Genomic DNA, 288,358 nt, shown 5'->3' with positions numbered 1-288,358 from the left:
GAGGGGCAGGACAGAGGCTGTGCCCCTCAGGCGCAGAGGCCCTGTCCTGGGCCTGCTTGAATTCCGAGCAGCTGCCTTCAAGGTGTGACTGCTGAGCACTGAAAAGTGTACTTGCACACTCCCCTCACATGCCAGGCGGGTCAACAGAGGTGTTCAACCTGTGTATGCAGAACCTTAAGGGTTTGCAGAACTTCTGGGGGCTTCACTCTTCCATCAGAGAAGGGCTGTTTCTAACTTCTTTCCATGTTGGACTTCTAGATCAAATTTAAAGAAATGGTTTCTGAAGTAGAAAGAAGACAGAGAGATGGACACCCTAGGAGACGTGGATGAGGCAGGAGGTGAGCTGTGAGGCACTCAGGAGAGAGCTGGGCAAGGGCGCAGGGCAGGCGGGGCAACAGTAACACCCACCCGAGATCGAGTCTGCCCCATCCGGCTTCTAGCTGTGCTCCCCCGCCAAGGCATGTCTGCCTGGTGAGCTGCTCTCCGAGGCCCTGCATGGCCTCCCTGCTGGCAGCGGCTATGGTGTGCAGAGGAAGGAAGAGAGAGGCTCCTGTCCTTGGGTGTCCTCCCGCCAGCACCTGCCGCCTCTGTGGAGGGAGGCGGGGAGCGAGCTGTGCGGCAGCCGGGGCTCCAAACATGCAGGGCACACTCGTGTCCCCAGGAACATCTGTCACAGCCATAACACAGTTAGGCTGGTGGTTCTGTTTACACAACCGCAAGCAATGAGTTTGACTGAGATCTTCATAAAAAGACTGATGGGGTAGGGCAGCAAGGGGACAGAAAAAGCTGACATCGTTTAAGTAGAGAATTGGATATAGCCTTAAACAGGTACCTTCAGACTTTTGATAGCTTGGGCCACACAGTTCGTTCATCGGTAACACTTCTAGGGACTTCCTATGGTGCTGGGTGAAGTGGAAAGCAGACAAAAAATGAGTAGGGCCTATTCTTAAACTAGGTACTTCTTTTTTTTAAAGATTTTATTTATTTGTTTGTCAGAGAGAGAGAGAGGGAGAGCACAAGCCGGGGGAGCGGCAGACAGAGAGAGACGAAGTCTCCCTGCTGACCAGGGAACCTAATGCGGGGTTTGATCCTAGGACCCTGGGATCATGACCTGAGTTCAAGGCAGATGCTTAACCAAGACTGAGCCACCCAGGCATCCCAACAAGGTAGTTCTTTATGGATGCAGAAAGTATACTGGATTAACAATGGAAAAAGACACAAATGGTGACATTCAGCACCTCTAGCATAAACAAAATCTGACCCATTTTGTGGGGGGAGAGAAGGAGAGAGGGCTGGGGAGGAGCAGAGGGAGAGAGAGAGAGAGAGACCCTCCAGCAGACTCCCCGCTGAGTGTGGAGCCTGTCATGGGGCTCAATCCCATGACCCTGCAATCATGACCTGAGCCGAGAGTCGGATGCTTCACCAACTGAGACCCAGGTGCCCTGAAACCTGCCCCTTCTTAGCTATCAAGTCTTCTACTGGCCCAGTTATAACTTTGTACGGGTCATTATTTTATCACCGTCATGATCGCCATCATCCTCATCCCCATCACTAATGTTCTGCAGTGGTCTTCACCCCTGTTATCTATAATCGTCACGGAAGAGCTTTAAAAACAGACAAGGGGCGCCTGGGTGGCTCAGTGCTTAAGCGTCTGTCTTTGGCTCGGGGCCTGATCCCAGGGTCCTGGGATCGAGCCCCGCATCGGGCTCCCTCCTCTGCTGGGAGCCTGCTTCTTCCTCTCCCACTCCCCCTGCTTGTGTTCCCTCTCTTGCTGTCTCTAAGTAAATGAATAAAATCTTAAAAAAAAAAAAAACAGACAAGAATGATGCCAGCGCCTCCCCCCTCCGCCCACAACAACTGAATTAAAATCCCAGAGAGCAGAGTCCAGGAATTGGAACTTTTTAAAAACAGCCCCCAGAGGTTCTAACGTGCCAGCTAGGTTGAGAACCACTGTTCTAGCGACACCCAGAAACATGGTAGATGACAGCACTTCAGCAGCTTTATTGCCTAGAAAAAAGAAAGATTCCTTCCTTCCTTCCGTGGTTTCGTGGCTCTGGTGCGGCGGCTTCTCAAACCTGGCTGCCCATGAGAGCCCCCAGGGGAGCCTTAAGAAGCGGTCCCCACTCGGGCCCCGCCCCAATCCAATTAAGCCAGAATCTCTGGGGGTAGGAACTGGCATCGGCATTTTTTAAAAACCCCCTGGATGATTCTGACACATGGCCAGGATTTCAAATCAGCGTTCCCGTTGCAGGGGTTCTCAACCTGGGCTACACAGCGGAATCGCCTGGCAGCTTAAAATATATATGTATATACTGAGGCCCAGGTCCCCTCTCCAAGGAGGCTGATGTGATCGGTCTGCTGGGAGGGCTGGGGAGCAGGGATTGTTCATGCTCTCTAGGTGATGACAGCGTGCAGGCAAGGCTGGGGCCGCTGGGTCTTCGGGAGAATTCCAGCAGTGTAATATGATGAGAAAATGCGGCACTATTTTTAAACTGAAGCCGTTGCTTCTTTCTGACCTATCAGGTATTGTCTGCACCATGGCACCAGAGACGAAGAAATGTGACGTTGCTTTGTAAGCTCGGCTCGAGCCTGGGTTGTGCCCGTGTGATGTCCATCTGCTGAGGCTCCACCTTCCCACTCCCTGGAGGAGGCAGAGCACCAGAGACGCGTCCACTTCAGTGGCTGGATGCATCTTCCCAAGTGATGTTTCTGCCTACCTAACCCAGACCCCTCGCAGTTCACTCACGTATTTCCACTTCTACTCGGGATGGCAATGTGGCCAATGACAGCTGTGGTCAGGAAGAAGTATGCGGAAGTTTCTAGGACACATTCTTTTTCTCGTTATGAGCCCTGACCCTCTGTGCTTGTCCCTTCCTCCCTCCCACTCTCTAGAGCACAGACGCAAGGCTCGAGGTGAAGCAGGCTTGGAGCAACCATCAAAAGCAAAGCCACGAGCCCAGGATGGCAAAGCAGAAAGACGGAAAGAACTGAGGACATCGGTGCCTCCGTGGAGCCACGGCATCTGCCCTCGATCGTTTACCTCATGCCTTCACACTGAAGCGAAATATAAGCCGATGTCGGACTAAGCCACTGCAACCAAAAGTCTTTTCATACAGCCACACGGCATCCCCAAAAAGAAAAAGCCTGGAATGCAGTCTCTTCCTAACTTTGTCATTATTTTGCACTATGACCTGATGCCACTAGTGAGTGCTAGGTGTCCACTCTGTCTAGTTGATAAACTGCTAGTGTCCACTCATGGTGGACAGTTCTACTCTCCAAAGGATACAAGTGCTTTCCATCATCCCAGCCCTCCACAGTCAGTGTGTCAGTGATACTGCCCCTCATGATGCAAGATGGCTGCCGAAGCTTCATACAACACACATTCCCACATAACAATATTCCAATGTGAAAAAGGATGGGGGCACTCTCATGATTTATCAGCGTGAAAAATATTTTCTCCAGCAGACTTCCTCTTAGGCCCTATTAGCCATAATTGGGTTGCTCACAGAGCCTGATATCAATTGTTGACAAAGGAGCATGGGATTACCATGATTGGCTGAGACCAGGAAGAGCCCACCAACTGAGCACACTGCTGCTCCAAATCTGAACCAAGCTGGGCTTCTTTTAGTGGGAGGAGGAGGATAATGGCTGCTTGGTAGGCAAGCAACAGTGTCTGCCAAAAGGGGTCAACCTGCTGACGAAGGGGAAGAAAGATTTTAGAGGCAGAGGGAAAATCATGCACTCCGGTAAGAACGCATGAAAAAAGCATAGTGTATAGGGAGCAGTAAACTATTCCCTATCACCTAGACATGAAGTCATAAAAAAAAATCCCCAAAACACAGGATTGTAGAAATTTGGCCAAAGACGTAATACAGAACTCATCAATTGCATAATAAGGAGTTCTTTACTGATTAGCAAGCATTTCCAGTGCATCGTCTCTGAGTGGTAAGCAAGGGATATTTCAGGATATGTGGCATTTTGTGCTTAGGACAGCACCAATCCCAAAGATGAAGTATTCTTGGTAAGAAGCAAAGCTCACCAAAATGTGTATGATCAGCTCAGCAGCTCCTACTGGAGCCACAACTCACTGATTAGAGCCCTGACACCCCCCGGCTCCCAGCTGAAGCCCAAACTCCCTCCCCTCCTGGTCTTCCTTATCCTAATGGAATCTTTTCTCAGCATTAGACAGAGCCTCTTAAAACTTACAAAAATACCCCCCCCCAATAATCACTTTGATTAGCCATGGCTGCGTTACTTCCGGGAATCCATTCTAAATAAACAACCCAAAATAATAAAAGAAGGCTTGGCTCAAAGGTGTTTATTGTCATGATTTTATGACAGTGAAAAACTATGAAGATGCCCATACAGGACGATGGATCATGGGATTATATATATCTGTGGAATGAAGCTTAGCATTAACCATAGCATTTAACTATTGAGATTCAACTATTTAGAAGCACGGAAGGATATCTGTAGTATAAGGGGAAGCGAAACAGAACATGATCATGAGAAAGATCAAGATGGCCTGGACTTCTCCATCTGCTACCGCAGGTGGAGGTGGTGGGAGAGGCCAGCACTCACACGCACAACTCTTCCACGGGCTGTTATGACACAGTGTCCTAGACGGGGTGGCTTTAAATGACAGACACTTACTTCTCGCAGTGCTGGAGTTGGAAGACCAAGATCCAGGTGCCAGCATGGTTGGATCTGGTGAGAGCCCTCCTCCAGGCTGCAGACAGCCAGCCTCTGCTGTGTCCTCAAGGGGCAGAAGGGGCGTGGGAGCCCCCTGGAGTCCCTTTTATAAGGACGCTAATTGCATTCGAGAGGGCACCACCCTCATGACGTCATCACTCCCCAGGGGCCCCACCTCCTAGTACCATCAGCTAGGTTTCAACATACGAATTCTGGGGGAACACAATCATGACAGCCCATGACAGCCCCATTCAGATTCCAGAACCTGACCCACAAGATTAACTCCTCATGATCAGAGAAGGGGAAAGGACGGGAAGAGATGAGGAAAGAACCTGAAGCGACCTATAACAAGGAGGTAACTCACTTTCTCAAGTCTGATTTGCTTTTGTCTTAAATATCTAATGTCCTATAAGAATATGAGAATTTCCAAGTCCTTCTGAGAATTCACTTTTGTTGATCTATAAACAAGACATATTAAATTCGTATCTAGTATCCTAAAATGGGCAGCCTCTGTGAAACTGGAAAATTCTAGAACCAACAGGAACTATTAACAGAATGTGCTCACTTCAGAAAGCCCATTTCGAATGATTATGAGTCTCTGTAGCAACATCAATGACTTCGACACAATGCACTCGAGCAAGAGAAAGCTCTCTGAACTACAATCATATGCCATCGAACCTACGATACCTCACGCCATGAGATGCATCCCAACTTCAGAGACGTTAACATGTGCAGAAAAAGCACGTCTTTAAGTCAATGAAATGCAGGACAAGTGTCAATTTTTACTGAGAGTTTGCTATGTACCAATTTTATGTACATTCTTTCTAATACTTACCACATTCATATATGGTTTGTTCTATTATTTTCATTTTACACATTAGGAAATCAAAGTGCAGAGAAATTAAGGAATGCACATACTGAGTCAATTCATGAGCAGGTGCTTGGACTAGGATTCCAACAGATGTCAATCTGACATTTTTCATTCTGCCATACTACCTTCAATAATTTGGCAAATACTTTTCCTTTGGGGAAGGAAAAACCACAAAGGAGCTGGTGCACAGAGTGTAAGGTACCCTTTTAGATACCTAGCTATATAGCCTGGACCACTAGCAGTGGTTCAGGGTCACCATTTTGCAACCCCTGGAAATTAATGGATCTAGGCAATAATCATCAAAAAGATGCATAACCAGACGACAAATGTATCCCCCAAGGAGACACAGCACCACTTCTGAGTAGTCTTAACAACAACAACAAAATCACATCCAAATTTGATTTATCTTCTAGATCTAAGCTCTAAGCTTGGGAAATGTAGGAGACAGACAGTAGCATACTAACCATCACTGTGAGAATGAAAACAGAGAAAACCAAACCATGAGAAAAATCTACAGAATGAACGACCTGGTTTCTTAAATTAATTGCAAGGGGAAAAAAAAGATATAGGGGGAACCTACTGAAACATCAATCAACCGCAGCACATGGACTTTGCATCCTTATGGAAAATAAACTGTAAAAAATATGATAAAGCAGAGGAGGAGTTAAGATGGCGGAGGAGTAGGAGACACCTTTTTCAGCCGGTCCCCCGAGTCAAGCTGGATAGGTACCAGACCAGCCTAAACAACCACGGAACCAGCCGGAGACGCAGGAAGACGCATCTGGATCTCTACAAATGAACATCTCCAGCGCTAAGTATTAAGGTACGAAGCAGGGAGCCATGAAACCGTGCACAGATATCGGAAGATAAACGGAAGGGGGAGGGAGCCGCCGAGATGGGGCGCCGGGAAGCGGCAGCCACTTGCACGGGAGAGCGGACGGGGGGCTCGCGGACGGCACCCGCAAAACAGCAGACTGAGACCTTGAGCCGGGTGCGCGCGCCACCAGGCATCTCGCGGAACCCCGGAATCCCGGTGCGCTCACTGGATCCAGACTGAGACCGGGAGCTCCCGGAGCGCGCAGGGCGGCTGGCGGCTGGCGGCATTAGAAACACAAAGGACAGAGACGCGCCGGCCCTGGAAGTGAGGGCTGGGACGCCGGGTATGGGGCGCACATCCTGGGACGCTGCAGGGTTGAGCAGCACCAACAGTAACAGAGTTAAAGTGGCCAGAACATTAGTAGAGAACGGGCCGCAATCCCTCTGTTCTGTGACAGAGGCTGAAATTCGGCCGCTGCTGCTCTGACTCTCAGAAGAGGCACAGCAAACCGCCAGGGAAAGCCGCCAGAGAACAAAAGCCTGGAAATACCGGCTCAGGGAGTGCCCATCCCCATCCCCCCTCGCAGGGGACGCGGAGACTCTACCCAAACAGGGCTGCCTGAGTATCGGCGCGGCAGGCCCCTCCCCCAGAACACAGAAGGCAGGCTGAAAAATCAAGAAGCCCACAACCCGAGGCACCGGGGTGGCGCTGTCATTGAACGCCTGCCTTCGGCTTAGGGCGTGATCCCAGCGTTCCGGAAAGGAGTCCCTCATCGGGCTCCTCCGCTGGGAGCCTGCTTCTTCCTCTCCTACTCCCCTGCTTCTGTTCCCTCTCTTGCTGGTTGGCTGCCACATAAATAAATAAATAAAATCTTTAAAGAAGAAGCCCACATCCCTAAGATCCCTATAAAACAAGGGGCACGGCCTGGGACCCAGTCAATAATTTGGGCTCTGGACAACCCCGCAACATCTCCTCATCAGAATGACAAGAAGGAGAAGCCCCCCCCCCAGCAAAGAAAAGCCAGTGAGTCAGTGGCCTCTGCCACAGAAATAATGGATATGGATGTAACCAAAGTATCAGAAATGGAATTCAGAGTAACGATGGTCAAAATGATGAGTAGAATTGAAAAAACTATTAACGAAAAGGTTACTAAGAATGTAGAATCCATAAGGACAGAAATGAGAGCGAATCTGACAGAAATTAAAAATTCTATGAGCCAAATGCAGGCAAAACTAGAGGCTCTGACGGCCAGGGTCACAGAAGCAGAGGAACGGGTTAGTGAATTGGAAGATGGGTTAAGAGAGGAAAAAACCAAAATAGAAGCTGCTCTTAAAAAAATCCAAGCCCACGAATGTAGATTACGGGAGATTACTGACTCAATGAAATGATCCAATGTTAGAATCATCGGCATCCCCAAGGGGGTGGAGAAAAACAGAGGTCTAGAAGAGATATTTGAACAAATTGTAGCTGAAAACTTCCCTAATCTAGCGAGGGAAACAAACATTCGTGTCCAAGAGGCAGAGAGGACCCCTCCCAAGCTCAACCACGACAAACCTACGCCATGTCACGTCATAGTGCAATTCGCAAATATGAGATCCAAGGATACAGTATTGAAAGCGGCCAGGGCAAAGAAATTTCTCACGTACCAAGGCAAAAGCATCAGAATTACGTCAGACCTGTCTACACAGACCTGGAATGAGAGAAAGGGTTGGGGGAGCATATTTAAAGCTCTTTCAGAGAAAAACATGCAGCCAAGGATCCTTTATCCAGCAAGGCTGTCATTCAGAATTGATGGAGAAATAAAGACATTTCAGAATCGCCAGTTACTAACCAATTTCGTAACCACGAAACCAGCCCTACAGGAGATATTATGGGGGGTTCTTAAAAGTAAAAAGGCCCCAAGAGTGATACAGAACAGAAAGTCACAGCCAATACAAACAAAGACTTTACTGACAACATGGCATCATTAAAAGCATATCTCTCAGTACTCAGTCTTAACGTGAATGGCTTAAATGCTCCCATAAAACGCCACAGGGTTGCAGATTGGATAAAAAGAAATGACCCATCCATTTGCTGTCTACAAGAGACTCATTTCGAACCCAAAGATGCATTCAGACTGAGAGTAAGGGGATGGAGTACCATCTTTCACGCAAATGGACCTCAAAAGAAAGCTGGGGTAGCAATTCTCATATCAGATAAATTGGATTTTAAACTACAGACTATAGTTAGAGACGCAGAAGGGTGCTATATTATTCTTAAAGGAAGTATTCAACAAGTGGATATGACAATTATAAATATATATGCCCCCAACAGGGGAGCAGCAAGATACACAAGCCAACTCTTAACCAGAATAAAGAGACATATAGATCAAATACATTAATAGTAGGGGACCTCAACACTCCACTATCAGAAATAGACAGAACACCCTGGCAAAAACTAAGCAAAGAATCAAAGGCTTTGAATGCCATACTCGACGAGTTGGACCTCATAGATATATATATAGAACACTACACCCCAGAACCAAAGAATACTCATTCTATTCTAATGCCCATGGAACATTCTCAAGAATAGACCATGTTCTGGGACACAAGACAGGTCTCAACCGATACCAAAAGATTGAAATTATCCCCTGCATATTCTCAGACCACAACGATCTGAAATTGGAACTCAACTACAAGGAAAAATTTGGAAGAAACTCAAACACTTGGAGACTAAGAACCATCCTGCTCAGGAATGACTCGATAAATCAGGAAATCAAAAATCAAATTAAACAATTTATGGAGACCAATGAGAATGAAAATACAACAGTCCAAAACCTATGGGATACTGCAAAGGCAGTCCTAAGGGGGAAATACATAGCCATCCAAGCCTCACTCAAAAGAATAGAAAAATCTAATGCAGTTTTTATATTCTCACCTCAAGAAGCTGGAACAGCAACAGAGGGACAGGCCTAATCCACGCACGAGGAAGCAGTTGACCAAAATTAGAGCAGAAATCAATCAAGCAGAGACCAGAAGTACAGTAGAGCAGATCAACAGGACTAGAAGCTGGTTCTTGGAGAGAATCAATAAAATTGACAGACCACTGGCAAGACTTATCCAAAAGAAAAGAGAAAGGACCCAGATTATTAAAATTATGAATGAAAAAGGAGAGGTCACGACGAACACCATTGAAATTGGAAGGATTATTAGAAATTTTTATCAACAGCTATATGCCAATAAACTAAGCAATCTGGAAGAGATGGAATCCTTCCTGGAAACCTATAAACTACCAAGATTGAAACAGGAAGAAATTGATTTCTTAAACAGGCCAATTAATTATGAAGAAATTGAGTCAGTGATAAACAACCTTCCAAATAACAAAACTCCAGGCCCGGACGGTTTTCCTGGGGAATTCTACCAAACATTCAAAGAAGAAATAATACCTATTCTCCTAAAGCTATTTCAAAAAATAGAAACAGAAGGAAAGCTACCAAACTCATTCTATGATGCCAATATTACCTTGATCCCCAAACCAGGCAAAGACCCCCTCAAAAAGGAGAATTACAGACCGATTTCCCTAATGAATATGGACGCCAAAATCCTCAACAAGATACTTGCTAATAGAATCCAACAGTACATTAAAAGAATTATCCATCACGATCAAGTGGGATTCATACCTGGGATGCAAGCGTGGTTCAATATTCGCAAATCAATCAGCGTGATACATCATATCAACAAGAAAAGACTCAGGAACCATATGATCCTCTCAATCGATGCCGAAAAAGCATTTGACAAAATACAGCATCCTTTCCTGATTAAAACCCTTCAGAGTGTAGGAATAGAAGGTACATTTCTCAATCTCATAAAAGCCATCTATGAAAAGCCTACTGCAAATATTATTCTCAATGGGGAAAAGCTGGAAGCCTTTCCCTTAAGATCAGGAACTCGACAAGGATGCCCACTCTCGCCACTATTATTCAACATAGTACGAGAAGTCCTTGCAACAGCAATCAGACGACAAAAAGGGATCAAAGGTATTCAAATCGGCAAAAAAGAAGTCAAAATGTCTCTCTTCGCAGATGACATGATACTCTATATGGAAAACCCAAAAGAAGCCACTCCCAAACTATTAGAAGTTATAGAGCAATTCAGTAACGTGGCGGGATACAAAATCAATGCTCAGAAATCAGTTGCATTTCTATACACGAATAACGAGACCGAAGAAAGAGAAATTAGGGAATCCATCCCATTTACAATAGCACCAAAAACCATACGTTTCCTTGGAATTAACTTAACCAGAGACGTAAAGGACCTATATTCTAGAAACTATAAATCACTCTTGAAAGACATTGAGGAAGACATAAAAAGATGGAAAGATATTCCATGCTCATGGATCGGAAGAATTAACATAGTTAAAATGTCCATGCTACCCAGAGCAATCTACACTTTCAATGCTATCCCGATCAAAATACCGAGGACATTTTTCAAAGAACTGGAACAAATAGTCCTTAAATTTGTATGGAAACAGAAAAGGCCCCGAATCTCCAAGGAACTGTTGAAAAGGAAAAACAAAGCTGGGGGCATCACGATGCCGGATTTCGAGCTGTACTACAAAGCTCTGATCACAAAGACAGCATGGTACTGGCACAAAAACAGACACATAGACCAATGGAACAGAATAGAGAGCCCAGAAATGGACCCTCGGCTCTTTAGGCAACTAATATTTGATAAAGCAGGAAAAAACATCCGGTGGGAAAAAGACAGTCTCTTCAATAAATGGTGCTGGGAAAATTGGACAGCTACATGCAAAAGAATGAAACTTGACCACTATCTCACACCATACACAAAAATAAACTCCAAATGGATGAAAGACCTCGATGTGAGACAGGAATCCATCAAAATCCTAGAGGAGAACATAGGCAGCAACCTCTACGACATCGGCCAAAGCAACCTTTTTCATGATACATCCCCAAAAGCAAGAGAAACAAAAGATAAAATGAATTTATGGGACTTCATCAAGATTAAAAGTTTCTGCACAGCCAAGGAAACAGTCAGAAAAACTAAGAGGCAGCCCACGGAATGGGAGAAGATATTTGCAAATGACACTACAGATAAAGGACTGGTATCCAAGATCTACAAAGAACTTCTCAAACTCAATACACGAGAAACAAATAAACAAATCAAAAAATGGGCAGAAGATATGAACAGACACTTTTCCAATGAAGACATACAAATGGCTAACAGACACATGAAAAAATGTTCAAAATCATTAGCCATCAAGGAAATTCAAATCAAAACCACACTGAGATACCACCTTACGCCAGTTAGAATGGCAAAAATAGACAAGGCAAGAAACAACAATTGTTGGAGAGGATGTGGAGAAAGGGGATCCCTCCTACATTGTTGGTGGGAATGCAAGGTGGTACAGCCACTCTGGAAAACAGTGTGGAGGTCCCTTAAAAAGTTAAAAATTGAGCTACCCTATGATCCAGCCATTGCACTACTGGGTGTTTACCCCAAAGAGACAGACGTAGTGAAGAGAAGGGCCATATGCACCCCCATGTTCATAGCAGCAATGTCCACAATAGCTAAATCGTGGAAGGAGCCGAGATGCCCTTCAACAAATGACTGGATTAAGAAGTTGTGGTCCATATATACAATGGAATATTACTCAGCTATCAGAAAGAACGAGTTCTCAACATTTGCTACAACATGGACGGCACTGGAGGAGATAATGCTAAGTGAAATAAGTCAAGCAGAGAAAGACAACTATCGTATGATTTCTCTCATCTATGGAACATAAGAACTAGGATGATCGGTAGGGGAAGAAAGGGATAAAGACAGGGGGGGTAATCAGAAGGGGGAATGAAACATGAGAGACTATGGACTATGAGAAACAAACTGAGGGCCTCAGAGGGGAGGGGGGTGGGGGAATGGGATAGACCGGTGATGGGTAGTAAGGAGGGCACGTATTGCATGGTGCACCGGGTGTTATACACAACTAATGAATCATCGAGCCTTACATCAGAAACCGGGGATGTACTGTATGGTGACTAACATAATATAATAAAAAATCATTAAAAAAATATTATAAAGCAATGGGAGAAATAGCAACACTAGCTGAAAGTTTGATTATACTGAAAATTATTTTTTAGGTGTGATAATGATATTACAGTTATTTTTAATAAGAATATATTTAGAGGTAGTTACTAAGATATTTATATAAAAATGTTTCAAAATAGGGGCACCTGAGTGGCGCATTTGGTTAAGCGTCCAACTCTTGATTTCAGCTCAGGTCTTGATCTTGGAGTCCTGAGACTAGCCCCGTGTGGGGCTCCTCGCTCCGTGGGGAGTCTGCTTAGTCTCTCTCTTCCTGTGCCCCTGCCCCCCTGCATGCGCTTTCTCTCTCTAAAATAAATAAATCTTAAAAAAAATGTTTCAGAATAATCTCAGGGTATGGGGTGATGCAGGAAATAGATGAGGTACAAAATGAAATAAGATAGGCTGTAAATTCATGGCCATAGGAGGCTTACTATTACTGTTCTCTTAACTATTGTAAATTATTATTTGAAACTATTTTTTCCCAAGGGACCTACTTTAAAATAAGTTGTTTGAATTGGTTTAGCACCTTAATTACTACTGATCTTTGACTTCTCTTTCTCACCCAATCTGTGTCACTGTAGACTTCCCGCCGTTTGACCCTGGTTACTGACATCATTTTCCCTCTTGGAGCACAGGAGCCTCTCACCAAGCCTGTCAAGAGATTTTTAAGAATTCCTCAAAACACCAGTAGAGCTGACTAGTGTGACTGAACAGGAAGCTGCCAATCTCACCATCTGCCATGGCCCATCCTGGGCCACCATGTCCAACCTCTCACCCAGGACCTGAGCCGGAATCAAACTGCCCATATCTTGGAGTGCTTAACGAGGCGATTCTTACAACCCACCTCATTTGATCAACTCATGCTTACTGCAGAAGGGAGAGTCAGCCCAGACCAAGGGAATCCCAGGTCCATCAAGGCAAGTCACACAGACTTGGTAGCCCCAACATCCTTGTAAAATCCCTCTGCCCTCACACACATACCGGCAGGGATATCAGGGACGGGGCGAGGCAGATTCCTCCAAACCCAGACAACTGAGTCTGTCCCAGTTTAGGGACCTGCTGCTTGACCATGTAGTCACGTACTTCTTGAGACTCTTCTGCCAGGTTTCGCCTGGTCAAGGCAAGACTCACTAGTCCATCAGTAAGAGAGCCTGGTGGATGTAATTCACTCTGAGCCTTCAGAGCACTTGTGCCACTGACCCTTGGGATCCAGGCCAGGAGGTACTTCCTTTCCAAGAAAGCCATCATGGTCCTAGGAATTTCAGGGAGTTCAGCCAACTGGATCCTTGGGAACAGTCATGTTCTACCCTCTAATCTGCCCCGTGTTGGCCTAAGCAATAGATCTGTGGCCCTCCTCACACTGTCATCCCCCAGGAGACCCAGCCTCTGGTGCACAGGGGACAGGGCTTTGGGGAGCCAGAAACCCAGGTCTCAGATGAGGTCTAGAACTAGAGAGCCCTCCGGGGAGACCCTGGGCTGCCATCCAAGTGCACTGGTGTCACCGCAGGGTTCATGCCATAGGAGGGGGCAGACGCTGCCCTGGATGGTTGTGCCTGCAGCATGTCCCCCCAGCCAGAACATACTGACCTTCCAGCAAGGTGAAAGGCCGCCTTGATTTCTGCCCCAGAGCTGAAGCTACACAAGTGGCTTTCAATAAGGTTTGTCTTTGTTCCCACTGACCCCCGGTGCTTGCGAGAATCAACCCTGCAGGATTTTCCATGGCTCGGGCCCACCCTGTGATGACACTTCAACAGGTCAAATCTTGCTGCAAAGCCTTCGTGGATACGCTCGTAGGAAGCTCCTTCCATTAGTGAAGATTGAGTTCCGCTGTGAGCAAGGTTTCTCAACTTTGACACTGCTGACATTTGGGGCCAGATAATTCCATGTGGAGGGCAGTCTTGTATGCAGGTTAGCGGCTCTTCCGACCTCTATCTACAAGATGCCAGCAGTGTCTTTCCAGCAGTTACAACCAAAAATGGCTCCTGACATGGCCACGCGTCCCCTGAGGTGGCCGAAATTGAAAACCAATGAGCTGTGAATGACAGAAAATCCCAAATAACAGTAGCTAAAATGAGGCAGAAATTTGTTTCTCCCTCCTGTAAATGAAATCCTCAAGGAAGCAGTCTGATAACCAGGCAACCAGAAGGAGCTGATCTCTGACGATCCCATGAGCAACGTGCATTCCTTCTCATGGTCCAAAGTGGCTACTCCAGCTCCAAGCACACAGAACAGCTTCCAGCCATGGGAACGACGGAGAGAGAAGAGCCAATGTCCTCTACCTTCAAAGACACTTCCCAGAAGTGACACACAGCACATGCATCCCATGGGCCAGAATTAGTCACTCGACTATGGGAAAGCTAGAAAATGTAGGGGACACCTGGGTGGCTCAGTCGGTGAAGCGTCTGCTTTCAGCTCAGGTCATGTCCTGGGATCGAGCCCCATGTCAGGCTCTCTGCTCAGTGGAGAGCCTCCTTCTCCCTCTCCCTCTGTCCCTCTCTCTCTCTCTCTTGCTTGTTCTTGCTCTATCTCAAATAAATAAATAAAATCTTACAAAAAAAAAAAAGGAAAGCTAGAAAATGTAGTTTGTATTCTTCATGGTCATGAACGCAGCTAGAGGTTGGGGGTTGTAGGAAGGGAAAAGCAGATATTGGGGAGAGCTAGCTGTCTCGACTGCACTGTGAGTACAAGCCGTATCTGATTATCCGCTAAAACCTCAGTGCCACCTGGCTGTGTCGAACCAGGCATATGGACCACAGAGCCTCTTCCCCTTCCCACCACCAGCCTCCACCTGGCCTCCAGCCAGCCACAGATTCGTAGTCCCCTCTGACCCCCCTGCTCTTCCCGCATTCTTTCCAAATGCTTCCTTACCTGTAATACACATTAATGAAAGTTCATTTTGAAAATACAGATTCAACAGAAGAAGAAAAGTCCCCCATATTATCACTGCCTTGAGATTAGCGCTGAAAAGCTTTTGTATGGATCTATAATAGGAGCCAACATACACTGAGTGGCTACTAAGTGCCGTAGCCCATGTCAGGTGCTCACCTGTCCCACGTGATTTAATCCTTACAACGCCGCCGCCAGGTAGGACTGTTACTGACGCACACTAGTCTGTGCTTCCCTGACAAGGCAAGGATACAGCCGAGCCAGAATGTGAACCCAGAAAATGGGATCCAGACCTCTTGCTCTTAAGCTCTTCATGCCACCTTCATAATCCGCATTCAGCTAATACATGCACGCACATGCACGCACACTCGTGCACGTGCACACACACCCACGTGCACATGAACGCATACACACACACACACACACACACATTTTCTTTGTACAGAATAAGGCTATCCTATAACATTATTTCATAAGACTTTCCTTTTCAGATAATGGTATGTTCGGAACATCTTTCCTTGTCTCTATATTTTCCTTAAAAGTAGCGTGGTACACTGGATGAGAGCCTGATTTTTGGATGCAAGCCAACTGGGATTGGATCCCAGTTTCGCCAGAGTCTAACCAGGGTGGCTAGGCTCTCAGCACTTGAGTTTTCTTATGTGTAAAACAGAGATAATACTAGTTTCTGATTATTGGGTTGTTGGGAAGATCACCCTGACACCATTAAAAATGACTTCATAATAATCATAATGGCTAATATTTATTAAGTAGCTGCCAGGTACCATCAAAAGCACTTCACCATGCCAATCTTTGTTATTTTTCCATAAAGCCATTTTAAATGGTGTCGGTATTCTGTTCTACGGGGAGCACACTCGTTCTAGTTTATACTTCCACGGCTGATGTCTGTGGTAAAACCTGAGGGCCCTCCCTGTATGCTTGGGATGTACTCGATTCCAGAGCCTCAAGTCTCCATGGAAGTTGCCAGCGATTTCCCTTAGCTCCAGATCGAGAGGGAGACAAACCATAAGAGACCCTTGAGTACAGGGAAGAAACTGAGGCTTGCTGGTGGGGAGGTGGGGGGGGATGGGGTAACCTGGTGATGGGCATTAAGGAGGGCACTTGTCATGAGCACTGGGTGTTCTATGCAACTGATGAATCACTGACCTCTACCTCTGAAACTAATAATACACTATATGTTAATTAATTGGATTTAAATAAAATAAAATCAAAAACAAAAAAACACCCAAAGAGGCAACTGCACAAATGTCCGTGAATCAGCAGCGGGCTAAAGGTGCCTGCCAGGCACGAGCCGCATGGGGCGTCAGGCTTCCTTCTCCAGGCTGGCGCCCGGGCCTGTGCCCACCTGCTGCCAAGGACCAGATCTGAAGGGTCATCCGCACTGGCCAAGGGGCTGATCTGGTGAACTTCCTGTCTGAAAGCTGACAGCTCACACAAATGCAACTCCTACCCTTTTGGTAAAGAAAGTCCAGAAATGGCACATCTGACAGGATCTGATCTACACCTGTGTTTTTCTCTTCTGTAACGTCTGGGGTAAAGGTCTGGGGGGAAAAGAAATGCAAAGGATTGATCAATGCTTAGCCAGCTTTGGTGGTTGGAAGGCGGGAGGGCAGAGAGCCTTGCAAGGGAGAAGGCGGCGTTCGCAGGGGGGTGTAGAGGAGAACCAGCCCCTGGGCTTCTCCCTTCCTGTCACACCACTGCCACACTCACCACACTTCTGACCCCAGCTATGGGGCTTTGTCCCTGCACCAAGCAATTCACGGCTGGGGGTCCTATGATTCAGTGGAATTCGGACACTGTGGGGCCCTGCAGACTCACAGGTCAAGGGCTTCGCCCCCCAAACTGCCTCCACCTCAGACTCCAGTGCAAACAGGAGGCGCCCAGGTTACCCACAGCCTGCAGGACAGGGTGGGGCTGAGGTTCCAAGCTTTGAATCCTGGGTGGCCAGCGCCCCTCCAAGAGCCCACCTAGACTCACTTCATTAGAACAAGACACTGCTCTCCCCCAGAAAATTATGAGGGACTTTTGGAAATTCAGGAACTGGGACCAAAGACCAATATTAGAACAAAAGATGCCCCCAGAGCTCTTGTCACTTAAGAAATCCCAAGGGTTTTAGGGGCTCTGTGCAGGAACCAGGTGCAGAGGCTAATGCATATTTTCTGTGACGTCACAGGGGGTTGGCAGGGGCTGGAGAAAAAGGAGGCCTCACCGGTTTGCCTGCCCGACGGCTCTGAGCCCTCAGCGGCTTTGTCATTTTGTTGTGCAATCCATCTGGAGAAGTGCAGTGCTGTGTTTGGCCACAGGATGGAGACTCCGCCTTTTGGATGGGGGAACATTTGCCCATCTTGGAGCAGAGCCTGTGCCACCCCCTGCCCTTCCTGAAATGGCTCAAGTTAGTCATCTTTGTTCAGTTTAAATTTCGCCAGAAAGGTCCACCTGTCAGCTAATTCTTTTTTAATCCCTGCTGATTTCTACTTCTAGAATCTTCTTCCATTCTTTTTCAGACCAATTCCCCCTCTGTTTTTATTATTATTAAATTTGATGTCATATTTAAAGGATAATTAGGAAGAAAAAGATCTGTCAAAAAAAGTCAACTGGAGGAACAAGTTGCTTGACTGCTTTTTGACTTCATACTGAGATTTTCTGTTTTTTTTTTTTTTAGATTTTATTTATTCATTTGACGGGGGGGGGGGGGGGGGGGGGAGAGGAAGAGCGCACCAGCAGGGGGAGCAGTAGGCAGAGGGAGAAGCAAGCTCCCCACTGAGCTAGGAGCCTGACATGGGGCTCAATCCCAGAACCCCGGGATCATGACCTGAGCCAAAGGCAGATGCTTAAATGACTGAGCGACCCAGGTGCCCCACTTTCTATGTTTCTGCTCTCAGGAGCAGACACCGGGTCTCCAGAATCTGTCAGTAAGAGAGATATCATGGTGCCTTCACAGACACACACACACACATACACAGACACACAGACACACACACACACACATACTTAACGCACTTTCTTGCACACACCCATACATGTGCACACACTTCCCCCCACACTCTTGCACTCACTCACTTATTCTATGCACACATTTACAGACACACTCACACATATACCCACACATATTCTCACTCACGTGTGTTCACTCACACCTACACTCATTGTCACACGCACATAGACTTACACACTCTCATACAAACACACATCCACACACATGCCCCAACATGCCCTAATGTGTGTGTACACTAACCTACACACGTGCATATGCACACTCACATGCATAGGCACATATACATATTCATGCATTCAACCACATACTAATAACACATACTTACATACGTACCCCAAGTAAGAAAACAGGAAGTATTAGAACATTTTACTGCATCCCCACTCATACCTGGCACAGCACTGGGCATCAAGTAAAAGGAAAAGCAAAAAACAAAGAAACACGAAACATTTGAAGGAGGAAGAAAAAATTATTTCAACTGATTTACTCCTTTCCGGGTAAATTAACTTTTGAAAGAGCAAACACTGTTCGATTTATTGCTCACCAAAACTTTGTTATAAATGTCAAAAACTGGAATTTACGGCACAACATGTGTCCAAAGCAAGTATCAAAAGTCAAAATGAATGCACACAGATTGGTTGTGGCTCTAGGTGACCTATTCAAACAAGGAAGGGCATGACCTCGAGACTGGCATCCCACTCCTATGTTTTGAAGGAAGACATCAGTGCCTGGAGAAATTCAGTGGCACTTGTCACTGAACAGAGAGTTCTTTGGCAGGGAGCATGTCTAGAACATCACTTATCTTTTTTTGTTTTGTTTTTAAGTCGCCTCCATGCCCAATGTGGAGTTTGAACTCATGAACCCCTGAGACCAAGAGTCTTATGCTCTACCAACTGAGCCAGCCAGGAGCCCCTAGAACATCACTTTGTATCCCTAGTGATGCCTGACTGTCTATTTTCTTACTTGGCATATAAGTGTAAGAAGGCGTAATGGGTGCATGAGTGAGTGAGCAGGTGAGTGAGTGTGTGCCCCACAAGTATTAGCCAAAGAAAAGAATGTGGTTCAAAGTCACATGAGTCAAGAGAGCACACTTGAACTCGACTCCAGCCTGTCTTTAAAGGCTATCATCTCTCTAGCACAACCATTATCATTCGAGGTTAACAACCAAAGGTACAATCCAGAGAGGTCACAAGGTCTGATGTCCCTGCAACATGGCACAGAGCCCTGCTATTGTCCCCACGAATGCTAGCTCAGTGCCCACACATAAGGAGTCCCAGGTCTTGGTCACCCCTGTTCAGGCAATCTACAGAGCTCACCAGCCATTCCTGTATGCATGGTTCTGTCTTCCTAATGTAGATACTTTTTTTTCTTAACATATTTTAAGCTACAAGTTCCAGTTTTTTACTTTTTAAGATTTTATTTATTTATTTGAGAGAGAGAGCACAGAGGGAGAGTGAGAGAAGCAGACTCTCTGCTAAGCAGGGAGCCTGATGTGGGATTCGATCCCAGGACCCTGGGATCACAACCTGAGCTGAAGGCAGATGCTTAACTGACTGAGCAACCCAGGCGCCCCTTGACATGCTAAAGTATCATTTATTAAACTTTTATTTTTTTTAAGATTATTTATTTATTTTAGAGAAAGAAAGAGAGAGAGCATGGAAGCCAGGGGAGGAGCAGAGGCAGAGGGAGAGGGAGGGGAAAGAATCTCAAGCAGACTCCCTGCTGAATGCGAGCTGGATGTGGGGCTCGATCTCACGACCCCGAGATCATGACCTGAGCTGAAACGAAGAGTCAGACACTTAACCAACTAAGCCACCCAGGTTCCCCTCATTTATTAAAATTTTAAACCATTTTTTAACTCTTTTTTGTATATTTTACTTCAATTTTTCTTTAGAAACAGATACTTTGTGGGGGGGGATATCCCGAGATCTAAACATTTGGTTAGGGATTTCTAATAAATATACTCTCTTTCCTAAGCATAAATTATTCTTTCAGAGCCATAGATAACTCAATGTCTTTATCAGAAAATAAATGCTCGAGTAAAATCGGCCGTCACTTCAATGACCGTTGAGAGATACCTTGGACGCTCCCTCACTTGCTGGTTGGTGGATTCTTTTCCACTCTGCCCATCGAAAACCTGAACGGAACTTTATCAGAAGCTCCCAACGCTGCTCTTCGCTGCCCAGGACAGTGCTTCTTGTGTAACAGGAGGGATCTGTCCTCAGAGAACGATTTCTGTGACTGACCGTGCAAGCTTCTCGTTGTTTTTAGGCTCTCTTCTAGAAAGGAAGACTGAGGAGGGACGGTACTGGGGCCTCTGGAAGGGGAGCAGACATCTGCTGAGTAGACCAAGGGTAGAGGGTTTCCTAGGCCAGGAGCTGCCTGCAAACAGCAGGGCTGTGTCTGGAGCGAGAGGCTGAACACCAGAAAACTTCTCTCCCATTCACCCCGAAGGAATAGAGAGCTGGGGCTTGATTGCATAGACACGCACAGTTCCAGGTCTTAAAATCAGAAATGAACCCTTAACGGATCTATATCCAAATGGATGCGCATAACACGTCCCCCTGCTGTGCGTTCTATCACCTGAAGCAGCCTTGCTTGTTTTCAGTTTGTGAGTGACCACTGCAAGCTTTCTCTCAAAGGAGGAGAACTTCGGCCTAAGAATAAGCCATTCGGTGATTGCCCTGACTGCTCTGCCATGATTTTGAGCTTTGATAGAAATGGAGCAGATTGACCCAAGATTTCCACAAAAGCAGCGGTCAGCCAAACAAGGTATGTGCTTCATGGTTGGAGGTGGGGCTGGCGTTCCCTTCTCTGCCCGCCACGCTCCCCCGCACCCTGCCATGTGACACCACCGGCTTTGCAAGGTTGCAGGGCAGTGACCTGGCCTGTGGCTCTCTTCCTAGCGGGACTGGAGCTTGCGAAGGTGAGATCGTGCCTTATTCGGGAATCATTCGGCAAATGTCGGTGGGTGCAAAGGTGTTACTGGGCCCCGTGGTAGAGGCTGCTCTAGCAGGTGAGCTGCCTGGACGGGTCCTTGCATCTAGCAAATAGGCCATCACAGCTCCGGGCCTTGAGAGCTAGGACCAGAGGTCGCAGGGCACAGGGAACTCTCTGGATGGCTACCTGCCGTGGGCATTTCCTGGAGGCCATAACATCTAACTCAAGTCTTAAAAGATGTGTAGGAGCTAAGGCCCCTCAGCAGCCGGCACAGGGCCTGCCCCTGTCCCTAAAAGTCTGAGGAAGGAAGGACAGGTGGAAGGGGGCGGGTGGAGAAACCAGCGGAAGAAAGAAAAGGTGAGGTGGGAGTTAAGATGGCGCAGGAGTAGGGGACCCCTTTTTCAGCCGGTCCCCTGAGTCGAGCTGGATAGGTACCAGACCAGCCTAAATAACCACGGAATCAGCCTGAGACGCAGGATGATGCATCTGGATCTCTACAAATGAACATCTCCAGCGCTGAGTATTGAGGTACGAAGAGGGGAGCTGTAAACCGTGCACGGATATCGGAAGATAAAAGGAAGGGGGAGGGAGCCGCCGCGTTTGGGCTCCGGGAAGCGGCAGCCACCTGCACGGGGGAGCGGGCGGACTCACAGAGGGCACCCGCGAGACAGCGGACTGAGACCGGTGAGCCGTGAAAGCGCCACCAGGCATCTCCCGGAACACCGGAATCCCGGTGTGCTCACGGGATCCAGACTGAGACCGGGAACTCCCGGAGCGCGCACGGGGCGGCTGGCGGCTGGCGGGCCACCTGCACGGGGGAGCGGGCGGACTCGCGGTCGGCACCCGCGAAACAGCAGACTGAGACCCTGAACCGGGTGCGCGCGCCACCAGGCTTCTCACGAAACTCCGGAATCGAGGTGTGCTCACCGGGCATAGACTGAGACCGGGAGACCCGGGAGCGCGCGGGGCGGCCGGTGGCTGGCGGCATTAGAAACACAAAGGACAGAGACGCGCCGGCCCTGGAAGTGAGGGCAGGGACGCCGGGTTGGTGCGCACCCCGGGACGCTGCAGGGTTGAGCAGCACCAACAGTAACAGAGTTAAAGTGGCCAGAACATCAGTGGAGAACGGGCCGCAATCCCTCTGTTCTGCGACAATGCAGCCTCTGCTGCTCTGACCCTCAGAAGAGGCATAGCCGGCCGCCAGGGAAAGCCGCCAGAGAACAAAAGCCTGGAAATACCGGCCCAGAGAGTGCCCATCCCCATCCTCCCTCGCAGGGGACACGGAGACTCTAACCAAACAGGGTTGCCTGAGTATCAGCGCAGCAGGCCCCTCCCCCAGAACACAGAAGGCAGGCTGAAAAATCAAGAAGCCCACAACCGGAGGCGCCTGGGTGGCGCCGTCATTGAGCGCCTGTCTTCGGCTTAGGGCGTGATCCCAGCGTTCCGGAAAGGAGTCCCTCATCGGGCTCCTCCGCTGGGAGCCTGCTTCTTCCTCTCTCACTCCCCTGCTTCTGTTTCGTTCTTGCTGACTGTCTGTCTCCCTCTCTCAGATAAGTAAATAAATAAAATATTTAAAGAAGAAGCCCACATCTCTAAGATCCCTATAAAACAAGGGGCACGGCCTGGGACCCAGTCAATAATTTTGGGCTCTGGAAACCCCGCAACCTCTCTTCATCAGAATGACAAGAAGGAGAAGCCCCCCCCAGCAAAGAAAAGACAGTGAGTCAGTGGCCTCTGCCACAGAAGTAACGGATATGGATGTAACCAAATTATCAGAAATGGAATTCAGAGTAACAATGGTCAAGATAATGAGTAGACTTGAAAAAAGTATTCAGGAAAATATTACTGAGAATATACAATCCCTAAGGGCGGAAATGAGACCGAATTTGACAGAAATTAAAAATTCTATGAGCCAAATGCAGGCAAAACTAGAGGCTCTGACGGCCAGGGTCACGGAAGCGGAGGAAAGGGTTAGTGAATTGGAGGATGGGTTAATAGAGGAAAAAATAAAAATAGAAGATGGTCTTAAAAAAATCCACGCCCACGAATGTTGGCTACGGGAGATTACTGACTCAACGAAACGATCCAATGTTAGAATCATCGGCATCCCCAAGGGGGTGGAGAAAAACAGAGGTCTAGAAGAGATATTTGAACAAATTGTAGCTGAAAACTTCCCTAATCTAGCGAGGGAAACAAACATTCGTGTCCAAGAGGCAGAGAGGACCCCTCCCAAGCTCAACCACGACAAACCTACGCCATGTCACGTCATAGTGCAATTCGCAAATATGAGATCCAAGGATACAGTATTGAAAGCGGCCAGGGCAAAGAAATTTCTCACGTACCAAGGCAAAAGCATCAGAATTACGTCAGACCTGTCTACACAGACCTGGAATGAGAGAAAGGGTTGGGGAAGCATATTTAAAGCTCTTTCAGAGAAAAACATGCAGCCAAGGATCCTTTATCCAGCAAGGCTGTCATTCAGAATTGATGGAGAAATAAAGACATTTCAGAATCGCCAGTTACTAACCAATTTCGTAACCACGAAACCAGCCCTACAGGAGATATTATGGGGGGTTCTTAAAAGTAAAAAGGCCCCAAGAGTGATACAGAACAGAAAGTCACAGCCAATACAAACAAAGACTTTACTGACAACATGGCATCATTAAAAGCATATCTCTCAGTACTCAGTCTTAACGTGAATGGCTTAAATGCTCCCATAAAACGCCACAGGGTTGCAGATTGGATAAAAAGAAATGACCCATCCATTTGCTGTCTACAAGAGACTCATTTCGAACCCAAAGATGCATTCAGACTGAGAGTAAGGGGATGGAGTACCATCTTTCACGCAAATGGACCTCAAAAGAAAGCTGGGGTAGCAATTCTCATATCAGATAAATTGGATTTTAAACTACAGACTATAGTTAGAGATGCAGAAGGGCACTATATTATTCTTAAAGGAAGTATTCAACAAGTGGATATGACAATTATAAATATATATGCCCCCAACAGGGGAGCAGCAAGATACACAAGCCAACTCTTAACCAGAATAAAGAGACATATAGATAAAAATACATTAATAGTAGGGGACCTCAACACTCCACTCTCAGAAATAGACAGAACACCCTGGCAAAAACTAAGCAAAGAATCAAAGGCTTTGAATGCCATACTCGACGAGTTGGACCTCTTAGATATATATAGAACACTACACCCCAGAACCAAAGAATACTCATTCTATTCTAATGCCCATGGAACATTCTCAAGAATAGACCATGTTCTGGGACACAAAACAGGTCTCAGCCGATACCAAAAGATTGAAATTATCCCCTGCATATTCTCAGACCACAACGCTCTGAAATTGGAACTCAACCACAAGGAAAAATTTGGAAGAAACTCAAACACTTGGAGACTAAGAACCATCCTGCTCAGGAATGACTCGATAAACCAGGAAATCAAAAATCAAATTAAACAATTTATGGAGACCAATGAGAATGAAAATACAACAGTCCAAAACCTATGGGATACTGCAAAGGCAGTCCTAAGGGAGAAATACATAGCCATCCAAGCCTCACTCAAAAGAATAGAAAAATCTAAAATGCAGTTTTTATATTCTCACCTCAAGAAGCTGGAACAGCAACAGAGGGACAGGCCTAATCCACGCACAAGGAAGCAGTTGACCAAAATTAAAGCTGAAATCAATCAAGCAGAAACCAGAAGTACAGTAGAGCAGATCAACAGGACTAGAAGCTGGTTCTTGGAGAGAATCAATAAAATTGACAGACCACTGGCAAGACTTATCCAAAAGAAAAGAGAAAGGACCCAGATTATTAAAATTATGAATGAAAAAGGAGAGGTCACGACGAACACCATTGAAATTGGAAGGATTATTAGAAATTTTTATCAACAGCTATATGCCAATAAACTAAGCAATCTGGAAGAGATGGAATCCTTCCTGGAAACCTATAAACTACCAAGATTGAAACAGGAAGAAATTGATTTCTTAAACAGGCCAATTAATTATGAAGAAATTGAGTCAGTGATAAACAACCTTCCAAATAACAAAACTCCAGGCCCGGACGGTTTTCCTGGGGAATTCTACCAAACATTCAAAGAAGAAATAATACCTATTCTCCTAAAGCTATTTCAAAAAATAGAAACAGAAGGAAAGCTACCAAACTCATTCTATGATGCCAATATTACCTTGATCCCCAAACCAGGCAAAGACCCCCTCAAAAAGGAGAATTACAGACCGATTTCCCTAATGAATATGGACGCCAAAATCCTCAACAAGATACTTGCTAATAGAATCCAACAGTTCATTAAAAGGATTATCCATCACGATCAAGTGGGATTCATACCTGGGATGCAAGCGTGGTTCAATATTCGCAAATCAATCAGCGTGATACATCATATCAACAAGAAAAGACTCAAGAACCATATGATCCTCTCAATCGATGCCGAAAAAGCATTTGACAAAATACAGCATCCTTTCCTGATTAAAACCCTTCAGAGTGTAGGAATAGAAGGTACATTTCTCAATCTCATAAAAGCCATCTATGAAAAGCCTACTGCAAATATTATTCTCAATGGGGAAAAGCTGGAAGCCTTTCCCTTAAGATCAGGAAGACGACAAGGATGCCCACTCTCGCCACTATTATTCAACATAGTACTAGAAGTCCTTGCAACAGCAATCAGACAACAAAAAGGGATCAAAGGTATTCAAATCGGCAAAGAAGAAGTCAAAATGTCTCTCTTCGCAGACGACATGATACTCTATATGGAAAACCCAAAAGAAGCCACTCCCAAACTATTAGAAGTTATAGAGCAATTCAGTAACGTGGCGGGATACAAAATCAATGCTCAGAAATCAGTTGCATTTCTGTACACGAATAACGAGAACGAAGAAAGAGAAATCAGGGAATCCATCCCATTTACAATAGCACCAAAAACCATACGTTACCTTGGAATTAACTTAACCAGAGACGTAAAGGACCTTTATTCTAGAAACTATAAATCACTCTTAAAAGACATTGAGGAAGACATAAAAAGATGGAAAGATATTCCATGCTCATGGATCGGAAGAATTAACATAGTTAAAATGTCCATGCTACCCAGAGCAATCTACACTTTCAATGCTATCCCGATCAAAATACCGAGGACATTTTTCAAAGAACTGGAACAAATAGTCCTTAAATTTGTATGGCACCAGAAAAGACCCCGAATCTCCAAGGAACTGTTGAAAAGGAAAAACAAAGCTGGGGGCATCACGATGCCGGATTTCGAGCTGTACTACAAAGCTCTGATCACAAAGACAGCATAGTACTGGCACAAAAACAGACACATAGACCAATAGAACAGAATAGAGAGCCCAGAAATGGACCCTCGGCTCTTTAGGCAACTAATATTTGATAAAGCAGGAAAAAACATCCGGTGGGAAAAAGACAGTCTCTTCAATAAATGGTGCTGGGAAAATTGGACAGCTACATGCAAAAGAATGAAACTTGACCACTATCTCACACCATACACAAAAATAAACTCCAAATGGATGAAAGACCTCGATGTGAGACAGGAATCCATCAAAATTCTAGAGGAGAGCATAGGCAGCAACCTCTACGACATCAGCCACAGCAACCTTTTTCATGATACATCCCCAAAGGCAAGAGAAACAAAAGATAAAATGAATTTATGGGACTTCATCAAGATTAAAAGTTTCTGCACAGCCAAGGAAACAGTCAGAAAAACTAAGAGGCAGCCCACGGAATGGGAGAATATATTTGCAAATGACACTACAGATAAAGGACTGGTATCCAAGATCTACAAAGAACTTCTCAAACTCAATACACGAGAAACAAATAAACAAATCAAAAAATGGGCAGAAGATATGAAAAGACACTTTTCCAATGAAGACATACAAATGGCTAACAGACACATGAAAAAATGTTCAAAATCATTAGCCATCAAGGAAATTCAAATCAAAATCACACTGAGATACCACCTTACGCCAGTTAGAATGGCAAAAATAGACAAGGCAAGAAACAACAATTGTTGGAGAGGATGTGGAGAAAGGGGATCCCTCCTACATTGTTGGTGGGAATGCAAGGTGGTACAGCCACTCTGGAAAACCGTGTGGAGGTCCCTTAAAAAGTTAAAAATTGAGCTACCCTATGATCCAGCCATTGCACTACTGGGTGTTTACCCCAAAGAGACAGACGTAGTGAAGAGAAGGGCCATATGCACCCCAATGTTCATAGCTGCAATGTCCACAATAGCTAAATCGTGGAAGGAGCCGAGATGCCCTGCAACAGATGACTGGATTAAGAAGTTGTGGTCCATATATACAATGGAATATTACTCAGCAATCAGAAAGAATGAGTTCTCAACATTTGCTACAACATGGACGGCACTGGAGGAGATAATGCTTAGTGAAATAAGTCAAGCAGAGAAAGACAACTATCATATGATTTCTCTCATCTATGGAACATAAGAACTAGAATGATCAGTAGGGGAAGAAAGGGATAAAGAAAGGGCGGGTAATCAGAAGGGGGAATGAAACATGAGAGACTATGGACTATGAGAAACAAACTGAGGGCTACAGAGGGGAGGGGGGTGGGGGAATGGGATAGACCGGTGATGGGTAGTAAGGAGGGCACGTATTGCATGGTGCACTGGGTGTTATACACAACTAATGAATCATCGAGCCTTACATCGAAAACCGGGGATGTACTGTATGGTGACTAACATAATATAATAAAAAATCATTATTAATAATAAAAAAAAAAGAAATAAAGATGGTTCTTTCAAGGTAAAAAAAAAAAAAAAAAAAGAAAGAAAGAAAAGGTGAAACGGTAGATGGAGGGTCACCTGGTCCGGGGCTCCTTCCCGGACAAATCCCTGAGCACCCACTACCTCTTCCAGAAGGCCCACCCCAGAGAGGGGGCCCTGCTGTGGCTGGCTCCCGCCCAGTTTCCAGCTCTGCACCCTGCTCTGGGACCCCACCAACTCACACTCTATGTGATCACTTACGGCTTTTAGGAAGTGTCCTTGCTCTTTCCCACCCTTCCTTTTAACCCCAGCAGCTTCCAGAAGCCTTGCCAGAAGCAGGCCTGTCGGGCCAGCTGAGACAGGGCGGCTGGTGGCCGAGAGCCTGCCTGGCGCCGCCGTGTCCCCGCAGGTGCGGCCCTGCCTTCACGTGCGCCGGGAGCGGCGCAGAGCGCTGTCACGATCCGGTGGCCGAGGTGATTAATTAGCGGCGTCGCCGTGCGGGGGATGCGTGCTGGCCGCCACACTGGCCCCGTGACAGCAGGGGTCAATATGCGGTGTCACTCCTTTTCCTCTCACTCCCTCCAAAGCCTAATTGGCTGTGACACGCGGGCCAGCTGTTCTGAGAGGTGGTGCGCGGCGGGCGTCGGGAGGATGGTGGCCGGGGCAGGTGACACGCCTGGGCAGAAGGTGCGAGCGTGCAGCCCGCTGCTTTGTTTGGCGGCTGGGCCCGCTGGAGGCTCTGGGCATCAGCATCCTGCTTCTTTCTCCTCGCCTTCCTCCTGGTTGCAGCTGGGAGGCCGGTACAAAGAAGAGAGGGGGTTCCGCGGGGGTGGAGGGTGTCAGGAAGCGCCCTTGGCCCCAACACCAGAAGTCTCCCTCTCCTCCTGGACTGAAAGCATTATGGGAGGAGGAGGGAGGAGGAAGAAGGAAGAGGTGGTTTGGGTCATTGGGAAGGAGGGAGATGCTGGGGTTGGGAGGGGGTGTGTACCTCCAGGAACCAGCTTGAGCACCAGAGAAAGAGAGAGAGAGAGATAGGAAGCTTTGGGAGAGGGGACAGCCTTGGCTGTAGGGAAAGACCAGAGGGCTTTGCTCAGTTTGTGGGACACATACTATTCAAGAAGGAACACACTTTTCTTTAAAGTCTGGCAAGGCCACTTTAGAACAGCTTCCACCCTAGCAGCCAAGGTGTCCCCAAATCCATTCTGACAGTGACTTCCTAAGGAAAGGATCAGCGCGGCTGCCTGCACTGAGGGAACAGAGTGGAGAGACCTCACATGGACGGAGCCCCTACAGTATGCCAGGAAGTGGGTAGCCCGTCCATGCCCCTGGAGCGGGGCAGGCTCCTTGGCCTCTCTAGATCCTGCTCCTCGGAGCTGTGCTAGCTGGTGGATTCGAGGGACTGGTTCATTTGTTTCATGCATTCAACAACCCGCACAGGACCTGACAGCCGGGCGTCTCAGTGGGCACTGAGAGACAGAAGAGCTGGAGGAACCACAGGGAAGCTGGCAAACAAGAAGGGGGTCGCTGTTACAACCATGCGGAGAGGTGGTGGGGAGAGCCAGGCACGGCTGGCCACCCAGCTCCCACCCAGGCAGGAGGCAAGAGAAGCCCGGGGGGGCGGGGGGCTCCTGAACTAAGTGCTGGGTGATGCCCCAGGGCATTAAGAATCACTGGCAGTTTCCAGCAGAGGGAGACCCAAGCTTATGCCTGGACAGGCACAGGGCACCAATGCTAGGACACCCCAGCAATCCTCTGCTCCCCACTTCTCATGTGGAGCAACCCGGGCAAGTGCACAAGCAGAAAGGCCGGCTGGGCAGATGGAAGCATTTCCCCTGCAAGTAGTTGGGCTGAACCTTCAGACCGCCTCCTTTTTCAGGCCCGAGGGCCACCTGCACCCACAAATGGGAGTCCAGAGGGGGTGAATGGGTCCTGGAGGTACCCTGGCCTCGGGGCAGTAACAGCCTCATTGGGAGGGAGGGGCCGCAGAGCCAGAGCGGGTGCTGTCAACGGGCTGAGCAGCTGGGATCGTCCTGCAGCCCCTGCCTCTCACCCCGCTTCTCGTTAGCCCCCTGCCGGGCTGCCACGCAGACAGATGAGGAAGTGTGGCTGTGTCCTCCGCCCCTGGACCACCCCACGGTCGCCTGTCCCTTCATCCTGGGTCCTCTAGCCCTCTGAGGATGACACAGGGGTGGAGGAAGTAGGAACTAGCCTGATCCTCTGCTCCCTGGTACCCAGCATTATGGCATCCTTGCAAAACACAAAGGAAGGACACTCCACAAGGCCCTCCTGTGCCCAGCGCCTGTCCCTTCGAGCTTGGTGGAGTGTGGTCCTTGCTCATCCGTGGACCCCAAAGGACAAGCAAGTCACCTTGATGGGGAGCAAGTCTGCTCCTCAGGTGCTTGTAACTAAGTGGGGAGGGATGAGATTGGTGTGGCCAGGAACATGCCAGCACAGCGATGCCTGGCAAACATTCATTCAGCCTACGGTGTACTATTAACCAGAGCCACTAAGACCACTGGGAGGGGTGTCCCCACCATGCAGAGTGTACGCTGGGAACAGGACAGAGAGCTGGAGGACAGGAGCTAGAGTCAGTATGGGGGGGGGAGTGTGACAGGGAGGGCACCCCAGATTGTGGGGCCGGGGGAGGCAGGGCAGCTCAAGGAGGCCTTCCCATGACCTGCAGCCGTTCCGCTCACAGTGCTCTTCCTTTCTCAGTAATGGGGGGCAGGAGGGGGAGGCAGCAGGTGCCATCCGGGCCACCCAGGGCGTCTTAGAGCTGGGAATGGCTTCACTGCCACCCCGCATTCTCCTTCCTCCCTCCCCTGTGTGTCACAGGGGCTTTCCTTCACTCCGTCCACCGCAGCCGGCTCTCCGGAAAAAGGAGTTTTAATCTAGCTACCGAGCAGGTGCTCACTCTCCTCAGGTTGGTGGTCAATCTGTTTGTCTTGGGAACTTTGCATATGGACAGCCCAAGAAGCTTTTGAAAAACCGCGGGGAAATAATCAATCATTGCCTATTTTTAACTCTGCATCACCAGGAAATAGGCTTTATCGATTTCCTGTCACCCCACCCCCTGTATCGACACCTCCTCAGACTAAAGTTTCGATTCAATGAGCTATAAGCAGTTGTGTGGGCATCTGAAGGGCACAGGCTTCCTACGTCCTGGGGTCAGGATCCAAGACCTTCCCTCTGTGCGGCCGAGGACAGAGCCCAGCATCCAGCAAATGTGCGGGAGAAATAGCACAGCTTTCTCGCAACCCTCAAGGTCACCCAGGGGAAGTGTGAGGACAGCCCATCAAAGCTGAACCAGGTGCAACTCTGCGAAAGAGAAGGTGATACCTGAGGCTCGGGGGAGGGGGTGGTCTGCTGCCACATGTGCGGCGTGGCGTGAGCTGCTGGTGGCGGCCGTCTGGCTGGGCGCATGTTTCTACACGCTCCCGCCTGCTTGCCACTCTGAATCCTGCACTTGGCTGGCTCTCTACGGCCCTCCGAGGCAGCTTTTCCAGAATGCGTTTAGTGAAAATCTAGTCTCTTAGAACACATAAACTTTAAAAAAAATAATAAAGTAAAATAAATAGCTGGCAGGGTTCTAATTCTGTTGTCAAGTGAGTATGGGAAACGTGCTGCATTCCCCTTGCACACTGGCCCATTCAACGTTCTGAGAAGTCCTGCAGCTAGGAGAATCTGCTTGGCTTTACTTAATGTAGCTGCCCAAATGTATTTCACCATGTATTTTTTATGTAACATCTATTCTCATCTTCTGGAACTCGGGTTTTCTAGAATGCCCTTGAAGTTTATGTTGCTGGCCTAAAGGATCGTCGATGGTAGTTTGAGGTGTATTGTTTTAGCAGGCTACTCTTGAACCAAGGGAGGAATTCCTTCATGACAACCAGTGGGTAGGCAGATGGTGGCCCTGACGGTCCCTCTGCAATCACATCACATGGGTGACCTCCTACTCTACGCAGCCAAACAGCACAGAGAGCTCCGGTAACCACGCGGCGGTACAGCACCAGGCATCTCTTCAAAAATCAAAAGCATGCCCCTTTCGTGACAGAAGGCAGAAGGCTGAAGCATATCCCCTCAAATAAATTAATACTTATCTCATGCCATTTATTTAGGGGGAAAAATCCATAAGCACACAGGAAAAGACAATCAAACAGGGAAAGCTGAGAGATCCATATTTGCTCTCCAGCGTGTAACTTTTCAGCCAAAGTAAACACTTTGTGTGAACAGAAGGACGCAGGAAATAGTTATTCTATAAACAACACACATCAGTTCTTCCATAGCACTTCTGGAAACAAACTAAGTAGTGAGATCAGATCGCAGCAAGAGACTGCTTTTCGCCCATCCTTTCCTTTAACAGGAACTTACTAGGTAGGTACTGTGCACAAGGCACGCACCAAGAGGAAAGAGGGTTAGGTGAAGATGCTATCATGTTTTTTCTAAGGTTTATTTATTTATTTGGGGGGGAGCGGAGGGAGAGAATCCTCAAGCAGACTCCTTGCTGAGTGCAGAGCCCCACGCAGGGCTCGAACCCACAACCCTGAGATCATGACCTGATCCGAAACCAAGAGTCGGATGCTCAACGGATGGAGCCACCCAGGTGCCCCACGAATGTATCAATTTTGCCCTAAAGGAGTTAGCAGGTTGCAGGGAAGTTACCACGTAGGCTCTGAAATCATAATCGTGGAATCACTGAGCTTTCAACAGAAGGCCCCCCCAGGCTGTACAATCCCAGCCCATCATGCTGACACAGGAGGAAAGTGAGGCTCAAAGAGATGGAGGGACGCCGTTAGGGCCACAGGCCTTTTGGAACACAGCTGAAGCTAAGGCATTGTCCTCCTGAGCCCAGCAGACTCCTCCCGCTGCTCCAGCAAGGGCGAGGCAGAGCCCCAAACAGTAGCCGGGAAGGCGCTGCGGGGGTGCAGAGGACAGGCCCCTGGGAAAGGAAACATTTAGGCTAGAACTTTAAAAATGTGTAGGATTTTGACAGATTGAGGACGGCACTGAGGATGGAAGGGCATTTCTGGAGGATGGAAAAGCAAACAAAGATGTAGAACTGAAAAAGTACAGAATGAGTTTGGTAACAGGCAAATGGTCCAATTCTTGGTCAGATACCTGGTAGAGAGAGAATATTGTCATGGAATAGATCCTGAAAAACAGGGGGAGCCGAGACCCTGGATGGCCCACAGAGTCAGACCAAGGGCTAGTTCAGGTCAGCATGATGCCGTCTGACCGCGCACAGGAGCCGTGGAGGCGGTTACATTCTCCAGGCTGGAGCAGGGCAGGCTGTGGAAGAGTGAGGGCAGCACTGCAGGGACTGGGGGCGGGGGGTGAGATGCTAGAGACTGAGGATGTGTCAGGGGAAGCATCTGGGGCGAGAGCGCCCTGAAAGAATTATGTCCAGACTGTGGGGGCGGCACCCGGAGCAGAGGACCCAGGGGATGATGAAGTCTGCTTTCCACGGAGACTTTTATTAGCAAGTTAGAGTTACAGTTTGTCCCTCCAAAGTGGCTGGAGTCTTGTGCTTGGTGAGAGAGGATCCTTATGAACCGCATGAAACGGAACAGTGGACTGACTTGCTCAGCCCATGGGAAGCATCACAGCGAGGATTTCAGATTTTTTCTCTTTAATTCCTATTCCTTCTCTTTAAATCAAACAGGTGTCCACATATATACTGAAGCTGCTGAGAAATGTTTCACTGTGGAACATCTTGGTGCTCAAACCATGTCTGATCAATATTTCCATTTTATAAAACTTTTTTTTTTTGGCATCTTTTACAACACTGTTTTGCCCAGAAGCAGAGATTTGCAAATGGATGTTCCAAACAGTCCCCCAAACAGAGCACTGGGATCATCTCATATTTGAATATAAACAAATAATCTGAGTTGAACCTCAATGCTCCCAAATACTCAGACATTTGTCATTGTGAGGTCCAGATGTTTATATATCTTTACATGGCAAACGAAACAGGTATTTGGTACCGCGATGACACAGGCTCAGAAGTGGGTCACACTTTAATTCCTGAGCTGGAAGAAAGTCTGATTGGGACGCTCCCCGCCAAAGTCATTTTTGTGGTCCCTGCCTCTCCTGCCCCATGCTGCTCCGTACCAGCATACACGCTGTCTCCTAGAGAGGTCTTCGTCTGAATGCCAGCAAGGCTGCGAAAACACCTTCATTCCCCAGGACCGCTGGGTTCGCTGCCACGTCGGGGAGGAGAAGGAGAGCCGAAGGACCCCGGCCTTCTGTTCAAAGCAGAAAATCAAGAAGCTCATTCGCACAAATTAAGGATACAGGAGAGGAGGGAGAAAACAAAGCAGGGGGGAAAGAGGGACCCAAAGAGACAAGGAGAAAAGAAGGAGGATTCAGAATCTACCCGTTCTGAGCTGGTGCAGACGTGGCAGAGTAATGGGGAAACACGGAGTCACACACACACACACACACACACACACCCCGGCTGTTTGCGGGAATAGGGAAATCACGTGTGTATATCACAGTAGTTATTAAAACCTCTCAGTCAGATGCTATAGAGAGATTAGTTGTCACATTGTGTTAAAGGAATCCTTGCCTTATTCCCTAGAAGGGGACGGACTGCCTGCCGTCCTGTCATCTGTTCCTGGGCTAGAGGAGCCCTCGGCCAGAATGCTGCCCTGGCAGAGTCTGTGCACAGAGCCCTTTGCAGTGGGGAGCGTTCTGCCTGTTCCAGAAGAGAAAAACGGACCGCGTCTACGTGCTCAGCCACCCCAACCCTGAGCCCCAACCGCCGTGCAGTTTATTGTGGCAGAGACCCTAAACACCGTTCATACACACTCCCTTCTCCAAGTCTTACTTTTCAGGTCGGTGAGTCCGAAAGTTCAAGAGGTGACGGGAGGGGGCAGACAAGGGGGCAACGCCGTGGTGCAGCAGGAGACGCTGCGCCTGGGACTCGGGACACTGAGCTCCCAGCCCTCCGCTCTGCCCAGCACTGGGACACCCTTCACTTCCCCGGCTTCCAAGCCAGTGACTCTGTCCTTCTGACTGAGCTGAAGAGATGATGTATCACCAGGTTGAGAGAAAAGCAGTGAGGTCCCCGGACGGGGTCGCATTACCAGATAAGCAGTTTGGTTCGCTCAATATCCTGTCGGCCCAACAGAAAAGAAAACCCAGCCAAACCAGCTTTTGGACTGAACTGATAGCTATTTTGACGGAATTTGTGAGCCAAATAGTTGGGCACAAACGGACGCACAGGGACGAGCCTGAGTGGTGCCCCAGCGCCAGGCTCCAGGTCAGGCCCGCCCTCCACGGGCCGGAGGGGATTCCTTAGAGTTCACTGTAAGCACCCCCCCAACCCCCCACCCCCCGTGTATTGTAGTCACGCAGGCCTTCGTCTGAAAGCACACTGGAGGCAAGGAACTTCTCTTCAACACCATCCAGGAAGTAAAAAGACAGCTCACAAAATGGGAGAACGTATTTGCAAATCATGTGTCTGATAAGGGGCTTATATCCGAAATATATGTAAGGAATTTTTACAACTCAGGAATAAAAAGGCAAATACCCTAATTTTAAAAATAGGCGAAGGATCGAAATGGAGATTACTCCAAAGACATCCACATGTCTAAAAAACTCATGAAAAGGCGTTTAAACATCATGAGCTGCCAGAGAAATGCACATCGAACCACAAGGAAGTACCTTTACGCCCCCTCGGAGGGCTATAATCAAAAAGACAGACACTTGGGGCGCCTGGGTGGCTCAGTCACTTAAGCAACCGACTCATGGTCTCTGCTCAGGTCTTGATCTCAGGATGGTGGGATCGAGCCCCTTGCCAGGTTCCCTGCTCAGCACGGACTCTGCTTGAGATTTTCTCCCTCTGCCCAACCCCTGCTTGCCCTCTGGCTCTCTGTCTCTTAAATAAATAAAATCTTTAAAATAAATAAATATATATATATAACTGGATGTAATTCCATAAAAAAAAAAAAAAAAAAAGACAGACCCTTGCAAGACTTGAGGATCTGGAGAACAAGGACCCAGAGAGACCGGAACCCTCGTACACGGCTATACGAGTGTGAAATGGTGCAGTTGCCCTGGAAAAGAGTCCAGCAGCACCCCAGAAGGTTAAACAGAGTTACCATGTGACCCAGCAATTCTACTCCTCGGTATATTGCCAAGAGAAATGAGAACATATGTTCGCATGCAAGCATGTGTTGGAATGTCCGTAGCATTATTATTCATAATATACAAAAACTGAAAACATCCGACATGTCCACCAATAATGAATGGATAAACAGAATGGGGTGTATCCAGACAATGGGTATTATTCAGTAATAAAAAGGAATAAAGTGCTGATACCCACTGCAGCATAGATGAGCCTTGAAAATACTCTGAGAGCACATACTGTACGATTCCATTTATGTGAGATGTTCAGATTAGGCAAGTCCGTAGAGACAGAGAGACCGGCAGGTGCCTGTGGCTGGGACAGAGGAAAGGGCGGACTGAGGCGGGCACAGGTCTTTGAGGAGGGGTGATGAAAATGCTTTAAAATGGCTCGTAGTGACAGTCACACAACTCTGTGAGTATACTAAACACCACTGACTTGTACATTTAAAATAGGTGCGTTGTGATACATGAATTATACCACAATAAAGCTGTTATTAAAAAAAGAAAGAAAACTGTTTTAGCTTCTCATCCCTCAGCCTAACCTAGTACCTTCCCCTTCAAAAATGTTCATCTAGGGACACTTAACAGTCGTTCAGTGTCTGCCTTCGGCTCAGGGCGTGATCCCGGCGTTCTGGGATCGAGCCCCACATCAGGCTCTTCCGCTATGAGCCTGCTTCTTCCTCTCCCACTCCCCCTGCTTGTGTTCCCTCTCTCGCTGGCTGTCTCTGTCATGTCGAATAAATAAATAAATAAAATCTTTAAAAAAATAATAAAAAAATAAAAAAATAATAAAAAAAATGTTCATCTAGACACACTGAATCGATGATGGCAATGGCAATAAAAATCCTGCTTCCTTTAGGTTCAAACTTGGCTTCCAGGAAGCATTCAGATGTGGCTGCACTGTTATAGAAAAATGAAAAGTTCAGTCCAACCACTGAGATGTTAGGTCCGCACGACACCAAAAATCTCCATCAACACAGTTTGATACAGATCCCGCCACCCTGGGGTGACACGGCCTTGTTTGGTGTGTGCATTCATGGGGGAAGGTTGACTCTGGCCCCAAACCGTGGATCTATGATCAGGGGCTTTATAGACCTTTCATCGTCCTCCTGCTGACTCGTCACCTGTAAAACTGCGTTCCCTGTAATCCAAGGCTGGATCCCAGGACTTACATGTTCAGAAACTAGATCCCATCAGGTAGTGACTAGAGTTGATTAGGCTCAATAGCAACAAACTATTGGAGTGGGGGTGGGGCTGCTAATTGTTCCCAAAGATCTGTCTTCCCTTTCTTTCACAAGAACCAAGTTTCAGAGGGCTGCTTCGCAACTCGGTGTGGCCACATGATTAAGTTCTGACCAGTGGAATGGAAGTATATGCCACTTCTGGGGAAGCTTAAAATGACTAGGCATAAGCTCTCCCGTCCCCTCAGTTTTAAAATTCTTCCAACTGTTTGAGAGACGTGAATGCTGGAACGAACATCTTTGCTCCCAGAGAAAAGGCAACTTTGAAGATGACAGAGCTATCTATCTCATTTCTATTGAATTGAAGCCATTCAGTTTTTTCAGGTCTCTTTGTTATAGCAACTTAGACTGTACTCTAACTGGTAGGATTAGACTAACAAATGTGCACCTGACCAATGAGTAACCCAAATGCACGTTTATACACCTCCTACAACAGGAATATTTAATTCATTCTCATTCAGTATCATGGGAAGCCGAATTAGAAGCTCTGTTATCAGATATTATTATGACTGGTAGTTGGTTGTTAATCTAAATGAGTTGGTTAAGGGGCACCTGGGTGGCTCAGTTGGTTAAGCGTCTGCCTTCGGCTCAGGTCACGATCTCAGGATCCTGGGATGGAGCCCCCCGTTGGGCTCCCTGCTCAGCGGAGAGTCTGCTTCTCCCCCTCCCTCAGCCCCTCCCCCCCCCGCCCTGCTTGTGCTCTCTCTCTCAAACAAATAAATAAATAAAACCTTAAATAAATAAATGAGTTCCTTAAAGTGGGAGATCATTTTAAATGATAAACATTTTATTTTAATGTATATGGAATACTTCCTGGAAGTCTCCTAAAAAGAAAGGGGTGGGCTCGTCATCATGTGGCTGGATGGCTGGAGCTTGGGAGCCACACTGAACCATGAGGATAATGGTCACTCTCCAGGGATAGTGGAGCAGAAACCTGCAAGGAGCCTGGATCCTCCACAATCTCAACAACTGTTGTTTAAGTCTGAACTGCTGGACTCCAGACTTCTGATCCACGGAAGATACTGTGGGCATCAGTCTACAAGTTTTATGGGAGGAATGGAGAGTGTTCGTCAACCCAGCACATTGATTAAGGGGTAATCAATTAAGAGCACTTACAAAGTAATCAGAGTCTGGAATGAGCAGAGGTTTAGAACAAAGCAAATTAGGTATCTTTATAAGATAAGTCATTTAAGTTACGTAAAGGCATTAATGTGTTTATTTCACAGTAAGTAGACCTCTGTCACGACTAGAAATCTTAGAACCACTGGATATATCATTTCATAATTCCCCGGATGGTACTAAAAGTTGCTGACAATTTTTAAATTTCCAATTCTGTTTTTTTAAGTCACTATAATATGAGGCAAGTTACAATACAATTGAATGGTTTGCAGTTTAACTGCAAATAAGTCTGGGGACACTTCTTATATACTGGCTACAACCATCACCTCGGCTTCATTGGCCAAACACCCATAATTAGCTGACATAGAGTTACTGCAAAAGAATATGCCATCAACCCTGCTTGCCTATGGGCACTGCCAAGATAGAGTTTGTGTGGCTTACAAAGGGCGAAGTCGGAAAGGATCTGAAGTTCACTATCAGACCCTGCATTACTTTCCAAGGAAAATGCCACCTAAGCTACTCTGAGACATGGTATAGATTCATTTTGAAAGACCTGCTAGTAAAGTTAAGAAATGATTAAATAGCTAAATGAGCATTTTAAAATAAGAAATGAAACTATAGTCATAGAAATAATACAATAATTATAAAGGCTCTATTATTTATTCACATATCCCTTTATAAACTCAGGAGGTACATATCGAGGGCCTCTGGTTTACTTCATTAAGAGCAGGATGTGGCTGTGACAGCTACCTGACCCTCGGAGATTGGTATCCCCTTTCCATTATTGCTGGGAAGTGGCCCCAGCCAGGCCCACATGCTCCAGATTTTGTGCATCTGATCAACCGGTCTGGCCCATGCAATGTACGTGGCGCATGTTACTTCCAAGCCAAGATTGTTAATATCCAGAGTACCTTCCTCATTTCTCTTTCCTTCCCGGTTGACTTTGGAGATTTGGCATCACAAGATGGAAAAGAGCTTGAGTCCCTAAGTCACCACGTGTTGGAAAGCCTCCCATAAGAACCACCCAACCAGGAACACGGAACTGGATTTTTCAGGTTGTTAAGTCATTGAATTTTGGGGGTGTTTTACCACATGAATTAAACTGCCTTGACTAATACTGAATACATAGGCTTGAGAATTATAAAATTCTCATTTATTATAGCCAACAAGTCCCCTTATTATGATCTTATCCTATTGTTGCATAACTTGGTTAGAAAATATTGGGGGTTTGTGAGAACTTCTCCCTAGGGATCCTAAAAACCTTCTTTACACAACAAACTCTCCCCAAAGGTGAGAACAACCCCAAATTAAGTGCATTTGGGTAAGCATTTCATGCATATATTTGCAAATGAAAGTCTCTTACAGATAAATACCTAGTTTACAGAACAATGTTTCGGAAAAGTTAACAAATGAGACCATTGTGTGCACAGATATTTTTTACTAAGAATACTCTCCAGGGTCTGGAAAATTCAATGCCAATAGTTTGAGCATCTGCTCCTCACACCCATATCCTCCAGGCCTTCAGATATGTCTGATCCATGAAAAACTATGCCACCAGCCTAGGTGTGACATGGCACCTTCCAAGGACCCAACACGCAGGCCACACTCCTTGACTGTCAGATCTCCAAGGTTGGTCCTTGGAAGGCAGTCACCACCTGTCATGCCCACCTCTGTGGAATTTCTGGCGGGCTTCCCCCCCCTACACAGATTCGTGACCTAGAATCAGAGTTTTACAGAACACTCACCATGACTCCATGTAACACAAATACTTTCTGTTCTATTACCTTTTGTAAAATGCTAAATAGAAGCCAATAAACTATTTTTACGACCCACTAAGGAATTGGAATTCTCTGTATCAAAACTGTCCCATCTCATCTGTTACCCCTTCACCTGAAAGCACCCTCTCCTGTTGTGCCTTCTCCTTAAAGAAAGCCTGTGCTTAAGAAGGTCTCACTCATTTCTTTCCTAGTGAGAATTTGAGTCCAATTTTTACTTTCATAGGAAATCCTTGAATTTTTAGCCTTAGAGCTGACAGAAATCCCTGACCTCTTTTTCTTTTAATTGATGAGTTGACAGATAAGTCCAGAAAGGTTAAGTTCTTGGAAGAGCTGGTTGCACAGAGGGGATCACAACCCAGGTCTCATCATATGGGGTCCTTTCCACTGTTTACTCTGTCACTTCTCTAATGGAATGCGCCCCCCCCCCATGGTCAACTTCAAGATTAACCAGATGTGCAGTTAGAATTTTGTGGAGACAGAGTATTGGATACCTGGAAGGTACCCAAACTGTACGTATGTACGTATGTATGTATTTTTTTAAAGACTTATTTATTTAAGACAGAGAGCATGTGCGCACATGTGGGGAGAGGGGCAGAGGGAAAGAATCTCAAGCAGACTCCCCACTGAGCATGGAGCCTGGTGCAGAGCTCAGTCTCATGACCCTGAGATCATGACCTGAACCAAAGTCAAGAGTCTAGCGCTCAACCAACTGAGCCACCCAGGCACCTCCATACGTATGTATTTTTGATGATCAAATAAGATATTTCATTTACTAAAAATCAATTCCTTCCCACAGTTCTACGGAAATTTTTTTTTTTTTTTTTTTTTTTTTTTTTTTTTTTTTTTTGGTGGTGGTAAAACACAGATAACATAAAATTTACCATCTTAACCATTGTTGAGTGTACAGGTCAGTGGTATTTGCCATGATCAAGTTGCTTTGCAACCATCCCCACCATCCATCTCCAGAACACTTTATATCCTGCAAAACTGAAACTCTCCACCCAGTGAACAATAATTCCCAGGTCCCCCCTCCCCTCAGTGCCTGGCAACGCCCCCCTCTACTTTCTGTCTCTACCTCCAATTGTATTTGCAGGCAGCTTTAGACAACCAGGCCACCCAGCCACAGCCAGGGAGGGGCAGGCAGGCAGGCCAGCCAGGGGCTCCGCGGAGATGCGCACAGCATTCTGATTCAATGTCACGCCTGAGCTCAGCAGGTGGCGCCCTTTGCCTCTGAAGCGGCCATTCAGATTAGGAGACCCATTAACCTAAGAAAGCCGGCGCCAGCGTGGAAGGTAGGAGAGGACAGGGAGCCTGCAGACAGCGAGCAGTGAGCGGCAGCCCTGCACTCTGACCACAGAAGCCGCGTCTCTGCGCAGACACCGTGACTGACAGCAATAAAGACAGAGCAGCTGGCACGCCATTAATAATCCCGGACTCCCGGGAATTCATCCCCCCGCAGATGAGGACAAACAGTGCAGGCTGTCGTCAGTGTGCGCTGGGAACACCCTTCCGTCACCCTGGAGGCACGACTTCATGTGCCTCACCTTTTCAACTTGCTTTTCTAGGTGTCCGTGACATTTATTTCCTGACCTCAGGGTGACATCTCATAAAGGCACAATTATCCCAACCCAGCACCTTCTAAGCCATCGGGCTTAATCCATGTAAATCATTACTGTAAATGACAACAGCCATCAAGGACCGAGCCGTAGGGGTCCTAGAGTCCCGCTCTTACCCCTCTCCTATCTGTCCCAAACAAAATACATTTCTTTTCCATCACATTCTTAATCCCTTTTGTTAGTGGTAAACTCATCTTTTATAGACAATGTCAGCAATTTACAAAAGTCATTCCAGGAGCCAGAGAGAGCCACTGCCAAGAGTCAGCACAAAGTGAGAAAAGAGCCATGGCCACAGACCACCCGCATTACTAATAGTGCTCGTAACAAGTGCCACATTTAAGCACTAATGAACGGCTATGGGGATGTCTCCGCCCAAGGAACCAACATGAAATATTCAAGGAAAAATAACAGGGTGTCCTCCTCAGTTTGGACTTCTCACCAAGAAGAAACTCTGAAAGTGCCAGGTTCATAGAAGCAACAACCATGCTCTTTAGGAGTGTCCTGGGGTATGAGCTGCCAATGCAGGAAGCATCCTGGGGTGGGGGGAGGGGGTTATACAAGAGAATCTCAGAACAGGAGCGAGACATTTGGGCTCGAATTCAGGCTCCTGCTCTTGCTAGCTGTGAACTTTGAAAAAGACATAAACGGCCTGAGCCCCCCTTTTTTTTTTCAATCTGGCCAAATGTGTATAATACCACCAGCCCCTCCCTTCCTCACAGCATTTGAGGATGAAATGAAATAATGTAAATAAAATCACCCTAAACACAAGTGGCAAAGGCAAAGTATATGTATGGGGATACCCATACACATACGTAGTCACATATGGCACGTGCACACACACGCATGCACACGCACACACACACAGGCAAAGCATTTTTATTAGTTTCATTATTAAGAATTCTTCAGCAGTGCTTGTGGGAACCTCTGCCTGCCCTTCTGCCCCAGGGATATTCACTATAATTCTATGAAATAAATGCAAGTTGCAGCAATTGTGGTGCTATTTGTAGGACCTTGATGCCACCAAACTAAAGACGATGCATCAGGAAGGTAACCACTTTGCAAGGTGAGTTAGGGTGGGTATTTCTGAATTGCCAAAGTTATACAGCAAGCTTGTTTGGATATGTGGAATGTATGCTATGAATTCCCAGAGTCCAGCAGAGGGTCCTGGAATCAGATTTGACAAATTGCGGTGAAAAATGCCATGTTCTTGCCTTGATGGCTTGCCTGGGTGATGAAGGGCATGCAATCTCCTAACATCCTCGTAGACATCAGTATTCATGTATCCCACGTGCTTACTGGCAGCGGTGGTGGTTACACAATGCTATGGTGTCTGTGTCTCCCCCTCCCCGCCAAATTCACATGCTGAAATCCTAACCTTCAAAGGCATTGTGGGTGGGGCCTTTGGGAGGAGCTTGCATCATGAGGGTGGAGCCTTCATGGGATTAGTGCTCTTAAGAAAGAGACCCACAGAGCTCCTGGGTGGCTCAGTTGGTTAAACGTTTGCCTTCAGCTGGGGTCATGATCTCGGGGTCCTGGAATCGAGCCCTACATCACTGAGCTCCCTGTTCAGTGGGGAGTCTGCTTCTCCCTCTCTTTCTGCCCCTGCTCCTGTGGGTGCACTCTCTCTCTCTAATACATAAATAAAATCTTTAAAAAAAAATTTTTTTAAGAAGAGAGACCCCACAGAGCTCCCTCATCTCTTCCACCATGGAAGGGCACGAGGAGTCTGCAACCCAGAAGAGAGCCCTTATCCAACCATGCTGGCCCCTGATCTTGGACTTCCCGGCCTCCAAAATCATGAGAAAAAAAAATCTCTGTTGTTCAGAAGCCACCCAGTCTGCAGTATTTGGTTGCAGCTGCCCAAACAGACTAAGACACACAGGGTTTCCACATATACATACTCACAGGTCTAGGTCCAAGGAATAATTTTAAAAGAGAAAAAAAGGAAACCAGCCTTGCTCATTCCAACCCAGAGGTTGATGATGTAAGCACGAAGGATCTGTGCACACACTTATCATCACACAAGCAACACACACGGGCATGTCTGCGATGTGTCCGTCTGGATATCTGTCTACTAATATTCTGGATCATCTGTCTATTCCTGATACTACCTCCCACCGATCATTGCCTATTTTTCTGTCCCTCCCCCTGTAGCCAGAGATTTAAGAGAGCAAGGACAGTGTCTTATCTATCACTGTATTCCCTGCAAACGGTTTAGCTTAGCAAGTATTGGTAAAATGCATAAATAATGAGCATGGCCATGCTCATGTTCCTAAAAGAGAATTTACCGAAGCATTAAAAACATAGCTGTTTGTTTTTATGAGAAAACTGAATGAACTGCAGAAGTGGTTTGAACAATTTCTTTGTTCAAAGTAGGGGAGATACCTCAGATCATGTGAGTACCATGCAGTTAGAAGGAAGTAGCATGGTCTAAGTCAATGCACCAGCTGTCTCAGAACCAGTGATGGGACCTTAGAGAATACAGATTCCCGAGTTTAAGACCTAGAGGTTCTTGACTCAGCAGCTCTAGGCTGTGGGCCTGGAATCTGTAGTGTTTGAGCCCTGTTAGTAATCTGAATACATCTCCAGGCATAGAAATTATTAGACTAGAGGACCCCAGTCAACTTCAGGCTGAGTTCAGGCGGGGTCTGATTTGAAAATAAGTCCTTCTCTGTCTAGCTTCAAGTCAGAAAAGCCTGGATAGAGCTCGAGATGACATCAAAAATGTTGAGCAATGGGCTGATCCTTCTGGATTTAAATATTTGAGATTACGTAATGGGTTGAAGCTTCTGAAGGGATCATGAGCTCCATCTTTCTCCTAGGATCTTAGCTAAAAAGCCCTCTTTGGGGCCTAGAGCAGGTGCTGGGATGGGAGAAAAGAGGATGATTTTAAAATCTTAGATTTTAAAATCTAAGATTAAAAAATAATAATAAATGAGGGGCGCCTGGGTGGCTCAGTTGTTGGGCGTCTGCCTTTGGCTCAGGGCGTGATCCCAGAGTCCTGGGATCGAGCCCCACATCGGGCTCCTCCACTGGGAGCCTGCTTCTTCCTCTCCCACTCCCCCTGCTTGTGTTCCCTCTCTCGCTGGCTGTCTCTCTCTCTCTGTTAAATAAATAAATAAAATCTTTAAAAAAAATAATAATAATAATAAATGAGAAATAAGTATCATAGAAGGAATTCAGAAAAATAAGTAGCAGGATTTTCTTACTGTCATAGGTGGGGGACAAATGGGGAACTTACCTGTCACTTAAATGGTTCTGCACCCTATGATTTTCCACCTCACTCTTTTAAGGAACAGGGTTATTCAAGATGTCACGAAGGAAGAAACTCAAGGATGCAGAAGAGGAGGGACTCTTAGTTGTAAGCAGAACAGGTAATAGGCTCTTTTTAGTTCCCATTAAGCAATGATTTGCAGAGAAGAAATAATCTAGACCAAGCATTAGGCATATCGGTCCTATATTCATGCTGCAGACCCACCAAATTCAGAAAAATGTGAGTATCCAATTACTCAGTCAACATTTAGTGGGCAATAAACTTTGTGATGCTCTCTGCTAGGCAGTCTGGAGACCGGGTGAATTTAACACAGTCCCCACCCTCCTGTAACTTACACTCCACAAAACCAATTAACAGAATTTTATAAGTCTTTAGATATTACAAAGTTGTTTCTTCTCTACTGAACCCCAGACTTCTATATCTAACTGCCTAATCTACCTCAGCATTTAGATATGTAGTAGGCATCACTCTCTTAAAATATCCAAAATCAAATTTCTTTTCCCTAAAACAAGTTCTACCTTCAGTCTTCCACATCTTAGTTAGCGACGACTTTGCCTTTCCAACTGCTCAGGTCAGAACCTTGGAGTCATTCTTGATTCCTTTCTTACCGTCAACATTAGAAATCCCTATTGGATTTATCCTCAAAATCTGGGCAGAATCTGACCTTCATTGCTACCATGTTGGTCCAGACCACCATCATCTCTCACCTGAACAACTGCAGTAGCCCCCTTGCTTCACTCCTAAGCCTGTGGGATCTATTCTCAATAGCTGGCTTGAGTAGCTAGAGTGCTTTCTTTAAAAGATAAGCCAAATCATATCACTCTTCTGCTTACTCTCATCCAATGGCTTCCATTTTGCTCAGAGTAAAAGCCAAATCCTTTGATTTTCCCCTTTCCTCCTTTCCGTATCCTCATTTACCTCCTTTCCTTTGCCTCCATGACCATATCTCTGTTCCAGATACGCTGATCTTCCTACTCTTCAAACACACGAGAGATCTTCCTGCCTCAGGGCCTTTGCACTCCCTGCTCTCCACACCTTAAATGTGCTCCCCTACATGTCTGCACAGCTAACTTCCCCAAAAGCTTCATGTGCTTGCTCAAATCTCACTCTGACTTTTTAAAATTTCAGTCTGCAACCCTCCACACACGCTCCCATGCCCCTTGCTTTGCTTTGGGTTTTTTTTTCCCCCATAGCTCTTATCATCTTCCAGCATATTATGTAATCTACACATCTGTTAAGTTTGCTGTTTATTATTTTCTGCTGCCTGGTAGAATGTAGGTACCATGAGGCCTGAGATTTTTTGACTGTCTTGCACGCTGAGATATCCAGGCACCTAGAATGGTGCCTGACACAGAGGACAGACTCCATAGACGATCACAGAATACACTCTGTATGAGTGAACGTACTTCACTGAGAGTTTCCTTTAACATGGGCATCTTATAATCCTCACTATGACCCCACAAGAAAGGTCATGCTATTACCCATGATTTGCAAATAGAACTAAATCTTAGAGAGGCTGAGTCCTCAGTGCTGAGCCATTAGACTCTAGGGCCTATCCTCTTTTTTCTTTTTAAGATTTTATTTATTTATTTGAGAGAGAAATAGAGCGAGAGAGCACACATGCACATAAGTGAGGGGAGGAGAGGCGGAAGGGTGGGGGAGAGGGAGGGGAGGTGCAGAGGGAGAAGCAGATCCCAAGGTGGGGCTCCATCCCAGGACCCTGAGATCATGACCTGAGCTGAAGTCAGACACTTAACCAACTGAGCCACCCAGGTGCCCCTAAACTCTAGGGCCTTTGCTCTTGGTCATTATGGTAGAACTGGACTGGGCCAGAGGATGCATGGACAGCATGATAAAAAGGACTGGAGTCTAATCCTTCCTCCATCCTCACAAGCCTTTCTTCCCTCTCTGTCTCTGTGCGTCTTCTCTTCTCTTTATAAGGACACTAGTTACCAGATTTGAGGCCCACCCTAATGCAGGATGACCTCATCTTAACTACTTGCATCTGCGAAGACCCTGCTTTCAAAGAAGATCACATTGTGAGGTTCTGAGTGGACATGAATTTTGGAGGCACATTATTCAACCCACTACAGAATGGGTGGTCACAGAATCCTATGTCTCAGGGTGGGATCAACCTTATAAAAACATTTAATCACTTTCTCATCAGGTATTCGAACCCCTCCTGCAGCATCGCCATCAAAATTCAGTCTGGTCTCTAACGGATTATTTCCAGGAGCAGGGTATTGAACAGCCCACTGTTGGCCGAACGGCTCTATTAGGGAGCTGTCTACAAAAAACATCCTTATGCTGAATAGACAGAAGAATGGCCCACCAAATATGTCCGCATCCTAATCTTTGGAAGTCATGCACATATGGCAAAAAGGACTTGCAGATGTGATTATGTTTAAAATAGCTTACGGAATAATCGCCCTCGGCAGACGGAGACTATTCTTGATTAGCCAGGTAGCTGCAGCCTGATCGCCCAGGTGCTTTCCCGTCTGCATCAGGGGGCTACAGAATGGTCCAGGAGACACAACACTGCTGGCTTTGCAGAAGGAGGAGGGGAGCCATGAGCCAAGAAATGTGGGCGGCCTCTACAAGCTGGAAAAGGCGAGGGACTAGACTCACCCCTAGAGCCTCCAGAAGGAACACAGCCCCATCAACACCTCGATTTTAGTCCAGTAGGACCTCTATGGGACCCTGGACCTATGGAACTGTAAGGTAATGAACTGGTATTGTTTAAGCCACCAGGTTTGGGGTAATTTATTACAGCAGCAATAGGAAACTGATACAAAGGGGAAACCAACATTCCTATAACTGCCCCCCACTGCTCTGGATCTGCTTCTGGAGGAACCAAAACACCTCTTCTTCCCTCCCTGTGGCACACACGGAGCTATTGGAAAAACACATCTCAAATCCACCCTAAGTCTTTAGTTTGCTAGTTTAATATTGTCAGTGTTTCCTCATATGACAATGTTCAGACCCCTCATCGTTGTATCTACATTTTCATTCTCACCCTCACCCAGAAAGCTGGCGCCTTGAGCCACACACACTGTACCCCAGCGCAGAAGACAGCCTCGAGGAATGCTCTAGATTTCCAATGCCTTTCCAGGAGCACAACCCTCAGCACCTAGCCCAGCACCTGCTGCAAGTGGAAACGGCACCCCCTGTGCTTCGGTGGAAGCCTTACTATTGGGAGAGTGGGAAGAACAGGGCTTTGCAATCAAAGTGACCTGAGTCTGAACTCTGACATTTCCCCTTTCTGGCTACATGAGCTCAAAAAAATTCATTAGCTTTTCTGTATCTTGGTTTTTGTAACTCAGGTATAAAGAATGAGGTTTATACTCTATAAAAAAATAAATGAGATCATATGTTTGAAAATATTTTGCAGAAAGAAGGCATTAAAATGTTGGCTTCTTTTTTTTTTTTTTTTTCTTTCTGAGTCCTAAACATTGTATTTCCATTTATGGGGATCAAGTTTGAATTAACTTTTTGGGCAAAAATATCATATTCCAGGCTTATTATGTCAAATTTACAATCACCTAAAAGCCTTATTTCTTTTTTCAGGGTAATGCCTGGGGAGACACCTTTAGTCTATTCTGTACTGGAGCTGTGGTTAGTTTTGTGTTATTTTTGCCTTGTGAGGTTTGGTTTGCTTTGGTCCAGTCTGCCAATACCTTTGGGATTCGAATTCTGTCACTGAGCATATTAGCACGCCAGGCTGCAACCATATACATTTGTTAAATATGTCATTAGGTGCCCGTAGCATCGCCCGAAGAAGAAAGGAGATGACCCTATTTGTTATCACTAGTCCTGAATGCTTTTATACTTGATCCAAGGCCTCACTTCTTCCTTGTCCAAGTGCTCACAAGACAGCTTTTCAAAGTCCCCTGATTTCAGGAGTCCTCAAAAATTACTGCGGGTCTTTCCAGCCGGCTTGTGGGCCAGCTCTCCGTAACCCGAAAACACACGGTTCCTCCCATGAGACTTGCTCACAGAAAGAGCACTTAATTTCTCCTTTATCACCTCCCGCCTCTTCAGGGTTAAAATCCCTTCGACCTTCACCGTTGTACGATCCTTCCCCTTAAAAAAGCATAGAAGCTAAGCAGGTGCCAGGGAGTTCTATTTTCTCTGTGACCTGTGGCCATTTCAATACTGACCATGGACAGAGGAACATCCTTTTGCTGGTTTTTCTTGCTCAAAATCTAAATTACAAAAAAAATCCATCTTTCGTTATCCCATGCCTTTTGGTTTGCAAATTGTCCCCCCAGAGGTCAAGGGCAAGGCATTCTGTCTGCCATTGTTTACAGGTGCTCAGCGCTGGTGCCTCCTTTATGTCTGAGCTTGCAGATACATTCCCTGAGGACCACTCAGTGTTTCTTCACATCCTTTCCTCTTTTCTTCTGAGAATTTTTTGAAAACTTTCATATAAATGAGTCTTCTGCCTTCTGTCTTAGTCTTCGGAACTTTTTTCCTATGAGCTTCTGCTTCTGTGAACTTTTCCAAATCAGATTCCCAAAGTATAAATTATTTCCTGGTCGAAAACCATGGTCCTCTTCTTTGTCCTCTGTACGTCCCTTAACTGAGATGCCACCTGCAGCAAGACTGAGGGGCCACAAAACCATGGTAAGACACTTAGTCTGGAAGCAGACAGACGTGATTTTAAATACCAGCCATGTGAGCCTTAATTTTCTCATCTGTAAAACGTGGTTAATAACAGAACCTGCTAGGGGCACCTGGGTGGCACAGCGGTTAGGTGTCTGCCTTCAGCTCAGGGCGTGATCCCGGCATTATGGGATCGAGCCCCACATCAGGCTCTTCCACTATGAGCCTGCTTCTTCCTCTCCCACTCCCCCTGCTTGTGTTCCCTCTCTCGCTGGCTGTCTCTATTTCTGTCGAATAAATAAATAAAATCTTAAAAAAAAAAAAAAAAACCTGCTACCAAGGGACAAGTACATGAGATAACGCCTGGAAACCACTTAGCTCAGTGTCTAAGAAATAACCATGCCAATTAATGTTCACTGTCATCATTCACTGGAAATATGTCCTGCCCCTATAAAGACTCAAGCTTGCGTCTAGTAATTTCAGCCTACCTAAAAGTCTGGTCCAGCCGCCACCATGAGGCCCAGGCAGCTCGTGATGGAACATTCAGCCATTACTGTGACAATGGAAGAAAACAAAGAAAGGAACAGGACACAAAGTGGTAGATTCTGTGGTCCACTTACAGAGATGGCCTCAAATAGAAGTGGAATCTGTAAGACATGAAGGCCAGAATTCAACTTGGCTTTTTTTCGTAGGACTTGTAGTTAATTCATCAGAAAAACTCACCAACTCAGCTATTGACTCAACTGTCCAGTCATTCCCGGGTAATATATTGCAGATCCTGGTGGGAAATGTCCCAGGGGAGTTCACATGCCCAGAGAGGAGGGAATGGCGAGGGGTATTTTCTGTTTTCTAAATCTCAGCACATGATGGACTCGGGAGAAGAGCAGAGTTGAGGAGGACAGCAAACACAGCTTCCCTTTGTCCATCTGTCAGAATTGGCACCAAGTTCTTGGCAACCTTTCGGGAGCTTCTGTGCCTGGGCTGGGTTAACTTGGCCCCGTCCATTTAAGAATGTTTGATTTGATTGCACAGCAAAATGCTTTTGAAAAGCTGTGCTATTATCCCTGAAATAGAAAAATTAAAAAAATCTGAAAAGCACCTTTGAAGTCAGCTATCCAAACGAAACCTGTGACATCAGAGCGATGGCAGATAAGTGGGGGGCAGAACAAGGCAGCCATTGACTGCGGGGCAGGCCAGGCCGATGCCACACTTTACACCCTACCAATATAAGTCAAAGATGAAAGATGCTCTGGGCCGCTCGCCTGACCTCTGTGCCTCTGTTATCTCCAGTTGATTGCACAGTGTTTCTCCCCGAACAATCCCTCACTGTCTACCTGCTGCAGGTGAATCTCAGCAGAACGGGGGCTTGGGCAGCTTGGCCAGGTTATGGGAATGCCATGCATAGCACAGGGGGCCAGAGGAGGGCTTGCGCGAATCAAGCCCCGTCTTTATTACTCCTCTTATCCTTTGCATGCGGGGGACGGGGCAGCTAAGTGCAAACCGAGGGCAGCAAAGAAAGTCCAGGGCGTGTGTGGTGACAGACAGGTAGCTCTCTCTCCTACTGATAGAACATCAGAGACAGAAAACAAGCTCCAGCTGCCACACTGCGTACTAACGTCCGGTGTCCCAGAACCACGTTACAGCATGATGGGTTTGTATGAACCTGGATTAAGTTCTTGCGTCTCTTAATATAGAACAAGAACTCGCTGAAAAAGTTCAATTGCTAAGGAGAGTCCGTAAGTTCTCAGACCTGAGCTGCATCCGAATCAGCTGGAGGACATGTTAAGACACAGTGCTGGGCCCAGAGTGTCTGATTCAGTGAATATGCATTTCTTTTGTTAAAAAAGATGTATTTATTTATTTTAGAGAGAAAGAGAGAGAAAGAGTGCACGGGCTAGGAAGGGGCAGAGGGAGAGGGAGAGAGAGAATCCCAGCAGACTCCCAGCTGAGCGAGGAGCCTGACGCAGGGCTCAATCTCATGACCCTGAGACCATGTTCTGAGCCGAAACCAGGAGTCAGACGCTTAACTGACTGAGCCACCCAGACACCCCTGAATTTGCATTTCTAACAAATTCCCAGGTGATGCTGATGCTGCTGGCCCCGGGCGCATACTTGTAGACCACTGGTTTTTGAAGTAAATAGCAGTGTAATGTTCAGTAGTCCCATTATAAACGAGAGTCACTGACACTGAGTGCCCTTCCACAGAAGTCAGGTACTATACTAAACGCTGGGGCTACCAAGGCGAATAACAGACCGTAGCTGAAAAGCTCAGTATAGACTAAGCTCTATCTAGAACAAAACGGGATGAAGTAAAGCCCACTCTTAAATTACTCCTACAGTGAGTCTTCTTCCCAATAGAGCATCTGCGGGAATAAGCAAAGTGGGTTTGCGATTTTAACAAAAAGAAGTAAAGATACCTTGTGAGTATCATCAAGAAGTGATGAGATATGCAGTTAAGGAGGGAAAGTTGGCAGAAAAGGGGCTTACTCTTTAAAAAAAAAAAAAAAAAAAGCATTTTCGGACCAAGTAAGAATACCCTGCATGTCTAGAAGATAACTGCGGAAAGGAAATCCATGAAACTGCGGGTGGATGAAGCTGAAAGAACGGAGAGGAAGGAGGAGAGTTCTTGTCAACCACACACTTAGGTGGAAGAAGTAGATCATTCTGATTCCATTTTCCACTGGAGTCTGGCTTAGGCACCCATAGAAGAGAAGAGTCTCTGGAACTTCCAGGCCTTCCTCGTTGACATCGTTTTGGCTTCTCTTACCATCTCAGATACTCTATGTATCCTTGCGGCTTCTCACAGATATCCAGGGCAGTTAAGGCAGGAGAGGAAAGTCCACCTCAATGAGCCAAGGACTTGTTGCTCACAGGCTTCCTTGTCTGCGTGGCCTCCATTCATTCATTCAGAAACAGCCTTGAGCAGCTCCTGTGTTCCCAGCGATGTGCTGGGCTTGGGCAGTGGGGGAGGTGAGCTCTGCAGTCACAAGCGTGTGACATCATCTCTGTCTTCAGGGAACTTACGGGAGACAAGAAAGGCGCTCTTCAGTTATCTGACACTAAGTAGCAATTTCAAAACAACTGTAAGAGATGCTGCAAGGGTATAAATGATTAAATGTCTTGTGAGTAATTCAGGATGGAAAGTACAGTGGCAGAAGACAGGACAGTCTTCACAGAGGAGCAAGATGGAAACTCGGAGTGAGGAATGAGGAGCTATTATATAGCTGGGAAGTATAAGGAGACAGGAAAGATAGAAGGGGAGAGAGGGAGGGAGGGAGGGAAGGAGGGAGGAAGGAAAGGGAGGGGAAAGAAAAGAAAAGAAAAGAAAAGAAAAGAAGGAAAAGAAAAGAAAAGAAAAGAAAAGAAAGAGGAAGAAGGAAGGAAGGAAGGAAGGAAGGAAGGAAGGAAGGAAGGAGAGAGACAGGGAGGGAGGAAGGGAAGGAAGGAGGAAAAGAAGTGGGAGTACTTGCAGTACACTGAGGGTCAGTACATAGTTTATCTTGGCTGAGTCAGGGAGTCTGAACCACACAGAACACGTTGAGAACAGACTGAGTAAGCACTGAAGGCTGTCCTAAGGAATTCTGATGTGATTTTCCAGACAACAGGAAATCTATCATGCATTCCATTCATTCATTTGTCCAGTCTGCACTCATGGAACACATATAGTGTATGGGCCAAGAACAGGGTTTGTCTGCAGGCTGAGATCAGTGACTAATCCTTGCTCTTTGAGCATCCACCATCCAGTGGGAAGACTCCATAGAACCGGATAACAACACAAAGCACCAAATGCTACAACGGAAGTTTGAACAAGGACAATGGGGACCAAAGGCGGCAGCAGTTGCCTCTCCTTGGGGACACTTAGAGGAAACATCACAAAGCCGAGCTCCTTGAACTGGGACTTGAACATGGGTAGACAACACGAACAAAGGCGTGAAAGACCTCCTTGCTGTTCTCTGTGGTCACCCAAGGCTGCTTCCCACTTCCCTCTCCCACCAATTGTGTCATGAGCAAATGCAGGAATAACTAAAGAAGGAAAGGAAGAAGGCCAGGAGGGGAAGAAGGACAGCAGGGGCTACAGGAGGGGAGGATGGTGCAAGGACATCTAGAAGGGGTGACAGAGAATCTGCAGAACATCACGGTAAGCACACCATGGGTAGGTCCTCGAATGAGTGTGGGGGATGCCCAGCATTGGAGCTATCAGGTAACATCAGAAAGACATTCTTCCAGAAGATGGCAAATTTCCCTCTTCTTTCCGAACACACTGTGTATGGCTGAACATCTGCCTAGCTCTCTCTCTACTCGGGGACACACACACACACACACACACACACACACCCCAGTCAGAAGAGACAAGAGTTGTTGGTCTTTGCTCTGACTTGAGCGACATCAAAAGTCTCCTCGTCCATGTTGCCTTCACCCTCCCAGGTTGGGCTGCTCCCCTCAGGCCTGACTTCACAATCCCAAACAAGAGTCGCTCATGGATTAGGGAAAGATCAGACCTGTTTTCCAGACGGCCACGGGTAAAAGGTGTCAGCCCAGAAGCTCTGTCACCCTTCCTCCTGAGCATAGTATCTACGAGGGAAAGGGAATGAGCTTTAAGAAGTGAGTCCATAAGAAAATGTGTCATGCTCTGAAAGCTAACCTGGGACCACCGTGCTAGTGAGTAATGGGAAAACTAATTTTTTCAAAGTAACTAATGTCTGAATGCCCAGCAAACAATCTAGCTGAATAGATCATTTCTCTGAAAAGAGAACTTTCAACAGCTAGAAGATCAAAGGAGTGTCTCTGGTTCAGAAGTAGATTTCAACTTTCTTTCGTCCTTGGTGTATTCCACGAAGCATCACTCTTCAGCCTCTTACCACCTGCTCCTCCCCCTTCCCCAAGGGTAAGAGATGAGCGGCACTGGCCTGGGACTTTGAATTAAGGTGACTTGGGGGTTATGTGGCCTGAGCACCCTCCATGAGCAGTTTTTCCTGTCATTCAGTTTCTTCCTATTAGCAAGAAGGACCCCCAGGACGGCTGCCCCTGTGGTTGGATTCCAGGTCACTGTTGTGCCCTGTGTAACTCAGGAACCTCTTTGATTATGCAGGTGAATAGCTCCACTTGTTTCCCCAGCAGATGTTTGGTTGAAGTTCCTTCCCTGTGATTATGATTTTCTTTGGTCAAAAGAAGAGTAACTTGAGAAAGCTGGTCCAGGAATGAACAGGGAGGCGGCCGCAAGATGAATTTTTGAACTCTCCAGACTGCATTTTTGACTATACAATCCCTGCATCAACCTTATTATTAAGTGTAATTACCGGCCCCGGGAATGAGCCACAGGTCCCCTACAGAGGATCCGAGCTTGCTACTGTAGGTATCACCAAGGTAAACTATACTTTTTCACGCACAATCATCCTACCAATTGGGGGTTATGAACCACTGGGTGATCACTGGATCAAGGAGGCTCCAAATGCCAAAAGACTTTAACATGATCCTAAAGAATGTAAAACATCCATGATTAGAACCGTAAAAGCTCAGTGTATCCAAGCCCTACTTCAAAAGACTAAAGATGTGTTTAATGCAATACATTTTTTTCCCAGTATTAATTGTTGGAAAATAATTAAAGATTCCCCCCACCTAAAAAAGACCTGCGTCAGTTGGTGACTGGTTAATTCAATGATGCTCTCTGGAGGTGAAAATGGGTTTGGGTTTAGGATGACTTGGCCTTATTTCATACAAACCACACTCATCAGGCATATTATTGACAACAGAGTGCTCTTTTTTGCAACGTAATTGTGAAAAGCATGCAAACTTCTACAGCAGCACATTTTATCTCAATAATGCACCTCGGATTATTCCGTTGAAGAAAAAGAGCAGAAAAGAGTGGGAATTTGTACCTAAGGGGGATAAAAAGAATGCAAGGAGCCTGGGAATATAGACTGAACCGGCACTCCACAAGTAAGACATTTCCTTGAAGATTAATAGTTTATCTTAAACATTTATGAGGCTATTATAGTCTACTTCATATCGTGCTCCACCCCAAACAATGGCTTAAATCACTTACACCCCTACAACTGATTCCCTGGGAGGGTTTGCTGTGTTTATCCTGGAGCTAAACTTGTGTCCCCCAAAGGACAGGCACGCCAGCCAGAGAAGTATGGTCACAACAGACACAATGTCTTGGCAAGGAGACAGGCCATCAGCCTCGTTCTTATTCAGTGAGAAAGACCAGCTCAGAAAACTTTGACCTATGGAGACCACAGTCCCCTGGTAGCTATCTGATCTTTGGTGTTTTGAGCCCTGGCCGCTGACCACCAGGGGCAGAGCCCCCAGCCCCATCTGGACTGTCTGGAGGTCCAGAAGTAAGAAAGTCATGTTACCTCCTTATCTCGTCGTATCAGCCAGAGATTCAAGGGTTCTAGAGGGTGCTGAGAAGTTGAGAAGCGTGTGTGTGTGTGAGCACGCGCACGTGTGCATGCATGTGTGTGAATGTGTGCATGCACGTGTGTACTCGCACACATGCATCCTAGATATGAAATCAGTCACAGCAGGGAACTGGTGTACCAAGTGGTGAAAATCAGTAGAGGAGTTGGAGGAACTTTGAACCCTGAGCACAGGAGGGAAGAAATGAGGCTCGAGTAGCTGAGGAGGAATGGAGAGCACCATCCAGAGGCAGGAAATGGCAGGTGGACCAGGTCAAGCTGGGTACAATGAGGTGGAAGTAATGAGGGTCAACCATGCATTTCCCAGACTGTTACAGAGATCACGCAGAGTGCAGGCATCTCCTCCAAAATAGAAATTATAATAAAAAGAATTTGGGGAAATTTTGGTAAAGTTGTGTTTACTGAGCACTTACTGAGGGCCCAGCTTTGGAGTAGGCATGCGGAGCGCCATCGGAAGACCCAACAGCCCTACGAGGCAGAGATGATTCTTCGTCCCATTTTTGAGATGAACAACCAAGATTTAAGAGAGATTAGTTTATTGGCCAAGATTATCCTCCTTTCTTTCTCCTTCCTTCCTTTCTTCCTTCTCCCTTCCTCCTTGTCTTTATGTATCAGTCACTGTTAGAAGCACAAGACAGAACAAAAGAGACAAATTCCCAGCCCCTTTAGAGCTCACATTCTGGCAGGGGGAATCCACGGTTTTGTATAGAATATAATACCCACAGGATTATGGCAGGTCATGTGAGCGATAGAGAATAGTAATGCCCGAGACAGGGATGGGCAGTGATGGCGGTGGAGAAGGGGTCTGTTTAGCACAGGTGCTCAGGGAAGGCCTCTCTGATAAGTGACATTTGAGCAGAGACCTGAACGAAGGGAGGGGGAGCCATTCAGATGTCTTTGGAAAGAGGATCCTTGAACAGAGAGGACAAGGGCAGAATGTGCTTGTGAGTTTGAGGAAGGCCCAGAAGGCCTGCTGTTCCTGGAGCAGAGAACAAGAGGGACACCGCTAAGAGATGAGTTGGGAGAAGACCCAGGGCACCACACGGGGTCTCATAAACGAGGGTGGGGACCTTGGAATTTGAGTGTGATGAGACTATCTCGGGTTGCTGGGGCAGAGAAGAGAGAAAATGACCAAGAGTGGAAGGGAATGGGGTGGGGGATGGTGTTGACGGTTTAAGGAGAAAGTGAGGCAGTAGTCAAAGCGTGGGCCGTGGAGGGTAATGATGGGGTAGTGAGAACTGGCCAGACGCAGGTGACAGTCGAAAGTGGGAGCTAATCGGATTTGGCTACAAGGCAGTCCAGACTTAAAGTAAGGCAGGTTAGCTGCGGCCCCACACCCACCCTCTGGCCAAAGGGCATCATCCCCTCCTTCTCCTGGAGCTCTTCTTACCCCCAGGCTCTCCACTGCCACCCAGCTGCCACAGGCTGCCGCAGACTTGCCGGCCCCTGCCCTGAGCGGTATGCACACCAAACGCTTCTGAAGAAAATGTCGCCACTCTGGACCTTAGTTCCTTCATATACTAAACGTCAGGGCTGGGATATTTATCCTCGAAGGTCGCTTTCGATTCTTATTTTCTGTGATCTGTGATCTATTTCCCTATAATGTTGGGGGGAAAACAGGGTAAGATTATGGATATCTATGGCTTTTTTCACCGCAGGAGTACATATTTAAGACGTTGTCTGGACAGTTCTTAAGCACCCTGTTCTACCGCTCAGAAAGAATCAAGATACTCTAGAATCATCACACTTTGTTGTAGTGTTGGGGTTAAAATTATTTACCCGTTATTTATTCAATTAAATTGTTCATTCAACTATATAAAATTCAAAATGCAGCTCCTCAGAAAACAGTTTGGTGGTTTCTCGAAGATGAAATGGAGGTCATTCTACATGCAGAATGACCGTGCGACCCACAGTTCCTCTCCTAGGTATGTATCCGGAAGAATTGAAAACAGGATCTTGAGCAAATCTTTGGACACGAATATTCACAGAAGCGCTCTTTGCAATCAGCAGAAGTAGGAGCAAAATGTCCCTCCGTGGACAAAAGGATAGACAAGATGGGGTATAGACATGCAATGGAATATTTCTCAGCCATAAAAAGGTATGAGGTGCTGACAGCTGCTACAACAAGGATTAGCCTCAAAACCACGACGCAAAGTGAAAGAAGCCCAAGTCATACAAGTCACGTATTGTATGATTCCACGCGCGCGGAATGTCCAAACAGGTCATGCGGAGAGGCCGAAAGGAGATTGGTGGTTGCCGGGGACCGAGGGGAGGTGACAGCGGAAAGTCACTCCTTAATAGGTCCAGGATGTTCTTGTGAGGTGATGAAAATGTTTCAGAGCTACCTGGAGATGCTGGTGGCACAGCTACATGAATGCACTAAGGCCGCTGAAGGGTACAATTTAAAAACCGTTCACTTTGTGTTCATGAATTTCACCTCGATAAAAAAATCAATCAGTTCCTCAGTCTCACTGCCCTATTTCAAGTGCTCAGTAGCCATGGCTACCATGTTGGGCAACACAGATGGAGAGCATCTCCGGTACGGTAGGAGGTTCACGAGACAGTGCTGATTTGGACAGTGCAGGGTTTCCGACACTCTGGTGTGGAGGGTCCTTCAGTCCTGCTCTATTTACAGAAGCCCCACGCGCACCATGGTGGGTCTGCTCTGCTCCGCCAAGGGGCATCCTCAGCGCAGCATTTCCAGCCAAATGCCCACCAGAGGGCGCTCGTGCACCCCGGAAAACTGAAAGAAGCGGGAGTGCAAGGATGGAAATCTATTTTTAGCATCCAGAGCTGAACCAGTGTTAACACAAGTGCTCGGAAAGCAAACACTAATAGGAAAGGTTCCATGCGAAATCTCCCATTCTCACTCGTCCGATTGTTCATAAGCTGGGGAAATCTTCCTTGTGTGCACATCGGGACTCAGCCCGATGTGAATCTGGCGAGTACATACAACGCTTTACGCTGAAGTAGTACAGTCCGCTTTCATGTCAGTGAGAGAGAAGAGCTGCATCGCACACGTGTCCGTGCAGACACACACAGGCGCACACAGAAAGCAGATCGATGTGCACACGCTCGGGTATCACGCCGACGTAATAGCTGAAGCCTTATGACGCAGACGTTGGCCATCCCTGAGATCTTCCAGTAAGTACTCAGGAAAACCAAAACACTGTCTCTCACGAGCATCTCACAGTGAGGACCCTCTGAGGCAGCAAGCCTTTGGTGACCAAGTCGTCCACTTCCAGGATGGGAATGATACGAAAAATACAATGAAAACATTTAAAAATCATCCTCCCTTCTGGGATATTAGCCAGTGTGAGCATTTATATTCTATTGTTTGAGTTTCCATGTGAATCATCCCACAGAGCTGTTCTAATCAGAAAGCTGACCAGGGTCAGGACTGAGCTCTGCTTGTTGTCATTTTGCAAATAGAAATGTGGAAAACCAATCTGGCACCTTTACACATTATGTACTATACACAGAAAAACATAGTACAGGGCTCATCGATTGCCTCTACCATTTGGCACTTGGGAAACCAGGATATTTTTCCTCCTTTCCTGAATTTGGAAATGTTTGTGGTTAAAAATATAAATGGACAGGGGCGCCTGGGTGGCACAGCGGTTAAGCATCTGCCTTTGGCTCAGGGCATGATCCCGGCATTATGGGATCGAGCCCCACATCAGGCTCCTCCGCTATGAGCCTGCTTCTTCCTCTCCCACTCCCCCTGCTTGTGTTCCCTCTCTTGCTGGCTGTCTCTATCCTGTCAAATAAATAAATAAAATCTTTAAATATATATATATATAAATGGACAGACTTCTCAATTTGTTAACAGCTATTACCGTAAGCCTCTCAGGACAGGGGCATAAATGTCACCTGCCCTTATCGTGATTGGTCATTTTGTCACATGGACATAAATGGTGGGCTTTTCTCTTTCTCCCACCCCCTCTCCCTATATCTGACTGATTTATCAAAACTGGAACATTCCCTCCTAATACTCGGCTCTCCTGATAAAGTGGATGAAGCCAGGCTTTGGCATTGTTAGTGGCTGCCAAGGGGTATTGCAAAGAGAAAAAAATTACTAGATCTTATTCAGCTAAATATTTTCAAATAAGGTATCTTTAAATTGTCTTTTTATCTAGTTCCTTATAATCTTTATGTTTTTGTATGTATACAATTTTATATTTACAGACATGCTGTTGATAGACATATTCTTCAGGTCCCTGAAACCCCAAACCAAAATGTCATTTAAATTGCAAAGGACCAACCCCCCCTTGCTTTCCCCAGATGGCCTTCAATATCTTCCACTCTCAAAAACAGGACATCAAACTGGCCACACACCTGCCAATCAGTTGGAATGTGCTGCAACTCAGGGAGTTATTGGCCACCTCGTGCTCATTTACACAACCTTAATCTATGTCTCCTTAAGCCACTTAAAATTTGCAAAAGAGAGCAAAATGTAAGCAGCATTCCCCAAAGACTGTTTTACAGAAACCCAGCGAGGGAAGCATTAAAGGGAAAAAAAGGGTCTCGTTCCATAAAAAGGGCTCAAAAGAATCACTGAGTGATTGATTTTCCTCCTGGTGACTCCCAGTTTTATCAGTACAGTCAAGTGCTGGAGGAGCTGCACATAGCCGAGACGGTCAGCGCTCTCTCCGGCCCTCCAAGATCTCTGAACAGTTCTCCGTGCTCATCCCTAGCTTCTGTGCTCTTCACAACTTTCTTCAGAGAACTGGCAGGTGCCCTGAGAGCCCGAGCTCGCATTCCCCCGGGAGGCTATGGTCAGTGATGACTAGGGCCGGAGTCTGGAAGCCCTGAGAGCCCGAGCTCTCATTCCCCCAGGAGGCTACGGTCAGTGATGACTAGGGCTGGAGTCTGGAAGCCTAACCCCTTGCCTTGAGGTGGGACAAATTCTGCCAAGTAAGTGCATCCCCGGAGCTTCCTGGGTGAGGGGGCAGGGCAGGGCTGAATCCTCACCCAAGATGACACGGTGGCTTGGCTTCTTCCTTCCCCGTCCTATTTCCCACGCCCCACCCCCACTGCCAGCCCACATTACTGACTTCTCCAGGGAGCACTTCCTTCATAAACCCCTGGCCACTGGTCCTCACCTCAGGGTCAGCTTCTGGGGAACCTGACCCACCATACTACAAAGAACCCCACTTAACTTTGTTTGACTCAGGATTTCATTTATTTATGCGTTCATTCAACAATACTTTACTACTGTGTACCAGCGTATCCTAAAAGAACTTGACCACGAACGGCTCACAGTTGGCTGGTTCGTTCCACCAAGCATGAGTAGGTGAATTTTCTCTCTCCTGTAACCTCTGTCGGATTTCTGGGAAACCAGAATGCCAAGGAGCCCATTTTGGGAAATGCTGCTACTCAGAATTGGATTTTGCACACATGAATCTCCCTAACTATACTGTCCATTCCTCACAGCAGAGCTGTAGGGCACATTTCTTTGTATCCACACTACTATTGCTCACAGGGCCCTGGGCCCTAAATAGTAGCTCACACCGCCGTGGTGGGAAATGCTCTGGACACGGAGTCAGAGGCTCCGAATTCTCACTCATCCTCACGAAGTGCGGAGGGGCAGGAGGAAACAACCTGGTGCTTAAGCTGTGACCCTGGTAAGCATGGGTAGGGCTAGTACCAATTTTGTGGGATGACTACAGTTTTGGACAGCTGGCAATTCTGGAAAAGATTTTCAAAAGAGCGTTGGGTAATACATTCTCCCAAGAAGCTCCTAGTTCATTCCCAGATGTGGCCTAATCCATCCCTAAATATCCCTGGGAAGCAGAAAGCATTTTAGGAGCAAACAGTGTAATTTTTAAGGGTGCGTTCATCCAGTATTGAAACATTTGATCAACTCCTATAACTCAGCCGTCAGTCCTGATGGTGGGCATCGCAGAGGAAAATGACCCAGGGGTTTTGAGCCCACACTGATGGGTAGGAAAGGTCTGGAGGTAGACGTTCGCGCAGGTGACGTGTTTTCTGCCCCCTCCTTTTATCTGCCCACCGTTCTCAAGCGAACCAGCACTTCAGCCTCCTTGGTAAAAGCCCAGTGTGATGGGATTGTGCTAAGCCAGGGCCTGTCAAAACCAAGCTCGGTCAGGGAGGGGCAGAGGAGCGAGACCTGCTGGCTGCTTCTGGGGTGGAGACAATGCCCACAGTGCCTCGTGCTGCTTCCTGCTACCGAACATTTGGACTCTTTGTGCTTCATTAAGTCGGGTGGTAAAAAGCAAAACCAAAATCAAAATAAAACACCTGTTTCTACTTCGCCTACTAGAAAGGACTAAGAAGAAGGAGGTGATTGAAATCATCGGTAGAATGGTGTGTGTGTGTATCTGCATTCTGGTCACAGCCTCAAAGGTAAGAAGGCTGCTCTAGACGAATGGAGGAGAATAAACACTGAGGACGGGTCTGGGGACTCGGTGACCAGGCAGCCATTGGAGAGCTGCTGTAGCAAAGTCAAAACCTAACTTCTGGGTTTGGGAGTGTATGGTGGGTGTGTGCGAGCCCCCAGATGATTCTAAATAGGACGATATGTGATCAGCATCAAATGACGGGCACAGATGATCAGAGCGCTAAGGATTTGGAACAAGAAGAGCAGCGTGGAAGGATGGAGGTCTATGCAGAAAAACCAAGGCTTGCAGTGGGCCTGGAATTAAATTAGAGTTTGATTACAAGTTTAAAAAGTCTTCTCCCAGAACATTCCCTGCTTCATTTGCCCATGAAATCTAACTCCCTGAAATTCTAGCCCTGACTCTTTAGCAAGAGAGCCTAGAACTGTAGTGTGGACACTTCTAAGACCTGCAGGTAACCAATCACCAGGGCCTGTTGCTGACTTTCACATTGCCTCATCTCCGGTCCATCCCATAATAGCTTCTCACTTGCCTATGACCCTTTCTCAAAGGTAGAGGTTTCTTTGTTTTTGTTTTGTCTTAAGTAGGCTCCACGCCCAGCATGGAGCCCAACATGGGGCCCAAACTCATGACCCTGAGATCAAGACTCAAGCCAAGATCAAGAGTCAGACTTTCAACCAACTGAGTCATCCAGATGCCCCAAAGGTAGACTTTTCTTACTTGGGACTGAACATGGAAGAAAGGAGCTACAGAATTTAAGATGCTGGATATGTCTTTTACTTCATAAACAGCCCAGAGTTGTGAGCATGTATGAGGGCAAAGGACCTGAATCTGTGTGCGTAGTAACATCCAGGTGTTGACAGGGGCATGACCGTCCACCACAAGACAATTAGGTATTAGCACAACGCATATGACACTTGGCCAGATGAGCAATATGTTGTGGGAAGCCGACTCCAAGGCAGGCACAGAGACAGGACAGGCACCGAGTATCCAAACACCATCTAAGCAATGTTCTCTGTCCCTAAAGGAGCATACATGCTGCAGAGGTCAAAGGTATGACCTTAGTGCAATGAGGAAGCTTGGTACCAAAAGCTGGAATGCCTGGATCCCAGTCCTGACCTCAGCACATTTTAGTTCTGTGGCTTTGAGAAACGCAAGGTATCTGACCCTGGGTTTCCTATAAGATTAGGGCAGTAAAATATCTGCCTTGCTTACTACAAAAGGCTGTGTTGAGAATCAAATGAGATGAAAATGTGAAAGTATGTTGGTCTAAACTAGTATACAAATGGAAGATTTTTTAAAAATATAATTGATGATCAATTCTCCCTCAAACAGTGTGAAATGGGGCACGAATAATCCTCATCCACACAGTTCAAATTTGTCTCTTTTATCTTATAAACTTTTTATTTGATATAATTTCAAACTGCAGAGTAGTTTTAAGAAACCACAAAGAAAACCCATATGCAATTAACCTGGATACATCAGAAGTAGCAATTGGTAATAATTTGCCCCATGTGCTTTATCACTTTCTTTGTCCCTCTCCCTCATCAGGGACATATTTCTTTAGTCCTAAATACCCTAGGGCATATTTCCCAAGAAGAGCATTCTCTTACATCATCCCAGTAGAGTCACCAAAACCAGCAAATGTAACGCTGACATAATGCTATAATTTAGCTCATAGTCCATATTCAAATTTTGTCAGTGGTGTCAATACTGTCCTTTTTAGCCATTTTTCCTCATTCCACGATTCACTCCAGCATGAAGTGTTGCATTTATTGTCATGATCTCTGAGCCACCTTTAATCTGAGATAGCTTTTCAGCTCTCCTTTTCCTTCATGATTTTGATATTTCTGAGGAGTACAGGTCAGATATTTTGTAGAAAGGTCCTCATTTTGAGTCTGTCTGATGTTTCCTCAGGGTTAGATTCAGGTTATGCAATTTTGAACGAAATAACACAGAAGAAATGTCACATCCTTCTCATACTAGGAGGCCCGTGATGTTGGTTTATCTCAATATTGGACATGGAATATTATTCAGCCATGAGAAAGAAGAAATCCTGCATTTGCAACAATACGGATGGCCCTTGAGGGCATTATGCTAAGTGAAATAAGCCAGAAAGAGAAAGACGGTTGCTGCATAGAATCACTTATATGTGGAATCTCGAAGGAGGAGGAGGAGGTGAAGTTGTCAAACTCACAGAAACAGAGAATAGAGAAGTCATTGCCACAAACTGCGGTTGGGGGAAATAGGGAAAGGTTGGTAAAAGGGTACAAACTTTCAGCTATAAGATGGGTAAGGTTGGGGCACCTCGGTGACTCGGTCAGTTAAGCGCCTAAACTCTTGATTTCAGCTCAGGTCATGATCTTAGTGTCGTGAGATCGAGCCCCACGTCAGACTCCGTGCTGGGTGTGGAGTCTGCTTAAAATTCTCTTTCTCCCTCTCTCTCTGCCCAAGCCCCCCACTCATACGTGCACTTTCTCTCTTAAAAAAAGAAAAAAAGATGGATAAGGTCTACAGATCTGAGGTGTAACAATGGTGACTATAGTTGATCACACGGCAATGTATAATTCGAATTTGCTAAGAGGGTAGAACTTAAATGTTCACACCAAAAAAAATTTAAAAACAAGCAAATAAATAAATAAGGGACACACTGGGTGTGTTAATTAACCAGATGGGGTAATCCTTTCACAATGAAAAAATAAGAGATTTTGCAACAATGATCAATGGATATCTAGATAATCTAAGTTCACTGTCCTAATACAGTTCATACATATTTAAACATAATATATATATATTAGAACAATGAACTTTTCTAGATATCCATATATATACATAGTGTAAAATGCACATAAGAAAACTGGAGTTCCATCCACACCAGTCCCTCCAGTCCCATTCAGACCAGTGTTACCGGTTCATTCCATCCCTTCCCCATGTTTGCATCTCCTGTCTCTGACAGTGAGATAGCTGGCTCCCATGTATAGAAGAGTCCTTATTTTGCTCAAACTTAGGACACCCAGACAGGAGTTTCAAAACTGCTAATTCATGCCGCCATGAACAACAAACTACTAAGCGAACTTCAACATTTGTTGATGGTTCTTTTTGCCTTTAGACTGAAGGTATATAGTGAAAATACTGAGGTCCAAATTCCTTGGATTAGTTTTATTTCCTCCTTCAGGGTGATTATATTTTTCATAAGAAGTGTAAATAGAGCCATTTGTCTCTGTTTGTATTCCATTTTATGTTTTCTCCCCATCCTTACTGATTTGACTTTTCGGAGTAGCAAAACATTAACATGGCTCCAAAACTGAAAATTATTCAAAAAAGGTATTTTTTAAAAAACGTGTCACTCTCTGAAATCGGGGCACCCCATTCCCAGCCAGCCGTGGTAAATAACCAGCCCCACTAGCTTTTGGTCTATCCTTCCTGTGTTTCTTCTGGCAAAAATGCAGATGCGTGTTTATTTCCTCACAATAGTTACTCTTCGAGTTCTTGCCGGCTTACAGGAAAGGCACCATGTGCACACACCGTGGAGCCCATCCGATCAGGCCATGTTTCCTACTGGCTCGCACAAGCCTGTAGGGGTCAGCAAGGGACACAGAGTCCGCGCTTGTGAACTGAGTGGATATTACAAGTTCACTGCAGTCTGAACCCACATCCATCAACCGGCTGCTAATCCTTCTTGACAGACATCCCAGAAGAAACTTGATGTGTTAACGAGTTCCAGAGTTTAACGAGTATGAAAGCCAAGGTTTGAATTTTAGAGGCCAGGAGGAAGGTGATTTATTTCTACATTTGACTGACCATGAGAAGTCACCAAGAAAGTGGCTAGACTCAGTTGCCTAAATGCTCTGCCCCACCCCACCCCCAGAAGAAAAGCCCACGTTTGTAAGGTGTCTTCCTTTCTTCCCCGTAAGTGCGTATTTCGGAGATTCGGGAGCCTCAAGCCCCAAGCTCTTCTTAAGATGCATTTGATACACCACCCCATGCAGGTGACAATGGCAGGTCTGTCTGCTCGCCTGTCAGTGGGGCCTCTCAGCCCCGCAGGTGGAGAGAAAGGACGGTGGCTCCACCTGAGTGCACCTGCGCTCACCTGAGCAGAGTCAAGAATGTGAACAATTCAAGTATTCTCCAGCCGAGGAGCCGAGAGAAGCTGGACGCACTGTGCTCTTCGGGTATTTCTCCTTTGTCTGCACTGCTTTTCTTGGCAGAAGGGCAAGTCCATGCTGGACGGCAGGCAGGGAGCCTCAGATGGTTGCCTTGGCTCAGGCAAGCGGAGCTCCAGCAAAGGAGCCTGCTTCAGCTGTTCTGTGCAGGCAGGAGCAATAGGAGCCCACCCGGGCATACGGGAAACCCTCAGACTCTGCCAAGTGTGCGGAGCTAAGCTAAGCTCTCTCCTCCACCCCCAAATCTCTGTGTTCTCTCATTAAGTCCGTCTTACCTTCCCCGTTCGGTACACTCCGCTGAGAAGTGTAAAGAGATACGTACCCTCAGGGCAAAGAAAAGATAAACTCCTCCCCTTCCTGATCCCAACTTAAACCCTCTTCAGGTTGACAGCGGCTCTCCTCCAGCCCCATGAGGCAGAGAATTGGACATAATGTGTTGATAGATGGTAACATATACACTCATACGATAATGTCCCTCTACTGTGGCTCTTTTACAAAATCTTGGGTTTGGAAGGACCTTAGAGGTCACCCAGGCCAGTCTCCCACCTCCCCAGCAATCCCTCTGCAACTCTTCTGACAGGTGGCCATTCAATCTCTGTCTGGACACTTCCAGTGATAAGGCGCTCCACACTGCTGAATAGCAGACTCCTACACATCCTTCAAGACCCTGATCAAATGTCACCTGCTCAGTAAGGCTCCCCCCAAGCAACCCAGGCAGATCAGTTACTCCTTAATTTGTGATCCCTCAGCACCCTTTCCCCACAGCAGCAGGACATATTATGCTGGAATGTATCTGCTTACATTCGTATCTGTCTCTCCTAGCGGTCTCTCAGCTTTCCAAGGAAACAAGCTCTACACTGTTCATCTTTGTACTCTTAACTCAGTCCAACACCTAACGCTTAGATAATGTCCCAATAATGACTGAACATTTAGATGAGCGCCTCCTCCTAAGACAGCTGCTACCGTATTTAAACAGCTATAATTCTTTAAAAAGCCACCCTTCCATTGCGTTTATGTCTCCTACAACCCTCTTCTGTCCAGGTTGACTCTCCCGGTCCCTTCCATTCTTCCTCAGTGGATATGGCTGTGGGATCTCAGTTCTCCTTTTGCCCTGTTCTGGATAGGTTTACCTTGGAGAAGCCAAGGAAACGCAGAACCATGCATTTCGTTCCATAATCTGCCCTGGGGATGCAATGTCTCACAGGATGGTATGTGACAGCTGTTCAGTTGGGGAGAGAGCAGACTGGAAGGCTTAGGAAACAAGGTGAGCGTTTCCTGAGTACTGGCCACAGTCCTTCCAAAGGACGTCTCCTGGTTCTCCTTCAAGTCGATCTCAAGGGAATATCCTAGTCAGTGTCCCCTCTAATGAAACAGGAAACCTGGTAGCAAAGGGCATACACCCCACCCTCAGGAGACTCCTGTCACTGCTGCCACAGCAGGGAAAAAGAAAGTGGCAAGTCTTGCACTGGTCCCAAGGCTTCCACCCTGAAGTGACATGATCACATTTTACCAGCCAGAACAAGTCCTGGGACCCCACCCAAACCCCACGGGGAGCTGTGATCCTACCACAGGTCTGGAAGGAAAGAAGAACTGGTACGTTACTGAATGGCCAGAGTGACTATCCAAATACTTGCACCCAATGTAAAACTGGAGAGAAGGTGTCAGAGAGGCTGGCACAAAGGAGGTGCTTAATGAATATTTACCAGATAAATAGAATGTGGCATTTCATGTGAGGAAACCAGTATCATTATCCTTCTGCTTGCAAAGCTAGTTATATTCTATTTCGACACACATTAAAATACATATTCTATGTTACTGAGGGGGGAGAAGCAGAACATCTGTTTGGCTGATCATGATCTCATCTGGGCAAAGCTGCGGGTGCACACGTACACACAAGCTTGGTTATACGTTACGCAAAGAGAAATAAACGTCTGGGAGGGTATTCCACCAAAAATTATTAGTGGGTTATTTCAGTCCTGTGGGTTTTCACGTGACTTCCCAAATTTTATTTTCCTATTTTATAGGATATATTTTCAGTGAGTATGAAAATCAGAAACAAATGATAAAGCAACTTCTATTTCGGGGAAGGAATATACAGATTCCCATCACAAGGAAATGAGGCAGGCAACACCAATAAACACACGCACGGGGCGAGGGGGCGGCTTTCAAAGAAAATCGTCACAATACATCCTGAAATAAGAGCAAGTTTAAAAAGTGACCTAAGATGATAGATGTCTGTCCAAGGACATTCACTGGAGCACTTACAATAGTGACAAAGTTTGAAACGTCCATCAGAAAATAAGTAAGTGCACCAAGAGTGACACGGGGTGGTGAGAAGGACAAGGGCCAGCTGGGAGGGGCTCCCAATGGCCAAATCCGGGATAATAAGAACATTAAAATGAATAGTGATAGCAATGGGTTATAACCCCACGAATAAAACAGAGAATCCTGTTGGAGGGTCCCTCACGCTCAGCACTCGCCGGAGTTGTACTCATGTGGTCAGTATTCGTATGATTACGTATTAACACAGTCGGTCCCTCCCTCCCCCTTTAAATATATTCTTTTTCTGACCTTGCAGAACACAACACTCTCCTGGCGCTTCTCCCGCTTCACTCGTTCGTCCTTCTCAGTCTTCTCTGCTTTGTTTCCCTCCTCTCCTCAAACTCTTCACGGTAGAATCCCCCAGGGCTCAGTCCTCCGTCCCCTTCCCTATTCACGTGCTCTGCCCTGGGGGGATCTCGAAACGCCTCATGCGTTCAATCTCATCTGTGTTAATAACTCCCAAATCTGAGCCACGTGAGCCTCTCACTCCTGGACCGGAGACTGTGTATCCCACATCTTCAGTGGGACGCCCACTAGACAGCTCCAATCCAGTCTGTTCAAAACTGGTCTCTGACCTTTGCCTCATTCCACCCTTGACCTTCCCCTGTGTCAGTTATGTCTTCTCCGTCCTTCCAGTTGCTCCCACCAAAACCCTGGAGTCCTCCATGACTCCTCTTTTTCTCCCAGACCTCCCCATCCAGTCTGTCAGACAATCCCTTTGGTGCTGCTTTCAAACACGTCTCTCTTTCTTCCTGCTGCCCGGGCTGCTTCCTCTGCCTGGAAATCTCAGAGCACCTCAGGACCAAGTCCCTCATCTTCACTTGCTCAAATACCATCTTCTCAGTGGGCTCATTGGTTAAAAATGCAACCCAGTCCTTACGCTGCTTTATTCTTGGATGGCACATATCCCCTTCTCAGGTGCACTGTGCTTTCCATCATGCTTACTGCACATTGTCTGGCACAGCACAGAGCCCGCTCAGGGGATTTTAAGTTTTTAGTTCCCCGATTTATTACAAGTGGCACAAAGTAGACATTCAATAAAATTTGTTGAATGAAAAATTGACATCAAAAGTTATCCATACTACATTGTTCGGGAGGAAAGCCAGCTACAAAACCATAAAAGCAAAATGATGTTATTTTTGGCCAAAAAAAAAATAGCATGTATACATCATAGAAGATATGTCACAGTGCAGAAAAACATACAGCAAAGTGTTTACAATGGCTTTTTTGGGTGATGGAATTCTAAGTAATTTCTTGTTTATTCTTTAGACCTTTCAGGTTTGCCTTTCAAAAATGTATGCTTATAGCAACGTCCACAATAGCCAAACTCTGGAAAGAGCCCAGATGTCCATCGACAGGTGAATGGATAAAGAGCATGTGGTCTATATATACAATGGAATACTTCTAGGCCACCAAAAAAATGAAATCTTACCATTTGCAATGACGTGAATGGAACTAGAGGGTATTATGCTAAGCAAAATAAGAGACAATTATCACTGATCTCACTCATATGTGGAATTTAAGAAACAAAACAGAGGATCATAGGGGAAGGGAGGGGAAGATAAAATAGGATGAAATCAGAGAAGGAGACAAACCATAAGAGACTCTAAACTCTAGGAAACAAATTGAGGGTCACGGGAGGGGATGGAGGTGGGGAGAAGGGGTAACTGGGTGATGGGCATTAAGAAGGACGTGATATGCAACTGATGAGCCACTAAACTCTACCTCTGAAACTAAAACTAAAAAATTGAACTATTTTATTTAAAAAAATAAAATAAAATAAAAATGTATGCTTATGAAAATTCCTAACGGGAAGGAGATCCATCAGGGAGCAGTAGCATCGTGGCTATGAATTTGGGGTTTGGATCCAAACAGACCCAGGCATACCTTCTGGTTCTAAATGGTCCCCTCCTCCATGAACCCTGTAACTCACAGGCTGAATGAGAAACTCCAGAAGAGCATTTAGTCCAGCACCGCAATACTTGCTATTATAACACGTCGGATTTAATCCTCCCAACAAGCTCAGGCGGAAGGCAGCATGATTCCCATTTCCCAGATGTGGAAGGCAAGTCTAAGAGGATTAGGTTCTTGTTCCCAGGAACAAGAAACTCCCGGACTTTCACCCGAGTCTGCCTGACGCAAGAGCCCTGGCTCAGGACACCGCTCCCCACGCCACCTCAAGTCTGCACAAACGCTGCAATTGTCACCATTTGTTTTTTGAGCCCAGAAGAGTCAAGAGAAATAAGCACATTTCTTCCCAGCTTTTCTCTCTACGAGTAATGAAGGGGATGTCTCAACTGGTAGAAAGAGCTGCAGGGGTGCCTGAAGACCTCAGAAGCAAGGACATCAAGGCCCGGGGTGGGGATGGACGTGGCTGGTGTTGGTGGCTGGAATCAGGGCTGACAGCCCCCCAGCGGCCTGGCGCCCTCACCCAGCTGAGAAGGGACGTCACCACTTCCCTGCTGCCCGCAGCTGGGGAGGCTGGCGACCTCCAGCTCCTCTGTCCCCAGGCCTATGAGCACCGTCCTTTCAGTTTCTACAAGTTTCTTCTCAGACATTTATCTAAGCCTTCCATCATGTCCACAGGCCTCCCTCCATTTTTTTTTTTTTTAATCTTCAGTCTCTGAAGCCCCACTAAGGAGCAGTTTCATATCAAGAGTAATTCTCGAATGAGGAAAGAAAGAAAACCACATCTGCTCGCGGGCAGCTGTGCCGAGGTACGTGGGAAATGCCTGAGAGCCGCCTCCCCGTGGGGGTCAGTGGGCACCAGCCGGCCAGCCAGGGGGAGTGCGAGAAGAAATGAAATCTTAATTTCCAAAGAGCCTGGGGAATAAAGCTGCTTGAAAAAATGTGATCCTTGCAAAGATAAGACAGGCAGAGAAGATGCAATAAAGCTACTAGCTTATGGTGAAAACATTTGACTGTGTGCTCTGCCTTCCACACAATCTCCTCCCAACACACAGCCGTGCTCATTCTTCCTCTCTCTCTCCCCCTCTCTCTGTCCCCGTCTCCCTCTCTCTCTGTCTCCCTCTGTTTCTCTGTGTCTGTTTCTCTCCCTCTCTCTCTCTCTCTGTGTCTCTCTCTGTTTCTCTCTCTCTCTCTCCCTCTCTCTGTTTCTCTCTGTCTCTGTTTCTCTCCCTCTCTCTCTGTCTGTTTCTCTGTGTCTCTCTCTGTTTCTCTCCCTCTCTCTCTCTCTCTCTCACACACACACACATCTCTGTGTCTCTCTCTGTTTCTCTCCCTCTCTCTCTCTCTCACACACACACACACACACACACACACACACACACACACACACACTACCAGGCCAAGGTACCGGAGAGTTGCCTTCAGTGCTCTGGGTTTAGCTAGGTGGTCCATCATGCCTGAGGAAGTCCTCAGCCACATCTCCCCTTACCAGTCCTCCCGCTCTCACCCCTGGTGGAAAACCACTTGATCATGAAAGCAGAGCGCTGGGTTGAAACCCAACAGAAACTGATGTAACAGTTCAATAGTGAGCACAAAGCTCCCTGAATGGAAATCACAGATTCCAACTTACTTCCCCGTCTCCTAAAATGTTGTGACCTCCAGCGATCGTCCGCACTCCCAGGCCTCACCAGCCTCTCCATAAACTAAGGATGATAACAGAGCTTTGCCACCCGGAAGGCAGGTGGCTACATAGAGCAGAGGTTTCATGAGTCCCTTCCGGTTTTACAGCTCATTTATTTAGTCAAGAATCTTTACCACACGAAGTCCTGTCCTCAAGACAGATGGTGAGTTCTGGAAGGAAAAATTGGGTTAAGAAAGGGGATGAAGGGTATGAGCAAACGCCCTGCTTGACAGGGCGGCCAGGGAAGCCTGCTCTGGTAGAAGGGAGATATTACAGGTGGGGAGACATTCCAGGAAGCAGAAAAACAAATACATTCTCTGAGTTTAGGAACTCCCTTCTGCGCACATTTCCAAAGGGGCCAGAGGTCCTTCCAAAGTCAGCTTCCCTTAGAAACTCTAGAATTGTGAAGGCCTGGCCAGCTCTGTCATGGAAAAGCCAAGCACTGGGAATTAGAGAAATGGAGACTTCCTGTTCTTCCTTGCTCCTCCCAGGACCAGATGGAAGGTAGACACCTGACTGTGGGCAGGGATTTTCCCAGAGTCCAGCTTCAAAGGGGCCCCCTTGTTCGAGCAGCAGCTCTCTGTCTTGCAAAGAGCTCTGGGACTGCCCCACCACCCCCTTCCTGCTCTACAGAGGATGACAATTCTTCTTCCAAAGCAGCTCAGGAAAGAGAACTCTGGCCTGGTGACCGCCACGGGCCTCAGGGGCCATATTCTCTCACTCTCAGAGAACCACGAAGCTTGCCTCCCTCAGCGACACTTCGAAGATAGAGCACTTGGTGTGATCGGAAGGAAAGAAACAAACAAGCCAAAAATCCTGCTCCAAAATGCTGCACAGGGTCTGTCTGCTTATCAGCATGCCCAAAACTTCCACTAGGGATTGTTCTTTTGAATTAAGACAGTGAAGTTCCATGTTTAAAAATGCAAATACGGCACAGTGTTGATAACACACTCAAGTGTAATTTGCTTTTAACCCCTGTAGTGGGTGGAATCCTGCCCCCGCCAAAATATATGTCCATATCCTAACTCCAGAATCGGTGAATGGAACCAGTGGTCTCAGAAGAGAGAGAGAGAACCACACAGCATGAGGAGAAGCCCATGTCTCGTGGAGGCAGAGATGGAGTGATGGGGCCGCAAACCAGTGAATGCTGGGAGCCAGCAGATGCTGGGAGAGCACAGAAGTGTCCTCCCCAAGGACCCTCAGCACGTCAGCCCCTGCCGGCACCCGGGCTGGGGCCTTCTGCTCTCCAGAACTGCCAGAGAATAAATTTTGTCTGAAGTTGCAAAACCTGTGGGAAACAAATCTCAGACTTCAGAATTCCTTTATTCTATTAGCTTCTGTTACTCTCTTGGACCTCGAAGCTCTGGGACCTGGGACACCTACAGGTTTCATTAGGAAGGGTGAAAGGAGCAGCTGGAAGTGTGGGTGATGGGGTATGACAAGCAGACCCAGGCAGGACACTCGATGTGGCAGAGAGGTCACCGCAGAATATACAGGGAACGGGAGGGTGTGGGCGCCCAGGGCGAGTGACGCCAAGAGCGAATAGGCAGGACCAGCAAGAGGACACTTGAGGTGACAGCAACCAACCCTACCGCCCACACTTGATGTTTGAAGTCACCAGCTTCCAGCCCAAGGCTCAAAGGATCGTTCGAGACTCATTCGAGAAGGGAGCCTGGTTGCCCCCCAAAGGGAGCAGCTCCTCGAAATCGGCCTCTTTGGAACAGGCTCTGGGCTGAACAGAGCGATTTATGAAAAGCTTTCTGAGGCGGCATTTCTCTGAAGTGAAAGCTTAAAGAACCATCTGACTTGTGCTCGAAGGCAAATCATGGTTGTTGGCTTCGGATGAAGAAGTCGCAGGCAACCCAGCCCGGCTCAGGAGACAGCCCGCCTGTGATTTGTCACGCCGCAGAGGCTCCGGTGACTCAGGAGAAGTGTTCGTACTAGCAGGCTGGCCCACTTCCAGGCATGAGCAGAAACACACACACAAACCCAAGGCCGCCCACGGCTGAAACCTCTTGCCTGAATTCCTTTTCTTTGCTGAATTTGATGGCAGTGATCAAGCAGCCTCCTTGGGAAGCACCTTGAGGATTTAGGGAGGGAAGAAACTTCCTTTGGGGTTTCCCAAACACTCCCCTTTCGTGCCTGTTTTTACTTAGTCATTGCCTCCCTCCTGGCCTCAGGCCCCGGAGCCTGCATCCTGCCTGCCCCAGGTAACCAGAGCCCCGAACACACACAAAGCGCCACTATGCCCGGGCGATGTTATCAGGCGGGCCTGGCCTGCTCCACACGGGGAGACAGCGGCCGAGCCAGGGTGGCCGGACTCGCGGCTGAAACAGGACTCTCATGCCGTTGAGTGAGGACAGAGTGGCCTTTGTGAGAGACAAATCGTATTTAGGCTTGCCCCTTATTAACATTGCAGTCATCAGAGCATTTTCTTTCCCGACTTCCAGCGCCAAGAGCCTCTCTAGGCTTCTGTAGGATGTGGATCGACCCTGGAATTGACGTTGGCTGCCAAGGACGTTGTGGCTGTATTCGGCTTCCACCTTGGGGCCATCAGAACACTGAGCACATATCACGTGTGATGCAGAGCGAATCTGGTGGTCTGACCGTAAGACTTGACTGAAGGCTTGATAGAGCAGGGCTAGACCAGAAAAGATGTGGTCATCGTAGAGGGCAACAGTGTCTTTTACAGGAGAGACTGCAGATTTGGAAATCTGTAACCTTGGATATGTATCTGTACCTTACCAAAGTCAGTTGTGTGGCTTTAGACAAGGGTCTGGACCTATCTGAGCCTCAGTTTCTTCGTGTATAAAACGGAGATCACTGTGCCTACTTGGTAGAGTTCCCGTAAAGATGGCGGACGGCAAACCAGACAAACTGGTACGTGGTAGATGCTCAAAAAATAGTAGCTTTAGTATTAAAGGATTCCCACTCCCAATTCCAGAACTATTAGAGTAGGTCTCAACAGCCCCATCACATAAGTGCACACACATCTTAAGTTCTTGACAATGTACAGTGTAGAATTTGGCACAAATGAGGAGGAAATTAGCAAATAACCAAAAAGGGTATTAGAAGCTAGCTGTTTGAATACCATCACGTTTAAAAAAAAAAAGATTTATGTATTTATCTTAGAGAGAGAAAGCGCATATTGGGGAAGGGCAGAGGGAGACAGAGAAAATCTCAAGCAGACTCCCCACTAAGCCAGGAGCCTGGTGTGGGGCTCGAGCCCATGACCCTGAGATCACGACCTGAGCCAAAATCAAGAGTCAGATGCTCGGGGCGCCTGGGTGGCACAGCGGTTAAGCGTCTGCCTTCCGCTCAGGGTGTGATCCCGGAGTTCTGGGATCGAGCCCCCACGTCAGGCTCTTCCGCTATGAGCCTGCTTCTTCCTCTCCCACTCCCCCTGCTTGTGTTCCCTCTCTCGCTGGCTGTCTCTATCTCTGTCGAATAAATAAATAAAATCTTTAAAAAAAAAAAAAAAGAGTCAGATGCTCAACCGACTGAGCCACCCAGGTGCCCCTGAATACTTTCACCTTTTTAATTATACTAAACCACTCCTATGACGCCTAAGCAGGTCCAAGCTTAGGGACCCCAAGCAGCGACAATGCTGCCGTGTAAAAGCAAGAAGACCCTTCTCTAAGGTTCCTAGTCTCCCACCTCCAGCTCAGTGGATGAGTGACACTGGCTGCACATCTCTGTGGCCAAGCCCTACTGGGGAGGATACGGAGATGAGCATATCACCCGCCATCCAGCCACCAGAGATCTCAGTTTGACTTGGAGTAAAGACAAGGCAGGACAGCCCTGTGCAGAAGTGCTCGGCCTGGGAAAACAGACAGCCCTGCTTCAGCCCCGGCTGTGACCGCCTCACCCCTGTGTGACTTGGAGCAAATCAGGCCACCTCTCAACAGCAGTCCTCATGAGTACAATGACAATAGCAGAGGTACCCACCTCATGAGCAGTTGTGATGACGCAAAGAGCCCAGGACATAGCGCTCAACAAATACTTGCTAAATAAATGACATCTGAGGTGGGGTTTTAGGCTAGGAAGAAGAGAAAGGCCAAAGGAGGACATCATTAGAGGGCAAGAGATGTTTTGCGGCAAAGTGCTCCCTAACCAACCCTCTGCACGTTTGGGGAGGAAAAGGAGGCCAGCTAAAAGCTTGACTAAGTAGTAAAAGCTTCATTACATTGGTGAAGAGGAAATGGAAACAACATTTATTTATTGCCTACTGTGTACAGGCAAGTGCTAGGGGCCTTACCTACGCTTTAGTGCTTAATGTTCACAGTGACCCCATGAAATCCATTTGACAGATGGGAAAACCAAGTCGCAAAGATATTAAGTAATACTAACAAATAATTATTGAGCAGATATTGTGTGCCACACAGGAACGGCTTCACAAATCCGGGCGTTTTGAGACGGCTCCTGGGAGAGCCTGTGATCAGGGGAAACGGAGCTCAGTGGTTGTTCGGGTTTGGGTTTCAATTCAGAAGACTCTTAGGCCACCTTCCCCACTCAAGTCAGAACTGACCCTCCTACCAACCTCAGCGCCAATTCTGTTTGTGAGGAAAGCATCAACATTCACATCGCACGTGGACACAAAACCCACCATCTACTTACTGCTGTGTTGGAGCCTTACGGGCTGGTTAGGATCCCCCTCATGCGGCAGGATCCACTTGTGACTCTATGAAACACTCTCCTGGCTAAAACTCACTGGTAGATAACTGGCTAGGACCCTCAGCAGAAAATTTCATCCTTCATCAAAGCCCAGTGCAAACAGCACCTTCTCTGCCAAGCCCAATTCCCCCAGAATGTCGTAGCCCAGGGCTTACATATTCCCTACGGCCCGAGTAGATCAGGGAAACTGAGAGGAGGCGGAGACCACCGAGGGGTAGAGAAGAGGTAGGGGCTTTTTAAAAGAAGGAACAAAACTAATCGTTGGAATTTGACTGTAAAGTAAATACTTATTTCGGATTAAATAAGAAGCAAATTATACAATTTTAAAAGATGCCAGTATAACATACATCACAAAATTCAGGGAAAACACCCACATTTTTTTATGAATTAACTGCCAGATATATTTTTATAGTTTCCCTACATTTTTAGCTGCATACTATTTTGCATACTTTCATATTTTTTATGCATCCATATGTACATACTAGTTTGTATGCTTACATACATTTGTACCATTTTCTACCAAAGAAAATGAAAAGATAATTTAGTCTTTCTTTTAGCATGGTTAATTAAATTTGTTTATTACGATTGATGGTTGAGATGCACAAGATATGTAAACACACACAGATGTACTCTGTTCTGCGGTACAAGGGTCTGTCCCAGCCAACACAGGCACCGGGAATTCTCATAAATTCTGCCTCATGTAATTCCCATTACAGGCACCCACACATTCTGCACAGAGTGGGTGCGTGCGTGTGTTCATAATTGTACACATTCCATTATAAGTATGTTTCTGACCTAAGAAAAGTTCAGATTAGTCATTCTGATTAGTCATCCACAAAAAGCAAATCCTCCACTTACAGTATAATATCTGGAAGAATTTTCTGAAGACCAGCTTCTGGCTTCTTACATTTCAAGTCTTCTTTCTCTCCCGTGAGCTACACGCTTCTGGTGCCAGGTGTCATGTGACCCCTGGACCCATATCTTTGGTCCATCAATGGATTGGAACAGGGGCCATAGGTGTATTGCTGGGAGCCATTTCTACACCAGCTTGGCTAGGAATAGATTAATTCTGCACAGAAATGGCCATGAAAAACATTAATCCCCCCCATTTTAACCCCAACACAACAGCCCTCTAACAAAATCTCAAAAATGTGCACAGCCCTTGCAGCCCTGCCCCATCCCAGGAGAAAGGGGATGGAGAGAAAGGCAGGGTGGAAGAGAAGGTCTTAACTGATTGCTTCTGGAATACCTCAATGAGGCAAGTTTCACAAAAGCCCATGACCATAAGCGCACATCACAAAGACTTCCCCAAGGTCTTTGAAGGCACCCATGGAAGTGGGTAGTCCTGGAAGCTAAGATTACTTTCACAGTAACTCTGCCTGTCTATGACCTTTTCTGATTCACCCATCATATTGTCACGTACCATTACTCTGCGTCTACGTCCTGCCTTTACCGCATACTCCCTATGTGATTTCAGTCAACTCTATCCCCCTTGTTGAGCTTCGGTTTGGAAATCTGTGAACTAGTGGTAAAACAGAGAATGCCCTATGTGCTCCTGGGGCTCTTGAGAGGTTGGGGTGAGGCAATGCATGGGAAGGTTCTCGAAAGTCAGCCAACAGTTCCTCTGCCCACGGGAGATTTGGTGATGCAGGTGTCCTTTACACTCGCTGGTTATAATGTAGAGGACAATCAAGTGAGTCCCTGAACAGACCTTGGACTGCCCTCAGCATAATCCATCCTTAACAGAGCTTGTAGGCTCCGGCCCTGCTTACGTCTCCCACCTTGCCTTATCTCTAACGCCCCCTCTCCTACACACCCCTCCATTCTCGCTGCTCAACTGCTAGGGAGTTCCCCATCACGCAACCTTTCTCTGGCCTCTGGGTCTCTTTTCATGCTGTCCCTTTGTCTGGAAGACTCTAATCCTCACACCCCTACCCTTCACTCCCCTACCTTCTGATAGTCCTGCCAGGTGTAGCTTAGTGGACACTTCCTCCAGGACATTGTCTCTGAAGCCCTAGTCTGGATAAGACATAACCGTACTCCCACATGTCCCCACAGCATCCCACCCTGCCTCTGTCTCCATACGCCCCCTGGATTTTAATGTACCTGTCTCCCTCACTAGCCTGTGGGCTCCTGAGGACTCCATACTTAGCACAGTGACTGGCAAACATATGTGTTCAGTAACTATTTTTTAAAAGATTTTATCTATTTATTTATTTGAGAGAGATAGAGTACAAGCGGGGGCGGGGGGGCGACAGAGGGAGAAGGAGAAGCAGGCTTCCCTCTGAGCAGGGAGCCCAATGCGGGGCTCGATCCCAGGACCCTGGGATCATGACCTAAACCAAAGGCAGATGCTTCACTGACTGAGCCACCCAGGTGCCCCGTTCAGTAACTATTTATCAATGAATATGTAAGTGAAAATGGGAAAAGGAACTGACGCTCCAATCCCTTAGTGGCTTCCGGAAGAGGTACCACAAGATTCCAATGAGGATGGGAATTTTCTGGGATTGATCTTTGGGCAGTTGGCTAGCTCAAGAGCAAAGTAAACTTTCTCCTATGTAATGGCAGAGGGTGAAAGCCTCACTCCCTGGAGGCACCTCTTCAAGGAGCATGGGCAGCACCTGCGGAGTCACTGACCCCAGACCCCAGAGGGGCTGCAGGGTTGTTGGACTAAATGAAGGAATCTTGTACAGGTCAGGGACAGCTGCTCTGATAACACAGGACCCCTGAGTGCCGGGTGGCTGCACATAAAGGAGTTTCAGGTGGCTATAAAGGTGTGTTCACTCAACAGCCAGCCCTGGGGCTGCTCTGAACAGGAAGAAGGACTCTGCCTGCCATGAGAGCACAGGAATGCAAGCAGAGGAAAGAAATGGGTCATTAGTCAGAAGACAATGGCCTGAGGTTAGCCTTCTTTCAACCTCTAAATACATCTCTAAGACTCAGGATGGAGCCCACAAATCAACTTTTTTTCTGGAAATCTAACCTGTACTTGTATAATGTCCCATTCACCTCTGTAGTAGCCAGAAGCAGAGTAGGAATTCTCTTATGTTTTTTGTTTTCATTTTTTTAGATGCAATGGGGAGGCCATTTGACTCTTTCCTAATTGTCAACTGTGGTCTGAAATTCCACAATTAGACATGCATTCCTTTAACTAAATATTCCTTTCCTGTTAAAATACACGCATCCCTGGCAATCTGCGCTCTGAACCATATCCATCATTTGACACTTTGTATCAGTTGATATAACCCACTCCTGGACTTAGGATTTGCTCCCTGAATCAGAGGAGTTGGGAGTACTCTAAAGAGGATTTCAAGTTCCAAAGTCATTGTCAGTTTTACCTCGATTTTTCCAAGTGTTTTTGCCCCTGTCCCAAGCAGTATCCATGTTAAATATCAGTCCTCCTGTGATACTCTTCACCATGGGTACTATTTTTTTTCTGCATTTCTACCTCCTTATTTCTCTTCCTTCATTCAATTTCTTCTCTGTTTTTCTCTCTACTCCACCTACCCCAAGCCTGAAGAAACATCCATATATATGTTCATAGGCATCCTGTAACACAGGGGCAGTGTGGTATACAGTAAATAGCGTAAAAGCTTTGAAGCTAGAAGGTCTGGCTTAAAATCGAGCCTCTATTGCTTAGTAGCTATGTGACTTTGGACAATTCACTAGTCTTATTTTCCTCCTTTGGAAAATAGTAAGTTATATCAATCCAGAAAGGAGTTGTGAAAATTAAGTGTAGCCTCACCAATATGGTTGGGTTGTACCAAAACCTTTCTCCTTTCCCCCATCTCTATCTAGGCCTTAAAAAAAACACCCTGTGAACCCACGGGCATTGCTTAACTTTGCAGACTGGAGATTATTAACCTGTCTCATGAGCCAATCTTTTTTTTTTTTTCCATTTTCATTTTCCTTGGTTTTAATCTTCCCCTACATTAAGTTGTAATAAGACTGCAACATGGTGGGGCGCCTGGGTGGCACAGCGGTTAAGCGTCTGCCTTCGGCTCAGGGCGTGATCCTGGCGTTATAGGATCGAGCCCCACATCAGGCTCTTCTGCTATGAGCCTGCTTCTTCCTCTCCCACTCCCCCTGCTTGTGTTCCCTCTCTCGCTGGCTGTCTCTATCTCTGTCGAATAAATAAATAAAATCTTTAAAAAAAAAAAAAAAGACTGCAACATGGCATCCTGGTCTTGAACATACAGATGCTTTTTCTGATCAATTTGGCAAAGTTAAATGGAAATTGCATAACTTCAGAACAATGCTTCCAAGATTGCAGTGTTCAGTCCGGCTGCGTGCAGCAGAAGCTCCAGGGGTGGATGCTAAAACTGCAGATTCTTGGGCCCTGTCCCAGACTCCTCAAGAGGGATCTCTGGGAGTATGGCCTGGAATCCAATGTCTGCCAAGCACTCCAGGTGCTTCTCACGTCCTCCAAAGCTTGAGAGCAATAGTCCTCCGGGTTAAGCTTAGTACACAGACTGACCGTTGCAACAAAAAATAGGAAGGCACTCATCAGCCCTTATTAACTATTCATAGCAGTAAGACAATCTTTTACCACTGACCGTTGAGCCCCAAAGACATGACTGGCCTGGATGCTCACAGGAGGTTCGTGATGGAGATAAAAGGAAACCCAAGTTCAATGCTTCCAGGCTCAGCTCTCTTTACACTGCACCATGCTGTCTAACCCTCCAACTGCCTTCAATCCTTCCAAAAAGTTCTCATCACCTAACAAAGGACCTACAAGGGTCCCGGAATCTACAGGCAAAAAAGAGCAAAGCAAGTGTGTGTCTGGATATGTGTATGAGAGAAAATGTCAGAAACAGACAGAGACACAAATAGAGGGAGAGAAAGAGAGGGAGCTCTCTCTTTTCCTTCCTGTACGCATTACATTTTCTCTTCTTTTCAAACTCATCAGAGAGGTTAGATGCCTGATACGTTCTTTTTAAATTCCTGAAAACACAACTAAAAGAGACAATCATCATAATTAAATTCCATTATGGGGAAGGAATTTAGAGGACTAATGGCATTTTTTTTAAACACTGAGATTTGATCTATGTGTCCATGTAAGTATCTTATGTGCTTTCTTATAGTTGGGAACTGTTCTATCAAGTTTCATGCTTCCACCTGATAAAAGATTTTTGGACCAAGGTAATGGTTTAAAACATTAACTATTATGTGGCAGAAAAATGAATTGAATGATGCCTCAGGAAGCACACAGTTGAAAGAGCAGTGGTCTGAATGTCAGCAGAGTTGAGGTTCCAGCCCAAAGAATGAGCTATGGAATGCTCCTGGGCCTCAGGCTCCTCATTGAAAAAATTAAGAGAAAATCTGAGTGCCTCATGACCTGTGCTATGCAGAGCAGCGTTCCCTGATGTGTTCGTCATTATTCATGGGAAATGCTGCAGGACAGCACATTTCATCTAGAAGAGTCTTGACACATATTCTTAGAAGAAAGTCCAGGAGAGATTCTAAAGGGAAGAACCCAATTTAAAGCTCTCAACCCAGCTTTCCCCAAACCCATTTCATTCTCCATTCAAAAAGTATTTATTGAGCACTGACTTTGTCCCAGGCACTGTTCCAGCAGTGGGGATTGGACAGGGAACGCGACGCAGAGGAATGCCCTCCCACAGCAAGCTGACATCATAATGGGGGAGACACTGCAAGCAAAATAAAAAATTAAATACATAGCATCTGAGATGATGAAAAGAATTATGGAATACAACAAATCGGAGAAGAGAATTGGGGTAGAAGGGAGGTGTGAGTGACGAATATTCTTCAAGAAAAATTCTTAGTAATATCTCTGGACCTGATGTTGCACAAAAACATAGCCCATGCAGCCCTGTTCTGGAAGGTGGGTAAGGGCCTAGCTACTCTTAAAACCATCTGTTTCCTGAAGAATGATCACAGTGGGCATCTGGCTTATAAGGAAGGAGAGGGAGAGAAGGCCCTTGGTACCGTAACTGGTTAGTCAGATGACTTGCACGATGTCACATAAGAGTATAATTTAATCCACCCACCCTTTGCTTGCCAAGGACCCCTCTGGGCGCCATCAGGAGACACTAAATGGGAACTCTTGCCCTTGTCCAGAGGCAGCTGGACAAAACAGCTGAGGAGGTGGGACTAGGTCACCGTCTGCAGCACAGTGGAATGCAGCGAGATACTAGAGAATCTGAGGTTTGTTATCTGGTGGCCATTCTGTCCCTAGTGGTGATCTTTGTGGTCATTCCACCAATCTGGACCTCAATATTGTTGAAAATGTAGATGTGGGACTCGATGACCTGACTGCTAAAGTTACTTATTTTGGTGAAATGCTATTTTATATATCTGCATGAAACAGATTTATGCATTCATTTAACAAACATCTATTGAGTTCCCAGTGATACTTGGCTCTGGAGCCAGGGTAAATAATCCAAGAACTCTTTTTTTGTTTTGGTTTTTGAAAAACCTCTCATTTAGTAATGTTTTTGGCTAATGTTTATTGAGCACTTACTATGTGCCAAGAACTGTTCTGAATGCTTTTCATGTATAACTTACAACCCTTTGTGGTAAATACTATTATTAGCCCCTTTGTGGGAGGCAGAATTCGAAGGCAACCCCCAGTGACTGTTGCCTTATGTGCTGCTCTGGGGTTGAATGTGGGCGGAACCCGTGAATTTGATGAGATGTCGCTTCCATGATTAAGTTATATGGTAAAGGGGATTCGAAGTCCCTAACCAGGAGGAGCGATGTCAGCAAGATGGAGATGTAGGAATTTCCAGTTCTCATCTCCTCACAGAAACATCAGATTAAACACTGTCCTTCACAAGAGCGAAGTTCTCCAGGTGAGAGGGAGTGAGACTATCTTCCTAACCTCTTGAATGTCTTTCTTATGTATGTGCTCCCCCCAGGAGCACATTCCCTTCATCACTCCCCGCACCCCAAACACTGGCAGCTCATAGAGAGACACCCTCCTCATGGGGGAAGGAGAGTGAAATGAACACTCAACTTCACTGTGGTCTGCGGGGCCAACTAGGCACCAGTGACCACTGGGTAGGCCTGGCGACTGGGTCGTGGAGGCTCTAGGTTGGCCCTCATACCAGTCCGGCTCCACAGCTCTAGGCTCCTGACCCACCCCAGTACCAGACCCGTCCCTGTAGCCACAGGCTCTAGGTCTCTACCTGTTTCAGACCAGCCCCTGGAGCCTTGGGAACTGGGGTCTGGGCCTGCCCAAGTAGACTTTGAGGCCAGGTTGGCCCCCATAGACTCAGACTCCAGGACTGGTCCAGCATCAGGCCAGCCCTTGTGAACCCCAGCTGCAGGCCCACCCCTGCAGATCCAGGCTTCAAGCCAAAAAGACTGCAGTCCCAGCAGCAGGACTGCTTCCGTAGACCCAGGCATCAGGCATGCTTCCAGTGGACCCTGGTGTCAAGCCAGCCCCCACAGACTCAGGACCAGGCCTGTCTCCATGGACCCAGATGCCAACCCCACCCCAGCACCAGGCCAGCTCGTGCAGACTCAGGCTCAAGTCTCCCTCAAGTTTCCCCAGGTTGGCTACCATGGTAGCAGGCTTCAGACCAGCCCACATCAACTTAGGATCCAGGCTGCAGGCCTGCCTCCATGACCCAGTCGCCAGGCCCACCCCAGGGATCACTGAGGTCTAGATGGCCCCACAGACCCAGGATCCCGCTGGACCCAGGCTCTAGAATGGCCCATTTGAGAACTCTATCAGGAAGCCTGCCTATATGTGAAAGTATAAAATTCACTGTAAAGATAAGAATATAACCAAATTCAGAATAGTCTAATACTGTAATGGTGTTATGTAAAGCACTTGTAATACTAGCATAAAAGTTAAAGACAAAAATATTAAAAATAACTCTAGCTCCAATAATTTGTTAATGGATACGCCATATATAAAACATTTCAACTGTACAACATTTTTCGCAGAACTAGAAAAAATAATCCTAAAACTTGTATGGAATCACAAAAGAGCCCTAAGAGCCAAAGCAATCTCGAAAAAGAAAAACAAAACTGGTAGTATCACAATTCTAGACTTCAAGTTATATTACAAAGTGGCAGTAATTAAAACAGTACGGTACTGTCCCAAAAATAGACACAAAGATCAATAGAACAGAACAGAAAACCCAGAAATAAACCCACAACTACATGGTCAATGAACCTTTGATAAAGCAGGAAAGAACATGTAATGGGAAAAAGACAGTCTCTTCTACAAATGGTGTTAGGAAAACTGGACAGCCACATGCAAAACAATGAAACTGGAGCACTGTCTTACAACATAAACAAATATAAGTTCAAAATGGATCAAAGACCTAAAGGTGAGACCTGAAACCATAAAATTGCTAGAACAGAGCACAGGCGTAATTTCTTTGACATCGGCTATAGCAACAGTGTTCTATATGTCTCCTGAGGCAAGGGAAATAAAAGCAAAAATAAACTATTGGGACTACATCAAAATAGAAAGCTTCTGCACAGCAAAGGAAACAATCAACAAAACTAAAAGACAACCTACTGAGTGGGAGAAGATATTTGCAAATGACATATCCAATAAAGGGTTAGTATCCAAAATATATAGAGAACTTATGCAACTCAAAACACACACACACACAAACAAGCCCAGATAATCCAATTTAAAAATGGGCAGAAGACATGAACAGACATTGCTCCAAAGAAGACATCCAGGTGGCTAAGAGACACATGAAAAGATGCTCAACATCACTCACCATCAGGAAAATGCAAATCAAAACCACAATGAGATATCACCTCATCCCTATCTGAACGGCTCAAATGAAAAATACAAGAAACAACAAGTGTTGGCGAGGATGTGGGAAAAAAGAACTCTTGTGCATGGTTGGTGGGAATTCAAACTGATGCAACCACTGTGGAAAACAGTATGAAGTTTCTTCAAAAAATTAGAAATAGAATTACCATATGATCCAGTAATTCTACTTCTGGGTATTTACCCAAAGAATATGAAAACAATAACTCAAAGAGATATATGCACTTCTGTTTACTGCAGCATTATTTATAATAGCCAAACTATGGAAGCATCCCAAATGTCCATCAATAGATGAATGGATAAAGAAGAAGTGGTGTGTGTGTGTGTGTGTGTGTGTACACACATATATATGTATGTACACAATGGAATATCGCTCAGCTGTTAAAAAGAATGAAATTTTATCATTTGCAACAACATGAGTGGACCTAGAGGGTATTATGCTAAGTGAAATAAGTCAGTCAGAGAAAGACAAATACCATATGATTTCACTTATATGTGGAATTTAAGAAACAAAAAAAACAAGCAAAGGGAAAAAAGAGAGAGACAAATCAAGAAACGGACTCCTAATTATAGAGAACACACTATGGTTACCAGAGGGGAAGGGGGAGGAGGGATGGAGGAAGTAGGTTATGAGGATCAAGGAGCACACCTGTTGTGATGAGCACGGGTGATGTATGGAAGTGTTGAATCACTATATGGTATACCTGAAACTAATATAACAGTGCATGTTAACTAACCAGAATTAAAATAAAAATTTTTTATAAGTACAGTTATCTTGAGGAGCACTGAGTAATGTGTAGACTTGCTGAATCACTAATATAATGATGTACATTAATCATACTGGAATTTTAAAAAATTAAAAATAAATATTTAAATTGTGACATTGATAACAAAATGTAGGTGGAAAAGAAGTTAAGGTGTAGAGTTTTTGTATGCAGTTGAAGTGAAGTTGTTATCAGCTTAAAATTGGCCATTATAATATGTTTTGTATAAAACTCATGGTAACCACAAATAAAATACTTATAGAATATATACAAAAGATGAGAAAACAAAGGAAGACAAAAGAAGGAAAAGAAGAAACTACAAAACAGTCAGAAAAAAATTAACAAAATGGCAATAGTCAATCCTTACCTATTGATAATGACATTAAATGTAAATGGATTGAATTCTCCAGTCAAAAGATCAGAGTGGCTGAATGCATTAAAAAAATAAAACCAAGGCCCAACCACATGCTGCCTACAAGAGACTCACTCCAGCAGTGAGGACACTCACAGGCTAAAAGTGAAGGGAAGCAAAAGGATATTCCATGCAAATCACAGTTAAAAGAGAACAGTGGTAAATAGCCTTATAACAAATAAGACAAAACAGATGTTAAGTCAAAAGCTGTAACAAGAGATCAAGAAACTCACATATAATGATAAAGGGGTCAACTCATCAAGAGAACATATATGTACCCAACATCGGAGTATCTAAGTATGTAAAGGAAATATTAACAGGACTGAAGGAAGAAATAGCAGTACAGGACTTCAATACTCCACTTCGAACAATGGATAGATCATCCAGACAGAAAATCAGTAAGAACACAGTGTAGCTGAACAACACTAGAGACCAAATGGACCTAACAGACATATACCTGGGATCTTTAAAAAAAAAAAAAAAAAAAAGTCAAAGTCACAGAACCAGAGAGTAGAACAGGAGTTACCAGGGATAGGGCGTAGTATAAGTCTACAGTTCTAACGTACAGCATGATGACCATAGTTAACAATACTCATGGAATACCGGAAACATACTAAGAGAGTAGATTTCAGGTGCTCTCATCACACACACAATAAAATGGTAACTATGTGAGGAGATGATGTACAAATTAGCTTGACTGAAGTCATCATTTATAGTTATATTATGTATTTATATTTATATGACATAATCATGTATATGTATACCAAATCACTGTGCTGTATACCCCAAACATCGGCATTTTTTTTAAATTTAAAGATATTTAATTCAGAAAAAGTGCTCTGGAAAGTGTGCAACAATTTTCCAACATAAATATTTTTTGGTGTCACGGGACAGTAAGGACTCTGTGTCAGCAATCTTCCACCGTGTGAAACTTAGCTCAGTTTAGCTTAGCTATTGCCATTTTTGCATGACCAAAAAGCATCTGAAATCACAGAATAAAACTGTGATAAAAAATAATTCTGCCCAGCTAAACTACATTAAGTGAAATTTTGTAAACCAAAACAAAGTTGTTCTCACCGAAATTAACTTATGTCAAGTATCAAACAAAACTAAACAAAACGAGGTCCCTAATCAGCTGACCTTAAGAAAGGGAGATTCTACTGCTTGAGCTGACCTATCAGGTGAGAACTTAAAAGAGACAGGGTACTTCCTGAGGACAGTCAAAGCAGCAAAGACTTGATGACGGGGAGAGTCTCCGTTTCTGGCATTAGGAGCGGAGAAGACCACTCGGCGAGGGACGGTGAACAGCATCTAGAAGCTGAGAGTAACTTCTGGTCAACAGCCAGGAGGAAGGCAAGCACCTCAGCCCCACAGCCTCAAGGATTTGGATTCTGCCCACAACCTGAATGAGTCTGGAAGCTGATTCTTCCTTAGGCAAGCCTCCAGATGAGAACACAGCCCAGCCAGCTCCTTGATTTCAGCCTGATGAGACCATGTGCAGAGACGACAGTCATGCCGTGTTCAGACTTCTGACCTATAGAACTATAAGCTAATAAATTGGGTTTGGTTTAAGCTGCTTGGTTTGTGGTGATTTGTTGTACAGCAATAGAAAATGAATATACCCATTTATAGATTGAAAAACTGAGGCAGAGAAAGGTAAACAACTTGAGCACGATCACATAGCCAGCAAGTGCAAGGGCCAGGATTACGAACCGAGGCTACCTGGTTCCAGAGTCTGCGTCCTTCCTGTATGCTCTGCTGCTCAGCAGGGAGCTATGCCAGCAAGCAAATGCCACAGCACAGTTTACTAAGCACCACAGCTAGAATTAACAGTTAAAAAAATATTAGTGTTCACCTCTAACAGAGGAATAAATCAGTGATGGCCTCTGTGGAGAGCCCATTGTGAAACAGTCATGGATTTTGCTAGCTGGTTGTTAAACTGTTAGCAGCTTGAAATAGGCCATGATGGGAGTAATTTACCTAATGGAAATTGGCAAACACTACAAATCAGGCTTTTGTTTTTGAATGGGACAGCATGTTAACCAGCACACCCTTGGATTGGTGATTCCTCCGATGTGGTATAAATGAAGACTTAGCAGATACCGAGTACCCCTAGAATACAGAGAAAAGGGGGGATCAATGTGTGATGGGTCGGTGTAGGACAGCATCGTGGCAAGTCAGAGTGTGTAGCTGGTTCATGAAGCATAGTAGAGAGTATGGGAAGAGCGTTCCAGGTGGAGGGCAGCACGGTTGTAGAGTGGTACGGAGGTGGGGAGGAATGTCATGTGTGTGAGCACCTGGAGCAGAGGGCCATGCTGGGCACATCATTCTCCATCATGAGAGGCGGGCACAGTGCGGTGTCATGAGAGCAGAGTATGCTCTGCGTGGGGGATGGGGTCTGGATGGAGCCCAGAAACCTACCAGATGGGGTGGGGGGTGGCGCACTCACAACTGTCCATCAACCACGACCCAGAGGCCCTGGGCACAGTATACTGGAATGGGAATGTGGGGATCCAGGCCCCATCAGAAAAAAGAGTGCTAATATGAGCCCAGCTGGAAACAAAGCTGAAATCAGCTGGCACTGGACTGCGTGTAGCTACTTAGTATAACAGGCATATGAACTGGACAATGGAGGCAAAGACCGCCCTCAGGAGTCTGGTTTAATTTCAGCATTAAGTCCACCAGTAAAAAAAAAACATACAAATCTATCAACCTATACTTGCAAACCTTCCCTCAAAGTCCTACTATGTGGTGTCAAAATAACTGAAAAAGAAATCATTTCAGTCTTTTAACCTAGGCATATCATGTCCTGGGGACAATAAAAACATCTACTGGCAGGTGTGTCGAATGCCCTCCATTGACCCCACTGTTGTGTCTCTTTCAATCCTCTGGCCTCACTGCTGCAACTGGCTTCACATCGGTCTGACTGGACATCCCTCGCCTCAAACCTTCACCCCTCACCTCCCACTCTGGCTTCTCTGTCGACACTCTGCCTTGCGACACCTCAGAAACCCACCTGGAGTCCTAACCTGCACAACCCAGAAACACAAGAGCGTTAACACACCTGGGGCAAAGTTTTGGTCAGTAGTAGAAAGAAGAGAGTGGGGACATGTTTCCCCTTCACTCCCCGCATCCCACATGGATGGTCTTGAGAAGCACCTCATAGAACTCCTCAGACGGCCTGACATGGCGGGGGGGCGGGGAGCAAGCAGTCACCTGCCTTGGTGAGCAGCTCACCCCTCCCACGCTTTGCTCTGCTGTGCTTCACCCCTGCTCCCGGGGCCCTTCTCCTCTGTTAAATCTTTGACTCAGCTCTGCATCTGGGAAACCCACGTTGAGCTGCGGACTGACTGGATGTGCTGGACCTTATGGATGTAAATATGAACAACCACCAAGCTACCCACCAGGAATGCGCTGTTGAGATGAGAAGATCAGAAAACTTTCCTAGTGAAAAGGTGTTTTTTTTTCCTGATCCTCAGATTTCCCTTGTTTCCCTAACCCACAAATAATTGCTAAAGTTTAGATAACATGCAGTACACTTACCAGGGTTTGGAAGAGGTAAAATTTTAAAGTTTGTTCGATAGATTAATTTGGAACTACCTATCGTTATAATGGGTATAAGACATATCTTGTGTGGGGTATTTTGGGATGTGCCCAGAGCTGAGGCACCGAAACCAATGGGAAAATAGTTACATCACCAATAATAATGACCAGAAATCTCTCACGTAACCAATCTAAGTAAGCCTAAGAACTACCTGTTTATTTCCTATTGACTGTTATGAGTAACTCATTTTCCTCACTGCTTCAGATCTATACACATTTAAAGATAACGACTAACTTTTGGGGAAGGTGTTTTTTTATTTATGTTCCCTGCACTACTTGAAGCACCCTATATGGATTATCACTTTCAACATTCATGAAAACTCTGAGGTGGGCACAGTACTACTGCTATTACCCATTTTACAGATATGAAAACCAAGACCCAGGGTACCTGAGTGGCTCAGTCGGTTAAGCATCTGACCCTTCGTCTTGGCTCAGGTCATGATGTCAGGGTGGTGGGATCAAGCCCCTGCATGGGGCTCCACACTCAACGGGGAGGCTGCTTGAGATTCTCTCTCTCCCTCTCTCTTTGTCCCTCCCCCCCAAAATAAATAAAATAAACCTTAAAACAAAACAAAACTGAGACTCAGAGACATAAAGTAACTCCCTGAGGGCCACACAGTCCATTCACACTGCAGAATAGAGGTGGGGTTGGACCCAGCAGAGACGGACTGCAGAGCCTATACCCTTAACCCAGTCAGTGCTCTGCCCCGCACACTGATGCCCCGTCATGTTCAGACGGAAAAGCGAAAGACTGTGTGACTATTTGGCGAACTGGGAATGTGGTAAAATACCAATAAATAGCTCAGAGCCTTACTATAGTTGAGCCAACATGACACCAAATTAATGGATGAAAGTGAGAAATAAAATCAGAGCAGTGCCCTGCTTGGTACCCAGATGTTTGACGGGCTTCCTACTGAGTTCATGTAAATCTGTTTGACTTCATTTTGTTTCTTATTGACGGAAACAATCAACCAGTTGTCTGTGGCTGTATCAGTACTAATCGACTCAACTTAAACATGCACTGGCTGATACGGTAAGCCCATTCAGGAATGTTCCTAACCAACCTTTGGCATTTTAGCCCACTATCTGGGTCAAATAGGAGGCAGACATAGACCAATTACTACGTATACTTTACTCCAGCTTCTGGTCAAACCTGCTCTCAATTCCTGGGCGGTGTAAGATGCACAGAACGGACAAAAGAGTCTAGCATCTGAGGCCTAAATCACATTAATCGGAGCATACTTACTTTGAGAAGTTGTTTTTTTTCTTTTCTGGGAAACAATAACCCTTAGACAATTGATTTTCTCAGCAAATCATATTCAACTTATACAACCAAACTTCCTTGACCTAGGACCGTGTACATGGGAAGGTCAAGGATTAGATCTTGAGAACATTAAGAAACTCAACCTCTCTCCCATATGCAGGAGTAAGAGGACTAAGGAATCTCAGAATCACTCTTGCTTAATCTTTCCAAAGAGCTGAGATCTAAGAACGTGGGACTTTTCTTCATTCTGAGAATCCCCAATATTTGATCACTGAGCCCATCATGCCACAGCTCTACTATGAGGAGAGGACCCCGGCTATAAACCTATTTGCTCACTAAAGTATAAAGGAAAGAGCCTAGACTAAGCTATAGGATTCCTGGCTTCGTGGTGTGACAATGAGCAAGCCGTGTATGGGCCAGCTTCTCCTCATGTATGAAGTGAGCAGGGGCTGCAAGGAGATGATGCATGGAGACACTGTGCCCAGGAGGAGATGACACACCAAGGTAGAAGGCACTTCGGAGAAAACAACAGGCTGAATAATGGCCCCCAAAGATATCCCGTCCCAATCCCTAGAACCTGTGAACATTACCATGTATGGCAAAAGGGACTTTGATTAAGTTCAGGATAGTGAGCTGGCGACGTTATCCGGTATAACCAGGTGGGTCCTAAATGTAATTACAAGTGTTCTCACAAGGGGGAGCAAAGAGAAGTTTGATCATCAAAGTAGATGTGATGACCAAAGCCAGGGGCTGCGGTGAAGTGATGAGCCAGGAAACGCCACGGAATGCTAGAAGGTGGACTGAGGCAAGGGTCGATTCTCTCCTGGAGCCTCCAAAAGAAACCATCCCCACTGACATCTTGATTTTAGCCCTGTAAGACTCATTTCTGACTTCTGACACCCAGGACTGTTGCAGAATAAACTCGTGTTGTTTTAAGCCACTACGTTTGTGGGAATTTGTTACAGCAGCAACAAGAAACTAATACAGTGTGCTTGTGGTCTGGCTCTCTGTTCAAATGCTTTAAAGATTGATTGACTTGGGGCGCCTGGGTGGCACAGCAGTTAGGCGTCTGCCTTCGGCTCAGGGCGTGATCATGGCGTTATGGGATCGAGCCCCACGTCAGGCTCCTCTGCTGTGAGCCTGCTTCTTCCTCTTCCACTCCCCCTGCTTATGTTCCCTCTCTCGCTGGCTGTCTCTATCTCTGTCGAATAAATAAATAAAATCTTAAAAAAAAAAAGATTGATTGACTTATTATTTTTAGAGAAAGAGAGAATGAGTGAGAAGAGGGGCAGAGGGAGAGGGAGAGAGAGAGAGAGACTCTCCAACAAACTCCCCAATGAGCATGGAGCCTGAGGCAGGGCTCAGTCTCACAACCCCAAGATGATGCCCTGAGCTGAAATCAAGAGTTGGATGCTTAACCGACTGAGCCACCCAGGGGTCCCTCTGTCCAAATTCTTGAGAGGAATTCGTAACAGGAATAAAGAGGAGAGACAGTTAAGAAAAGCCCTAAGTGCTGCCTATAATACAGTTGGCCAGGCCAAACAACGAACCAATTATTCGTCTGTTGGTCAACATGTTTGAGCAGGTGTGTGTGTGAGTCGACAGAAGGAAGCACAACTGTTCTGAAGCAGGAACTGGTGTGGGTGGGTGTGAAATAACAGTAACAATATAGTGAAATGCTTGCCTTGACTGATCACATGGCTTTGGGCAGTCACAACCTCTCTGGATCTTGGTTTCATTTTCTTCTAATTTTTTTTAAGATTTATTTATTTATTGGGGGGGGCAGAAGGACAGGATCTCCAGCAGACTCCCCACTGAACCAGGGGTGCGGGGCTCAATCTCACGACCTAAGAGATCATGACCTGAGCTGAAACCAAGAGTCAGGTGCTCAACCAACCGAGCCACCCAGGCGCCCCTCGTCTTCTTTTAAAAGTAAGGGCTGCATGGTAGATGATGTTTGTACTTTTAAGTGTCTTGCTTGCTACAGAAACTTCCCTGAAGACTCACAGTAACACTATGCGTATTGTTATTTCCACTTCAGATGTAAGGAGCCGAGCCCTAAGTCCACCACCTCTTGCCCCTGCACTCAATGCACCCCACACTCAGTCTCCACACCCCCTCACCCTGAGCATCCCCAGCACTCCCTGCTTTTGCCCAAACTGTTCCTCTGGCCCAAATGTGCTTCCCTAACTTTTGCTTGTTGAAGTTCATCATTTAAAACCTAGCTGAGCTGCCATGCTCTCAGTTGGAATTAATTCTCCCCCATCACATCTCATAAAAACTTGCTTGAATCTCTTTTCTAGAGCTTATTTAAATCTGTTTTGTGGAGAAATGTCATGTAGGTGTTTAACTTCCCAATCATACTACAAGGTTGGAGGGTGATTACCCTTGCATCCTCCCAGCACCACACATAGTAGCCCCCACAGGACATGCTCAGCCATCAGAATGCCTAGCGTCCAGACCCCACGACTTCTTCTTTGGGTGTTATGCTGCTCAATGTATTCATGGTCTTTGCCAATCCCTCCCTGATCCCAAGGCCCATGTGTTATTGATTTCCTTTGGAGGGGTGTGTGTGTGTGTGTGTGTGTGTGTGTGTGATGAATAGGGCAGGGGAGAGTCAAGGGCAGCATATGGCAAATGGGACTAAAATATATTTATGGGAATGTAAGGGGATATCCAACTAAATACTTATTTTTATACCATTCCAAGTGTGAAACTAAGAAATGGTTCTTTTTCTCTAAACCAGTGTTTTTTTACAGAAAGAATATGGACCGCTGGAAATGAGTGAAATAAGAGCACATGTTACAGCTTCTCACCACTCTAGTCGGAGTATGGTGCACACAGACTGGAAAGAGGTAGAGAGGGAGGTGTGTGTCCTTCCAGTAGCCAGAGCATCCCAAGCAACTATCTCTTCCAGTCAGACAAGGAAGAAAATCCCATGGGGGATTCTGGGTGTAAAATTGTAGGGACTGGGGACAGGTCCTGGGGGACCCATGGAGATCATTCTCTATGGGGTTCTCTATGACTCTCACTAATGCAAGTTGGTACAGCCACTCTGGAAAACAGTGTGGAGGTCCCTTAAAAAGTTAAAAATTGAGCTACCCTATGATCCAGCAATTGCACCACTGGGTATTTACCCCAAAGAGACAGACGTAGTGAAGAGAAGGGCCATATGCACCCCAATGTTCATTGCAGCATTGTCCACAATAGCTAAATCGTGGAAGGAGCCGAGATGCCCTGCAACAGATGACTGGATTAAGAAGATGTGGTCCATATATACAATGGAATATTACTCAGCCATCAAAAAGAATGATTTCTCAACATTTGCTGCAACATGGACGGCACTGGAGGAGATAATGCTAAGCGAAATAAGTCAAGCAGAGAAAGACAATTATCATATGGTTTCTCTCATCTATGGAACATAAGAACTAGGATGATCGGTAGGAGAAGAAAGGGATAAAGAAAGGGGGGGTAATCAGAAGGGGGAATGAAGCATGAGAGACTATGGACTCTGAGAAACAAACTGAGGGTTTCAGAAGGGAGGGGGGTGGGGGAATGGGATAGACCGGTGATGGGTAGTAAGGAGGGCACGTATTGCATGGTGCACTGGGTGTTATACACAACTAATGAATCATGGAATTTTACATCAAAAACCAGGGATGTACTGTATGGTGACTAACATAATATAATAAAAAAATATTATTATAAAAATAAATAAATAAATAAAAAGAGTGTACAGGGTAATTCCATCTCCAAGAGCGTGGTGTACTTGGACAACCTTCTCACAGAAAATAACAACAACAACAAAATGGCATGTTAATTTTTTAAACACCTTGACGTGCATTCAAGAACATACAGTAAAGGAGGGATGCCTCATTTCCAAGGGGAAAATGTGAAGAAAGACAAGCTGACGTTCTCTCTGAAAACATTTGCCTAACCCCTGCTTACCACGAGTTTCAGATTACGTACCTCACAAGACATGGAGAACAGCAGACAACCCAACAGGACACAGGTTGGGAAGACCAATAGAAGACTCTAAGTGAAGCCGGAAACCCAAAGGGTTATAGCCTCAGAGAAGAGTAAATTAGAAATCCCCCCACCTGGGAAGAGGAAGAAAAATTCATGCTCTCAAGCCTGAAATGTGGGTAAAGGAAAAATAGTCCTCCAATTTTTGTAACCATTAGCCAACCCTCATGAGGGTCTGAGGTCCAGATTCATACTACCAGAATTGTCTGAAAAGTCTTTAGGCAGAAATTGAATTAGAAAGTAAAGCCAGGGGGCGCCTGGGTGGCATAGCAGTTAAGCGTCTGCCTTCGGCTCAGGGCGTGATCCCGGCGTTACGGGATCGAGCCCCACATCAGGCTCTTCCACTATGCGCCTGCTTCTTCCTCTCCCACTCCCCCTGCTTGTGTTCCCTCTCTCGCTGGCTGTCTCCATCTCTGTCGAATTAATAAAATTTAAAAAAAAAAAAAGGAAAGTAAAGCCAGGTTGGTAGTGTACCCTATCATGTGGCAAAATATTTATATCCTCTCTGAAGGTACCCGTCTTTAACCCAGGCCTCAAATAATCCCCACAGATACGCTCTAAAAAATATGAGCTCAGAGTTAACACACACGCGCACACAAATCCACGTGAAAACAAAACACCATGAGTGAGAGCGCGAAAGAACAACAATAGATCAATCGGACCTGTCAAAATTTCAGCTGCTGGAATTATTAGGCACAGATTATAAAATAAGTATGCTAAATATGTTTAAAAAAATAAATTAAGAACTGCATGAGTTTCAACCATAGTAAAAAAATACACTGTACACTGGGACCCGCAGGTGTGCACACTCACACACACTCACGCACACTCGTTTGAATATAACCTGCTGCCATGTGATTCAAGGAGGTACTGCTCATATCACAGCAACAGCCCTAAAACATAAGTACTGTGCAGGGGGGGGGTGTGCATGGTGTATATACAGAGAGATCTGTGGATAAACTCAAACGAGTGTTTTAGTAAACAATACCTGTACTTTAAACAAACAAACAAACAATACTTATCTTTCCTATGTGGGGTATGTTCCAACACAGTCAACTCTATTTTATCCCAAATGCTGATCAGGAAGTGAACCAGCACTCACAGTTTGCAAAACACTCTTGCAGATGTGCACCAAAAACATGCAAAAAATGTTCATGAGAGCATTGCTTTAGAATGTCCCCAAACAGACACAGCTAAATGGGCATCGATAGAACGGATAAAAAATATTGTGCTCTCTTCTTCTACTGCAATATTGCACCTCTTCAGTGGAAATGAATAAGCTGCAACTACATGTGACAACAGGGATGGCTCCCAGGAGGGTGGCCGTTGAGGGACAAAGTCTTAGAAGAATGCACGCCAACAGTGTTGTATCGCACCATCGCGGAACTATTTTAAACAAAGTAAGTTGTAAATATCGTCATATGGCCTGTGTTTAATTTAAAGCTTTTTGGCCTCAACTAATTTAGATCACAAGGAAGTGACTAAAAGGAGACAGTCATACTTACAAAGTTGCAGATACACGAGGACGAAGTCCCCAGGTGGAATTCTCCAGGGGCTCCCTGCCAACACGGAGAACTTCTGCAGCTCAAGCCCTTGAGAGCGGTGGTCTTTGTTCCCATTATACGCTCAGGAGCCGCAAGGCCTGGCACTTAGCGTACACTCATTAAATATCTGGTGGGAGGCAGAAAGAAACGGATGGGAGGAAGGGAGGCAAGACAGCACAGACTGTGCCCCAGGCATTGGTATTTGTAGGCCTTAAATCTCTACCTAAAGTCTTTGGAGATGCAAATCCTGAGACACAGTCCAGGTTGCAAGCTTCAGGATCAAAGGCAAATCTACCCAGCACTGGGAATCTGCTTTCTCCATTCTAAAGGGGAACAGGCCCGGTTAGGGGGGTGGTGGTGAGGAACAGGTGTAGCAGTGCTTGGCCAGTGGCTGGTCACCTACTATAGCTTCATGTAAATGCTCGGTCCCCCTCCATGCTTTGGCCCCAAGGTCTTAGACCTCCCTGTAAACATGTTTCTGGATCATTTGCCTCCGGAGGCCTCTAGGGCCATAAACCTCCCCCCCCCCTTCTGCTGGCTGCTGGCTGAACCCCTTGAATGGCAGACAAGTCTTTCTCCTGCAATCAGAGATAAGGATACAGAAAGGGTGTTGACAATAAGCTTCACCTGCCTCACGGGAGCAGGCAGGCCCTCAATTGCTGGATGAGTGTGAATGGAGACAGTGATGAGGTGAAGAGACTCGCTTACCCAGGGGGCACAGCCAGGTCACCAGGGGGTCCAGGTCAAGAAACTGAGAGGGCCCTGGGGGCTGGGGGCTGGGCTGGAATCCAAACCCATTCTTCTCTTTTGGAGAAAGGTCTTCACCCCTGGGCTACCCACTGACGCTTTCCTCTCCCTCCTGTACCCCGGTCTAAACATTTGAAGGTTCAGGGATGTCATACAATCTGAGACGAGCTGCAGTCAGCAGGCAGGTGGGCCACCGCAGCTCCTGTCTTTGCATCCATAAAGCAGAGCCCATGTCAGAAGGATTGGGGCCCCCCTCCCAGTGCCACACCCACAGAAGCCCACATACCCCCAGGGCTGTCTGCCTGAGACAGAGACGCTGTTGGGACATTCGCCCTGACACTCCTGCCCTCCATCCGCCAGCCCCAGTCCCAGGTCAGCACGCGTGCTTCTGACCCAAAGGGCCAGGAGTTGCGACACAGTTGAGAGGTTTCTAGGACCAGTGGAACCCAGGCTGCAGGGTGGGTGGCAGCAGCACCAATAGCTGGAGCCTAAAGTCCCCGGGACTAGGGGAAGTGGAAGCACCTGACAGGTGCAGTTGGCATCCACTCCTCTAAAGGGTCAAAGGGGACACTGTGGTAATGGAAAATAAAAGTAATTAAGATCAAATGCTAAAAGCTGCATGTTCTTGGATGATCATTACGTGCCCGGTGCTTTATATGCCTGGCTTCCTTTAATTCTTGCAACGCTGTAGGGGTAGGTTTATCCCCATTCTACGGAGGTGCAGAAACTTGCACAAAGTCGCGTGATAATTAAGTAGACAGAGCTGGTCTCCGGAACCCAGGGTGTTTGACTCCAGAACCCACTTCTCCTTACCACGTCGCTCTTCTGCCCACTGCGTCCGCGGAGGTTGCTTTTCTGACCTGAGACTGCAGGGAATCAGGCCGTGAGCTCTGTGGAGCCAAGGGCAGGGCCGAACAGAGACGCCAAGCCCTCTCCTACTGACAGCAGCACTTTAAGCGCCTGGCACTGGCTAGGAGCCGGCACACCAGCAGGTACAAGACAGGGGACAGTCTCTGCGGGCCCGAGATACAGTCCAGGGGGAGCTCCGAGGGCCCAACAGGAAGGCGGAAGCCTCAGACGCAGGCAGAGGGGTCAGCGGACGATATGGTATCTAACCTGAAAGCTGGAGGAGGTTAGCCCAGCGCGTGCGTGTGCGTGCATGTGCGTGTGCGTGCGTGCGTGTGGGAGGGGTTTGGGGTGTTGTAAAATGAATAACCTGGACAAAGACCTGCAGGTGGGAGAGAGTGTGGCAGGTTGGAGGGAGTCTGGCGGGGTCTGGGGACTAGAGCTGGAGTACAGGGGAAGGGGAGGGGGGAGAAAAGGCTGTAGATCCTTCAAGTAGCAACGGTGTCAAATTCACCTTCAGAAAGATCTCTCCGGCGTTAGGGTACACACGGGAGAAGAGTAGCTTTCCGCCTCGCGTGGACACTGGGGAAGACAACTGCGATTAGGGATGCAGGGCTGGGGCTTCAAAGCAGTACCTGGAGAAGGGTTCGGGGAAGGCCGGCAGAGCCTCCGACTGCACTGATGCCCCGACGCTCTAGAAGCGCGCCATCTGGCGAAAGACGGACCAGGGCCTTGGGCTAGAAGCTCACGGAGCAAGAACCCACAAGTTGCTTTATGCTGACCCATGCACCCCTTGACAGAGGTGTCCACAATGGCACATAGGCAGGTGCCACCTGGGGCTGGCAGGTGCATCCTGGCCAGAGAGCAACGCCCCGGAGCAGATAGGAGCAGAGCATGTGCTAGTCCCTGGGGACAACCCATCTCTCTGTCTCGTGTGTCTTCCCCTCCGATCTGTCCTTCCCACTGCTGCCAGAAGGACCTGGTATAAAACCTATCATGCCTCTGCTCTGCTTAATACTCTCCAAAGCGATGATTGGTGAACTGCCGGAACCTTGGTACGGATGGAGACAGTAGCACCACACTGTGCCAGCAGTTAGCACACTCTTCACATCCACACCCTCCCATTTCAAAAAAAGCCACTTTCACTCAAGAATGTAATAGATGAACCAATAAAAATGATTAATTTTATTAAATGTCAACCTTGAGTACACATCTTTTTGATATTTGGTGTGATGATCTGGGAAGTATGCACAGGTCACTTCTGCTTCCTGGAGTCTGCTTAGGGCACGTGCCACCCTTGTGTGATGGCCACCTCATGAGCTGAGCAACTGCTCTTTTCGCAGAAGACCAGTTTTCCTAGAAAAAAGGGCCACCCGTGGTTATGCAGATTTAAAGTTTGTTAGACATTTTCTCCAAAATGAGCAAACCGAACCTATCATTTTAAGAGGCAAAGCTGACAGTTTGTGTTGCCAAGGACTAAATTCCGACATTCAAAAGAAAGTTAGAATTTTGAAAACTCACATGTGCTGGTGAGCTTGACAGCTCCCCAGTACTTCAGAACTTTTCTGATGAGCTCAATGGTGATGTTCGTAAATACGTCATTTGATATGGTGCCATGAAATGTGTCCACGTTGGGAAGGTCTGCCCAACATGGAGCACTGATATTTCCCCAAATATCAAAATATCAAAGACCCAACGAATGATGTCACAAAATTAAGTATGGATTAAAAGACCTACTCAAAGTGCAAGCCTGACCACTGGACTTTTTGAAAATAAACTTTATTTTTTACGACACTTTTAGAGAAAAATAATGCCGTTCAGGGAATTCCCGTACAACCCAAACCTCATTCCCCCATTATTAACTCTGGCATTAGCATGGTACATTTATGATGATGAATGAGCCAGTGTTGATACGTTATTGTCAGCTCAAGCCCCTACTTTATTGGGGTTCCTTATTTTTTACCTGTCCTTTTTCCCATCCAGGATACCACAATGTGTTTCATGCCATGTCTCTTTAGGCTTCCCTTGCTCTGACAACTTCCTGGACTTACGTTGTTTTTGACGACCTTTGTCAGGTATATTGGAGAATGTTCCTCAACTGGACTTTGTCTGATCTTTTTCTCTAGATTAGACTGGGGGTATGGTTTGAGGGACAAGACCACAGGGGTAAAGTGCTGTTTTCATCACATCACATCAAAGGTACATACTGTCGACCTGATGTATGACTGTTGGTTTCACTACAGTCACCTGGCCGAGGGAGGGTTTGAAAGGTTCCTCCACTATTAAGTTAATTTTTCCTCCCTTCTCCTGCTGTCCTCTTGAGAGTAGATCACTATCTGCAGCCCACGCTTGAGGAGTGGGGAGTTGAGCTTCCTCTCCTCGAGGGCACAGTATAAATTAGTTGGAATTCTTCACATGGGAGATTTATCTTTTCTTTCTTTCTTCACTCATTCATCTCTATCAGTATGGACTCATGATATTTATTTTATACTTTGGGTCATAATCCAATACTTCTTTATTAATTCTTTTGCTTAAATTTTTCTAGCTTTGGCCTGCCTTTTCAGTCGACTCCTATGTCCCTTTGACATATTCCCATCATTGTGAGTGTGTGTGTGTGTGTGTGTGTGTTTTGAGGCTCATCGTGTATACTTCCTGCCCCAGTCCCACTAGAATCAGCCATTTCTCCCAGGAGACTTTTGATGAGAGAATGGTATTAGCAACCAAGATCTAGGTGCCAGGTACCGATGGATTTTAATGTAACAAAGAACATGATTTTAGATTCAAGCAACCTTGAAGAAACTGCAGCTTATCAAGTTTGGGTGTAATACGAAAGGAAAAGAATCACACAATAAAAAAAAAAAAAAACTATTAAAATACTCCTCCCTCCAAATGCTTATTGATGTATCTGCATGAAGCCAGATTTAACACACCACCACAGACAAGTACCGAAGCAGATGTGAGACCCAGCTGCCCTCTGCTACGTGAGACATTAAAGAGATGTGCAAGAATGTAACACTGATGTGATGCTTAATTATTTTTCTTTGGGAAAATACAGTTATTTCTTTTAAAATGTGATATTTATGCTAACATGTAATGAGTTTACTATTGTCATTTTAAATAAGGTAAGAAAAAAATATTTTTAAATGTCCTTAAATTTCTAATACAGAAATCCCAACAGAGAGAACTCATATAAAGTTCTTTGGGGTCCTGGGTAACTGTTAAAAGCGTTAACAGTCTTTTTTTTTTATAATAATTTTGTATTATGTTATGTTAGTCACCATACAGTATATCCTTAGTTTCTAATGTAGCATTCCATGATTCATTATTTGCGTATAACACCCAGTGCACCATGCAATATGTGCCCTCTTTAATACCCATCACCTTAAGAGGAAAAGATTGGCGAGCCACTGGCGGAGCCACATCGTACTAGCGGCATCTCCCTGTGTCCCCTCCCTTCCCCTACCCACACCCTTCCCTGCCTCAGAGCCGCCCGGCTCACGCTTAAGTCCACAGCACCCACCCCATCCTTGTCTCCAAGCCAACTCCCTCTCACCTCTCAAGACACAGCCCCAATGTCTTCTGCGAGACATTCACTGATTCCCCAAGCGGACTTCAGTTTGCCCTCTCCTAGATCCCCATGCCACTTGGCACAAACTTCTAGTTTGGCATGTGTCACGTAGTGATCGGATTTATTTGTATCTGCTTCTCTCTTGAATGAGGGCGGGGGCTTGTCTGATTCATCGTTCTGACCACGTGCAGAACGTAATGCCAGGCACGGCTTTGGTGCTCAGGCTTTGTTTGCTGGAAGAATAAATGAAGAGCTGACCAGTGACACCCATCTCTTCCAGTGACTGACCAGGCCACCCTGCCGGCTTTATGTCGGAATGAAATCCATTTGCTTCTCCACTTTTACAGGGGGCAAAGGCCAGGCGCTTACCTCTTGGATATCTCATTTAATTCAAAAAAGTTTTTCCCAATGTCTGTTATCAGCCAGGCACAGTACTAGGAACCGGGGGTAAGATGTGCACATGGGAGATCATGTCTGGCAGGAAATAACTAGTCACCTTGAGGTCTGGCCGTAATCTGCTGACATAGTGAAGGGCAATCCAACATCAATTCACACAGAATGGTCAGCCACGTCCCAATGTAGCCCTAACCCCAGAGCGTCAACAGTCCAAAGAGCAAGAAAATATCCAGTGAATTCAAAGGCTGCAGACAGCCACCCTAGGTAATGAAATGTAGAAAATATTTTGTGCAGGCTGCTGGTCAGGTTTACCTAGATTCAACTGTGTGCCACGATCCCTCTTGGATAATGAGATACAAACTTGACTAAGTCCTTCTTTTCTTATTCCTTTGGTGTTTTCTTTCTAGCAGGTTTTGGGGTACAAGGAAGTAGAGAGAAGAAAAGGAGGATGTAAGAAATTTAGAGAATCTGGCTTCTAGTGGCCTTGGCCTGTAAAACACAGGTAAACGCTGCTAAATTTCAGTTGCAATGGAGCTGCTTGTTCAGACATTTCCAGCTAGAACTGCAAATTCCTTCTTGTCCCTCGTGCGGTGTTCGAAATTCCTTTTTGATCCCAATTGTGTAGATGTCTGCTGTCCAATGCGGTAGCTACTCTCCACATGTGGCTATTGAGCTCTTGAAATGTGGCTAGTGGGCCACGTGGAAAAATCATATGGGGACATGTTGGGTTTAATAAAATACATTATTAAAATTCATATCATTCATTGTTTCTTGGGGGTTTTTTTAGATGGCTACGGGGAAATTTAAAATTCCACAGGTGGCTCCCATTACATTCCTAGTGGACGGCCTGGATCTACGGGGCAGTTCACCATCTGACTTGCAGGTTAACAGGGGACCTGGTTCGTCCCATGTCTCTGCCCCACATGGACTGTTCTCTGGCGAGAAACCCCTCCATTTGACTTCAAGCTACTGCCTTTGCAAAGCGAGGTCATTAGCATAAGATCACTCAGGGTAAGCTCTTGCCCTTTCCTGATAACATCACGAGGACCTCCCCACCTGAAAGGTGATCTCCCAGCAAATCTCAGGCTGGCCATCAGGCAAGATCCGAGGACAAAGGAGGGGTTGTTGATGGAATGTCCCAATCCCTGTATAGGAAGGTCAATCCTGAATCCTGCCTTTCTCCTCTCCTTGCCCTCCTGCACCTGAGGGGACCTCCATTTTCCTTGCCAAGTGCCCCTCCCCCAAAAATGCCCATCATCCCTGAGCCTCCACCACACCCGGCTTCCTGCTATCCCAGAATTCTCATCTGCAGCCCCAGAGTAAAGGCAGGCACAGAGCAGCCTCCCTGCAAAGACACCCCTGAGTTGCTTTGACACACAGCCCTGACATCCCACAATAGCTGCTTCAAACCCACTTCTGTGTCCTGTGTTTGCATTTGTCCAAGGTGAGCTTCCTGGACAAAGGAAGACAGGATGGCAGGATTTACTCTGGGTTGCTATTTTTATTTTTATTTTTTTTTTTTTTATTTAAAGATTTTTATTTATTTATTTGACAGAGATAGAGACAGCCAGCGAGAGAGGGAACACAAGCAGGGGGAGTGGGAGAGGAAGAAGCAGGCTCATAGCGGAGGAGCCTGATATGGGGCTCGATCCCATAACGCCGGGATCACGCCCTGAGCCGAAGGCAGACACTTAACCGCTGTGCCACCCAGGCGCCCCTGGGTTGCTATTTTTAAAGGCATCACCCTGTCTCGTTACTGGGATTCAAAATGTTTTTAAATCCTCCCTCTCCCTGTGGTCAGGTTTTGTGACTTTTGCCACCTAGTGATTCTCCAAATTAGCACCCTTCTCTCTCCCCTCCCATTCCCCCATCCCTGCACCAGGCCGTTACTTTGCACCCACAGCGGCTGTAACAATTACCCCCATATCACATGCAGCTACTACTCTTGTGCTTCTCCTCCTCATGCCAATCTGGCAAGCAGGCATCTTGATCCCCATTTGCTGATAAGGAAATACGAGATTTGGGGGGAGGGGATGTGTGGCAGTAAGGGGCAGAATGACAATGCAAGCGTGTCTGAGTCCGAAGCCTGTGCTCTGTTCATGCTGGTTTCCCCCTCTTGGTGTCCTGCCAAAAGAAAGAACCAAGCCATTTCTGCCCCAGCTCCATCCCTCTCTGCATTGGTCAATGTGAAAGCGAAGAGGAAAATGTTTAATCCATCACTGGAGGTGTTTCAAACATCTGACCGTTGGGCGTTGTAGGACCCGGTCAGCTGACATGTCAGAGTCCTGACTTGCTGGGATGTATACTTAGGTCTCTATGTATACTATGTATACTACTAGTATACTACACATACATACTATGTATACTACTAGTATACTATGTATACTACTGTCTTTTGTGTGTTTATTTGTCTTATACATATGGTTAAATAATTGTCATATATTTTCTTAAATATACTCCAAATAACTAACACTATGCCTTACTACCTTGCTAATCTTTAAACTTCATAAGGGTAGAAGCGGTGCCCTCATCTTTATGGGATCCCATAGCAGTGCCCCTTTGTAGTGGATGCTCAGGAAGTTTGTGGGGTAACGATTTCTGATGCCTCGTGGATAAAGCCCAACCTGTTAAGGAGACATCTGAGGCCCTGCCCCGTCAATAGGGCCCTAATTGAGTGTCATAGCCATTCCCCACCCCCACTTCCCCATGCCTCCTCTGTTCTAGCCACAAGGGCCATCTTCCCCTAAGCAGTGTTCTGCTCATGCTCAAATTTTCCCCTTTCTGGATTGCCCTTCCCCACCCTGTACTCCTGGCCTTCTCCTCATCTTTCAAGGCCCAGATCAGATATCAGCCCCACCATGATGTCATTCCCAACCCACCCTCTCCTCTTTGCCTCTATGGAACTCTGCATACACGCCTTTGTTAAAAGCCCAATTACATCGTAACGACCTATTTACAAACCTTTTCTCACCCTGTGGGGAAATACTATTTCCAGAACCTCATGTGGAAAAACACACACCTCTAAAATGTTACTTTATTTTATCATCAAAGAAGTAAAGGCAAAAGAGTAAAGATTTGAGATGTAGACTGAATGTCTTGACTAGAAACATACCCCATATTAAAAGGATGGCAGGGGGTTCCTGGCTTGATAGGAGAAAGAGAAAGGGCAGCAGACCACAGGCTTCAAGTAATGTTACCAGAAGACCCAAGAGAAGGTAATACAAGGTGTGTCAGGACCATGACAGCTGTGAAGAAAGGCAGCCATGGTGTTGACAGTGGCAACGGGCACCTTGGGGGGATGGCAGAGGCCAACATCTGATGGGCCCCTTTCCCTAACTCCTCTGCCACTTTGGCCCTGCCCCAGACCCAAGACTCGAACACGGTCATGGCGTCGGAGAAGGAAACCCAGCCCGGTGGAAAAGGAACCAAAATTAGACTCCAGGTTATCACATAGAATGGAAAGAGGCGTAGGTTTCTTACAAAGCTGTGCTTTTAACCTTAAATCCATACTCACTACTCTCGCTCACTGACTGGCATTAAGGTAGTTCCTAAAAAGTTTGTCTTAAATGTTGATTGGATGAACAAATAAACTATTTAGATTCACCACCTAATTGCTGGACTTTTTGTGATATGCCTAATGAGTATTAATTTTGGACTTTTAGTGGAAACAATAAATAACATCATTATCCTTGCTTCCTACATTTGTGACTAACCAGGAAATATTACAAAGGAACCAGTGAAACGGAGATTTTTTTTTAAATCAGCTTTATTGAAAAAAAATAAGCTTTATTGGTAAATCTAATTAAAGAATGGTGCTTAGATCTGTAGCCATAGTCAGAGGATCCCCCTAACTACAATCTTCTGTCCCAGTTAACTTCCATGTAGATACGCCAAGAACACCTAATGCGTCCAGACCACGGAGAGACACCAGAGACCCACAGACCAGCAGAGCTGAGCCAAGCGTTCTCAGCTCCTTTTCCGGAACCACCAGTCAGGTACTTTCTCCTCTTCCTTTGACAAGAAGCACATTAGGGCTGAGAGGACAGGCCACGAGCATCTCTCTAGTGGAAATCTCTTCACAGAAACGGGGGACCAGGGAATGAAGGTTTTTCTATCCAAAATCAGGAAGTGGCTCATTATCAGCATGGCGTGTGATTTGTGATGATTCAGCTCTGCTTGGCCTCTCATGCGCCTCCCTCTTCTCCTCGTACCCGGGAACTGCCTCTCCACTTGGGCCTATCTGCTCAAGGTGGAGACGTAGGCCTGGGGACTTTGGGGTCTTCATGTCCTTTCTCTTCTACTTCAGAGTGGGAGCCAGCTTCAACCTCCTGCCTTCGGCTGTCTCCCCCTCAAAAGCAGCAGATGGCTGGAAGAAGCAGGCTTCGTATCACCAAGGAGGTGAAAAGAGCACCTTGATTCTCTTCGCTTCCCACCTCTGCGGCGTCCCCAACACACACATACAACCATACTCAGGCTTAGTTCCAAACTACGGCTGTGAGCTCGAATGAAGAGACTACACCTGCCAGCTATGGCAATGTGACTTCTTACCAAACCTCTTCAGAGGGGGGTGTGTGTGTACGTGTGTGCACACGTGCACATACAGTGTAAATAATGTCCATATGCATGTGTATACATACTACATGCTTAGCACGTGTATACTGCTGTGCACGTATACTGCACACGGGGTACGCAGGAAAGACTGCAGGGTACTTCCAGAGGCTGGGTAAGCTCATCAAATTCCACGTTGCTTAAAGACGCCCAAAGATATATAGGGATATTTACAGAAGTGTGTTGAGATGAGGTGGGCAAAGAAACAAGTCACCTTTACTTCTTTTTCTTTAAGGGATAAGAAGACTCAGCTTTAAAGTAACTGCTTTCCAGATTACCTATCCATAAATTCTAAAGTCACAGGACAGTCATGCCACCCTCTCTCCACCTTACCCCAGTTGACTCCCATTGCCTAAGAATGGGTTCTGGGCCTTTCACTCTTTATCTTAGCAGCATGGGGGGAAAAAATAGGCTTAGATTTCTTCCTAACTGGAATTGGCTTTGTGTATCGGTCAAGATTAGATTCGGCTGTAAATCAAAGAAACCCAAAACAAGAGTAACTTAATAAAAGAAAGAAGTTTATTTCTCTCTCTCTGCATATATATATATATATATAAATAAAATTAGGATGTAGGTAGTTCAGGATTAATATGGCAGCTTGGCTCCAGAAGTCCTCAGGAATCCAGACTCCCACTGTGTTGTCTCACCATGTGTTGCCTCCACTCATGGGTTCATCTCATGACCTAAGATAGTTGCTCCAGCTCCAGCCATCACATCTGCATTACAGCCAGGAAGAAGAAAGTGACAAAAGAGGGAAAGGGCACATGCCAGCCATCTTTTAAGGAAGGCGCCTTGAAGATTCCATATGACGGTTCCATTTATCTTGCTAGTCAGAACTTGGTTAAATGAACAAACTTAGTTGCACTCGAATTTGAGAGGTATAGGCTTTTTTCCAAGTAACCTTGTAACAAATGGAGAGTTCGTTTAAGGAGAGAATTAATTATGGGAACAACAGTGGCCACAGCTACACCCTGAAATGGAGAGGCTTTGATCTGCATTCGTGAATTAGTGGCAACACGCTCTTCACCAACACCTTCACCATCAATCTCGTTCGATTCCTCAAGTTCCACCATTAGTCAAACCTCTGCCCATCCAGGATGGTCTCCATGCACTTACACTTGAACGTGCTGTGCATCCTTTCTTCTGTACTTTTATCCACTTTGGTCCTTTTGTTGAGAATCCCTCCCTTCTCTTCTCAACATTTGTATCAAATCATTTGACATATACAATCTAAGGTCTATGTTTATAGTCTTAAAGCCCATCTTTGAAGGTTCGATTCGAGCCCCATCCTCTTGGTAAAGCCTCTTCCCCCCTTCATCTGTCCCAATAACCTCTTTTTCTGAACACCTCAGCACATCGTGCCTGCCAGCACCCTGACACCTGGCATAAACAGGCATACATTCGGAGTTCACAGGCATGTTCTGTACTTGCAACTAGAGCGTAAGCTCCTTGTGGGCAGGAAAAATATTGTGACTTCTTTGTCCCTCTCCCAGCCCCTGTCCCTGCATGTACTCCTGACTTCCATGTACCTGGCCACTGAGAAGTCATGGCTGGGGAAGCAAGCAAAGGTGGAGAGTCATCAGAAAAGAATTGGAAACTCAAATCCGACCCTAACTAGCTCTGCAACCTTGGGTTTAATTTCTCTGAGCTACAGGTTTCTCATCTAAGAAATAAAGGATGTAACAGCTACCCAATTGAATCCAGAGGAACACACACACCCTTCCTACGGTGCGAAACACCACAAAATTTGTAGGTATATCGCTCCTGTCAGGATTTTTTGGACTCAGGCAACTGAAATCGACTCAGGCTAACTTGAGCAACAAAGGGCCTTTGCGGGAGGAGCAGAGCACACTGCTCACGGAGCCAGAGGGCTCGTGGAGACCCGTCTTGGCAACAGGTGGGAGTGGGCAGCTCTGGGGCCAGGCAGCAGGCGGTGCGGTCGTCTTGGCAGCTGCCCCTGCGGAAGTGGGCTAGCCTGAACAAGTTTCCAGCTTTGTACCAGTCCCTCAGGTTGAAGTCCTGGAAAGGGCTGTTGGCCTAGCTTTGGTTATGTGCCCCTGCTCCTTGGGCCCAGCAGCCCAAGTCACCTGGATCTGTGGTCCCGTACGGTCCATGCATGACGAAGAAAGATCAAGCCCTCAAAGGAAATCGGGGTGACAACATGAGCATCATGAGTAGATGCTGGGTGGCCAGAAAACAGCAAATGGCCACTGCAGGGCTTATTAATGTATGTCGACAGAGGGACAGTGGCCCTCCTTTGATTCTGAAGACGTTTTGCACTCTAAGACACTACAGGCAACTTCGCTAGACCTTATCAATGGACACCTTGGAGGTCACTGGTTTATCACATGCTTTCTTCCCATGGCAGTTAGAACAGAACCTTCCAGAAAGGAGAAATGGAATTGCTACTTGACAAGGGAAGGCACTAGGAGAGATGAATCAAGCCAGCTCTGTCATCGTTTGCTCAGGGAAACTTCTCTGACTTTCCACACCAGGTCACTCCAGCCTACATTCTACTCTTCCAGCCCCACATCTTCTTTGTGGCTCTTAATACAAGGCCAGTTCAATTCATTCTCGTCCCCCGCCCAACTGTCATCCCCATGAGAGCGGGGCCAACAGCTCCTCCTGCTCGCTTCTATTTCTGTGACCCACAGCATAGGCCATGTTCTTACTGCACAGCAAATACTTGTTGAATGAATTCAATGAACGCACAAGGTGCTAAAAGAGGCGATTTGGTCAGCTGCACCCCTGTGGAGAGCGGGCTCCACCTTCCTCCCTAAGCACATGGGGTGCCAGGGGGAGACTACGGGTAGAGACAGGTGACCTAATGCACCGGCCACTAGAGGCTGGGTCACCCTCGGCTTTTTTTTTCCCCCCAGAATCGTCCCCTGGTGGGGAGAAGGGCCCATCAGGCCGTGGCAGCAGCAATCCACAGCTGCCGGGGGGTGGGGGGAAGAAATGATCTCACTCAGATCTGCGGTGTCCCTTCCTTGCTGTGGGCACGCACCCAAGCAGGAGAATTGCACACGGCGCCAGGCTCCGCAGGCGGCCCCTCTGCGTGCGCCTCCTGGGACAAGATACTAGGACACCTGCTGTTTGCACAGCAGTTCGAGGCCTACCAAGATCTTTCCTAATTGTTTCCTTTGATGCACGCAAGAACCAACCTGTAAGACAGGCAAGTGTCATGGGCCCCATTTTATAAATGAAGAAGTTCCCACATTCTGGGAACTTCAGATAGGACATACACTTGAGGGCCGGGGACCCCCAATTCTCTACCATAGCCATGTGTACAGGGCTTGTAAGCTCAAGGAGGCCTTCTTTTGAACTCTCTCCTTCCTGCCACGGAACAATGTTGCAACATGCTAGACAAAAGGACTCAAGGAAACAACGTATTATTGGGTTTCATTCTAGTTGAATTGTGTCTGTTTCTATCCGGTTTGGACTGAACGGATTTGCATTGGGAAGGTGGGGAAGGGGGAGAGAGAGAACTCAGATTTCACTTGCAGTATGGTTAAAAATGTGTCTTTGGATTTGGAACTGACAAATTAATTCCAATTTCTTCCCATTTTTGATTCACGTCAGGTCAACTCAAAACTCTGCCATTCAGAAAAGGCTCAGTTTACGGATCTGGGGCTTCCCTCTCATCTCAGCCCTGAGGTGACAACAGCTGGCTGGAGAAACCGCCTATGACCTGACTGCTGCTTCTTAGGGGACGGAGTTCGTACCGTGTCCCTGGAATTGGAATTTTATCTGCATGCCTTTAAGAAACCAACCAAACAACCAACCAAACAACCAACCAACCCACCTCTGCCACACCTCAGAGTCAGGCTATATTAAGACCAACACTGAGGTTGAAAGAAGTTACATAAGAAGTGATTATGTTGACCCTGGGGGAACCAGGTGAACCAGAGTGTTTTCTTCTTTTTCCTCAAATATGGTGGGACACTGCCTTAGCCCTCCATCAACAACCCACCCCCGAGAGCAGGCAGGGCCCCTGGCGCAGCAGCCGCCACACTCAGGCACTCGCTATGTGCCCAGTGAAGGGCTCTGGGCTTCGCCTGTGTCACCTCACTTGACCTCGTCACCGCTAATAGGGACAAGCGCCATAGCTGTGCTGTGGGTGAGGGGTCAGAGGCTCAGCAGAGGGAAGTAACCTGCCCGGCTAGGACATGCGGTTAGGAGGTGGAGGGCTGGGGTTCAGACCAGTACGCGCCCACTTTGAGCCAGAAGAAAGAAAAGAAAAAAAGAGAAAAAGAGAAGAGAAGAAAAGGTGTAAAGAGAAAAGAAGAAAGACAACCAATTGGTGGCGACCTCTTGGAAGCCATGAGCATGGCCTTCATTGTGCAGGGAAGAGAGGTGCCCTCTGAACCAAACTCCTCCCCCAGGTGCTTCACGTGAGCAAAAATACTACCTTCTACTGTGTTTGAATGATTAGAAAATCAGGGGGCGTTTGTTGCAGCGGGTAGCATGAGCGGGGCTCCCCACGCAGGCACCGCACCCAGCTTGGCAGGCTTCCTGAGGAGGCCGAGCGCAGGCTGACGCTGAAGGATAAGGAGACATTGGGTGGGCAGACCATGACAGGGAACGGTCTTGGGCCTGGGCTCTCTCTGGAAGCTGGAGACGGAACCAGGACCAGCCCCGGGAGTGGGCAGTGTGAGGCAGCCCCACCCAGCCTGGCTTCATAGCTCACATCTCTCTCCTTCCAGGCCCTCGGCAAGAGGCAGAGGCAGCTTCTAACGGTGTGAGTGAGCAGAGGTGAGGGGACAGGGTCTGGCAGGTGGTGAGAGGACACACAAAAGTGAGGCCACACCTGGAGTGTATCTCGTGGTCTTGCACTCATTCCTATTGCTTCCTTACTTCTTTTCTTCATAGTTGTAACAATCACCCATGTATCACATTGGAGACCACTGAGAGCCCTGAGAGAAGCTCCTGTCTGTGGCTCAGCTCCGCCATCCTGGCCGGGCATCTCCCCTCAGTCCTGCATGAGACATCTTTCTCCTGTCCCATGACTCTGCTCTGATTTCCAAGCAAATGTTCTCACAACACACAGTGCAAACCACTCTGCCTCAAGTGAACGTGGTGGTACTGATGGAATGTTCCCCGGGCCTCCTTCCGCAGCCATGTTTGTGAAGACTGAGGTCTTCCAGTTCATCCTGGCAGGAAGGTGAAGCCTCCTTTCTCTTTTGCTGGAGTCGCTTTTCCCTCATGTAAAGCTTCACCATGTGCTCATCCCCAGACCCCTGTGGACAAAATACCCGTGTCCCCTGGTTCCGGGCCCCCCACCCCTGCCCCTGAATCAACAACAGCTCGTTTGTAAGAGGTTTTTAATTTCATCTTGGTATGCCATTACGAGTGGAGGAAGGATCTCTATTTGTTTTCACTCACATAGTATCTGCTACATTCTCCGACGGATCCCTACCACAGAAGCCTGCGGGCCACACAGCATCCGCACGATTTCACTCACCAGACTGGTTTGGGTCTCTTGGTGATTTGCATAAATTATAAACATGAGCACAAAAATCACACAACACAGACTCTACCACAGGGAACATGTTCCCTCTGGCTCTGCAGAGAGTGAAGGGGACAAGGCTCTTAAGTCCCAGGACATCCTCCGGAGTAAGGCCGAGCCTGAACTGGCCCCTCGCAGAGGAGTCCAGGCTGACCCCCTGGCTTCGCCCTTCGACTCGTCTGCTCTCTCAGGAGGCATCCTAGCACAGAAGTAGCTGGTCCTAGCACCACAACTGGAGAACAGGGTGCAGAAGCGTCCCTGTGTACAATGGCAGCTGGCTCTTCTGCGCTCCAAGTCCGAAAAGTGAGACAGAATAACGACCCTGGGTTTCCACCTGGATCCCTTGCTGCCTCTATGAGCTCCAGAAGGCTGTTTAGAAATAGACTTTCTAGAACAGGGGCCAGCCAACATTTTATGAAAAGAGCCAGACAGCACAGGTAGTAAATATTTCAGGCTTTCGGGGCCACATACACTCTGTCACATAGTCCTGTTTTTTTTGTTGGTTTTTTTTTTACGACCCTCTAAAAATGTATGAAAAAAAAATTCATAGCTGGCAGGCCATAAAACACAGCCTGCGGGCCGTAGTTTGCCAACCGCTGGTCTAGAACCCCATGATGCCCTCTTCAGGGACAGCCTCCTCTCCATGGCAGGACTCTGGCCCACTGAGCTGCCCTGAACTGGCCCCTCCAGTCGAGGCTTTGCAGAAGGGACCCGGGTGGGCAAAGTGGCCCTCAGGGCTCAGGGCACAGACTGCCCCCCCCCCCATAGCCTCTTTTGCCAAGTGACTGGTCTGGTATTTTAAACAAATATCAGCTATTAGTTTCAGCCCTGCTCATGTGTCCTGGGGGTGAGTGAAGCCTCGGCCTCCCCCAGTGAGGTAGGTACATAGAGTCAGCCTCATCCCACACCTGCAGGTGCTGAAGTTCAAGAGCAAAACGGACCTTCCTACTGCCGCCCACAACTACACGTCAGAACTTACAAGAAAGCTGAAGAGTCTAGGCTTTACCTTTTCTAAGAACACACTCAAGGATTTTTCTGTCCCCCCCGAGCCCTGTGATTCAGCCCCCAAGAGAGCAAGAATCCATGAAGGAGTACGGTCAGCCGCCTGGAGGTGCGTTCCAGACCTCGACGGCACTCTTGAAAACAGAATTCACTCAAGCACTCAGAGCTCTGGGCTCAGCCGGAGCAGCCGCTCTGCCCTGCCGACAAGTCTCTTCGAACTAAAAATAAAGTTTATAAAAGTAAATTATCTCATTTTATAACTTAAGTGCATCAAGCATTTCCTTAAATATAGTTCACACTGAAAATAAAGTTACTTTTGCTGTACACTTGGTGTCTGTTATAATTAGGAATAAACTCCGATGATAAAGCATGGAAGGTTACATACTCACACACACACATCTATCTGTCCGTCTGTCTGTCTGTCTATGGGTATATGGATGGGTAGACATATGCACCTCTTGACGAGAGCTTCCCCAAAATGGTGGGAAGTTGTTAGGAGTCTCTAGGTACCTAGTTTGCATGAGAATGTCTATATTAAAAGTCCCTGTCCTTAATGATAAACACATCTTCATACCTAAAGCTAAGACTTATCAGAAACATGAAACTATGCGATCCATTATGTATTCAGTCTTTGGAAATGCCGAGCTACACCAGGTCGTTACACAACAGCATCCCCGACAAAACTCCCTCCCCAGCCCACCTCTTCCCTGGCCTCCCCATCCTAACGCCGGCCGACCCCTCACGTAATACGGTTGTTCCGTGTGGGAGCCCAGCCACAGCACTCGAGGGGAAGACTCAAGAGGTAAAGTAAGAATTCTGCATGGAGTACAGGTGGTCGATGGGGTTTCCCACTCTGGACTGCAGGGGCCCGGCTTCTGAGGTTGCTAGGAAACAGTCACCCAGGTTACTGAGGGAGGTGTCATCACTATCCAGGTCGTGGAAGAGGGGCTCGGCACCTGAAATGGAGATGAAATGGGCATGAGGGTCCCGAAGAAGTGACTCCCTTCGGTGCTGGGATTTCGGTGGAATGCAGCCAGTGGGGTCTGTGCAGCCCCTGCTGCAGGGCGGGTGGAGGGAGAGCTCCTAGAGGAGGGGGAGGGAGAGGATCCCTGTCCACAGAAGATCTCTCAGGGCCTTAGGGGCCTCGGGTGGAAACCTCAACCAGTGAAAACAGTATAAAGTAGGTTAGGACAAAGGGCCGAATAGGGTGCAGCAGAAGCAAGCGTCAGAATGTCTAGACGGTGAGTTTGGGGAGTGGGGAGGACACAGCACCGCTGGCTGGAAAGGAAGGGCAGGGCTCCAGGAAGACTCAGCCCCCAAACTGGTTCTTGAAGGAGGACCGGGAAGAAGACCAACACTGGTGCTGTGAACAAGGCTCGTGCCACCTCCGGGGTAACACGGGTCCCCTCACACAGCAAACTCAGACTGAGTGCCTGCTGCTTCCCCCGATGTGCGCTGCAAAGGAAAGACGGTTAGGTGCCCACCCGCGACTAATTTGCACCCTTGCCGGGGAAGACAGTAGGGCAAACTGAGGAAAGGCTTGGGGACCCCTGTGACAAGAACCTAGAGGTGCCACCATTTCAGACTCCGCACACGTGACCGCTCGTGCATCTACAGTTTGCACAAATGAGCGTCAGCGACGTCCCAGCAGAGGGACGATCTTAATCCCAGTGGGCTGTACGCATCACATGGGAGGTCAGGGGTTACTTTAACAACAACAACAAAAATTTTTAATGAAGGCAAAAAAAGCATTTGCTTGACAAAATCTGTGAGCTGAGCCATGTATCTCTGATGCTGTTTTGAAGGTTTGCCAAATAAAGCTGTAATTTTAGCTATCAGTGCAGTTTATCACAGGTTACATAGATCAGATGCACTACAGAGGCCACTGACTTCTCCGGATAAAAATTCAGTGACCTCTCTGTGGCCCTGAGATTGAACTTCAGCCTCCTCTCCAGAGCTCACCCAGGCCATCAGAGCACCGAAGCCCAGCTGCTGACCATCAGCTGAAGGAGCAAGCAGGGCAAGGGGGGGAGGCTACGCTATCCACACAGCCGGCACTTAAGGCAACCCCGGTTTGGGTGGGGTGGGACTGGGCGGGGGCTGCTTTTCACTTCACAGGTCAGGTTATGTGTTGGGAATTAATTTAGAGCCCCTAAATAATATCAGTTCAATTAGAAAATGTGCTTTCTATGTTGTTATATATTTTTATTCTTCGCGTACAAGTTTGCTTGGTTAAGGCCTCTGCCCACATCACTGCGGAGACTGCTTACAAGCACATGGGACCAGGTATGAAATGAAAGGAGGGAAATCTGATCACAGCAAACAGGTCTACAATGAAAGCACAACCTCTTATTTAAAACTAACAAGAATCTTTGAAAAGGAGAATGAATGGAAATATCACTAATGACTATGTGTGTTGGTCTTTCTTCCGTAGCCACTGATTAGATGATTCTAGCCGCATTTTCTGGGCATGTATTCTGCTTGCAGCTTTGGCGAGCATCTGGGAGCTGCGCGGATGCATTGGAGAGGGAAGGAGAAACCCACGCAAGCAGATTGTGGCGTCCATCTTACCATACGGGTGCATGTGGTCTCCCGGCATCTGGGGTGGGGTGAGGCCCTGTCGGAAGGGGTCTGAGCTGTAGACACTCTGCTCGATGGCCAGGAGCTGCTGGGGGGTGGGCAGAGCTGTGTAGGGGTTCATGATTCCTTCCATCCCAGCATTCCCGCTGCCATTTGTCTGAGCTGGGAGACAGAGAAGAAGGCAGATCATTCTCTGTGTGCAGCCCAGGACCCCATGCGAGAGAAGGTCGAGAGCATCTTCCAAACTTCGTATCCCCCACTGCCTGGTGTCCCTATCCAACACCAGCCTTTGCTGTGTCTTTGTAAGGGGAAGTGAAAGGGGCTGGTGCATGTGATACCGGGAGCCTCAGACTTGAAGTGGGACGTGCTGTGTCTGCCATCCCGCTGTGGCCCCACCACACAGACTTCTCACAGGCCTACTTGAGCCTCCTAGCAACATGGCAGCCGGCTTCCCTGGAGCCAGCAATCCAGCAGAGCGCAAAGCATTTTGTTGTGACCTCGCCTCAGAAGTCACTCTCTAGGTCAGCCCTAGTCAGTGTCTAAGGGGATGACACAAGGGTGTGAACACTAGGTGGGGACAATCGCAGAGCGCCATCTTGGTTGTAGGACTGTGGTGAGATCGTTTAACTTCCTGGCTCTTGGTTTCCTTGTTTATAAAATGGTCTGGAATTAAGTGACATCAGTGGTTCCCAGCCTGTGCCCACCCAAGGGCCATCACGGGTCAACCTCAGAGAACAGGGATAGGGGAGGTAGAGTTGAACTTGGAGAGCTTCCTTGAAATATATCATTAAAACCAAGGCATTTGGGGCGCCTGGGTGGCACAGCGGTTAAGCGTCTGCCTTTGGCCCAGGGGGTGATCCCAGTGTTATGGGATCGAGCCCCACATCAGGCTCCTCCGCTATAAGCCTGCTTCTTTCTCTCCCACTCCCCCTGCTTGTGTTCCCTCTCTCGCTGGCTGTCTCTATCTCTGTTGAATAAATAAATAAAATCTTTAAAAAAAAAAAAAAAACAAGGTGTTTGATGACACACATGAGTTTGGCAGCCACAGGAGGTGATGGATCTAATGATCCTTCCAGCATCGCCCCACTGGGAGCCCGTCAATCAAGTCGGGTTCACGACACCGGCCCTGCTGACCTCATGGAGCTGATCGAAAGACTCCATGAAACCGTGTGAATGTGCTTTGGGACAACTTGCTACACTTGTGTAGAGAATTTTCAGAGACTAGAGGACTTACTTCCTGCCTCCACATCTTGCCGTTCTCTGAACATCGGCCCCTGAACTCTCAGAGACTACTTTCCACCAGCTTCCGCTTTCTTAAGTCTGCCCTAGGAGTTGCCCTTCAAATTCTTCAAAGTCTCAAGCACTTGGAGTTTGTGTTCTCGTAATGCCTTGATGTGTTCTTCTGAGTGTGCTGTCCTATGAAAGTCCACGTACATGGCTCGTCCATATCCGTGACCCTCTCTGAACTTCCCAGGAGCCCAGTGCAACAGGGCTGGTAGGCGTCATTATCCCACCCTGGGGACAGATAGCCTGAGGCGCCAGGAGACAGAAAGGCTGATCCCAGATCAAACAGCTCTGCGGGTTGGAGCTGGGGCAGCATTCGGGTCTCCTGACCCACCTGCCCCGACAACCATCCCCAGTCCCCATGTCCTTGTTTAACTTCTCTCTCTGGACATCTATCTTGCCGTTAAGATACTGTTTGGCCTACCAGATAAGAAGCCAGAAGAACTCTGGGCTGCAGGAGTCAGATTCTAGATTGAGCCGAGCCCAGGTATCAAGCACAAGGCAAGGTCCATCATGCAAAGGGCAAGGAGCCCTGTCTAGGGGACTGAGAGCCAATGTCACAGTCACGGCCTTTTTCAAAGTGTGGTCCACAAGCCAGCAGCACTGGGAGTCAGTTAAAAATGCAGAATCTCAGGGCCTACCCAGACTAGAGGAATCAGAATCCGTACTCACGTATATACCAAAGGCTGACAATTCCCACTCGAGGTACAAGCAGACCCCTCAGGGAATCCCGCTGGACGGCTGTTGGGGGCATACCCTTTTCAGAATGACATGGTCATAATATAGTTATGTTTGATTTTTTTTTTAACTCCCTTGAAGGGTCCCACAACCTGTCCCTCCTCACTCCCTTTCCAGTCCTCACACCAGCCTGTTAACCACAACGGCAAGTGGAGCTGAGCACAGGAGGGGAGAGCTGGGGCAGCGTGGCCTAGTGGAACCGAGGTTCCGGGACATATGCTCCGGTCCTGACTCATCCCCTACTCAGCGAGGACCCCGGTCAGCCTTGCAGAGCCCTTGTCTGCTCATCAGGGAGATGGGGACAAAGGACTTCTCCTCTCCCCTGGTGCCAGGGTTGGTGAGTCAGTGGGGTGTCAGACTCAGGTCAGCGTGAAAACACTCTGAACTATGAACCTATGAACGTGCCTGACGAGGGAAGGGGTTACTGTTTTACTAGCAGTATTTTTACGGTTTTAGGTTGTTTCGGAAAGGGGTAGGTCACAGTGGTGTCCTCTGTCAACTGATTTGCTGGGAAGGAGGAGGATCTGGGTGTGTCCTGGGCTCTGCGGGGAGTCCTGCCATAGCCCCAGGGGCTCTGGAGAAGGTTCTAGCATTCCAGGCCTCAGCTCGGTGCCCTTGACCCTCTCCCAGATCCCCCGGGGCCTCAGGCCTTGCTGGAAGAGCCACGGCCCTTGGTGCGGACAGGGCTTCAGTGAGCCCAGAAGTGGCCTTCCACCAAGAGCCGGGGGGTGGGCGAGGCCTGGACCCTTGCAGGCCTGGCTGGAGGGTCCCGCTTACCCGAGCTCAGCCTCTGGGTGTTCTGCTGGTCCTGCTGCTGCTGCTGCTGCCTCCGGGCCAGCTTCTTCATCTGACAAGGAGAGGGGCGCAGGGTTAGAAGGTTCGAGTCAGGTGCCGTGGGCTCTTCACCTGCAGCCGTGGGCAGTCAGCCAGCTGGGAAGCTCCAAGCCGCCAGTCTTCACAGGTACGGGGACTTCCTCTCAGCAGATAAACATCACGGCTTATGTTGTGACAATCTGAGATGAGGTGTAAGTGTGGGGGTGTGGGGACCGCAGCCCGGCCTAGATGCGCGGCAAGGGGCTGCTGACAGGGTGTGACCTGGGACGTGGCAGGAGGCTGCTCCCCGCCCACCCCCCCATCTGCTGGTCCTGGTGTCTGAGACGCCTGCCAGGAGATCCGCGCCTCCGGGTAAGGAACTGATCTCCCACCAACACTTCTCAGAAGGAACATTTTAACCCAATGCTGCTCACACTGTGCTGGGTGGAATGGTAGGGTTCCATGGGACCCCAACAAAAATAAGCAAACATTTCTCAGAGCTTCAAACTCCTCTGCTTTATGAATCCCTTAGGTTACGGGGCCTCTCAAAGCTATGGAAACATGCATGGAGTCCTGTCAGGATGGAGTAGGTATCAACGGCCCTGTTAGAATTCAGTTAGGACGGCACCGGGCTGCCTTAACCAATCATGATCAGATAATGAGACACGAATTTATCACCCACTACACGTTAGCACCCCAGACACAGGGGCCATGGGCCGCGTGCATTTTTAGAGACAGGAAACTAGCTGAGCACAAGGTCTGAAGTGAATGAAAGACATGGCGGGGCAATGCAGACCTTGGTGGGATCCACAGGGCAGCATGACAGTTGGGGTGTACACAGGGGGCACTGAGTAAAGGCGTTCATGCCTCCGTGCTAGGATATCGCCTCAGTCCTGTCACATATGTGCTATGGAAGTTTCTCTTTGCAGTTTTAAAAGGACTTTGGTAGCTGGGTTAGATAAAGGTGAATTAAAGAATCCACTTTTACCAAAAGCCCCAGACATTTATGCCGGCAGATGGCTGGCCAGGTTCACAGTCACGGCCACTAGGAAAATCAGTCATTTCACTACATTGAATGCCCCGTCTCGCCCCTCCTGCAGGGCTGCTGTGGCTGACGTGACTGTCGGTAACAGAATTTTTGAATCAGGAGAACTACTCTATCCAGTGAGTTCTGGTTCGATAATCCATCCGCAAGCACTAAATCCGACTGCTGTTATTTCAGGAAACGAGCCACACGAGAGACAGACGACAGTACGAAGCCGATTACCTTAGCTCTCTGGTTCTGGAACCACACCTGCACCACACGGACGCTCAGCCCTGTCTCTGCGGCCAGGGTCTCCCTCACCTTGACAAAATGGAACATTAGAAATAGCGAAACATTGGCATCTCAGAGGAGAGGGCAGAACATTCCGTACGCGGCGCACTGGGAGGCCGGCAGGCCGTGTCTTATACAGGAACCAGCTAGTGTCTGATGGCCAGTGTGATCCCAGACACAAGACCATTGCTTCCCTTCTGGTGGAGGGAGGTCTTTCATCAGGTAAACAAAGGGAAGAATCATTAATTTAGATGTGCCTTCCAAGAGGGGTTTCTCGGTTTCTCTGACTCTGGAAATCAGGCCTTCAAATGGTTTTTGACCACCAGCAAAATCTATTATCGTGCTTTAAGAGTCACATCCACGCCTATGTACTGACGTACTTAAGGAGAACTGAGGGCGAAAATCACTTTGCAAAACAAATGGCTCTCTCTTGTTCTCTTCTGTCTCAATTCTTTGACCTATATTTTTGGTTCTGTCCCTCATAGCTCTAGATGTCTTTGGGTGTTTCATGAATATTCATATTCGAGGTTACCCTGAGTGAGCCCTACCCAAGGAGAACAAGACCAGAGCCATCCGGAATCTGGCAGAGCAAAGCAGTCAGCTCTGCTCCACACGTGCGCTGTGGTCCCGTAGAGACAGGACGGGAGACAGGACGGTCGGGATCCCCATGATGAAGAGATGGGGTGAAACATCGGCCCTCCATGCAGATGCCCGGTGAGGGGCGGGCAAGATGGCAGGAAGGGAAGAGGTGAGAAGCTCAGCCTTTCTGAGCGCCAGGCTGAGGGACACCGGCCCTTGCTTAGATTCTGGGGTGGACGTGGGGTTGAACGCGTAACACGGGGGCGGAGGGCTCACAGGAGGCCTTGGGAAGTGGTCCGCCTTTATCATACCACTTGGGCTGAGGCTTAGGAGAAGTGAGATGATTAAACCAGATCTTTAAAACACATCCTTCTGCTAAGCCAACCAAAACAGCAGTGTGCCCCAGGCGTACCTCCCCCTGCTGAAACCCTATCCATTTTTCAGAGGCCCAGCTCAAAAGCCACCTGTTCCCCAAAGCCTTGCCTGATTACCCACACAGAAGTGACCTCTCCCTTCCCTGGGCTCCCACAGCTCCCGGCCACCCCTCCGTAGTGGTTCTCACAGCTTTCTCCCCTGTGTTAGGCATGTGCCTACACCTCTCTTCCCTGCTGGCGGTCTGCGGCTGCCTGGCCACCAGCACCAGGCACAAGACCATACAGAGGCTAGGGGTCTCGTACGTGGAGAATAAGGCATAGATGAGGAGGTGGTCATCTGTCCTCACGTAAGCCTACTTTGGGGTTACTTCACTTCCTGCCAGCACCTGTCCTGGAGCCTACGGAGCACAAAGGCAGAGAGAGAGGTCTTCAGGAGGTCAGGTGTGGTGGCAGACTGTACTTCGGTCAGTTCAGCAAACATGTCCCCTCCTCCCCTGCTCCCACGGGTGGCCTTCCCCAAGCCTCACACTGGGTTAGCTGCATGACTTGCTTTGGCTCATGGGATGTGTGTGAATATGGTACGGGCGATCCAAGGAGAGCCTTTCCGTGGGTTTGCCCGGGGTGACGTGGCCCCCAGCCTTCTGCCACCCTCATGGAAACGGTGCCCCTTCAGCCTGGAGCCCCAGAGAGACGGGTGGAGCAGGCCCGAACCTGAGCCCAGCTGGGTCACAGCCAAGCCCCCGTTCAGGAGAAGGAACACAACGTCTGTTGGAAGCCACTAAGATTTTGTTTGTTATGACAGCAAAAGCCGACTAATACAGATAGAGAAAAACAATGCTAAGTTTTTAGAAAATGTGTTTCCTCCATGAGTTTCAATTTTAAAAAGGTTTCTTATTTGCATCGTATCAGTAACAAGACTGAGCATATGGCCATCAGTAAATGGCGGGTGCTTAATAAATGGGCACAGCTGTTTGTGGCAGAGACTGCTGATTGTCCCCAATACCCGTTCTTTCCTTCTTCCTATTAACAGTTGAACCCCCAAGCTTTAGCAGGGCATGTGGCCACCCAGGTAGACTCCTTTCCCCGCCCCCTTACAGGAGGTGCCGTCATGGGATTAAACTCCGGCCACCATGTATGAGGGAAAGTGATACAAAGGATCTTGGGGGCAGGCCTTCCTCTTTCTCCACCATGGTGGCTGGAAAAGATGGTGGCACTTATGGCCCCTTAGAACCACGTGAGGGACAACAGAGCTCCCTGTCGGGCTTGGATTGCTTATCTCTGGACTGTGACATAAGATGGAAATAAACTCGTACCTCATTAAGCCACAAAGGTTCCCAGCAGGCCCATCTATCACAGTCCCAAACTGGAAACAACCCAAACACCCATCAACAGGGGGATGGACAAACTGGGGTGCATCCACACAGTGGGATACCATTCAGCAACAAAAATGAATGAACTAAGACATCAATGAATCCCAAAGTCACCACTCCAAGTGGAGCAAACTAGACCAAAAATAAATAAATGTATTTCTACAAACCACTATATTTTTACTCTCCTTGTTACAGCATCTGGGTCTATACCCCCCCAACTGGCACCTGCTGCTACTCTTCCTGTTGCTCTCCATGAATTGAGCCAGCAGTCACTTGAAATGGGTACAGATGCGCAAGAGTACAGGGAGATCCTATTCTCTCCCTGGCCAGAGCATCAGGGATCTGGAGTCTCCAGCAGGGCTCAAGGCTACAGACTCTCTCTGAACAGCCTCCCCCACCGCCCTGACCCCCACGTGTGCCCATGGACACTCCAGAGGAGGGCAGGATACACAAACAAGTGAGGCCCAGTCCCCTTTCCTCCCTTCCTCCCCCCTGTACCTTCCTGCACGGCTTGGAGGATACTTCAAATGAGGCCTTGAATGCTCTCCTCTGTTGGGTTGTCAAGATGGTTCTGGGACGTTTGGGGCGCTTATGGTCTTTGCCGTCTTCAGTGGCTCCTTTCCCTGCCCCGTGGGCTGACTTGCAAAGACTTTCTTCATCATCACTCTTGCCTAAAAGAAGCAGAAAACACTCTGTTAAGTTCTTCAAAGCCACTTCCTGGAGCTGTATTTTATTCTAGAACCAGGCACCGGGGTCCGTGTTCCCAGGACGGCTTTATATAAAGGCGAGTGCAGTAACCTTTGTGGGATTGACATGAAAGCCACCAGGAAAGGGCCAAGGAAAATACTTCTCAAATCCAGAGACAGCAACCAGAAAGGCCACCATTACGGCTCCGAACTTTCTCCCAGGACGGTGTCCTAGCTCCAAAGTTACTAACTGCGTGACCTTGAGCAAGGTACTGAACTCTCTCTGACTCAGTTTCTTTTCCTGCAAAATTGGGACAGAAGAGAACCTACTTCCTTGGGGGTGCTGTAAGGGTTAAATGAGTTTACCAATAGGCACTCCAACGCTGCTTGGCATATAATAAATGCCCCATAAGCTCTGGTTATTAATGTTAGTTCTTACAGGTCATTTTTTCGAGTCTAGGCCTGGAGAAGTTTTGTATAATTTCCTAGACATGGTGTCTGAAATTCTAGCACTGCAGGGGGTAGAAAATATTACTGTCTAAAAGGCCATAGAGGACCAGCATTAGATTATTTGCAGGGACCGATAAATGTGAATGGATATAGTGTAGGTCGTTAGCCAAAATTGCTTGTGTATAAAATAAATAACTATTAAAGTAACTGTATTTATATTTAGGTGGATTACTTCATAAGCCATGAGCAATAGGAGGAGTAACTTTTGAAGGAAGCAAAGGCTTCAGTATATGTCACATTCTCTCCCAGACTTCCTCTTGCATCCCCTGGACCTCACACTCCTGAGACGATGCTTCTAGGGTCTGGGAAGTACCATGTGAGGGAGACGCTTTGCTCCTTTCAGCATTCAAAGCCATTGGGAGATATGTGCCCCAACAATCCTCACAAGGACCTCATTTCTCCCTGGGTCTTCACAGAGCTCAGCTGTCCTCTTTCCTCCAGTGGAAAGCCCCATCCGAAGGGTGTCCCCAGTTCTGGTGTCCTGATGCTGGCTCCCCTTCTGGCCACCTCAAGAAATCCAGGAGGAGGGGACCCTCCGTGTGTGAGCTACACAACCCTCGTTCTTCATCCTGCCCTCCTCTGCCAGGGGTGCTCACCTGCATATGCCATTTTAGTTTAGACTTCTGTTGACTGCTCCATCTGAAAGGACAATGGCTTCTTTTCTCTATGAACATTTAGACATACACTTGGAACATGAAGGGACACTAACCTGTGAGTTCCTTGAAGCATGACCCTTTCAATGTCATTGAACAGGTCTGACATAGGCACACCTAGGTCTCCACCCAGCTCGGCCCCCCATTATAAGCACGGCGCAGTGGGAGTGTGGTCATGCACCGGGCCTCAGTTTCCCCACCTGCACCACCACAGTAGTAACACCCACCCGCAGGCAGCTCAGGCGGTACTGCACTTGGGGGCAAAACAACTAACATGGTCCTGGCGCACAGGAGGCTCGAAAGAGATGTGGAAAGAATGTCTTTTCCTTTCTGCCTGACTCTCCTCAGTACAGGGGAAAAACCCAGAAAGATTGAAGAAGACATAAAAGAGGAAGAATCCTCATGACAAGGAGTGGCTGCTCTGGCATCTTCACCTCTGTGGCAAATCCAGTAAGCTGACCTCAACCATCCCTCCACAGGAAGGGGTTTTTAGGATCTTTCTAGAAGGATATTTTCAGAAGGGCAAGGAAAAAATGAGCACATAAGAACTAAAAGCCACAGGGAAATAAGAAGACCCCACAAGAAGAGAGACAGTGGGAAAAAAGCCACATTCACCCTTGCAAGGCCCTACACCCGACTGCTCAGAGAACCCCTCTCCCCAAAGCCCGGTCCTTCACTGAGGCCAAGAATTCTGTCTGCTGGTGGACTCCCACGGTCAAAAGGATGTTCTTCTGGTACTGGTGAGGCCTTCAGTAAGTTTTCTTTGGAAATGGGCTGACACCACCCACCCCCCAGGATCATACAGGCCTCCAAAAGGCCAGCGACTAACGGGGGCTGAGTCTGGAACAAATGACTATGAGATCCAACGTGCAGACTGTGTCTGAAAATGCACCTGTAGACTTTACTGGACTGCACACCTGAAACACCTGTAACACTGTATGTTAACGCTACTGGAATTTAAATTAAAAGCTTGACTTAAAAAAAGGGAGTTGGAAAATATAAGATATTTTATCAGATAAAGACAATAAAATAAAATGCAACCGTGTAATTTAGGAACCTCATGTCTTATAACCATTTTTGTCCATAAAACGATATTTGCAAATGTCTTCTGGAGTCAGTCTGACTCTCCTACTGTCATTCCTCACATGGTCTGATGCGAATGCTTATTGAAAACTAGGAGAACAAAACTCATGAAAATGTAAGGTCTAAAATCATGCTAGATCCCTTGATAATGGCTCATACACACTGCCATCATTTGGGAAAGCAATGTGGGCTCTGGGGTCATCCAAACTCAGGTTTAAATTCTGGCTCTGCCAGTTGTGATGTGGGATTTCGAACAAATTCTCAAGACTCAGCTGTCTCATCGGGGAGAGTGACAGGGTTGTTGGCGTTAAATGAGATGATACATGTAAAGGGCTTAGCGCTGTCTAGAATGTAACAGGTGCCTACTAAATCATCATCATCATCGTCACCATTACTACATCAACATAAAAGAAGTATTCTTGATCCGAGACACATGTTTTGTGTTAATAATAGTTGCCTGTCGACGGGAGTCTGAGTTAAGGTTCTACAAACCCAGCGTTCATTTCTCTCTTTGCAGACGTCACGCCAGCCAACACTGAGAGTTCGTTGTGTAGCGTGGGAGCGTTTGAGTGCTTGCGAGAAGGAAGGTGAAGGGAGGGAGGGGGTTTGGGCAAGTTCCAGACGGAAGATATAACTGCTGAAGTTTGTTCGGAGCCCCAGAGGCCAGCTGGCTGAGGCCCCTGGTGTCTCTGTGCTCCCCGCTTGTCTGGGATACCCGCACCTTCCCCGAGAGCTGCTACTCCATCATGGAACAATGGGGAGGAGGACAGAGAACTCTCTCCTGGGCTAGTCCCCGGTGCCCACTTTTGGAGGATGGGGAGAGCACTCTGCGTGGCTCATTCATCCTCTCCCCGTCCCTGGAGGAGGAGAGATGAAAGCATTTGTTTTCAGAAGAGGAAGGAGAAGGGGGCCAGAGAAGGTGGGGGAGGAGGGGCCAGAGGGGGAGGACAGAAAGAACGAGATTAAGATTGGTCTCAAGTGTTTCCTTTGCTTTTGTGGTATGTTTTCTCCCTTCGATGCCTATTTTCTGCTACTAATCTCTCTCTCTCTCTTCTGTCTCCTAAGGTCCCATCTTTTGCCTTCCAAGAGGCTCTTCATGCTCTAAACCAGAGGCCTACAAACTTTTTTTTTTTTTGTAAAAGGCCAGAGAGTAACTATTTTACTCTTTGTAGGCCTTACAGTGCAGTGCAATGACTTGCCTTGGCCATTGGAGCACGAAAGCTACAGACAATGCGAGTAGGCGTGGCTGTGCGCCAATAAAAGAGTATTCCCAATACAGGCCCTCGGCCAGATTAGGCCTGCATACCACTGCGAGCTGATCCCTTCTCTAGACCTCTCCTGACCTCCTGTTTTCCATCAAAACTTCCACCTCCTCCGTCCCAGTCTTTCAGGTTCTGACTCTGGGGACAGGAAGCTCTGCAGATGGACACCAAGGAGTCAGTGACGAGCACGGTCTGATGTGTTCTCTCCCACGGTCAAAAACACCTATGCATCGAACAGAAAGTACCTCCAGCCGAACAGTCACCGCTGTGGAATTTCAGGTGTCCTGGCAGAGCTGAGCGAGAGCGACTCTGAAGACGGAGCACGGAGCGGCCTTCTGGCACCTCTCAAGGTTCCGACAGATGCCACCATCCAGCTGCCAAGGACAAGGCCGACCATCGCTAACCATCGCCCTGCTGGGTTGTAAATATTACAGGCAGAACGGTGCCCTCGAACTCTCCTGGGGAATTTCCAGGCTGCTCCTGGGATGTTCACTGAGGCTCCCCGCCCTCTCTTGCTGCAGGGACAGGCCTGTCTGACTCAGACCCCAACTTCTCCGTAAAAGAAATCACGTAATGCCTAAGATACACACTTATCGAGGGGTCCAAGAGAAAGGAACATTCGAAAAGAGCTAGGAAGTTTCTCCCAGAACTGGCAGGAACACTGGAGAGCAGAAGATGAAGAGCGACTTTGAAACGGCAGAGAGGTGGGAGTGGAAGGAGGAGCTGACCCCGCGCTCTTGCAGGCAGCTCCCACACCCAGATGCAGGCCAGAGCGATCCCTCATAATTTAAGCTGACACCCCTCAGTGGAGATGAAAGGAACACCACTCGCTGTCTCCGACAACAAATGTCAGCATCCCTGGAGGCCATGTAGACACAAACACAGCATAAATCTGACTCCTAGTGGGAAAGTCCAGAGATGAAGTCTCCACGCACAGCCTACCATAGTGAAATGAATTTGCTTGGCATAAAGTTTGAACATGTTTCTCAGGGTCTTTCTTTCCCCTTTCTCATAAAAAAAAAAAATCTGGAGTGGTTCAGGGCTGTTGCCTCCCCCTTGCCTGGCCCTCCCACTCGTTTATGACATAAGCAATCACAGATGAAAGACCAGCCATGGTTTATGGCCCTGAGATGGGCTGCACTACCTGTGGGGCCTCATAGATTCATTTCAGGTTGTTGGAAAAATCCCAACGGCCCATAAATAGGGAAAGAGATATCTGAGCTTGGCCCGGGAGGTGAGGGTGAGGGGGGGGGGGCAGAGACCCGCATGCTCGGGAAGGGAGAGGCAGGAACAGACCTCAGATACTGCCCCGTGATGAGCCTCATAAACGTCCTTCAGGCCTGGGGAGGAGAGGAAGGGTCTGGGACTCGCTAGGGGTGGAGGGGAAGGGAAAAGAGGAAGACAGGGTATATGCAGACGGGAAGCTCTTTCAGCCGCTGCCCTGCACCGCAGGATCGGAATTCCTTTCTCCCTGAGCTGAGCAGTGGTCAACTCTAGATGAAATGCAGCGTCCAAAATCCAAGAAGCAAGATGCGACGTCCTCTAGAAAAGTCAAGTCCCTGCAGCTACTGCTTAAACCTACCCTGCACGTGGCTCTGCAAGGAGGTCTCGACTCAGACCAAGCCCAGGTTCCCATGAAAGGTCGGACTTGGAACCGCTTTTGTTGCCTCATTCCCTCCATGAGCACCCACTGTGGGCCCGGGTCAGGCACGGGAGCAGGACAACTCTGGGATGCGCCGATGATGAAGACTCACCCTCTGCTCTCACAGACAGCTCAGATTCGGAAAGGGGAAAGAGTCAACGCCCAAATAACGGTGACTCCGCTCACAGCAGCTAGGGGAGGGGACTGGAGAAGGCGACATCGTGCAGGTGTCACTTGAACTAAAAAGGAATCACACAAACAGCGCACAGCAGTTCCAGATACAGGAGACGGGGTGCTGTGTGTCCCAAGAGCAGGACTGTCCATGGCACGGAAGCAGGACATCGACCCGGGAGGGGCGCTCATCAAATAGCAAGTGTGCAGACAAGCCGCTCCGCCCGGCGCTGCTCAGGGCCCTGGGAGGGTAACAAGGACCTCAGACGTAACCCCTTGCTCTCAAGAACAGAAAACAGAGTTAGCATGTGTGAAATGATACAAAATATGACATAGTATTTGGCTAAGTTCTTTGGGCATGGTGAGAAGCTGAGTACAAATGTGGGCTTTTAGAAAAGACGGTTCCATGAGCCAGGAAAGCTAGTGGCAGGAGCTTAAACATGGGGACAAGGGAGGCGAGGCTTTCCAGAGGCAGAGGGCAGGAAGCTGGAGCTCCGGAGGGCTCAGCCGACCTCTAACCCAGGGAAGGGGAAGAAAATGAATGCACACCCAGGGACCAGGAGGGGGACCTCAGGGCCTCATCGGAGGGTACACATCTTGGACAAAGAAGAAATGAAGGTAGAGAGGGGCCGCAATGTCCCAGAGCCGATGCTGTCACAGCAGGGACGACATGAATGACAAGGGGGATTCTCTGGCTGGAGCTACACGGGGAAAGGGTGGACCAGGGAAGGCCCAGACGCCAGGCATGGAATTGCTGGGCCCATGTGGGGAGACGACACCGGGCCACCGCATCCACCTTGAAGACCGGGCTGAGGAAATCGCTCAGGTCGCAGTGCTAGACAGAGACCCTGCGGCAGAAGAAAATGCCCACATCCCAAGTATCAATTCTGTGTCAGGCATTTGTGTCCAGGGTACACATGTCCTCTCATCTCCATGGCAACACGCATGCTCTGCTCCCACCTAAGGAGCCTCAGAGAGGGTCGGGAATCTCCCCTCCAACACGCAGGGCCCAGATGGCAGGACCAGGCTTCATCCAAGGCCTGTCTACTTCCAAGGCCAGGCCTAAGGCGCTCCTGCAGGGAGGAGAGAAACAGACTTCTTTTTTTAAAGAGATGGAAAGGGAGAAGTGGGGAGGGGCAGGAGGTGGGGGAAAGAGAATCTGAAGCAGACTCCACGCCCAGTGCAGAGCTCGACATGGGGCTCGATCTCACAACCCTGAGATCATGACCTGAAACCAAGAGTCAGACACTTAACCGACTGAACCACCCAGGCGCCCTGAGAAACAGACTTTTTAACCAGCAAACCGGACATAAGAAAAGGACAGTTACTTGTGCATATTCTGGCCTAAGAGTGGTGACAATCAGATGCTTTGTCTCTCACAGTCCACTGAAAGATCACTCTTTGTATCGGGGGACATATGGAATGGTAGAAAGTCACTCTGCCCATGAAATAGGAGAGCTGGATTCTAAGCCCTAATTCGCTACTCAGCTGTATACCCTTGGATGAAATTCCCCACATCTCGGAGACTCCGTTTCTTCATCCACAATATAATATAAAAATCCTTTATGCTTACCTAATACTTGGCATGGAGTCATTTTACAATTGCGTTGTTTCATTGTTTCTATCACAACCCAGGAAGCAGGAAACGCGTATTTGTCTTTTTTTCCTTTTTACAGATGCATCACCTGAGGCCCAGGGAGGGGGCTGTGTTGCCCAAGGGCACAGGGTTGGGATGCTCTGTCTTGTGCCCCCACATGCCCTCTCCCTGCCTCAAGGGCCTCATGGGATTATTATGAAGATCCAAGGACCTGGTATTTGCAAAATATCAGGCGCTGGTCACTTACAAGCAGTGTCTCTGTTATTAAAGAGCGAGGAAAGAAAGGCTCACGGGGAAGGCTTTCTCGGGGGTAGACTTTCTCGGGGGTAGATTATCCCCTGAGCTCCTGCTGGAAAGCCATTCTTTTCTGTCCAAAAGGAACAGACCCTCTCCTCCCTCCCCAGCAACTACCCTTATGCAACCCCAGCAAAGATCTCCGATCACACGGTACTGAGCCTTTCCAGAGCAAAGCAGACAGAAGCCAAGGGCACTCCTGAGTCGGGCTGGAGGTCAAGTGTCCCAGAAAGGCATCTTTGTGCGGCAATGCCCACCATGGATGGGGGTTTCTGTGCCAGGCAGTGGGAGGGGCTAGCAGGCCAGCCAGGACCCCGAAGGGAGCTACATCTCCACTCTGGGGATGCTGGTGGCCACCACCACGTGAACACGTCGCTTGCTTGCCTCAGTGGGCTGGTGCTCATGAGAGGAAGCCTTGCTAGGGGAGGTTTGCAGGGAAACACGACCGTATCGGTGCAGATTGCTGGGATTATCGTGGATTTGCATCAGTCTCGGGCCTTTTCACATTTGAATAGGCTTTATGCTAACACTTACCCTGCCTCTCTCCCTCTCAGCTCTACATACATGAGCACGTGTGCGCGCACACACACACGCATGCATGCACACACTGCATCTATTCTCCTGAGTTCTTCCACCACTTTCCCCGTTTTAATAAAAACACATCTACGTGCAATCCAAACTGATAAGCACAGGTGCAAATGCTGACCCTCCCCCATGCACTGACTCGTCACATGTGGAAATACTAATAATGGCGATATCACGAGATTCCACTACCCCAACATCAGTGTATGCAAATCAGGAACAGACAAGAACACTACACAAAAGGCAGGACTTGTGTTGTTTTGATTTGGCTAGCATCAGCAAAGGAGACGGGGAGCTTATAACAAGCCAAATCACGTATTTGGGGCTCAGTGCTCAGCCGCAGTAAGAGCTCATTAATCCGGCTGCCCCAATGGTTCACTAGGTGTGGGGTGTGATATGTGTAACGTTGTCCAGGTTAAAGGGGCGCCTCGGTGGCTCAGTTGTTAGGTGTCTGCCTTCAGCTCAGCTCATGATCCCGGAGTCCCAGGATCCAGCCCCCCATCAAGCACCCTGCTCAGCAGGGAGTCTGCTTCTCCCTCTCCCTCTACTCCTCCCTTCCCCGTGCTCTCTCTCTCTCCCTCTCTCTCTCTCTCTCTCTTTCTCTCTCGCAAATAAATAAATAAATAAATAAAATATTTTTAAAAACTCATTACCCTAGGTTAATATTAATAAGGTCTGAGTGCATTTGCTCTGGTTTCGAAACAGACTTCAGTGGATCTCTTTGGGGTAGTCCCATTTTGCTGCGTTAATTACTAGTCTTCCCAAGGATAAAATTATCTGAGAAAATGAAACTGTTTCAAGTCCGGATTGGAGACAAGGGGTTAGTTATCTCTCCAAATTAAAAAAGACCCAGACAACAATCCTCTAGGTGACTGGGGAGTTGAGGGAGTTGGCTCACACTGTAAATGTTCTCACTGCGGAAGCGAATCCTCCCTGGACACGTTCACTGTGGCCTTAATCACACAGAGAAGTTGCTCGGATGACCACAGCCCATCCGACTGCCTGTGCCCCTGGCAGAGATGTCCTGGCTGTGAGTAGAGCCTCTGCTGGTTTGAAAGGGCCAGCTGAGGCCACTACCCCCGCCAGTTCTGTGCCTTCAGGCTAGTTCATCCCACAAAACACCGAGAGACTGAAAAGAGTAGGGAAAAGTAAGGTCAGACACACAGTTTCTGTGCTTACCTCCACCACTCGCCGGCTATGTGACCTACGGCCAATGACCTATCATCCTCTCTGAGCCCTATCCTCCTAAGTTGTAAAATCAGGGGAATGAAGACCTGCCAAACCGCCCTGAAGGGGTTCGAGAACTCAAAAGTAGGAATAGGTAAAAGCACTTTTTAAAAAATTGTAAAATACTATAGAAATGTAAGCTATTTTCAATATTCTTATTTTTACTATGTCTCTTGGTGGCTTAGGAACCTACTGCCTATCCCCACTGACTATGAAACTCACACTCCTCATCCAGAATGTCCCATCATTCCACAACGACACCCGGGCGTGTGCCTACCACGTACAGGCTCTCTTGCAGACACAGGGTGAGACGGCGTGGACAAGAGGAATAAAGTCTCTGCCTTCCTATCTCTGGTGGAAGAAGACAGACAATGAATAAACAAAGGAAAACATAATTCGGTCTATGACAGTGTTAAATGCCGGGAATAAAATAAAATAGAGCAGTAAGCTACAGAAAGGAGAGTAGAGAACACTTTTTTCAGGTCCATAATTCTGTATGAAAAAGATCCAAATCTTCTCCGGGACCACCCATCAACTCCCTTCTATGTCAGTTCCTTCCCTTTCCAAAAGCCCAGAACCCATGGTTTTCTACCTCAAATGTTTTAGTTACACAAGAAAACTTACATTAGAAGACAACTTTATATGTTCCCTTATATTCTCTAACCCCTAGAGCTGAAAATAACATCATAAACTCTAAGTGTGGATTTTTTTTAAAAATTCAATTAATTAACATACGGTGTATTAGTTTCAGACGTAGAGTTCAGTGATTCATTAGTTGTAAATAACACTCAGTGCTCATTATATCACGTGACCTCCTTAAAGCCCATCCCCCACTTACCCCATCCCCCTACCCATCTCCCCTCCAGCAACCCTTAGTTTCTTCTCGATAGTTAAGAGTCTCATGGTTTGTCTCCCTGATTTCCTCTTATTTTATTTTTCCCTCCCTATGACCCTGTTTTGTTTCTTAAATTCCACATATGAGTGAAATCATATGATAATTGTTTTTCTCTGACTTATTTTGCTTAGCATAATACCCTCTAGTCCCATCCACATTGTTGCAAATGGTAAGATTTCGTTTTTTGATGGCTATATAATATTCCATTGTATTTATAGGCCTCACCTTCTTTATCCGTTCATCTGTCGGTGGACATCTGGGCTCTTTCCATAGTTTGGCTATTGTGGACATTGCTGCCATAAACTTTGGTGTGGACTTTTTGACAGAAGTACTGCACTGGACTAACCTAAGAACCCTGTTAGGACGTACTTCTGGAGGCAATAGAGCAGAGTGGTTAAAAGCAGTGCTTTGGACTCAAATAGTTTACTCTACCGTTTTATCATTTAGCTGGTGCCCTTGGCCAAGCTGCCTGGCATGAAGTCTTGGTCTTCCCATCTGTAAAATGGGTTTCAAAGCACCTACCCAACAGGCTAATTATAATAGAAAAACTAAACAATTTACGTATAGTATTTATGGTACTAAGCTTATGGTAAGAACTTAATAAATGCTCACTCAATAAATATTATCATTATAATTCTACTTTCCATATAAATAGAATAAGCTTCTAGAAAACAGAGACGCATCTAAATAATCTTTGTAGCCCCCACAACACAGCACCATGCTGAGGACTCAGGAGATTAATAATTAATTGCTAAATAGTTCATGTCCAATTAATATAGAATAGACAGAATGAACCCAAAAGTCACATTGGCAATGCATGACATGAACAGGCACACTGCAGGGTTCTGTCTTCCCATTTTCACAAATCCATTCACCAATGGCAACCAACTTCCTGCAGTTATAGAAATTATTGGAGAATTACTAGTTACCCCCATAGTAACTAGTGGAGGCTCCACTGGGATGAGATGTGCGCCCCTTAAACTGCGATCTGAATTTCTCTTTCACATTGCTATTGATCCCACAGAGGGCCCTCTGTTTCATCACCAACCAGTTATGATTTCATGAGGAGGAGAAGACAGCAGGTCATAAAAAAAGAGAAACCCAAAATTATGATAATTAGGGATAAAGGAGGAAGGATGGAAACCAAGGAAAAGAAAACTGGAAATGTGGACAGAGAGAGGCCAGCATTGTGGAGCAGGGACCATGGGGCAATTTGTCCTCTAGCCAGTCATCTGGTGACAGGGACACATGGTCCCCAATGACAGCTATGGGGTGGAGGGGGCACTTGGCCAGGAGGCCCTCAACCCTCTTGGGCTGGGCTGCCCTTCCTAAGCGCAAGATCTTCAACCGACATTCACGTGGCCATGGCCCTTCACAGGTGAGAACACATGATTGGGCTTGGAAAACCAGTATCTTTTGCAGAAAGAGCTTTCTCTAAATTAACTACAAACTGAACACAATTGTGTGCCATGAACCCCACTACAACCATTTGGAGAATATTTATGGTTATTACCCTTAAGTGAACTGGGTGGCCTGAGATGACGCTGATGTTGAAGAAATCATTGCTAATACCACCCTCATGAACACTTCCCGTAATTAGCTAGCTTTGAATTTCTAACACTAAAAACTCTTCTCAATACTGTCATTACTGTTAAAGTATAGAGTTTATTGCTGCAATAAGGGTAAGAGGAAGCATGGTGTTGCTGTGAGCCTAAGACCACTGCTCATAGTCTACACTCCGGAGCAGTGGTTCCCAAATTTAAGCATGCCTCAGAACACCTGGAGAACTGGCTCAACACGGATCGTTGCACCTCTCTCCCCCCACCCAGAGTCTCTGGGATGCTGAGTCTTGTCCCCCAATGGGTCTGGGAGGGATCTGTGACTTTCCATTTCCAACAATATCCCAAGTGATTCTGATGCTGCTGGTCCAGAAACCACACTTTGAGAATCACTGTCCTAGAACATTCCTCCCTCTCTTCGCCTGCATGTATACACAGGAGGTCCAGCAATCATAATAGAGTCTCTTTTTTTCCAATTTTCCAGTTAATCAAGAAAAAATTGGCATCCTTCGCTGTGTACGTTTAAGGTGGCCGGCATGATGATTTAATTCACATATATTGTGAAATTATTACAACAGGGTCTGCTAACATCCATCTTCTCATACAGATACAACAAAAGGAAAGGAAAAAAGTTTCTCCTTGTGAGGAGAACGCTTGGGATTTACTCTTTACAACTTTGCATGTGCCACACGGCAGCGTTAGATCATCATGCCCGTCGGCAAGTTCTGCATTCCACCCCTAGTGCTTATTTACCCTGGAACTGGGAGGGTGTACCTTTCAATCACCTTCCTCCAATTCTGCCTCCCTGCACGCTCCCCTTCTGGTAACCACAAGTCTGAGTCTGGTTTTTTGTTTTGTTTTTGTTTGCTTATTTTTTTAGAATCACATAGGAGATGATATGCTATTGGCCTTTGTCTGACATTTCACTTAGCATAACGCCTTCAAGGTCCAACCCTGTTGTCACAAATGATAGGACTGCCTCGTTTTGCTGAATAATATTCTATTGTGTATATACCTCAACCTCTTCATCCATTCATCCACTGACGGACGCTTAGGTTTCCATGTCTTGGCTACTGTAAATAATGCTGCTGGGAACATGGAAGTCCAGATATCTTTCCAAGATCCTGATTTCAATTCTTTTGGATAGATGCCCAGCAGTGCAATTGCTGGATCATATGGTAGTTCTATTTTTAATTTTCTGAGGATCCTCCATACTATTTTCCATAGCGGCTACACCAATTGACATTCCCAGCAACAGTGCACAAGGGTTCCCTTTTCTCCACATCCTTGCCAGCATGTTATCTTTTGTCCTTTTGATGATGGCCATTGTAACAGAGATGAGGTGTTATCTCATTGCAGTTTTAATTAGCATTTCCTTAATGATTAGTGATGTTGTGGAACATTTCACGTGCTTATTGGCCTTCCATATTATCTTCCCTGGTGAAATGTCTCTTCAGGTCATTTGCCCATTTTTAAATTGGGTTATTTGGGGGGTTTTGCTATGGAATTGTATGAGTTTTGAATATGAACCCCTTATCAGATATACGGTTTTCAAGTATTTTCTCCCATTCCATAGCTTGCCTTTTCATTTTGATGGGTTTTTTTTATGGTGCAGAAGCTTGTTTAGTTTAATGTAGTTCCACTTGCCTATTTTTTTAATTGCTTGTGTTTTGGTGTCCTATCCAAAAAATCATTACTGAGACCCAGGTCAAGAAGCTTTATTCCTGTTTTCTTTTAGGAATTTCATGGTTTCAGGTCTTGCATTTAAGTCTTTAACCCATGTTGACTTAATTTTTGTGAGTGATGTAAAATATGGGTCCAGTTTCATTCTTTTATATGTCAATATCCAATGATCCCAGCACTACTTATTGAAGAGGCCGTCCTTTCTCCATTAAGTGTTCTTGACTTCCTTGTCAAATATCCGTTGACTGAATATGCTTGGGTTTATTTCTGGGTTCTTGGTTCTGTTCCATTGGTCTGTCAGTTTTTATGCCGGTACCATACTGTTTTAATGACTATAGCTTTATAGTATAGCTTGAAATCAGGAAGTGTGATGCCTCCTCCTTTGTTCTTCTTTCTCATGATTTCTTTGGCTATTTGGGATCTTTTGTGTTCTACATAAATTTTAGGACTGTTTTTTTTTCTACTTCTGTAAAAAATACCTTTGGGATCTTGATAGGGACTGCCTCGAACCTATAGATGACTTTCAGTAATATTGACACTATTTTAACAATACTAATTCTTCCAATCCATGAACATGAGATATCTTTCCACTTATTTGTGTCTTCAATTTTTTTTTAAAGATTTTATTTACTTATTTGAGGGAGGGAGAGAGAGCGCGCACACATGTGCACAAGTGGGGGAGGGGCACATGAGGCTTTAGGCCGGACTCCGCTGTTGCATGAATTCTCTGGTCAGGCTTACTAGAATGTTGGGACTGGGTACTATATACTATAAATGGGACCATGAGTTAGTTTCCGTGCTCTGGCAGGGTTGCTGGCAGCTCATTGTTGGGGGGCTCGAATCAGTCCTAAGTGTGCACTGAATTCCTGGTCAGGTGAGGCCACCAGTTTTGCTCTGAAGATGAGGGAAGCCACAGACTACGCTCTCTGTTCAAATGTCACTGTATGTCGTACTGTTGCATGATCTGTGCAGCTGCCTGTGTGCTCTGGTTAGGTTCCCTGGTTGGACAGGCCGAAGGCTGTACTTAGCCATGAGTGGGACTATGAATTAGATTCCCTGCCTGGGTACAGCAAGAAAAGCAGCTCTAAAACCACAAAAGCTCTTTGATTGTTGTCCCAACTCAAGCCGGTACACACCCCCAAGGTTCCTGGCTGAAGAGGGCCACCAGCTTTGCCCTGCAAACTATCTGCTCTGTCTGCCTTTCTCTTGGCTTGAATACACGGGGCTACAGAGCTTCCAAGAGTTGTCTCCAGCTCTTCTGGCCCCATCCACAGTGCATGAAGCTATATCTCAGCCCCCTTGCATGGGTGGGAAGGGGAAGGACCATTCCACGATACTCTCAATTTCCCAAACAGGCTCTCTGTTTGGGAGGGGCCAGGAGATATCCTCAGGCTTGGCTATGAATTAATCCCTCTGCCTATGCATAGCCTCCTTGCCCAGTACTGGCTTTGCTCTGCAGGGGAGCAGCTCTACCTGCCCACCTCTTGTCCTGAGCATCACTATGCTTCCCAGGTCCCAGGAGTTGTCTCCTGCCCTTCTGGTCAGATGGGGCTGTGACTCAGCACCTTGCCTAGGTGTGGGCAAACTAGGCTCTAGGGAAAACAAAACTATTCATTCAAATCAGGCATATCTATACCCCACCAAGTTCTCTGCTCAGAGGGTGCCTCCGACTTGGTTCTGCAGACGAGCAAAACTGCTGGTTGGGTTACTACTTGGGCACAGTAGGTATGAACTTGGTCTGCCAAGACCCATGTGCTGGTTGTTTCAAGCCCCTCCCCCTCCTCTATCGTGGTCAGATTCCCACGGTGTGAGATCAGAGGAGAAGGATGGTTGTCCCACTGAGGAACCAGTGGCTCAGGCTAGACCTCTCTTCATGGTGCTGTGTTTTTCTAGGGGCAGAAGCAATGTGGTCAACATGTAACCTCTTCCCTTATCCCTCTAATGCAGTCTGTCTTGGTCTCTGAGGTGCTGGGGGAGGGGGAGATTTCAGCCTCACCCCTGTGTTCTAGAATTCTCTCAGGGGTGTGTTGTTCTTGAATAGATATTAGTTGTTCTTGTGAGAGGGAGTGGAGTCGGGAATGACCTATGTTGCCATCTTGCTGACATCACTCTCTCCGTAATGTCTTCTTACATTCAGTCAACAGGCCTTGATACCTCTTCAATTAATCTACATCTTCAGAGTGATTCCTGCCAGTTCTGATAATTAGGGGAGAATGAAATTCTATTTAAAAAATAATGGTGTGATTGGATGAAAAGGTGGGGGTGAGTATACAGTGACCAAGGACGGACATGAACAGGGACAGCCACGGGCATACATCATCTTGAAGTGCCCTACCCGGCACAGGGGTCAGTTGTCCCTCCTCTCTGTCCAGTGCGGTAGTTACTAAACACCAGAGGCACGGATACCTCAGCTGGTAAGAGAATGGCGAGCCCCTAAAGGGACTCTGCAGCATGAGTCACCGCTCTTTCACCCTCACATCAGGTTGCTCTCGACACCTCTGTTCTTGATCATCTCTTCCAGGATTGAGGCAAAGTGCTGAGCAGTCCTTCTGCTTGCAAACCCCAGATCACTCAAACTAGCATCTCTCACAAAACACGACTGTTATCAAGTGCATCCATTTAGCTTAATGTCTCAGACCAAGCCATAAGGGAGCCCTCCCTTGCGGTCAGCTGTCGCATGTCCACGGACACCAGCGAGACTGGAGTGAGAGGCTACCAAGCAGCTTGACAGTGGGAAACACGCTGTCATTATAGGTACAGCTGAGCTTTGGGGGAGATGCCGGTGGCTGGTGTGTTAGCTCAGTGGCTGCAGTTGAACCTTGCTAGCAGGTTCTAAGTTAACAAAGCTTTTCTTTGCATCCCCTGTGTCATTCTAAATAATGGATGTGCACCTGAAAAATTGAGCATGAATAAAACTTCTGTAAAGTCAAATTTTATTCTCCCATTGAAGGAGTGCTTAGACTTACAGAGGCTTTATCTTCAAGGATAAATATTCTTCAATAACAGAGAAGTCCTGATACTTCCCTCATTCATGTTACTTACAGGCATTTACACGGAAGTCAGAAGAAAGGGAAAACCAAAGTATTTCCTTGACCTCCCTCTGCCCGGGGTGGTGTCTCTGGCGGCTGTCGTATCTCCTCCATGGCTCCAAGTCGTACTTGAAAATCCCGCTGCAGTTCCAGCTTCTGCCAGATGTTCGCAGAAGTTCTATCACCTGTCATTCTGCAGCTTCCCTCTGCTGCAAATGTGTAGATCATCTCACCATCCTCAACTGTCTGCATCTCAACAATCTCCTGATCGTGTAACCGATGCTCTGTATTAAACTCTGCTTTAAATATTGACAGCTGTTTCTACCCTCCTGGTTGGCGCCTGGCTGTTACAGTTCCCATACTGACAAGGGATTTTACACTTTTGGCAACTCTCTTCATTTTCCAGGTAAGCATCTCCAGATACTCCCTATCACTAGCCATACTGAAACCAAAGTTAGCTCAAATCACCTTCTTACTTTGGTATTTTTCTTGGACTCATTCTGAAAGTTTAGGACAGAATAGCAGTTAGGTAATGAGACACGGCAATTATTACTCCAGGATTTAGACTGTGGGTACAAGATTTGCTGGAAATCAGTACTAAAGTGCTCTGAGCAGTCAGCACCATGGTCAGATCCAAAAGGCCACAGACAAAACAGGAAGCCAGAAAAGACTTTAATGGAAATTTATTCCAGGGCCAGGAGAGAGAAATTGGACAGCTTATCATTTTTGCTTGTAACACCTCTCTTCGATTTGTCTCCAATATCTCTATTTCTTTGTCAAAACAGACCAAGCAACTAAGAAGACAGGTGTTGCCACATGCTGCAAGCTTCTGGGAATTGTCAAAATTGAAATGATCTCTACAACCTGTCCTGGAAATTAGTCACCATCATCCATCAAATACAAGATGCTTTTAATTATAAGACATGTCCTTATTTTATGGGCCACCAAGAAAGAAAAAAAGAGGACCAATTAAACTTTGATACCTTACTTTCTCATTACATCTCAATTTTATGAGTCACATCCCAATTTGGGATATGTTAAAATGCAACCAATAAAAGCGTCTTAGAAAATTAAATATAGCATTGGCTCTGTTTGGGGCACCTAACTCTTCTTGAACCAGATAAACTGTTTAAAGGTCCAGTCATTCTAGAAAACCCTAAGGCTTAGGACCTTGGGGAGAGCATCCATCTATAAAAGTTATAGATAGCCCTCTGGTCATTTCCATTATGAGTCCCAAATACCTCTTTGACCATGTCAGTGGATGCAAGAGAGCCTGATACTAAACACGCCCTCTGCAGTAACTATAACATGGACGATACCTCAATTTCCTCAACTATGCTGTGATGGAGTTGTGATAAGTGATATCTTAAATTCCCTTCAACTTGATCTTCTAAACGAAAGTGGGAAATACAAGCACATATGCTGTTGGGTTATCACGATCACTAAATTGACCAACGTTCTCAATAAGGAATTTTTCTGTCCCCAGGGTCATCTGCAAATGTATGAAGGCTCTTTGTCTGGTTGGTACAATGTCCGATGACTTCACTGGCATCTAGCAGTTGGAGGCCGTAGATACGAACTAACAAACTGTCTTACCCAAAGTGCCAATAGGGCTCATGCTAAAGTACCTTGACTGAGACCTTCTGAGAAGACACCTCTGAGCTTATGCTCTGTTTCCATAATAATTTTTTTCTCATTTTATTATAATGGTTTAATGTCAATAGCATAGAAGGGAGAGAGCCAGACTGTCCCTTAGGCGATGCCTAAAGAACTCCCCGCAAGCCCTGGCATTTGCTACCTAGATGACTATCTGAATCTTCACATTCTCCCATGAACTTCTCAAGTTTCACTTTTTCTGGTGCTGGGACCAGTCTCACATATAAGGCAATAACTCCCTGGATGGGCTGATACGAGGAACCAGTAGGCTTCCTATTGTCCTGTTACATTACTCCCAAATCAGCACACAGAGTTATGACTTACCTTCCAGGTGCCTCTGGCTGTGAGAAAGGACAGCATCAAAGAAATAAGCCTGGCGAGCATTTAGATCAATGACGTCACATTACAGGGGAGGAAACAGAGGCCCAGATAGGTGAAGGAGCTTGACTGAGATCATACACCTGGTATCAACAGCTCCCAACCCAGGCTGCCAGTCTGTTAGCTCAAAGTCCAGTGCCACATGGAGTGTCTGTCACAGGTGGTGAAAGACGAAGCCCTCGACAGTGCTGATCAGACAGGTGAACAACACCTCAATGTAGAACTTTACTGACCCACTGCCCAGAGAATGAGCTGTTCTTTTTCCCCCTCCTAAATACTTCAGTATTTCCTATGAATAAGAATATTCTTGCATAACCATAGTAAAATTGTCAACATTAAAAAGTGACATGAGGGGCGCCTGGGTAGCGCAGTCGTTAAGCGTCTGCCTTCGGCTCAGGGCGTGATCCCGGCGTTCCGGGATCGAGTCCCACATCGGGCTCCTCCGCTATGAGCCTGCTTCTTCCTCCCTCACTCCCCCTGCTTGTGTTCCCTCTCTCGCTGGCTGTCTCTCTGTCACATAAATAAATAAAATCTTTAAAAAAAAAGTGACATGAATACATTGCAAATCTGAATCTTTATTTTGCTAATTGTCCCTATGAGACCCTTCTTCCGGTTCAAGCTCCAAGCCCAGGACCCGATAATGCAGTTAGTGGCTGGCGCTCCTTAATCTTCTCCAATCCAGGACAGTTCCTCAACCTTTGGCTTCCATGGCCCTTCATGTTTGAAAAATACAGGCCAATTATTTTGTACAACATCTACCAATGTGGGCTTGTCTGAGGTTTCCTCATTATTTGTTTTAAGTTACGTGTTTTCGGTTGGAACCACAGGAGTGATGTTGTGGAAAGAGGCAATTCTTGTTCATCTCATACACTCAATCTATAGGGTTAAACACTACCCCTCAATGTCTGTTAATAAAGCATTTTTCTAAAGTGAATTATTCCATCGCTCGGGCTTACTAAGTAGAGTTTGTAGACATAGTATTTGTTGGTTTGTTTTTTGGATGGGTCTCCATCTTCTAGTAAGTCCTAATGGGTACTGTTTTAAATCTAAGCAGTTGTTTATACAACTGCACGGGTAGAAAGTATGGGAGATTGGGTTGAGCGGCCAATAACTCTGGAAAACACTTTCTCAAGGATATTGTAGGAAATAAATCTTTAATATCAGCTTCTTTGCTGTTACTTCCTTCTTTATACTAAAGGAGGACTTTGAGTGACATACTCCGCTTTACTGAGAGTTCTGGTTAGTTGGGTTCCATGAACATATATTCGATGCAAATTTAGAGTCATTATTAGATCTGAATTATCCCTTTTCCCCTACTTAAACTAATATAATAGGCATTTTGACCTGTTCTGAAAATTATAAATTCTAAAGCTTACAATTTGAGAAGTCTAGCCTTCAGGATACTCTGATACAAGTTTCTCCCACTACTGGAAATCTGCCTACACAGACCACCCAATGCATGGAGGGCAAGACGGGGACTGAAACCAGGAGGTCATCTGCATCTGACGAACACTCTCAAAAGGGATCTCTCAGACAAGGAGAGAGAGAAACCTCCTTCTGCTGTCCTCCCCGAGCCTTGGGCACCTCCAAGGTCGAAGCAGATGAACAGGGTGGAGGTGGGCTCTCTAAAGCCTGCCTCCCTGAATCATGGTGGAGGGAGAGCTGGGGATACTCTCCGGTGTGAGAGCAGCAGAGGGTCTCAGTTGAGGGTGTAGGGAGGTCCATGGGAGCCTTGACATTCTGGCAAGATATGCTGCCTTGTCCTGAGACCTCCACAATGGGGTTACTGGTCCAGGCTCAAAGACCCAGAGTTCATCCAAGAGAGGGAAGCATTTCCATCTCTTTTTCAACCTGGGAAGAGCACCAGAAAATGCCAGCACATGGCTCTACCAGCGCCCTGAAGGGAAAACCAGGTCTCCACGGGTCTCGTTTACCTATAACATGGAGTAGGCTTGCAGCATCCCACAGAACCATGAGACACCAGCAAAGGAAGGAGCGGTGGAGGGTGAACACTCCTTTGTACATTTTTCAGGGGAGGAGGCATCTGCTGTCACTGCCTCATCTCCTTCTGAGGAAACTCCTACTTCTGCTAAGGTGAGGAGTTTCCTAGGAGCAGCCTGTTGTTTATGAAGAAAATAAACACAATTCAAATAAACTAACTGCCCCAACACATAATTCTGGACGAATTCTTGGGGAAAGTGCTAGAACCAATGTCACATTCCCTTTGGCATGTTCCACTTTGCAGAGATTGTGTCTGGTGTCCTTTGTCCCTCCTTCAAGAACCTGAATTCCCTCTCGTCACACCCCAGCTGTTAGATGAGGTAATGCCAGCTGTGGTTCCTGGCATCCCTGTCAAGCAGCCTCACACACGGCTTCTCATCCGTATGAAGAGGGCACTGTGGTGAGTCAGGAAGATGTCCTTGGAGTGTCACAATGCCTTGGGTTTCATCACTCTCCTTTGCCAGCATATGAACAGGCTGTCACAAGGACCAGCCGAAGTCCCCAGTGCTTGTGTGGTGATGACAGGCTCTCTTTATTGAGCACTTACTTTGTGACAAACACTTTCTATTAGCCCATTACAAGCATCACAACCGGCTACTTTGCAAGTGAGGGAAGGAAAGTCAAAGTGCTTACCCAAGGTCACCAGCTATCAGGAAGAACTAGAAATTAAATCCAGTGTCCATAACCCCCAAAGCCTTTGTTTTAAGACACTGTCTTAGTTGAATCACTGACTACTGCTGTCCTCATCAATTTCTTTCTTCTCTAAAATCATGTAGGGGGCCCCTGGGTGGCTCTGTCGGTGAAGCGTCTACCTTCGGCTCACGTCATGATCCCAGAATCCTGGGATTGAACCCCGCATCGAGCTCCCTGCTCAGCGGGGAGCCTGCTTCTCCCTCTGCCCTTCACCCCACTCACGCTCTCTCTCACTCTCTCAAATAAATAAATAAAATCTTTAAAAAAATAAAATCATTTAAACACTTAAAATGTACATCAAATCACCGTCCATTTATTCAGACAACAATGTATTGCGTGCTGACAGATTCAAACGTGTGTTAAGTCCATCCGACTACGAGGCGGTATCTTCTGTATCACTATGGTCCCTGGGTGAGCAGGCTGAGGCTGGCTACAGATGGGCTCAAGCAGCCTGAATGAATGACATCAGAGGTGATGGTAATAAAGAGGGGCCTGTAGAATATGTGTGTGTGTGTGTGTGTGTGTGTGTGTGTGTGTGATTTATTCCACAGAATCACAGTTACAAGGAATTTCAGTAACTGTTTCATCCAAGATCTATCTGATGCCCATTTCCTTTCATATCCATCCATTCATAGCATGGATAGGGATACAGCAAGAAATACGGACAGACAGACAGGAGACTGTATCAGTCAGAATCTGAGGCGGATGGGACAATGTAAAAGCCCCACCCTGTCACAGGATTATTCTAGAAGGAAAAAAGAAAACGAAGTTGGGAATCACTACATAACACTTCAGGGCTTAATCAGGGTCTGGGTTCACACATTCCCTGGCGGAATGAGAGCAGTTGACAGCTGTCCCAGGATGAGCTGTAGATTCATTTCTGTAGACAGCGGTCACTAAGGACAGATGCTCACTGCTCATGCTAAGGTGACAGCCATTATGACTGGTGTCTGGTAAGCTCTATGGGCTGCTCTAGGTCAGTACTTCTCAAACGGTACAGGCAACAAACCCAGATTTCTGCCTCCTACCCCCAGAGTGGCTGATTAAATAGGTCCGAGTAGGGCCTGAGAATTCTCATTTCTAGGGGCACCTGGGGGGCTCACTTGGTTGAGCGTCTGACTCTTGGTTTCAGCTCAGATCATGATCTCAGGGTCGTGAGATTGGGCTCCTCGCTCAGCGGGGATTCTGCTTGTCCCTCTCCCTCTCATTCTCCCCCCCCATCCCGTTCTCTCTCTCAAATAAATAAAATCTTTTTTTAAAAAAAATTCACATTTCTAACACATTTCCCAGAGACGCTGATGCTGCCAGTCCTGGAACACTCTTTAAGAACCGCTGCCCAACTTCTCGTTTGTTGTTGCTCTTGTTTCATTCATCTGCTTTCCCAAAGCCATATAAACTCTGACAACTACTTCAGTGAGGACACTGGTGAAAAACTACCTGGGATTAAACCTTCATTTTTTCTGTGATTCTCAAATCTATGCTTGACCTCCCTCTTGAACCCAAGACAGATGTGTTCAACTGCCCACCAGACCTCCATATCCACACTGTCCACAAAAAACCTCACACTCAACGTGCCCCACCTGAATCCATTATCTAGGTTTTTCTTCTCCGAACTTCTCTCTCTGCTCTTGCTACCGCTATTCATACAGGTTAGAAACCCCAAAGTCATCCTCGACTTCTACTTTTCTTCCTATATGTAACATCATTTAATTCTAGAATTTAAGCTCCCCAGGGGCAGATGCTTGGCCTCTTTTGTTCACCACCATATCCCCAGCACCCAGAATGACGTTGGAATGACGCAAATAAACGAAGGAATGAATTTTCTGAAACCCCTCCCCAATCTGTGCGTGAGTTCAAGCCTTCATGTCTCCTGGGAACACTGCAGTAGCCTCCTGCCCAGCTCCCCACTTCTGCAATGCTGCCCCAACTCCCCTTCACCCTCCACACTTCCCCATGGGAAGGACAAATTGAGAAGCTTCCAAACTGTGTTTACAAACTTCCGATCAGACTCGCTTTAACCATCAAAATGTATCCAAGTAAGATACACAAAACCCTTCACGTTTTGGCATCAATCTTGCCATTCACACCAGCACCAGCATCTCCGTCCCCCAGAGAAACCCTACGTTCCAGCCCCTGCTCCCATGGCGGGATACAACCCTACTTCTGCGACTCCGTGCCCACGAAGCTACACCATTCTTTCTAGCAACCTACTCACCTACCTTTCATCATCTGAAAATGACCTATTGCACCAAGACCCAGCTGCAATGCCACATTCATTGTGAAGCACTTTCCAAAGAGTGCCCCGATCCCTCTGCCCCAATATATAGACACATACCCCCAGGGGGATTTACTGATCCCAGTTCTGTGACCCGAGCACTTTGTGTCGCTGCTGAAACAGACATGCAGAGTCTATTTTACTGTAATTCTTTTGTTATAGGAGTTTCTTCTCCGCTGAAAAACCTGAGTGTGTGTAAACCCAGAGGTCGTTTCCCTTCCTCACTAATACCTAACCCAGCATCTGACAGGCCCTCAAATGTCTGTTGAACTTGCCTCAATTTAATTTAGTTAGCATCAATCAGACGGTAAGGAATAAACCAACAGCCATGGACTTAGTGAGACTAATTCTCTGAGGTCTTCACCAGCAAGGCCAGACCAAAAACTAAAGTAATTACTTGGGCAGATAATTCATGAAAGAAGGAAAAGCATTTGCATTTGAATGATCTAGTGAGGATTTTCTGCTTGTTGATGTTTCTGGAATTTTTCAGATAATGGCTTCAATTCTTTGATTCTTTCATGGTGTGGAGAATAGGCCAGAAAGTTAATCTATCAATCACTCTCCCATCTGAAACCAGGCAACTTTCAACCGGTTCTACTGATACAGAAAAATGCAATAGAAACCAAGTTTTAACACCCAGTGCACCATGCAATACGTGCCCTCCTTACTACCCATCCCCAGTCTGTCCCATTCCCCCACCCCCCTCCCCTCTGAGGCCCTCAGTTTGTTTCTCATAGTCCATAGTCTCTCATGCTTCATTCCCCCTTCTGATTACCCCCCCTTTCTTTATCCCTTTCTTCCCCACTGTATGGTGACTAACATAATAAAAAAAATAAAAAAAATAAAAAAAAAAGAAAAGAAACCAAGTTTTAGAATGCCATCAGGCAGAGTTCACGGGCCTGCAAGGTTCAGAGTCAGCACTCTGAAGAGCTCTCGAGGACCCCAGGAGCCTTGCAGGAGCTCTCCTGCTATTTAAGTAACCTCACATCTGGCTACCATTCGTTGCCGCCCTTACAATTCTCTCGGCTGGGGCCAGAGAGACCGGTGGCAGTGCGGGAGAACGCAGCGGTCCCCGCAGCACTGCCTGCACCAGTCCCCGAGCAAACCGCAAACCCGAGCCAGAACGAAAGCCAGGTTCAGGTGGCACGTATGTATGTCTGCGTGTCTGTCAGTGCGTGTGCAGAGGGGGAGGCGTGGGGTCAAGGAGAAGGTCATATCAGTCCCCCCAAAATCAACAACATGACCCTCCCTTTTAAAATACACACGAGCGAGCGCGCGCGCGCGCACACACACACACACACACACACACACAAGCACACACACGCACAAGCACACAAATCCCCAGCACCTGCTTCGGAAGCCCTCTCTCCGAGGCTGGCCCGGAGGCGCGGCTCCACCAGAAGCGACGGGCGGATTTACCGTGGCATTACTTTTAATTAAGTCCGCGGCGCGGGCGGGGGGCGCGGGGTGGGCCCTAATCCCGGGCCCGCCTGACGTCACCTGGGAACGGGCGGCGCGGGCGGCGGGGACCGCGACGACCTCGCCGCGACCCGGGAGCGCCTCCGCCCGCGCGGGGCTTTGCTCCGCGGGAATTAAGGGAAGGAGCAATGTTAGTACACTTTTAATTGGAAACCGAGTTCTTCTTTCAGGGCGGCTTGTTTACTCAGGACCGGGCATTAGAACTCAGGGGAGGCTCTAATTGAAGTGACGGCTTTGGAGATTATGGGGAACATATGGCCCCACCGCCAGGCTCTTTATCTGCATTTTCTCATCAAACTGCCGGCCGGCCGGGTGTGCTTCTGCGCCCGCCCTCGTCCGTCTCCAAAGGGCCTTTGAAGAGCGGGAGGGCGGCGCGGTGACTGCGGCCCGGCCCAGGCTGCGCCCGGCTCCCTGGCACCCAGTGCCCCACGCGAGCTCCAGCCGAGCTCCAGAGGGAGCATGTGCGCCCCAGAGAAAAGCAATCGGACGGCTGGCCGCCTAGCTGGGGTGTCATTCAGACCCTGGTGGGCTAAGGGCAGGAGGGAGTTGCCGGGGTAACGGGCGAGTCCCACTCACTGCTTGGCTCAGCCAAGCCCGGGCACTGAGGAGAAATGGGAGGGACCTCGGGGGTCTTGGGACAGAATTACACTTCTCCGTGTCTACCTCTCACCAACCAACCATCTTTTCTTTCTTTCTTCCTTTCTTTCTTTCTTTCTTTCTTTCTTTCTTTCTTTCTTTCTCTTTTTAAAATTTTTTATTATGTTATGTTAGTCACCATACAGTACATCCCAAGTTTTTGATGTAAAAAAGTTCGATGATTCATTAGTTGCGTATAACACCCAGTGCACCATGCAATACGTGCCCTCCTTACTACCCATCACCAGCCTATCCCGATCCCCCACCCTCCTCCCCTCTAAAGCCCTCAGTTCGTTTCCCAGAGTCCATAGTCACTCATGGTTCATTCGACCAACCATCTTTCTGTAGGCAGTTGCAGGCTCCAGCACCAACCACCAGCCCTTGGTTCCCCCCACCCCCCACCAGATTATATCGAGAGCTGCCAGTTAACTGAATAGGAGACAGTTAAGTTTGAATTTCCGATAAGCAATAATTTTATACTGCATGAGACATCCTTTAAAACACTGTTTATCTAAAATTCAGATTTAACTAGATTATCGTTTGCTCCATCTCACAGCCCTGCTTACTCCAAGGAAACAGCTGCCTTTTCTTTTCATTTCAGAATCTCCCTGGTTCAGCCCCAAAGCTCTGCCATTGGGTTAAAACACTGATTGAGGTGCCCCGACTCTGTCCCCCTGACCTTCGCCTTCTGCTGGGGCAGTGGTTCTCCACCTCAGCTGTACGTGAGACTCACCCAGGGAGCTTTAAAAAAAACAAACTAACCAGAAGCCCCGGAGCACCCCAGCCCGCTTAAATACTCAAGATCCATTCCATAGAAGCCCAAGTATTTTTAAAATACATAAGAATAGTAAGTCGTATAGGTTGACTACTTTGAAGAGTCACTCTCATTTGAGCACCTAATTTTGCTTCTCTATTTGAGGACTGGCTGTCCCCCTCCGCTAGGATATAACCTGCACCTACAGCAGGCCCGTTATATAGCTCGTGCTCAAAATATCTGCTCATTAGTCAGATCTCATACCCTTCTATATGTTCCCCCACGCCGCAAACCCAATCTTTGCCTGACGCAGGTGCTCGGCAAATTCCCCAGCATGGAACAAATGCCGAGTTGGATCAAGCCACTACCTTTCCACCCTTACAGAATCCTAAGAAATTCCTGGACCCTTACCTTGAATACCAGCTTGGTCCACTGATCCCACCTAGTACGTGTACACACATGCATCTCAAATCCCTGCTCAGAATCACCCAGAAAAAGGAAGCACGCCCCTGGGTCCCAGAATGCAAACATGGATTTGGACCAGTAAGAATCCAAGTGGTTCTTAAATTGCCTGGTTTTCCATAGACTTTTATAGCACCAAATACCAAAGTGCTCAGAGGAAGCTATAGCCTGGGTTGCGACCAAATCTTAGTAGACTCAAGGGTTTCTCCTAGGTCCTTGATGCCATGGTACAGAGAAATATGGGACGATGTTCCTCCTTTTGCTCAGTGTATGGTCTAAAGCATCTTCGGATCCATCGTGAAACCTCTGGGTTGGAAATCTAAAAGTTGATGGGCTTGGCTAGAATGTCAGCGCAAGAAAATCAGCATTTCCCCTGCACTTACTCCCCAACCTTTCCTACACGATAGTAAAGGAAATGGAGTCTCTGGTCATTTAGCTCAGGTAATGAAAAGTCAAAGTCATGGGTTGGGTCTCCATGGCCAGAGATTTCACTCCTAACATTCACTAGTCACACTGCGAAGTCCTGCCATTGTACTCAAAAAGGATCCAATATAAAGATGGATAGATAGAGGGGCACTTGGGTGGCTCAGTTGGTTAGGCATCTGACTCTTGGTTCTCGCTCAGGTCATGATCTCAGCGTCCTGAGATCAAGCCTGTGTCAGGCTCAGTGCTCAACGTGGAGTCTGATTGTCCCTCTTCCTCTGCTCCTCCCCCTGCATTCACACTCTCTCTCATAAATAAAATCCTTTAAAAAAAAAAGACGGATAGCGGTACAATGTCAACACTGCTACTTAAAAAACATATCTGAGTGCATTTCTCCTGAAAATGGGGTCATAACAGATAGTAGGACATTGCAGCTCAGCGAAGCCTATTAGGAGTTTTGATATTTACTGATTTACTCCACTGTTGTACTTTTATTCACTTAATTAATGAGGGCTCTGGGATGCACAGCTGACACCTCTCATTTGGACAAAAATGTCAATTGGTTTTCCCTAAAAACATCAGATTGCCACAGGAGAAGTTTGATGAATCATTGTAAAACAAACAAACAAGCAAAACCAGTAAGTTTTTTGTGTGCACTTTTAAACTACTTCCATATTTATACACCACGTTGTCTTTGGACCCTTCAAAGCCTCCTACTTCCTTATAGGAGATGCCCATGAGAAGTATAGCAATGGGACAGCACAAGCATAGTGCTTAATGATGCAGGCTCTGGAGCTAGACTGCCCTAGTTTCAATTCTGGCTCTTTCAATTACTAGCCATAGGACCTTAAACAAATCACACATTTTTCCCTGGTCCCCTTCCTCATCTGTAGAATGGGAATAATCATAACATTGCCTTCCACATCAGCTTAACATGAGGTTAAGTTAGTTAATTTGTTTAGACTGCCTCAGGCAACGCTTTGTGCAGAGTAAGGGCTCAATAATTGTTATCATCATCATGTGAACATCACAAGGATCAGTTGTCCATTAGACCAATTTTTTCCTTCTAGGGATTGTGCAAGAGAAATGAATGCACACAGCACACTATGACAGATTAAATATGCTCTGAAGCCATTGCACTAATTTTAAATGATGATTTCTACTAAAATGATTAAGTGTGAGCATAAACCCAAAATTAAATTACAGTTGATGGAAAAGAGAGAATGCATTGCCTGAGTTTGTACATTGCCTGTAACTTTTCGAGCACGAAAGATAAACTCTACTCAAATGACAATTTTAGCAGAGGCTGAGTATCAAGTGTCCTGACTTGGTAATTGGTAGAATTAAGTTCTTATTCTGGCTTATCCCTGACTCAAGTATCCTGTGTCCTTATTTCTCCATCTATAATATGAAGACAAAACAAATGCATGGGAAGACAAAAGTTCAGAAGAGAAGAGAAGCACTGAGCTCCAGACCGAAGACAACAAATAATTCTGTAGTCAATTTCATGGCTGTGATACTAACAAGAGACAAAACTTGATTTTGAAAACAAGGAAAAGAGCTCAGGCAATTATAACTTTCTCTTCCCTGCTATCCAGAGAGGTCAGATTAATAAATCAGAAAATGTCCACAAAGATCTTTGTGTTAGTCATGTTATAAATACGTGTGCTTTTCGTGTCCCCTTGATACTGCTAACAATAATGAAAGCAGGTAATAGTTAATGTGTGTTTACTCTGTGCAGGGCACTGTGCCAAATCTTTGGGGCCAGATGATCGCTTCTGTGTCTTTGGTCTTATTCTCAGCACCTGACATAGATGGGTATATATAGAAAATGAAAACATAGTTATTGTCTTGAAATTTGAAGAATCCATACTAATTCCAAAACCTGGGGATAGGTTTGTAAGTAAATTGTCCTTAGAAGTGGTATTTTTCGAACTTCGGGTCACAATCAGTCAGTGAGTTATGACATTAATAGAGATAATACTACAATTAAAAAATAAGTAGAATAAAAAATATCAGCATATCAAGTAAGCAGTAAGTCAATCTAAGTGTTGAAACTTTATTTCATACACACACAAAAATGTGTATATGGGTCATGATAAAATATACATATTTTTTGCCAATCTGTAGTTAAAATTTTCTGGAAAATGTTGTTGTTGGGGAGTCTTCTGAAAACACTGCTTTAGAGGGAAATATAAAATATGATTGAAATATTTTTTTAACAATTATACTAATAATCAGAGTATTTTAACACCTAGTAAGGTTTTTGTTGTTGTTGTTGTTTTAATGGCTCACCCCTTTGTTTCTTAAAGGAAAGAATGACAAAACGAATCTCCAGGCTGTCCCTTTTCCCAGCTCTCAGCCTCCTTATATCACTTTATATCAGGGCCTCACTGTTCCCCTGGCATTAGGAGGTTGGCTTTGAGATGTTTCTCTGAATTGCATTGTTCAGTATTCTCGAACTCCTCTGCCCTTCCTTTTCTGCAACTAAAACACAGCATTTAGCACAGAGCCTGAGACCATGTAGGCATCTATAAGAAATATCTGTTGAATTAAAGGTTGATAAGGTGGCTGCCAAGAAGGATATAAATAGATTATGGTGGGTAACAGAGCGATCCTAAGAGGCCTATTCAGGAACACGGGGCATTCACTAACAGGGAACTGTCAGGTTCAATGTGCTTCCTGGACTCAAAGCTTAGTGCTACAGAAGAGACGCATAATACACTCCAAAAGCAATTCATTCGAAGATGGGAGATACACCACCACCCTCGGACCAAGAGGCACAGAGAGATCCACCCCCAGGATAACCACATCCCAGAAAATGTTATGTTCAGGAATAAGAAGATACTTGGGCACTCAAAAGAGCTCAAATCAAAATCACTCCAAAGCTCAGTTCCCCAGTCTATGAAAGAATGGTAGCTCAGTTCAACACACGCTTCCCATTCTTGCTTGAAATTCCCATTAAGTCCCAGAAGTGACCGCAACACTGTTTCCTCCTGGCCTTCTGCACGGACTTTCCAGGACGCAGCACTAGCGACAATGTTCAGAGACTGGGGAGCACCTCTGAGATGCGCAGGCCCACGGGGTGACTCAGTCCGTCTGTAGTTCATACATCCTAGCCACCCAAAGTCACAGGCCCTCTCTCTGTACTACCCTCAGATGGCCCCAGGTCAGCCATCCAGAAGCATCTGAAACCGGAGAGCAAAGACAGAAGACAAGATGTTTGGGAAATGATGGAGCTTTGCTGAAATAAGCGTATGAGCCATGATCTCCCCGAGCCCTTGCCCCGCAAGATAAGATCAATGTCTGCCATTTACTGGACATGGACCAAGTTTCAGGCCCTTGATCACTTCTCACTGATGCGGGAAGAGAGTCCTGGGACGCAGAAGTAACTTTCCCAAGGTCGCATTGCTGGGAGTGTAGGGCAAGACTCAAATGCAGCCCTAACTTTAGACCCCACACCCTTTTGCACTACCATTTGGAAAATGATACCTCCTCATACCTCCTGCTGACTTTTTCTTTCAGATCTTGCATTCTGAAATTCAGGACTACAAACTGACAAGGATAATCTCAGAGGACAATCGGGCATTTCCCAAAACTTATGAAGTAACCACTACCTCTCTGCTCTAATCTAGTGGAGCACAAGAGTTCCAAGATAGGTTGAAAGAAATACTTCTGTAATGAATTAAAAAAAAAAAATCAGTTCCAAGGCTGTGGAAGGAAATTAAAACAAATGCCTCAACCGGACTCAGAAAAGAAGGGAAAAGAGATGTACTGCAAAATAAGAATGACAAGAGAGGCAACTGGATTCCCCAAAGCAGCAATGACCCATATCCTAAGGAAAATTAAGAAGGAAGAAGGATCCCCAAACTCCAGTATGTTTCAGGAATCGTCATTCCAGCTCCAGTAAGAAGAAGCCATACTGGAGATCGGTGCTTCTCTGCTAAGGCCCTCAGAGGCTAATACGAACAGGACAAAGTTAATTTATCTACACGATAAGGAAACATGTACTGAGCACCTGTTGCATACCGCACACTGTGCAAAGGCCAGGTGAGGGTCAACCACAAGGCGAGAAGACGCAGAAGCCTTCCCAAGCAGTCAGATGACTGGAGAAGCAGAGGCCATGGAATTGCTGTATTTATCTGAAACATAAAACCTGCTTTGCAGAAAGGCATCCTCATGGTGGGGTCTTCATGGCCAAGGGCTTCCTCTGGGAAAATCTCCCCACAAAAGCAGGGCACCGAAGAGACCCCTGCCTTACTCTGCTGACGGTTTCAACTCTCAGAAGATAAAGGGAGGAATGTAGGGCTAGCTACTCTTGGATTTTGGTTCTGACCAATGATGAGTGAGTCAACCGAGAGAAATTAAGGGTTTGAAACATGGAAGAAAATAATGGCCAAGGAATCAACGCTGGGTGGGCATAATCTCAAACACATGCTGGTCTTCAAGAAAGAAAACCTTAGGGGCACCTGGGTGGCTCAGTCATTAAGCATCTGCCTTCGGCTCAGGGCGTGATCCCGGCGTTCCTGGATCAAGCCCCACATCAGGCTCCTCCGGTGGAAGCCTGCTTCTTCCTCTCCCACTCCCCCTGCTTGTGTTCCCTCTCTCGCTGGCTGTCTCTCTCTCTCTCTGTCAAATAAATAAAAACTCTTAAAAAAAGAAAGAAAGAAAGAAAGAGAGAGAGAGAGAGAGAAAGGAAGGAAGGAAGGAAGGAAGGAAGGAAGGAAGGAAGGAAGGAAGGAAGGAAAGAAAAGAAAGAAAGAAAGAAAGAAAGAAAGAAAGAAAGAAAGAAAGAAAGAAAGAAAGAAAGAAAGAAAGAAAACCTTAAAATGGTAAACGAACCAACCCCAGAACGAACAAGCCAAAACACAACGTGAGTCCATGGCGAGGGGCGATAAAAGGAAATAAAACATAAAATATATTGCCAGAGGGAGGGGCAAAAATGCAATTCCGACTAGACATTCCTCAGTGATCCCAAAAATGAAGAAAAAGGAAAGGCAATTTAATGTAAAAATAACGTAAAACTAAACACAACTTAGTATCCTGGATTGAATCCTGGGATGGATAAAGACATTGCTAGAAAATTTCATGAAATCAAATCATAGTTTTAGTTTATACGGTTTAGTGAACAGTACTGGACTGACGTTAATTTCTTAGTTCACATGATACATTTGTCAAAATGTACACATAAATGTAAAATGTTAACATTAGGGGAAGGCAGATAAAGGCTCTATGGCAATTCGTCTTACTCTGCAATTGGTCCATAATCTAAAATTTTATTTCAAAATAAAGTTTTTAAAAACTGTTGCACAAGACACTCTCCGATGACCTCTGATGTCGAAATATAAAGAGGGGTAGATAACTAAGACAACCTGGACCAGCTGGGAGGGGCTATGGTTGCCTACGATCAGCCCCCAAGCCCCTGCCCCCGTCCCAGGTCAAAGAAGTCAATGAAATCACGGACCACATCACTAGCACATGATGTCCATGACAAGTAGTAGTAATAACACTGTGCTAGTTCGGACTACATGTCCAAGATTTCATGCCCTTCTGGATGGTACCTTCTAGAGAGACTGCCATACATTTATAGATAGAGCAGTCTCTTCGACGGGACAGCTGGAAGAATGGGGACAAAACGAGACAGGACAAGAGAGGACCCAGGAAGTACGAGACTCTCCGTCTGCAACACAAAGGGCTGCCTCATGTCAGGGAGACTGGCCGATTATCTGCGTTCTGGAAAGTCGAACCTAGGCCAATGTTGAGGTTGCACGTGGAGACAGACACCGGAGCTCCGTCTAACAATTCTGACAATCCACACTCGGAACGTGAGGCCAAGCGTTCCCCATGGTTGGAGACACGCCGACAGAGGCTACATGAGCATCTGGTGGGAGTATGACCTGGAGAGCCTCTCCTGTGCCTTCCAACTGCAAACCGGTGTGATTCTCTGGCCGAGAGGAGAGCACAGGCATGAATGTCACTAGGTCTCTCCTGGAGGTCCCCACGCAGCCACACTGCCCAATCAGCCCAAAGAAAATTGTCAGACTGCAGCTACAAATTCCATTCTTCTTCCTGATAGGTTGCTTCCAGGCCACTGGCAAAGCAGGGAGGATAAAACCTTTTCTGACCACACCAGAAGAGAGATTCAGCAGCTAAAGATCTCCGAATTTGGTGTCCCTTAGAGCTGCAAATGTGTCCCATGCTTTTCTGTAAGTCAAACTAGTCAGCATCATAAAACCACAGATTCTAGGGGCGCCTGGGTGGCTCAGTCGTTAAGCGTCTGCCTTCTGCTCAGGTCATGATCCCAGGGTCCTGGGATGGAGTCCTGTGTCAGGCTTCCTGCTCAGCGGGAAGCCTGCTTCTCTCTCTTCACTCCCCCTGCTTGTGTTCCCTCTCTCGCTGCCTCTCTGTCAAATAAATAAATAAAATCTTTAAAAAAAAAAATCAAAACACACAGATTCTCGAGTCTTCCATTTAAGCAGCCCTAGAGTTCACTGGTCTCCTCTTCCACCCACTGTGATTAAAATGTTAAGAGACAAAGCTTTTCCATTTCTCATAAAGGGTCTAGTCTGCACCCTTGTTGGACACCAATACCTGTCATTTTGTCCACATGACATGGGTCTGCACCCTTGGGTAGGACTCACCTGTCTCCCTCAGCCTTATTTTCACAGAACTAAATACATGGAGTTTCTCTAGCTATTTCTTGTTCAACAAGGTAATCACTCTCCTCTGGACCCTCTCTAGTTTGTCAGTGACACCCTAAAATGTGTTACTTAGAATGAGACCAAACGTCCCAAGCAATACAAAATTGGAGCTACAATCACACTTTAGGGACATTATAGTTCTATTAACACAGGATTCCTCGTGGCTCCCACTGACTCTATGGCCAACCCCAGACAGAATCCCACCCAAGCAGGCCCTGTTCCACATCATCACTACTGACGTTTGGAACCCAATGGTTCAATTTCATCTTGCTGACTTTGTGCTACTCTGTGAGCTTGTCAAAATCCTTTTGAACACGGAGAGTCTCGGCTGCCCCCCACCAGCGTTCCCTTCCAGCTTTGTCATCTGCAAATCGAATAAACCTGCCATCTGCGTCTTCATCCAAGTCATTGATAAAAACCTTAAAGATGACAGCCCACTCAATCATTCACTCAACAAATATTTATCAAGTACTGATGATACGTAGAGCACCCAGAACAGATAGAAGAGGAGATATTGTGTTTGTCCCGGGACACATCCTAAAACTGTTCGCTTCTGTAAATCCCCCAGTACGAGGTGGACTTCTTCCCTTGAAGATTGAATTCCGCTCATTAGGTACTTACTGATCGCTTACTCTTCCCTTGGCATCAGGCTGAGTTTTGCTGGGGGAACAAAGGAATAAAAACCTACAACCCTGTTTCTTAGAAGCTTATCCTCTCGTTAGTGAGGCAGAATTTGGCACACAACATTCTATGATGTAAGACGGGCAATATTTATGTAATTGACAAAATGAGTGGTACAGAAAATATACTTGGTTTCAGCCGAGACTTTAATATCATGTTGCTTAAAGCTGCTAAATAAGGATAGATTTTTCAAGTCAAAAGGGACAACAGATGTCCTCTAGAACCATTCTCCTCTCCCACCACACCAATATCCGTTTCAACAAGTGGGGGACCAATTCTCTGAGTAGTCTTACTCTTTGTTACCTCTAATTATTAGGACGACATTCTAACACTCCCAATGTTGAGTTCGAATTGCTGGCCTTTACCTTTCTGCCTATAATGTAAATACTCAATGATTTTGTTAAATAATTGAATGAATTCTAATTCTGCTCTCTGAAGTTAGAAATAGGTCCGATCCAACCCTGGGAAGGCAACAATTATGGCCTCAGGTCGTCTTTACTTTTCTAGCCTAAACATCTACAATTCCTTCATCTGACATGATGTTGAGATCTCCCCACCCCCACGTCATTCTTGTCATTCCCATTATGACTCGATCCCTGGCATAAAGCAAGCACTCAAGGTACATCTACCGGACGAACGTGTACATAAATGAACCAGAAAGCTCTATAGTTTCTACAGCAGCCTCAAAAGAAAATGCTCAGAATGGAACGTGTTGCTGAAAATGGGGTCAGAAAAGCGCGTCCCTAGCAGTTCCCATGCTCTGAACATTATATTTCTATGAACGCTGCTCAGATCGAGCTTTTACTTTTTGGTTTTGGGCAGGGGGTGGGATGCGGGGGATGGTGCATTCATGCCTCATCCTAATCCTGTAGTCAGTTAAACTCTGTGAGTCTTTAACCCGGGGGCCAATTGGATAACTTCGTAGTCGAGCCCCACATAATCGTGCCAAGAAGGGCCAGACTACCGCACGTCTTTCCATGTGAGAAAGAATGGCATGCCCTCTGGGTGCGCCCATCTTTTCAAAGTCACGCTGACGTTCTGATCACCATAGCACCTAAGCCCTTGGGGAATGTGAAGATTTTGCAATATTCCGGGAAGGAGGCCTCAGTGGGTGGGCACTGCAAGGCACCTAATGGGGAATCCAGGGTGAGCTTGACCTTCTTATACTGAGGGGAGGCCGTGAATTTCAGTTTAGAAGGGGCCCAGTTACCCCCGCAGGAGAGTCCCCAATGTGTCAGTGGCAGTGTTCCTGAAAAGGAGAAACTCCTCCAAGTTAAGACAAATTCAAGAAAAGTGAAGACGGGCAGAGTTGGGATTGTCCTGGTGTCCGCTTACCTGTGGCTGCAAGCAGAGCCAGGCAAGAAGAGCCAACAGGGATGTCAAGGAAGCAAACAGCCTCGTGTGATTATCCGCCAGCAGCAGGCATGCGTTCGGGGCCGGCATACAGCGTGTCAGGCTTTGGTCTGCGTTCTCTTTTATTCCCCCCATAAAACTGTCAGGGAGGCATGACTCTCACGACTTTACAGTTGTGGAAACTGAGGCTTAGGGACGTTCCGAAAGTTGCCCGCAGTCACAGGGCTGTAAGCAATGCAGCCAGGAGGAGGCCCACCCTCCTACTTGTCCCCAAAGCCCCTGGACTCGAGTGTCTTGTCACAGTGCTTTTGTTTCAAGAGTTGACTCATTCCTGTAAGAGTTTATCAAGCACCCTTAGCGTTCCAGGGCTGTGCTAAGCCCTGGGGACACAGTGGCGAAAGAGACACATGCCGTCCCTCGAGGGGCTTAGCACTTGGCAAGAACAACAAAGAGCCAGACAAGCAACCCCGATGAAGTGGAGTTAAGGGTCAACTCAGCCCCGCCAGGGATGAAGAGTCTGTCTGCCCTGGGGAAAGAGCCCTGAGATAGAAGCTGAAAGAATATGCTGGCAAGAGCCTGAAGTGCAGGAGAGGGGCAGAGGGCGAATGGAAGTTTAAGGCGTGGAGCTTAGTGGGAGACCCCAACGTGCCTGGAGCCCAGCAAGGCCGAGGGAAGAGCGGGAGGTCTCAGAGGCCCCCAAGCGGCTGAAGATGTGGGCAGCAGGCGGTTATAGCCGTGTTCGGGGGGCTGGAATTACACTGGCGACAAGAATTAGGAAGGCCACGTGGCTCTCACCGATTTGGAAAAGGGAGGGGCAAAGCCAGACAAATGCTACCCAGTGGGGACAGACACATGCTCAACTTGGATGCTTAATTCAATCTCTCTGGCCTTCCGAAGCCCCCTCTCCACAATCGCTGGAGATCTCCTCCCCTTCCCCCCCCCCCCGCCTCCCCCGCTCTAAGGCACGGAGGGTGGGGGTTGGGTGGGTGGCACAAACACATTCCAATTCCTCTGTCTCCATGACCCACCGAGCCCCAGGTAGATTCCAGCTTGCCCACTTGACAGATGGGGAAACAGACGGAATTACTGGTTCCAATGCATCTTTCCCTTTCACAGTATCGTGTATCTGTACCCTAGCAGGGCCTTGCGGGGCGTGCAATATACCTCCCCTCCCTGGACTTTGGGTTTGAGCTTTTCATTTGCTTTAGCCAGTGGACCGTTAGCCCACACGATATGAGCAGAGGCTTGAAATGCACTCGTGAGGTTGGACATGCCTTCTGGCACCTTCGTCATCGCCAAGAGAAGATCAAGCCCTGGAGCTGGGGCTTCTCAAGCCTGGATCTGGGAGGGAACCGAGCAGACCCGAGCCTAGTCTGCAACCCGGAGCTCAGCTCCACAGATTCCAGGTGACTTGCAGACCCTCAGCCTGACGCAGAGTCACTCCTGCTAACCTGTGAATACACATTCACAGTCGTGCACCACGGAATTTGGAGGTAATGTGCTTTACCGCCTCATCACGGCAATCCCTGACCAGTAAGCGATCACTGCGACCTCACGAAGGTCCTGCCTGGCATGCGTGCAGCTGCTCTGCATGGAGCTAGACTGCCCCCGTGGCTGGGCATTTGGGGAGCACGCGATGCAGACCGTGAGCTCACCCCAGCGTCCCACCCCCGCCGCCCACCGCACGGCACTCACCTGAGTCGGACGCTGCTGGGCTCACCAGGCTGAGTAGCTCCCGCTCCTTCTCATAGTCCCCTTTGCAGAGCAGCTGCCCCTCCTTGAGGACAAACTCGTCGCCCTTCTGGAGCTGCCGCTCGCAGACACAGCAGCAGAAACAGCTCAGGTGGTACACGCTCTTCTGCGCCCGCATGACGAACTCATTGGGTGCAACGGCCTCGAAGCAGCCCCCGCATTTGACCGCAAACAGCCTGGCAGCAGGGGAGAGAGGGAAGCAAGGTCTTTGAGAAAGGTCTGATGGGGCCCAGCTGCCCTCTGGCCAGCAGCAAAAGAGACGCCAAGAGCTGGCGTGAAGACAGTAGAATGGAATACACTGGACATCCGGGTGATGCACTCCCCGACGGGGTGGAACTGAAGGATTCAGCTGAGTTCCTCCCTGGGGCTTCAGAAGAGCAGGGGCAGAGGCAGGATGCAGTCTGAGCCCAGGGTGTGACGGGTGTGGGTCTAGGACACGGCGCTCCCTAGGGGGATCTAGACACCTGTGCCAGGCATCCCTGGGGAAGCTTGCTGTTTAAACCAAGTAACAGGAACACACATGTCCAGGCCCCCTCCTATCAGTATAGGAAAGGGGAGCCCCAGAGTGGGACTCTCTAGCAAGCTTGCCGGGGCATTCTGATGTGTAATCTGGTTTTTGAGAGATAAAGTGCACCCCAGCTCCCCGTGGTGGCATTCGATGGATTCAGCCTATCTCTCGGGACTTTGCATTTCATTTCAGTTATTCCCAACAAACCACGTAGAGGGGGTCCGTCTATGCCCAGGCAAAACAGTAGTTACTAGTGATGTTACGGTGAATAAAAGAAAATCCCTATCGGAAATGAGCTCAGGCTAATGACTCATCCAAATAACGGCTTCAGGAGCATGGACGGGGCACAAGGAACAATCAGAGCACAGAGGGCAATTTGCAATCTATCATGAGGTCCGTAAATCTCGGGCAAAGGAAAGACAGGATGGCGGGCAGGCTGGTGGCATAACGGGGTAGGAGGAGGGGACTGCAAGCAGAGGGAACAGCCGGTGTGAAGGCCCGGTGGGCTCGGAGCATGCCGCGTGCTCCAGGGGGTTGGAGGCCGGGTGCCTCGAGAAGGGGAGCAGGGGAGGCCAGTCGTGACCGCTCATGCACTCAGACTGGACATCAGCTGGCAAGCAATGGGGAGTCGCTGAACAATTTGTAACGTGATAAGAGCCCTGTTTAGGAAAGGGAACTCTTTGTAGCATGAAGGGTAGAGTGGAACTGGAGTCAGAGAGACGAGTGAGAAAAAGCAGCAGAGCAGTCACAAGGGTCAGCACTAAGGTGGCAGCAGGGAACCAGACAGGAGGGGACAGAACCAACAATTTAGAGACAGGGGAGCGTGGGGGATTGGCTCCCAGGCTCCTGGTGGTCAGAGCCAGCGGGTGATGATGTCGCCCCTTCTGCACACATTTCTGATTTCCTGCCTCCGGGCCTATTAACCCCATTCCACCCTCCTGCGAAGCCCATCCTTGTCTGTTTAATCTAGCCGAATCCCACCCATCCTTCAGGACACAGCAGCTCCCACCTTCTTGAATCCTGCCCCAACCTCCCCTGCCTCAATCTGAAGCACCTGCCCCTCCTTTGAACACCTTTACATGGGCTGTCTGTGCTGGTTCATTCAGTAGCTTCCTGAGATGCTTCAAGACGCCAAATGCAGGGCGCCTGGGGGGCTCAGTGGGTTAAGCGTCCGACTCTTGGTTTTAGCTCAGGTCATGATCTCAGGGTGGTGAGATCGAGCCCGGCGTTAGGCTCCACGCTCAGCACAGAGTCGGCTTGAGATTCTTTCCCCCTCCCTCTTCCTCTCCCCCTCTGCTCCCTCTAAAATAAAGATGCAAAAATTAGCGAGATCCGGAGGCCTGTGCTCTGCTTCCATCTATGCCAACAACTGGCCGCAAAATTGAGGGCAGGATTCCACCCCTTTGCACTTCTTTCCTCCGGATGTTGCTAAGATGTCAGGCCAGACAATCTCTCCTGGGTTCAAAAGCCTTAGGGTGATTGCTTTCTACTGCTGACTTGAAATATCTGAATCTTGCCTTATCATTTAACTTTTCCCGTGCTTGCAACTTCTGCCAACGGAAGTACTGGAAGGTATTGGAAGGTATTGGAAAGTATTGGAAGAACAAGACCTGTGGAAAAGTACTATAATCACAGCCTCCTGAACATGGTGGATACTCAAAGTTCATTTGATTTGACCCATGCATGTAACTTGTTCTCCTAAAATAACACTTGTAAAGAGCCTCGCATAGGGGCTGCCACACAGTAGGTCCCAACAAAAGTAACTCTTCTCCTTACCAACCCCCCAGACCAATAACAGTTCAGGGTAGTCTGAGACACTAAAATTTAAAGCAGATCTATTTCTTTTTCACATTGCCTCATGGTAACATAATTGCCTTTGGCAACCCCTGTGGCATAAGCACAGAGATAATACACCCTAAAACTATCTCTGGGATTCATTCATTACAGCAATCATTTTTATAGCTCCAAAATAAACAGGTTTTGCGTTTTTTTTTTTTTTTTTAAGTAGTAACACAACAGGCAGAAAAGAATCTCTCTCAAAACCACTCCCTTAGGACGCCTGGGTGGCTCAGTTGGTTAAGTGTCTGCCTTCAGCTCAGGTCATGATCCCAGCATCCTGGGATTGAGTCCCGCATCAGGCTCCTTGCTCAGCAGGGAACCTGCTTCTCCCGCTCCCTCTGCCGCTCCTCCTGCTTGTGCTCTCTGGCAAATAAATAAATAAATAAAATTTTTAAAAACACAAAAGCACACTCTCTCTCTGTTTGTCTTCACATACCAGGGGGATCAACAGACGTGGACTGTTCAGATGGCGTAGGGCGAGTGTGGCGGCAGGGGGCGATGGAATGGCCAGAGTACCGAAAACTCCTCACCCCTCCTCTTTTCCCAAAGACAGACACAAGCGGACTCGGAGCACATCCAGGCTCTCTGCTAACGAGCCCCATGCTGGTGGGAGCTGAGGAAGCACGCTAACGGAAGAGCATTTTCTTCTAGACAGGCCAACCACTATCATGGCCTAAGTGTGGCCAACCCCATCTCAAAAGCCCATTCACACATTCACTTACTTGTCTACTCTTCTTTGGGCTCATTCATTCATTGGGAAGCGTCTACCATGCACTAACACCATGCACTATCTGTCCTAACCGGGAGGGGAGGAAGAGAAAACACCGCCCTGGCTGCATTCACGTGCGTAAACAAGTCTACATGGCGTGTCCGCTCAGTGCCAGGCACTGTTGTAGGCACAAAATTATCCCAAACAAAGTCCCGAGCCCCTCGGAGTTCACACGCCAGTGAGAGAAACAGCAAACAGAAAGCAGAACAACAGATAAAGTCTACCCGTAGAAATGTACCTGTGGGGAACGGAATACAAGAACCATACCAGGCCATGTCCAGCAAATGCAAAACACAATAGCATCAAGCCAGTCTGTTGATAATAGAATCACTTCCCAGCTCTAACGCTCTACTAGTTCGTGACTCCCAGGGTGTTTATCTTGGAAGCTTCCTGGAAGAAGGGAATAGTTTTGAGGGTGAAGAGGAAGCAAAGGAGGGGTTCCCAAGGAAACACTGCACACAGATTGGCCAAAGAAAAGTGGAAGCCATTCAAATTCTCTGGGTGAAGGAAGCCAAGGCTTGGGGAGGAGAGGCCAGCCGGCAGGTGATTCCGGCACAGCTCTGGGTCGGGAATGCATGAGGTCGCATTCTCTCTCTCTCTCTCAACCCAGGCCTTGGGCCACCACACAGCCCCTCCCCCAATGCCCTGGCCATCAGAAGCACCTTAGCAACCCCCATCCTGATATGCCTGCCCTCTGCCTCTCAACGTCCAAGGGGGCTTGCGTGGCTCTTTTGCCACTGACAAGGTATGCAACAGCCCCAAATGACAACTCCAGACACCAACAGCCCAGCCTTTTCCTTCCCCCTTCCTCCAGCTGCCCAGTGTGGTTTTGCTCTCCATCTCCAACCTCAGGGCACACAGGTTCCCCAAATATCTGCTTTTACTTCCTGCCCCCGCGCTGGATGCCATGCATCGGGCAGAAAAATCACCTGGTTCATCAACAGCCCCTAGTCCCTAGTCACTGTTTGCCAACCTGAGCAAACTAATCAATGCTTTTCCGGGAGCTGGTCAAAGGCCCTTTGTCCCCAAAGCCCTCCTTCTCCTCCCCTTCCCCCGGAATGAAAAACAGACTCAAGGCAAACGCTCCCAGGGAGTCAACAAGCACTCGAGAATCTGCCGCAGGGACAGATGTGCTTGTCGAACTTCTACCCCGTTAATCTCCTCCCCTTCCTCCACCCTTCTTCGTTTCATCCCCCTCTCCTAAAAACTTCCCCCAAGTTGGAGAAGGGAGGGTCGGGGGAGCTCTGCAAAGAAAGCCCACCATGTTGACTCAGGAGCAGCTGGAGGAAGTGGCGGGAGTTGTCTGGGCTCCAATCCTGAAATGGTCACGGGCAGTGGGGATGATGGGCCGGGAAGAGGGGGGCGCAGTCCTGTTTCTCTCCATTCTCTCCACCAGCCCTCCCCCTCTAGGTAAAGACCAGGTCAACCTCACCTCACTACCTGACTCTTGTTCCCCTCCCGAACCCCAGGGCAATTCAAGGAGAGGAGGCTCCTGCCGTCCACCACCTGTGTGCCAGATGTGTATACAGCTGTACGGGTGCCACTGTGGACCCAGCTGCCGACGGCACACCTCCCACAAGTTGTTGTCTCTACGGCTCAGACAAGCAGAGAAAAGGATTTGTTCAAAAGTCCAGGTCATAATTAAAACACAGCCTGTCCCTTCCCAATGCCCTGGATGGCGTCCCCCATGGCTCCTTCCCCCTCTGAATGCTAATGAGACCTCACTCTGGGTTCAGAGCCTGGCAGACTGGCTGTGCCCTTGAAACGCTAGACAAGGTCTCCAGAAAGGTCCGGCTCTTCCAGGCATACATAATAACTCCCGACTTTCCCTAAATTCTCCTACCCCTCGAAACTCTTCGAATGATTCCTTACCTCCTCTTTGCATCTGATTCCCTCGCCTGTAAAATGGGAACAACACCGTCTAGCTCATGGCAGAGCACGCAGGGCAGAGACTGAGGCTGCAGCGAGCGCGCTCCTTCCTCTAGCAAACGCCCTGGGCACGGCCCGGTCTGGGGCCGCGCTGGCCTCGGGGAGCTCCCAGGCTCCGGCAGGCAGCGGGCTCTGAACGAAGACCACAGCGCCGCGTGTCTGGGGTCTGCAGGAGGGAAAGAGCCAGAGTGGCACAGAGGAGAGACCCACCCACCTGGCTTAGGGGACCTGGAATCTTTCGTCTTGTCCCCCTCTGCCTCTCCCCCTCCCGCTGATGCTTTCCCACGCCCTCCATCTCGATTCCATTCAATGTCCTGCTTCCCCTCTCCCTGTAGAGCCCCCAGGCTACGAGAGCCTGAGTCCGCAGGCGCTGCCACTTCCAAGCGGCCAGTAGCAGGACGTGGAGCAGAGCGTCTCTTTTTGTGGGGCCTCCGTTTGCTCAGACAGAGACAGCAGTAATGATGCCAAGGTTCTGGGATCCGTGAGCACTAGATGACAGCACGGATGTGGGCTACTCTGTCACCTACCGGGGTAGCACATGCTTTCATCATTCTTATTTGCCCTGCCTCTGGATTTTGATCTTTGGGGATATTTTTTGTCCCCCAAGGTGGCAACGTACGCTTAAGAGATGCCAGAGTCCCATCCTGGGAGAGCAGTTCTTGCTCAACAGCGTAAGCCCGTCTCCCCACACTTCCCAGCTTCGAGGGGGGGCTTGACTTCGTCTCCCAGGAGTGTGGTCCTGTCCCAGGGGACGAACCCAGGGGACGAAGCCAGGGGTGACACCAGACAGAGCACAGGCCTGAGACAAAGCACATGCCCCACAAAGCACATGTAGCCTCCCTGCCCCGTGCTGGCTGCCCGGGGGGACACCAGAGAAGAGGCAGGGTCAAGGGCTCCTCCTTTACCAACCGGCCTCAGAAAAGCCACCGTCCTTGCACTTTCTTGTTTCGAATGGCAAAGTACTGCCTAGGTCAGTGTCAGATCTAGAGAGGAGACGCTGCAGGGGGGGAGCAAGTCCCTATTCCTCATGTGTCCTCACTCCACACCTGGCGACCGACGCAGCCCACTGTGCCAGTACCCAAACCCAGGTCTCCAGAAAGTGTTTCGGCATGACACGGCCATACCATGATTATTCTCCAAACTAAATATTTTCCAGCACCGTATCGTTCACAGTCACAGATTTATATGTCATATATACGTGCATGTATATATATCTGTATGTATATAAACTAAAGCCAAAAAGATGGTGTGTGGGCTCGCAAACACACAAAACACACTTATGCACTCTCCAGCTGCAATCAACAACTCACATGCTCTCCTTCTCTCTCCCTATCTTTCTACAGTTATATATATATTTCTTTTTTTAAAAGATTTTAATTATTTGACAGAGACAGCCAGCGAGAGAGGGAACACAAGCAGGGGGAGTGGGAGAGGAAGAAGCAGGCTCCCAGCAGAGGAGCCTGATGTGGGGCTCGATCCCAGAACGCTGGGATCACGCCTTGAGCCGAAGGCAGACGCTTAACGACTGCGCCACCCAGGCGCCCCTATATATATATTTCTTAAAAGGATCTCTCTGGATATAATTCTAGAAAAGATTCTGTATGAAGAAAGCCATTGGTCCCTAAGGCATATTTGAAACCCACAAGGGCTACGTAATTTCTTAATTCACTCCCATTTTTATAATTCATGATTTTATTACAAAGTTGGGAATCTAACTCTGCAGCTAAGGAGATGAGAGCATTTCAAAAAGCAGACATGAAGGCTTGACACCTGAGAATGTCCTCACGCACACGTCCAAGGCCGTCAGGAGGGAGGCACAGAAGACTGGAAGGCCCCAGCACAGCCCTCAACTGCAGGAATCACAGCAGAAAGACAGGGACCTGCTGAGGGACCAGACACACGGCGGATTTGGTGCCTGTGGTGTGATCTTAGGAAAACCACCCCCCATTCCGAATGCTGGGGTCCTCAGACCATATTTCAGCCCCCCCCCCCCCAGTTATTTTACTTCAAAGGAAGAGAAGCTTGTGGAAGAGAGGAGGTAAAAAAGGGAATGAATCTCTCTCAAATACCCACATGCGGGAGAAAGGCAGGGTTGGGAGCCAAGTTGATCCCTTCAGGCTACTCAGCTCTCAGGCCTCCAAGTACCTGAAGGGATCCCTGAAAGGGGTCTGTCCTCTATGGATTTAGGTTAGGAACAAATAGTGTCTGGGAGACCCTCCAGGACCCAACACCTGCATGCAAGAGTCTACACGGACTCCAAAACAATAGCAAAACCAGATAATTCTTGCTGGAACCCCATTCACAGGGGGCCTGGTGGGTCACTGTTTTCAAGGTACAGACAAAAATATAGGCCAGTGGGGCTGGACCCAGGAAGACCCAAGGAAGCCCAGCCAGAGACAGACCGGTTGTGGAAACAGGACAAGGAGGCAAGATGCTGTAATTAAACAAACTTGGGTCCAAGTCCCTACTCCGCCACTTACTAGCCAGGTGGTCTTGGTCAGGCCGCGGTGGCATTAGTTGACCTACCTAATAGAGTGGGAATAAGAAAAGGACCTATCTCTCGCAGAGTCCCAAGAAGAGTTAATTGAACGAATGCATTGACTCTGCTTAGCATAGTGCTTGACCCATGGTAAATCCCCAGTAAAATGATAACAATTACAATGGTGGTAATGACGATGGAGAAAAAGAGTTGAATATGAATATAAGAGAGAAATATAAGAGAGAAAAAAAAAAAAAAAGACGTGGAATCACAGCGTTAGAGTCCAGGAGAATCAAGATTAGATAAAGCAGTATGGAGAGAGTAACTCAGGACCCAGGCCATGAACAATGCAAGATGTCAGAGGTCAGCTTTCTGGTGGTGCTGGCTGTGAACTTGGGGGGTCAGCCCTGACAATAGCATGGAGCCAAGGACTGAGTTCCCACCTGCTGCAATGGCCTTGGGCTAGGGTTTGCATGCAGCCTGCCCGCACAGGATTTATCTGGATTTACCTAGCAGCCCTGGCACAGTTAGGTGAAATGCCTTCTTGCTCTCGATAGCAAAGTCAAAACCAAGAGGTCAACTGAGGCTTCATGTTCTTCTCAATACACCTGCCTTTTTCCCCCATGAATTCCCATGGCTTCCTTCAACCTCTCCCATCATCCTCCAGACACTACATGCCCGTCATCCCCACATCCACCCTGAGGTTGATGGTACAACTTCCCATACACAGGAACACTGCAAAATACAGCAGGCTCATGCAAACCCAGAGCCATCCCAGGGCAAGGGACCTCAGGCTCCTGGGAACTGAGCAGGAATATACGGAGAGCTCCCATGAGGACACTGCAGAAGGTTCCCGAACAAAGGGTGTGTTTGGAAAGACTGAGATCTTCATTAACCTTGACCCAGAGTCCTGCGGACCTCAAAGGGAGCTTCTCAAAGCCTCCACACCATAGACAATTAAGTGGAAAGATGGAAGACAAAATACGTATGTGGAAAAACCCTAATTCTCACTTGAGGCCAACTGGCTGTGTACTTCTTTTGCCCCAACATAAAAAAAAAAAAATCAGAGCTGCTTTTAGCCTTGGACAGCTGGCAACTACCGATCATGCCTCCTTGCTGCTGGCACTACCAAAACTAGTTTTAATCGAATAGATGGACTTCTGGCTGAGAAAGCAGGACAGGGGTCTCTGTGGAGCTCTTTAGCTAGAAGGCAGTCCTCTGGATTTCGCTCAGTTTCCACCCTCTCCACCAGGGGGCGGCATAGCAGCACGCATTAAGTGCCATGTTGACTTGGTAACTGAGGTCATCCAGGCAGAGACATGGGGATTGGCCATAAGCCAAAACTGTCTGTCGGGGGAAATCTGCTGCTGGGAGTCTGGGAGACCATGTGGCTACACTGAAGGAGAAGTGGTGAGAGACGAGTATTCAAAAGTATTGGGAAGCAAAAGCATGGCTTGTGGCCTTAGAAGTAGTGACACAAGCAACCTTGTCAGCTGGCTCAAGGTCCCTGTCCTTGAGGCTGAGCCAACACCACCACAATAAAGCAACCGAGCCTGTGGTCCTGGGGCGGTGGGAAAGTCTGCAAGGACAATAGAAGTGGCAGGATCTTCTGTAGGACACAGTCTCAAGACTCTGCAGTGGGGAGTAAATGGAAAACAATAAGTGGCAGGCAGAGCCAATCAGAGTCTCTGTGTCCTTGGGGCTCCTGGGGAGCAGTGAGGAGCACCATACAATGGGATGAGAAGCGCTAAGGATGATGTCTGCACGTCCCGGACGCTCTGTGAGGCGCTGGCCTCACCCAGAAGGGCAGGGGGGACACACATGGCTCATCGCCTATGGAAACTACTGCTGGCCGTGGGCAGCTTTTACCTCAAAACGGTGCACTAAGTACTTTTCTTGTTCTTACGAAGCATCTGCTCCAGAGTCAGCGAGACAGAATGATGAGAGCGTGGCTGTGGAAGTCCGAGAGAACCCGGATTCAAGTCTTGGTTCTGCCTTTGAGAATTTGGGTGAGTCTTAGACTCTCTTGGGGCCTCAGCTTCTTTATCCATAAATGAGAGAGTAACTATCTTACAAGATGTTCTGGAGACAAAATAAGACGATGGATTTGAACTATCTGACGATACTAGCGCTCTCAGTAAGCAGCAACTATTAACTCCCCTTATTGCAATTTACCATATCTGCCCATGTAAGTATCTATGTAAGATCATTTATTTCAAGTCAGACAACTGAGCCAAAAATAGAACTTCGTGTGTATCTCAAGGCTTTGTTCTTCAGGATGATGACAAATTAAGTCAAAATTCAACAAGCCTTTCATACGCTATTGGACAACAGACCAACAGACAAATATGAAAGGACAAATACTTGAGAGGAAACAGGGCATTTCATTCAGGCAGCTATGGCTATGGTCCACGCTAACCCAAGGTAAATATTGACATCAGCCAACTCGGGTTGACCAACACCCACTTTCATTGCCCAACACCCAGCATATGTTCAGGAAGCCGGCAGCTCCATGTTTAACCAACCACAGCCAATGGTTGCTATTTGGTTAATGCTGATTTGGGACAGATCCTTGTCCCGTTATCATTTCAGTTCTCAGATGACTGCTTCTTACTGAGGCTCATGACCACTGTGTGGACCTTCATTGAGACACCCTACTTCTTGCCTTCCTCCCCTGTCAGTCCCCACAAGAGATCAATCAACGTCTCCCCTCATTTTATAAACAGAAAGCAACCGAGGCCAGGGAAGGATCGATGACCTACCCCAAATCACAGAGAAAGTGGACATTACTGAGAGGGCCAGCCAGAGCTTGAGGCTCGGTCAGTGATCAAGAAATGAACGAGGTTACATATGGCCCAACCAAGGATGGAAATGTCCCCCTGGCTCTTAGCCGGTACCCAAACCAGCTGAAGGAGTAGAAAGTGTGTGTGAGGCAGTCTCCCGCTTAGGAGCGCTTTCTTTTCCTCTCCCCTCTTCCTTACCACAACCTGGAAAGCAGATGACAAGTCAGACCATAGAGGGAAAGACTGTGGTAAAAGCATGGATTCCGATGATCCAGGCCAAGGTGGCACAACTCATATTATAGATTTTCCATATCGTCACACAGACATGCAAAAACAGCAAGAAACGTAAACCAGACGTACAGAAAATATATGTTTCCTTTTTAGGGAATTAAAGGTTTGGTTTCCTTTGAAATTGTCAGTTTTCCTTTCCCTTCATCCTCATTAGCCTCCTGGGACACTCTTAAACATACCCAGAAAACAACAGAGCGAGGGAATGAGGTATTTTTAGCTGATATTCCGGGCATAGACTCCTATTGTTCCACAATTTTTGGCTTGTCTGGATGGCACGTGGCCAATACAATGTACACTCTTACAAAGACTGTGCTTCCTGGGCTCTATGAGCGAGACAGAGAAACAGAGACACCCACAGAGAGAGTAAGAGAGAGAGAGAGTGTGTGTGTGTGTGTGTGTGATAACAGTACGAAGGACAAGGGCATTATTGATGATGTTTTGATGGGAAAGATTCTGAGATCCCAGCAGGGGGCAACACCGAGCTCTCTAGAATTCTGTTTGCTTTTGTCACCTTCACTTTTCATGACTACCACCGTGCCATACATCCAAAAAAAAAAGACATACTGTCACAACCCAAGAGCTCCTTAATCAACGGAGCCCCATCAGTATTGTATTAGAAACTAGATACATTCTGAAGACCAGTGATTATGTTCCTGAAGCACCTAGTACAGTGACTAGCACAAGGAAATGTTTATTGACAGTTGTTACTGTTCTCTTTCTCCTCGTGTACAACACCTGTTCTCAAGATCATCCCATCTTCCAGGGGAGACAGGAAAAGACAAACATTGGCTAACGATCTGAGTCAAAAGCTCCTACCATGCCTTAAAAGCCACAAAGAGCTACCTCGTGGGACTTTTCCTTTCCATATGAGGGACAGAAAACAGGTCTGGATAATGTGAAGTTCCAGAATGCGTTTAGTTCACAGATTTCAAATATGTGTGATTTTGCATAACATCTCAGCTCTGACGTAAGTGAGAAAGGGGGAGAGGGGTCAGATTCTATTACGCTCATCACACAGACGGTAAGACGGTAGAACAGGAAAACAACACTCTATGGATACTCCTCAAACCCAGCAGTGGTGGAGCCTTGAGTACAAAAGCCAGGTGTCCTGAGCCTCCAATGCAGCCTCTGTCCCATGGGATTATGTTGCCTTCCTTTCCAGTTAGACTCGAGGTGTCTGGAGAGCTCCAGACAGGTTTCAGTGACGTCTGACCCAGTGGAAGTAAGACAGTACTTATTTCTTGTTTTTGATCCTTTTTATCTTTCAACTCTCTCCCCCTCCATCTCAGCTCTCTCCCCCTTCATCTCAACTCTCTCCCCATCCATTAAAAACCAGAAGACGCCACCCCCATTAGGATGGCTACAATCAAAACAAACAAAAACAAAAACAAAAAACCGAGAAAACGACAAGTTTGGCAAGAGTGCAGAGAGCCTGGAATCCTTGTGCACAGTTGGCTGCCAAATGGTGCAGCTGCCGTAGGAAACAGCATGGCAGTTCCTCAACAAATTAAAAATAGAATTACCATATCATCCAGCAACACTACTTCTAGGTATATGTAAATTTAAAGTAAGGACTCAAAGAGGTGTTTATACACTTATGTTCACAGCAGCACAACTGACAACAGCCAAAAGGGAAAAGAAACCCAAGTGCCCAACCACAGATGACCGATAAACAAAATGCAGTATCTATGTCGAATATATTGGAATGGACTATTATTCAGCCTCAAAAAAGGAAGGAAAGTCTGGTGCATGCTACAACATAATGAAAATATTATGTTCAATGATATAAGCCTGTCACAAAAGGACAAATACTACTTGTAGGAGGTAACTGGAAGAGTCAAGTTCCTAGAGACAGAAAGTGGAATGGCAGTGGCCAAGGGCTGTGGGACGAAGGGAATGGGGAGTCATTAGTGGGTACGGAGTTTCAGGTTTGCAACATGAAAAGTTCTGTGGATGGATGGTGGTAAATGGTAGCACGCTAATGTGAACGTACTTAATGCCACCGAAATGTGCGCTTAAAAATGGTCAAGACGGTAAATGTCACGTTAGGTGTTTTTCACTACAATTTAAAAAAATAAAAAGATCAATTAGAAAACATTTTTTAACTGAAACAAACAATAATCTTTCATAGTCTGCCTCCTATAACCAGAATGTCACCTGCCAGACTCCCTTGCAGCTAGAAGTGGCCTTAGGAGGCAGTACATGGGATCCTGCTAGGAGTGGGGACAGAAGCAGGAAGTTCTGGAAAAGCTATTATTCTTTTGATAGCGTGAGACTCAGCTGGTACATACATTTCACTCTTTACCTTTTCCCTTATTTCTGCCTGGAATTAAATGTAACACCTGGAGGTGAAACAGCCCTCTCGGTCCTGAGAAAGTGAAAGACACCTGTTAAGGATGCATCATAAATGGAGAAAAGCCTGGATCCTTGAAAACATTCTTGAGCAGTTGCACCATCCTTGGACTTCCCCCTTTTGGCTTCTTTTAAGTGAGAAAAATGGAACTGTCTGATTAACCCACTGTGGTCAGGATACAGCTACCTAAAGGACTTCCCCTTTCCATTCAAGGTAGGGTACCCTGCGCTCCTATCTAGGGCGACCTCTTCCCCCAGGCACTAGACTTCAGCACTTCCTGCTCACTCAGAATCAACATCATATGTTCTCCCTCCTTATTAACTATTTTTACATTTATTTTTCTTCGTTTCTCCCATACTGAAAAAAAAATACCATTCTTTTGATCCTACTTTCTCTACCATTACCCCATTTATTTGAAAGCCTTTGTAAAAAAATTCAAAAAGAAATCACTTCTATTTTCTGTCTTCAGTTCTTCTCCTTCTGCTCTCTTTGAAGGCCAGTCCAATCAGGCACCTGTCCAACTCCTTCCAATGGAACTTTCTTGGGAAGGTCACCCGTGACCTCCCTATTGCACAGTCCTCATCGCCCCGAGCCCGTTAGCAGCATCTGACATTGTGGCCGCTTGGTGTCCAGGATCCCTCACTCTCCTGGTTTTCTTCCTATCTCACTAGTCACTCCTCCCTGGTCTCCTCTGCTAGGTCTTCTTCCCCTCCCTAACCTTGAAGGGTTTCATCCACTTCTCCAGTCTCACTACTCTTGAAGAGCTTATCCAGTTTCATTGCTTTCAATATCACATATGTGCTAAATGACTTTGAAGTTGCTATCTCCATCCCAGATCTCCCTCCCAAATCTAACTTGTATATCCAACTACCTACTCAGTATCTTCACCTAGATCTCTAATCAAAATCTCAAACTTAATAGGGGCGCCTGGGTAGCGCAGTCGTTAAGCGTCTGCCTTCGGCTCAGGGCGTGATCCCGGCATTCCGGGATCGAGTCCCACGTCGGACTCCTCTGCTGGGAGCCTGCTTCTTCCTCTCCCACTCCCCCTGCTTGTGTTCCCTCTCTCACTGGCTGTCTCTCTGTCACATAAATAAATAAAAAAATCTTTTAAAAAAAAATCTCAAACTTAATAAAACCAAGATAGAATTCTTGATCTTCACTCCTCCACACCTCCTGCTGGCTCAAATCGGCTCCAACTAACCACGGTCTCTCCTTTTTTGGTGATGGATGACACCTCCACCTTCCTTGTTTCTCAAGACAAACATCTCAGAATCATTCTTGACTCCTCTCCCCCACATACCTCATATCCAAATCATCAACAAGCCATTCTGCTCCACCATCAAAATATAACCAGCATTTAATCACGTCTCATCATGTCCACTGCTCCGACTACAGGCCACACTCTACCATATCTTCCCTGATCGCCCCAACAGTCTCCCACATGGGTCACCTGCTTCCTCTTGCCACCCGAAAAGTGGATTTTCGATACAGCTTCGATACCAAGTGATCTCACTAGGAACTAAATTAGATCATGTCACTCATCTGTCAAAACTTACTGCCATTTTGCAGATGAGAAAATAGAGGTATGAGGGTCTAAATAGTTTGCTCAACTTTACACAGCTAGTAGTTGGGAAGGCCAGGATTCAAATCAAGTCTGTCAGTGCTAAAACCCACCAAAGATCCACTCTATCACCGCCTAACTTAGCTCTGAGTGTTGTCCTAATCAAATGGTAGGACGGTACTGTATTTTGCAAATTAAAAGTTCCACGTGACTGCCAGGCAACACTAACCACCATCACTGTCAACCTAAGCTCCTCATAAGTTAGAACTGGACGAATGAAGTTATCAACTTATATTGAAATATTTTACCTAGGAAGGAAAGGCCAGAGACTGGCCGCCACTTCTTTGAAGAGAGCCCAGGCTCTGAGATCGGTGACCCAGGCTGGATCTAACCCAGGAGAGCCTCAACTTCGGAATTTAAGTGGAAACAAGCAAATGGGAACTGGGTAGAAATGCAAAGTCCAGGAGGAATGGTGGCAAGTGTGTAACGCCAGCCAGCATACACCCCCGCCTCCGACCACAACATTCATGTGCAAGTCTAGGATATAATTTTCATCTTGGATGCTTTCATATGGCTCTGCTCTCCATATCCAGCTCCATTCAGGGGATTAGAGAACAGGGACAGACATGGGGAGCTAAAGAACCACAGAGATCTCTGTGAAACGGGATTCCTGGTTTGCAATCACAGTGCCGAGTGATGTGTGTGGATGGGAGGGTGTGCCCCCCCCACTACACACACACACACACACACACACACACGCTCCCTTTGATTGGGGAGCCAGTTTGGTTTCATAGCTACATATGAAGCTACATACATAGCTTCATACTATAGCCAGAAGTTTAAAAAACAGTCACAACAACCCCTCCCCACCACGGGAATACACAAGGACAAGCTAGGGTGTCTCCAGACCAGACAGTGTCTTGAAGAGAGCATGAGTTTTTGGAATTCTCTTTCGCTCAGGGCTGGGAGCTCTCAGATCTGGGAGCAGAGAGTTCCCCACGACCATCTGAAGAACAGTGAGGAAGTGGAACACGGGTTCCTCCAGGCCAACGCATAAGGCGAGAGGCTCCTCCTGCCGGATAAAAGAGAAATGCCCGCGCTTGTCCCCATGCGTCGGGCAGATCACCTACCACTGGGCACAAAGGCTGGGGCTGGTTTTATCTTTTGGCAAACAGGCTTTTGTGAAGCTGCCTCTCAAAAGGCCTGCAGACACTGCCCCAGACCGTCAGGAAGAAGGGACTTTCTTTGAAAGGCAAGAACGACCTCGCATTCGGACACGAGCACCTCGTCGAGCCCTGCACATGGGCGAAGAAGGAGCTGCATGCACCTGCACCAATTTCCACCCCCACCAAACCGAGAGGGCCCTGCTGAAGGACAGTGTGTGACTATCGCGGTCACTGGAACAGATTGCTATCTAGACTACACTCATGGGCTGAACGCCTCTGAAAATAGGTCAGTACTTCCATGAACGTAAATATTCTTCCCCCCAAACTGCAGTCACGAGAGGGGCAGACACAATGAGGCATAGACAGACACGCAACGCGTTTTCAGCAACCGGAAAGCCACTCCATGGTCATGACCAACTCATCCACAGGTGTGCTTGGGAAAACAAGTCATGAATTTTTCAGCATCCTTCACAAAGGGACATAGGGTCCTTCTAACTAGCAAATATTGACGAGAAAGTTGGGATACCTGAATTATAGATCGTTTAAGGAAAGGGTTTTATTCACGCAGTACCTGTAACAAGTATTTATTAAGTGACTACAGTTCTAACTGCTAATAACGAGGCACGGTTCCAGGTGCCAGGCATAGAACCATGAACAAACCAGGCAAAAATCCCAGCCCTTGGAGTTCACCTTTGATGGAAAACAAATGGCACCGAAGAAAATGTCAGATGAGTGCAACGAATGAAAATGCAGGCGTAAAAGGGGATGGGGAGTGCCAGGTTGGGGAGTTGTAATTTTCACTGGGAGGCTGATGTTTCAGCAAAGATGTGAAGGAGCTGATAAGGAGGGAGCCTCACAGCTGCCTGTTGGAAGAGCGCTCCAGGCAGAAAGAACAGCAGGTGCAGAGGCCCTGGGGCAGAAGCCCAGCTCGCATTCTGGGAAAGAGCACAGAGGCCGGGGTGGTTGGGCAGAATGGCAAAGGCAAAAGTGAGAAGAGCTGCTGGTGGAGACGTCATGGGGGAGGGGCTGGACAGGCCAGAGAGGCTCTGGCAGATGATAGCGGGATGATAGTGGCAGGTGTTTGCAGAGGAGTAACATGCTGGATGAAGTTGTCTTATATTGAGGTAAAAGACACATCATATATTTCAAAGGGAACAATTCAGGGGTATTCACATTCACAATGTTGTACAACCCCACTGGCTCTCTCTGGTTCCAAAACATTTCCATCACCCCAAAATAAAGCCCCTTACCCATTAAGCAGTTTCTCCTCCATTTTCCCCTCCCCCTAAATGTGGGCAAACACCAACCTGTGTTCTCTATTGACCTACTTATTTTGGACAGTGCACGTATGCAATCATATAGGATGTGGCCTTTTGCGTCTGGCTTCTTTTTACCTAGCATGTTTTCTAGATCATCCACATTGCGGCATATATCAGTGCTCCACTCCTTTTGATGACTAGACAACATTCCATTGCATGGATATACCCATTTTATTTATCCATTCATCTACTGTTGGATGTTCTGGCTGTCTCTGCCTTTTGGCTATTGGGAATGGTGCTGCCATGACCACGTGTGTCTGTGAACTTATCGGAGTACCTGCTTCCAATTCCTTTGGGCATATACCTAAGACGAAGTTTTAATGGGATCACTATCACTGCTGGGTTGAGAGCCATCTTTGGGGAGAACAAGGGCAGGAGGAAAGTCAGTTAAGATGTTACTTAAATACTCCACGTAAGAAAAGACAGAGACTGAGAAGAAGTAACCAGGGAGAGAGGAAAACAAACAGGAAACTGGAGGGGGAGCCAAGGGAAGTGAGTGTCTCAAGGAAACAGGAGTGACGAAATCCATCAAGCAAGGTCCAGCAAGATGAGGACTGAGCGCTGTCCGCTGGGCTCGGCAATGCAAAGGTGGGCAAGGGTGGAAGGCTGGGGAAAGCCTGGGTGGAGTGGAAGGGCATGGAGACACAGGAGGGAACAGCTCTTTCAAAGAGTTTCATGAAATGCACAGCGAACCGAATGACAGGTGGAGGGGGATATCAAGTCAGAGGTTTGTTTCAATGGGAGTAATTATGCGATGGGGGCTGATACACAGGAGGGAGGAGGAGAGGAATCACCAGGATGCAGGTGAGAGGTGGGGGGAGGTGCTGGGGCTGGAGTGACCCCACAAGAATGTGAGCGGGGATCCCACGGCATCGAGGGCCCACATGGAGTAGTCTCAGGCCTTAACCAGGAGCAGGGTAAGCCTCCTCCATGCTGTAGGGAGAATTGCAAGGAGCCTAGGTCTGGATCCTTCTGGATTATCTGATCTAATGACAAGAGAAGCCAAGCTGACATCAAAACATCACAAAACCACAGCACTAATATTTGACCTTATAATATTCCAAGTAATTTTCCTCTGCCTCAGATTTACCCTTCTCATGACGTTCTTGGGCTAACGTTAAAGCTACCATCACGAAGAGGGGAACAGCTGCTTCAGATGGGAGCAGGGCGGCCGATTAAGCTCAGCTCTGCTCCTCACACAACATGCAAAATATTGAGGCCTTAGGTATGGTGCTGGGAGAGACTGTTAGCCTCTTGGTAGGAAGGCTAGGAAACGGTCCCACGTGTGCCAACATGTACCAAGAGGAAGCAAGGGGGAAAGTCTGCTGAAATGTTTTTTTTTATAATATCATTTAAGGGGCAATGATCCCGTAGCAGAAAGAGCATGGAAAGGCCCGAATTTGGACCCCATTCTACCACTTAGTAGCTGCGGGACCTCAGCCAAGCTCATTAACCTCTCTGAGCCTGAAAAATGGGGTTTGTTAATACCCACATCACCAGCCTTCAGCAGCACATGAGGCGAGGTCTCTGAGAGCAGTTTATAAAACAGTCCGTGGTTACCACACAGCCGGGCTTTGCCTCGGTGTGCTTCACATTTTTACGAGTTTCTGAAAGCTACTACAAGACCACATGAGAGGTAACGCGAATCCCCAGAGGAGGAGCTGTACTTTCTATGTACTAGACCCGAAGCCCAGGAACAGGACCAAGAGACATCCCAACAGTGCGAGCGTGCGGCCTCTTCAAGGCTCTGGGCTCATGACCTCAGCCCTGGCTAAGCCCCCGCAGGCTCGCCAAGAGCCACCCGCAGGCCCCAATTTCCTGTTTCATCATGGACTCCCCTTACCTCATTTAGCACACTCGGGTCCTGTGGAGGGGTCAAGACGAAAGAGGGCAAGAGACGGGGTCCAGAGTCCCTGAGGACCGCCGGCAGCGGGATTTACCCATCCTGCAGGCCTGCTTGCAAACAGCCTCCTGAAGGTCTGTCTCTGAAGCCTCGAAGGTCTATCTCTACAGCTCGGCATTTCCATCCCCACACTAGAGACCTCCAGCTCAGAGTTCAGCAGACTAATGGGACAGATGGGGGAACTGCCCCTGTGCCAAAGCATGTCGGGATTTCAGCCCCACTGAAGACCCCCCTGGTCTACGTCAGTACTGTCTTGTAGAACGTTCTGCAAATGTCCTAGATCTGAGCTGCCCAACATGGTAACCACATGCCAATTTTATTTGCTCCTGGAGAAAGAGTGTTAAGATGCTGGAAGATGAGACAAAAGTGGGAACATGAAGACCCTGGTGCATTCTTTTTTTTTTTTTTAGGTTTTTGTTAATTTTTATTTTATTTATTTGTCAGAGAGAGAGAGAGAGTGAGCGCACAAGCAGGGGGAGCAGCAGGCAGAGGGAGAAGCAGGCACCTCACTGAGCAAGGAGCCCAATGTAGGACTCGATCCCAGGGCCCTGGGATCATGACCTGAGCCAAAGGCAGACGCTTAACCCACTGAGCCACCCAGGCGTCCCTACCCTGGTGTGTTCTTAATACACAGTCTCATCCTGCACCCCAACTACCTGGCATGGCTTCTGTTCTCTTAGCCACCCCAAATCTTCCCCAGCCTTCAAGGGTCAGCGCAACGCTTGTACCCTGCTCGAAGGCCTTCTATGCCCCTCCAACGCTCTCTGTGGCTTGTGTGGGTAGACCAATAACAGGGGCTACAGAAATTCCTAGGAGATTCAGGAAACTTCCAGTTGGAGCCATCAAGGAGGTGTTCTCCAAAGAAATGAAGACTTAAGTGAGCACCTCAGACGAAAAGTGGAATCCGAACAGGCCGAGTTATGGAGTCAGATATGCCATAAGGAGGCTCTACAGGGGCAAGGTTGTGGAGACAAAAACCCCACGGTGAGTTATGCAGGCAGAAAGTAGGCCACTTTGCTGCCTGCTTTGCACAAAGAAATTTCAAGAGATAAAACAAGAAACGTGTGTTCTCTACTCGGTGTGAGGTTATTTTGAGCCAGAAGGAGAGGGCCTTGAATGCAGAGTTTGACCACTTTTTCACAGGAAATGGGGAGTCTTGGCACACCTGGAGCAGAGGCATGACTCGAGGAAGCAGGGCTAAGGGAGGATGGCAGTTAGGGGCAGCACACAGGACAGATGCACAAGGACCTGTGGGCCACTGCAATCTCCTGTCCCACGGCCTTGTGTCCCCAGGTGTAACTGCTCCCCTCCGGGCACTTTCAAGCGTCCCATTGACCATCGCCCTTTCCGACAGTGGAGGAACACTAGACCACAAGGTTGGCTGTCCTCCCGACCGCCATTTCCACCTTGCTCGGAGAACCCCGACTTCACTGCGCAGCCCTGTGCCCCAGGCCAGGGATGAGTCATGACTTACCTAAGCCAGGCAGACGAAACTCCTTCCCATTTGCCGTGACCAGCCTGAGGGTGGGCCTGTGGCCCAGTCATGGTCAACGAGATACAAGGGGAAGTCGGCTCGGGACCCCTGAGGAAGATCTCCCTCTGTGTAAGAAGCAAATGATGAAGAAAGCCCTGGTCCCAGGCCCTTGCTTCTCACTCTGGACTCTGTCGTAGGAGGATGGGAACCCTGCAGGCACTGGGTGACAAGCTGGTCGAGGAAGCCAGCACCCTGAAGACACGCAATGGGAATCCGGAGAGAGACTGGATCCCTGATGACACCGAACTGCCAAACCAACCCAGTAACACATCCCCCCAATTTCCAGTTAGGCAAAGGTCCCTCTCCTATTGGCTTAAGCCCCTGTTCATTCGGTTTTGTGTTACTTGCAGCCCAATATGAGCTAAAACATAGAACTCACCCGGGGTTTGGTCACAGAGCTGCTCTAGGACTCCTACGGCAGGAGCCGAACAAAGCACGCAGATCCTGCAGGACATCTGCCGTAGAAAGCGCGGAGATCAAGAGAACAGGAGCTGGGCAGCGGCCACAGCTGAGAAGCGAGTTTCATTAAGGCCAGAGGCCGCTGAGCCCCACCATAAAAGGAAGGGGACCACACCTTACCCCGTTGCCGGACAGGTAGAAACATCTGGCAGGAAGAGGATGTGGCAAGCCAAAGAGAGGGCTCGGGGCCCCAGCTGGCCCATCAATGACCGCTTGGTTCACCGAGTGTCTCGTGCTCCAAACGGAGTGGAAAGCGCCCGCCCACAAGCTCGGCCCAGGGCGTGACAAGCTGGGGGCATTCTCTGCCAGATCCTCACTGCCTATCATGCTTTACGGACACAAAAACAAATTCCGCCATATGTTCAAGTTAATTGCAAACATTTGCTGCTGAAGAGAGCTCCATTTTTCAAGAGCCTGCAGAGATCTGGTTACACTGGTGGCTGGAGCCTCAACCAGCCTCATTCACTCATGGAGAGCAGGGGGCCGACCTGAGGGTGGCACTCAAATTGCGGATGGGCCCTTACTCATTGCCCCTCCCCTCCCATCCAGTCTGTCCCCACCTCCACCAGGCTCAAACAAGTGCACGCCCCAGGCCCAAGAGTATGCAACGGCTCCATCAACACCGGCTGAAAGCCACTGTAGGGAGGCTGGAAGGACCAGGGTGGTGGGGGCAGGGAGAGATGATGGTGGGAAGGGGTGGAAGGATGGGGACCGACTGGGAAGTCAGCTGGCTGTGTTCCACTGTCCAGTGAGTGCTAAAATAAGAGGGAGGAAGAAACCCAGAAGCTCCCAGGAGGCCCAGAGCAGTCAGGCTGGTTTGCTAGGGGTCTGCATGGGGCCTACGAGGGATAGTTATTGATGGTGTGGTTTAGGAAGAGGCCAGTGAGGGTAAACCCGGGGCCCACAGGCCCTCCGCCTCAAATGCAGCTGGGGAAGTCCCCAAACAGCATGGCGGGTTGGGAAGAAGGCAAGACATAGAGCTTCCTTGAACACTCTTCCATGGGCCGTGGAGAGGCCTCCATAAGCACATCCCCGGCAGCGTGGGGAGGAAACGGGAGGACTTCCCATGGCTCAGCCTCTGCACTGCGCCCGCATTCCCATCTGTCCCAGGAGATGGGTTTCGTGGTTTGGATTTGCACCAGCACAGCTGGAGACACGAGCTGGGGGCCCGCAGCACGGAGTGCTCTGGTTCAGGTGAGAGCACCGCTCCCGGTGTGTGGGGGGCAATTCCTTGCTCCCGCCAAGTAGGCAGGTGCAAATGTGCTGTGTCTGGCTGATGGAGAACTCCACTGAGCAAGCTCTCACGGGAGCAAGGGTGAAGCCACCACGATCACCGAGTGGCCTGTCGGGCCAAGAGACTCCTTCCCAGGCCTTTCCAAAGGGAGAGGAGGATGGGTGGTCTCTAGAGGGGAGTCCACCTGGCCAGCTTCACAGGGAACACGACACCACCCACTGGGCACCTCCAAAGTCCCAAGACACTCAGTCTGCGGCTACACGTTCACCCAGCAGATGCAAATATGCAGTCGACTCGGTGGGGAGAAATCTGTCAAGAAAGTCAACCAGAAGGGGGGGGGGTGCCTGGGTGGCTCGGTCAGTTAAACATCTGCCTTTGGCTCAGGTCATGATCCCAGGGTCCTTGGATCAAGCCCCACGTCGGGCTCCCTGCTCTCGAGGAGCCTGCCTCTCCCTCTTCTCTCCACTCGTGTCTCAAATGAATAAATAAAATCTTTAAAAAAAAAAGTCAACTGGGGGTGCCTGGGTGGCTCAACTGGTTGAGCATCTAACTTGTGGTTTCCATTCGGGTCCTGATCTCAGGGTTGTGGGATCGAGGCTCGCATGGGGCTTCGCACTTAGTGGGGAGCCTGCTTGGGATATTCTCCTTCACCTTCCCCTCTCCCAGAATAAATAGCTCTTTAAAAAAAAAAAGAAAAAAAATCAAATCAACCGATCAGGGGTCCCTTGGAGCCTGTCTACTGAGGCAGACCTCACCTTCCTGTCTGGGCTCCTGTATAACGAGTACTTCACTAAGCTACCGAAGTTCTTGTTTCGTGTCTTTTAATATGAATGTTGCCCCAGCAAACACACTGCAGCAGTCACGTACTATTTTATTTGTAATCAACAAGTATTTATTAAGTACCGCTTGTACTGAGTTGCCCCCTGCTAGGGGTATCACAAAAATACAAACGGTCCCTTATCAAGAGAAGTCTAATATCTAGTCGGAGGCTCAGAGCATATACAGGAGAAAAGCTAAGTGACACAATGAGAGGTAAGAGTTCCAGAGGGGCGCCTGGGGAGCGCAGTCATTAGGCGTCTGCCTTGGGCTCACGGCGTGATCCCGGTGTTCTGGGATCGAGCCCCACATCAGGCTCCTCCGCTAGGAGCCTGCTTCTTCCTCTCCCACTCCCCCTGCTTGTGTTCCCTCTCTCGCTGGCTGTCTCTCTCTGTCAAATAAATAAATAAAAAATCTTTAAAAAAAAAAAAAAGAGTGCCAGATGAGGGTGCCAAGGACGTTCGGTGGAGCGCCAACCATAAGTCTAGCAGCACTGGGGCAGCACACAGGGCCACAGGGAGACACTCCAAGACAGCATCAAATGAAGACAAACACGACGAACTCAAGCATCGTCCTGCTCAGCACCAGTCTCACCTGCCCAAGCCACTCCTTTGATGCTAGATGTCACTTATCCTCAAAACCACCCAAGTCGGACACAATTATAATCCCCATTTTACAGATTCGGAAACCGGGACCAGAGAGGTTAAATGACCACCTACCCTCATCCAAGCTCGACAATGGATCTGCCCTGGGTCCTGAGCAGTGAACACCTGCCTGGGCTCCTAGAAGGACTTTTTCTCTCTTCTCTACCTTTCAGTCCAAGTATGGCCTCCCCTGGCCATCCTCCGTGCCTGCCCTCCACACCCCTCCACACACATATTTGCCCTTCCAACTTTCTGTGCTAAGAACAGTTTTGCACATCTACTTTGGTTTATGCCACTGTATTGATAAGCACTGGTTTATATTTTGTCCCCCGCACTATATTGTGTCCCTAGAGGACAACACTCATTTTTGCATCCCTAGCACACAGCACAGGACCTCGCATACAGTAGACACATACAGTAACTCTTGGCCAGATCGGGTTAAACTGAAGTAAATTGAGCTAACTCGGGGGTTAGGTTTTTGGGGCACAGAAGGCAGGGTTTACTGCTGATACGAAGAACTGAAGGATGACCAAACTGCCCTTTGCTAATCTACCTTCCCAGTGCCGGACTCCAGGGGTGAGTATTTACTGCGGAAATCCGAAGTGGCAGCGGGACTGATGGATGGCCACCGCCCTCATAAAGAGCTGTGGGATGCAGTCTCCAGCCACAGCCTCGGGGCTGCTAAACCCCTTGAAACTTTATGGCATTGTTACCATGGCGGTCACGGGTGTAACGCGCCATGGAGGCAAAACATGAAATTCCCCTAGAGGTGAAGCGTCGGTGGGAACGCATTCACAGGCAGGGGTGAGTTCCTTAACCTCTCTGGGCCTTGATTTCCCCACATGTAACGTGGCGATGACAACATCTCATAAGGTCGTTGGAAGGATTCAATATAGTCATACACAGAAAGCACGGTGGCTGGAGCATAGTAGGTCCTCCATCACTGATAGCATTTCCTATTTCCTGACCTATTGTTAGGAATGCAAGCTCTCGCATTATTTCATCACCAGTGTGAGGGGTTTTTTCATCATATTTTGATTTTTCATTTAATTGCACTAGAACAGGATTTGGAGGAATCTGGGGTTAATGGTGGAAGGAACCCTATGGTTTCCAATAAACGAGGTTTCGCGTTGATCAAACGCAGCCAGACTGACATCTGAAATTGCCACTGAAGGGCGACAGAACTCACTCCTCCCAACTTCACAAGACCAGGCAGCCCCGAGTCCTAGGCTGAGCCTCTCCCAGGCAAGTCATTTGCCTCTGGGTCCCTGAAGTCACTTGTTGGGCTTTGTTGGTTAATGCACTAATGGCAGTTATTCATTAGCGAGCGTGAATAAAACCCCCGACAAGCAGCCAGCCGCCTGGGCTTGGCTAGAGAGCCCAGTGCAACTGCACATCAGTGTTTGTGAGGGACCCCCCCCCCCCCCCCCCGTCAAAACACCAAGGATGCCTCACTAAACCTGACCGGAGTGACAGAAGTCAACTCACTTCCAGGTGACTTCTCGTCACCTCTCATACACCCCTGCTGGGCCCCCCTCCACCACACTGTCCTCCCCCTGCCTCGGCAAAACCCCCTCTTTTCCTCTAACAAATCCAGACGCAGACACCAACATGGCCTCTCCAGGGAAAGAAGATGGTCCGCCCTTGCAGCTGAGTCCAAGGCTCTTAGGATGGGGAGCAGGGTGGGGGCAGGTCAAAGGGAGGGAAAAGAGTAGGGATGAGAAAGTGCAGCATCCAGGAAAGACAACCCCTCCCTCTGGTTTCTAGAACAGTCACAGTGTGAGATTGTGTCTTCCTCCCTGTGAGTCTGAATGCTAGCCAACTCAGAGAATGAGACCAGACTGGGGCTAGGCAGGAGATAACCACAACTGTGTTGGGAATGTCCCTGAGGTTTCACAAAGGGGAGCCCGGCGGGAGTGGTGGGATACCCTCACCAGAGGCTGGAGGTGGAAGTGGGGGAGGGACGCGAGAGATGTCAGGAAGGACAGAGGAAAAACCAAAAAGGCACTCCTTCAGAGGAATCCTCCCCACTACCGTCCTGAGATTGCATTTTTCTGATTCTCCCTGGCAGACTTAAACTTCCCGGGCACAGCACATTCTGGAAAAACCTCTGCCTTTCCTGCTCATCAAGAGGTCTTTAATGCTGAAACAAGCCCCTCCTTTTCTGATAATGAGTCTGCTGAGATTTTAAAATCAGACCCCTGCCTAAGAAGAGCTTTTCAAACATAAAAGGATTCCAGCCAGACAGCCCTGCCCCTCCAACCTCACCCTTGCAGGCTTTGGCAAAGTGCAGCTCCAAGCCTGCAGGTCCCAGGAAGGATCAGCACGTGTGACTTGATGGATACCTTAGAAGAACAGCCAGCAGCCCCACAGCCTTACGCTCTAGCCCAGGGGGAACACAGGACCCAACACGTAAGGTTACAATCACCCTGTCCCGAGTGGGCTGCTCAAATCGTCCGACAATGTTCTTCTATATCACACGGTCTTCGCAACGAAAAGCAAAAAGCATTTTTAAAGTGTGATCGATGGCAAGCTTCGTTGATTGCAATAAATTCCTCAGCTCTTAAGAGATGGTTGGAAGAGAAGACATTCAGGAAGAGGGAGGAGATTAGTAAGATCATGCCTATGAGTGTGCTTTATAAAGGACACAAACTCCGCACACGTAATTTGATCTTATCATTCTCTAGCAACTCACAGGGGAGACGCAGGGCACTGAGCAGTACAGATGCAGAGAAGTATCGTGCCGGGCCTCAGCCGAGCTCAAGATCTGGGCAATAAAATCCGTAATCAGTCAAATCCGAGGCATGCCACCACCGTGTTAAGGATTAGCAATACACGGAGAGGGTTCGAAGGAGCTCTGGAAGCGACAAGCAAGGGCACAACCCTGCAACGGCGCTGGGGACTCAGACTGGCCTGTCTGGCACAGGAACGGGAGCACCCAAGGAAGGGATTGGTCTGGGCTCACTGGTGAAACTGCACGTGGGGAAGGTGGGGCAAGCTGGCTGGGCCTGGAGGAATCTCGAACGCAGGGCAGGCCAGAGCCAGGGAAACAGTGGCGACGGCAGGCGGTGGGGGTCAGAAAGGCTCTGTGGGTGGCACATCGAGGCGATGAAGTTGTCTTGGCATCTGCCCACCTCGCCGCTCTCCTCCGCCAAGGGCTCGCTAGCAGGAGCGCAGCCTCCAGAGGGCATCTCTGCCAAGCCCCCCGCTCGGGAAGTGGCATTCCAGGGCTGTGCCGGGGCCTGGGCGACGGTTCGGGGGCCACAGGCAGGGTCTGCAGCCCTGGGATAAAGTCCCTCATTGGGTCTTCCTGCATTTCATGTTCCCTCTCCCCGTGGGTGAATGTCTGTTCATGTCAGAGACAGATTATCCTGTGTCGCTGCTGCTCCCTGTGAATCCTGCAAAGCCCCTAGCTGCAGGAAAACCAAGTCCTCCTTCGCTCTACCAACCCTCCCTGGGCTGCAGATTCCCTGTATCCCCCATTCCATCCATGGTGGCCACAGGCCAGTCTGACCCTCGGGGAAGTGCACCCCATTTCTGCTCCCATCACACACACACACACACACACACACACACACACACACACACAGAGCAGCAGCAGCAGCAGCACCTAAAATGCTTCCTGCTAGAATGGCGGAGAAAGTGGGGGGGGGGGGTAGCTGTTGTCTTAGAGGGCAAGAATCCAGCTTCTTCTGATTGGCTGGGTAACATTAAAAAAAGAAATAAAGTAGGATTCTTATCCAGGGATCTAGGATTGGGCATCAGGAGGTCTATCAACCCCCAGAAATCATATGGTTTTGTGTCTAAGTGCGTATGTGAGTTTCTGGGAGTAACTAGAATAGCTAATAATGTCAGTTAACATGTGCTGGACGCTATTCTAAGGGCTTAACATGTCAACTAATTAAATCCTTAAATAGGAGATATGAACTGTTTTAACCTCCCTTTAAAGATGGAGAAATAGAAGGGCGCCTGGGTGGCTCAGTCGGTGAAGCGTCTGCCTTCCTAGCTCAGGTCATGATCCCAGGGTCCTGGGATCGAGCCCCATGTTGGGCTCCCTGCTCAGCGGGGAGCCTCCTTCTCCCTCTCCCTCCGCCTGCCACTGCCCCCTGCTCGTGTGTGCACACACACTCTCTCTCAAATAAATAAATAAAATCTTTAAAAAAAATTTTTAAAACTAAAGAAATAAAGATGGAGAAATAGAGGTACCAAGAAGCTCCATAATTTGCCCAAGGTCATAGAACTAACAAGTGGTACAGCCAGGCTTCAGACCCAAGCCATCTGCCCCCGGAGCCCCTGCTGATAAAACCACCTTGACTTACCGTCCCCGTCTGCTTGGCCTCCTCACAGACGACCATGACCTCACCCGTTTAACTGCCTTGAAGGCATCCAGCTATCAACATCCAGCATGTGGACCTCTTTGCTCACCGACAACCCAGAACTGGGCCTGGCACCCAGGAGACACTTGCCAGCTATTCTGGGAAAGAACAGTGATGCGGACCAGACTCTCTCTTGGGCAGCACCCTCCGAGTACCCTCTTTCTCACGTTCTCTGCCAACACCAAGCCCTCCATCACACATGCCTTTTTGCTGCCACGGACATTTTAGTCTCTGCCTTCCCTGTCTTCCCCATCCTCCCTCCCCACCTGGAGTGTCCCCAAACCTCACTGGTCCCCCAAACCCCAGGAGGGGCGCGGTCCACGCCGGCTGCTTCTGGACTGCAGGGAGGTGGCAAGACCGGGAGAAATTCAGCACACAGGCCCGCCGACCAGAGCAGTACTTCAAGCCCAGGGTCACAAAAGCCAGGTTCTCCCCCAGAGAACCCTCACCTGCCCGGCAGCGAGCGGCACAGGGGCCAGAAGGGGGGCCATCGGTGCCTTAACCCTGCACCTGGCGCTCAGGGCAGCGGCTTGGCTGCAGGCGGCACCTCGTGACGTGGCGCCATGGGACACCCCAGCTCGGGGCTGCGGGGGGACACCAGGTAGGCACAGCCCCCCATCAAAGCAGGCAGGCTCCTCTGGGTCCGCAAGGGCTTTTTCTGTAATTTTGGCTCGAGGAGCTCAGCAGTTCTACTTCCACCACCAGCTCTACGTCCTGTGGGCGTTCCGTGCATTTTCATTAGTCAGTGCGCTCCAGGACAGGGTGAGGAGCCTTTTCACTGCGGGGTGAAAATTCCCCAACCTCGTCCTAGAGGCTGGACTCAGCTACTCCCCCACAAGTGCTCTGGTGTGCGAGGAGCAAGCGAGCAGCTGGAGCCCCCGAACACCGCTGCGGTCAGCAAGCCCTGGCCTGAGTTTGCCGACTGCTCCAGCGGAGCCCGGGAGCAGCGCCGGCGTGCCCAGCCCCGCGCCCTAGTCATGACAACGGTCACAGTTGAGTATTTCCAGAACCTCGCACACGTTCGTTCTCGCGCACGCAGGCTACCCTCCTACAAGGGCAGTGAGAGAAGAGCTAAGAGAGAAGCCGGCCTGAGATCTATCTGCAGGGCTGTACTCCCTGCAGCTCAGCAGCTCAGCTGCTCTATGCCTCAGTTTCCCCTGCGGTTCAACGGGGTCAGTGCCACCTGCCCAGAGCCTTCGTCAAAGATCTAACACCCTCCCCAAGTGGCATAGGGCGAACTTATCTTCCTATTAGCATCGCAATAATGACAAAAATAATTTGTATTATTAGTTCCAACAAGTGGCCACAGTTTGGGCCTAGGCAGCCCCGTCTCTCCACATCAATAAACATATCAACTGCCCCAAAGACTCTCAAGTGGAGATTTGGGGGGAGGGCTTGAGCAGTCATTTACATGACCCCTTTCCATCTCGCGGTCCCCCTCTCCCCGGGGCGGGCAAGTGCTCGTTTTACTGCCTGGCAACCAGACTGGGACTAAGCTTGCTAAAATATGAGTGTTTTTTTGGCTGGAGTACCAGAGAGCCTGCAGCCCTACGGAGAGAGAAAAATTGAACACACCAGGCCGTGGCTCCAGAAAGGGGAAGAATTAGGCTTCACACCGAGCAGGCTGAACCATGGCATTCTTTAGATAATGCTTAACAAACCCCCAAACAAAGGCAGCCAACTTCGCTGCATGTTCGTAAAATGTATTCTCAGCAGATTCGGGCTTATTGAAGCCCCAAGTTGCTCTGCAGCCAGGGTCCCCGTCCTAAGCCTCCCGTTTTTCCGTGCTGCTCCCCTTGTCTGGGTTCCTACAGACTCTGCCAATCAGAATTCCTCACCTCGGGCTCAGGGGGGCTTAGCAACCAAGGTGAATGGTGGTGCTTTTAAATTTGATCCTAACCCTTAAAAACCACCACCCCCCACCCCAAAGTACCCCATCCTGATGAGCCACCTCCCCCCACCAGGGCCGGTCCTCAGGGGTTGGAGGGCTGACTTCTTAAAGACAAAGGTGTGGGGTTGGGGGGTTCACCTCCACGTCTCACCGTTCCACCTTGAATGACACCACTCGTGCTCAGTCACTGCCATACCAGACCATTTATTACCACGGTCCCAAAATTTCAACCTGGAGGTTACTATTTTTTTTGGCTATGCCGCTCGCCCTGGTTTCATTCGCGTGATTAAGTATTTGCGTGCCACGTGGAAAGCCAGCTCGGTAAACTGGTAGGCATGCTTTTGTGATTCCTGTTTTTCTACTGAAGAATTTAGAGGGCTAGGTCGAAATGACAAAGGTATGGAAGCAGGCTTATCATGCATCTGAGATTAAACACAAACATTATTGAACTTCATTATTATTAAATGCAGCTTTCAGTTCTTTTCAGCCCCCCTGTGGTGTCCCATTGATCCTTTACCCAAATTCCCCAGGACCTGTGCATTGGATGGGCCCTTTGTGACACTTAGTAGAGGACAGGCATTGAAGGTCTGCAGACTAGACAGGGGTCCTTACGAATGTACCATCTGCAAATCTGATGAAATCAACACCTTTCCTGCAGAAGAAGGGACCTCTCCACACCAGGATACAGAGAACTGGACCCTGGGGCCTAGAGGCCCACCAGCCCCCCTGGCCAGCTCTCTGACCTCAGGCAGGATTCTCTGTTAGGGGCCTTCTCCTCCATGAAATGGAAGTAATAATTCCCACCCGTTGCTGGGCTTTGGGGGGTGAACGGGATAAGGAGCAGAAAACACTTCAAGTACTTCTGAGAAAGAAAACATAGAAATGCAAGATATTAAACTTTCTTTAAAAAAAAATCTCCAGAATTCTCTAGTTCTTGAAGATTTTTGCACATGGCTTCCCTGAATCGTCATCTTCACTGAAAAGAGCAGCAGAGAAGGAACACCCCACCCCAAAGCCCAGACCAGGGCCTCTGGCAGCGGCCCGCTTGGACTTGTGGCCCAAACAGTCATGGACTCAGGTCGGGCAGATTTAAGCGGTAGCCACAGCAAACGTGGGAGCCAGGAACCATGCCAAACAACACATGTCCATGCTGGACAACAGAGTTCACGTCCATCCCCAAAGACTGAAGGCTCCAGGATTTCCAGAGGTGAGGACAGGGGAAGGTACACAAAAGCAAAGGTTTCAGGCTGACCACAGGCAGAGCGGAAAGCAGGCTTTACGATGCTGGCCGACCACTGCACGAGAAGGATGGATGGGTGCCTTTCCATGTGTGGCAAAGGACCGCCCACTCAGCCAACCGTGCTGGCAGGAACTCGTGTCCACCTACGTCTGTGTACGCGGGTGCGTGGGCACCCACGCTCAAAGCCACAGCACCCCGTCCTCTGGAAACAAGGCCGTACTGCCCAGAATAGTGCCTGGCCAACAGGAGCCACGGAGAATGTAACCTGTTCACCGATTAGAGGCCTACAGACTTTCGGATCATCCATATAAGTTAAGGGATTTTTCCCTCCAGACATGGCAATGAGTTTTCACTGATAAATCAACCTCCCACTCAGCCCCCTTGTGATCCGTGGCCCACAGGTGTGACCCCAGCTGACTGGGGTTAGGAGCACAGGCAACACAGACCTCAGACAGAAGGAGGCACGTGGCATGCCCAGCCCCCAGCCTCGATGCTTCTGCTTCCTGCTGGAACCCCAACCCCAGGGCCCAGCCTCTGCTTCTGCCCGCTACACACACTCTGTCTAGGCCATCCATCCGACCCCAGGCTTTCCAATACCATCTACCGAGGATGAATTCCAAATCCTGACCTCCGACCCCCCCTCCAAATTCACATCCAGTTGCCTCCTGACACCCCCTCTTGGATATATAACTCATTTCCAACTTAACGCGGCCAAACAGAACTCTCTGCCATCCTTCCTTCTGCTTGCCAAATTGTCCACACGCAGCTGGTACGGTCTCCATCTAGCCAGGAGTCATCCTTGGTCCCTTCTATCCCTCAGCCACAATCTAAGTCAACCAGTCCTACTCGGCCTTTCAATCATGTCCAGAGTCCTTCCATTTCTCACCGTCTCCACCGCTACCTCCTATCTCCTGTCTCCTATACTCAGCCACACAGCAGCAAGTGACCTTTTGAAAATGTAAATCAGATTTCACTCCCCTGTGGAAAGCCCTCCAGTGGCTCCTCCAATGGATTTAGAATAAAATCCAAAATCCCTACTCAGATTTACTAAATGTCTAGTGTGATCCTTGCCTCCTTTTCCAACCCCAAGCCACGCCACTCCCCTCCTTCATCCAACAAGGATTCCTTCTGTGCCTCAAATGGGTGTTCCCGAAGCTCTTCCCCAACATCGGGCATTTCCACTGGGCTGTTTTCTGCCTGGAATGGCCTCCTTCTCCCCACTCTTTACATAAACGATTTCTTCTGGCAGTCAGATCTCAGCTCAAATAGCCACCCCCCCACCCAGTCACCCACCCTAAGTACCCATCTGGTCACTTTATTCATCACCCAACGCAGCACTGCTTTTCACATTGGCATCTTTATTCCGGACTTGTTTCCTCCAATTCTAATGGCACTCCGCGGGCAGAGAAATCACGTCTGAGTGGCTAGAACAGAGCCCAGCATGTAGCGTGTTCTAAGAAACATCTGCCACACGTACGGCTCTTCTAATGAATAAGATACAAACACTCACCATAGTCACAAACATTTAGGTGGGATTTTCCTTGTCATTGTCCCACCAGACACCACGAGCCACAAGGTATGCTTCCTTGACGTCTAATATCTCTATGTTGCCAGGAGACAGAAGAAAGAAATTGTTGAATAATCATCACTCCATTGGCAGGAAGTAAAGAGAAGATCCAAATTCGCTCCCCCTCGCCCCAACTTCCAACTTTACAAACCATCTCTGGTCCTCAAGAACACCTGTACGTGAGACACCGTGTTTGAGATCCAAAGACCTAGGTCTGAATCCAGGGCACAGCCACTTCCGACCCAGGCGCTATCAGACAAGCCATCCCCTCTCTGAGCTTTGTTTTTCCTCATCTGTTAGATGAACAGAATATCAGCCCTGCCACCTGACGGGGCTGTAACGAGGTACAAGTGTGTGTGCAAAAGCACTTTGCACACTGTAAAACGTGAGCCATAAATGCAGGGATTGCCAGCATTCTCGAGATAAAGGGAATTTTTAATGCACAAAAATCTACCTGGTTATTGATTTCATTTGATGCCATCTGATCACTTGGCTTGGTGTGGGGAGAGGGGGGGTTGGAACGGAAGCTAAAGAAGGGCTGCGAAAGAAGTCTGAAGAACACATCCCCGCAGCGAGCACTGGAGGCTCATTCCGGGAGTCAGAGCTATATTAAGAGCAAGCGCGCAGGCGGCCGAGGGCAGAGTTAATTACAGCCAGCAGTGTGTTACATGGTGCCTACCCAGGCCCCCTCCGCTGGGAGCCCCACACTCCAAACCCGAGCCGGCTGATATTAGTGAGCACTGATTAGAATATGCCCACAGGGCCTTTTAAACTTTCCTTCTCTAGTTAAAGCGTTTGTTTTCAGCAAGATTTATGGATGTGTCTGCTGAGCACGAGCAGGTTTGCCAACACGGAAGTCCTTCCGTTTACAAAGCCTTGGCCGCCCAGCACCCGCCCAGCACCCGCCCAGCGCCCGTGCGGGAAGGAAGACGGCCTGCGTCTGGGTGTTCCTCTCTCCCACAGGGAAGCGGGGAGGGAGAGATGGCAGGAAGTTTTCGGGTGTCTGACCAGGCTTCAGTGGCCACCAGGAGCCACAGACAGGGGAAAACACCCATGACGATTGCCTTAGGGAGAGCCAGAGTGCCTCAGTCTCTCCATCTGCAAAATGGGTGACAGGAAAAATGAAAGTTGACCTTGCCAAGCTCTGACATACGGGACGTGCTTGATGTTGGAAGGATACCATTTATACCTTAGCCACGCATCCACAGTGCTGTTCTTAAAAAGAATAAATGGGTTTCCTTTACTTACTTAAATGTTAATACGAACACAGGCTGCAGGGTGTCTGGCCTGGATGCGGGAATTCATGAGGAGAATGAAAGAATTCTTGCCTCCACTTCACAGTTAGGTCCCATCACGTACTTGGAAGAAAACCCACAGGTAGAGAAAGTTCTGCAGAAACTCTAGCTCCTTCTTACCACCCGTGCTGGGTGAGTCTGGACACTGCAGGACCAGTTTCATCTATAAAAGGACATAGTTGGATGAAACGATGTTTCGTATTCCTTCCAGTTCTAAACTTTGTGATTCTATAATTCTGCCTGTCTCTTGCCATGACAGCTCAGAAATGCTGCAGACCTTTTCTGGTCCACGAGCTGCTCTGGGTCTCACGGCTGCATGGGCTACAGTCCTCTTGCCCAAAAGAGGAGAAAAGGCTTGAAAGTCCAAGGTGGATGCATGTACCGGGGCTTCCTCGTGAAAGGTTAGGACAGAGGCTATAAGACCAGCTGTCCGCCATCTTACCGAGGACCTAATGAAAAGGAACGGATTCTGCCAGGGCTTATGCTAGAAGTAGGGAAGCGTTTCTAGCCAGGACGCATTGTTAAACACAACTAAGAGAAGCTATGTGAGTTTCTGCACTGGCCTGAGGGGCCCTGGTTTCCCTGAAGTGGCTCTGTTGTCTGGGAATGGAAGTGGAGTGGGAAGGCCAAGGGTGATGAGGCCTTCCAGCTTCGTCAGCCATGTGACCCAGCTCCCTGGTGTCAGTCTGAGTATGGACTAGCTAATTAGAAAAAGTGCAGCCTTCTCCTAGGCCAGTGGAGAAAACCCAGCCCAGCCCTGGTCCAGACTCAAAGGCTGAAGTCCAAGAGGCGGCAGGACCCCAAGCAGTCACTGTACAGGGGGAGGTGGGGTAGGCAGAAGGGCCAGTAGCTAGAGTCCAGCGGGCTGGGTTGAGCCCCACCTTCATGGCTTTCACTAGCTCTGTGACTGTGGACAAACCACTCAAAACGCCTGAATATCAATGTTCTCATCTGTAAGAGAGGTTCTGTCATTCCAACCATGAAGGGCTCTTGTATCAGATGAGTTACCTTATGCAAAAGCACTCACTAAATCTTAGCGTCCTTCTTTTCTTCCTGGCAGGCCCGGGATCTGTGCAGCAAGTGCCCTGACAGACTGCGTAAATCTCGCCCAGAAGACAGGAGCCAGGGAAGAGCCAGGATGGGCCCGAAGCGCTGGTTCCTTTCACTTCACGCTGGTCTTAATCTCCTACCTCTGTCCACCTGGACAAAGAAAGCACATGGCTTCTAAAGCCAGAATCTGAGGATTCCACGTTGGTTTTATCTTGATCAAGTGACTTTAACCTCTCTGTGTCTCAGTTTCCCCTGATTCACTAAAGATGGAACCGGAACATCCCGGGTGGAGGGGAGACGGCCCACCACGTATCAAGCACCACACTTCGCTCCGTCTATACTTTCTCTCCTTTGATCATCACAAGAGCTCTGCAGGGTTATTACCACGGAGTCACTTTACAGATGAGAATGTGGGGGTTCAGGAAAGTAAACCACCTGAGACCCACCCCACAGATCCCGTGGGGCCCCAGGCTTCAAACTCAGCCTACCCAGTTCTGAACACAAGCCCCTTCCCAATTTCTGAACACCTCCCAGAGGTGTTCTGAGCATGTGCAAGGTGGTGTCTAGAAATAATTAGAGGAAAGTAAATGATAACACCGCACCAGGAAGAACGTCTGGTGCCAAAAAGGAGCGGACAATTCCGCAGGGTCCAAGGTGCAGCCGGCTGAAGTCTCATCCCCCTGCCCTGCCTATCACCCAACTCGGTTAAAATCCAGGAGGCAATTACAGTGGGGACTACTATTAAGATTAGGTTAATTAAGGAAAAATAAATCACGGCAGTCCCGTTGTATTTGTCTTGATAAGAGGAAGCATATGAGCTTTAAAAATGCAAACTGTTAATTGTCTGAATGACCTCCTAGTCCATTGCCTAGCCAGCTTCCTCGGGGTGGGGCAGACTTCCTCCCAAGGAATCCACCTGACCCAGCCCAATTCATTAGACCCTAAGGATGGTTCTGTGGGCAGAATATCATCAGTGACTTTAAAAAGCCTCTTCTCACATGGGAGTCCGTTTCTCTAAGGGGCTCAAGGCACTACTCTTTCCCATTCCACTCCTAATAGTAAATTGGAGCATAGATTACACCTCTCCTTAATAAAGGAAGCCCAAATTCAAAAAGGAATTTGCCTTTAAGAGGTAGTAATAAGATGTGGTTGGAACTGGGCCCTCAAAGGGGATACATCTGTGAATTAGTTTGTTCTTCTGTGTTCCAGAACATTGGTGCACTTCGTCCAGGAAGGGTGAAGATGGGTCCCTCTACTCCAATGGTCTAGTATCTACTAGTATCACTTCATTCCAATCCCAGGTAACACCTCCTATAAGGGCCACACCTGCCCCCTGAGCCACCATCCCCAAGTTTAAAACAAAGTCCTGTTGAAGAACCCTCCATTCCCAACAGACCCATAAAAAGTCAATTAGAGGAAAATCATCCACGTTCCAAAATGCATCTTGGCTTTGCTTAAAAACAGAAAAAAAAAAAAAAACCCTCAAAAACAACAATAAACCCACTGACTGTTATACTCCTCATTCCTCTAAAGACTCTTATTTCAAAAATCTGGTGTAGAGACGATTTCCCAAGACTTCGGCTATTGTGTAAATCGAGGTACGCCTGTCCTGAGAATGAACTCCCTGCCAGGGTCCCTTGTTCGGTTGTATAGCTACAGAGCCGGACTGAGTTATTCATTAACTTCCTGTATGAAAACCGAATAATAAAACCGAAGTGTGTTAAACAAATCCAGATGAGGGGGTTTAAATCACCTCCAAGTCACTAGGCTTACAACCGCTGTCATTTCCCCTGGAACAAATACGCTCTACCTTGCTTATTATTAAACGGAGATAACAATATTTATGCCCATCCCAGGGGGTGACTGGATGGACAGCTCTCCCGGGCCGGGCCAGCACGAAAGGAGAACTGACAGGCAGTGGGGGGGGGGGGGGGATGGGTAGGTGGCCCCCCGAGTCTCCTTCCAGCCCTGTGATTCCAAAACACGCTCAGGGATCGGGGCAGAAAGGTGTCTGGGGCTGAGAAACGTCGTGGGGCGGAGCAGAGACATTTCTGTGACTGGCCGCCGTGAGAGTCAGACCCTTCACCCCTTTGTAACAACCACTTAGCTCTTATTTCTCCCCAGGGATTTATGTGCTAGTGAACAGCAGGCAGCTGTCTCCGCCGCCGGGAACTACAAGGCGACGTGAAGTCCACACCAGCCGAGGCCCTCCCGGGCCGGGCCTGCAAGCAGCCAACATGTGGTTAAAGATTCCAATTCTGGGGGGACCCCGTGTCGCCTAGGTTACCGCCGAGGACTGTGTTTTCCTTTATTACAACAGAAAATGTGTGTTCTCCGGGGACTGTTCAAACATCTGTATGGGGTACGCCCGAGTGTGTGTCTGTGCTCGCCCACACACTCAGCCGGCCGTGGCGGTCCTGACCCAGCTCTTCAAATAACCCTCTCCAGATATTTAAAATTCACGCGCCCACCGCGGTCCCAGCAGCCAGCCCGCTGTGGAGGTGCGACGGTCCGGCTGCACCGGAGGCAAACAGTCTCGGACCTCTAATTAAAATACAGGAAGTGATCTCGTCCTCAAATTTCCTTTAGATTTCACTCCATAAAAAATCACTAGGTAATATCCGATCGGCAGAGCGAGGCACCAGCGTGAGCAGCTGGGCCGAGTGGACACAGCAAACAGACCGGCGGGCCCTGCTGGGGTGTCCCGCACGCCAGGCCAGAGCCGGAGGCCCGTGTGCCCTGGGTCCTCACCTCATCCTCTGCAGTCACATTATGAAGTCACGGCGAGGTGTGCACCTGTCGTTGCCATGGGGAGGGGTACTGCGGATGCAACTTAAAACCCACTGACCCGAAGTCACCAGAACGCGTGCTCAGCTACCTTTCTCGGACTGTTCCCGAGAGAAAGGAGAGCCAGGGACCCCTGGTACTCCTATGAGCAAAATGGCACTGCAGAACTCTCCAGAGGGGTCTCTGGGCTAGTGAGCACTCTAACAGGCGTCTGGGGCCATTGGTCCCCCAAGCCCGGCCCAAGAGTCAGGTGCAAAGTGCCCCAGCAACTGCCATGGGGGGTGGGGGTGGGGATGCGAAATTCTTCCCGAGAAATGTTGAGAAGGCTCCCTGGCCTTGAATCTCACCGACCTCTCCTCCCATCACACATCTCCGAGGAGGCCATATACAAAAGTGCTCATGTTCCCACCTCACATGAGACCATATATAAAAGGGTTCGTGTTCCCAATGTCCAAAATCTCAGGACTGACCACCCCATGAGTGTCATTAGAGGCACGCAGTCACAAACAATGGTGTCCTGTGGCGTAGGAAGCACGGGATGTGGGTCGAGGGCTGCGTCTGGGTCCCACTTCTAGGCCTCATCACACATCCAGAGAAAGAAGACAGCGCCCACCGTGCCTGCCTCAAGGGGCCACTGCGAGGTGAAATTTGACAGGCGTGCTTTGCAAGCGCTCAAGCTGCTCACGTATTTAAGGTCTTACTTGCCACTGCAGGGTCAGCCAGCTTCTGTGAAGAACTTGGTCTAGGCAGAGGCCGACCCTGGCTACGCACCAGAAGGACCGGAGAAACGTTTTTTAAAATAACAAAGCATAAGCCCCAGGGCCGGGGGTCCCAGTTCAATTGTTCTAACGTGTAGTCGGAGAGGTGGGGGGTGGGGGGGCACAGGCTAGTAGAAAGAAAACAGCAGTAGGCAACAGACCTGGGCCTCCCGTTCAGTAAACATGTGCAGTACACCTGGACCAGATCCACGGAGCCCTCGGTTTATGCATCAATTAAATGGACCTCATAATCCCTGTCTCTAAACTCCGGTGCTCACCTCACTGATGTTCACTGAAAATCTACTACACTCCTTTCTTCTGGTCACTGTGAAAAATGACCACAAACTTGGTGACTTAAAACTATTCTTCACAGTTCTGGGCGGTCAGAACTGTGTCACGAGGTGGATAGGAAGGTATCAGCAGGGTCATAATGCCCTCCAGAGGCTTTTGGGGAAAATCCGTGCCTTGCCTCTTCCGGTTTCTGGTGGCTGCTGACATTCCTCGGCTTGTGAGCACATCACTCCGATGTCTACCTGATTCTTCACGTCACCTCCGTGAGTGTGTGTGTGTGTGTGTGTGTGTGTGTGTGAGAGAGAGAGAGAGAGAGAGAGAGAGAGAGATCTCCCCCTGCTTCTCTTTAGGCCTCCTGGACAGCCCAGGATAATCTCTTCCCAAGATCCTTAATTTAATCATATCTGCAAAGGTCCTTTTTCGAAATGAGGTCACATTTACAGGCTGCAGGGGTTAGGGACAGGTATCTTTGTAGGACAATTTTAGCCCACTACACCCGGCATGGGTCAGCCGTTGTGCTAAATGCTGAGAACACCACAGACTGCAAGATGCTAGCAGCTGTCATGGAGTGTTAAGAATTACAGACTCTCAGACTTGAAAGACGTTAGAGCAGTGGGTCTCCAGGTATGCTCCCTGGACCTGCAGCATCCCTTGGGAACTTGTTTGAAAGCCGAATGCCTGGCCTTCCTCCCCACTTTCTGACTCAGAAACCCAGCAATCTATATTTATGGAGCCTGTTCTAACAAGGTGCTTCTGATGCAGGTTTTTGCTCGAGAACCACTGGACGAGAGGCCATGGCGTTCCTGTATTCAAGCCTTCCTTCCCCAGTATCTCTGTGGAACATCAATCCAGCTCCTGCTTACATATCATCACTTTAGACACCTGTCTGTTCCACCGCTCACTGTTAATAGGGATAGAAATGGCTTATAGTTACCAAGAGAAGATTGCGGACTGTTAGGACAATGACCCTGCAAACTCCAGACATCCCCAAGACCCTCCTATCAGCAGCTGATGACGGGGTCTGCAGCCCTGCCCTGGACACGGAAGGGGACACAGAGGGAGAAAACTCACAGGCGCTGGCGTTAAGGATGTGACCACCAGAATGGACACACCAGTCCAAGGCGCGTGAAACACTGATGTGAGGGGCAGCAAGGGTCTGTCCCTGGCTTCAAGGTGAAGAGGGTGGCTCAAGGCCAGGTCGGCCTCTTTTCATCTATGGGACATACCAGCTGACTGAATTTGGGCCCCTCGCTTTATCTTCTGGGCCCCAGTTCCCTCATCTAGAAAACGAGGTAAGTGAACTGGACCGTGTTCAAACATTGGTGACGCTTCCTTGGGCCAAATGTGCGAGCTGAATTCAAAGCAGGGAGAACCCCCGATCTTGAATGCCTACTTGTAGCATGTGCTGTTTTACACATTTGGACACATTTGGTCCTCATTTCAACCCCACGAGGTAGTTCTGTCAACATCTCCGTTTTACACATGAGAAACTGGTCAGGGAGGTTAAAGAACTCTCCTGATAGGACACAACCAGCAAGTGGCGGGGTTGGGGTTTAAACCTGTCCTCTGAACCACGGCGTGCTACCCGGCTGCTCACCGCAGACGAGGAAACGCAGGGATGGCTGGCAAAGGCGCGCACACTTGCTTTTGGCTTTGAAAGATAGCCAACATACACCAGCTATGAAAAGCAGAATTTGGCATCATGTTCCTACAGGAATCTGGGCTTTTCTTTCTCTTTAGCAAATAGAGGGAACTGAGCACAGCTACTGGCAACCTACTTTTTATAGCGGACTCATAGTTGCCCGTTCTGGAAACATTGTTTTCGTCTTGAAAGCTCTGAGACCCACACAGAGAGGAAGCAAGGCTCAGAAGGTGAGGAAGCTGTAGGAGTGGTTGTTACACAGTGAAAGGCAGAGGGGAAAGGAAAAGACAGGTTAAAGTTCATTCAGAGCAGGGAGGCCCGGCGTCCCCCCTGCGCAGCATGAAGCTCAGCCCGCGGCATCCCCCGGTGCACCCACCAGCAAACAGACCGGATTTAGGCTTGAAAATGCCTGATGATGAAAATTATTTCCCTTTATCTCTTCTAGGTAGACGTCAATCATTTGCTCATTCCCTCAAAAATGTGTGCAAGGTGGTGGGCCTCAGAGATGAACAAGACCCAGGGAACTGGGTCAGACAAACACAACCAGGGCTGCTGACAATCCTCCGCCCCAGCCCGGAGCACTTGTCACACTCCCTGGACACTGGGCTAGATGCCCTCCAGGAAAGCAATGGCTTAGGAAGATTCCAGTTAACGCCGGGTTCCGAGTAGTGGATTTCTATTTGGGTTGCATTTGTCATGGGCCATGCAGACAGCGCATGACTAATTAACACAGGATCAATGTGTCCAAGTTTAGAAGAACTTTACAGACAATATCTGGTCCTCAAAACCAGTCTCTGAACCAGGAGGGACTACTCTCCCTGGTTCAGTGGGGGCCGGTGCATCTCATCGGCTGTCTCATCTGCAGACATAAGGACCTGAGCTGAAATATCAGTAAGACCTTTTCCAACTCTAAAAGTGTGACATGGAGAATCACATGGAGGGAGGGAAGGAGGGAGGAGGCCACCCGGAGAATGGTACACACATAACAGTGACAGGCGATAACGGCCGAGCACGTGCCATGGACACAAAGCCAAATGTTGCACAGGGGGTGCTCACTGGTCTTCACCAGAGCCTATGGGTGAGAATGGGCACGAATGCTAGATCCCTAGTCTATGCAGGAGGGAATGGAGACACGGAGTCTTCACACACCTGTGCCAGGTAACACAGCACAGGGGCCAATGTGAAAACACAATCAAGTCTGAGCCTGGAGACCGAGCTGCTACACACCACCCTGCCTGGTCAGCCCAGCAAGGGAGGTGGCTGCACTGACTTAGCTGACAAACCCAGATCTTCTAGTTATAAACCCTTTCAGCCAGACCTCAGCATCCCCGCAGCATTTGGGGTGCCTATGTCTCTAAGAGTAGCACTGACTCTACAATGCTTAAGAGTAAGTTATAAGCCAAGAGTCGGAACAGCCAGCAATAACTTGATGTGAAGTTTCTAAAGGTGTGATGCCTAGGGTTGGTCATGGTTGGCTGGGGTCCAGAGGCACCCCAGGCTGCTGTGGGGGCAGGGTCAACTGCCACAGCTCCCTGGGAGGACAACCTGGCAAGGTCATCAAAAGCCTTAAAAATGTACAGACCATTTAGACTCAGCAATTCCTCTTCTAGGGATTTAACATAAGTACCTTTATCCATTTCTGACCCTTCAGCAGTTAAACCTCTGAGTATCTAATAAAAGCAATGGTACTTCTCCCCATAAAAATTAAATGCACATGAATGTTTGCATACAGTTACAGAGGACGCATGTATGCCAATCTAAAGTCTATCTGAGTTTCAGCTTTGAATCCCTAAAGACAAAAAAAAAAAAAAATCAAGGATGTCCAACCCCTAGATCACATGGTACATAAATCCAATTTAACATTATGCAACATTGAAACTGATATTGGAAATGTGAAAGCACTTTTAATGCGATGGGAGAGTGTTCATGATAAATTGTTAAATGCAAAAGCAATTTATAAGATAATATACATAATATGATGTCTACAAAAAAATACAGAAGCAGGAAGGAGTTGGGGGGAACACCAGGCAAGGTAACAAAACATTAACAGGAATTATTTCTAGATGATGCGATGATAGATTATTTTCATTTCTTTTTTATGTATTCTAAATTCTCTATAATAAATATGTGGTTCTTTCATAATCAGATATAACTATTTTTTAAAGAGAAATAACCTAATGACTTTGTCTCAAGAAACCTGAAGTTTCTTTCTTTCTTTTTTTTTTTCTTTTGCTCCAATAGAAGTCCCCAGCCCTCCTAAGGACAAGGTCATCTGTGTCAACACTGCAATCAAGGTATATGATCAGTGGATAAATTCCACCTACTTGTAAAAGTGGAGATACTTTTCTCTGAGAGAGAGAGAGAGAGAGAGAGAGAGAGAGAGAGAGAAACATGCATATCAAACCCATGAACGGAAAAGTAAGGGGTCCTGGCCCTTTAAGAAGAGGACCCTCCCTAGTGCCAATCCTCAGCCCCAGCCCCTGGAGAAAACTAGCTCCCTGGAGGCAGAGGGAAGAGAGCAGCAATAAACATAAAGTTCATGTGACTGGTAGCAGCAAATCCAACAGATGGGCCTGAAATCTGTGCACCAGGTCTGGGGCAGCGTCCTGAACAACAGGAGAGAAGACTGAACATTTATTCTTCTCTCATTCTAAATATTTCTTTGGCCAGAAAAGCCTGGTTGGAAACTGTTGTAACCTTTTTGCAGATTGATTAAAGATCCAGTTTTTAAATCCCACTCAAATTATATATGTAAATAGAAACCGATAAATCTACCTTGCTTGTGAGTTCTTTTAAACTGCTGAAATATACACGTACAGACAACCACGTATTTATAAGGGACATACAGTTGAAAAGCAAAATGGTAAGTTAACCCCAAAATTTCTTTCCAATCTACACTGCTTCGCTGATGCCACCAGATGTTCCACAGTGTCAGCAAAAGTGCGTGTTTTTCCTCCTAGAACAGATGTGATCACATCGCAGTACTGCTGAGAAGCCCACATCAGAGCCGCATGTCCAACCTTAGCCTACGAAACCCATCCCGGCCTCAAATGCCACCCTGAACAAGCCCCGTGCCCCGAGGCTTGCCACAGCTTGCCAGTCCCTGAGAACACTCTGTCCTATGTTCTTTGTACTCCTCCCTTTGCAGAATGCTACTTCCTAACCTCCCTCACCCCACTCTGCCAAATTCTATCCATTCTTAGACACTTTCTCTTCAAAAGGTACGGAGAAAGACTGAGTGTCAAACTTACATGGGATGTTCCTTAGCGATCACAAAATCTTCCTGCACAAAAAGGGGTCTGATGTGGGTTGAACAACAAATGGGAATGGATCCGTTGAAGTGGGGAGGGCATTACCGATGGGGAAGAGCATTTGCAAGGTGCAGAGATGCATACCAGGGCATGAAACGTGAGACCGGGAATGGCAAGAGAAGAGACAAGGAAGGTCCTGCTGGGTGCACTGGAGGTTATCATCTCAGAGCAGGGGTACCAGCATTACCTGAAAAAATGCAGACACGGTGTGGGAGTGCCACAAAGAAGGTGTGTGGCCCAACGCGGAAGGGCCAGCTCCAAACATCACCTCCACTGTGAAGGCTTCTTCACCATCTCCGTTCGGAATTACCTGCTTTTTCCCCTGACCCCTTAGAGCATCCTCTCCATACCTTGACTGTAGAATAAATAGCAGATGCCTGGGCCCCCACCACAGCTACCAAATCAGATCTGGTACATTTGAGGTCCAGGCCTCTGCCTTTCCTCCCTCTCACACGTGCTTTTTCTAGTATGAATGGGTAGACACTACACAGAGCAGCTGGTGTTGCAAACAATGTAACTTTCTGTTTTATTTTGTTTCTAAAGAATGTGCATTTCCTCTCCATTATGTGTAGGTTACAAGAAAGGCTGTGGGGTTTGAATTTGCTTGATTTAGCAGGAGAGTCAAGCCACATTCAGCAAGTGTGTTAGCTTCTGCATTTGTAACAAGACCTCCTTGGGTGATTCTGATGCACGTGGAGGTCTGCAAAGCAACAACGTATGCCCTGGTCTGAGTTGACTCAGTTAATTCTGTGTGTTTCTCTTCCCCATCAGACTATGAAGAGGGTGTCTTAGATGTCTCTAGAGCCCCAAGCATAATACTTGGAACATTAGGTACTGAATGAGTGAACACATAAACTCCCCTATCTATCCTCTGCTCACTCAGACTCTTCCCCTTGTGCCCACCCAGGTACTGAACAAATCTCTTCCTTCAGAGGTTAAAATAAAGGCTCTCCTTCCCAGCTGCACGCTAGAATTGCCGGGGGAGGGGGGACCCGGGGAGAGGGGGGAACGGGGGGGCGGTTAAAATACTCAGGTGTTCAAGTCACACCCTCTTCAGTCCTGGTGTAATTGGTCTGCGCAGGACCCAGGGATCAGAATTTCCTAGAGCTTCTCAAGAAAGGAATGTTGTGTCCTTCGTCTTATCAGGCAAACACAAGGCTGAAAGCAACCCTGTAAGTCTCAACTCCCAGCGAGGCTAAAATGGTCTAATATAAAGTCTGGGGATGTCCCAGCTCACACTTAAGGAGAAAAACACTCAACACTGAAAAGCAAGATGGTGGGCAATGGTCTTAAGGCCTTTACATTCTGAATGAAGACAGTGGCAGTCAGGGAGGGCTAGCGGCTGGACATTAGTAGAAATAAAAATGGATTCCCAGTAGACTCTAGACCAACTTTAGGCACTTACTGTGACCTCCAGGGCTGAGTCCTGAATGACCCTAAGACCTTGCAGTCCACTTAGCCAGGAGGAAGGCTCACCCCTGCTCCCCCACCGCCCCCAGCCTTGGTGTCAGTAGTCCCATTATCAGCTACGATGCTATATAGCTAGGGGGACTCAGGCACGTCATTCAACCTCTCAAAGCCTGACGCCTCATCTGGAAAATTCCTCCACCTGCAAAATGAGGATAATAAAACCCAGCCCACTGCACCAAGCCGTGCGAAGCTTCAATGTGACAATGTATGTCAAGTGTCTATCCCATTAAAAGTCAGTTCCTATTTCCTAAACCAGAAAAGCAAGGTCACAGGACATAAAGACAATCTGAGGTGTTCCTTGAAGAAGTCACCTCCTGTGGCTTGCAAGAGTTAAAACTCAAGATAAAGGTTGAAACCTAGAATGTCCCAGCGAGGCATCCTCTTGGGTGCAGGTACTAAAGCCCCTTGGCTGACCTTCTTTCCCTTCACTGGAGCACACAAACGCCTCAGCGGCCTTTTCTCTGGCAGGGCTGGGGCGCTGGGGAGACGAGAGCTAATTTATTGCCAGCAAGGACCTCTGTCACTTAACGACTAAACGGTTATGGAGTCTCAAGTGCAACTTTCAGCTGAAAGGCGTGCGGCCCAGTCAGTGGGGAAGCACAGCCAGGGCTGAGGCCACTGTCAGAAGGGGTCAAAGGGAGGAATTCCGTACAATCGGACAAAGGGTTCGTTCTAAAGAGAGCGAGGAGGGGCGCCTGGGTGGCACAGCGGTTAAGCGTCTGCCTTCGGCTCAGGGCGTGATCCCAGCGTTATGGGATCGAGCCCCACATCAGGCTCCTCTGCTATGAGCCTGCTTCTTCCTCTCCCATTCCCCCTGCTTGTGTTCCCTCTCTCGCTGGCTGTCTCTATCTCTGTCAAATAAATAAATAAAATCTTAAAAAAAAATAAAATAAAATAAAATAAAATAAAGAGAGCAAGGAGCACGTCTGCGGTATTATAGCCCAGGGCTCAGACACATACAGTTGGGAGACCCAGCTGCAATTAACGTGGGGCCCAAAGGGCTGAGAATGACATTCTAAGCACCGTTCTGGACTTGGGCGGCTGACCTCAGGCCAGAGCCGCGGTGGCTGGTCCGTGCGAAATGCTACCGTGCCATCTGAGATCATCTCTCATCTCAGTGTTCCAGAAGGAACAGAGGCAGCGTGTTCCTTAGACAGGAGTCTCTAAGGCCCACAGAAGAGACTGTAGCTTTGGGAAACAACCAAAATAACCCACAATACGTGTAGTGCGTGACCACACGTGATACCGGGCAGCCACGAACAATGACGGAGAGAGACATGCCATAGGATCAAAGGGGGAACTCGCTTTGTGAGGGTAATAGATAGGATGATGCCAACACTGTGACTTCGGCTGCGTGAAGTGTGTCTGCAGGTGGAAAGGAAATTCTGAGCATCTATTAAATGCTGAGCTCATTACAGGAATAATTTTACTTAATCCTCACAACCAAGAGTATGTTTGTTTCCCCCCACTTTGCAGATGAAAAAATGAGACTCACAGAGGCTGAATAACTTGTCTAAGGGGGTAGCAGGGTTCAGAACGCATGGTTTTAACAACGTCAGTGTCCTTCTGGTAGATCTTGGCCCCTCCCTCTTCCCTTCGGTATCTGCTCTCTGACAAGAACGTGATGATGGACTTCTACGAATCGTATGAATTTAAGCCATTACTTCTCTCTGGGTGTTTGAAGACTAAAACAAAAAGGCAAGTTCCCTTGTTGATGGATCCGAGGTTTCCAAGAGCAACTAGAGGAGGCATTTGCCAGCCAGGGAGCCTAGGACCTACGCCTCCTTGAAGCCAGTCCCAGCTATATGGCCATCTGGGGACCAACAGGGGCCACCAAAGTCCCCTGAGTTCCTGCCTCACTGCTGGCCATAGGGCCATGCTCTCTATCGTGGAAAGCCCTTAATACCACAGGATGGAAGGTATTCTCTGCCTGAAAGATATCATTATTGAATAAAAGGGGAGGGAAAACAGAAAAAGGGCATCAAAGCCTAAACAAATAACATCAGCATGAAATCTTTAATGAATGGCTCATCCAATGCGATCCACTGAAATCCAGAAGGTTTAGCAAAAGATGCCTTAAACCCAGTTTATACTGCAAATCAGCCATGAAGAAAAGTCAACACCAAGTTAATCCCCATTTAATAATTCAGTTTCAGGATGTTAAAACATATTTCTCTTGGAGCTCCTGCATGTATGACTGATAACAGGGCAACCAAGAAACACGCTACCAAAAAAAAAAAAAGAAAGAAAGAAAGAAAGAAAAGAAAAGAAAAAAAAAAAGGCAAGAAGAAGAAAGAAAAGAGACAAGTATTCTTTCAGGAACTATACTATTAAAGGTGGCAGTTAGCTCTTCCTGACCCTTGACTTCATCTCTCAAATCCTTTCTTTTCCCCCCTTAGCCCTTCTCTCAGGCAGGAAAAACTAAGACCTGCTTTGGGGCCTGGCCTTGACCTCTTGACCCAGCAGGACTGCTGGGTCACTGGTTCTGCTCCCTAAAACCGGCTCCCCAAGAGCTTCTGTGGGACAATAGCCACTGGATCAGAAAACCCTTCCCTCAGAACACTTTGGGAAGAGTCAGTTACACGGTGATGGATTCATCAGAAGCCCTTCAGAGCATGACCCCAACAGGTGGTGGCGAGCCCAGCCCTGACCCATGTACTCTGCAGAGCCCACACCACCCTCAGTGGATGTCCGAGCTCCCGCCAATCCATGCTGAGCTCGGAGCTGACCAGAATCTGCCATCCGCCACAATGTGCTCCCCACCTGGGACCTGTATACTCAATTCTCCCCTTGGCTCTCTGGAAAGGGCATCCTCATCGCCAAGGGACTGGGGCAGCTTCCAGGATCCTCCCCAGCAGAGTTCCCCAGATAGACCAGAAAGTGCCCAACGCAACATTCTTCCCCATCAGAACCTTGACCTGACCCCAGTTAAGCCCTCTTCTCTCTTCTCCCTTCTCTCAAGCCTCCCTCATTTCCAAGTGCAGAGAAAGTGGTTCTCCCCAGCATCCCTCCGGAGAGCCGCGTTTTATGCATACATCACACAGGAAGACCCACCGTCAAGCCCACCACTGACCACCGAGTGCCCAGCTCTGTCTCCCCACGGTTGCCCACTCCCCACGGCAGTTCCCTGGATGCCTCCGAGTTGCCTGCAACTGCGCGGAAATTAAAAGCAAATTTGCATCACCTTTGCTCAGCTCTTGAGCGTTCTGTTTTCATTTGCATTTTATTTGCACAGCACTTGCATATAATATTGTAGAAATGCCCAGAACTCTCCCTACCCCCTCCCCCACCCCCCTGCTTCTCCTTATCCAGGAATCCCAGGATGCCGGTAAACACAGGAAAAGTACAGACAGATTTGGCACCAATGGGGAACTAGGCTGGAGAAGCCCTGGGTGGTGCCTCAGGGCGAGGGACTCTGAGGGGCAGCCCTTTGACGGCGGGAGGGTCTGATGAAGAGTAAATCAGAGCCCAGATACCTGCTTTCCTTACATATGCAATCACAGTAAAATTCTCCTCACTGTCCACTGTGCCAATATGCACAACGGGGACTCAAAACCACCAGCTCTCAGGACCGGCTTGAACACAATTCTGAACCTGGTGCAAAGCTGGGGGGCGGCTCCCTTGTACCATCTGTGGAATCCCTGAAGGTCCATTTAATATCCCTTCCCCCTTAACGAGTGAAATTTCTACAGCTCCAGTCCTATTGGATGTTACACCCACCTGCCTAGCATCGCACCTGGCACCTGGACAGTTGGACGCTGCAACCCAGAGCCTTCCCTCCACCCTGACACGGACACAGCATCTGGGTCACCCCAAACTAGCAGGAGTCGAGGACACACTCCGCCCAAACACGCTCTTCTGCCAGGACAATGCAACACGCCAGGATTTCTCTAAGACCTGAAATTTACTTGAAACAAGTACCGGGGCGGGGGGGGGGGGGGGGGGGGGACACACTGCATCACACCACACTAACCATTCTCCGTTCACACAGCAGCAACTCGGACGCCTGCCCACCTCCCTGTTTACACAGACAAGCAGCTTCCAACCTGGTGGAATTCAGTGTTAAAAAAAAAAAAAAAGTCGAGAACGCTTTGCTAAATATGCTCCTCCAGTGTCAAAAATGACAGCCGGGTTCCAAGATGTACTTTAAGGAGAAAACAAAATCAGGTGCAAAACCATGGGATCGTGAAGACAGAAAGGACACACACCATGAACACAGATGAAATGGGTTCTTTTCTTTCTTTCCTTTGTTTTCAACTGTTGCCAAGTTATTCATCCCTAGAAAGCCGCTTACTTCTTCAAGATGAAGTATTTCTTTATGAGATGACTTATTTCACTTGGTTTTACTTATGTATTTGGCTCTCGGGGACTGGGCCAGGGGGAGGGGGAGGGGGAGGAGGGCCAGGATTACCAAATCACAGAAATGCAGGCAGAGACATCTTCGAGACATCATAGCTGAGGACGCTGCAAGGTCCACGTGTCCCTCACCTGCAGTAGGGGACTGTCCCGAAGTCCTGCCGACAGATGCTCGCACAGCAGAGCCAACAGGAAACCCCCGCCTCCTGCCTCCCGCCTCCCCTCACTCACACTTTTCTACCGAAAATAGAGGACGTTCTCAGATGTTGGCGATGCTGGTCAAAGCTTTCCTCCTTGTTCCCTAACTACCCTTGACAATGATGGTCCAAGGCCCGCCCTCAGTTTCTCCAACTGTCCATCGAAAATACTTGTGCCCAATCACTTTTTACTTCACCCGGGTACCATGAAGATGAAAGACCAGTATCACTGAATGCTTAGGGATCATTTTTACAAAATTACGGCCCATGAAGTTGCTCAGTGACCCTAAGATAATCATTTTACAAAATCACTGCCCACAAAGTTGCTCAGTGACCCTAAGATAATCATTCCTAGGATTCCCCTTCTTTAGAGAAAAGTACCAGGCGAAGTTTCTCTCTCCAGGTGCGTGGGGAGGCTGCCAGTTGCTAGCAGGGGAACCCACCCCTCTACCCCCCCCACCCCCACCACCCCCACCACCCCCAACTCAGAATCGTTGCTTTTCCCCCCGGCTCCTTGAAAACTCAGAACAAAGTTTCACGTGTTCGCCTGAAGATCCCCTCAGCCTGTGTCTTTGGAACGCCTCTTGTCCCGCACTATCCCCTTCACTGCTTAGCTCCTTTCCTTGCATTCTTGTTTCGATCATTTGATTGTACCTTTGTTGTCTTAGTCAGCTCAGGCTGCTACAACACACATCCCAGACTCAGGGGCTTAAACAACGAGCGTTTATTTCTTAGGGTTCTGGGGGCTGGGAAGTCCAAGATCAAGGTGCTGGCAGACCTGGTTCCTGGTGAGGGCCTGCTTCCCGATCTGTAGATGGCATCTTCTTGCTGTGTCCTCCCATGACAGGGAGAGCTCCGGTCTCCTAGAGCACTAATCCCATTGTGAGGCCCCTCCCTTCATGACCTAATCTAACCCTAATTACCTCCCAAAGGCCCCATCTCCAAACACCATCACGCTGGAGATCAGAGTTCAACATGTGGATTGGGGGGGGGGGGGGACACAGATGTTCTGTCCACAGCCTTTGTCGTGACTGTAAATTGCCTTAAATCAAGGGTGCAGTATAAATAATAATAATGAAATTCTCAAGCTTTGAAAAGAAAGATAATGTATAATTTTTTATACATCTTGGACCAAAACCAGGAATGTAGAGCTAGCGAGAACACTGTTTTTGTGCCAAGATTACAACACCAGGCAGAGAACTCCAAGAGGCTCCCAAGTGCGCAGGTAAATCTGGGATGGGCTGCCTTTGCCTCTGCCTTTCCACAGCCCACGGGGTCCCCGCTGCAGTCATCCACGAAGTGATCGTCTCCTTTATGGCTCACAAGTGGCATCTGACTTATGCCGAATGTGCTGGGGGCTGGGAATGCTTTGTGGTTGGCTGACCTTGTACCCACTCTGGTGCTTTGGGTTGTTCGTGGATCCTCGTCAAAATTTACAAAAGCACAAGACATATGAGAAGGGGGAAGCACATTCCTCAGCTGGAAGAGTGGCCAAGTAACCACAAACTGCTGGCCCTCCAGGGATCGTGCTGGTCACGGACTTGGCTTCGGCAGCCCGATGACTTGCTCCTCCAGACAGCCCCTACGCCCACGCCTTCTTCACTCCGACCACCAGCCCTCTGGGTCCCAGGGAGGCAAAGCATGCTGGGGCGTAGGTGGGTACCCGTGGGGCTAAGGAAGAATGGAGAAGGAAGCCACTTGTCCATACTCCATGCCCCGCCAAATTCTAGGCCCCCTCTGCCCTAACAATGGTTTTTCTAAATAGCCCGGGTGCAAGCTACGGAACTCAGGGTGGATTTCAAGGCAATAGCAACAGAGAAGAAAACCTTCCATGTTTACTACCCAGGATGTCCCGTCCAGTGTGTGTGAGTTATCCCAGACCAGATGCCGTTGTTTTCTTAAAATGCACAGCTTATCACTCCGTTTCTTGATCCAAGGGGTTCAGATTCTGGGCCTGGAGGAAGGAGGGAGTCAGGTAGACACAGTGCCACGAGCTGGTTTAAAGTTTAGTTCTGGAGGTGGTCAGAAGAGAGGTGGGCAAGCCTGGCTCCACTCTACGAACTAGGTCACTCTGGGAAAATTACTTGAGCTCTCTGGGCCTTGGTAGCCTCATCTAAAATTAATAATAATAATAACAATAATAATAATAGAGCCCATCTCATGGGATTAGGAGGATTTCAGTGTGCCATATAAATTTTGCCTCTCACTCCCAAAGTAAGTCTGGTCTCAGAAAGAAAAAGGAACCCAGTGGCCATGAGCGTAGTTCAGCCTTCCCTCAATTATTTGCAAAAACATGGCATTTCCTGTTTGGGACCATCTCGCCCAGAATAGGCCTCCTCTAAACCTGGTCATCAGGGGCAGGCAGGACTGGTTTGGACAAGCCGTGAGTCTGTCCTTTTTTCTACTCCCTCAACCCCAATAACTAACGGTACACAGTTAATGCTCTTCTCTAAACACAATGCAAATCTTAGCATGTCACTCACCTGCTTCGAAGGGGACTTTCAATGGGTCCCCAAACTCAAGCTCCTTACATGACATCCGAAGATGTCCCTGATCTGACCCTGGTCGACACTCCCTGCCCCATCATCTGCCAGTCCCCAACTTGGTATCGCAATCCCCCAACGCTGAACCATTGCTTTCCCCTTGTGCGCCTTGCCTGGTGCCTTTACTTACACCGTCCCACCAGCCTGCAGGGTCTCTCCTCTCCATTTCTGCCAGTTCTCATCAGGCATCACCTCCTCCTGGCCGCCTTCCATATACCACTGCCACCTCCAACCCCGCCAACAGGCTAAGGTGCCTCCACTCTGCGTTCCAGTCATAACTTGCACAGCTTCACCACGAAACTTACCACTTTGCACTATACTGATCTCTAGTCCTTTCTTAGGCACTCGGGAGTGTGGGCCTCCTGACAGCAAAGAACAGGTCTGTGCTGCTTTTATGTGTGTGAGTCTCGGGTGCCCAGCACATAGTCGGTGTTTGCGCAAGGAAGGGAGGAGACGGAAATGTACAGGTGGATTGGTCAACAGGTAGGGGCGACTTAGCTAAACAGCGCTCTGCCCGAGTAAAGGGGTCTCGTCAACACATTGCCACCCAGCGGTGGGAGGGCCCCGGAGAAAGGGTCCTTCCTCTAGAAACACATGGGCAAGGGGGAGAGGAGGAAGGACAAAGGGAGAACAATTCTGACCTATGACATTATCCGCACTGGAGTGTTCTCGAAAACTAGCACACAGGGAAAAAAGACATCAAGAGGAAGACCTTAAAGCGTAAAGTAGTAGGCCAAATATCGCACCTAAAAATCTATCTCTCCATCCAGGGCTGAGGCAAGAACAGGGAGCTGTGGGAGGGTCGGGAAGCAGAGAAGTCCCTATAACCACTGTTCCTCCAGCCATGGCTCCTGGGTACAGCTGGCCAACTGCACCTTTCACAGCAGGAAAGTCAAACTGGATATTCACTGGTTGCTCCAAAGAAATACAGGGATACAGAAATCTACCCCAAGTATTGGCAACATCCAACTGAAACCTGGTTCTTCTCTATCATGGGTCTCAATGACAGCCGTAAAAGCTGATGTTCACAGCGCCTTGGAAACTACAGCAGGACAGGCAATTCCAGAGCTGGGGCCTCCGAGAGATGGTGGAGCAGTCAGGACAAGGACTGGCCGAGAAGAGCTATGGCACACGGGAGCCGGCGCAGCCCTCTCACCCGGATGTGTCTACAGAGAAGCCAACCCCCTCTCTGTCCAACTCCTGCCCGGACCCGCACCACTACCACCCCCAGCTAAGCACCCACCCACCCACCTGACATCCTTCGCTCCTTCTGCCTCCTCCTCCTCCCTCCCCCCCACCCTCAATCTTCAGAACTTGAGCTGGTGGAATTTATAAATGCATAACTTTGCATGATACTTTAGCTTCTAATTTAATAAATACTCACTCCCCTTCCACCACTTCTGTTTGAGATGGAGTGAATTCCCCTCGCTCATTGACTTTGGGCTGCACTATAGGACTTGTTTGGCCAACAGAATGTGGGTCAATGGGTATGTGTGGTCGGGCTTCCGTCATCACCCACAAGACCACGACTCAGTGGCTGCTGATCCAAAGGGAATTTAAGTAAGACCTGAACCCAACGTGAAGCCAGATGCCAAGTCCAGTGATCCACAGCTTAAGGGAGAGTTGCCCCTACCAACACAGAGTCCATCAGTAAGACAGATGTTTGGTTTTGTAAGTCCTGAGTCTCCAGATGCTTTGTTACGCAGCATTCCTGGGACAACAGCTAGCCGATACACTCTGTAAAAGCTAGCCGTGATGGTCAGCTTGTGCCTCCTCCATTTATCTGCACATGGTCACTGTTCTTTCCCAAATGCAGGCAGCACGGAAGGTCTCCGAATCTCACCATCAGCCTGTTGGCGGCTCTCACGCCATCACACATCCAGGATACAGTTCTTGGTACTTCCTGGAGAGAAGATGGCTGGTGGTCGGGCTGCCTCTGCCTGACTTCCCACCATCGGCAGGATTTTCACTCCAGTCCTGATTGGAAACGGTGCGTGCCATACCGCCCTCCTCCTCCTCCTCCTCCTCCCCCGTCCAGGCAGCAGACAGAGAAAATCGGTCAGCAGGAGACAGGGCTCAGCCCTGTGCTGCTGGCAGCAACTCTCCCTGTGTTCTCCTGGGCAGAGGACAGATGCTGTGTCTGTACATATGGGCAGTGGTAATGAGAACTCCCTGTGGCTTCATGCAAGGGAATCAGGCAGTGTAGGCAAGGCAGGCCACACCTTCCTTCTTGTTCCAGAAAGGACAGTGAAACAAATGGCAGGAAATCCATTCTGCTGACCGACACAGGAAGCGATGCCAGGGCACAGCTCTGGAAGTGGAGGGAAGGCAAGAGGAAAGATACTAGGCAGCAAGAGACAAAGAGAGAGGAGCTCCAACTTTTGTGTGGAAAAACATCAATGTATATCCCATTACGGGCCCTCACAATTCTGTCCATCAAAACCTTACCAAACCTAGTTCCGAAAAGGTTTAACTCTTACAGATACTGGCTATCTGGGAAATTTGATTGCTGTTCCATGAGAATTCTGGATAACCAAGGCGCCGCATAGAGAGAAGACCGGTTGGGAGTGAGGTTCAGTTTGAGCAAACCCAAAACCAAAGTACGACCTGAGATAGTTACTAACCACAAATGTGCCCATGCTGTGGACAGAATAAAGACCATCAGGGCCTCCCTCGCCAGGATCACGCTGGGCCCACAAGAGCCTCTGGGCGGTGTGCCTACCGAATAAAGATGCTATTAGGTGCTAGGTGATTCACCCATAACCTCCAGACCTCAGCAATACCCTTACAACAGACCTGTCCGAGTCTGCAACTAGGCAGCCTCCTTGACCTCGGTCTGCAGGTCCTGCACGCATCTTGAAGGAATTTCCATCCATAGGAGCCTGGCCCACGGGTGGGAGGAGTATGATGGGTTCCTAGTGTGAATTTCATTCAGACATCTGTATTGGAAATGATAGTCGGACCCAGGTCTTCAATGAAAAGCATCCCTGAGCACCGGCACATTTTAAATTTTAACTAAAAAAAAAAAAAAAAAAAAAAAAAAGACTATGAAGGCCACTAACTATAGTTACAAATGCTACCCACCCACCCCCTTCCACCTGGATTCCCTAAAGGATGAGACAGAACCATTCCTGGAGGTCGAGCAGCCAGAGAAGGGCTTCTGGAGCCTGCTTGCCAATATAAGGAAAACAGAAAGAAAGGAATCACCTGTGGAAGAAATAGTTTTGAGGCAGAGCCGGTCAGCATATTCATAAGGAAATGATTAGTCCAAGTCTGAAACAGATGCATCAATGCTACATCGTTCAATGCCTCCCCAGGGCAGGAGGGCATTCCAGTGGGCACTGGTGGGTTCTCCCTGGGCTCCACGGAGCCCGCAGTCAGCCCAGGAGGAGAGCCTGGAACAGCCAGGACACCCTACAGACGAGCCACATGGCCAAGTCGCTTCAGCCCTGGTCTCAGATCCCTCAACTGCAAATGGAAGCAGTAAGAGTTGCAGCAAGAAACAGATGAAATCATTGTGAATGCAGTAAAGCTCTCGACCAAGTCTGGAGATGATGTTTCTGTGCAATGCTGCCTGGTGCCCAGCAGGAACTGAAGCAAGCAAGACCTCCCAGCGAAAACAGTCAGAAACACACTGAATCTCTTCAATATCATTTTAATATAATTTTACTGAGCACCTATGCCGTGATTCACATTTTCTCCAAGGTTCGGTCACTTTTTCCTTACAATTCTATAGGATAGGCATTATCATCCCCATTTTACAGGTAAGAAAATCGAGGCTCGGAAAGGGGACTTAATGGAAATCACAGAGCTGGTAAGTGGCAATGCGACTTGCGGTTTGGATTCCCTTGCACTAGGTTCTGCAGCTGGGGTCTGCGTGTGTAGTGAGGGACTTTTACTGTGCCTGCCCCCCCATTTAGAGACAGAACGGGGGCCCACGCACTCTCTTACAATCGCTCCTCAGAAAACGCTCCAGAGGTCACGGGTCATTTTCAGAGGAATGAGCCACTCACCCTGAAAGCACCTCCTGGGTCGGACGATGGGACGTGTCCCTATCCTAGATTATCGTCCCCTCCCCCTGCATTCGGTTGACACGGCTGTTATTATGGATGATGCTAAGAGAGGCTCGGGGGCGTCTCATGTTCTACAGTTGGTCCCCTCTGGAAAGAGGAGCTGCTTATGGAAAACCTCCTTTTCCGTCCTGAGTCAAGACATTCCTTGGGCGATTGGGGGGGATCCCCCTCCTCACCCCACTGCCATTTGGAAGTGATTACCACTGCGATACCCTGACAGAGTGAATGATGCCGAGGGCTTGCTCCTGATGCTGAGCGAAGAGCCCGCCGTGCGTCCCCACCCCCAGCCCTTGGCACACGCTGCTCCAGCGAGCCTCGAATCCCACTTGGATGCGGATTTCCAAGGCTTGCTTTCCACTCTCTGATACGTGGGATCAACGTTAATAACAAAAACCTGGCAGGGAAGGCGCCTCTGCCTAGCAAGAGCCCCCAGTGGCCAAACCAAGGAAGTCCTGGTGGGGGGCTGGAGGGCAGACTGTCAGCTCATTTGTTACCTCTCGCCCGAGATGCAAGGGAACCCTGTGACCTGCTCACAGACCTTCTGCCTCCGCTCTAACAACAGCGGCAACCGTCTGTGCGGTGGCTTCGTCCTCCCCTCTTCGCAAAGAACCTCCCTCCCCACCTCCAGCTGAGTTCCAATCCTTCCTACCGGTTCTCGTGCTGCAGACTTCTGGGGGTAACCTGCATCCCCGCATGGCTCTCAGCAGCCTCCCCGGGGAGGAATCCAGACCCCCGGGCACCTAGCATCCCCAGGTGCTCAAGAAGCGAACCACCCACCTTCCCCACGACCCACGAAAAGCATCACCTCCTGGTGTCTGGAGGAATGAGCAACGATGCTGGCCCCCGGCCCCGAATCGTCCTTTCCTCAAAGCTGTGCCATTGGGTATTCACAATAAGATCTCATGGCACAAATCGTCTCCCCCATATACAGATGAACAAAAGCCTCGGGGCTACGAAAACATTGCCCAGAGCTCTGCTGGCAGTCAGTGGCCATCATCATTTGAACCTAGGCCCAGTGATGAAAGGCTGCTGCTCTCTGCTTTGTGTCACAGAGTCTCAGGCTCGCGGTGGCCTGACAGGGTAGTTCTCGAAAGGCAGGGACCCTGGGCGCCCCACCAATCCATCCTCACCTCATGCAGCGTAAACCTGAGTTCTTCCTTGGGGTGGGTGAATACAATACTTGCTCTCCGACCCAGACTTGGTCTCCTGCCACCTTCCTAACTTTCTGCTCCCCTCCCCCCAAGCTGGCTGCTGGATGCGTAGATTGGGCCTGCTTCAGATTATAAAACCAATGAGTCGGGCGAGGGGATACGAAGCACCTCCTTTGTTTCTACTCAATAGAAATTCAGCAGATGGAGCATTGCGAACTCAAAGCGGCCGCTCTCAAAACCCACAGGGCACCCAAGGCGGAGCCGGAAATAAATGGGAGTAGTCGGGCCTGGCCAGACATCACCACATCCGCTAAGGGGCCTGGAGACACAGCAGATCAGTCTCTGGGCAGAACAAGCAAGTGACATGGGGGTCCTGGACCCAACCTGGCAGGGCGGGGGTGTGGCCGCGGCCCACGCGCCTTTCCTCTCCCCCTTGCCTTCACTCTGCTGTGTTTCTGGACTGGTTAAGTTAGCGGGGGGTCTGCGGAGGACTGCAGGTCCAGGGTCTGCAGGATGTATGAGCTGGGCACCGTGGAGGTCCATCGGGAGGTAATCACAGGTAATCACAGGTAATCACAGCACCGACCACCTGCACACCCTCAGGTACCCGCAGTTCAGAGGCGATGCCCCACGGACGGGAATTGCGAAGGATCCTGTATGTGATGATGAGTTCTAGAATCTTCTTGGGTGACTCTGATCATCCACAGGACAATGAAAAAAAATTTTTTTTAAGATTTTTTATTTACTTACTTGACAGAGAGAGACACAGACAGCAAAAGAGGGAACTCAAGCAGGGGGAGCAGGAGAGGAAGAAGCAGGCTCCCAGCGGAGCAGGGAGTCTGATGCGGGGCTCGATCCCAGGACCCTGGGATCACACCCTGGGCCAAAGGCAGACGCTTAACGACTGAGCCACCCAGGCACCCCGAAAGAATTTGTTATACGAAAGCTGCCACTATGCTGTAATGTCCCCAAATCTGAACGTCTTATTTCTCGTCTGACTTTACCACTTCTTTCCCACATTCAAGGCGTTTTAGACTTATCTGGAATCCCATCCACAGATGTAATGGAATCCCAAGAACTAAGCGTTTCAGTCAACAGGATTCACATTTTTTCTTCCCCAGGGGCCCCTCACTCTTCCCCAGGAATGCCTGACTGGAATCGGGGTAGGCAGAATAAACTGCATCTACTCTTCCGCGTTTTTCAAGACGACAGGCCTGAAGTGATACATGGTGGACTGGAGGTTCGTAATCACACGGAAAACAATCTCCTGGGTGTAAAGGGTGTCTCAGGCCTGGCTGTCCCTGTACCACATTCCCAGGTTCATAAGGGTTTGTGTGGCAAGCATTCTCCACTCGACTGGGTTCTGAAACCACCGGAAGGCCCTAAGCCCATTCTGCTTCCACCTAGAGACCCATGCCAGGAGTACGCTGCCCACGACCCCAGGATGGCAAGTGACAGATGCAGAGGGCCACTGGATGGCTCCTCACAGCCTCATGCGCCTGCAGAGACATGTCTGAAGATAGTAGTGGGTTCCAAGTGCCACACCAGAGACCCGCACACTCCAAACATTGGAGACCATTGACTTCTTTCCCAGAGCTGTCCAAGGTTTAGGCCCATCTTCCTTGGTCGAGCAAGTTCTAATCTGCAGACACTGCACCCCAAGGGAAGAGAGGTGTAGGCTTACCCCAGAGGCTCTGGGGAAAGGGACTCTTCACCTTCCAGCTCCCTCGGCACATGGGCATCCGAGCTCTTTGCAAGAGGATGGGGACAGCTGTTGCTGGAAGGCCCAATTTGCCTAGGTGCTCCTCAGGGGCCCCTGGTGTGTGGCAGGCCATTCGTGAGGGCTGAGAGTTACCTAAAAACCTTCAGTCTTGACTCAACTTCAAAGTGACCCAGAGGAGGACTCCTAACACCATCGTGGCCATTCATGCTGTGGTCCCAAACCACCCACTCTGCCTCTAGAACGAGAAGCCACCATGTCCTGTTCTAGCCCCACACCCCCTCATCAACCAAGACAAATGGGAATTGCTTCTGTTTTTACAGTTTGGATGCTTACCTTTGTTTTCTAAATGAACATTCTCTGTTTTGGCAGTTAAAAAAAAAAAAGTACTGGAATACCTCCCTGATTACTATTCCGATGTGCTTTGAGGTTGAAAACCGGGGACATGAGGACAGAGAAGAGTTACTGCTGTTTATTAGATTATGCAAAAGAGTAGTAATGGTATGCTAGACGGAGCAACGTCTGGGAAATCAGGAGCTTATAGACACGCGGTCCAGCTCTGCCCCATATTTGCTGTTGCTCTGTGATTTCATTCCACTGTTGCCTTGAATTTTTTCACATGCAAACACGGTAGGACTATGTGACACACGCAGTACCTGATCACCAATCCTTTGACTCTCTTCCCCTCCGTGTGGGGATTAGGTCCCCTCACCCTGGATCTGAGTGGGTGCTGTGAGAGTGGAAGGGACAAAGGAAGCCATGCTGTGCCAATCTCTGGGCCCAGAATTTAAGACCTGCAGCTTCCATCTCCTGCCTCTTGGATCATCACGCTTGGAAACCAGCCACCATGCTGTAAGGAAGCCCAAGCAACCCTGTGTAGACGCCCACGTGGAAAGGAACCAAGACCCCCAGGCCACAGTCCCAGCTGAGCTCCCAGGCCAAGAGCCAGGACCAACCTGCCAGCCAAGGGGCGCCATCTTGGAGACAGACCTTCTGTCCCCGGCTGAGCCAACCAAGTGGACAACTGTATCCAACGGCAACAAGCTGCCTCTTCTGAGCCCTACCCGAACTGCAGATCCAGGACTAAAATCTACGCTGCTGTCGTTTCAAGCCACTCACTCTTGGATTGGTTTGTTATGTGCCAGCAAACGATGGGAACGGATAGTCAGACTTTTGGGTGGCGAAGCTGGAACTGAACAAAATATCAAGGCATTTTCTTTCAACTACTGCTCTCTAGCTCAAACAAAGAGGCTGCACACCAGGGAGAAAAAAAAATGTCCCTGAAGAAGTAGCATTCTAGTCAATGGCCTTATCGTGGGCAGAGGGATCATCAGAGTCAGGCTCAACTCACACCAGCTGGAAACAAAACAGAACCCACAGGCGAGTGCATCCCGGCAGGAACAGCATAATTTATGGGGCCCAGGGGCAACGTGAAAATACAGGGCCCCTTGTTGGAAAATTAAAAATCACAATTTTATAATATATATATTTATACATATTCATATATACATATTAGTACCTTGTGGATATATAAGATACATTATCATCTAATTATTAAGAATTAAAGATTTTAATTTTTAAATGATTAAGAATTACTAACATGGGACGGCAGAGAATGAATCCAAGCCTGGGGCCCTCCTGAGGCCAGGGCTCTGTGTGACGGCACGGATCACACACCCATGAAGCCACCTTCCATCCCAGCTTAATGGCCTAGATGATTCATGTCATAGGCACATGGATCCTAAACCCCAAAAACCCATCTCCTCTGCTCCTTACCCCAACCCATTCTGGCAATTTCACTTAGAATAAGCCAGAACAAGCAGCCTCTCGTCGTGAACCGTTTCAGAGAGGACCAACCAACTTCACCCTCAGTCACACACCTCCACGCTCTCCTTGTCAGTGTTGCTGTCACTGGTGGGTGAGGGAATAGTTTTTAAAAGATACTATTTACCTTTTAGGGAAAGCGACAGAGGATGGCGTGTCACCCCGGGCTGGGGGCCTCAGGGCACCGCACCATCCCTGGGCCCGCGGGGTAGGGTCGGGAGCAGCTATAGACCCAGATAGAGCTGGGCGGAAAGAGTCACAAGGCTTCTGGCGAAAGGACAGCGCCAACATGGGGTGGCCCGGGAAGGAGCCAGCGGAGCGGACACCCGGCCTCATTCCCCTTCCGCCCTCAGTTCTCTGACCAGCGCCTCTTACTGGTCAAACCCAAGAGAAGCCAGAGGCCGCCAGAGACCACCCGAGTCCCCGGAGGCACAGCCTACAAGGCAGTCTCACGGGAGCACCGGTGCCCGCTCAGCTTCTTTTTAAGGAAACTGGAAAAGCCCTCTTTAGAAAATCCCAACATTTTCCCTTTTTTTTTTTGTCTGAAGACACAAGCCCAGCAGCACAGGAGGGATCCCTTGGAGGCATTTCCCCAGCTGCCCTCAGAATCCAGGGCTGGACACGGTAGCTGCGGGAGTCAACTGGCTGGGGCCAGCCCTCACCCCAGCCACCAGAAGGAGGGGTAACAGCAAACAGGGGCCCCAAAGCCAGCTACCTACATCCCCCAAGGTGGCAAACATCCCCCAAGCAGGTGCCTCCTTGAGAAATAATGGCCGTCTCAGCCACTTATGTGGGAGATGCCCGGGGGCCGGGGGGACAGTCACCACGTGGGAAATTTCTGAGCTACGGAACACACGGCTAGCTTGTGCCTTGGACGCCAAAGCAGTCAGCGTGGCAAAGGGATACAGGGCTTCACCGAATCAGCCTCTAAGAATCAAACTTTCCAGAATGCTTCCGAATGGACTCCAGCAACTCTGGTTCTCTGCTGGTGTTTTTTGTTTTTTTTTTTTTTTTAGTTTCAGAGGTAGAATAAAGTGATTCTTTGGTTGCATATAACAGCCAGTGTTAATTCCATCAAGTGTCCTCCTTAATGCCCGTCCCCCAGGTACCCTGTCCCCCCACCCCTTCCCCTCCAGCAGCCCTCAGTTTGTTTCCTAGAGCTCAGCGTCTCTGTGCATTCTCAGCGCCAGTTGCCTCCAGGTCTCTGAGAGTGTTTCCACGAGTCTACCCTCCTGACTTGAACATCTGACAAAAGACAGGGAACCGTAACCCGAATGTTAAGACCGGCCCCCTTTCTAGCTGGTCCTGCATTGGTTTTCCTTCCTCATGTCTTGGCTTCTCTTTCTATTTCTTCTAGTCTCTCCTCTACATTTTTAAAATGTTTTATTCCGGTATCTTTTTCAGCTCTCATTCCAAAAATGCTCTCCCTGTTCTCTTTAGTCTCTCAGTGCTTCAACAGACAGCACAGATGTCCATGGTCTCCAGACCCACAAGACTTCTAGCACCTTCTCCCTTGATGCAAAACTGGCAATTTCCCTTTCCTCTAGCAGCCAGGCATGTTGTCTTTTCCCATAAGCAGCACCTGACATTCACGGGAATTACCGGAGTGACACACAGACAGCAGGTGACACTCGGTGGTGTCCTTTTCACACTAGTAAGGAGCATGGTGGCCACGGGCAGTCCACTCACTCCTAGGCCAAAGCGCTGGAGCGTGGCACCCCGGAGGCTCCTGGTGGACTGGCTACACAGCTCCTTCTCCTGTCACCCACCCTGCAGGTTAAGTGCCCGATCAGATCCCCACACAAGAAAGGACAGTCTCGAGTTCCACCGTTTGTCCCCCTTGACATGTCCAACAAGATATATAATTATTTCAGTCTCTTTATAGGTCTGTTCTCTACCCCTCCCTGTTCAGTGAAAATCAGCCTTCTAGGAAGCCACGGCCTTTGTGTTTACGATGTCGTCACAGGCCTCATCCATAGCTCCTGACGAGTCCTCCCTCCAGCCAAGCCTTTCTGGGGGTGGCTCCACCCTCCTCCCCTAAGCTCCCCCAGCATCCACGCTACCCCAAGAACACTGGGGAAAAGCCCCACTGCCTTTCATCTCCCCCAACTCCAACCTTGGTTGAAAGCCTTCTGGGACACCAGCACAGGAAATCCTAACCATAGCTTTGTACTTTGAATCCTGGCTTTGAAGTACCGTGCTAACAGCTGTAATTGGCATTATGGAAGAAGGTTAGAATAAATTACTCATAGCTAAGGAGCCAGCAAAGAGAAAATTATCCAAGTCATCTTGTATTTGGCCCTTAATCCAACACTGTAAAACTGAATCCTTGTCACCCTGACTCCGAGGGAGTCTGCACTCAGCGCGGGACTTCACTACCCAGCGCTCGGCCCGACACCCTTGACACATGGCCCCTCTAGCCCGCGGGGCCCCTGGCAGAAGCTCAAAAGCATCCAACAGGCACAAGACCCTCCGGAGAGTCCCCTCCAACCCTGACACAGCTGCAGACACGTGTGCCTGCCCCCCCCCCCCCAGCACCTCTGCCCCTCTCCCGGAAACCCCCGTCTCCGGCAGCTGAGCGCTCATCCACACCACGGAGCTGCCTGGGAAAACCCTCCAGGAGTGTCCCTCTCGCAGCACGGGTGTAAATCAGGATCCTGACACTCGAAAGTCTTAAAGGCCCAAAGGGCCCACTCCGCATGGCCGTGCCTCACATCCCATCACGAGAGGTGGACCAGAGCCGCCCAAGCGAGGACCGGCAGGTGCCCAAATCAGAGTCCGGCTGCTGCTCAACAGACGCCCCCTCGGCCCATGTGTCTGTGTGACAGGCTGGCACGGGGCAGGAGGAGGAAGGTTTTTGCTTTCAGTCGAGTGGCTTTGTCAGTTCCAGTGGTTTTCTGTCTTGTGTGTGTGAGAGAGAGGCAGGTCGTCACTAGGCACTGGAGAGGGTCGCACAGTGCCTGTCCCCTCCCCAGCCCCACGAACGTGCCCCAAGAGTTCACAGGGAAATGGGGGATGGCAGAGTAGAGAGGCCTGGGAGCACAGCACCCAGCTTCTGTGGGGACCTCAGGTCACCTCGAGGCCTGGCAGTCCTGGGAACACGGGCCTCGCCCCATGGCAGACACACCACCAGCCTCGTGGCAGGTGCCCCGGCCGCAGGGCCTGTGGCTCCTTGTCCAGCTGCTTCCTGCATAGAGAGCACTGCAGGGAGGAGCCGGAACAGGAGAGAAAGGCTGGAGGAATCCTGCCTGGAGCTCAGGGCTGACAAGGGGCTGCAGAAGCACGTACTGAAATGCGTGGGGGGTGGGGGGAAGAAGGGTGGTATTTGGAAAGTCCTGAAGGTCCTGCACAGGTGGTGGTACAGACCAGGGAATCTAAACTTACGGTTAACATGGCCTCACTGGCACGACAGGCAGGTGGGGCCCCGAGGGACGCACACCTGGGCTACACACGTGCAGCTGGCCGTGCTGCCCTTTCACAGCACAAGAAAGGATGGGACAGAAGAGAGGGAGCCTGCCGGAGGCCCACAGCCAGCAGGAACCACCACCTTCCCGCCTGCATCCCAGGCGCCCCCGGGGCATGGACAACGCTTCCACCCACCACAAGCCTGAGGCTTCCCTTCCCATTTCTGATCAGGATCTGGTTTAGTAACAGTGCGTTTGGAATAATGAGGAAAAAACAAAACAAAACAAACCCCTACCCTGATAGGCTCATTTATGGAATGGATACTTAAAAATGCCCGAGAAGAAAGTGAGCTCTCATCCATTTGTGACCTCCGCCCCTCCGCGGGACCTAGCATACCCACAGCCCTCGCGAAGGTGAATCATTCTGTTTTTCAAGGGGTGCTCTCAATTTGGGGAACCAGATCAGAGCGAGAAGAGTCAAGAGATGGGACTCCCAAAGAGCTCTGGTTCTGGTTTCTAAAGCCCAGAGAAACCCCCCTCTCCACAAATACAATTACCACACACACCCCAACTCTCCCAACGGTGGGACACCCACAGAGGGACGCCTTGGATAGGCCTAGAGGAGCAAATCATAAATAAGGCAGCAGGATGCATGGAATGACCTATTGAACTAACTCTTCTCTTTGTATTCGTTAACATCTTAGGCTTCAGAATAAGGCAAAATTGGAATTTACTTGTTACTACAAAATAAAATAAGCAGGGAACGCCCGCACACCATGACATTTCCAACGCGTCAACTTGGGCTTACGCCGTGGGGGGAAACGATAAAGCCACTCTGGGAATGGCTGGGACACAGGTATAACCCTAAAAAGGAAAACATGACAACACAAGAGGATAAAATCCCCCTGAGCGGGGCTCCAAGCCCAGAAGATTTCTGCAAACTATTATCTAATTTGATTCCCCTCATTGCATCACAGGGGGATTTAAAACACATCACCTCCCCTGAAACGGGTTCTGGTAAATTTCTCGAGCGCTCTCGCGGATCTCACGTCATCCTCTGGGTTCAGGGTCAACACTACATTAATGACCCACCATTTATCCACTGGGTAATTCACTCCCTGGCAACCTGCTTTATTTATGCTATATAAATTCAGGAAGCAATTAATAGTTGCCACAAAAGCAACAGGATTGAGGGTGCTTTTCCCAATCAAACTGCGAAGCTAGCCGTTTCTCTTACCCTAAGGCAGAGGAGAGAAGTAATGCAGACTGGGGCAAAGCACTAAAAAGCACCATTATGGTTCCGTCTTCCTCCTTCCCCTTGTTGGAGGAGAGGCTGAGATGACTAAGCACCTTATTCCCACTCCCTTTCAAAGGAGTCCCTCCTGGGGCGCCTGGGCGGCTGTTGGGGAAGCTCTGCCTCTGTCTCCCCTCAGGATCCCTGGGTCCTGGGACAGAGCCCCGCTTCGGCCTCCCCACCTCCCCACTCAGCGGGGGTCTGCTTCTCCCTCTCCCTCTGCCCCTCCCCCCAGCTTGTGTGAACTCTGTCTCTCTCAAATAAATACATAAAATCTTTAAAAAAAAAAAAAAAGGAGTCATTCCTGTTGCTAACAGCTGTCCGTGCTCCCTTTTTTGACATCCTGTTCACCTTTTGGTTCTGTTCAGGCAAAAGTAATTTAATAATAACACCGTAAAAATCAGGGAGAAAGAACAGTTTACTCATTAACCAAAAAACAAACAACACAAAAATTATCCTAACACCAAAAACGGCATGAAAATAGGAGTGCTTTCAGGATTAGAGTTTATCTACCCTTTACAAACACCCTTCTAGGCGCCGAGGCAGACAGCACCCCATGAACGGAGAGGTTAAGTGACTTACTCATGCTGCACAGAGGGTCAGAAGAGAAGTTCGGCTGGCTCCCTGAGGTATTACTTTATTTCTCTTCTCTGAGGGCTCCAAGCCACCTGCTTCCAGGCTGAGGAAACTGCTATTGGCTGGCTGATCTGCCAGCATGCTCAGGGCCCTTCTCCCAGACAATTTCTGCTTATAGGGATCACCCATCTGGCTCAACGAGACACAAGCAGAAGACCCTGGGTGGACCCAAGGAAAGCTCCTTAAAGGAGAAAAGACTCAGCTGGTGTGACTCTGGGCTTTTACCCTTCACCTTCAGGCCCTGCCCTCTTGTTCCCACCTGGAATGTGGTTTCACGGCTGGGGCTGCAGCCGTTCTGTGGCCAAGAGGATAAGGGCCTCTGTGTTAGGATGGAAAGAAGAAATGCAGGGAGAGCTTGGTTGCTGATGGCACTGATGAGCCACCAGATCACCTGTGTTCACCAGACTTGTTGCAATGTGGAAAAACACAAACTCCCCTTCTTGTTTAAGCCAGAGTAAGTTGGGTTTGCTGTTGGTTGAAGCTGAATGTAATTCAGCTGAGATCTCTCTCCCTCTCTCTTACGTATACACCAATGCCCACCAACCTCGTCGTAGGGAACAGAGCTATTCCTTATATGTGGAGACATGATGGAATATTACTCAGCCATCAAAAAGAATGAAATCTTGACATCTGCAACAACGTGGATGGAGCTAGAGGGTATGATGCTAAGTGAAATAAGTCAGTCAGAGAAAGACAAATACCATAGGATTTCACTCATATGTGGAATTTAAGAAACAAAACAGTTGAACATAGGGGAAGGGAAGGAAAAATAAAATAAGATGAAAACAGAGAGGGAGACAGAGCATACGAGACTCTTAACTCGAGGAAACAAACTGAGGGTTGCTAGAGGGGAAGGGGGTGGGGGGATGGGGTTCCTGGGTGATGAACATTAAGGAGAGCACATGATGTAATGAACAGTGGGTATTATATAAGCCTGATGAATCACTAACCTCTACTTCTATAACTAATACACTATATGTTCATTAAAAAAAAAAAAAGAACATCAACCCTAAACCTACAGCCAACATCGTACTTAAGAAACCAAAAGGCATTCATTTACCCCCTTAAAATCCAGGGAAAAGATAAGAATGTTCCCTATTGGGGCGCCTGGGTGGCACAGCGGTTAAGCGTCTGCCTTCGGCTCAAGGCGTGATCCCGGTGTTATGGGATCGAGCCCCACATCAGGCTCCTCCGCTGTGAGCCTGCTTCTTCCTCTCCCACTCCCCCTGCTTGTGTTCCCTCTCTCGCTGGCTGTCTCTATCTCTGTCAAATAAATAAATAAAATCTTTAAAAAAAAAAAAAAAGAATGTTCCCTATTAAACCACTACTATTTAAATACTTAAAAAGTTCTGTGTAAAGAAACGGATAGAACAAATAGACTTACAACTACTGAAACAAGAAGATACATTTTCATTATTTGAAAATGAATTAAACCAAGAAAGCAATGAAAAACAAAGTTAATAGATTGGGTAAAATATAGAGACAAAACAATCCATAAGAATTAATTTTACTATATGTAAATATTTTTATATGTAAACATTTAATTTTTCAAACAAAATTTATGATAAAAATTCACAGCAGCAAGAAAACATGCAATATCTAGGAATAACCCTAAAAAGGAATATGTGGGACCATCATAATGGAAATGCAACCTCACAGAGAGATGGAAAAGATTTGCGTAAATGCAGAGACACGGCCTGTTCCTTAAGGAGGAGACCGGTTTACAGGCAATCCTTTCCTGAAGTTGAAGACAATCCCCGTATTTTTTGCTCTAACTTGACAAAAAAATACAAAGTATGGCATGAAGATGAGGAGAACGAAAAAAGTCTTTATTAAAAAAAAAAACTATGGTGATAAGGGAGGCCGTGCTCTACTGAGGATATGAAAATAAATTATAAAGCTACAAAAGTTAAAATAGCAGGGTACCAGCAGCCTTAGAAGAAAGTCAGTGACACAATTTAAGTTGCCCTGAAAACCCTCTGATGTACGAGAAGTCAGCGTAAACCACGGAGAAGAGAGAAGCTCTCCTACAAAAGACGTCAGGAAAACTGGATATTGGAGAAAAAGCGATCTCCTCACTTGACAATATACAGTAGTATATTGTATATACAGTAGAGAAGGTAACTGTGAAAGAATAAAGGCAAGAATAAAGGATCAGTGATCTCAGGAACTCCAAGCTCCATGAAGATAGGAACCATGCCTGCCCCTTCATGGTTATTTCCACAGTGCCTGGTGCACTTCCTGGCCCAGATATGGGCTCCCATTCCTCTCTGTTTACTGACTGACAAGCATTATTTGTCCAAGAGGGAGAGAAGCACAAGCAGGGGGAGCAGCAGGCAGAGGGTGAAGCAGGCTCCCCGCTGAGCAGGGAGCCCAACATGGGGCTCGATTCCAGGACCCGGGGATCATGACCTGAGCCAAAGGCAGACGCTTAACTGACTGAGCCACCCAGGTGCCTCTGGGATAAAAAAATTATAAAACAAATGACGAACTAGGAAAAACATATCTAGTAAATATGATAAAGTGTTCATTCATATACACATGTGAAAGAGGGAAAAAAAGTGCTATAAAAGAGACAAAGCAGAAAAAAATGGCCATTAACGCTTTGAAAAATCATTCAAGTTCATACATCATCTAAAATCCAATTGAACACTATCAGTCAGCAAATGTTTGTAAGTCAGAAATGGTCAGTGAAGGGGCGCCTGGGTGGCACAGCGGTTAAGCGCCTGCCTTCGGCTCAGGGCGTGATCCCGGCATTATGGGATCGAGCCCCACATCAGGCTCCTCCGCTATGAGCCTGCTTCTTCCTCTCCCACTCCCCCTGCTTGTGTTCCCTCTCTCGCTGGCTGTCTCCATCTCTGTCGAATAAATAAATAAAATCTTAAAAAAAAAATAAATAAATGGTCAGTGAAGGGGCACCTGGATAGCTCAGTACATCAAGCCTGACTCTTGATTTCGGCTCAGGTCCTGGTCTTTGGGTCGTGAGATTGAACCCCATGTCAGGCTCTGCACTGGCTGTGGAGCCTGCTTAAGATTCTTTCTCTCTTTCTCCCTCTGCCCCACCCCCTCCAAAAAACATGGTCAATGAACAACAACAACGAGAGACCCCTTCACGGTTATTAGAAAGGCCAAAATCCAATCCCTGACAGCACCAAATGCTGGCAAGGACGTGGAGCCACAGGAACTCTCACTCATGGCTGGTAGGAATGCAAAATGGCACAGCCACCATGGAAAACCGTTTGGTGGCTTCTTACAAGACGACACATACTCTTACCACACAATCCAGCCATCAGTATTACCCAAAGGAACCGAAAACTTACGTCCACACAAAAACTGACACATGGCTGTTTACAGCGGCTTACTCGTAATCGCCAAAGCTCTGAGGCACCAAGATTCCCTTTGGTAGGTGAATGAATGAAGCTTTAGTACATCCAGACAATGGAACATTATTCAGCGCTCAACAGAAATGGGCTACCGAGTCGGGAAAAGACATGGAGGAAGTCCCCATCACTGAGTGAAAGCAGCCAATCTGAAGAGACTGCACACTGAGTCACGCCAACTCCATGACCTTCTGGAAAAGGCGAAGGTATGGAGTCAGTAAAGAGATCAGCGGTTACCAGGGGTTCGTAGAGAGGAAGGGATGAACAGGTAGAGCACAGACGTGTGGAAGACAGCAACGCTGTTCCGTGCGAGCCTATCACGGTGAATACGTGTCATTGCAAATTTGCCCAAACCCATGAAATTTATACCAGGAGGGAGCCCTAATATAAACTATGGGCTCTGGGGGATAATGATTTGTCCACGTAGGTTCATTGACAATAACAAATGGACCACCGCTCTGGTGGGGGAATGTTAATAATGGGAGGGGCTGTGCACATGGGGGGTTCAGGGAGCATCTGGGAGAGCGAGCTCTGAACCTTCCACTCAATTTCTCTGTGAACTTGAAACTTCTCTAAAAAGATAACATCTAGGGGCGCCTGGGTTGTTCAGTCGGTTAAGCATCTGCCTTCGACTCGGGTCATGCATGATCTCAGGGTCCTGGGATCGAGCCCCATGTCAGGCTCTCTGCTCAGCAGGGAGCCTGCTTCTCCCTCTGCCTCTGCCTGCCACTCCCCTGCTCCTGCTCTCTCTCATGCGCACACTCTCTGTCAAACAAATAAATAAAACCTTATAAAAAATTAAAAGATAAAATCTATTTCTTAAAAAATGGTCAGCAAGGGAAAGATGAAAAGAGCCTGACACTTTCCCATACTGCTAATGGGAGTGCAAGCTGGTAGAACCTTTCTGGAAAGCTACTCAGAAGCAGACAACTACTTCAAAAACAAAACTGAAAAGCCTCCCTTTTCCTTTATTGTTTCTCCTTACAAAGGTTGCATTAAGTTACTACAGTAACTTAATATTCATGACATCCTAACACTGAAAACTATAGTATAGAAGTTTTCTCTAAAGTCCCAACAGAAACCAGATTGTGAATACCTGTTTATGAGCTAAGGACTCCATCTGGAAAGTAATGGAGAGGCCGTAAAGGTATTTTAAACAAATGAGCAAGACCACTGAATTGGGTTTACTACAGTAACTAGTCACAACTGGTAGAGAGAAAGGACTAGAAGGAGGAGAAGTAGGCAAGGAGCAAGGTCAGCAGTTAGCTATGTCTGGCCGTTGCAACATTTTTCGAGATAGATCTCCTCGGGCAAGGGAAACAAAAGCAAAAATAAACTACTGGGACTGCACCAAAATAAAAAGCTCTGGGACTGTAAAGGGAACTGTCAACAAAATGAAAAGGCCATCTACTGAATGGGAGAAGAGATTTACAAATAATATATCTGATAAGGAGTTAATATCCAAAATATATAAAGAACTAATACAACTCAGCACCACCAAAAACACAAATAATCCGATAAAAACGGGCAGAGAAGCTGAATAGCTATTTTTCCAAAGAGATATACAGATGGCCAACAGACACATGAAAAGATGTTCATCACTGATCATTAGAGAAATACAAATCAAAACCACAGTAAGATATCAGCTCACACCTGTCAGAATGGCTATAACCACAAAGACAAGAACGAACGAGTGCTGGCGAGGACGTGGAGAAGGAACCGTTGTGCACTGCTGGTGGGAAGGTCAACTGGTGCAGCTGCTGTGAAAAACAGTATGGAGGTTCCTCAAAAAAATAATTTATAAAAAGAACCACCCTATGATTCAGCATTTCTACTTCTGGGTATTTACCCAAAGAAAACAAAAACACTACTTAGAAAAGATATTTGCACTCCTGTGTTTATTGCAGCATTGCTTACAAATAGCCAAGATACGGAAGCAACCCAAGTGTCCACCAAGAGATGAATGGGTAGGTAAAGAAGACACGGTATCTATACAGGATGGAATATTACTCGGCCATAAAAAAGATGAGCTCTTGCCATGTGCAACGACATAGATGGACCTAGTAGGTATTAGGCTAAGTGAAATAAGTCAGGCAGAGAAAGACAGATACCACATGATTTCACTGACATGTGGAAGCTAACAAACAAAACAAATGAATAAAACAAAAAGCAGAAATAGACTCAAATCCAGGGCACAAACTGGTGGATGCCAGGGGGGTGGGGGATGGGCACAATGAGTGAAGGGGAGGGAGAAGTACCGGCTTCCAGCGATAGCATGATCACATCATGAGTATAAAAGGCACAGCAGATGGGACACCTGGGTGGCTCAGTCAGTTAAGCATCTGCCTTCAGCTCAGATCATGATCCCGGGGTCCTGGGACCAAGCCCTGAGTCGGGCTCCCTGCTCAGTGGGGAGCCTGCTTCTCCCTCTCCCTCTGCCCCTCCCCCTGCTTGTGCTCTCTCACTCTTTCTGTCAAATAAATAAATAAAATCTTATTTTAAAAAAAGGCACAGCATAGAGAATACAATCAGCAGTATTATAGTTGCCTTGTATGGTGACAGATGGGACCCACACTTGTGGTGAACATAGCATAACGCACAGACTTGTCGAATCACTATGTTGTACACCTGAAACTCAGGTAACCCTGTGTGTCAACTATACTTCAAGAAAATAAATAAATAAATATCTATTTCTATGGGACAGAAAAAAATCAAAGCAAATCCAAGAGGTATTTCAGCAACAGAACATACGATATGCACTCGTCATTTTACTATATGTTTGGGAGGAAATGGACAGGCAGATGAGAAAAACCACATTGATTCTAGAATTCAGACCTAGAGCCAGAAGGGAGGAAAGTGATTGGGCTTCATGAGTATACCCTCCAAAACAGTTCATATTCGAAAACAGGTAAACTCTGGTGAAAAGAGAAAAAAGAAAGCAATGTCACTGAAACACTCTATGATCACACCTGGAGCCAGGTAGAGATGGTATGGTCCTTTTTAATGCACTTGAGCCCTGACCAACAAATGCCCAGGCCCTACCCCTGCTTAACACCATTTCCAAACTGATTTTCACGGATATCTCTACCTGGCCCCTTTCAAGGGGGAGGAAGGAAGGAAGGAAGGAAGGAAGGAAGGAAGGAAGGAACGAAGGAAGGAAGGAAGGAAGGAAGGGGATCTCAAGAACCTTAAAAAATGTTAATATAATATATAATATATATAATATAATATAATATAATATAATATAATATAATATATAATCCTCCCTTCAGCAATTTAAGGAAATAATGTAAAATACAATAAAATGTGTATTACCAGGAAGATCAACTAAACATTAATTATAATAACAAATGATTACACAAATTATGCTATAATTAAGTTTCATAACCAATAAAACCATACTAATGATATGGGGAAACGTTCACCGCATAGCATCAAATGAAGATAGGTATTTCTAAGAACGTACATACAGTATGAATAAACAGACAAAGGGCAATCGGACAGGCAGACACACATAAATACCCACAAAAAAAGGGAGGAAAAAAAAAGACTGGAAAGAAAAACACCAAAATACTGAGAGGGCGTTCTGTAAATAGTGGTATGATAGATGATTTCCATTTTCCCTATATTTTTAATATTTTGCAAATGTTCCCCAATAAGCATTTAATTACCCCATAATTCAGTCTTTGACCATTACAACCTTGTAACACGCAACCACGTGGACCCCCTTGTTTTAAAGTTAAAACAAAAGAAAGGATAGATCATTGGACTTCATTAAAATTTAAAACTTCTGTATATCAGAAGACACGATCAAGAAAATGGAAAGACGACTCACAGAATGGGAGAGAATATTTGCAGATCACATAACTGATAAGGGTCTAGTTCCAGAATAGATAAAGGTTCTTTCAATTCAGCAACAAAAAGACAAAATTTGAAATTTTGTCTATTTGAAAATGGACACAGGACTCTCAGAGGCATTTCTGCAAAGAAAACATGCAAATGGCCAATACGCACATGAAAAGATGCTCGACCTGATTAGTCATCAGGAAAATACAGAACGAACCACGATCAGATGCCACTTCACACCCACTAGGACGGCTAGAATTAGAAGAAAATGGGAAAATAACAAGGGTTGGTGAGAATATGGAGAAATTGGAGCCCTCATGCATTGTCGGAGGGAATGAAACACGGTGTAGCTGCTGTTGGAAAATAGCTTGACGATTGCTCAAAAAGTTAAATATAAAATTACCATGTGACCCAGCAACTGCACTCGTAGGTATATACCCACGAGAACTGAAAACAGATGTTCAAGCAAAACTTGTAGATGAACATTCACAGCAACGTTACTCATGATAGCCGAAAATAAGAACAACCCAAAGGTCTATCAAGGGAAGAATGATAAACCAAATGTGGTACATTCATGCAATGGAATATTATTCACCCATCAAAAGGAATGAAATACTGGGGCGCCTGGGTAGCGCAGTCGTTAAGCGTCTGCCTTCGGCTCAGGGCGTGATCCCGGCGATCTGGGATCGAGCCCCACATCAGGCTCCTCCACTGGGAGCCTGCTTCCTCTCCCACTCCCCCTGCTTGTGTTCCCTCTCTCGCTGGCTGTCTCTCGGTCACATAAATAAATAAATAAATCTTTAAAAAAAAAAAGGAATGAAATACTGATATTTACTACAGCACAGATGAGCCTTGAGGCATTATGCTAAGTGAAAGGAGTCAGACATAAAGGCCCTATATTGCATGATTTGATTTACAGGAAAATATCCAGAACGGGCAAATCCACAGAAAGAGATAGCAGAGCAGTGTTTGCCAGGTGCTGGGGGAAGGAAAGAACAGGGTGTTTGCTGAATGCTGATGGAATGGGGATGATGGCAACGTTCTAGAGTTAGTGGTGACGATGGCACAACGCCGTGAGTGGACTGAAAGCCACCACATTGTATACTTTAAAGTGGTTTAGATGGTCAAGTTCATGTTACGTGACTGTTACACCAGTACTACCACTGCTACTACTACTACTACTAATAGTAAAGAACACGCTCGGTTTCCTTAACAACTAGACTTTGAAGATCCCCTCCAATTTTCCGCACCCTTGTTCCTCCCGATTTTTCAATTTCTGTGTAATCGTGTTCTAATTCGGTACACCAGTTTCTTGCAGCATCCCTTGGATTAGAACACAATTTGCCAGCTGTAGCTCTATGTCTTCAAGTCCCATTGCCTCGACCTGGAACACCCCCTTACTCCCCTACAATGGAATAACTGTCTCAGAATCCAAAGGCCTGGGACCTAAGCCCAGTCCACTACTCACTCGTTGTCTCACCTTGGGTAAGGGAACTTCTCCCAGCCTCATTTCCTCATATGTAAAATAAATAGTCAAAATTCGATGAACGAATAAACACATTAAAATTCCAATTTGCGCCAAGGTCATGGTGTGCCGGCCCACCCTCCGGAGTACTTACGATAACAGGCCACAGAAAATAGATGAAACCACATCAAACTGTAAACAGTAAAACGCCAGACCTATGCAAAGTGATGGTCTCCTCCGCACCAGTACTTCCCTAAGTTTCAGGAATGTTCACATCCACAGACATGGTTTAGGCCAAGCGTCCCACCACCTGCATGATTATAACCTATCACTTGTAATCAACTCACTTATTTTAGTTAAACCAGATTTATTTTAACAGAAACTTCATATCACTTTGAGGACATCGTTGGTCTGATACCATGATTCTTCTACACATGTGAGAAGACACTACCGCCACGGTGGGAACTGTGGACCTACGCACGGCATAGAGTCACCATCGGCCCCACGGCTGGCAGCGCACCTAGGAAACCCTGATCTCTGCCAACAGTCTACTCGAAGACCTGGATCAAAGCCTACCTCTTCTAGAAAACCTTCTCTGGTTGGCTCTTTATCCGTTTGAGAGACCCCTCGTGATAAGCCCTTGCATGTTTCATTTACACCTTTGAGCTTGTTAATGTCCGTGTTCTCAATTCGTTCCCATCCAGGCTTTCAAGTCCAGCACCAGCTCATAAAACACGAAAAGGCAAAGATCTTCTCTTGTTCCTTTTATTCCCTCCCATAGGCCCAACTACACTACAGCAAACATTTGCTGAATGGATCAGGTTTAAGTGAACGAAAAGTGCCCACCAAATGCTTACAGTTATCTTTTCATCATCTGTGTTCTAAATAAAGAGAAATTCACCCACATCGTTTCCTCGTCTACAGTGTGGCTGCATCAACAGCCTGATTCAGATGACAATCGGTGAGGAGGATGGTTTGTTAAAATAAGACGAGTGCCTGGCACATAGCAAGCATGCAGATCTCAGATGTGGGGGAATGAGTCTTGATTAAGTGGGACCGTTACCCAGAAGGCCCTGCCTCCTTGGACAGACCAGCTGCAGAAGGTGAGAGGGACGAGCACAGATGAGTCAGCATGTGAAGACCACAGCCCACCTCGGGCTGAAAGTCGGGGTGTCCTCGAGGCCGGGACTACACGGCTCCACCCAGGGCTCCATGCTAAGCCTCCTTCCATCAGCCCAAGAGTGGTTCTACCCTGATGAGGGGCCCGGTTCTCAACTTGATACTCTCCTAATTAGAAGTAAATCCCCGTAATACAGGAGAGCCTTTGCGTGTCCGCAGTGCATTTTGGCCATGAGTCTCAGAGCACTGACAAAAGAGCTGCAAGTGAAAATTACTGATTGAATACATCCAGACACAGAGCAATCCCTGTGTCAATGTTGACACAGCGGCTCTTTATCGTCCAGTGCCAGGAGGGCGAACGTAAAGCAAAACCACCAGAGAGGCTGGGAGAAAAAGAATGTCTGCGACTGCACAACTGTGGAGGCCCGTATGCATAAAACAACGATAAACATTAATAATAACAATAACTGCTTTCAACCTTGAACGTATAGAGAGCTTTCCAGTCTGCAAAGCATTACTCCAATCTGGTCGTCTCGTGCAATCCTTCGACCAACCCTGTCAGACAAGATTGGCCCTATTTTCACACATAAAGTAACTCAGGTTCAAAGGGTGTCTTAAACCTGGTTTCCTGCCTCCAAATCCAATGCTCTTTTGATCTCCAAGTCATCGAGTTAGGCCAGCTTTTTTCTTTGTACTGAAGGATCGCAGATAGTAAATATATGTTTAACATAAAGATTTGGGAAGCCTTCTATGCCATCATTGTAATAAGGGACTCACTCTCCCCAAGTTCAAAAGCAGTGCTGGAAAGTATTCCTTAAGTTGAGCTGAATGGCTCTCCGAGGAGCCAGTCCCAGCCCTGAGCCCCAGAGCGCCCCCGTACCTTCACCTCTAAAACCCTCCAAAGGCAACTGCGTAGCCCCCAGAGGGAACCCAAGGAAACCAATCTACCGGGTTCCTCATCCCAGGTACCATCATATCAGTTTCAAAATAGTGAAATCCCCCCCCCCCCCCGCATTCGTCCTCCTCATCATAATCCTCATCAGAAGTTTTCTACCTGACCTCCCCAGGCCTGCACCATCAGTTTCTTCCCTCATTTACTGGGTCTTGGATTATCTGCACTAGTGAATTACTTCAGAGACAGAACGGGAATTTCCAATTAAACCATTCTATCTTCTTAATTTTATTTTTTCCCCCTCTTTGTATTTTGTACCAGTGGTAACGAGGGGAAAGAAGGTATGCTTCCTTCCTATCCTGTTCAATTGAGATCTCTATTTTTAAACAAAAATATTCCTTCCAACACAGCCTTTCAGAAGCTATCCAGTGGCCCCAGGATGAGGCTAATCTCTGACAGCCCGACAGTCCTTGGATGAGGGAGAACAGAGCATCCGCCTCTCAGTTAATTACCATTTCTTGCCCGGGCATTTGATTTCAATAAGGTCTAATTACTTCAAATATCACTGCTCCCGCCCCCCCCCCTCTCTCCTGTGCCCCTCTTTCTCTTAGAGAGCCTGAGAGTGATGAACTCAAACACGCCCACAAGCCTCAGGCAGATGCTGTGACGAGCAAAGACTTCGCAAAGTTAATAAGCCAGGAGAGTTAATAAACCAGACTTCGCAAAGTTAATAAACCTGGAAAACACAATTATTACTATTTTTACTATTATGAAAATATCGCCATTATTATTGTTGTTGTTATTCCGGGCCTCGTAGGCGGCTAGCCCGAGACCCTCCCCGCGCCTGCCTGCCCCCCCCCCCAACCTCACCAGTGGCAGTAATATTGTGTGAGTAATCCCAGAGGGGCTCCCCGGCACTGCCCTGCTGGAGGAAGCAATATTGGAGCGCGTGCAGCCCCCGGTCCCTGCAGGCTCAGCTCTGCCCTTTTATATTACACACAGTTCAGTCAAATCCATCACCAGCCTCCCAGATCTTTCCAGTAGGCTGGAGGAGGCTGGATGGGAATGGTGATTACAGGGGCTGGACGGGGGGAGGAGGGAAAGCGGGCAGACGAGATGGGAGGGAAGATACTTGGGTTTGGGACGCGCCTGAGCCATCAGTGAGTCCCATTTCCAACGATGGCCTCCGAGGCTCAGTATTTCCCTGCACCCTCTAGGCAACGTGTGGGGCTCTTCGGATCAGCTAGGATCAGCTAAGAACAGCCGCACATAGGGGCCATATTAGGCACAACTGCTTCCTAGACCCCCAGCCAGGGTGTTCCGCCTTTACCTGCTTTCTGTCCCTGGGAAGGACCCGCACCATCCCTGAAAGAAGCCTTTGCAAACTGGTCAGTGGTGTGAAACCAGTGCAGAGTCACAGACAGCAGAGCCTTGCTGTCCCTCCGGACCAGCTTCTCCTTTTAGGCCCAACTAAGTCGTGTGACTGGGCCTGTGGGTCAGAGTAGAAGCCCGAGGCTGAGGCCGGAGAGCCTGGCCTTCTGGTCTCCAGCACTTCTTTCTTTCTGCAGTGACGATATCCTTTTCTTCCCCAGCCCTTTCCAGGCCCTCCCCATGCTGTTTTCTGCCAAGAACCCTCGTATCAAATCTCGAAAACCTAACTCATCTCTTGCCCCAAACTTGCTCAGTTCCCTGTGGGTCCTAGTATCCCTAGACCCCAATGGTTCTCACCTGGGGAAGATTTTGCCCCCGCAGAAGGTACAGCAAGAGATGGTTAAGAGTCGGCCCTGATGGTCACGACTGAGACTGGCATCTGTCCAGTGGGAAGAGGTCAAGGAAGCTGCTAACCATCCTACAGGGCCCAGGGCAGCCCCCCACGATGAACAGGTACCCGCCTGGAAATGGGAGCAGGCTGAGATGCACAAGGCCCACGCTGACCTCTCTGGCTCAACACCTCGCTTAGCTTCAAATCCCCTCGCAAGGCTGTTGAAAACACAGGTCTGCAGAGGAGGGTAGAGGGGGCTTGGTTGGCTTCAGATTCAAAAGTCCCTCTCCTTGGGACACCAGCTGAAATGAGGGGAGCATCGCTGGTGGGGAGAAGGCAGGCAGAAGAGAGGTAAGGGCTATGGGGAAAGACCACAGAGGGACCAAAAGAAGGAAGAAGGCGACACCCCAAGGAGAGAAGAGATCCCAGACCAACCCAGATCACGGGCTACCGCTACCTTGGCTCATCGTCCAGAGCCAACCATGGGCGCCAGCCCTGTTTCAAGGAGCTGCTGAGGCTGGTATGGCCACCCAGAAAGAGCTCCAGGTCATCCTGACCTCAAGAGAGTCAAACCCCACTTGAGAGAGAGAGAGAGAGAGATGCCAAAACATGGTGCCAGCCCTCTGGGTGTGCGGGACAACCAGGAGGCAGGAGCCGGGCCTCCGCCGCCGCCCCGTCCGGGAGCTGAGCCCTGCACCCCGAATCCCAGCCCAGAACCCACTAGAGGAGACACCAGCCCCAAGGGCGGCCATCCTGGGTTGCTGCAAACACTACACCTGGCAGTCCCCGCCCGCCAGCGGGCTCAGGTTTCTCTCGGGCAGCACTCCTCCAGCAGGGAGGGGACGGCTGGACGGCGGGCCTCGGGCCTCACGGGGTCTGCACACACCGCCCAGCCCAGAGCCTCCCGCATCGCTCTCAGCCCAGATTCTGGCCCTTCTCAACAAGGTAGCTCCAGCCAGCAGGAGGCTTTGGAAGGAGTCAAGTGTAATTAAAAGCTGTGAAAGCGGCATTGTCTCAATTGTAAATCCTTCTCACTAAGAGGCCTTTACGGGGGATTTCTCCGAGGTGGGGAGAGGCCAAAGCTGCGGCAGCAGCCACCTCTATGCAGAAGAGTCCACCGAGGAACTTTAACGGAAAATATTTCCATCGAGTATGGAGGCCTGGAAGCTGCAGGGCTTCATTTGCTCCCGGGTCGGGTTTGGGGGGGGGGGGGGAGCAATGAGAGGGGCCAGGGAGAGAAGAAGAGCACATGACACCAACTGGGGGGAGTTAAAAACCTGTAACAAAAACACCAAGCTGTGCCCTTGTTTAGCACGTTCTCAGGATTTCACACAGAAACCTCTGGATTTTGACCAGGGGCCCAATGGGCCAGGAATCTGCTCCTGTGATGAAAGTTGGGGACAGACAGGGTTCACTGGTAGAGACCGCTAGTCCCGGCCCCAGCAACAACCTGCCAGCGTGTGAGAGGAGCAAGGCACGGACATGTGAACGTCTCCCGCTCTGTCGCTGGGCACAAAGGCGGCCCCACGGCGCTCCCTCCCCAGAGTGAACGGTTAACACGTGAGTCTGGTGCAAGCCCCATGGCTCTGGAAAGCCAGCTCCCCGTGGTACCTTTGCAGCGTTCCCAGCCAGCTACAAGTCTGTCCAGCACCTGGCCAGGAACTCAGCAAAGACTGAGACAGGTGATTCACCTGGTGGGGCCACCTTCAGGGTTCGTGCACCTGTGCCCGTGCTGGCTGGTGGCCCACGGGAGGCACAGCTGTGGGGGTGACCCTCAGGGAAGTGGGGCCAACAGAAAGTCACGTTCAGAGACGACCCAGGTAGACTTGAATCTTCCAATGAGTTCTAGGTTTCCTGCTGAATCATAAAGAGAGATGCATGCCCGACTACCTCACTCTCTTGTCTTATCTCAAACCCCATGGAAAGAACACAGCTTTCTCAAGACCCTCTCAGCTCATGTGGCAATTGTCAGGACAGAAGAAGCAATCTGTCTCTCTGGGGCAGAAATCTCAAAATACAAAATAATGCTCGTGACGGTATCAACAAGCATCAGGCACACCTCGCCCCATGGTGAGAGAGAGTCCTGAGCTGAGAACTGTAGGGTGCCGTCCCCCCCACACACACATTTTCGCAGCAAGACTGGGCCTCTCTGTCCCCAAAACATGTCAGCAACCAGAAAGCCATTCAGTGAAGGGCAACCAGCATGACATGGGTCTGGAGAGGCAGATTCACGAATGAAGTAAAGGGAGTGAAACTGGACAGTCCCACTAAATGGGGAAAGAGTACAGAGCCATGTCGTGGAAGGCAGTAAGTCCCCACACGCCTAAATAACTCCCCCCAAAAAGCCTCACACTGATGCCGCTGAATGAGAGCTAATCAAATGGAGGAAGGAAAAAGCTCTCATGGCGTCTGCCAGACCACCTCTACGCGGACGCTGGGTTGGCTTAACAGCAGATCAAAGATGACAAAGAAAGTGGTGATAAGCCGACATATAGATCAGTAGAAATGACGCAGTCCAAAGAACAAAGGAAAAACACCTGACAACTATAGCAAACAGAATGGAGGGAGAGAGTAAATGGGTGTATATAGTTCCAAGGTTCTGATGGGCTATGTGCAATGGTATAATACCAACTCCACACACATTATGAACAGTTAGGGATGCATATTATAATCCTGGGAACAACCATTAAAAAATTAATAATTTAAATATAGTTAAGAAGCCAACAAGCAAATTAAAATAAAATTCTTTTAAAAACCCGTCAAATAAAAGAAGGCATGAAAGGAGAGACGGAGAACAAAAAAAATAGAATGCGTAAATAGAAATCAAAAACAAAAGAGAAAATAAAACAGTATAAAATAGTAAAATGATAGACTGAAATCCAACTATATCAATAATTACATCAAATACTAATGGATAAAACACTTCAACTAAAAGAAAGAGATTGTCAGAATGGATAAAAAAGAAAGACTCAGCTCTATGCCATCTATAGGAGATTACTTTAAAAATAAAGATTAGAAATCAGGCAATCAAAAACTAGGGATGTACTGTATGGTGACTAACATAATATAATAAAAAAATATTACTATAAAAAAAAGGAAATCAGGCAATCAGGACACCTGGGTGACTCCGTCGGTGAAGCATCTGCCTTCGGCTCAGGCAGTGATCCCAGGGCCCTGGGATCGAGCCCTGCACTGGGCTCCCTGCTCATTGGGGAGTCTGCTTCTCCCTCTCCTTCTGCCTCTGCCTCTCCCGAACCCTCTCACGCACTCTCTCTCTCTAAAATAAATAAATAAACAAAATATTTTTTAAAAAATAGAAATCAGGCAATCTGGCTCCGTTTTTCACCATGTCTACCATCCAAAATCTACGAAGTACCTTCCATCACTAAAATCCCATGCTTCCACATGTGTATGTGTTGATACATGTCAAATACACACACATACATACATAATACATAAATATCTCTTATGCTCCAGATACAGTGCGCAATGGTCAAAGTTATGTGTGCCCAAACCCAGACAAAATGGTGGAAGGGACCATTTACCAAGTTAACACATCCATCGTTGTGGATTTTGTTTCTCCGTCACTGTTCTGTGAGTTGTGTGCGATTGTGTCCAGGATAATCACCTCACTCATTCTTAGATGGTGACTTAGACCTATGTGCTCAGCCACAGATCTGTCTCAGAACCGCTTGAATTTAAATTTCCACAGAAGGGATTGGCATGACCTTTCCACACAACCTGGTGAGGCGAACAGGCAGCATCTCCAGGGCTTTGCCACGCAGACAAAGCAGCTGTGACATTGTGCAGGGAGCTGTGGAAAGCCTGAGCCTGATTCCCATCTACACCGCTTAGGAAGAAACCATGTGACACCAGGACGGAGGCTCAGCCTCTGTGAGCCTCAATTTCCTCATCTTGAATGAGACTGGGATGATGATTACGTGATATACTGTCTGTTATCACAGACTCTCCAGGCTTCTCTCTCGTTTGGGCTCTTCCATGTCCACCGCCAGTAGTTTTCACAGTAGCTTCAAAGTAAGCATTAAAAGAGTTGAGAGAAACTGATTTTAAAAAGAAAATACAAATGAAGACTTTGAATTTCCACATAAAAGCTAAAATACTCATTGGGGCACCTGGGTGGGGAGTCGGTTAAGCATCCAACTCTTGGTTTTGGCTCGGGTCGTGATGTCAGGGTCATGAGATCGAGCCCCACGTCAGGCTCCACGCCAAGTGCGGAGTCCGCTTGAGATTCTCTCTCCCTCTCCCTCTGCCCCTCCCCCCGCTCTCTCTCTCTAAAATAAATAAACCTTTTTTTTAAAGGCTTCAATACTCACAATACATGCATAAATGAATTCATATTATAGGAAAACGTGAAAACTGGAGCCCACTCACCAAATTACTGTTCGCAGAGTGTTTAATTATGGTCTATGCTGCTGCCTTGCTTATAAAGGATGATCGATAACGTAATGTCTCACAATTACTGGTACCTCCTGAGAGAGACTAAGCCCCTGTTAAATATAACAGGAGACCTAGAAAGTTCGCACGTGTGTGAAACTCGAGCGCTTTATTTCCTCCCGACAGCTGTGATCAAGACAAGAGAACTCAGTTCAATCTTCAGTCGCCAACAAACGGTCACAATTGTTGGCAAAGAAGGGAAAACATAAGCCTACTTCAACACATTTGCTAATTATCTTTCAGTCTAGGATTAATGTAACAAATTCTGGATGCCTGTGCCTTATCAGTCGGTCCGTCTAAACCCACCATGGGAAGTAGATTTTATCTGTCTGAGAGCCCCCGTTCTCAAACCAAGTACTTCCTCTTACTCTTGATGTCTCCTTCTTGCATCTGATGTGTGTTTTTACTTTACAAGGCAATCTGTCTGCCTTTATGTCCTTTTAAAATATTAGGGACATCCACGGAGCATGCTTAGAAAAGTAATGCTGAGGTTTAAAAGTAATGAAAGAAACAAACCACTGGTATGAGAATAAAATTGCCCATATGGGCATAATAATCTGCAATTGGCTGGCACTGCTGAACATTAGTGAGTAAATTATTAGTATAATTAGCTGCCATCTACCGAGGATCTTTACTAGACGCTGTATGAACACACAAGTAACAGAGCTGAGATTTGAACCCTTGTCCACATGTGGGGGTGGGGGTGAGGGGGTACGTCTCACTTTCTGCCGTCCGTTTTCACAACCTCCTTTCTTCCACATCACTAACTCTTACCCATTTGGGGATCACAGGCAGCTCTAAGAACTGACAACATCTACAGACCCAGAAAAGTGCACGTGTGCACCCATGCACACATGCATGCGTGCACACACACACGCACACACACACACTTAGTTCAAGGGACTCACGGACACCCTGAAGCAAAACCCAGGTTTGAAACCTCTATTCCAAACAAAGTCTCTAAGTATCAACACTGATGGATTTTTTTTTAAAGATTTTATTTATTTATTTATTTGAGAGAGAGAGATCACAAGCAGGGGAGGGGTGGAGGGAGAAGCAGGTTCCCCACCGAGCAGGTAGCCCAATGTGGGGCTCCATCCTATGACCCTGGGATCATGACCTGAGCCAAAGGCAGGCACTTCACCCACTGAGCCCCCCAGACGCCCCGCTGGATTTTTCACTCACTTGTCTCCTTTGTACTTGCCCCTCCTTTCTGGCTTCCCTAGAGGTGTGTAAGGAATAAAATAAGGCTCAGAAGCAGATATATTATCTTGCCCACATCCAAGAAAACTCTTCCTGCCCCCATGGCCCCCACTGCCCCCTCTGCCCTCATGTCTTCGCCAACTCAGTGAAGTACCCAGCTCAGGGGAATACCCTGGAATCACCTCCTGTCTGCTCTTCTGTTTACCACTGGTGTGAGACAGCTTTATCAATGAATCCGTCACCCCAGGTCTTCCACCATGAGCACAGGGTACCTATTATGTTCCTAGTAAACAACACTGTTCCAGGCTCTGTTCTCATGAGGCTTCCATGCTAATGGGAGAAACAATATATTGGCATACTAAAAGAGTAAATTACAGGGGCGCCTGGGTGGCACAGTGGTTAAGCATCTGCCTTCGGCTCAGGACGTGATCCCGGCGTTACGGGATCGAGCCCCACATCAGGCTCTTCCGCTATGAGCCTGCTTCTTCCTCTCCCACTCCCCCTGCTTGTGTTCCCTCTCTCGCTGGCTGTCTCTATCTCTGTCGAATAAATAAATAAAATCTTTAAAAAATAAAAAATAAAAAAATAAAAATAAATAAAAGAGTAAATTACAGCACATGCTAGAAGGTGGTTAGTGGCTGGAAAAAGGGAAAATACAGACATATAATGGGGTAGTAGCAATTGTAGGGGTGGGTTGCAGCATTAGATAGATGGATATTCAAATAGGAAGAAAAGTCAAACTTGTGGGTATCAGGGGCGGGGTGGGGGTGGGGGAGGTATATTTTGTTTCTTTGCTGTCTTCCTTCCCCTCTAGAATGTCAGCTCCATGAAGTTAGGGATTCTCTCTTTGCTGGTGTTCACAATTCCTTCCCAAGTGCCTGTAACGATGTCTAGCCATGTCATAGGTCCTCGATAAATACAGCTGAAGAGGTACACAGGTGAACAAAGTAAAATTTACCTTTCAGGCTGGCTGAAATGGAGGGTTGGGACCACAGTTCTAAATCCTACCTTCACTACAACAATATTCTTAATTAAATGGTAAATTCAGAGCAGAGAGAGAAAAGAAACTGAGTCAAGATAGATGCGCCTCTTAGAAGGGAAAACTGAAAACTGTACAGGAAAAATGATGCTAATCTGGTCTCCAACTTTAGAACAACCAAATAAGGAATGGGATTTAAAAAACCAAAACGACAACAACAACAAAAAAAAGGAGATCTCAGACCAAATAGGATTTTAAAATTAGAAATGACCCTTGAAATACAGGGCTTCCAAATGCTGAATGATTCAGAATGCCTGGGTGGCTCAGTCGGTTAAGCGTCTGTCTCTGGCTCAGGTCATGATCCCAGAGTCTTGGGATCAAGTCCCACATAGGGCTCCCTGCTCAGTGGGGAGCCTGCTTCTCCCTCTGCCTGCCGTTCCCTCTGCTTTTGCTCTCTCTCTCTCCCGGACAAAATCAGATAAATAAAATCTTTAAAAATAAATGAATGCTGAGTGATTCATCAATTAGGCTGTCAGTGAGATGCATGGAGATGTGGCCATTAAGACAGATGCCACCAACCTGGAAAGTGCCAGCCACTCACCCCGCGCCGCACTCCCCACTGCAGACCCGCATGTCTGCAACACTCACCACGCACTGACGCCTGTGGACCTTGAGCCTGGTTGTGGCTATGAGCTCAGTATTTATCCCTTGATGCTGATGAGTCTGAGGACACAGGTTGGGTCCCCCCAGAAACTAACAAGTGCTGACTCAGTTCTCTAGCCGCAGGTTACACCTCTGACTTTGTCCAGTGATCCCACACGTGCATATCCCCAGTTATACAAGGGGACAGAGTGTGTCCATGTGTGGGTGCGCACGTGCACACGTGTTACCAGCCACCCCAAAAAAAAGCACATGCTTCATGTTGAAGAAGGCTACAAGTGATCACTGGGAATGGAACGACCCCCTTATGCACAATTACAGTATTAAACCACAGCCCTAAATACATCTCTCTCCATCAGCTTCTCCTGAAAATACTATCCAATTCTAAGAAAGAATAAGAACTATTCAGACAGAGGGCCACGGGCAGGACATACTGTCCCTCCACCTTGCCCCCAGAAGCTGGCTCAATCTGGTAAAAGCCAGGAGCATGAGATGCCTGGATGCCACAGCATGTACCTTTACTGACGGCGGGTCTCCCCCTATTACAGGTAATGGGAGCTTCAGAATCTTCCTTTCTGTCTGATTAGCGATATCAGCGCAAAGCTGAATCACTTTGTCGTAACAGTTCGACCCCTGCAATACTGTACATCATTAAATTTTTAAGGGAGCTCATTGGGGAAGTCCTTTAATCCTTTAATAATTGAGTTGAGGGAAAGGCGCCAGTGAGGAAGCGCATTTACCTGAGCTGATATTAACTAGGTTTGGCTACTAATGGCTTTCCAACGATCCCACTGTGTCCACGTTGCCACTTAAAAGAGTACAGTCCATTTGGCCTTTGCTCTTTAACTGTCAACAGGGAAATTGAAAAATAATACATCACGAAGTACCGAAATGTACATCACAGCGCTCCCCACAGTTTTCCCTTCTAGCACTGTGGAGCTCGGTCGAAACCAAGTAGAAAAATTCATTCCGTGAATCAGTTGGGTGTCTATGATAACATAACCTGTCACTGATTTTTTCCACTGAAGTTACTGGCCACAGAGGCAGAACCATTGAAAAATACTCGGCTCCCTTGGTAGCACCGATTTTAGCTTAATCCCCTTCTAAGTGAAGAGGTCTGGCCCCTTATGACACTTACTTATTTTTCTTTCCTAGGGTCATATGGATATGATGGCCCTATACCTAAGGAAAGATTCATACCCATCCATACACTGCTTTCCTGCTCCCGTCAAAAACATTCTCACTCCCTCACTGGACACATCAGTCTGTGATCGTGTGCCACACCTCTCAGAACTCAAAGGAAAGGCACTGAGGCAAACCATATAAACTCAAAGAGATTATGTGATTTGCCCGGACCCACCCAGCCAAAGCAGAGGCGAACGCAGGATTATGGCTCAAGGCTTCTGGAGAAACCCACAACTATCTTCCAGGTCACTCTAGTCTCCAGTCTGAGAAAGTTCACATACCAACCAATCGTGTAAACGAGACCATAAACAGTGACAGCCAGGTGGAGAGAGACTGGGCCATCACAGCCTACGAGGAGGACCACGTCCCCATCCTGGACGCCCTTCTCTTCAGGTTTCTCCTGGGTATCCCAGGACGCAAAGGCCCTTCCACCGCCAGGCACGTGGACGGTCTAGTTGCCTAGCACAGCTCACTAGCTCCAGGCCTGGGGAGCCTGGCACACATGTCCTGGGGAACTGGCCACACCATGTAAACCTTGGGCCACACCGTAACCAAATGGAGTCCTGACTGCTGAAGAGTGGAGATAGGAAGGTGACAGACAGCGAGGTTTGCACTAAGACAACTAGGGTCTGAAGAAGAAGGACACGGGCTGGAGCCTCCCTCTGCTGGCCCCCTCAGGCCCATGTACCAGGGTGGCCGTGGAAAAGACGCAACGTGGGAAGCTGCCGTGGCTACCTGAGGAGTGACAGAAAACAGACCCACCTTCTGTGGGCCTCCATTCTGTGGTTCAGTTCCCGCTAATCCATGGAGACGGGCACAAAAGAACAAAGGGAATAAATGGTTGGGAGAGAGGAGAGCAGGGCCAGACCTTTCCCCAGGCTTCTCCTCTGTCAGCTGGATGCCCCTCTCTCTCCTTGATCCTCAACCTCCTTCCTTTCCTGACGAAACGCATCTTAGCCATCAAGGAGGCTCAAGACTAGCCCATCCTAGGACATCGTCCCTTCATTCTAGCTCCACCCCATGGACTGCTGTCTCTTTCCCTTCTGACCTTTCTTCTGCTGTCCACCTTCTCAGAAGAGCTGGTCATATCACTCCCTCTGCTCTTTCGACTACATTTGACTCTACAACCCATTAAAATGCTGTCCTGTCCCCTCTATGCCTCTGATGAAACTACTCTTGAGGGACGCCTGGGTGGCTCAGTGGGTTAAGCATCTGCCTTCAGCTCAGGTCATGACCCCAGTGTCACGAGTTCAAGTCCCCCATCGGGCTCCCTGCTCAGTGGGGAGCCTGCTTCTCCCTCTGCCTGCTGCTCTCCCTGTTTGTGCTCGCTTTCTGACAAATAAATAAATTAAATCTTTTTTAAAAAGGAGAAGAAGAAGAAAACTACTCTTGATAAGGTTACCAATGACTAACTGCCAATTTTAAGAGCAAATAGGCAGCCCTAGTTTTGGAAAGTCCCCACCACTGTCCTGTCTTCCAGAACCCCACTCACCCTGGCCTCCCCTCCGGCCTCTGTGCCGTCCCACCGCAGATGGGCTTCTTGACCGCCGGTGCTCCTCTCATTCTATGTAGTATCCCCTTGGGCATTCCCCTCTTCTCCTGATTTATGTGATAAAATACCCTAAAGCTTGGGGTCCCCTGGTTATGTATTACTATGTACTCTTCCGTAGATTCTTGGCGCTTACCACAATTTGAAATATGCCTTTATTTATTTAGTTTATTTTCTGTCGCCTCTTCCATGAAGCTTTTATAACAACCCCAAGCAAGTCACACATAGATTAATTTATCCATTCACCCAACAGACATTTGTCTAATGCCTACTGCGTGTCAGGGACCGTGCAAGATGCTGGAGATACAGGTCTCAAGAAACAAAACACAAAACAAAACCAGGAAGGTCCCTGCCCTCACCGAGTTTATGACCTAATGACACAGACCACAAAGCAGCAGATAAATGTAGACTTCGTATGGTGACAAGCAGTATGGAGGTCACGAAGAGCAGAGTACTGCAGAACCAAGGGACGTAAATGAGTGGGCTCTCTGTCCTACAGGCCAGACCTCTCTTCACACAACCTTATCCTTCTCTTAGGCATCTGTTTAATTTATGTCTCTAAACAGTCTCGGCTAGATTGTTAATACATCCGTGTTTCATTTTACTCATTTTTTACATACCTGGCACATAGAGGAATTTAATAAATCTGTTTGATGATTAGATGAATGAATGAGTGACTTAATTAATAAACCAACTGTTTATAAGATTCCATTTAATTCTCAACTTGAGAAATCCGCATACAACCAGGTAACGTGCATTCCAGTTACTGCTGTATTACCTGAAATCTCTAGTTTCATTACACGCCAGTTTACAGAGATTAAATTCAGACCTACATTCCAAATCTCTCTAAAATTGACTGGAACTAGTTTTAAGTGAACCAAGTGTCAGCACCGGTGAGTGAAATAATACAATACAGGAATACTTAATTTCCTTAAAAACCAAGATTCCATTATCCCTTTTTTTGATCCAGCCAGCTCATGTAATAAACAAGAGGGAGTCAACAGTTTTGAAAATCAGCCTCCTACCAGGGCACAGAGGGATCTTTCCTAGCTGAGGCTGGGGCTCGCTTGAAAATACAACACAGTTCAGAAGAACCCTCGGAAAAGGGTTATGCAAGGAATGGATGGACAGCTGCTGGCTAGTCCCAATGGAAGTTATGTTTGGAAGGCTCCAGATCTGATATTCAACAGTTCTGCTGCCAAATGTGCAGACAGGCTCCCAGAACAAGCCACCAATAGCAAACTCTGGGAGCTGGAGAGAAAGAAAAATGGATGCTTGTCTGCCTTTTTGTCATCCTTCCGGTGGAGCAGAACAGCTAAGCTAGAGGAACCATGGAGCCCAGTGCAGATGGGATGGGACAGGAAAGGATGGCGGCAGTATGGCTTTGTGGGTGTGGAGTTTGATAAACAGGAGCGGTGGGTGGATGCTAGCAGCTTTCTCACACACACACACGCTCAGGCAATCCCCAATTCCAAAAAACTTCCTTAAAAACCACAGAATACGTAAACAGCTGACCGTCAGAAGGCTGCCTGAAAGCTCAAGTATCTAGCAGGTGGGGACTTGTTCTCCAAGAGCTGGTTCAACGGGACAAACTGAGAATTGTGATCTCACTGGAGTGTGAACACCAGAATTCAAGCAGCAGATGGTGTGATTTAGAGGAAAGGCCATTGGACCAGGAGTCCACGGCTGGGGACTGCATCCCAGCTTCCCTCTTTGCCAACAGCGTGACCTTGGGCAAGTTCTTAACCTCTCTGAGCCTCAGTTTCTTAGCTATAAAATGCAGAGGGAGAAAAACACCTCTTCTTATCTAATTTTTAAAATTGTTGTGAGGTCCAATAAAGAAAATACATGCGAAGTTTCTTTGAAAACAGAAAAGGAAGGCGCCTGGATGGCTCAGTTGGTTAAGCAGCTGCCTTTGGCTCAGGTCATGATCCCAGGGTTCTGGGATCAGGTCCTGCATCGGGCTCCCTGCTCAACAGGGAGTCTGCTTCTCCCTTTGCCCCTCCCTTCTACTTGTTCTCTCTCTCTGTCTCTCTCTCTCTCACACAAAAATAGATAAATAAAATCTTCTAAAGAAAAAAGAAAATGGAAAAGGATACATTTTTTTCAACATGTCCTTTTATGGAAATTCCTACGAGCCAAGCATTGACCTGCACACTTTTTATTTTATTTATTTATTTATTTTTAAAGATTTTATTTATTTATGTCACAGAGAGACAGCCAGCAAGAGAGGGAACACAGCAGGGGGAGTGGGAGAGGAAGAAGCAGGCTCCCAGCGGAGGAGCCTGACGTGGTGCTCGATCCCGGAACGCCGGGATCACGCCCTGAGCCGAAGGCAGACGCTTAACAACTGCGCTACCCAGGCGCCCCAGACCTGCACACTTTTTAAATATTAACCCAAAATGACCCTAGGAGATTGGTACTATCATTACCCCCATTTTAGAGAGCGGAAACCAGCACTGAGAAAGTAAGACCCTTGCCCGAGGAAATGGCTAGTGAGCAACAGGGCAAGGATGTGATCCCAGACACCCTGTGCCCACAGTCTATGCTCTAAACCACTAAAACCATGCAGAGTTAGCATGCACAGCTCCTGAGAATCTAAATTCTTTTACTCAAATAAAAATAAAAAACAAATATAATACCCAACCTTGTAGAGTTCTCTGTATTTTACCAAAAAGCTTTTCATGTTCATTTTCTTAGTCAAGTGTCACAATAACCGTAGGAGGTTGATAGCATAGTCCCTTGCACGGATAAGGAGATTGTGGCTTGGACATCTCTTGACAGTAGGACGTGTGTTTCCAGTTATCTTTCCAGGAATGGAGGGAGCTACACAGTGCCCAAACCAACCCTACCCACCTGTCCAACCCCTTCCATCTATGGATATGGATTTTTGAAATGGAAGACCCCAACCAGGAGCAGAATCCAGGAGAAAAGGAGCGGGTGTAAAATCACAACCAGCCGAACAGGAAAGCCCCCTACAAAGTGGTATTTGCATTCTGTCCAAAATTATCTCCTCTACTGGTCCCATTCTAGGACCTCAAATTCTACTGTAAGGTAGTCATTCCTTTTCGACTGAACACCCTTTCAGTTAAAAAGTATCTTTAAAAGAACACCACATTCTCATGTACATCCCAAGTGAATTATTTCATAATATCCTGTCCAATTTGACTGATAGCTAAGACCAGGCTCTATCCTGTACACAAGATAATACGAAATTTATAAGGTCAAGAGATGGGTTCAGAGCACAAGATAAGCAAGAAGACAAGACTGAGCTGAGATCTTGAAAAGGGGGTTGTATAACTAGTGTTCTGGTTGAATCTAGGGATGCTGGGTACATAGAGCTCCAAGGGAAAGAGAGGCACAGGGACCAAGCAACACTCTGGCTAAAGAAATGCAAGGGAGGGTCTTCTGGAATGTTCTTCCTCCTTGGGTTTCCAAAGTATACCTCACGGCACTGCCAACTGGTTTTCGTCTCTGAGGAGCTGGCCTGTACCCCTGTGAAGATGGCGGCCATCACTGTCTGTGTACCAGGAACACATGCACAAAGGAATCCCTGCTACAATGTAGGAGGGGCAGGAGGAGGGGGGGTGAGGGGGGCCAGCAGCAGGGGAGGAAACTCTCGATGGTTATGTTAAAAAGGATTTGTTCCACTGTCAAAACCAGAAAGCTCTCCCCAAGAGCCAGCTTTAGGAAAGGAAGCCTGAAATGACAGAGAGGGGGTGGGTCTATTAAGGAGGCTCCTTGGAAAAGAGGCTGAAGTGAAGAGCAGCATGGGGCCAAAGGCAGGTATGGCCGCAAAAATCCACCTCTGAACTGTGGTGGCCCACCAACGCCTGGGGGAAGAACAGAAACTGGGCTCTGGCATCTCTTCTGGGTCCCAGAAAGAGGCTCGCTAAGCCAGCCTCACTCTCTAGGGCAAGGACAGTCCTTTAAATCCAGGCCACTGGAGCAGTCATCCATCACCCGGACTGGGAGAGGGCCCCGTGGCCACCAAGCTCCTGAAAACTGTACAAGCCGCATCTTCTCCACTCAACTGCCCATTCCCCATTTTAGGCCCCATCTTATCCCCCAAAGACATCAACCTCTTCTCCAGCATGGAGCTGGGGGCCCCAGGCCAAGCCGCCATTGGCTCCTACTCAGTTAGGTTCAGGCTATTGGAGTCCTCAAACAAAGACATATTTGGACCCTCCTGCAGAGAGAGAGGGGACCGTTTCTGGGCCCAGAGGGAGCTGCCCTTAATCTGCTGCACAGTGAATGACAACAATGTTAAGAATGAAAATATGGTTTGGGGGATCGTCCCCAGGAGCCCAACATTTTGGTATTTAAAGGAACTTTAATGAGCTTAAGAGGCTAATCTGGAGTTCAGGAGGGGGTGTTTTGTTTTGTTTTGTTTTCAAAAATCCTTTTAAAGGTTCCTTAGGCTCCATAGGGAGAGGCACCAGAACTGCAGTCTAGGCGTGGCGCTGGGGTAGCAGAGGGGCCGATGGAACCGGAGAGGAGGCTGCTGGAAAGATCCCTTCCATCGCAGCCGCAGAACCTGTGCTCCAGAGATAGAGGAGGAGAAGTTCTTGCCAGGTTGGACAAGCGCCATGTCCGAAGAAGCAGCAAGAAGTTAAGGATGCACGGTGTGCTTACATGCTATCAGAACTCCTCTGGTTTACCGGCGACAGCGTCAGACTCAGGTGCTTCTCTGACCCCCACCCCCCGGAAACATCCATCTAGAGTGACAGCACACAAGGTGGCATCCACGGGGGCACCAGGCACACTCAGAAGATGTTCGGGGGACCCTACCAGTCCCCCAAAGAGCAAGGGTCATGAGATGACGCAAACCGGAGGGGTGTGCCCCTTGCCAACCACTGAGCTAAGCCCTGCTCCGTAACAGGGGGGCCATGAGACAGGACTGTGACTTTGGCATCCAGAAGACTAATTAGTTTCCTCCACGTGAGCAAATCAAAAGAGGCCTCATGGTCCATAAGGATGCCCTGGGGGGGAAAAATGAGGAGGTTGATGAGATGGTCTTGAAGTAAGATCTGATGCTGGCAAGAGTCATGTTACTAGAATTCCACAGGGCACAGGGGAGTGAGGGGGAGGCAGAATGGGAGGGGGCCAGATGGGAGCACCAGATACAGCATGTGGTCCATTCCCAGCCATGCTGGACGCTAAAGATATTTGTTATATGCACAGAGTTTGACTGGGCCTGTCAGGCAAGGTAGGCTGACCCATAGTGGCCAGACAACTAGCAGGGCCGGCCCATTACCGGATAACAATGATCAAACGCCAATCTAATAGGCTGGGGAGACACTGGAGTCAGAAAAGCCAGACATATTTACTGTTATCCAAAAATAGGTTCCCCAAACTGGAATCGGGAAAGACTCTCCCGTGGAGTCTGGGCTAGAGGGCTAGGAAGAGCACAGTCCACTCTGTATTTTTAGTTGTGGTGACATGATGGCTCACTAATGGGGAATCTGGCAATGGTCTCCTTCAATGCTGGCTCATCCAAGCATGGCGGCCAGGTGACAAGCCCCACAGAGGACTCGGCTGCCTCGGTTCGCCAACTGAGAAGAACAGCACAGAGGCAGCTTTTAAAAATCTTCTTTCTAAATCCCCAGATGGGGTCATCTGTGATGGGACCCAGCAGACACACAAGGTGAGACACAGATGGAGGCCCCGGTCTTATTCCGTCCATAACATCTTCGCAAATACTTCCGTGTTTCTGCTGCATTCCAATCGAATCTGCTGTGTGATACCAAAAGAAACTTAATCCCTACCCTAAGTCTCATTTTATTTATTTTCAGTACTGTGAAAACAAACATGTAGCAAGATGACAGTGTTTACACCTCCTTTTTAGCCGATGCAGCTCTAATCCTCCTGCTAACTCATGCCAGGGCCCGTAGCAATTTTATTAATTTCGTCTTGGTTAAAAATATAGAGACAGATAATTGTGCTTGACTAAAATAACAATTTGACATTTGGAAGGTGTTCCCTTCGTTTCAGCAAGGCGGTTGGCCGGGCTGCATTTAACATATGACAAAGAGACACAGAGCGGCAGCCGACGTTGGTCAGCGATCACAGAACTAATTCTAATTGTGATAAACTAACTAAAACGTCCCACATCGTGCTAGTCAAAAAGACCACGGAGACGCTGTAAATGCCAAGCTGGTTTTCCTATAGGTTCCAGTAAAACTGGGCACACAGGAGAGAAGGGCCTCATGTCTTTTGTCCTCTAATATTATTTCCTTCAGAACCCTTTCTACATTCTGCTCCTAAAAATCACCAACTTTCCCACAGCAAAGCTGCAAGGGTGCTGGCAACACCCCGTCTGCATGTCACTAAGAGACTTTCAGAAAAACACAGGTGTTCCCAGGGGGCAGCCTCAGGCCTGCTGGAGAGAGGACAGGGCCCTCCGGGACAGGGACCCTGCTTCTCTGGGCAGAGGCTGGGAGAGGCATGCCACCCCAGGGGCCCCCACTCCTCCTGATCTCAGCCCACAAGAACTCCCCTCTGAAGACGTGAAAGGACATTGAAAAATCCACATTAGAAAGATCTTTGAAAAGAAAAAAACTGAAAAGCGCTCAAATAAGGCTAAGGGTTCACAGTTATGGCAGAAATTATTTTTAAATCTTTCCGTGTGATCGCACATCCACCCCCCATCGTTCGTTCCCTGAAGTTGTACGACTGTACTTAACACTTAAGTGAATGGGATTCAATATGGGTTATTTTGAATACGATGGGATTCAACAATGCCGTGTTGTATGGGCATTGACCCTAAGAGGCTTTACTAAATTTCTGATAATATAACGAGTATTTTAAATCCTTGCCTCTTGTCTCACTTCGACATGCTGTGACCCAAATAATTTCTTTGACCATAAAGACTAATTAGCTGATAATTTAAGAAATGGAATTGTTCTCATTAGAGAAAGAGTACCTGCTCGTGAGCTCCGAAAACACATTTTTCCAGAATGAGAAAGCAACGATGACAAGGCCTCTCTAAAATCAGTAACAGTATTTTGGCGAATGCCAAAGTTATAAATGAGAAAAATGAAACTGAAAGGGAAGACAAACAATGAACTTTCAGAACAGCTCCTGTCACTGAAAGCTGAAAGCAAAGGCAACTCCTTACTAGGCGGATGACAGAAGTCCCAGGACTCTACAGTACGTACAACAGGACTGGATAAATAACTTTCTATAACGTGCTCCATTTATGTAAGGATCTAAAGAATCCCACAACCCTCTTCTGAAAAGCAACGTTCGTATACAATTCCCAGAATACTATTAATATCTACTTGTGCTGTCTAATTTTATTTCAAAATTTTAAGTCTTAGATTCCAAGGAAGTCCTACCCAGGGACCAATCCATATAAAAAGAGAAAACACCTCTGAGCGAGGACTGTTTCCAATCACCCTTCAAATAAAAAAAGAGATTAGTCGGCCTGCACCAACACACAGCCACAGCCCGCGGACGGTGCTTACCCCGAGCTAAACCCCCCTGCAATTTAATGCAGACACCAATTTATTACCGAGCTGTGTTTGATTTTTATATTCCTTACATTTTATTATGCCAGGAGCGGGGCCAACAAAAGATAAAGTACAGCAAGAATCTACAGCTGCCTCTGTAATTTCGGCTGTGGGCTCCCTTTCAGGAGTAACTGCATGCCCAATTTTGATCTCCTAGTCATGTCCCAGTAATAAAACCAAACTAATTAACTAATTCTTCTCCCTTACACACACATCCTACACTACCTTGATAAAATGCAGAATTAGTTCATTACTGGTCCTAATAGAGATCATTACCTCGGCCATTTTCTCCGAGGGGCTGCCAATCAGCAGGCCGAAGGCTAGACCGAGAAAGCTCTAAATGGGATATCCGCTTTGCCCCATTGTAGTCCCTGTCTTCGGAAAATTGGTCTGCTCCCAAAGAAAGGGGAGGGGAAACATGGACGGGCCCTCTGAGGAAAGGTCTCCCAAGGCCTGGGATCTGTTGACATGTGGGGAGTTGTGATGTTATGAGAACAGCCCTGATGACAGCAGAACTATTCCACTCTGCTCCTAGGATGTCCAGAACAATCTACGGGATAATGATAAACTTCACATGTGAGAGGAGAGGGCCCCAGCTGACGCACCGAGCTGCCAGGCACATGAAAGAAACAATATAAACTTGATTTAAATGTGGGATCCCTTCCAGAAGGCTTAATTATCTATTGTATTACCGCATTCCCGTAATTCAGCAGCCTCTTCTGTCTCCAGCTGAAGTCCAACTACAGTATTTGTTTGGAACAAATTCAGGGAAAGCTCCAAACTACCCAGATCACAGAGGACTCAGTTAAATAGGGAACAACAGTTATATAAATAGAAGTCCCCCAGGCTGGAAAATATTTTGGTTGTCTGCTAACTTTTAGGAACACTGAAAACAGCGGGATCCAGTTTTTAAACATCCATACCTGTAGCACCCCCCTGTTTTAAATCACTGGGTATAGCTTCAGCAATTCTGTAAACCTATCATCCCACCTAACTAGTTAGTTTTCTTTGATGACCTGTCATGCTCAGAAAAGATCGCCTCCAGCTCTTAATTTCTGCGGACATTCATAAATCAGTGTTCTGCACTCCGGCCTTAAATGCTTATTTGTTTTGGATGATCAGAAGAAAAATTACTCCTAAGGGTGTCATAGTGCATGAGACAAATATTTAACAAAACATCCTGAAGTCTGAAATGGATGGCTGGGTCTCAGCTGCCACTGTCAATTCCATTTTTTTTAATTAGACAAATTTGGTGCTTGACACCAAGAAGGTGTAACCACTAGCTGATAGAGTAGAATTTTCACTTTTTAGCTGGCCACCTGACACCACGAATAGGCAGCTAATAATTCAAATGCAAAACTGCCCACAGAACCTATAAATGGCTAAAATAAATGCAATAAACTCGCTTTGTTCATATTATGTTTCCGCCCTTCACCAAAGACTGCACGTGAGCTATAACGTTCTTTCATCTTAATGTGCAGGAATAGCATTTGAACTTGGCGAATCTGGAGAGCAGGGTATGCCTGACCTGCATCTCCACCATGGGCTTCCTCATCTGCCCCCGCACAGTCCCATCACCTCACCTCCAGCTCTTCTTCCTCTCCCTCCATTTGCCTTGTCTGGGCCTCAGATTTTAAAAAGATCCACCCAAAAGGGCAAAATTATTTTTAAAGAATCAGTTCGTTCAAGAGGAAAAAAATGCTGTCTGGGACTGTCTCATGTTATCTGCAGCTGAAAACGTCCCTCTAGACGACAAAGATCCGGTCATTCCAGAGGACTCCTAGGCAGTACCTATTTCTGCACTTAGAGGAGGCTTCTAAGAAATCCTGGACAGTTGGGAGAATACAGAAGGCAAAGGGGTTAGGCTACAAGCCCCCTGAAGGCAGCTGGGACTTGGGTCTCATAGCCTCTCATCACCCAGCCCCCTGCCTTACATAGAGAAGCTTGGCTGAATAAAGGAATTTGTCTGGAGCCTGGTTTTGAAACAAACAAGCAACCACCATGCACGCTGATGCCGTGAAGATTATTCAATATATGAAAACCCCATTTTGTTGGAAAAAAGAATGGGATCGAGATGGGGAACAGAGGAGAAACTAAGACTAAAACCCATCCTTTAAAAAAAAAAAAAATTGAGGGGCTGGGCACAGACCCGTGCTGATAGGGTGCCACGAGCTAAATAGTGCAAGAAACACCATTTTGGACATGTGTTTCCGAAATAGATGTTAAAATTAAAATTAAAACCCCTCATTGTAACATCAACACCTCTCTGAACAATGCAGCTCACGGTCCTCTACAAAATCTTCTTGGTTCTGGCCAACAGCTGGCAAGTTGATCCCTGCAATTTTCCCTTTGCAGAAATAGCTGTGAGAGAGGAGAACTGACCTTAGTGGGCTCCTAATAAGCCCAAACCCCGCCAAACCTGGGGGGCTGAGATGGAGAGGACATTGTTGTGTTAAGTACTTTACAACAACTGTTTCTTCCCCTCTTGACACAGCCTGACTTCCTTAAAGAAGATCTGACTGGCCAGACAGCTGTGTTGACCCTTAAGCCTTCTTTGATTCGTGATTTTTTTTTTAACAAACAGAATAGAAATTCACAACCCAAATCCTTTCCTAAGCTCCAATACTTTTGAATTCGCTAGTGTTGTGCCTGAAGGATGTGGACATTTCAGTAATCTATAAGCAGAAAGATAAAGATTGGGTCTACACAATCCCAAAACCTTCAGATGAAAAGCAAGACCGGGGGGGGGGAAAAAAGCGAGCAATCAACCAGAAGCTTTATCCAAAGGTGATACTTGAAGTTCGGTGGGCAAAATCTGCTTAATTCCCTAAAAATTGCACTTCTCACTCAGACACCGTGGCAACAAACAGACAACCAAGAACACATACAGGCATGTCTTCTTTAAAAAATGTTAACCATAATTACCACTTTGTGAAGTGGTCTTGTGTTTTCATTTCTTTATTCATTTCTGTATTGTCCAACGCGCCCCAAACAGAACATGCATTCTTTTTAGTGCTAAAAATGCAAAGTTATCTTTTCAAAATGCCCAGTACCCCTTCCACAGAACAGCAAAATTCGAGTAGAGGACGGTAAAGGAGCAGGGGGCGGCAGAAAAACTGTGCGCCTGCGTGGTCACTGGGTATCAACGCTTTGCCAGTTTTCAGTAAACCTCAGAGCCCAGGCAACACTGAAAGGAAGGTATTTCTGTTCTTGCTCAGTGTTTTTGTTTTTTGGTTATGCGGAGACTTCTGCACCCCCCCTTCACTGTGTTTTTAATAACGTGATAGGAACTGCTTTTCTTGCACACGGCCCCTCCCTTGATTATCCCCACGTACTGCTCTTTTATTCACCAGTAACAAATGCGGAATTCTCCTGCGCGCGCACGCGCGTCCAACTCGGCCCCACACACCAATCCCAGTGTGCAAAAAGAGAGGCCTGCGTTTCAGCCGCCTTCCTTGCCTTCAGGACCGTGCACAGCTTTGCGAAGTCAGTGTCCCTACTGACGAGCCGTTTTGACGTGGAAAAGCAGTTCCCTCTCCAAGGACCCACTAAGCAACTCCGGGCCTGCCTGGCGAGCACCAGGAAATCCTTCTAACTCCCACTCCCGGCCGCATCCAGGCTGTAGGCATTACAGAAATCTAGATTCCAAATACTCCTTTCTTAAATACCTGCCGCCTAATTCTCCTCCAAACACACCAGAACGGTTACGTCGGCAGGAGAGAACTGAATCCGGGGCAAGGCTGCACCGCACACCCACGCGGGAATTCGGGGAGGAGGGAGCCTCAGGTCAGGGCCCGCTTCTGGCCTAACTGCCCCTGCGCCCCAGGGTTTTTGAGAAACGGGCGGGGGGTCGGGCACCGTAAGAGAAAAGGCAAACAGGGTGTGCGCGGAGCTCGAAGGGGCAGCCGCGCCATTTCAGAGCCCAGTCTGTCGCGACGCGGGTGGACAAAGCCGAGCGGGAGCCGCGCAACAGGGGACGGAGGCCGTGCGAGCAGAAACCTCGCTGCTGGCTCTAAGCGCGTGGGTGGCACAGACACGTGGCCAAGACGGAGTGGGAACCCCGCGAGCCGACGTGGGCCACTGGCAGCCCGCGGGGCACCCCAGGGAAGGGGAGAGCCGGGAACAGGCCGGATTCGGGTCGGAGCCCCCACAGAGGTGTGTCCTCTGGGAAGGGCCACGTCGGAGTAGGAGCTGGGAGGGCTGCACACCGGGCAAGCAGGGAGCAGTGGCTCGCGCCCCCGCGGGCGTGTCGTGGCAGGGCACACCGCGCACGTCTCCGCCGCCCCGGGGGAGGGCAACAGGCCACAACCTGGGGCTGAACCGGCACTCTGCGTCCCTGGGAGAGCGCGGGTGCCTCTCGCGCCTTCCGGAAGCGGGCGGGGGTCAAGGAGGACAGGGTCTCCAGCGCTCGCTGCTGGTGCCCGTGTGGGGGGCGCGCTCCGGCGACGCGATCACTTACTTCTCGTAGTCATACTTGCAGTAGAGCTTCTTGTCCCGGTAGAAGCAGGTGGTCTCCAGGGGCTCTTTGCAGGAGGCGCACTGCACGCACTGCTCATGCCAGAAGCTGTCGTTGAGCCGCAGCAGAAACCTGTCCGAGATGACCCGTTGACAGCCCTCGCAGACAGACTTGGGGCTCACCGCTCTGCCTACAGCAGCAATAGACGGTCTCCGGTCAACCGCGCCGGCCCAGCATCGCGGCCAACCCTGGCCGGGACCCGCTCGGATCACTCCATGCCCGCCTATTTCCCTTGCGCCCCCCACCCTGGGAAGCCCCCCGCTAATCAACCAAACCGAGTTTTAGAGAACGAGAAAAATCAAACCAGGTGTTGTTTCTAATAAACATTAACTCTATGGGAAGGTTTAAATTCTACCAGGGCAGGGGGCGGAAATCAAGAATAAGTGGCCTTCATTATCAAACCTACCCAGGTATTCGCGCAAATGTGCGCACAACCAGTAAAATTAGACTACAAATAAATTTGCGCTCCCAGGTTTATCTCGAAAGCATTAAGTCACTATGCTTGTCTCTTTTGACTATTATGAAAACGGTGAGTCTATAAAAAGAATTTGGGGGATTGGTTTTTTCTTTTGGCTAAAACGTGATTCTGTTGTATTTTTTGAGGGAAAACTTTTAAATTTTTAATTTTCTCCTAAAAAGTCTCAGGCGTACAGAAAAATACCATCTCGCTCCAGGCAAAGAACCCCAAAGTGCTGCGCCTTGGCTGGAGTACTAGTTGCAGGTGGGTTTATACGTATAATTTTATGTATATATATATGTATGTAGACATATTCATAATTAAGAAGCATCAAAACGGGGAGGGGAAGAGGAAAGAAGCAGGGCGCGGAGATGCCGCGGGAATTCTGGGAATCCCGCACGTTCAGCTACCGCGCTTGCGAGCGACACCCACCCCAAACCCACTCCACGCAAACAGGGAATGCTCTCTACCCTACGCCTTGGACTTTTGTCCATTTGTTCCTTTATTTTGCTGGGGAAGGGTGTCCTTTTTTAGGATCTGGGAACAACGCTTGGCCGCCTTTGTCAGCACATTTCACAGCTATTTAAAGAAGGCCTTGTCCCCTGATAACAATACTCTTGCGCGTGGTGTCCCAAAGGGCCTGACCCTTCCTCATTTCCTTGCTACACTCCTGTCGCTTTTTCCCTTGGGGGATCCTGCCACCAGCTCCTCAGTGGGGCCAGTCGCCTTGGGGCACGCAGGGAGGGCTAAGAAAAGTAGCGAGATAGTTCTCAATTGTAAAATTGTCTATTCGTTCTGTCCTGTCTCGGCGTTCAGGGCCAGGACCCTGGCGTTGGGAGCCTCCGTGAGCCGGGCGGAGCGCACACTGTGAGCCGCGACGCCCGCTGTAGGCACAAGGTCGCGCGCGCTCCGTGCCAGGGCAATGCCACCTCAGGCCCCCGCGCTCTTCCGACGCTGCACCGAGTCGAGAAGTTTCCGAAAGCGCGGTTGAAAGAGGGGAACTCAGTGCGCGTGATTTCGTTTCATCTGGGGAGTAGGGGAAATTCCTCTCTGGATATGGTTTCTCCAGCCAAACTGTCTCATCGCCTTCACCCCGCTCTAGCGGTTCCGAAGGACGGAAAGAGGCAAGAGGTTTAAATGACAAAACGAAAATCCCTCCCGCTAAAATATTAAAACACCCGCGCCCACACCTGAGAAGCACCAAGGTCGGGGTGGGAGGTGGGGTTGAGAATCCTTGGCCCAGATCAGCGAGACCCGCGCGTGTGGACACCCTTTCGAGGCCCTAGGCTCGCGGCTCCTCCGCGGTCGCTGCAAAGGGATTGGGGAGGCAGGGGGAAACCCGCTGGCCTCGAGGTCCGGCTCCAGTTAATTAAAACAGAAGCGAGGGCCCTGCGGTGCGGGCTAATCCCCGCGCTGCGCTGCCCACCGGCCCGGAAAAGCCCTTCGACCGGGCCCGAGGCTGAGACTGGGGCTGGAGTTGGTGGGGACGAGAAGCCGCCTCGAACTTGGGCGCCTTCAAGCCTCGGGTTTTCTATTCTCGCCCCTAGGCGGCCGAGAAGCGGGAGGCGTTTACGAGATGTCGATCAGCTCCGTGATTAAAAATCCAGCCCTGGGTATTTTTAATCACTTGCCACTCAGACGCCCACGAGCAATCTCGCCCGCCCCTCACGGCTTTGGGGAATTTGGTGCCCCGCGCGTGAGGCCTGGGGCGGCTTGTCGGTTTGGGGTAGGAAGGACCCAAGGGGACTGACGGACAGACGGAGCGTCGGCTCAACTGACTGCCGGACACGGGCCCTGGCTCCCTTATTGCCGACCGGGTCCGGGCGAGCTGGGTTGCAGAGCTGGGGGTCTGGTGGAAAAAGTGCGCCCGGGGCGCACTGCCTGAACACTCACCCAGCAGCGAGGAAAAGGACGCCGAAGTCTCGATGGCGCTTTGGAAGTTCTCCTCCATCTTCAGGCCGTCCAGCATGTTCGGGCCGGGCCGGGAGGACCTGTAGAGGAGAGGAAACGATGCTTCTGGGGTCCGTGCCCTCTGGGACCGGGAGCCCACAGCCGCCACACTCCTGGGAAAGAGCGGAGGGAGTGTCCAGGGTCACCAGAATGAGTCGGGAGGGTAGAGTCCAGCCAAGAGAAACGTGGGGTGGGAGGAGAGAGACGAGTCACCGCGAACTGCTCTGACTGATCTGATTTCACTTGAAGTCAACGCGTTTTGTACTTAGACCTCCGCCCCCCAACTGCGCTTCTCCTTCGCTTGCCCCCCCCCAACACACACACACCCTCACCCCGTCCTCAGTCCCAGGTTGCCCATCCCGAGTCCGACTCCGCCCTAACCTATACTAATGCGGGCCCTAGGGACAACTCTGCGGGAACCCAGCGACGTGGGGAGACTGGGATGAAAGGAGTAGGTGTTTCCCTCGTGGGGCCGGGCCCAGGCACGCGGGACTGCGAGGTCTACGGCCCGCGCCCCGACCGGTCCGGGGCGTCCCTCACCTGCCCCGGCCCAGGCGGGGCCGAGAGAACGAGCCGGAGCGCGCCCGCCTGCTCGCGGACCCCGGGCGCTGAGAGCTGCTGGGGGCGCGCGGGGCGGTCCTCCCGCCGGTCTGCTGGTGCCGGGAACGTCTGCAGGAGCGAAGAAGTCGCCTCGGGGAGGAGCCGCGGCTGGCCCTGCTCGCTCTTGGATGCATTTCAAATCAACTTTCCGAAACACGCCCGCCCGAGCCGGAGCCCAGGAACGCGCAGCCCTCCTTACCTGGTGGGCGAGCTCGCTCCCCGCGGCAGGGGCGGGAGGAAGCGGCCGGGCGCCGCGGGGAGCTGCGGCCGGGAGCGGCGTAGGCCCTCGAGGCTGCAGCCGGCGCGGCCGGGAGGGAGCCCGAGCTAGCGTCGGCCCCTGGCTCCGCTCCTCGGCGCGCCCGGGCCGGGCCGGGACGTGGCCGCGGGCGGGCGGCCGGCCTTCTCGGGACGTCCTGGCCGGCCCCGTCGCTCCTCGGGGGCGGGAAGGGCCGGGGCTTCTCCGAGGCCGGGAGCAAGGGCGGAGGCGCGGGGTCGTGGGTGCAAGTCGGGCCCTGCTGCGTCGGGGCGGATCCGGCCGCTGCTGACAGGGGCCGCGGCGCGGCGCGCGGCGGAGGGAAGGGGTGGGGTGCGCGGGGAGGCGGGCTGGGAGCGCGCCCCTGGAGCGGCCGCCGAGCTCCCTTTCCCGGCCCGGCTGCGCGGCCCAGCTCGCAGCGGCCGCCTCGCAGGCACGCAAAGTTTCCTCCCCTCCACGTGCAAGGGCTCCGTCAGGGCGCGCCGGCGGGACCGCCGCCCGTGCCCCCCGCGCCCCAGGCACCGCGGCGCTCTCACGCTGCGTCCCCGGCCGCTCTCCGCCACTGCAGGCGACAGCAGCACCGCAGCCCTTCCCGCGCCGTCGGAAGCGCCAGGAAACTGTTGGCGGGAGTGTGGTTGCTTGCGGGCCCCCAAGGCGCAGAGCTCCTCAATCCCCTTCTCGGTCAGCCGGGGCTCCCGCAAAGTTCCCAACTTCCCCGGGGCTCGAAACCCCTTCACCGTTTCAGATGGAAACCCGTTCACGGATGGGGTGTGCAGAGGCCATAGGAGCCACGGCCAAAGCTTGAATCGGGCTCCTGGCAGAGACTAGGTAGGATCTGACCCCCAGACCCTGAGCCCTCAATGACACTGAGTCAGCTAAGGAAGGGGGCATACTTAGGGGAGCAAAGTACTGGGGGGAAATGTCAACTCCCTACACCTCCCAACCTTAGCTTCCAGTGGTAGACCTTTTAGCCCCTCCAGGAGCAGGAACAGGGTCTTAATCATCTGTGTGCTCCGGGAGGTTAGCACGGTGCCTGGCCCCAAGTGGATACTCAATAAATAAATCATAACGCGGGCTAACATTTATCGAACATTTTATTATGTGCCAGGCTTGGTTACACAGTTAACTCATTTCATCTTTACAGCAACCCTATGAGGTGAAGACAATGATTATCCCAATATTACAGGTGAGGAAAATGGGAGCAGAGTGAATACCACGGGAAGGGTCAGTTCAGCCGGATTCTCTGGGGACCCCTCAATTCCTAACCTGAAGGGAACTGAATTAGGATTGCCAGGCACTTTGGCAGAGTGAACCTGACCCGGTCAGATGCCACATCGCCAGCGCTTTTTATTCCCTTCTCCAAGGACAGGACCACTTCCTTATTTTTTAAAGAAAAAGTGCTGGCAGCTCTTTCTCCCATGCACTCGGGGGGCCTTGACCCCGCTTGCCATTATAAGTGCTTTCTGCCAGCAGCCACAAGCCAAACACAGAATATGACTTCAGGGAAACAAGGGAAAAGGGCAAAGAGTTTAATACTTTACATTTGAATGCTGCTTTATACTTTCCAAGATACTTTCACATACGTGATTTTGCTTGATCTTTACAACAAACCTGTGAGGAAGGCAGAACAAATAGTTTTATCCATTGTTTCAGATGAAACTTTGGGGCTTAGCAGGGCTGGGAAATTTCCCTGATGTTGCCCAGATGGCTAGTGGCATGTCCCCTGACACCTGTCCTTTGTCCTTTCTGCCACCCCAGGTAGAGTGTGGGGGGGAAATATGAATTACCAAAGTATTCTTAGGATAACCTATAAAATAGAAGTTGGGCAAGAAAAAAAAAAGTAGTCGGGCAAATACAAGCATAAGGAGTATTTTTAAATGCCCAATAGTTTTGGTTTCACTAAAGGTCTTGAATTTATGAAATATGTTTGACGGGTGGTAAGAATATTCCTTTTAGAGAATACCCTGAAACTGAGTAGGTTCTCATCTGATCTGGGACCCAAGCCCCTTAAATGGTCTTTGCATCTGGAAGGCAGCCTGATTAGTATAGGTCACTCGCAAGTATCGGCTAGGACTGTCTTTCCCCCAGCAGACTCCTGGGCACCTTCACGAAGGGGACTGTGTCTCAGAATCACATTGTGAACCCTGGGGTCCTTAGTGCAGAGCCAGGCACATACATGTGATTAACAAATGCCAACTACTTATCTGACGGGTGAGTGTGGTGCTCCCTAGGGTGGGGGGGGGCACTCTAGTAAAGGTGAAAGCCCATGGGGTCAGGAATCCAAGGACCTCACTTGCACGGCCAGCTCTCCACTGGGGCAGGCCAAGTTCACCTTTCTGAGCAACTATACTTCCCGCCTGCGATGATGGGGCTGTACTCACTCACTCACTCAGTGGTCTGAAAGTCCTTCCTGGTCTGAGTCTATGAAACAATGGGGTGGAGTTGGCTATAGAACCAACAGCTCCTTATAATGCGCTTTGCAGAATTGGTCCAGGTGTAGACACTGATGTGGCTAAGTGATGTGTCCAAACCGTTAAAGATACACCTTGTGTGTTCAGGCTTTTCTCTTTTATGCTTTATCTTCCCCCTCTCAATGAACTGGGGATCATGAACCCCACTCCTCCCCCAGTATCATTTCACTGCGGCCTGAAGCAGCTCGGTGACATCGTGGGTAGGTAGACAGACATCTTTCCATCTGTGAAAGGTTCCCCTGATCATGTCACATGGTTTTGCATTTTAGACTCAAACGCTGTGATTTCACCTTTTTAATGACAGAAGAGGCCACAAAGCCCACTGTCCAGAAGCTCTTTATGAAGAAGCCACCATAGTCTCCCTTTTATCAGAAATACTGTTTTCTGAGAGTTTGTGGAAGTGAGGTAAACAGGCTTTAGAAGAGACACCCCAAATGACTGACTTTTAGAGATGGAAGTGACCTTAAAACTCATCTGGTCCAAGTGTTAAGTTTATATTGGGTCAAAATTCGTTTTCCTAGCACGGCCACATCTGGTCCATTGATTGCTCAGGGTTGGCCATTGGAAATGTCAAATCCTACTTCCAAGATCTGTCAGATGTGGGCAGAGCTGCCCTCTCTGTTCTGTTCACTTTGTTTCTGAACCTGCTCCAGTTTTTCTCTATCCCTCCTAAATTATGGCACCCAGACCTGCTGCAGCTTTCCAGTGATCGTGCGTTCGGGACCTCGTCTCCTCTCTCTGGCCATAAAACACTCATTAACATGGCCTGATTTGGGGTTAGCATTTTCAGTGGCTGCCGCTGACTCATCCTGTGTATGTTATGAACAAAGCCTCCTCTGTCCTTTTCCATATGGGCTGCTGGTAGGCCACATCTCCCCCGAATTGCAATTGTACAATTGGTGTTTGGCCCCAAGTGTGGAAACTTAACTTTTATCCCTGTTAAGAGATAGGCAGCTGTTCCAAACATCAGGAATCCTGCAACTTCAAGCAGATTCCAAGAGATCCAGGCACTATGTCTTTTGCCTAGTACTTTGCTTTGAGGAGGAAATGGAGGGCCCTTGCCAGGCTGGTCTGGAAGCTGCCGTCGTTGGAGGAAGACAGGCCAGGGTAATGAAGAAGGAGCAACAATGAATAAGGGGTGTCAAGAGGGTGGGCAGGGACCTGTAACCTGCTGGTACCGCTTCATCTGGGAGGGGGCCCTGGTCCTCTTTGAGGTCTCGGCCGTCACCTGTCCTCTGTTAAGGAGCCATCTGTGGAAGATTCAGGGAGGCAAGCAGACCCGCCGAGGAGCCACCCTTTCTACGGCAGAGAACCCAGAAGCGCCACCACCAGACTCATGAACGCTTGTGGCTGAGATGTGGGGCGAGGAGTTGAGGACGGGGTAGGCAGAGGCCCTCGCGTGGTGGGAGGGAGACAGCGAGGGAGGGAGGACATCCTGCTACAGAGTGGAGATGACAGGAACATGTTTTTTTACTTTCCTTTTCTTGCTCTCATTTCTGTGTTTTATTAAGGGAAACACAAAGGGAAAATTGTGTTATTTGTTAAAAAATGTCAAAGTGCGTTTCCAGCGAGAGGAAAAAAAGCAGACACGTTACTGCCTAGACAGAGAAGGCCGCACTCTGGTGGGGCGGCCAGAGACCAGGGTGGTGGGGGACACTGGGGCTGCAAACTCTTCTGACCTCGGAACTCTTCCCCAGGAATCCCCTGGTCCTGTGCTCACGTTCAGATCTCTCAAAGGAGCTAGAGCACCAGGCGCTTCGGAACTTTCTGAAGGTGAAAGGGGGCATCCCAAACCAGCCAGCCGGAATTGGGGGGGGGGGGGTCAGCTAACAAAGGCACCATTTACAGCACTGCATTCTTTGGATCTTGTCTAGAATCATCCGCACGGCCCACCCCACCCGCCGTTGGACGGTGCGCTCCTTCGGACAAGGCTCCGTGGCAGACTCCTCTGTCTCTCCTGCGCCCAGCACAGTGCTTTCCCTCACCAGAGCCCCAGCGAGCATTTGTTAACTCAACAGACAGGGTCCTTAAGTTTTAGGCCATTTCATGGCATAACTGGATGTACTAGAAAGAGCATGCCTGGCTTTGGAAACATGGAGGCCTGAGTTCAACCCCCAGCTGTGACACGGATGAACTGTTCAAACTTAAATCAGTCAATTCCTCCAGGCCCCAGCATCCTGATCTGTACAACGAAAAGAATCACATAGTCTTCAAGAGTTAAGAGAAGAAATGGCTATGAAACCCCTAATAATCCGTCTGGTTCACTTAATGCTCGAATATCCTTTACGTTCCCATCTAGCCTGCTGAGGATCGAGCAGAAAGAGCTTCTGAAGAAAAATCATCTGGGCTTTGCTGTGTTCTCAGGGGCACACAGGAGCAACACCAGTGTTCAGACAGAGTCCCTGTGTTTAGCCATGGCACTTATCGCTGGGTAGTTGAGGCATCTTTGTGCCCTGGAGAGGCTGTGCCCTCTGACTGGGAGGGTGGCATTGGAGGGCAGTTAGAGGTCACACAGACCTCGGACTGATTATTGACTCTGCCCCTTATGATGGCTTGGGCAAGTTTCTTAATCTCTCCAAGACTCAGTTTCCCCTTTTAGTAAATTGAGGGAATAATTTGGGGTGAATTTGTGTGTTAAATGAAATAATACAAAATACCTTGCCCAGGAATAGGCATGTAGCAAGCGTTCAGTGAATTTTACTGCTGTCCCCATCACCACCACCATCATTCTCATCATCATGAGACAATAAGCACCTCTGGGACCATATTTTTCTTATGTGGCCCTAGCACCTAGCATGTGGGCACAGGTGTCCAGAGAACGTGCCTGAAATTAAACGGAGCAAAGACAGTCTTTGGCACCAAGTGGAGTTCGGGTGGAATCTGGCTCTTGATGCCACCCCCAACCTGAGAAGGATGTCTTTTGGAAAAATCCCACATGCTCCATAACAAGTCCCCAGATTGCAGGCTTCCTGCCCAAGCTTCTCCCTTGTGGGCTCTAACAAGCCCCATCGTTGACATCTACATGGGATACTTCACACTCAATACCGAGAACCTGGAAATAATGGGGGGCGGGGGCACAAGGAGCGAACTCCCCAGGCACCCAAACAGAGGGAGATCTGTGAAGACATGAGGTCTGTTAAAATCCTGGGCCTGGTTCGCTGGGTCACGTGCCCGCCACACCTCAGTCATGCACGGTGAATGTGTGGGTGGATTAGGCAGAAGTCTTTGAACACAGGGGCTGGTGGAACAGCGGGAGGCCCGGACTAAAGCCTTCTGCAGCAGGGGGGGTCCCCAGTGCGGGGGTGCAGCACCTCCACACACACCCACGGGCAGGCACTGCCCAACGCAGACGCAGCTTTGCGTGAAGCAGGGGCAGAACCCACCTCCACCAACCCAGTAGCAACACCCTAGCTCCTTACAGGGATTTTCAGGAAGGAGGGGACCCCACCTGCCTCTCCACCCACCCACTGCATTAAACCAGAGTGGCCTCTAAGAGGAGACCCCTAACCCCTGAAACGCCACACTCTCATTTCTTCTGATGGATATGCCATGTTTATTCAAATGCTAATTTATTTACATCCTATACCCTGCCTAGTTTCTAGAAAGGATTCGAGGTGCCACACAACTATTATCAATACTGCGATAGATTTTTTTAAATTAAAATTATATACTGGGAACAGGAGAGCAAATCATCCCCCAAAATAACAACTTGGGGCTAATATTTTCATCGTGACAGAATACGAAAGGTCACTCTGAGTTTTCAAGATGGAACAGAGAAAAATAAAGCCCTACGAGATTGCTGTGATCATATCAAACTTTGCACCGGTTATATTTACATGTCTAGCTGGCTTTAGGAGGGACCCCATGATAAAAGAGCAAAAATACATAATTCATGACAACAGAGATCAAATCTGGGACCTCGTTAGCAGTGCTGGAACATTTTTACTTTTATATATGGACAGTACTTCTCCTCGTCTGAAAATAACCTTAGTTAACATGAAACTAAAGGTACATTTGAGCACTGGGTATTGTACGTAAGGGATAAATCACTAAATTCTACTCCTGAAACTAATATTACACTATCTGTTAACTAACTGGAATTTAAATAAAAACTTGAAACAAACAAACAAACAAAAAACCACCCCCAAAAACCCTAAAAATGGATTCAACAAAGATCAGGAACAGAGAGAACAGAAATGAAGATACGCTAACTATATAAGAATTAATAGTTGCCTCTTCAGGGCGGAAACTATGTACATGTCTTGCTCATCAGTCTGATGTCACAAAGCTCTGAGTCCGTCCTTGGCACCTGCTATGTGTGAATGTTTGAATAAGCGAATGAATACTGTGATTGCCAGTCACATCTGCCTTTGAGCTTCCTAGTAGCTGGAGCAAAAAGAGACACAGCCACCCCCCCAGATATTTTCACACTAGCGCTGGAGCTACAGTTGTGGATTTGAGTAAGCAAGAAAAGAAAGTGTCTACTTCATCCCCAGAGCGCTAGATCCCTGTGCCCACGTGCGTACGCAGGGAGCCTTTCCACCCCGACCCACAGCACAGCGCCCTGCACAAAATCAATCTATGCTGTGTGAATACATCAACGAGATCAGGTTTTTTTTAAAGATTCTTTGATGCATCTAAAATATAATCATCCCCACCTTTCGTATCCCGTACCTAATTTATCTACCACTCTTTTTGAACCTTGAAGAACAGAGAAAAGACTTGTCAGGAGGTTTTTGAAAGTGAAGGCATTCCAGGCAGCTTGCAGGGCTTGAGTGAAAGCACAAAGGGCAAAAAGCCAAGGTGAGCCAGAGGATCTCCGTGAACACAGGGAAGTGGGCCAGCCGGGAGGCCTGAACACTAGACCTCAGAGTTTATCACTCTGTAGACAACAGATAGCCTTTGAACGCTTTGGACTGGAGGAGTAAAATCATCAGGAGTATAGTCTAAGATGACAACATCTGGTAGCAGTGTGGCTGATAATTCAAAAGAAGAAAGGGGAAGTAGAACAGATTGACTTTATCACTCTAGTATAAGTAAGACATGCAAGGCCTGGGCCAGGGCAGGGACTGCAGAAATGGAACCGAGGGGGATGCATGTACAAGACATCTCAGAAATCGAGTCAACAAAGCTCAGTGTCTGCTTAGTCGGGAGGTGAGACCAGCGGAAGGAGGAAAGGAATCAAGGAAGCTTTGGGAAATGGTTGTCCAGACACAGAAGTGGGAAATGCAGAGGGAAGAGCAGCAGCATGGGATGCAAGACGTTTGGTGACTTTTCAAAATGTTTTCACATTCATTATCTCATTGATTTCATATGCAAGCAGAGAGATCCGCCCCGAACATCAGCCTGACAAGTACTCTGCCCCCGTCTGGAGCTGCCAAGTCCCAGTGACTAAACCTTTGCCTCGGACCCTTCCAATGACAGCAGGGCACCCACCTGAGGTGTCCTGCCCATTCCGGGCATCACGGAGTCCTCGCAAGGACTGAGCCATTCCGTCCTGGTTCTGCGCCAGCAGCAGCTAAAAGCCAGGTAGTGAAACACTCCAGCCTGCCACGCTTGCCAGGAACATGGATGGGCGTGCCCCAGAGTTCAGCCAGAGTCTCCCCGAACATCTGGGCAGGGTGGGGAGGGAGGAGCACAGCCATCAGTTTCTTGAGCGACTCATCTTTCTTCCCACTGGGTAGCAGGCTTTGCCTCCACCACTGACTCACCCCTGGGCACGGGCAGCCGCTTCTCCCCAGGCTGCCTCTTCTCCCCTGAGCAACAGGGCAGAGGACTGCTCCCCTCCTGGAGGCAGAGCCTGGGTGGGAGGCCTCCCCAGGTCCCCGGCTAAGCCTCGGCAGGATGGGTTTACCTATTTCATAAAGAGAACAAACACTGACCCCAAAAGTCAGCCCTGCAAGGGACCCGGGGCTCAGCTAGTCCAACTCCCCATTTCACAGACCGGGGACCTCCAGTCTGTAGCCACCACTGCCCCACGCCCTCATTGCTGTGGGTCCTCTGAGGGATGCCCCCAGCCCCAGGAAAGTACAAATTTCCCTTCACACACTGTCCCCCACTGACTTTCCAGGCCTCATCCCCCCACTTCTCTTCTCTGCCCTGGCTCACGCAACACCAGACACCACCCCCGACCCTGGCAGGGCCACAGACGGTGCCCAGACTCTTGCGAGAGCACCCCCATGCTTGGGAGGGGCCCCGTCCCTCCTCCTCCGGCTGAATACCTGCCTCCCCTGCTCCTCGACAGGTACTTAGCACTTCCTCTGGGTCCCTTCGCGGGCTCTTTAGCATGTATCACATGATATTACCAGCTTTTCTCAGATGCCTGCCTCCTCCGCAGCAAACACACACATGTGTGTCTTCTGGAGCCTCGTGGCCTCAAAGCCTGGCGGAGTCAGGTCCTGCTGACAGGTGGGGCGGGAGGAAGGCAAGAGGCAGATGCGAGTGCAGCTCACAGAGGATAAAAACAGATGCAGGGAAGCGTCTCCCCCACGTTCACCAGCTACTCAGTTCTTGGGCACCTTTTCCAAGCTTCCTTACGCACACCGCAGACAGCACACACACAGCTCCACACCCCGCGGAGTGACCCAAAAGGGAACACTGCTCTCAACTTTCTTCCTCCAAAGCCCTTTCAAATCCTTCAGAGTTCCTCGTATGTATCCTGTCCCCATTCGAATCTCCAACTGAAATACCCAGGAGACAAATGAAGCCACACGTTGAATGTAAGTTGTAATACAGCGCAGCTTGCTTTGGAAAAGGATGGTGTTTCCGGGAAACCATGTAAAAAAATCACATTGTCATCAAACCCAGCATATTCCCAGTGCATGGAGGGGGTGTGCTGTTTAAAGATATCTGGGGTGATTCTTCTTATCAGTGATGAAACGGTATACTGCGCAATTCTTCAAACTATGTATTAGGTTCAGATGGACAGAGCAATTTCTTTGAACCAGCACTACGCATTTAAGGGAGAACAAGGTTCTCTGTCTCCTTAGAAAAATGGTAGAATTTAGAGCTAGAGTTTCTCCCACAGAAGCCCCCTCAAACCCGCAAAGGAGGGCACAGAAAGCTCAGGCTGGCCCCATGGCCTGTGGGATCCCAGGAGCTCAATCCCGTGGGTACACTGCTAACTTTCTAGAAATTGCAAGGTAGTACAGAAGCCACTTTGATGATTTTGGCTCACAGGGGCACCACCTAAGGACCTGAGCTGTTGAAGACTGTAAATCAAGGGTCCACCCACGCTAGCCATGGGTCCAATCCAACCCACTGCCTGTCTTTATAAGGTTTGCAAGCTCAGAATGATTTTCATATTTTTAAATAATTTCATAAAATCAAAAGGAGAATAATATTTCATGACAGGTGAAAATTATATGAAATTTAAATTTCTGTGTTGCTAATAAAGCCGTATCGGAACACAATCTACCCTTTTGTTTGGCCACCGTCCAAGGCTGCTGTCCCCTACCGTAGCGGACCGATCACTGAGACAGACACAGTGTGGTCACAAGCCTCAAGTATTTACCCTCTGGGCTATTTACAGAGAAAGTCTGCCCCCTGCCCCACTTTAAAGAATACTCCAAGGCCCAAAGCGGATACCTAGATGAGAAAGGCTTCTCTTTTAGCTTTGGGTCTCTGTTGCTGGCCAAATAGGCCATTGGGTTCTTCAAGGAGGGGATCTGGATCTCAGTGATGAGACTTCATCCCTTTTGAAGAAAGGCATCATCGCCATGAACCAGTGATTCTTCATTGACGTAAGGGGATCACATTGACCTTTCCCAGCCAACTCCCACCTCACTCCTGGAATTCAAGGTGGGCAGGTGAAGTCCTACCAAGGGCAGGTCACACTGCCCTCATGCAGAACCACAGGTGTCCACAAGAGGGCGGCAGCTCTCCTGTTTGCAGTGCGTCTGCTGGCCTTCCCAGCTTCGGGGAGCAGTCCCAGAGACCCCCGTGCCTTGCAAGCCTCCACAGAACTTTCTCTGGATTGACAGCCAAGAATGGGGGCATCTTACTGTGCAGGAACCACATAAGCCTCCTGTCCCAGGCAGCCAGGCTGACATCTTAGGGGTTGATCATCAAACCTACTAGTCTTGAAGTATCAGCAATAAAAAAAGGAAAGGAAAAAAAAAAAAAAACTGGCTGAGTGTCTCTCCCTTGCCCTTGCCCAAGCCTGACCCCCTCTGTGATTCCAGTCAAGCACATTGTGCCAGATTTTAGACTATGGTCTCTCAGCTCTAAAATCGTCCTTGCGATGCTGGGGCTAGGATTCGGTACATTTCTGTTTTTCCATTTTCCCAGATGACTCCATGTTAGGCTCTGCTGGGTGAAGACGGCAGAAGAAGGGATTTACTCCTCCTGGAAGTTTGCCTCTTTGGGCTTCCTTACTCCTATCTGTGGCTCTGAGGGATGAGCCAGCAATATTTCCTCACCCCGGTGGTAGCAATGCCTTCCCCTGCTAGCAGCCGAAGGCCATCACATCCCCCCCCCACCACACAGCTAGCAGCTGGGTGTCCATGTCAGAGACACACCAGCTGGCCATGCCCCATCCTCGGAGGTCTGGGTCCCAGGCCCACCAGCCCAATCCTCCAAGGTCCTAATTTTTGTAATTCCATCTTCTTCCCTTTGTCCCCCGAGTCCTGCAAGTGGTAGGGTCTCTGTGATCACTACGATTATGATAACCTAGTGTTCTCTCCTGCCTTTTCAGTGACCTAATTGACAATGTTATGCCTAGTTAACTATTATCTATATTAAATTCTCACTGTTTAAGTAACTGGAGTGGCTTCTGTTCCCCAACTGGACTCTGATACACAGCTTTGCTCAAGTCTAAAACTAACAAGAGATTCTTGGATCACAGACGCTCCTAGAGCCTGCCTGGAAAATGAAGTCTATAAACGCCTTGTGTGCACTTAGACGGAAAAGACGCTGTATAGAAGCTGAGAAGCAGGCAGGAACCATGGGCTCAGGTCTCATCGTCCTGGGGCCCCCTGCTCAGCCTCGGACCCAAGCGCCCTGTCCTTCTCCAGCCAGGCAGCTCGGCACCTGTATCTGCTGGGGGACAGGGGAAGGCTCTCACCCAACCCCTCAACCCCCTCATCCAGACGAAGGAACCCCAGAAAAATAAAAGTACCCACTGCCCCACAATGACCTGGTGAGAGAGGGTCGGACTCTCGCAGCTCTTCGCAATTGTTTCTGGTCTGGCAGAGAACAATTCTCAGACACAAATTCTTTCCAGGCAGCACCACACCTGGGGAAAGAGAAAGAAGCCACGATGGGCACAAGAGAAGGGGGGCACAGAATGCTGGGGTCGGAGTAAAAACGCCTGCTGGTTACCACTCAAAAAAGACCGAATGGCAAAGAAAGAAGACACCTTCATGTCAGGAGCTGGCTGTGTGGTTGATGGGATCCCAGCAAAGATTATTTTCCAGTGGAAAAAGAAATTAAAATTAAAAATTAAAAATGTCTGGCAGGAAGATCTGGATTGGAGCCGGGGAAGAGCGGGAAAGGAAGCCGGCGGGCACCGAGGAGGGAGAAAGGGAGGTCGATGGTCCACGGGTCTCTGCTTAACACAGAGCTGGACTCTGGGCGGACCAATGCCACCTCTCCGGGAGCCCCTGAAATGCCCAAGAGTGCTGGCTACGGCGTTTAGGAAACAGAACCTCCTCCCCGGCATCACTGGAGAGCACAGCCTCCGCCACATCACTTCTCTAGGGCTGCTTCCAAGAAAGTCTTTGCCCTCCTTTCCCAGAATGCCACGGACCCAGATCCGGCAGGACCTGGACTTTGCCGTGAACTCGGGCGCCCCCTGGTGGCAAGTGCCCGGAAGATGCGAGGGTCACGTTCCCGCCTCCATGCCCACTTGTGTGCACAGCAGTGTGGACATTGAAGTTTCTTTACCTAAATCTTTCTGTTCTCTTTCGGCATTCCTATGGGGTTAAACAAGACGGGGTTAGCAACCCCGTCTCCCTCTTCGCTCTGTTTTTAATAACTAGCTCTTTCTCCATTTGCCTGCTGCCCTGCTTGACCCACCACAGTCCCCTTTTAGTTTGAAGGCTGCCTGCTTAACCCAGTCAAGCATTGGCTCCTGAAACTACCAGGCACAGCTCTTGGTAGAAGTGGCTGTATTTATTGCACGGGAGGGTGGAGATGGGGAAGGGGGGTCTCTTCCAACTCTCAGACTACCTGGGTGTAGAGGCCTGGAGGAAGAGAACCAGCCCTAGGTACTAGGGCCCAGGAACAACACTGAGCTGATCCTTGCAGACCACCCTCCACCTAACTGCCGGTTACCAGAGCCCAGGACGAGAGAAGCTAACTGGTGAACCACTCTCACCTCTTCTGGGAACTGGGGACCATGGCTCTAAAGAGGCATGCATCCAGGCAAACACAATCCATCCCTAGCAGACATAGGTATGGACTCCTGTTTCAAGAATTCACTTCCTTTTCTAATGGACAATAAGAATTTAACTTCCTTGCTTTAGTCTCCTTCCCAAGAAACTTTGGGGGGATGCAACAGTTTTTGAGAACCTCTCTGACCTTCCCCTGCCCTCTTCACTCTACCTGTCAACACGTAGGGTGAAGGTATGTGAGGACGTCGGATCGAGGTGGGGTAGGCATGGTCAGGGCTGAAAGGGCCAGCGTGACTGTGGGTGCTTATCTCTCCCAGCTCTTGTTCCAGTGTCTGCTAACAAGGAGATCTCTTGGAAACCCGGATGTACATTCTCCTGAAGCCACCCTACTTCCAGGATGGCAAATATGAGGCCTCCATGCCATCCCACCCGACCCCACATGTATACACTCACTCCCATGGACAACACAAATGACCACAGCGGCCGTGAGCTGAGATGCCATTCCAATTCCTGCTCCACAGCGAGCTCCAAACAGCCACTTCAGATCCACTGGATTTGACAAATGAGATAAAACCTTCTCATCCTGGCATATCTTAAAACATAAATACAAATATGTGATTTATTGTCATCTGGAACATTCCTTATTCCAAATCTGAGTTTCAAACCTGCTTAACTACAGCCTTGCACATATCTCAAATTCCTCTCCACCTCTTTAAAATTGAAGTATCTTAGTTCCTTCAGTAGGAGCTCTCACCTCAGGGCCTTTGCACTTCCTTCCCTTCTGCCTGCCCTGCCCATTTCCTGGTTACCTACGTGCCTCATGCCTTCACTTCTTTAGGTTTGTGTTCAATTACCGCTTTATCAGAGAAGATGTCCCCGGACCTCTCTAGATAAACTAGCAGCCTCTGCTCCCATCTTCACTCTGCACACGCTCACCTGGTCTGCGTGGCATTTATCACCATCAGATTTATCGCTCGGTTATTTATGGCTTGATTTTTTGTTTCCACTACCAGAAGGTAAGGTCCATAGATTAGGGGCTGTTTTGCTTGCTGCTGTTTCCACGACGCCTAGAGTGAGCCATCAATAAATGCATACTTCATGAATAAACAAACGAGTCCATTAATAAACAAATAAAGAATTTTGTGACAGAAATCTTCCAAAAGGGAACCACCTGCTCTCTGCACGGAAAGTCTGGAAACAAAGACAAGTAGACAACCTCCAAGCAGGTCTTCCCCACACAAAATTCATAGTAGTAATCTGACTGTAAATAGAAACCTTCCTATTCCCCTTTACTGATACAAACCCCAAGTTGGACAGCATATGCCAACGTACAGAGAATACGCCCTCAGCACATGGAAAATGCCTCACTAACTCAGACTAATTAGAAAGAAGGCAAAAGCAAATTACTGGAAAGTTCAGGCTATTAAAATTGTTAATGAAATACACTTTTATTATTTTCTTTTTTTTTTTTTAAGATTTTATTTATTTATTTGACAGAGAGAGAGACAGCCAACGAGAGAGGGAACACAAGCAGGGGGAGTGGGAGAGGAAGAAGCAGGCTCCTAGCGGAGGAGCCTGATGTGGGGCTCGATCCCAGAACGCCGGGATCACGCCCTGAGCCGAAGGCAGACGCTTAACCGCTGTGCCACCCAGGCGCCCCACTTTTATTATTTTCAAATCCAGGGGCACTTTCCTTATTCAGCATTTGGATACTTTATCTCAATTCAATTTAATTCAACTCAACTGCCCCCCAAAAAGCCACAAACCCAGATGTAATCAAAGAGTCCTTCAGGCATCCGCAGCAATGAAAATGTCCAAGAACAGCCCAAAGCAGGAAATTTGCTGAGATTCAGTTATTTTGCCAACCAAAAGAAAGTGGGACTCCCATTGACTATCAATGCCTATAAAAGTGAAACTCTGCCAGCATCCAAGTCAGGAAGAACACGAGGGAACAGATACAATAGTAATAATATCAAACAACAGCAATGGGTAATATTTACTGGACACTTATTACATGACCGGCCCTACTCCAATTGCTTCACATGTATTACTTATGTAATCCATCTAAAAACCAGATCAAGGAGGGACTGTCATTTCCTCATTTCACAAACAAGGACACCGAGGCACAGACAATACAATCATGAAGGAAAAAAGCAGAGAATTTTAGGCAGTTAGGACGGTGGAGAACAGAGGAGGCTGAGAGGGAGTCCTCGCTGACTCCGGGCACCACTGTCCTGTGGGACAGGTCACTGAGTCTGTAGGTCATCGTGTCAGCCCATTCGCATGAAACCTCCAGAGTGATAGCCCAGGAGGGAGGGTATTCCATTTGCTTGAATTTTCATCAACCGATTATCCAGAAAACCATTTGTCTAGAATTCCTCATCTAGATGTGTTGACAACTCAAATTACTGCAGGTGCTATTTTAAATTTTTGAATGGGGTGGGCCGGGCTTATGGTGGCTCAGTTGGTTGAGCAACCCACTCTTGGTTTCAGTTCAGGTCATGATCCTGAGGTCGTGAGATCGAGCCCCGCATCGGGCTCCACACTCAGTGCTGAGTCTGCCTCAGATTCTCTCTCTCTCTCAAATAAATAAATAAAATCTTTAAAAAAAACTTTTTTTGGACTCAGTGTAACCAACACATTTATTTATGTGAATGCCTTTGAAAGGCCCGGAACCTTCCTTGTTCTCAAGTAGTTCAAGCAATCCCTACAACAATTTTGTTCTCACCATCCACCCTGCATGTCCTTTTCTTTTTTCAGCGGGGATGGGTTTCACATCAGAACACTTCTAACAATTGATCACGGGTTCCAAATCAGGAGTTCCTCTGCGTGTGTGTGCGTGCACGCACATGTGTGTGTGTGCGTGTGTGTGTGTGTGTGTGTGTGTGTTTCTCCTTCAAAACGGGACGTCCACAGTCCTCCCCCTCCTGGAGCTGACACTGACATCCGGTCTGCAAGCAGGAACCACACGCACAAGGCAGTCTCCCCACTGCTCCAGAGCGCGTGGGGGCGGGGGCGGGGTGGTAACTCGGAGTTTACGACCTTCTCCACTCACACATAAAATCTGTCAGCGCTCAGCCTGGAATCATAAGCGGGACGGGTGAAACTTTCTAGGTTGCCATGGTTCTTTCCAAGTTGTGCGTTTGGAGCCAATGGGATACAGAGGCTACAGTTCCTGGGGAATGTCTTCAACAACCCCTAAAAGAAGCCCTTTTGTCCTGTGTGTTCTAGCAAATCTACCACTGGAGGAGTGGAAATTGAGACTTTATGTAGTTTTTATATGCTGTAATATTTTTTCAAATAAATCTCACCTATAAATCCAAAAAAAAAAAAAAAAAGAAGAAAATAAGCCCTTATGTCTGGTCCATGGTATGCGGAACATTCTTGCCCAGGACTGATTTTTTTTCCCTCCAGGTTTCATTGAGTAACTTCTGAGGCGGTTCCCAGTAATTATTTCCATTCACAAGCTGGTCTCAGTTGTTCCTCTAATTTACAGTGTGGCCCCAAAGTACCCCACATAAGCCAAGCTTCTCACTCCCACAGGCCACGAGTGTCAGAGCCGACTCCAACCCAAAATGTTTCTGCTTGCTCTGGAACGACTGCGGGAAGACAGGGGCCTGGGAAGCTGCAGGAGCCCAGCGAGGCCTCATGTGCTTTGTGGGGCACTGGATGGAGTCCCTCTCCAGTCACCAGCCAGGACTCCGGATCTCCCCTCCCACCACGCCCACCGGTGCGGCTAAATCCACTGACAGATACTCCAAGTCTTGGGTATCTCACGGTACCCACGGTACCCACGTGCACAGATGTTTTCCTGAGGTTTGTGTTCCTTTTTCAAATGCTATTCCTCTTAAGGAACTTGGGGCCTCCCCGCCCCTTCCAGGGGTAGAGGGCCTTTGCCCTGCCATCTGCTTGTCCCCTTCAGGTGGCCTAGCAGAGGCCCAAGAGCCTAGGGCACCCCCCAGAGCACTGCTAACTCCGCTGTGGACCCCCAACCTACTGCGGCCTCCAAAAGACAAAGCCAAATGAAGGCCGGTGTTCAGGCTTCCTGTCGGCGAGCTTTGGCGTCATGGCTCAGCTTTGCGGGCGATGGGGGTCACCTGAGGTTAGCGATGCTTAATGTTTGAGTAGTGCGATCTCGGATGCATTGTTCTCCCTTCCATTTGCTTGTCTGCAAACGCTAATTTTTCACATGGATGTATTACTCTCAGCAAGAAAAACATCTTTCCTTAATAAAAAGAAATCGAATTTAGATTGGCTAGGAACCGATTAACGGTATTGTAAAGTTTAAACAAAAACGTGTAATGGTTTGTTCCAAGTTTGTGTTATTTAAGAGTGATACTTATATTTAACAAATTGACCCGGAACACATTTACTGGAAAGATCCACGATCCAGCTCTGTGCACGTCTGTCATCAGATTTGCTCCCCTCCAGCCCCAGGAGAGGGAGGGCAGCACAGGCTCCCCTTCGAGACTGGCTGTCAGTCACCAGCAGGGCAGAGCACCAGGCCTCGACTTGGTATGGCTCCTCAGGAAAGCTCCCAGTGGGAAATTTCAGAAGTTCATATTTTCCCTCACCCCGAGAGATGCACAAAAGCCAGACACGGTAGTTTGGGTCTTTCAGGTGAGTGAACTCACCTGCTGCGAGTGACTTCCCCTGGATTTTCCAGCTACTGGCAGCAGGGTTCCGTGTTCTGTCTGTTAGGACTGATCTGGGCGTGATCATCCCATAGATTTCTCAGATTCCCTTTAGAGCTCACAAGGGTGACCATCAGCCTGACAGGAGAGGGATCTGGAAACATATTTCGTCAATTCTCCCAAGTTACTTCCAAAGGATGTCACCCAAATTGATCACAAGATAAGCCTGACAACAGTTACATTTAGTTTCCTTTTAAGTCGATCACACTAGCAAAAATCTCACCTTTGCTGTACTTACCTGAAACTGCTGGGACGTGTCAGCCCTCCTAGCAGCGGAAAGGAGAGGAGAGGCGTTGGTTTTGGGTAAAACAGCCTCTCCTCCCACCTACCTCCACGGTGCGCCCCGCCCCCACCGTAGCAGCCGGCCACGCCCACCCACCGCTGCAGTAACTACAAGCAGGGCGTGCGGCTCCCAGCGAGGCTGCCCAGCTGGGGCCCCAAGGTTGCTGCACGCAGCCCCTGCCCTCAGGCAGCCCACAAGCTCCTGGGGGGCCGGCCAAGGAAAGCAGAGATTTCAGGACAGTGCCGTGGGCGCGTCGAGATAGGCGCAGGTGTGGTGGGAGCCCGGGGCCATGGCTGTAGGAAGACTTAGCCAGCCATGCTTTTGAGTCATACCCAAGTGGCATGGAATGACCCCCTCCAAGAAAATGGTCATGGACTCTTGAAACAAACGTCGCTTTGCCTCCCAGCACTTTGCACTAAATCCCCTTCCTTGGTATTAGATCTCCATTTTTCCACTGCTCTATCTGTCGAGTTAAATGTTATAAGCCTATTAGGCAAGGATTTCTACTTTTGTGGGTTTTATTGTGCTTTGTATGTTGCTACTTTTGAAACCATGAAATATTCTGATTTTTGTTGGTCCCTAATCCTGCGGAAATAGTCAGTGGAAAACCGTATCCCAAAATGTTCAAAGGCATGGGAACGTGCAAGCCCATTGTGAGGACAAGGCGGCGCAGGGTTACAAGAATGGTTGAGAAGGACATCACCAATTGTGTCCCCTGTATTCTCTTTAAGATAGTGCTGAAGCACACTTCTAATAATCAATACTATTAACTGCTAGTCCTTGTGTAATACACATTGCAAGTACTCCCCGCGCTTCCCGCCTTCGGCTTTGACAACAAGCCAGTGAGGAGGGCGGGTTCCCTCACTCCCTTTTTACAGAGCAGGAAACTGAGGCTTGGAGAAGGGGTGGCTGTGCCCGTGGCGGGTCCGAGCCGACCGCCTGCACTCTGCCCCCCGGAGCCCGGCGCGCAGGGACCCAGGGCGGGTGGCTCTGGCTGCGGGGACCCGGGGCGCGCGCGGGCGGGACTCGGGTCCCCGGGGGCGCGCGACCCCGCCCAGACCGCTGGGCCCTTAGCACGCGGCGTTAGATAATCTCCGGGACAGCCAAGGCGCTTTCCCTGCCAAACCGCAGGGAGGGACGAGGCCGGCGGAGGGAGGGGGCTGGGAACTGTTTGTTGTTGCTTTTTCTGAATTAAAAGAAAACAGGGGAACGGAGCAAGGGAGGGAGCAAAGTTCAAGGAAGAATCTGGCAAGTCACCTTGGGCAGACCCCTGGACTGCTTCCAGACTCTCTTGGAAAGGGTGAGGCTGCCGAGTGTGTGATGAGTGCTTAGCGAGTATTCATTGTGGATGATGGATGACTGGCCTGGAATTCGTCCACACCACAAATTTGTTCCTCTGTACACCCAGGCAACCAAGAAGCCAAAAGTGGGGGGAGGATCGGGGTGCTGCTTTAATGGCAGTTTCACTAGGCTGTTGGCACCAGGACCTCCCAAACCCTGGGCCCCGCCCTCCTGCATTGTCTCTGCCTCTACTCATTCCTTTCCCAGGGCCCTGGAAGCAGAGCCCCTAGCGACCCTTTCCTGTCCGTGTGCGCGCTCACAGCCCAGTCTAAACCCCCTCCCCAGGCCGACATCGGCTCTGGAGAACTAGGAAGTTTTGAGCGCAGCCTCTGGCCTCCCTGCCTCCAAGCCCTTCCCTCTGCTGCTCCCATCCACCCTCGGAGCCGCTAGAATCACGTTTCCGTTCCCTGGTTTTGATCATATAACATCCCCGCTTGGAAGGCCAGAGTGAGCCCCAGTGGGCTTATATGTCAAATCTCAATTTCTAACCATGAGCATTAAGATCCGCCCCCGTGGCCCCCCATCTTGCCTGCCCCACCTCAGGGACCTTCTCTCCTAACTCTTGCAAAGCAGAACTTCTGCCGGGAATTATGCAAAACTCAAGAGCCACGCCCTCCCCTCCCCCCACCACTTAGTCCTTCCGCAAGTATTTCAGAGACCTATAAAGTGCCGGGCGCTGAGCTATGCGCTGCAAATACAATAAAGAACACAAAAATAAACATCTCTGCCCTCACAGTCCGTATGGTCAAGTGAGAAAGACACTTAAACAAGAAATAAAGTTTTCTTGCTCCCAATTGCCACTGAATCATCAGAGCTCCTATTTAAACCTGAGCGGACTATGTAAAAAAAAACAAAAACAACCCAATAAACAGACCATGCGCAGAGAGGAAATATACCCGAAGAGCCGTCCCTGGACAGCTAAGCAGGGAGATTAGAATAACTATTTCCTTCCTTCTTAGATGGTTTCCAAAATTTCAATACTGATCAGGTATTAATTTTATAATAAAAAGCAAGCTGTTTCAGGCGCCTGGATGGCTCAGTTGGTTAAGTGTCTGCCTTCAGCTCAGGGCATGATCCCAGGGTCTTGGGATCCAGCCCCACATCAGGCTCCCTGCTTATCTGGGAGCCTGCTTCCCAATCTCCCTCTGCTCCCCTGCTTCTGCTCTCTCACTCATGTTTATCTACCTATAAATAAATAAAATCTTTAAAAAAAAACCTGTTTTGTGGTATTTCTTACCTTTTTCTGGTTAAAAGCAGCTACACCCTTTCTTTTAAGAAAATGTTGAGACTACAGAAAACATCAATAAGAAAATAAAAATCACCCACAATTCCATATTAACACATAACAAATATGAACATTTTATTTCATTAGTACCTAACTGCTGTCATATCTTTTCATAAAATCTGATTTACATTGTATACAATGTTTCATAACCTATCTTTTCACTTAACATAATATAAATAGCTTTCCATGGCGAAGTGTTGTCCGTCACTTTTCATGTCTTTCTCACACGGACATGATGTGTGAGCTCTAATTAATCAGTCCCTATGCATAAATCATTATATTTGTTCCTAAAGATGGAGAAGATTGTCAAGGCTGGAAATAGACTTTGGAATCACTCAGAAGTGGATTCAAATCCCGGCTTTACCTCTTGCTCACGATAACTTTACTACATTTACGAAATTTATAAATCCACTAAATTTTCCTCCGTCTCATTTTTCTCACACATGGCATGGTGATAATAATATCTTCTGTATAGGTTATTGTGGAGAATAAAATGAAATAATATCTTGAAATCGTTTGGGCCATTCCTGGCACAGAGAGCTCAGTTAATGGTAGCTGTTAGCCCTGATTATTTCTTTGGAATACAATCCTAGAGGAAGTACAACTTCTGGGTGAAGTTGTTTGACCATTTGGAAGTTCTGTGTGCGTGGGGTTTTTTAGTTTTTTTGTTTTTTGTTTGTTTGTTTAAGATTTTATGTATTTATTTGAGAGAGAGAGAGAGCAGGAAGGGAGAGGGAGAGAGAATCTGAAACCGACTCCACACTGAGCTCAGAGCCAGACATGGCGCTTCACCCCACGACGGCCGCAAGATCATGACCTGAGCCGAAACCAAGAATTGGACGCTTACCCCACTGAGCCACCCAGACACTCCCATTTTGAAGGTTTTTGAAGCATACTGCCAAGTTGCACTATAAAGAAGAAGGATGTAAATTTCATTTAAAAGGAGGCAGAGGCAGGGAGAAATTTTTAAAAATCACAGTTGTATTGAGCCCTATGTGCCCATGCTCTAATGGGCTCATTCAGGAACAGACATGAACGAAACCCCTCCCAATGTTACAATCCGGCTGTTCATCAGCCTTCTTCCCACCAGGGCTAATCTCTCCCTCCCCTACAAGTTCCCTCCTCTGAGCGCTGTGATGGCTCTTGCCACCTGACCCTTTGCACCTTCTTCTTTTTTTTTTTTTAAAGATTTTATTTATTTATTCGACAGAGATAGAGACAGCCAGTGAGAGAGGGAACACAAGCAGGGGGAGTGGGAGAGGAAGAAGCAGGCTCATAGCAGAAGAACCTGATGTGGGGCTCGATCCCAGATCACCGGGATCACGCCCTGAGCTGAAGGCAGACGCTTAACCGCTGTGCCACCCAGGCGCCCCATCCTTTGCACCTTCTATGGCATCCTTCAGGGAACCCCTGCTCAATCCTGAAATCATTCTTAGTTCTTCAGTTCACCATTTGCTGTCTCGGAAGAGAATAAATTGTCCCCAGCTCAGAAGTGTTCAGCAAGACCTGAGATAAGGAATCACATGCTTAAAGATGTCAGGTACAGGTGGGAAAATGGGGGCTCCAGCAGGGGCTATGCTCCCCTCCTCTGAGGTCACACAGAAGCAAGGACGTCCTCTGCGGACACTCCCGGTCACTCGGCGCCCTCTCACTGCTGGGCCACACCCCCACCAGTCCGCCTGTTTTATGGCTCAGGCTCAGCCCTGAGTTATCCACCACGCTATCTCAATTTGAAAAATCTTGCCCTTGACTCTTGCTTTCATGCAGCCCGCTGCCCTGCTATCTGTCCAGATCATTTCTGCATTTGGACACCACACTCCCACCCACCAGCCTTCCTTGAACTGGGGGAGATAACAGATTCTGTGCCCACCCCAGCATTCCTGCACATCCCAGACATGAAAGCAGTTGGGAAACATGCAGAATCCTCCCCGATTTATTTCTTTTTACCTTGCATCCCTTCCACTTTGATGTCAGGAGAATATTTGAAAGAGAAGAATCTAACGTGACCTGCTACCCTGGAATGCCAAGAAAAACAATTACCAGGGCAATGGAGCGCGGTGAGCAGATGGTGGTCAGGGATGAGCTGGGCGAGAATGGGTGTGCTTTCTGAACCCCTGTTC

General features: G+C 48.2%; 1 protein-coding gene and 1 long non-coding RNA gene across 3 annotated transcripts; one reads left to right on the top strand and one right to left on the bottom strand.

Annotated features, from left to right (window-relative positions):
- Positions 1-113,210: 113,210 nt before the first annotated feature.
- LMX1A (LIM homeobox transcription factor 1 alpha) lies at positions 113,211-266,135 on the bottom strand. The gene is made up of 9 exons (XM_026517258.4): positions 265,777-266,135; positions 264,921-265,018; positions 262,514-262,700; positions 161,526-161,758; positions 123,964-124,136; positions 121,095-121,172; positions 119,792-119,861; positions 116,984-117,154; positions 113,211-115,368 (listed from the first exon to the last, which is right to left on the bottom strand). Exons 2-9 carry the CDS (start codon positions 264,994-264,996, stop codon positions 115,208-115,210), a joined length of 1,149 nt encoding a protein of 382 aa, XP_026373043.1. The 5' UTR covers positions 264,997-265,018; positions 265,777-266,135; the 3' UTR covers positions 113,211-115,207.
- Positions 119,495-128,642, top strand: LOC123002012 (uncharacterized). 2 transcript variants are annotated; one of them, XR_006411470.3, is made up of 3 exons: positions 119,495-119,975; positions 121,050-124,420; positions 124,825-126,419. It is a non-coding gene; the product is annotated as an uncharacterized LOC123002012 (long non-coding RNA). The 2 variants fall into 2 exon arrangements; XR_008960423.1 differs by having other exon boundaries at positions 121,050-128,642.
- Positions 266,136-288,358: the final 22,223 nt, after the last annotated feature.

Source organism: Ursus arctos, unplaced genomic scaffold, assembly GCF_023065955.2.
Source record: "Ursus arctos isolate Adak ecotype North America unplaced genomic scaffold, UrsArc2.0 scaffold_2, whole genome shotgun sequence".
NCBI lineage: Eukaryota > Metazoa > Chordata > Mammalia > Carnivora > Ursidae > Ursus > Ursus arctos.
Note: the sequence above shows the minus strand (reverse complement) of the source record. Positions and strands in the feature narration are given on the sequence as shown.

Coding starts and splice junctions, on each gene's coding strand:
- LMX1A (XM_026517258.4), bottom strand. CDS start 264,996: ATGCTGGACGGCCTGAAGATGGAGGAGAACTTCCAAAGCGCCATCGAG. Junction 161,759..262,513: donor TGCAAGTATGACTACGAGAA/GTAAGTGATCGC, acceptor CCCTGCTGCCAG/GCTGTTTGCGGTCAAATGCG. Junction 121,173..123,963: donor CCTCCAAGCCGTGCAGGAAG/GTACAGGGGGGA, acceptor CATTTTGTCAAG/GTGAGGGAGACCCTGGCCGC.